This window comes from Leguminivora glycinivorella, chromosome 26 (assembly GCF_023078275.1).
Source record: "Leguminivora glycinivorella isolate SPB_JAAS2020 chromosome 26, LegGlyc_1.1, whole genome shotgun sequence".
Classification (NCBI taxonomy): Eukaryota; Metazoa; Arthropoda; class Insecta; order Lepidoptera; family Tortricidae; genus Leguminivora; species Leguminivora glycinivorella.
Genome location: NC_062996.1, coordinates 4907426 through 5146501, shown reverse-complemented (window position 1 = coordinate 5146501; position 239076 = coordinate 4907426). Strand labels below are relative to the sequence as shown.

The following is a 239076-nucleotide window of genomic DNA, read 5'->3' as shown; positions in this document are numbered from 1 at the left end:
TCTACCCGTGACCACGGACGTAATGTCATGTCCGAAACGTCGGGTTAAATATAAAACGTAAGTTTTACGCGATTAAGTCCCGTTTTAATTTAATAATATGAGTGAAGATCGTGTTAGTTTAAATCAGTAAATGAATATTTCCAAATAAATTATAAAATGATTATTATCTCTTCTAACGATTAGTGTTCAATGTTTGAACTGGGAAGTCTTCCGATTTGAGTGAGTTTGAATTTGAAAGGAAATAATAGTTTTATTCAAGTTATATAGAAAAATTAACGTCACAGTGTAAATTTAATGTATGGACTTTAAACGTCTGAAATAAATGATTTTATTTATTACAGAGAGTTTGTGTGGCAATCCTTTTTTTAAATGTTAATTAACATTTTATGAATAAACATGTTATTATTGCGAGTTTAAATAATGTTTAAAAGCCCCAAACTGAAGGTCAGTTACAGTTACAATTCAATCCGACGCTTTCTTGCCTCATTGGTTACAATTTGTATAAATATCTCTTAGCCCCTCGTTTTTGGTAATTTAATATTAGCTTGATCAGAGAGTTGCCGAAAAGCCGTACTTTCTGTAGTAATAATTATATTAATTAAATAGGTAATTACATACGTTTAGATGACGGTTTTCATTACTATCAGTGTTGATGACATTGGTGATGTATGAGTAGAGAAATGAGATATAATGTGAAAATTGTGTCATGTCATTATGCTTTAAAAATGGAAGAAATGGAAAATTTCATACGTTACTATTAAACTTCGGTAGCTCAGTTGGCAAAGAGCGATTGGGTTTTACCCGGTTTTTGTTTTCTTTAATATTTTATTTTAATGTGGGTTTAAGAAAACTTGGGGTGAAGGGGTAGTTGATCAAATTGATTAATAAATATAATTTATCTGTGAATGAAGGAATTGGATTAATATTTTCCTTTATTACTGAAATATTTCACACATTTCACATGATTTTACTCAATAGTATATGTTTATGTTTTATTCAAATAAGAATGATTTATTTGTAGCTCGTAATGTAGGACTTTTAGGGTCTATTTTGATTTTAAATACGAATAGATATAGAATTACGGAAATATAAGTAGTTTATGAGTTAATGCTTTTAAAATTGATTTTTCTTTCCTATTTATTATAAATATGTTTTCCATAAATATCGGCTAAACGATTTCTAAGGTCGGGTGGGGTCAAGTGCGACTTTTCTCGAATAAAAAAATTAAGAGTTACCTGCAGATTCTTTTATAAAATAAATATTTGTTTTAAATAATTGACCTAACTCGAACTGGTTGTATGTACCTATAATGTTTTGTATTGAATTCCTTGTGAGTTGGATCTTTAACATAGACAAATATACAATACCTAGGTATCTACGTTCCTAGGTATTAATAGTAATCGGCATGGGAGTTGAGATTTATTATACTTAAACGCACACTAATAAATAACAAAGGAGTAGTAGTAAATCCTTCCTCGCTATTATAAATCGGTGATATTTTTTCTGTGTGCGTAATTTCAACTCTAGTGACGATACTCTACGGCTGACATCGAAAATTAGAAAAAAAATATCTGCCTCTATATCACAAATAAGCAAAATAGAGGAAAATAATGATATCTCAATTTTCGGTTTTCGATGGCAGACTCTCCGCTGCACAGGTGAAGAATAAGGTTCGTTAATCTCTCAAAATATAATGTTCCATGCTAAAGGGTCCGAGGCCTATTTCACAACAGTGACACTTCGCCGATCATTTCCTGTTCAACGAAGAAATATTGACGCTGAGTGACAATGTTACTTATCAAACCAGGAATTAGGCACAGAATCGTCAGTGTCAAGTGTCCCTGCTGAAATAGTCCACTGGTGAGCATTTCTTTTTTTTTTTGCCGCTTTTATGAAATGTGATATGTTTGAAAAAATGTATGCTATTTCTACTCAGAATCACTAGCTTTTTCAATCCTAGGTAGTTAAAAAAATTGTCCTATACGATTTTTTTTATTTTGTTACCATTTTCCGTACATGTTGTGTGGGGTAACAAAAGAGGAAAGTAACAAAAATGTATGGAAATTCTGTGAGATTGAAAGTACTCGTGATTCTGAGTACAATTGACCTAAAATTCCTTAAAAAATCAAAATAAAAAATGGCAAAAAAAAGAAATGCTCAGGCCCCGTAGCCGAATGGCATTTCTCCGACGCCAAACGAAAGCGATACGCCGCTGGCTCTGTCGCGCCAATACGCAAGCGCGATAGAGATAGATATCTACTAAGCTTCGTTTCGTTCGAGATGAATTACGTTTCATTAACAGTGAGCGATTGTGCCATTCGGCTAGCCACCCTGGTATGTATCATAAAACATGACATGAGCCCTTTGTAGAGATAGAATACCACGAAATGTGTATAGTTCTTTCTTCTATCAAACAATGTTAAAATTTAACGTTTTCTAAAGAGATTTGGAAAATTTTAAATGAAAGTTGTACGCCTTTTATAGAGTGAGAATGAAATGAATGTCCCGCGTGAGATAAGTACCTACTTATTGTAAATAATTATAAATTTGTCACTGTGTCGAGACGTCCACGTTATTCTGATAGTAAAGTTCTTCATGTTTAAAAAGTGTTTTATTTTAACAATTTTTAGGGTTCCGTAGTCAACTAGGAACCCTTATAGTTTCGCCATGTCTGTCTGTCTGTCCGTCCGTCCGTCCGTCCGTCCGTCCGTCCGTCCGCGGATAATCTCAGTAACCATTAACACTAGAAAGCTGAAATTTGGTACCAATATGTATGTCAATCATGCCAACAAAGTGCAAAAATAAAAAATGGAAAAAAATGTTTTATTAGGGTACCCCCCCTACATGTAAAGTGGGGGCTGATATTTTTTTTCGTTCCAACCCCAACGTGTGATATATTGTTGGATAGGTATTTGAAAATGAATAAGGGTTTACTAAGATCGTTTTTTGATATTAATATTTTCGGAAATAATCGCTCCTAAAGGAAAAAAAAGTGCGTCCCCCCCCTCTAACTTTTGATCCATATGTTTAAAAAATATGAAAAAAATCACAAAAGTAGAACTTTATAAATACTTTCTAGGAAAATTGTTTTGAACTTGATAGGTTCAGTAGTTTTTGAGAAAAATACGGAAAACTACGGAACCCTACACTGAGCGTGGCCCGACACGCTCTTGGCCGGTTTTAATAGAGACATTAGTGGCAGATTTGTATGGACGACCTTGCAAAATGTTCGCAAAGGAAGCCACTTGGCACAGTTGTTCCTTGGGTCATTCTGAGCCATTTAAGACCGGGTGACATGAGGTACCTCCCGACAGGTAGGAGGGGGAGGGGGGGAAGTTGCATCTCCCGCACTGCTTTCTGGGCTCCATATCTTTCCACAGAAAGCTAGCAGAGTGAGTTTGGTGTCGTTTCCATATAATTCGAGGATGGGCTATTCATTTTTAGAACAAACTTTTGGCCCGTTCATAGAAAAAAACGGAGAAAAATGAAAAATCGCAAAATTATTCGATGAACATTTTTAGTCATTTGTCCATTAAAATCATATATAGTTGCGAAATTAACTAAATAAAAAATATGGTCATATAGATCAGTTATTACGAAATTTAAAAAGTATTACTTGAAAGCCATATTTAATGTAAAAACATGTCAAAAAAATTATGAACGAAGACGCGGCTGCGCAGCTCTCGCGGTCGAGCGGCGGCCGCGGCTACGTGCGTCTTATTGGTATAATTTTGAAGTTAGATATTATGACAAACCTAAGTGGTTGGGCTTTATTAATGTATCATCATTTTATATTCTGAACATTTGTAGAAAAAAAATACTTACAGAAACAAATTAATTTAGTTTCCATAATAAGTATGTCTACCTATCTGATTGGCGTTAAGAAGATTCATGTGTATGATAATTTTGTATAGTAATCGTCGCAGATATTGCGTAACTATAAATTAGTTATTAAATTAAAGTACATATTTAAGACTTTGGTGGGAACAATGATGAAGTTCGTGCGTACGCGCGCTGCTATTGGCGGGCGGGGGGCGCCGGGGGCGGTGTTGCGGGACGGGAGTCCGTGGCCGCACGACGACGTGGCGGCGTGATTCATTTAGTTAATTTGGTTGGTTGCGCGCTACCAAAGTGAAGGCTTTTGGTTCCTGTTTGTTGACATAACGAAGTAAAATAGTTGTTTACAAAGTGTACGTTTGTTATTAAGTTCTATTGTGATGGAAACAGTGGTTTGGTTGTAAGTATGATCTTATTTATCTACATCATAGGTTCATACCTCGCTGCTTCAGATTATTTTTAAAGTTACTGACGCCGGTCAGTGAAAAGGCAAAAACATGAATTATAATCAATTTTACATTTAATTCAAGTATATTTTTAATGTCTGGGCTGTGGCGGCCGTTGCGTAAGTACTAACTTAATATTATAAGTACCTAGGTACAAATACGTACTAACCTAATATTATAAGTACCTAGGTACAATGTGTGGACGTTGTTTTATTGGTACAGATAACATGCATGTGTGGGTTTCACTAATTACGTTCCTGTCTTTGACCTTAATGCCAGTTTTCGGTTATGGATAAGTGCATGAATAACATACTGAATGTTTTACTTAATAGGTGACTGGCTAACATGTCTGAAGTTAACAGTGAATGTGCCGGTGAAGCCATCGATTGGAAGCTTTGCTTTTTTTGCCAATCGTTAACATGTGAAAAGCTTATTAACCCTACACGCACGGGATATGAATCTGTGGCCAATAGCCTTTTGCAATTTCATAAGCTTTGTGAACTGCCTGCTGTTTTGAAGAGTTTATCTATACAATATTTGCAATTGTTTACAACTGAAGAAAACTTAAAAATTGTGTTTCATACAAACAGCGCCTTGTGGCATAAGTCTTGCTACTTAAAATGCAGTAATACCCAACTTCAACGAGCACAAGCACGAGTTGATAAAAAAAAAGACAGTCAGGATCTTCCAGCGACAGCCCCAAACACTCGAAGTCGCCTACCTACTGAATACAATATAGAAACATGTTTATTTTGTGATTTACCGGGTACTAAAAATCAACCTCTGTGTCAAGTTATGAAAAAAACACTCAGCGACGCAATAATAGAACAGGCCAAAGTATTAGATAACTATACCGTTTTGGCAAAAGTGTCAGAGCGCTCTGATTTAATAGCTTTAGAAGCGAAATACCACAAGAAATGCATGAATAATTTAGAATATCAGTATAAAAAAGTCACTTCTCATAATGACGAGAAAAACAAAACAAGGCAGGTAGAAAGCATTACATTTGCCCAGCTTATAACACATATAAATGAGACAGCTGAAACAGATAAAAACACTGTTTTCAAGGTAGCGGACTTAGCAAAACTCCAAACAGAAGCCATGAAACATTTAGGAGTGGATTACTATGTACACTCCACCAGACTCAAAGAAAAACTACTTAGAGAATGTCCTTATCTTACTTCTAGTGAAAAAGAAGGACAACCATGCTTCCTCAGCTTCAAAAGTGATGTCTATGCTGCACAAAAAGATTTAAATACCCGAGACTACCACAGCGAGGGTGATATACTTTGCAAAGTCGCTAAACTATTGAGGTTTGATATATTTGACAACAATAATAATGACGATACCGTTCCTGCATCACTAATGGCTTTAGTAACTATGATTTTATATGACCCAAGCAATCGTAGCCTTGATGATAATGATAGTGTGAGTCTGTGCATAGCTGAACTATTATGTTTTCATGCTATGCAACGTCAAAAAAGAGGTCTTACTCGTCGGCATGCTCAAAATAAAGAGACATCTACACCAGTATACTTAGCAGCCAAATTATATTCCGAGACGCGGCAAAAAAAACTCATTTCAGCCACTCACAAGCTTGGTTTGAGCATTTCTTACACCAGATTACAAAATATAATTACAGAAAAAGCAAATCAAGTATGTGATTTGTACCACAAAGATCAAGTAGTCTGCCCTCCAAAGCTTATGAAGGAATTATTCACAACAGCAGCCGTAGATAATATTGATCACAACCCGTCTTGTGGAACATCAACAACATCTTTTCATGGAACAGCTATAACACTCATGCAACATAACTTCCCGGCAGAGGCAGGCAAGTCCAATACATAAATAACATTGGCTTCATCGTAAATTTGATTGGTCTTTGAAATCCTTAATCAATCGATGAGTATGCCATACTTTTATAGTTTAATAAATTAGCGGTTTTTATCATTGCAGGAGTAAGTAGGTGTTTAGATCCACCACAAGCTTCAAGTAATACAACGACAATCCACGACAAGCTGAAACAATTGCCATCGGACTTTGCAGTGGTTCCTCCATGTTTTGTGGATCTTAAAAAGTCAGCATGTCCACAGTCCGAAATAATCACTCAAAACTTATCTTCGACTACTTTCAATGGGGAAACTGCTTGGCTGGAGAATACAATGACAGATAATTGTAAAATATGGGCTGCACATCATGCTGGTTTTGATAGAGAAACAAGCGAACGACACCGTACCAATGTGGTCGCTCTACCGCTATTTAAAGAGCAGTCCCATACGCCAGCAATGATGCTGCATACGATGAATATAGTGGATAAATCGACAAAATTTTTAAATCCCGGTCAAGTTCCAGTGTTGGTAGCTGATCAACCACTTTACGCGCTGCTCAAACAACTTCAGTATTTGTTCCCATCGAAAGTAGGCGAAGACAAGATATTTATAATGATGGGTGGATTGCATATTGAGATGGCCGCCCTAAAAATAATCGGACAGCTGCTGAATGGAAGTGGATGGGTGGAAGCCTTAGTACAGGCAAATGTAACCACACAAGGCCGAGGCGAATCAATGTTAACGGCATCAAATGTTGTTCGAACAAGATATGCACATCAGGTAAAATAAAATGTTCTTAAAAACAAAGCATCTGACATAAGAGTAGCTTAATGGTTTTTTAACCGAACAACCCACTCGTTATGGATATGATGTGTCCATCATCAGTGAATACACATTCACATAATAATAAAATATTTGTTACAGGTTACAGCTGCAGCCCTTTACGCACTGCAGAAAAAAGCATATCAAGCTGAAATAAATGACAATGACGCACAGAGTGGAAACTTTCTAACTTTCGAAGAGTGGCATTCGAAAAAATGTGTAGAAATACCACAATTCAAATACTGGGATTTGGTTCTAAATCTTGAGTTGCTGGTTTTGCAATTTGTTCGGTCTACAAGAACGGGAGATTTCAAATTGTATTTGAACTCCATAAGATCAATTTTGCCATGGTTCTTTTCTTTGGACCATGTTAATTATTCGAGGTGGCTAACGATACACCTCAGGGATTTGGTTAATTTGGAAACGACACACCCAAATTTGCACAAGCACTTCGAAAGCGGCAAGTTTGTAGCCAGAAAAACCAATAAACCATTTTCTGGGATAGCTCTTGACCAGGCGCATGAGCAAATGAATGCTGTTTTAAAGGGAGACGGAGGTAATAAAGTTAAACCATTTAATATATATTTAGTTATGTCTAACATTCATTAACTCTCCTATTTAACTTTTTAGGTATGATCGGTATTACTGAATCTCCGGATTTTCTGCAAAAATGGCTTTTGGCTTGGCCAGTGTTAGTAGAAATGGTTGATACGTATGAGAATGATGTAATGCAAAAGGAAATAAACGACGCAAATGACATTGTCTGTCATCATTCTGATACTGCTGCTAATCAAATTAGATTCATAACAGCTGTGAAATCACTTGAGTCGACGATAACTGGCCTGGGTAATCCTTTCCTTGAAGAAACCACAGAACTTTACAACATTGACACGAAAGTCGTTGCTTTGTCAGAAGTTACATCAACTATCAGAACAATAGAAGAACGCGGTGAGGCACAATACCTCAACTTTTGTAAAGAAAGATTAAATTCGGGGAAGAGTTTGCACGAACCAATCAAACAAAATAAATACTCACTATTTACCACACACCACACAAAAGCCAGAAAATCCATTAGCAAGACAAAATCCAAAATTACAGGCTTGAAAAATGATTGCAGCCTATTTAGCAAGTTGTATATAGCCACGTGTGAGCACCGGACAGGGAATCTAGAATCCTTTTTTTCTCACGAAAACCAACCAACTCCTCCATCGCTTTCAGCTATGGGTAAATTGAGGTCAGGTACCAAAGCAGATCTGTTAAAATCCTTAACATCTTTGTCTGATTCAACGACCGTACCGATTGCACCGCCAGTATCTGTAAAAATTTTGGATGGTCCTGCTATAGTGCATTTGTTGAGTCCTAGTAACAGTGAAACTTTTAAAGATTATGCTGACACAATTTTCATCGGTTTTCTAAACAAAGAACTGGAAAATGTTGCACGATTGGACATAGTTTGGGATAGATATGATAAGGACAGCCTGAAAAACTCGGCTAGGGAAAAACGTGGAACTGGATCAAGACAACGTGTGTCTGCATCTACAAAGATACCCAAAGGATGGGCCAATTTCCTCCGAGAAGGTACCAATAAAGAGGAATTGTTCCATTTCTTAACCTCTCGAGCCCATTCTCATTTTACCGATACAACAACCGACAAAGAGTTTTATGCCACGAATGGACCGTCCGTTATCAGCAACAGCACTAAAGACCTGAAAAATGTAGAACCTTGCAATCACGAAGAGGCTGATACGCGTATGATGGTCCATGTTGCTGATGCTGTTGCCCAAGGCTACAGAAAGATCATGATAAGAACAGTGGACACAGACGTGGTAGCACTAGCTGTTACATGCGTGCCTAAATTGCCACAGTTGGAAGAGCTGTGGGTACACGTGGACAACAGCAAAAACCATAAATACATCTCATGCCATGGTATTGCAGCCTCTCTGGGTAATATACGAAAAATATCTTGTATTGCATGTTTAACTGAAAGACGATACCTTCTAAAAGTTATTTTTATTTCACAGGGCCAGAACAGTCAGAAGTTCTGGCAATGTTTCACGCCTTTACCGGTTGTGACAACACGTCTTTCTTTTGCGGTAAAGGAAAGAAGACTGCGTTCGAGACATGGCGTGCGTACCCGAGTGCTACAGAAGGATTTAAGTTAGCGATGCAGGGACGCACTGACCAGGCATTACCAATATTAGAAAAATTTACAATTGCCATGTATGACAAGTAAGTATAATGCAACTCAAAATTTTATTTGTAGGTACATGCGTAGAAAACAGTTCGTTTGTTTTTATAAATTATAAACCTTGAAATCGCGAATGGTTATTTTGCTTGTGTATGTTAGGCATCATTGTTTATTTCAGATCGGGCTCTTGCACTGACGTGAATAGTTGTCGAAAAGAATTGTTCACAAAAAAAGATCGGAGTATCGAGAATTTGCCACCCACTCAAGATTCTTTAAAGCAGCATATACTTCGAGCAGTGTACCAAGGAGGACACGTATGGGGACAACTCCTCGTACCACAACAAAATCTGCCTTGTCCTTCCGACTGGGGGTGGACCAAGGTTTCCGATATTTGGGAGCCAGTTTGGTCAACCTTGCCAGTGGCATCAAACGCGTGCATTGAGCTAATTAGGTGCAAATGTAAACAGAAGTGTGCAAAAAGATGCAACTGTATAAAAAGAAACTTGAAATGTACAGAACTTTGTGGATGCGGCGGGACGTGTGCTGATTAAGCATCTTAATTATTAAACTTAATAAAAATCTATGTATTTTTATTCATTAACAACTCGTGAGGTAATAAAAACAATAAAATTAGGGCTTTAAATATAAAAAGTACAATCTGCCTACAAATCAACTATAAATAAAAAAAGTATCAGTACCTACCGTAAATATTTAAATTTAAAAATTTTATGAAAATACGTTTCTAGAATTGTTTTAAATATACAATAATGATGAAATAATAAAGTAATTATGAAGACTGATCACTCACATTTACTATATACGTACAAAATCAAACTTCAAAAAGATATCTGGGCTACAAGTAGGGTTTGCTCCCGGGAAATACCGGTACCGAAAGTACCGGGAATTCCCGGGATTTTTGGCCAAGCAAAGAACCGGGAAATCAACTTGAAAAATCCCGGTACTTTCGGTACTTTCGGGAAATATTTTTTAGTGACATTTTTTGCTACAAAATTTATTTACTTATTTCTGTTTATATTATTTAAACAGTTAAAAAATAGGCGTAGGTACAGTTAACACGCGCTTAATCACTATTTAATAGCGTATGGCAGTTGCAGCCTGGCATCTGTGGCCACCGCGATACCCTAGCTAGCTCCACTAGCCAGTTCAGTAGTCGAGTTTTGTATTTTTGGTGAAGGTTTGTTATATTAAGTTGTTATGTTTTCTCTCTCAATATCATTTGACTCATTTCTCTGCATGTTATAAAACCGTATTCGCGAATTATGCGATAGACTCAAAAACTACCAAACGGATATTTATGCGTTTTTCACCTATGTATGAATAGTGCGTGCGAGCGTTTTTCACCTAGTGATTCTTGAGGAATGTTTAAGGTTTTCTTATTATAAATTAATTATTAAAACATGACATATGTGCTAAAAGTCGGTGAAAATCACGCTGCTAAGAGCTTCAATCGAAAACCCTGCCCGTACGTACCGATCGACTTATAACAAAATAATGTGTGGTGGAATTGTCGCTCTGATACATAAATGTAGGTCTAGAAAAAAATTCGGCAATGGCTTATGTCTAACTTTTAATGATAACTGCTATAAACATGCTTAACTTTTAAAAAGATGTTTAGATATATTGTGATATTACGGTATTCCATAGAAATTTTCTCGAGAACGATCCCTCTGACTAGCAAAAAATTAGTGCACCATCTCAAATGTTTTGTTTCCTGGAGTTTACATATTTGATTCAAATTACATGTTTGGGGAATTTTGTGAGGTTTTACTGCCGGTCGTTAATAAATTATTATATTTCTTCAATAGTATTTGTCTTATTTCTTTTACTAAGCGATTAAACATCTCCCAGCAATGGCAGATCGCTTAATCGGAGCAATGTATTGCAACGGTAACCATTGGTGCCTATGGTAGCCAGATAGTAGTAGTAGTAGGTTGCAGAATTCTTCACGATTTTTTGTTGTTGCACGGTATAATCTTACTATGAAATAAAAAAAAGGCAGATAAAATAATACGCCGAGCGAAGCCGGTGCGGTTCGGTTATGGTAATATATTAATAAAAGATGAAAAATGCCAAAAAATATGTTGATATATTTGAAAAAGCGAAAAAATTAGACCAGTCCCGAAAGTACCGAAAATCCCGGTTAATCCCGGTTCCATATTGCTTCGGTACCGGAAATCCCGGTTCTTTAAAACAGTACCGGTACTGCAATCCCTAGCTACAAGACAAGACCCAAGGCGCCGCGGTCGCCACGGCCGTCGCCCGGCCGCGAGAGCTCTGCGCCCGCGTCTTCGTTCATATTTTTTTGACATGATTATTATATTAAATATGGTTTTAAAGTAATACTTTTTATATTTCGTAATAACCCAGCTACATGACCATATTTTTTATTTAGTTAATTATGCAGCCATATGATTGTAATGGACGAATTAACAAAATTTTTCATTGAGTAATTTTGCGTTTTTTTATTTTTTTTCTATGATCGGGCCAAAAGTTTGTTCCAGAAATGAATAGCCCATCCTCGAATTATATGAAAACGACACCAAACTCGCTTTGATAGCTTTCTGTGGAAAGATATGGAGCACAAAAGGCGGTGCGGGAGATGCAACTTCCCCCCCCCCCCCCCCCTCCTACCTGTCGGGGGGTACCACGTGTCACCCGGTCTTAAATGGCTCAGAATGACCCAAGGAACAACTGTACCAAGTGGCTTCCTTTGCGAACATTTTGCAAGGTCACTGCCACTAATGACCCTACTATAAAGCCATTTTCTTGTACAGTCAACAATACAACTGTGAATACAAAGTTCCAAAAATATGTATACAGAACTTTTTTTTTTAATTTATTTATTTACAGGTAACATACATTTTACATTTTTAAAGTTCCTCGCCAAACTGCTCATGCAGTTTGTTGGCGAGACAGCGCTCATTTTTTACAAAGCTATGTACCGCTCTTAAGTTGCTATTAATTCTAAATAATTCTTACCCTAAATTTAACATTAACTAGTAATTTACGCAACTATGGGAACAAATCAAATTATTTTAACAAATATTCTGATTTGTGTTTTTTATGTAGTCACATATATAAATTAAAAATAAGATGACAAATAGAAGAGAAATTTCGACGGCTTCCGCTGTGGCGAGGTGGCCTAGGGGTGATGGCGTTTGGCCCGGATTGCTAAAAGACGCCGGTTCGAATCCGGCCTTCACCACTGGTGGTGCTCGTCATTTTTTCTTTAATATATGACATCTTATTTCGATTTTTAATTAACTAGTAATTTAGTAAATACATACCTACGTGAATATGTGTTTAAACTAACTAACTAAACTTTATTGCCTATACGCTTTGATTAAAGTAAAATAGCGGAAGATAAGTGACGCGCCACTCAAACGTGGCCCGCAAAAATCAAGCCCCCGTCGCGTCGCCTAATTGCCTTCAGTTGCAATCGGAACTGCATGCGCCAATAGCTGACAATTAGTATTCATGACGTGCCGTATCTTCCGCTATTTTACTTTAATCAAAGCCTGTACCTTAGGGTGTGTATATATATTATGGCACTTTGTATTCACAGCTGTGTTGTTGTAGACTGTACGTTGTCTTGATACACTATCGACTGACATAGGAAGCGTCAAAGGTAAGTGCTTGCAAAAAAAAATCGCGAATTAAATGAATTATCGTTCGTTTTTATTTCAAAATATGTTTAATAATAATTGAAAAAAAAATAAATTGAAATAGATATCATACACGAAAGAAAAAACGGCAAGGCCCACTGGTGGCCGAGCCGGGAATCGAACACGGGTCTTCAGCTTACGCGGCTAACGTCCTTACCACCACTAGACCACACGCCCGCCTGCGCCTGGGCGGGCGTGTGGTCTAGTGGCAAGGACGATATCTATTTCAATTTATAATTTATATATAGTAGTGTGACTACTTAGAAAAAGAACAGATCAAAAAACATTCAATAAAATAATTTGATTTGTTCCCTAGTTGTGAAAAAAAGATGACAAAAAAATTTATAGCCCATTTGACGGTACGAGAACTCGGATACGAGTTTTATTACATTGCGGTATTTGCTGTGCAAAATTGTATGTAAAAAAAATGTTGAGGTTACATGTAAAATCGCTTGCGAGTTCGCATGCCGTTTAAACCGAGTAACCATAACTGAATATGATTCAATATTTCGAGGCGGCGGCACCTCGTTTTTTGGCTCAGGGGTTAGAGTATTTGACTTGCATTTTTGAGATCTCAGGTTCGAGACCCAGCTCCGTTTTTTTTTTAAATTTGTTTAAAAATAATTATGTTGTTGTTTTTCACTTTTTTTATCTACCTAGTTGAATATTAGAAAAATAAAATATGATGTGAATTTGAATCATAGAAAAGTAAGTATAAATTTTTCGCGCCTACTTGTTGTATGTGTGTTTATAAAACCGATAGGCCCATAGGGAAGTACCTATCTTATCTACCTACTCGACTCTCCAATCACTTGCCGCCGTGTCAAGAGGATCATGTACTAAAGGACTAAAGTGTTTTTTTGCAATGATTATGGTCCAAGAGCTGGCAGGATTTTGGAGTAGGTCCATGAGGCAACCTGGAAAGGTGCTCAGATGCTTCTCTAATCATGACCAACACCGAGTTTAACGCCGAGTGTGGAGTTGAAAAACGAGCGAGTGTAAGGATTCTATAGGTGAACCACGAGCGAAGCGAGTGGTTCGAGAGTAGAATCCTGAACTTGCGAGTTTTTTAACACACGAGAAGTAAAATACATTTGCACCCGAGTGTAACACAAAACTTTTCCCCTCACTATAGCGAGGAAACTACAAGGCAAAAAAATGCGTTTATCACTGCTTCCAGTAGTTCCACAGGTGGTAAATCATCTTTATTACCAGATTCACCTGCTTTTATCAATTTTAAAGCAGTTTATTTGACTTTATTCAAGGTCAAATTACTTTACCCACTAGTGGATAAAATGCGTTTTTACCCGCTGGTATTAAAGGACAAAACACGTGTTTCCGAGCTAGTGAGGGAAAAAATATTTCTATTCTATTCTATTCTATATGTATATTGATCATATCGAAAAAACGTACATAACCTTTCTTGTAGGATATTTTATGTAGATATTTTCTGTTAAACATATATATTTTTTGCTGTGGGCCACCGTTTACGAGTTATTTACGAAAAACTAAAAAAAATACTTTCAAGATCGAATGGTAGGGTACGGAACCCACCTCATGTCATGGCATTATTTTTCCATGGCTATTTAGACCCTCATCTTTTACTGGTAAAAATGACAGATTGCCTCTAGAACCATTTTTGGTTCTTTTTTTACCACTTTGCACTGTTCTGGCACGGTGAAGGACCCGGCCAAATGATCTGGCATAAATACCATGCGACTTCTAGTCATACTAAGTTATGAAAAAAAAAGCTGCACTTTTGGATGGAAGCAAGCCGCTTTGCATGGTGATAGTAGACATCATAGTAAACGATTTTTTCCGAGGATATTGAAATTTCATCCCTTAGGAAGCCGAGCGTAGCGAGTGTTTTATGAAAATTAAAAAAATTCTATCTTTTTATTGTGTAGTCCGATTTTGACAAAACGTATCTCAAATGAAAGGTATTAATTTGTGTAATTAAAAAAAATACAAAGAAAAAATTTTTGAAAGAAAAGTAAGAAAAAAATTAAAAAAAAAGTAAATTTACGTCTCGCACTGAATAACTTCAAAGAATGACAGACAAAATGTACAATGTCGATATGCGAGTTTTTTAAATCAAAGACAGATAAATTTGTAGTTGAAAACTGAAGACCACATTGAAATCGGAGTAGCATTTTTTAAGATACAAGTTGCCAAAGTTGGGAAAGATCGCTTTATATGGCCACTTTGAAATTCCTATGCCAGAAAGTCAGAAATAATATGTTTTTCTGACACAGAAAAATACATAGTAACAGTACACATCAAAATAGAATTAAAAATTCCAAGGATATTATAATTTCATCCCTTAGAACGACGAGCGCAGCGAGGTCGAAAAAAATCTCTTTTTTTTTTTACGTCGTCCGATATTGACAAAACATGTTTCATTTGAAAGGTATTGCTTTATGTAACTTAAAAAAAAATATTGAAAAAAATTGGGAAAAAAATGAAATGAAATTTTTATATCCTTGTAAAAAAATGTTTATAATGATGTCTATTACCTATGCACACTTTTAAATGTAAGAAAAATATAATGTTTCTGACTTTCTGGCTAAGGAATTTATAAGCGACCATATAAACAAACTAAGCCAACTTTGACAACTTGCATCTTAAAAACTACTGATTCGATTTCGATTCGGTTTTTAGTTTATAATCATGCATTTATTTGTCTTTAATTTAAAAAAATCATATATCGAAATTATACACCGTGTCTACCGTTTTTTGCGGTTATTCAGTGTGATACGAAAATTAAGGTTTTTTTTTTTAAATCTTACATTTTTTTTTCCAATTTTTTTCAATATTTTTTTTAAGTTACATAAAGCAATACCTTTCAAATGAAACATGTTTTGTCAAAATCGGACGACGTACAAAAAAATTTGATTTTTTTTTCGGTTTTCGTAACCGACCTCGCTACGCTCGTCGTTCTAAGGGATGAAATTATAATATCCTCGGAATTTTTAATTTTATTTTGATGTGTACTGTTACTATGTATTTTTCTGTGTCAGAAAAACATATTATTTCTGACTTTCTGGCAAAGGAATTTCAAAGTGGCCATATAAAACGATCTTTCCCAACTTTGGCAACTTGTATCATAAAAAATGCTAATCTGATTTCGATGCGGTCTTCAGTTTTCAACTAAAAATTTATCCATCTTCGATTAGAAAAAACTCGTATATCGACATTGTACATTTTGTCTGTCATTCTTTGAAGTTATTCAGTGCGAGACATAAATTTACTGTTTTTATTTTTTCTTACTTTTCTTTCAATTTTTTTTCTTGTATTTTTTTTAAATTACACAAATCAATACCTTTCATTTGAGATACGTTTTGTCAAAATCGGACGATACAATAAAAAGATAGAATTTTTTTCATTTTCATAAAACACCTCGCTACGCTCGGCTTCCTAAGGGATGAAATTTCGATATCCTCGGAAAAAATCGTTTACTATGATGTCTACTATCACCATGCAAAGCGGCTTGCTTCCTTCCAAAAGTGCAGCTTTTGGCCAAAAATTCTCCATAAAGACGAAGAAGTATGACTATTCTGAGGAACTCTAATTTCACTTTTTAATAATTCCAGGTTGCCTCAAACACCTTTTTTGGGCCTCAAAAAATTAAATCTTTAAAAATTTATAGCTCGATAAAGCCAGACTTGCAGACCTGATGTTCTGAGCACCTTTCCAGGTTGCCTCAAGGACCTACTCCAAAACTCTGCCAGCTCTCCGTCTATTATGACCATATAAGCAGCGACTCAGCGAGTGTCCTTCGAAGACCTGGCAAGCAATTATGGTCGCTCGATAAGTGATAAAATAGCAGGCCGTCCCAATCGCACTATATGTAAGTGCGATAGGGACGGCCTGATATTTTATCGTCTATCGCGCGACCATGCTGGTTGCGCAGATCCGTCGGTAAAGCAGTGTTGCACCTATGGCTCGGGAGAAAAGGCGAATTAGCAAGCGGCTCCATCGGTAAAGCAGTCCGCGGCGACAGATATTCGTCGACAAGCGGTCATGATTGGAATATTGGCCAATGACGAGACAGCTGTCAACATGGCGGAAACAGTTGTCGGCACGATGTAAACATTGCAACAAAATACTTAATACGATAATGTAGATGATATGAAGACGAAAACTACTAAAAAAAACCTTTAAAGTTTATGTGACGTAGAAACGCAGGCGTTAATAGACTCTGGCAGTGGATATAACCTAATCAACAAAAACTCTTTCGACGAATTTAAAGTGGATTGCGTGAGTGAGAACTTCACTGTTTCTGATCGCGATGGTACTGTTAGGAAAACGTCGAGCATTTGGTTGTCGAGTATGCAGACTAAGGAAGCGCCGATCGAGCTCAAGATCACTCTGAAAGATGATAATTATCCCTGTGGCGAAATGAAGAGCTCAATGCGACTAAACAGCTGATTTTATAGCCAATAGTCAATCGTTTATTGCAAGAACATAGTGAGATTACATAAGAAGATGATAACATTGAAAAGCAGTTCTTATGTTCTACCAAGCAAGGCATGCAATATTTAACAATTATTTAAAGTATGTACAATAAAATGTCAATATAATTTGTTACACAATAATTCATTACAAATATACACAAGGATTGAGTCAATTTATTACATTTTATAAATTACACAGCTAAGATGTCAAATATAGGCATAGATAAATTACTTAATTAATAATTAAGTTTTGAAAGATGGTGACTATAATGACTTGTGTTTGGAAAATGGCATGCCAAACAAAGGAGACCAACAGCAAACGGTGGTGCCTAAGGTAATGGGGAAGGAAGTTGCATATAAGGTGCATAGTAATGGTCATTTTGCTATGAGAATGAGGAAAAGGGCATTCACTGAGACGAAGAAGCCCTACGATCACACAATTACAGTTGTTGATGCGTTCACCAAGTGTGTGTGGCCCTACCCGATGAAGTCGACATCTAGAGCAGAGGTGATTAGCAAGTGGCAGTTGCAGCGGCAGACGTTTGGTGACCCTATACATATTACCTTTGCCCGAGGTAAAGCATTAAAGAAAAGAGCTTTCAGAAGTACTGTGAAGATGAAACTTTATCTCGTGTAAGAAATTCTTGGTGCCTAAAAGTTAACTTGATTTGTTACTTTATTAAGTTTAGTAAGTTTGGTGAATATTTAAAATGTTGTTGTGTTGTAAAATGCTAAAAGTTGTTACAGTTATTGTTTTTATATCTAATGCTTATATTGTCGGATGTTTTTCAATTTATGTTGAAATGTAATGTTGAATGAATGAGATGTAGTTAGATGAATGAACGTTGAAGTATATCTGGGCATTTCTCAGAGTGTTTCAACTTTTTTGATTTCGGTGGCAGCATTAGTACCCGAACCATGAGTTTTCTTTGTTTCTGGTACAAATCCGCGACTTCTATTTAAATTGACAGGATTTCATGTGACTCTTACAGGATTCATGTAAAATTGTTGCCATCGAAAACAAAAAAATTTAAACACTGAGAAATGCCCATCTGAGGGCAGATATGAGAGCAGGACAGCCGAGAATGTGGGATCGGAACGTAAGGTGATGGCGTGAAACAGAACGTTGTATTATAGTAGAATGACAGTAGGTGTGAAAGGCGATGGGAGAATAGTTTTGAACGATGAGCGTTCGAACGTGAAAGAATTTAGTAAAATCTGTTAATTTCTTATTTGCTGCTTAATTAAAAGTTACTCATTGTTTATTGCTGGGTTTTCATTCGAGGCATAACAATATCCCACAAATATATTGTTTTATTCCCCATTAATATTCGATATGTAAAAAATACCCCAAATAAATAATAGCACTAGACCCTACTCATAGTGTTGTGTTCCTGCCGGTGAGTAAGGGTGCCAGAGCTCAACGAGGGTGCGGTGTGTTGATGACGGGAGCACTTACGGAACTAACTTGTTCCGTCTATTGTCCTTTGAGTCGTCGGCTACCCGAACCCTCCTTAGAACTTGTACATTCCTTTTTGCTGTGTACTTAACACAGCAAAAGGGAGTGTACATGTTTCTAATAGGGTGGCAACGCGCTTTTGACACTGTTTGAGTTGCAGGCGTCCATAGGTTACGGTGACCGCTTTACATCAGGCGGGCCGTATGCTTGTTTGTAATGTAATGCAATAAAAATTAAATAATCAGAAAATAATACTTCCGTCTTAGTGCGTTTTCACATTATCCGATCCGATATCAGATGTAGGACCGATATCCCATATATTTAAGCCGCCTTTTTTCGATTTTCGCCTTTGAAATCCTTCCTACATCCGATATCTGATCGAATAATGTGAAAACGCACTTAGTGTTGTAATATTTTACGTAGCATATTTTGCCTATTCTGGAATGTACGTCCAAGGTAATTTAGAACTATCTTGGAATAATATATTACTAAAAACTCAAAACAAATACTAAAACTGTTATCTTCAATATGGCAATTTTGGTTAGCATGCAGTTTTGTGCATCTTGCATACGCGCCATCTACCGGATTATAATGTTTGCTATTAGTCATCAAACGTACAAAACACTTCCCATGAATTGAATCTGATTCAAGTACCCGATTGGTAAAAAATGACTTAATTGTTTTTGTTAATTTCGGTGTTATATAGTGATAATGTTGTACGATCATGTTCCAAATTTTGAAATAATACGACTTAGGTCATTTAAATGAAATTATTTCGTGAATTGAACAATACCATTTGTCGCGAGAGTATAGTAATGCCATCTATTGTTTTACGAGTCAAACATATAAAACGATGTACTGAGTTACACGTCTTCCTTTATTTAGTTTAGTCTATGGTGGAAATAGACATAACCGTGCAAACTATCGGTCGACGGACGTGGACGTGGCCTTGAGCGCATGGACGTCCGATCGAAATCTGGCTCGCTGGATGTTTTGTTCCGTGCACACTGATCGGTCGCGGTCGCGGACGATTTACGACGGACGTCCGCGTAGTATGTTCCTAGCTTAAATCAGAGTGCGTAGCCGAATGGCACAAACGCTCACGAAACGAAACGCTCGTAGATATCTATCTCTATCGCTCTTGCATATTGGCGCGACAAAGCCCGACTACTTTTCACAGCGTTTCGTTTTCGTTTTGCGTCACAGAAATGCCATTCGGCTACGGCGCCAGGCTTTATTATGAGATTTTCGAATGCTTTTCACTGTTTTACATCGTCGGTGCATCCTCCTGTACTTGGGTATCGGTGCTAAAGTTGTCTTCAATCAATTGTTGTTTCTTTTCCATTGTAAGACGGAATAGGAATATTGCACACTGCAAAATAAAATAAAAGATAATGGGCATTTTGTCCCATGACTGTATACTGATGGGACATGGATCGTTTGAAAGGGCTTATTAATAGCATTATTTTGTTGTATGACACCAACTTTGGATCACTTGCAGGGACTGAGTTAATTAAAAAAAAGTATGACGCATAAAATCTGTTGTTTTACATAATACTTGTTATGTAGCTGGTTCTGATATTATTTACCACCTACTGATATCTGATATTAGTTACCTACGCCAAATCTTGGCATTAGTTGTCAAAGCGGACCCCAGGTTCTTATGAGCCGTGGCAAATGCTGGGATAATACAAGGACTCTTCTAATATACGCTGTAAAAAAATATTCGTTTTCCCCTCACTAGCTCGGAAACACGTGTTTTGTCCTTTAATACCAGCGGGTAAAAACGCGTTTTATCCACTAGTGGGTAAAGTAATTTGACCTTGAATAAAGTCAAATTAACTGCTTTAAAATTGATAAAAGCAGGTGAATCTAGTAATAAAGATGATTTACCACCTGTGGAACTACTGGAAGCAGTGATAAACGCATTTTTTGCGTTGTTGTTTCCTCGCTATAGTGAGGGGAAAAGTTTTGTGTTACACTCGGGTGCAAATGTATTTTACTTCTCGTGTGTTAAAAAACTCGCAAGTTCAGGATTCTATTCTCGAACCACTCGCTTCGCTCGTGGTTCAACTATAGAATCCTTTCACTTGCTCGTTTTTCAATTCCACACTCGGCGTTAAAATACAACTTTGCCCCCTTGTATAACAAATAACTATTTCCTCATGTTATATTGTACGCACCGTCTGGGTCTACTTTGTGAGCAACGCAGAGAAGCAGGAGTTCAGCGCGCCTGGCCGAGCTCAGGTCTGGCTCATCGTTCACTGGAAATGAATATAATTTTTAAGAAAAAAAAAACCGCCTTCCTTTGGACTTCTGGTGATAAATACTTTCAAATGTTGGATTATGTTATCAATTCGTCTGTATATTTTTTAATGTTTGTTATTCGATATCTCCGTCATTTCTGAACCAATTTTGAAATCTGGATGATTCTGAAGTACTTACAGATGAGAATTATTATCAGAACGACTATAAGTGTGCCGTTCAGATTTGAGGAGTTCCGTTCTGACCATCATCAGCAATTCCACTGCACCAAATATCACTGTTCTGGACGTAAGTGCATGCTGTTCTTATAAAAATACCAAAGTCATCACTAAGTGTGCCGTTCAGATTTGAGGAGTTCCGTTCTGACCATCATCAGCAATTCCACTGCACCAAATATCACTGTTCTGGACGTAAGTGCATGCTGTTCTTATAAAAATACCAAAGTCACTATAAGTGTGCCGTTCAGATTTGAGGAGTTCCATTCTGACCATCATCAGGAGTTCCACTGCACCAAATGTCACTGTTCCGTACGTAAATGCATGCTGTTCCTTTAAAAACACAAAAATCACCATATGTATGCCTTCCAGATTTGAGGAGTTCCCTCGATTTCTCCAGGATCCCATCATCAGAACTGGGTTCTGAGAAAAATGGGACCAATCTGTATGCATTCAATCAAAAAAAATTTCAAAATCGCCATAACGACGGAAGTACAAATAAAACAGAAGTCATGCAAACAAAAAACATTAGACGCTTAAAAAAATAGGTCGCGTCTCGCGAGCGTAGCGTCGGGCCAACGCGGCATCTTTTTCCATACAGGGTGCGTAGCCGAATGGCACAAACGCTCACGGGGCCATTCGGCTACGGGGCCAGGTCTCTCAGGGGGTGAAGGGTATGCGTCCCCATGCGCAGCTATCCCCTCCACATTTTACTCAGCGCTAAACTTATGTGCCGCCACTTGTACAATATTTACAGTGTAAAATTACAGAAATGAGCATTACTTATTTTTTTGCCATTTTTTTAATTTTTATTTTTTTAGGGATTTTAGGTCAATTGTACTCAGAATCACGAGTACTTTCAATCTCACAGGGAGACAAAAAGTGTCCCAGAATTTCCATACATTTTTGTTACTTTCTTCTTTTGTTACCCCATACAACATGTACGGAAAATGGTAACAAAATAAGAAAAAATCGTATGGGACAATTTTTTTAACTAAGGATTGAAAAAGCTAGTGATTCTTAGTAGAAATAGCATTTTAAATTTTTCATTTCATAAAAATGGCGGAAAAAAAAGAAATGCTCAAATATGTAATGCTTGTTGGACTTACCAGAGTTGCAGTCTTTGGCGATTCCCTCGACCTCCTTCGGCCTGAGTCGGTCGCATTCGGCTGCCAGCAGCTGAGCGCCTGCTGACACCACGTATACGCCCGATCTGCTTATCTATAAACACATAATATTACAATTTTGAAAAAACCCCGACCGCGACATAGTAGACCGATTTTCATGAAACATGGCTAAGAACACTCCCGACTTACTCAGCTTTCAGAAAAAAAAAACTAAATCCCAATTGGTTCATCCGTTCGGGAGCTACGATGCCACAGACAGACACACACACAGACAGACAGACAAACAGACAGACACGTCAAACTTATAACACCCCTTCGTTTTTGCGTCGGGGGTTAAAAAGAACTTACGACCCCCAACCCCTTAAAATAGCAGGCAATATAGGCGTGGTTGTTGAGATGCGAGCACTCCTGGTCTGTCTGGTTCATCCTCTTCTGGAAAGCCGCTGTCTTGGCGAGCTGCTGCTCCTAAAACGATAGAAAATAAACACATAAGTTATAGCACATCTCGGACACTAAGCGATCAAATGTATGAAAGGGGCGCGTTCCTAGCACACAGTCTAAGCTCGTGTAGGTGAACGCGTACCACGCTTGTATGAGTGAGATATGACAGATTGACTGTTCGCGTTTTTGACAGGTGGTAACTGAGAGGGGGTAGGCGGTGCTTTCAGCGGGGAGCGGGAGTGGCCATACTGTACGATAGTACTCTATTATACTGTGGTTATAGTTCAAATTTAAAAGTTGAAAGTTACTGACATGGATTATTTTCACATCCAAACTCACATACTTTTTTTATACTAAGCCTAATAATTGCAGACTAAGTTACCGCATAGAGGAATAAGTAACTCCATACAAAAGGAAGAATCACTGACTCCCGAGTCACAGGCTTGACCTAGTTCGGGAGGCAGAGGCTCAACCCCTTACCTAATTGTGTTACAAACCTAATACATAAGTATGTTTCGTGTTACTATCATTATATATGAAATGTAATGTATGGTTTAAAGCAATATTTTTTTTTTATTAAAAAAAAAGAAATGCAAGTTATTTTTAGTGACATCTAGCGACATTCACGCGTCAATCACGCGTCAAATAGCTTGAATGATCAGTACCACTCAAAGATCTTTACACGGGATAGCTCAATCACATTTTTTGCCATACGAAAATTAACCTTATTACTGAAACAGAAAGTCGATCGTATCAGACTAGCGAAAACGGTCCACATGAGAGGGCACTGTTTGGGCTGGTGTCCCTCTCGCACGTGTTGCCAGTGTTAATGAGGTTCCCATATTAGTAGTATTTTTATCTGTATATTACCTGACTTTATAACTTCTTATTTTATTTTAATGTTATATTCAATCTAGGGTTTCGATATATTTCAAAAAATTTGGAAATAATTATAATGTAATTATTTTGATGCCAGTAAATCAAAGATATGTATAATTAAAAAATATGTTCAAATGGGTATTAGTAGATTTGGTAATAACTTTGAAAATTGACTGGTATCCCCAATGTATGACAGTGATGACGTCACTGACTAATGTTGACATTGTCAATAAGTGCGAGAGGGACACCAGCCCAAACAATTACCTCTCATGTGGACACACTTTTTGACCTAACTAAACAATCTAGTTTAATAATTCTAAATCTATGGTACCACTACACGACAGTAGGTGACGACAGTGTTGCGTGTGCCAAAAATGTAATATTAAAACAGTTTACAACTTATATTACCAGCAGAAGGAATTGAAAACAGGGTACTGCATGATTAATACTATTGTAATATTAGCTAAAAATTGTTGAGCATTAGACTTTTTGTTAGTCGAGAAATCTATTGACAAGTAGCAGTACTGATAATTTACGCTAGTTGACGAGTGCATGACGCAAGATGTCACTACAAATAACTTGCATTTACTAATGTATGGACTTACAACTCTTCCCATACTTATTCCTCTATGGTTACGGTTATTGTTAATGAAAATTGGGTAAAAACTATAACTTAAGATCAATTATGTATCTACAACGGATCTTATTAGACCTCTTACTTTACTCCATTAGGTACTTACTGTTGTTAATAATAAAATGTAAAGGCCCAATTACACGATGCGAGAACTCAAATGCGAGTTTCATTTTCATTACGGTACCTATTTGATTCGTGTTCTGAATTTAGATCTCAACAATCCGCAATGTAACTAAAATCGCAAGGGATTTCGCGCGCCGTGTAAATGGCCCTAAATGTAAGGCCTGGGTGGACGCTTGTGCACAAGTCCCTATGCACAAGACACGTTTGATCTTCAATTGTTTGATATGCATGCCACACGCCCCGCCCGAATATGAGTGTGCACTCAAGCCTTACGTCCCAGCCACGACATTGGTGATTGGTCTAAGCGCGACAGCGTTGAGCGGCAGCGCCGGCAGCCATACGTGCGAATGAAAAGTCCCATCGCTGTGTCTCGCTCCAATGTATGGCCGCCGCTCACCGCTGTCGCGCTTAGACCAATGTCGTGGCTGAGCCGTTACTCTTATCATATCTCACATCGCGCGCATCCTTGTCCGTGCTCAAACTGCCCGTACTTCCTTCCGCGTTCAAAGAAGGCGATGATGGGGACGTATACAGGTTTATATCCCCATGACGATCACTCTCCGACACACCTTCAATCTTGATACCCAAAGGTCCCCACTGAAGTGCATTCTTCCTTGAAACTCCAGGTTTATAAGTCGTCCCCTCTACTCGTCTCCTGACGGTTTTCGGCGCAGAGACCGCGGACCTTCGGGAGTCAATAAAGTCCCTGATAGACTTCTTCACATCGTACACTTGTATGAAAGAGTCTTCGAGCGCGCTCACCCTTGACTCAATGGTGTCCAGTCTGACGGCTATGTCTTTCAGTTTCACGTCAATAGTGGTCATCGCTGTTGCTATGTCGGTTTTGACTTGAAATACGTCATTTTGAATTTTTTGGATGATCGGGGAATAAGCCTGGAAAGATGACAATTTATTTTTAAATTACGCCTTTTGCAGGAAGGGCTGGTAGCCTAGCGGTAAGTACGTGCGACTTTCGTTCCGGAGGTCGAGGGTTCGAATCCCGGCTCACACCAATGAGTTTTTCGGAATTTATGTGCGAAATGTCATTTGATATTTGCCAGTCGCTTTTCGGTGAAGGAAAACATCGTGAGGAAACCGGTCTTATTCCAATAAGGTCTAGTTTACCCTTCGGGTTGGAAGGTCAGATGGTAGTCGTTCTCGTAAAAACTAGTGCCTACGGCAAATCTTGGGATTAGTTATCACAGCGGACCCCAGGCTCCCATGAGCCGTGGCAAATGCTGGGATAACGCAAGGAGGATGATTACGCCTTTCGCAATCAAGAACCCGCCTGGCGAGCACTCGTTGAACTTTGCTCAGATGCCGGAGAACCCGCTGGGCGGGATCTCGCTATACAAGCGGGCGGTTATAAATTACGACCGGTTTCTAGTGCGTAATTTTTTGTCTGGTAAGTAGTGAATGTGTTAAAGGAAAAATTCACACCTCCGACAGGACTCGAAGCTGTGACTGTGCAGGAGCAGTCACTGTGACCAACTCAGCCATGGAGGCTTGTTGGAAGCCCGCGAATTTTTCCATGCCTTCCCCCAACTCACAGTTCAATTTTTTTCTTTTCGTCGCAGACGTGATCGAGATTTGTCAATTTATTTAAAAGTAACCACGCGACTTCGTGTGTGTAGAATTAGGTAACTTTGCTCATTTCACTATATTCGTTCAGATATTTAAGCATGAATATAGGTATATCAGACAGGCACTAACCTATAGCATTAAAAAAAAAAACAGAAAAACATAACGAAAACAGTATTAAAAATGTAAAAAAAACCCTAATACTTAGGCAGCACGGACGGTTGTATAGCAGCCCATCTGTATGAGACCTATTTTTGTTTCTAGTTGCTTAATGCAAAGATGTCACATAGTCACTAAATATTATATTCTTTGGGTGTCACATATATTTGAGCATTTCTTTTTTTTGCCACTTTTATGAAGTACGACATTTTTGAAAAAAAAAATGCTATTTCTACTCAGAATGACTAGCTTTTTCAGTCCTAGTAACTAAAAAAATTGTCCCATACGATTTTTTCCTATTTTGTTACCATTCTCCGTACATGTTGTATGGGGTAACAAAAGAGGAAAGTAACAAAAATGTATGGAAATTCTGGGACACTTTTTGTCTCCCAGTGAGATTGAAAGTACTCCTGATTCTGAGTACAAGTCACCTAAAATTCCCTAAGGGTGCGCGGCCACGGGCGACACAGTTACTTGGCGACTTTCGTATTTGTATGAAAAGTTGCGTCGCTTCGTGTGCGCACTTTCATACTAGGCGATGGTCGCGACAAAAAAGTTGCTTCGAAAAGTTGCCCGTGCAACCTCTAAAACAATCAAAATAAAAAAATGGCAAAAAAAAAATGCTCATTTGTGAAAATGACTGTAAAAAAAGGAATTTACAAAATGTACTTACAATATTGTCCGTCGAATCAACGAATCTGCAAAAAGCGGCCGCTAACAAAATATAAAAAGAAGTTGCCATTTTTTCAAAATGAGCTGTCAATTAATAAATATAATCGCGGGAAAAATAACTCAAATTTTAAACTATTGCGACATATTTTGACATACAATTCAGACTCGGACAATCTAGTCCTTACTTTTTAGATACTGTTGGGTGACTAAGCTCAGCTCGTGTTTATATACTGTCGGTCCGCGTGTGTTTATTATTTGACTTGCATTGGCGAGTTAACTATTTGCTCCTTTGTCTTATTTCGAATGAATAGTTTGATAGTACTGTGTTTGAGATAAGACAGTCCTGGCTAGGACTGGCTTATTTCAAACATAAGTGAATCATTGTTTGTTGTAAAAACTGTACTCTATTTTGATTTGCTATATTATTATTTTTTTATTTCCTTTCTTCCCGTGGGTGTCGTAGAAGTCGACTGTGGGATAATATGGGTCATATGGGTTAAATTGTGGCGTAGGTGAGAGGCTGGCAACCTGTCACTGCAATGTCACAATTTGGATTTCTTTCAACCCCTTTTTCCAAGACTGGCTGGCTAAACTTAGTGATTCATGTGCTCTGCCTACCCCTTAATGGGATACAAGCGTGATTATCCCACAGTCGACTTCTACGACACCCACGGGAAGAAAGGGGGCGGTGAAATTCTTAACCCGCCACCACACGGGGCTAATCCGTCAGTCTGTTTGTTTGTCCGTCTTTCACGGCAAAACGGAGCAAGAAATTGACGTGATTTTTTAAGTGGAGATAGTTGAAGGGATGGAGAGTGACATAGGCTACTTTTTGTCTCTTTCTAACGCAAGCGAAGTCGCGGGCAAAAGTTAGTTATAAATAAATGGGAAATTGTGTGCGTTTGTTTGTCCCCCGGCAAAACGGAGCGACGAATTGACGTGATTGTTTAAGTGGAGATAGTTGAAGGGATGGAGAGTGACATAGGCTACTTTTTGTCTCGTTTTAACCCCCATTTCCCCAAGAATGGGGCCAGAAGTTTGTATAGAGCGTTCCGCAATTTTCGAATTTAACACGAGCGAAGCCGCGGGCAGAAGCTAGTTTCCGATAAAACTGAAACATATAAAGACTGAGACAGAAGAAGTCTTTAGTGAACTAATTATAATTAGAACCAATTGCTCATAAAACTTTATCTTTCCATAAACAAACGGTCGACAAAGCACGTCGTCGTCTATGTATTATTATGTATACAGAGTGTAATTTTTTAACTGACAATATTTTCTGGAGACGATGGGCTGGCTGTATGTAAAAAAATATCATATTTCGTTCTATTTTAGTTGATTGAGGCTTTTTTTTTACTATAATGCAACGCCGCACGCCTACTGTCCATAATTTGTGTAAATTGAGGAAAGTATAAAAAGGAAATTTTTTTAGTGTTTCGGGTTTCAGTAGATCAGTTATATGATGACTACCTTAAATATTACTGGTTATAAAAAATACACACTGCATTGTACGATTTACTATGTTGTTGGATGGAGCGTAGCAAGATAAAATAAAACAAGCATACATTCTTATTAACAGCGTTCTTTGGTTTTTATTTCTTTAAGTACAAATTGACATTAAAATAGTATTTTATAAGCGTTTCGCTTTAACATTTATTTTGCGAACCGCCAGCGAGTGGAATGCCCTGCCTGAGTCTGTGTTTCCACATGAGTACAATCCAGGTCTCTTTAAAGCAAGAGTAAATAGGTATCTCATAGGTAAGCGTGCTCCACTGTAGACCATCAGGTGTGATCGTGGTCAAACGTCTACCTACTCAAACTAAAAAAAAAAAGTACGGTCAACCGGGGTGAAAAGGAACGAAACTAAAGATATGATTTACTTTAAACATAACGCCGATTTCTTCAAAAATAACGACATCATTCGTTTGGACAAAATGGTAGAATTGTCTGATACGTTATGTGCAAGTAGATATTCAGTAGGTGTCAAATATCACATTATTATCTAATACATACCTCTTAACGAGAAATTCTAGTAGATTTTTATTTTTAAATGCTGCCTGATTAGCCGCGGTCCTGTGTTCAAATCCCGGCAAGGGTATTTATTTGTGTGATGAGCACAGAGATTTGTTCCTGAGTCATGGATGTTTTCTATGTATATAAGTATGTATTTATCTATTTAAGTAAGTATTATATAAGGTCCTAATTTATTAGTTGCAGATATTTTAACACATGATACTTTACATTAAAATAATTAACTTTAAATATAAATTAAGAAATCTTTTCATGTAACTTTTTTGATTTCATTTTCCTAACAAAAAAATTAATTATAATTTCGTCTAAAAAAATCATCATGTGCATTATCACATGTCACAATAACACTGTCTGTCATGTCAACAATTGTTTGTTGTAAATGTCGTAAAGGTTCGGCGGGAAAACTGCACATGTCATTGAAGTGGCCAGTTACAGTTAAGTGGCACGTAAAAGAGGTACTAGAATCTGTTCAATGAGTTTTCATTTAATAATCACATAAACAGGGTGTTTTTACGTAGCAAATTTGTTTTTCCGTTTTCTACAAAAAAACATCGTAAAAGCTATAATGTTTCACGGTTTAATATACTCCAGAGACCGAGTACTATCAGCTGTAAAAATATCTGCATCTAATAAATTAGGACCTTATATATCGTCGCTTTTGCTCAGTTTGGGGCTATGTTGATCTGTGTAAGGTGTCCCCAATATTTATTTATTTATTATTCTCTTTATTATATTATTATTTATCTATATCACACAACACACACGACTGTTTTGAAACAGCTCTAACGATTTCACTGAAATTTGTTATGTGGGTGTTTTCTGGGGTCAAAAATCAGTCATCGATATAGCTAGCCTTAGGTCCCTGGAAACTAAAGTTAAGAAAGTTTTCGTCCGTGTTTTTTTAACATTATTAAAATAAGGTGTATCATTGTATGGTATATCATCTAAAAACACGATATAATAAAATACTATAGCGATAAGACCGCCTGTTGTGACCTCTGTTTAATATGTTTTTTGTTTCTTGTGCATTACTTGTAAACTATTTTATTTTTTATTTCAAATATGTTACACAGTATGACAGTAAAAAAATACATAAGAGCATAAAAAATAAACACATAAAAGTAAGAAACGTCATCTAGATTTAGGTGACAACGTAACGTCGAGGCTTCGTTGCGTCGTCTGCCCGGGCGTAGAATTCGGCAGGTTGCCCCGGAACCGTCGAAAGACTACACCCTTCGGCCAGAAGTCTGCACTCGACTCAACTCAACTCGTACTCAACTATGTGAGGTATGCAATAAAGAGGTACGTAATTTTTTAAGTGGAGATAGTTGAAGGGTTAGAAAGTGACATAGGCTACTTTTTGTCTCTTTCTAACACGAGCGAAGCCGCTGGCAAAAGCTAGTTATTATAGATATATGTTTCGTCCCTATTAACCCCAGTTAAGGGTGTCAAATTATGTCTGTCAGCGCGATTGTGTCATTGGTACATGAATGATGAAATTAAAGTTCATTTTAGAACCTTTAATTATGAGACGTCTATTTTCTTCTGCGGCTCCGTCCGATTGTGAGTCTTAGCGTGTGTGATTAAGGTGCATTTCTGCAGGAACCTCTTGCCGCACAGCTCGCAGGCGAAGCGGCGCTCGTCCCGATGCCCTCTCATGTGGACGTCTAACGCCTTCTTGCGGGGATAGCTGGAAATAAGTATTGTATAATAGAGTTGTGCCTGCTCGTTCACTGAGAAGATCGCTCCCAAATAGTACGATCTCCGAAGTGTACTAGTTCGGTCTTTTAGGACATTTAGTACAGTAGTACACCGAGAGAGCGAGAGACAAATTGTGCATATGGCGTACAGTAACGCTCGCTCGTACTAGCCGAGAGCTGATCGGCCGTTTTCGCGCGCTCTCGGTTCAAGTCAGTCGGTTATATTTCGGTTGGATCACACGGATCGCTTTGCTGTTTGCGCGTGTGTGAGTGTACTAAATGTACAGAGAGCAGAATCATTTGGGAGTAGTTCGGTCTAGTACAGTGCAGGGAATTGTGTTTTTTGTACTATTAGTACATGTACTACACAAGCCTATTGTATAAGACATTAATTTACTACAAAAAAAAACATGAAAAAACACTATTCAATAATTTAATACGAAGGCGAACTTGTCCCTCTGAGAAATCTCTTCTAGTATCCTTTTTAATGTTACTTCAAAATACCATAATATTACACTTACATTAAAACTTACAAATAGAAAAATTTTGCCCAGGACCTGTTCGTTCAAAATTATAAAACTAAGTATTTTTAAGTACCTAAACATAACTACTTTATAGTAGGGGAGACCGAGGCTAGTTGACTATATGGGTAAGTTGACTAACTATTAAATAATTGAGCCAAAAATCAAACTTGAGCCAACCAGTAAAAAAACTAAACAAAAAAATTACACAAAAAAATTTTTTTTGGCGAAATTTGCTTGACCTCATTGCATTTTACCTTTATTTTGCCCTCAGAAATGCGTAGTTAAAATCTTTCGGTGTATGTTATACCATGTATACCTTTTATCGCACAGGTCGCATTGGAACTCGTTGGCACCAGTGTGTGTCGCCATGTGTCCTCTTAACTCCTGTTTTTGGAAGAATCCCGCGCCGCATTCTACGCAGAAGTGACGCTTCTCCTTGAAGTGCTTGTTGCGCATGTGCGTGGACAGGTTTCCTAAAAAAAGGAGAATTAAATGAAAATGAAAAAATGAAAATGAAAATGAAATATTTATTTTTCAAGTAGGCATATTACAATGGGTATCCACTATGGGACCGGCAAGAAACTCGGCGGGCAACTTCTTTTCAAAACATTACATCTTATAATTAACATGCATTAAATAACAACATACAATTTAACATGCAAAAGTATTCATCAAAGAATATGAACAGACTAGGTACTCTATGGAAATCAATTTCAATAAATTATATTATTGCTTAATAATACGTCGTTCTTCTTCAGAGAAAACATATCAAATTGTCATAGAAGAAAAAGATAATATGAATCTCAATATCATTAAATATGTAATTTACCTACACAACATAAAATATAAAATATTTGATGTGCTTTCTTATCTGAACTGTGTCCTCTATACATAATACAATTATTTTAATTGCTATTCGTTTTTTGTAGTTTCTGGTTCGGGCCATGCATGTTTGTCTGTCAAATAGTCCTCGACTCTGTAATAAGCCTTTAACATCAATGATTTTTTTAAGTAGTTCTTAAGAGCTGGGAGGGGTAATCTCAAAGCAGTGTCAGGTAACTTATTATAAAAATGAATGCATTGCCCAACAAATGACTTCTGTACTTTACGGACACGAAACTTCTTTATGGCAAGCTTATTTTTGTTTCTAGTGTTATAATTATGGATATCAGAATTCTTAGTGAAACAGTCTAAATTCTTAACAACATAAATTATACTATCATAAATGTATTGGGAAGCTACAGTTAAGATATTAATTTCTTTGAAGAGTTCTCTTACTGATTCACGTGTTCCTAAGTTGTAAATAGAACGAATGGCTCTCTTTTGTAATACAAAGATAGTCTGTATGTCAGCTGCTTTGCCCCAAACCAGAATACCGTATGACATTACACTGTGAAAATAACTGTGATACACTAGGCGAGCTGTCTCAACATTAGTCAGTTGCCTGATTCTCCTAACGGCGTATGCGGCTGAACTTAATTTGCTTGCTAGTTTCTTTATATGAGGACTCCATTGTAGATTTTTGTCCAATGTTAAACCAAGAAACTGTGTTGTATCTACCATCTCTAAGCATTCATCATTCAAAAGTATTTTTGTATCGATTGGTTTAACATTCGGCAGAGAAAATCGAATACATTTGGTTTTCTTAGAATTAAGAAGTAAATTGTTGACAGTAAACCACTGCAGTACATCAGCTAACGTGCTATTAATTACATTGTAATCCGTAGATTTTCGGTCAACATTAAAAAGCAGTGATGTATCATCAGCAAAAAGTACTATTTCACAAAAGTTTTTCACTATACATGGCAAATCATTTATATAAACCAAAAACAGGAATGGACCTAAAATTGAGCCTTGTGGCACTCCTAATTGGACTACAGTCCCGCTAGAGCGAGTTTTGTTAACAACTACTGTTTGTGTTCTATTGCTAAGGTAAGAAGACATAAAGTTTAGGGCATTTATAGACAAACCATAGTGTTCTAATTTCAAAATGAGCGTTCCATGATCCACACAATCAAAGGCTTTTGAAAGATCACAAAATAAATGTTATATACAAAGAAAAAGTGACGAAGGCCTCCAAGTGTTCCGAGCTGGAATCGAACCAGCGTACTCCGTTAACCGGACGGATGCCTATAAAACCACTCGGCCATCGGATCACGAAAGCAAGGGTCGAAATTTTCAAGTATATGACATGATGTATGGACCTAATGTTGACCCTTGGTGTACACCAACGAAAATCACTGTTTATGATGAAAATGCTACAGTTTTTCAACCGTCTGTTAGTTATTTGTTAAATATAATAAGATATAATCTATTTAAGTTCTCTGATGCCATAGATAACGAACGTCTTACTGTGAGTAATGTGGTCAACAGTATCAAATGCTTTGGGTTAATCTGCGAGTCTTATTATTATGAACCTGCGAGAAGGAAGTCCTTGGAGCAAACGGAGCGGCTGTAATATTATAAATGGGAAAGTAATGATATATAATATTATTTCCCTCATAATCCTGAACCTCAACATCATAACTTACGCATCCGCAATAAACTTATTCAAGCAGTTCCAGCTAATCTTCATATGTTCAATAGAGGCCCCTATTCCATGTCCATCCGAATATACAACCAGATTCCCCAGTATATAAAAAATGAACACAAATATGTTAACTTTGTAAATAAACTCAAAACTTATCTTGTTAATGAATGCCCATATACTCTCCAAGAGTTCATGGACAATTAAATAACTTATTTATTTATAAATTTATATGAAGCGTTAATACTTAAGTTTTTGTTTTTACCTAGTAAAATGTGTAGTGTTAATGTTTAATGTAAATGTAGTTATAGCATATAAATATGTTGCCTCGCCCTAATAGGGTCCATGAGCACACCTACTTTGTAACATCTTATAACACCATGGATGCAATAAAGAAATATGAATATGAATATGAAGTAAGACGGGCAGTGCGGATACGAGTATAGATAGATACGCTGATTAGTGTTTCGCACAGTCATTGACATATCAATAGGGTAAGAGACAGTTACACAAATAACACATGATAGCACCTAATGTTGACCCTTGGACAACCCTCACCTTTAACACCATTTTTGATGAAAAATGCGCCAGTTATTCAACTGTTTTATATTCATTTGTAGAAAATAACTAAATACAAATGACTTACGCCCTCAAAAGCCAAAGATAACAAGGATATTACAGTGAGTCTTGTGGTTTACTCAGTCAAACGCTTTGGTATAGTCCACGCATCAATTTGTTGCAACTGTAATTGAATTATAGATATAAACCTGCGAGCAAGAAGTCCTTAGAGCAAACGGAGCAGCTGTGCGGTGCTCTAGCGCCGTGTCTCGCCGCCAGGTGGCGCGCGCGCCGCGTCAGTGTCGGGAAGCGGGACGGGCAGTGCGGACACGCGTACAGGTCAACGGATTTGTGCTTGCGCTGTCTGTTACAAACAAATATAAGGTCAATTGAGTTGGGTTCGAAGAATGCTTCTGAAGGCCCTTCCCACAGGAACAACCAGAACAATATTTTAACAATGTAGAAAAACATGATAGAACAAGGGCTCTTTTTATTACCAATTTTGAATAAGTATTGATTTTATACTCGTGAGATTCCCTTTTGTATATTTTAACTCTACTTACTTCTAGAAATACTCCATTTGTAGAACGTTGGTGTAGATTTGTGGAGAATTCAGAACCAAATACCTTTGATATCGAATATATATCTACAAATACAAACATCTTGCCCTATCCCATGCCTATTCCCAACTGATACATAACATAATACATTACGATACACGAGCGAAAAATACATACTCTCGACAATACATAAATTGAATCACCAAAGGAAGTGTTTCAAATCAACACGAGTTGCACTAATAGAAAGAAAGAAAGAAAATAAATTTTCACCACACCAACTAATAAAGGCATTCTTTACTTTTCGAAAACGGATAGCAAAATTGCATTTTACCCACAAGGGAGCAAAGTAATTTCATGCAAATTTTAACTTGTCTTAAGCTGGCAGGTAGAATTTACCTATAAATGATGATTTTGAATTATAAATATTGAATAAATTGATGGATTTAATTTAGTTTCATGTTTTATAGTCAGTATATTATTCGTATTGGTGTGGTGAACATTTTTGTGTTTCACTCGGTGGCAAAGTTTGTTTAACCTTCGTGCTTTGAAACACTTGTAGAGCTCCAGATTCCACTTGGAATCTTTCGCTTACTCGGGTATCAATATACGCACGTGCAAGTTTCAACAAAATATTACCTGTGTGAATTCAAAGAGTTGTAGTTGTTGAACTCCACATCACATTGCTCGCATTTGAAGGGACCTTTGATGTGGGATGGCATGTGGCGCTTCAGTCTCTTCTTTGTCAGGAAACCTAAAAACACTAGTTTTTAGTAAAATTCTTATTAATAGTTATTTGTTATACAAGGGGGCAAAGTTGTATTTTAACGCCGAGTGTGGAATTGAAAAATGAGCAAGTGAAAGGATTCTATAGTTGAACCACGAGCGAAGCGAGTGGTTCGAGAATAGAATCCTGAACTTGCGAATTTTTTAACACACGAGAAGTAAAATACATTTGCACCCGAGTGTAACACAAAACTTTTCCCCTCACTATAGCGAGGAAACTACAACGCAAGAAATGCGTTTATCACTGTTTCCAGTAGTTCCACAGGTGGTAAATCATCTTTATTACTAGATTCACCTACTTTTATCAATTTTAAAGCAGTTAATTTGACTTTATTCAAGATCAAATTACTTTACCCACTAGTGGATAAAATGCGTTTTTACCCGCCGGTATTAAAGGACAAAACACGTGTTTCCGAGTTAGTGAGGGGAAAAGTACCTTACGTGTAAAGTGTATTATTATTTAAGTTATCTTATACTTTTAAACGAGCAATTCTTGTATATTTATTTATTTATTTATTTATATATACCGACGATCTCGGAAACCGCTCTAACGATTTCGCCGAAATTTGTTATGTGGGGGTTTTCGGGGGTGAAAAATCGATCTAGCGTAGCCTTAGATCCCGGAAAACGCGAATTTTCGAGTTTTCATGAGTTTTTCTTTCGCGGTAGTAAACATAAAATATGGTCGTTAATTTCGCCGCGCGCGCATCGATTCCGCTTAGCTCAGTCGTACGAGGTCGGTCTAATGTACGCAGATAGATCGTAGGTGTCAGGGTTTCGAATCCCGGCCAGAAATTAAATTTTTGTTTTTTGTCTTTTTTTTTTGTTTTTGTATTTATAAGAGTTTTTTTCATCTAAAGACGTGATATATTAAAATAGAACCGAGCGAAGCTCGGTCGCCCAGATATTGTTTATTTTAAACTGTAACTTATACAATTTCATTACATTCATTTCATTTCATTTTTGACGACCGGTCCTGCTCAGTCGGTAGTGTCCTTACCGGGATTCGAACCCGGGACCGCGGCGTAGCAGGCAGGGTCACTACGCGCTAGGCCAGACCGGTCGTCAAGTAAGTAGTATACAGGGTGTCCCAAGACTTTGGGACATGAAGGGAAAGTATTTTAAATATTGTAGATAGGATAGGATATTTTGCTGAAAGAAGTGTTTACGTTATTTTTAAAAGTAAATAATACTGCATTCAAAGATTTGAATGAATCGAACAGACTTCAAAATATTTCTCGAAATATGAACCAATATTTTTCGCTATTCCTGTCGGTTCAGATACTATGTTACTTAAGAAGAATTACTATTTTTCGTCTGTTCTTTCGATTGGCATCATAAAAATACGAAATTTTTTTTTTCGTATTTAAGTCACTTCGATTCCTAGAAAAAGCGATTTTTATTGGGAAATCTTTAACATCCTATCTACGATATTTAAGGTACTTTGCCTTCATGTCCCATAACCGTGGGACACCCGGTATAAGGTAGTTTCTGTATTCTGACCTTACAAACGCATTTGATAGAATTTTATTTTTTTATATGTGTATAATATTGATCACGCCCGTTCATATAAAACGGTAGGCTCAAAAGGCTCTTAAAATCATTCCCCTCTTACCTTTTCCACAAGTCTCACAAATATGATTCGGAAAATGCTTATTCATATGAGCATGGTACACATAAGCGTTCGGCAGCACCATCCCACACTCCACACATTTGAAATCCTCCGCAACCTCATATTGGACCTCATTCTTGACAGTTGGCTCTTTCTTCCGTTTCCGGGCTACTGTGATGCGCTTTTCACCTTCTAGCACTATGGTTGATTGTGTTTCGTCCTTTTCTGGAGGGTCTGGATGTTTAATGTCTGAAAATTCAGTAGGTATTAATTGCCATGTATTTTAAAAGTAACAAAAAACCTGCGAGTTACGTTTAGGAAAAAAATTTTACCAGTCAGATTTTAACTTATTGCTGTCAAATTTGAACTTGATCCATACTAATATTATAAATGGGAAAGTGTGTGTGTCTGTTTGTTTGTCCTTTCACGGCAAAACGGAGTGACAAATTGACGTGATTTTTTAAGTGGAGATAGTTGAAGGGGTGGAGTGTGACATAGGCTACTTTTGGTCTCTTTCTAACCCCCCACTTCCCTAAAATGGGGGGGAGGAAATTTGTATGGCGCATGTTTTTTTTATACCACGTCGATGGCAAACAGGTATACGGCCCGCCTGATGGAAAGCGGTCACCGTAACCTATGGACGCCTGCACCTCAAGGGGTGTCACGTGCGCGTTGCCGACCCATTAAAAACTTGTACCCTCCTTTTTTGAAGAACCCCATACTGTAGTTCATTGGGAATACATATTTAAAATTGCAAACGGGACTTAATCACGTATTTATTATAAACACTATGTTTTAAACACTAACCTCCGACGTTTCAAGGACGGCATTGTCTCGGAGCCACGGGAACAATGGTCGGTTTCTAATGGGTCGGCAACGCGCACGTGACACCCCTTGAGATGCAGGCGTCCATAGGTTACGGTGACCGCTTTCCATCAGGCGGTATTACGGCATAACAGTAAATACGCGATTAAGTCCCGTTTGCAATTTTAAATATGTTTAAAAATCGTGAAAGTTTAAATCGGGAATACCTCGACAGGGAGCTCATTCCACAGCCGGAGCGTTTTTGCACATTCCGCAATTTTTTAATTTAACGCGAGAAAAGCTGCGGGCAAAAGCTAGTTCATTATGAAGTTCATTAAGTTGTATCTTACCTTGTTTATCTTCCTCAATTAGTTTTTTCTCATCAATATTATATTTAAAATCTGCTTCTAAAACAATTTCAATTGAGACCTTCTTCACAAGTGTACATTTCTCTGACTTTTCCAATTCAATTACTGAAATGAAAATTTGTTTATTATTATTTATTTAGTCTAGTTTTACAGGAGATTAACTTTGATAAGGTTTAAGTTCAATAGTTAAACTTTTCTTAACCTCCATAGGAATAATTGGTGATACACATTAATATGTGATTTCAAACACTTTCAGAAAACGTTATTTAGGGTCGGTTGCACCAAACTGTCTGTCACCGTTAAAGCGTTCGTTAAATTTTATTGTATGGGAAGTTCCATAGGCGTCTGCTGCGTGACGATGATGTGTCTGTCAAATGTAGTTGATGCAACTGGCCCTTAATATGTCATAATTAAACAATCGCCATGAAAAAAATGGCCAAATAAGATAGAAATAACACTTACATCCATTAACCTGCAGAGCATTAAGTGTTTCAAGAACTTGGAGTTTAAACTTCCGTGCCCCCTGCAGCGCCCGAGCGCACTCTTCACACACAAAACTGTCTTCTTCGTAATCTTCTTGTAAAGGCTACAATTTTTAAAACCATTATTTTGGCATATTTTTACGCGCCCATCCATACTAGTACTAGTCCATACTAATATTATAAATGCGAAAGTAACTCTGTCTGTCTGTCTGTCTGTCTGTTACGCTTTCCCGCTTAAACCACGCAACCGATTTTGATGAAATTTGGAACAGACAATCTTTAGACCCTGAGACAGAACATAGGCTACTTTTTATTTCGAAAAAAAGGGATGAAGGGGTTGAAAAAGAGGTTGAAAGTTTGTATGGGATTTCATAATTTTAAAAGATAAAACCATGAAACTTTATATTTTAGCACTTGATAAGAAATCATTGAACATCTTGATAACGGATAGGGATTGGGATTGGGATAGGGATAGGGATAGGGATAGGGATAGCGATAGCGATATGGATACGGATAATATGGGTATCGTTAGAGGGATACGGATAATCGGTTGGCGGTCTCTTACAATCAATGTGCTCTAAGATGATCGTTGTTTGCTTGCTTGAAGATTACCGATAAGTATAAGCAAAATGTAAATTTTTTTAAGGGATAATAGAAAAAAGTACTTTTTACCCACCGATCATAGTGTCGAAATACGGGCTATGTGGGATGTTTATAAAGGTTTCCCCAGCGTATATAGAATTACCTACGCTGTGGTTGATGTGTAATATTTCTACAATCATTGCAAGCAAAAGTATTATGTGCAATCGAAATAATCGCAGATAAATATACCTACAGAGAAACCTAAGGATCCAAATGAAAATCTTAATGAATACTTTTATTACGCGGGCGAAGCCGCGGGTAAAAGCTAGTACTTTTATAAAACACCAAAGAAAATATAATGAAAAGATATCTTATATTTTATGTTGTTAATACTGTAAATACTTTGTACCTTAATAAAAAAATTCTTTGATAAATCTTACCTGAATAGAATAAAGATCTTTGAGCATTTCGGCATAGTTTGTATCGGGTTTGTCACTGTATAAATTAATTAAATCATTGGTTGATAAACAGCAAAAACAAAAGTAAGCATCAATGGACATTTTTATAAGTTTAAATGAATTATATCAGTTTTTTAACTATATTAACAGAAGTAAATAAACATTCAATATCTTTTGTTTTTTAGGTTATGTTTACCAGATGTCAACTCAACTGTCAGCCTGTCATCAAGACAGCGATCATTCGCCCAGAATTTTTTGTTGTATTTTCTGGATATTTTATTAATGGTAACATTTATAGTACCATCTATCGGCGAGTAGCAAAAACAAACTTGACATTTTTCAAAAAACTGCAGATCATTTTTTTTATGGATTTTTCGTTTGTCTCCAACTTATTCTTCTCTATTAACTAATGTTATATCAGTGCCGTCGACTTTTTAGATTTAGAAATCCCGCCATTAATATGTGGCGTTCCGTGTTTAAAGGGTCAACATGCTTCATGTTCTATAAGGAACCTTTAGGCATGGAAAGTCACATGGAAAGTCACATGAAAAGCTGTCGTAACTTAATAATAGATCGACGACCGACCGGTCTGGCGCAGTCGGTAGTGACCCTGCCTGCTATGCCGCGGTCCCGGGTTCGAATCCCGGTAAGGGCATTTATTTGTGTGATGAGCACAGATATTTGTTCCTGAGTCATGGATGTTTTCTACGTATCAGAGATTATGGATTTAGTAGATATGTCCACCCCATACAAAAAAATGCGACCGCCTAAAAGCACGGCAAATCTAGATGGCGTTACTACAAATTTCTTGTTGCCTTGAGATCACTGTTAGATGGCGTTAAGTGTCACTTTTGAGACATAAATCTTTAAAAGAATATAATGAATTTTAGGACTCGTAACGCCATGCATGTACTAGATTGAAAGTTAGTTAATATTTCGCCACCATTTCTATCGCTTAAATAGCTCAGTTATAGTAGCGTAAGACGATGGACGCGGCCCTGACGTCGTGGGTTCGATCCTCGGTAGTGAAAATCTTTTTTTTTTCTTTTTTTTAATATTTTATACCCTTTTCAACCATCTCCTTTTAAATAGTGATTTTTTTAAATATTAGATTCACAACCCATTTCATTGAAATTTTTTTTAGACACATGTAATGCAATAAGTTTAAAAATTGTCTTTCAGTATTAGTATTGATGGAAGGTAACCTAAGGTTCAACATCGTACCCATCGTACCTACTAACAGCAATACTCTGTCTTAACTAACCATAGACGTTATGCTCTTGTAATAAGGATTACAAATGTACAGTGACAGTTGTCCAGTTGCATGTACCACATTGAAAGTTAGTCTAGATATATTAATATCGACAATTACAAACCGTCAGCAGATGTTGCTTTATAATATAATTAATAAATAAAGATTTTTTTTGAGTGTAGGTGGATATTGTCGATTTTGGTTTCGCTCAAGAACCTTTGCGAATACGTTACAGACTAAGGTGTAAATTATCTACGCATTTTGTTATGAAAAACGATACAATATACGGCTTAAACAAAACGCGGAATATAAATACATAACAAAAATTGCCTTGTGTTGCTTAATTCCGTGATTCAATATATGTATGTATTTACAAAAGCTTTGCCGCCATCCACGTCTTACTCAGCTTTAACATAAGACTGAAAATCACTTAAACATTAGTCTTTAGAGTCAAATTCTTTTTACTATTTTTACAATGAATGAATGACAAGTCTAGCTAGGAGGTTTTCCACGAACACCAGAGTTTGCGCTATGTGGCTATATATGTCACTCTATATACCTGGATAGGAGTAAAAGAGAAAGATGTCCGCAATGTGTTAACCCAGTGGTGACAGCAGTAAGCCCTCAGTACTAGTACTGTCACTGGCTGTCATGGCCAACCTACTGCGTTTCGATACTGGTAAAATATCGAAGTATCATTAATTATGTTCTTTTTGTATCTAGGTTATTAATTATATACGAATATCAAAATATCAAAATGATGATAATTGATGAATATCAAGATGATTTTTAGTTTAAAGCAAGATAAAAATATTTTCAGAAATATGTACCTACTCTTTTTATATAACAAAACGCATCCATCAGTCAAGCGCCGTATAGCCATCATCTTCTATTTCTGAATTGATTTTTAATAATAATTTACTAAGGTCTAAATCAGTTTACGACCAAACTAGAGTTATGCGACGTTGCAGTCAGCAGTCTGGCAACGTTGCATTTTGAAGTAACAAAACATTTAATATTCATTCAATTTGTCGTGAAAAGTCTTCATGACTTACTACTCATATTATACCTATAAGTTACCTAATTTCGTCACTCTGATTAAGTAGAAGTTTGGTGTGGCGGTCAAAGATACTGCTTTTTAGCTGCGATAACTTGAGCAGCAGACGAGGTTCGAATCTCACCGGGGAGACCTTGCTTTTTTGTGAATCTTTTTTTATTTTTTTATTTAATACTTTGTGTTTGATTTATTTTTATTCATTATATTTGATGGGAAAATAAGTACTAATATTTCATATCTCAGGTTTGACATGTTTTTACACCCCGAACTACCAATATTCCATGTTTTATTAATCTGGACCAACACTTAGTATGGTAATGAATAAACTTTTCAAAGAATTTGGTGAATAAAATTGGCCTATTAATATAATTATTGTTTTATTCCCCAATAATATACACTTTGACAACTTTAGTCTCATTCTGATCATAGTGCCGTCTGACTCTGTCGTGCTGAAATTATGTAGTTGTTTGTGGTAAAACATTTTTATACTACTAAAAATGAAATAATCAGAAAGTAATACTTCCGTCTTAGTGCGTTATCACATTATCCGATCCGGTATCAGATGTAGGACCGATATCGATATCCAATATATTTAAGCCGCTATCTTTGATTTTTGCCTTTAAAATTCTTCCTTCATCCGATATCGCGGATAGGATAATGTGAAAACGCACTTAGAGTTGTAATATTTTACCTAGCATATTTTGGTTTTACTGGAATGTGTACGTTCAAGATAATTCAGAATTATCGTTAAAACTTATGCAAAAAAAATCAAAAACCATAAAATTAAAATAAAACACAAAAAAAACTGTTATCTTCACTTTGTGTCTCTCAGCCGGGATTCGAACCCGTGATCTCTGGATTGAAAACCAAACCAACTTCAACCGTGACCATAACGTGTCTTGACAATTGGCCCGAAATTCGCCATCATCTAGCTTTCACTAATGTGTCAGGCGTTTCGATGTTCCTGCTGAAAAGTAAATACTTAAGTTAGTAAGTTGCACCTGTCAAATGATTGAAGAGAAAAACGTGAGACGGATGTATGGGATGACAAGTCTGTACTGTATTGGAAAGGTGCAGGGTGCAAAGCGGGTGGAGGGGGTAACTAAAAGGATCACAGCCAGCGCTCACTATGGCCAAAATTGACATTCCTGTCACTGACTTACGCTGTCAAATCCATATTGCAGTAAACATTTTCGAGATAAATTTAATATGGGCCTAGTAAAATTTGTTATGGTGAATTGTAATAACACCAAGAAAAATAGCGACTAAATTCTAGCTATTTCCAAGACTGTGGTGGAAACGAAACCACCGTTTAAGTGGATAATTGCCGTAAGAAGAAAAGTGTCATCTAACCTCTGATTATTTAAAGTGCATAATCATTTGTTACAAGTATTGAATTTACGGTGAATTTATAATGCAAACTTTATTGGAGGTAGAAAAGCCGATGTGGAAGCCAATCCCAGTTACGAGTATGTTCCAAAATCATTTGAGTTGTTCCCTCATGTCTGCTCCTGTGTACAAATCGAAACAGATTGACAAAAATGCGTAAACATCGAAGTTTCAATGGGATGAAGGAGCACGAAAACAAGAAAAGCAGAAGCAGGCCATCCACTAAAGGCTTATCACATTTTAAATAAATTTCCTGAGAACTTATTTCATCGCATTGATGACTATATTATATTTGTTGTGATATGGTAAACCTCTAATATTTTCAAGTAAATGAAACAAGTTTTTGTAACGTATATTATAATTAAAAGTTATTATAGCTAGTTTCTTTTTATTTTACTATAAACCCTGTACCCTGTCCCTGAATGATATACAATAGTACCTACAGTTAGCCTATGAAAATGACATATCAACAATTTCAAAAACCAATGATTTATTTATACTTTATTGCACATAAGTTCAAATGGTGGAATAATGTCTTCAATCTCTAGAAAATGCCCAGCTAGAACCAATTTCTTGCCTTTATTCATTGACCGATATCGCATATATTATGTTTAAGTCGCCATCTTTGATTTTCGCCTTTGAAATCCTTCCTACATCCGATATCGCGGATCGGGTATAATGTGAAAACGCACTTAAGGTTGTAATATTTTGCCTATTCTGGAATGTACGTTCAAAATAATTAAGAATTATCGTGAAAACTTACGCAAAAAAAATCTAAACAAATAAAAAACCATAAAATAATAATAAAACCCAAAAAACTGGATATCTTTACGTGTGTCTCCACCGAGGCTTGAACCAGTGACCTCTGGATTGAAAAGCGAACGAACTTCTGATGAGACCATAACGTGCCATGACAATTTGCCCGAAATTCGGTATCATCTAGCTTTCGCTACGTGTCAGGCATTTCGATGTTCCTGCATAAAAATAAATAGTTAGTCAGTTCCACCTGTCAAATTATTGAAGAGAAAAACCTGAGACGGATGTATCGGATGACAAGACTTGCAAATTTATTAAATATAGATATGTGCCAAATGGGACTATGAGCGACATCTATCCATTTCCGCTGCAAACAATAGTTTCGTTTTGACAGTCGCATTTTGTGGTACGGGGTGGCATAGTCTGTATATATGTAGTTTGTGTACGTATATAAGTATTTATATATTATATATATCGTTGTCTGAGTACCCACAACACAAGCCTTCTTGAGCTTACCGTGGGCCTCAGTCAATCTGTGTAAGAATGTCCTATAATAATATTTATTTATTTATAATAATATTTATTTATTTAATAGATGGCGCTGCATTTGAAAATCTTGACTGATAACTCTATACCATACTATTCAATATACTCTATGCGTGTTACGTTACAAGTATATCGAAAATTTCTGGCCATTATTATAGGCCCTCTTCTTTGCATCCTGTTACCCTCTGCTGGGGTGTAGTGCTCGAATCATATTTCTCCACTTACTCCGGTCTTGGGCAGTTTGGGTAACTTCCTCCTCCCAGCCCATGCCTAGCACCCTGAGCTCCTGCTGAACCGAGCGACGACGCCAGGTCGATTTTGGGTTATTATAGGCCCTAGTAATTAATATATGTATGTATGTAAGGATTACATGAGGTGAAACAAAAATCAGATTAGAAATAAAACTCATTTAATGCAGCATAAATAAATCTTAGGGGATGTTGGCGAGGTAGTCCTTGACGTGCGCGGGCTCGAGGCGGCGGAACCCGGCCGCGTCGCAGATCCCCACCTGCACACAAATAAAGTTATTAGCATAGAGGAATAAGTAAGGGAACAGTTGTAAACAAGAAGAGTTGCATCAGTAAATGCGGGTTATTTAGGGACAATCACGCGTCAAATAGCTGCTGCTTTTGCTGCGCTGTTCCTTTCTTTAGTGACCTTAGGCGGAAAAAGCAGCTGGTTCAAATATCCAAGGAATATCAGCAGGTAGAAGCCGAACTGAGTAAGTATTGCTGTCAGTCTGGGACACTTCTCGTACGACCCTGAGCGATAAGCGCGCTACGGTCCAACGGGGGATGGGTTCAGATTTCTGATAGGGATAACCATAGAGGAATAAGGGAAGAGTTGTAACTCCTTACGGCTCAGCCACGACATTGGTCTATGCGCGACAGCGGTGAGCGGCAGCCATACATTGGAGCGAGACACAGCGATGGGACTTTTCATTCGCACGTATGGCTGCCGCTCACCGCTGTCGCGCTTAGACCAATGTCGTGGCTGGGCCGTTACATCAGTAAATGCGGGTTATTTGTATAGGTATAGTTAGTGACATCTAGCGACAATCACGCGTCAAATAGCGTGAATTATCAGTACCACTACTCGATACTAGGTGGCAACAGTGTTGCGTCTGCCAAAAATGTAATATTAAAACCGTTTACAACTTATATTACAAACAGAAGGAATTGTAATATTGGCTCAAAATTGGTGAGCATTAGACCCTTCGTTCGTCGCGACATCTATTGACAAGTAGCAGTACTGATAATTTGAGCTAGTTGACGCGAGGATGACGCTAGATGTCACTACAAATAAGTTGCATTTACTGATGTATGGAGTTACAACTCTTCCGTTACTTATTGCTCTATGCTACTACACTACAGACCATATTTTCAAGAGGTTTGACCTCTGTCGCTGTTTTAGTTTTGTAATGTTTGGCATTTTATAGAAGACTAGCTTTTGCCCGCGGCTTCGCTCGCGTTAGAAAGAGACAAAAGTAGCTTAAAGCCACTTAAAAAATCCCGACAATTCGTCGCTCCATTTTGCCGTGAAAGACGGACAAACAAACAGACACACACACTTTCCCATTTATAATATTAGTATGGATTATTAGTAAATTTTACTTATTTATGAAAATAATATGACATTTATAATGATAAACACTGGGCTAAGAATTATTTTAGACAGTCTAGTAATTGTTGGCTATTTTAACTTAATAACTGTGGCTTTTCACAGAGAAGGTCCTCAATGCTTCGTTTCACCAGCATTTTAATTGGTCATTCTCAAGAGTTAACATTTTACAAAATAATCATACCTCAATATTGTCAGCATTCATCTGCCCCTCAAAGCCCTCCTTCAGCGTGAGGATGGCGGTGTGGACGGCATCATCCAGCTCCAAGTCTTCAGTATATCTGAACAAAACGTGTTTTTAGTATTTTCTATAACTTGTTTTTGTATAGTTATAAGTGGAAGACTTAGGCGAACTTTTCTCAGGGACACATTGCAAAAAGTATTCGAAACTGACAAGCATGTATGAGGAACATTATAAGTGTGTGAAGCGAAAGTGGTTTGTCAGGGTTTGTTATAGAAAACGGAAATCTGTGATCTCTGTCTACCCCTTGGGAAAACAAGCAAAAGTGTATGTATGTTTGACCAGTGATTACTCAGGGAGTACATCTGAACGTCTGTCAAGTTACACCGTTTTGACAGGACTGGCTTCCCTCGAAGGCAACTGACCCTGTGTAACTTTTTACATGTTTCGTTTTACTTTGACAAATTAATTGACAAACCAAATTATTTATTTATTTGTATCCTATAGTATTTATTTATTTATGTGAGAATAATCTCAACAACAATCAAAGATATCGTAAAACTTGGCTGAAAAGAACTTATAGTCGATTTAATCAGCTTTCTACAATTGGGATGATGACTACATAAAAAAAATGGCATTCTGTTTAGTCCGTACATTTTTCGCTTTTTCTAATGAAAAAATACAAAGATATAGAGCATCAAAGTTCCAGAGTGGGGGCTTGTGTCGTCACTTCTAAGTAAAAATTGAACCTAGGCGTGACGTCACGCGAAACTTCAACGCACTACCGTCGTCATTTTTCATTTACGAGAAAAAAGAAAAAATACGTGTCTAATATTCTTTGATAATCTGATTGACGGATTAATTAGTTTTTTTTAGTCGTCTCGCCTATTAATACATAATGCAACATTACACCATACAATATTTAAAGAAAGAAAGAAAGAAAGAAAAGGCATTTATTGCAACCAAAAAGAAAAAATAATAATAAATGACACTTACATACTAAACAGTACAGTTATATGGGGTTTGGTTTGTGGTTGCAAGAGGACACCACTCAGCATGTGCTCTGGCACCGATAGTGCCACAGCGCTGGTCTTCCGTATTTACCTCTTCTCCAAGAAAGTCTTTCCATTGTTAAAGTTCTTGCCCATGGCGGTCGCCTTCCAGGCGAAGTAGGCGCCGGACGGGTCACACTGGAACAGGTAAGGCCGCCCGCCCTCCCAGCCGCAGATCAGCAGGGACACGCCGAACGGCCGCACACCGCTGGAAATGTGCACAACATAAAATATAACACTTGACAGAATGATAGCACCAAAATACAGAGAACACACTTCATATAAAACGCACATAGTACCTTTTTTCCTCGATCGACCAGATACAGAAACGAAATATTCTTGCCTAGAGCAAGAAAAAATATTTTCAAAAATAATGTATATTCAATGGTCATCCAAATTTATAACAAATTACCACAAACCATACTGGAAAGATCCGAGATTGTTTAAAAATGCCCTCAGTAAGTGGTTGCTGGGGCGCTGTTACTACTCAACCCAAGAATTTATGTCTGAAAATTGCTTATGCTCATTGATTATTTTTGCTTATAATTTTGACATGTGTAATTTTTCTATTATTGTTTTTTTTTCTTTCTCAATCTCCGTTATTTCTATTAATGTAAAAATAAATTTAAATTATTTGTTGACTGCTAAATTAATTCAATAATTCTAAAATTGTATTGTATTTCATAATTCCCTTACTATCTTAATAGACTTTATCATTGTGATATACAGTCACGGACAGTGAAAAAGGGTCACTTTCCATACAAAGTGACCCGTATTTAGTGTCCGCGAGTGTACTTTTAAATTATTTAGGTTTTTAATAGAACTGTTTTTGCATGTTAGCTTTATATTGCATGCCTATCATACGGTACAACATAAGGACCTCCTTAAATGTAACACCACACTGACTGTAACAAAACTATGTTCTTGCAATAAATATATTTCTATTTCATTTCAGGCTTGACAGTGGTACAGGGTTAAATTTAGGGATAGTGTCATGCATAGAACTATCCTTATCTGATATTTAGGGTAGTTGAAATCAGCAGCCTTGCTTCGCGACGCACTGCCCATAGTTCCACACGAGAGCACAAGCACATATTTAATCCAGTGAATACTACTTACTAGTTTCTTTTTTTTAATCATTATTCAAAAGAAAACTACGAATTACGTGCCACAGAAATAAATATGTCGATGACAAAAACGTATAGGGTACAACCTGCAATTATTTTGCTACAAGGTACTATCTGCTACAAAAAGAAATCGCAGATTGCGCCTTGTAAGTTGTCGTTGATGTGATGATCATGATCTATGACAATTGACAACATTTCATATTTTTGATTACTACTTTTTATTGTTTGGTTTGAAAGAACTTAATACTAAAAGATACACGTATTTTTTTATTTTTCCAAAAACTGCTATTTTAATGAGAAAATCCCTTCTTATTACTACTTCGAGCAGAAAGAGCGTAAGTTACAAACGTCAAGACGCAGCTTCGTGACGTCACATGTGTTGTTTCATACACCTAAGAAAAAGACAAAACCTTTAAAAAAAAATAAAGTTTTAACAGTCAGCTCAAACAGTTTGACTGTCAAGTGTCACTGTCAACCCATAGTGAATGACTACGAACCATAGACTAAGCCATGAAATTTTTAATATCTTTGTTACGAACTGTGATAAGTGTCACTGTCAAACTCAAGGGACATCCCAACTGGAAGATTTTTTTCTTATAGTGGCAGCTCTAAATCAGCTATTTGACGTCACTTCCCCTTTAAACTATTTTTATGATTTTTTATACTAAAAATACGGAAAAAAAATTAAAAAAAATATTTATGTGATCTACAAGCGTATATCTCGAAATGGTTTTCGATTTAGGGACATTGAAAATTTTGAAACGTTGTCAATTCCTTTTGCTAGGGAGAAACTTTGAAATGATTTTGGACCATTCATTCAGAAAGTACCAATTAAGCAATAAAAATACTGTAAAAAACCTACACACACACACTACTTCACATTATAAGAATTCAATAATGCATAATCTTACCCAGACTGTGTGTACTCCTGCATAACAGTGGCCACTCTCTGCACGAGCTGAGCCGTCGGGATGGGCTCGTGGTACATGAGGTAATACTGCTGGGCCATCTTGCGCGCCTGCGTCACCAGCAGCCTGTAGTCGGGGCCCATGCCAGAATAGACCATGCCTGGAAACAGTTACAGTAGACTTATCAGCTGATATGGTAGAGAAATTAAATAGTTCATATAAAGAAGATATATTGAGACTTTATTACATTTAAAACTTACAACAACCTGCTGGATTTTTAGTATACTTGAATATAAAGTTCTTTTAACAAGAAGTGTCCAGAAAGGGCAGGAAGGATCGGCAAAGCACAAGTAACACTTCTGGAGTCGTAAGCTTCCATAAATTATGATGACTGCCTGCTTGATGCCTGATGACAGGGTGCATACTTGTTTGCCACCATGTGATATAAAAATAGTCCGATGGTATTTACACTTAGAACAAGGAAATCAAGTAATGTGTTAGTATTGACACAATTTGGGGACTCACCGATATGGCCAGTGATCATTTCCACCTTGTTCACACTGTGTTCATCATACAGGATGCTCTTGTGTTTGTTCTCTGTCGCAATCACGACGCCATTGGACGCTGAAAGTAATGCAAACAAATTTTATACTACACACTCAAATTTTGATGATAAGATGACATGACAAAATTAGTTAAAACAATGGGGAAATTTAGGAGATATGTTAAGTAAAAGATCTTTAAGTAAAATAATCAATGGGACATAATAAACAGTATATAATTTTTAAACGTAATAAATATAAGGAACAAAATAAGTATAGAATTAAAGACGCCAACATAACCTCATTCGTAAGAATATTTTTGTATCTTACCTTTGATACCGACGGACGTGCCGCCGGCGGCTACAGCAGCTAGAGCATATTCAATTTGCACTAATTTTCCTGAAGGGCTGAAAGGGAAATAAGAAAATTGTAAACTTTTTGTCCAAAGTTAACGCGATGACTTGAAGCACTCATAACTTTGAAAATTACGCGTTTACAGACGTCTTCATAAATAAATACGATGACGCCAAAAATAAGAAACGAGATCACAGGATTATTCGCGAGGAAATAAACGTAAATATATAAAAATTTACCTAAAAGTTGTAAGAGAAAAGCTGTAACGTTCTGACGCCATGATTACAAAGCAGATTGTCAAATTTGTTTGCGGTTGAATGTTGGCAGTAATGAAAAATGACAGTCATAATTTCCATAGACAATTTTGGTGACCGCTAATGGACAGCCAGATAATGTACAGCCCAATAATAGGCGTCCACTTTTTTGGGTCGCGTTCCGATTCCATTGTACCGATTATTCGTTTTCCATAATCGATTGTTCGATTTAATATTTTGGCCGATTCCTAGAATCCAAACATGCGTACTTCTCTATGATTGGTCAAACATTGACCAATAGAAAGCGTGTATCTTCGCTCGATATTTGATTGTCAAATTTAGGGAAACATTAGTCTATTTATAAATTTAATGTTTCGCGTGTATTTTCAATAAAACAGACAGTCGCTATGTTGAGCAATCTACGTGGCGTCTCGCCTCTATCCGACGCTATGTCCGATAGTACTTTAGAGAGGAATCGTGCTGAAAAGGCGCTTATCACTAAAACACCCGCCCAAAGTCAGGTTTTTGGGAACAAAAGCAATGTTAGTGGGGTGAAGAATTACTCTGATAAAAATGGGAATGATGTTACTAAGTCGGTGCATAAAGGGCGGAAGACAATTGCGTTTTGGACCCTAGTGTGTTTGCTGTTCATCCTCGCCATCGGGAACCTGATTTTAACATTCACGATTCTGGCCGTTTTGAGACTTGGACAAGGTATTTTATCCTGTTTTCTCTTATTAACCTTTACAATTTAATATTTTACATCTTGAGCTCCTCGCATGAAGGCGGCGAGATTCCTATTCAATCAGGCGCCTATCGATATTTATTTTTATGACTTAGGCACAGTGACCTATATAAAAACTAATTATGATGTTGATCAATATCATCGTACCAATAGCTTCAAATACCATTAGCGTAGCTATTCACACTGCTACAGTTAGTTATAGTGGCAGAGTTACCATTGTGAGCTGCGTCGAATGTATAGGTTCCTATACTTCCTACTTATGTAGATCGCACTAATATTGACTTCGGCTAGCACAATAGTTACTCATGAAATACTTAAAAACTATGCTAACGGATTGTAAATGAACTTACAATAATACATCCCGGCATTTCGAATATTACATGTTATACCTGCCTACCTATACACTGACCATAGTATAAGGATGGTATCTTTTGAACCCTTGTTAAGTTAGTAAATCGAACTTCGAATAATCTATAATTCTTTAATTTTTTTATGCGTAGTTGGATTACCTATACGGGTATATTTAGGTTGAAAAAAAAAAAAAATGTTTTGTTGACTTGTGGAGCAATCATCAAATTAAATATAAGGTAAAATACCCCATAATGGACGGTGATGCCATTATGGACAAAAAAACACAAATCCTTAAAAATAAGTATCTAAAATACGTTTCTAAAAACTGACGGCTATGTACCATAAACTAGAGTTGTAGAGCTGTTTAATTTTGAAGTTTCAATTAATTCGGTTATTTCTGAAGGATTTTGAGACAAGATAAAATTCACCAGTTTACTGAAAAAAATATCAAGACGAATTCTTAGTAATGTTGCTAAGAGAGATGAGTTCATGTATAAAATAATAATAAAATAACGCACGGTGTAATCTTGAATGCGTTTTACTTACTGCATTAAGCATGATATAAGGTATAAAACATACTAGTTTGTTGCTCCAAAGATATAAAGAAATGATGTTATTTTGCAAGTGTCCATTACTGCCCGAAAAACTGCCTCCTCCTATAATGGACAAGAACAATTTACAAAACCAAAATTTACAAGAAACAATCCTATGTTAAAATAACCCAAACTGATTGTATTTATGGTGACTCATTGCGTATCAGTTGGCTTTAAAAGTAAAAGTTTAAACTTATTTCACTGTCCATAATGGGGGATCCATTACTGGAGAACTGCCGTCCATAATTGGAGAAAAAACACCTAGTTTTAATTTGTTAACTATGAAGAAACCAATAGGAATATCTATTCTGCAATACGCTAAATGTAGAAGAAGGATAGGACATTCTTTAACACGCTTGGGTAGACCAAAAACTGGCGAATTTTTTTCTTGAACTGTCCATGATTGGGTTCGTCACCTTACCTTAGCCTATAATGGACAAGGAACAATTTACAAAACCAAAATTTACAAGAAACAATCCTATGTTAAAATAACCCAAACTGATTGTATTTATGGTGTATAAAATTGACTCATTGCGTATCAGTTGGCTTTAAAAGTAAAAGTTTAAACTTATTTCACTGTCCATAATGGGGGATCCATCTCTTGATACTCACGTATAAAATAGGAACAAATTATGGAACGCGATCTGGATAACTATCGGACGTAAGCCGCGGACGTGGCCTTGAGCGCACGGACGTCCGGACGTCACCTGGCGCGCTGGATGTTTTAACCCTTAAATGCATATTGTTGCCATTTGGCTACAATGCATGTATTTTTTAATAAACTAGCCAAAATATAAGCTGGACCTTTTTATTTATTTTTCTTAGATCTGTAGGATCATCATCCAGTTTTTTCACACTTTTCCGCTATTTTTTCTTAAATGGTTGGAAATAATGTTTTTATTTAAGAAAAAATGGCGGAAAAGTGTGAAAAAACTGGATGATGGTGATTTTTAGTACATGATTCAGGCAGATTTTTTCAGAGTTAGTAACTATTTTATGTTTAATCATTTTATCATAGGGGTTTCTCAAATAGTGTACCTTTTTAATAGTAGTAAAAGTTTTCTTATAAATTTTACTAGTAATTATATATTTATATAAGTAAGATTTAGCCTATTTTACTTCTAACACTGATTTAGTATTAAAATCGATGTTAAATATTTTTTTATTATTTTTCCTAGACTCAGAAAACCATTGTCTATCACATTATTAATTTCTAGTTAAAAGAAAAAAATCATGCATTTAAGGGTTAAGATGGTTTTAAGGCCGATAGCCCACTATCATATGTTTGTCATAGAAATATGTACATAGGCAGCATGCCATCCTTTTTCTTCACACTGGAGAAAAAAGGAGCAAACAGACTTATGATCATATTTCTATGATAAACATATGATAATGGACTATCGGCCTAACGACACGACATTGGTCTACACGGTGAGCGGCAGCCATTATCAGTCAAGGTCATCAGCCGTCGTCCGTGACATACACACTTATCAGTCAAGGTCATCAGCCGCGTCCGTGTGACGCGTCCCATAATTTGTTCCCAATTAATGGTGTCTTGAGCTAGTGAAACAGAAACTATTTTAAACCTATAAATGTTGATAATGCCTCGGTCGTATCAACCTATATTATCATCGACTCGTGATGCATGGCAATGATGCGTTTATAAAACTGTACCTCTTGCAAACACTTACAACAAACGAGGATCGAGTGTTATAGCAGAGTTACTGTCCTACTGTCAATAATAACAATAAATAAATAAATAAAAACAATGATAAACAAAGAGGATGTGTTATAAAGTTACTGCCATCTCCATCTCTCGACACAGGCTTAAAACTTTTGAACCTCAATTTTCACAATTTGGCCCATATTCTTAGCTTGATATCTGTTAAAATGTCAAATATGTATATTAGCGCCATCTAGCCGAGCGTCCCCCAAAGGTGTAACGCTATCTAGGCCACCGTACCATTTTCTGTATGGTTCTGAGGTACGTTTTTTTCTTAGACTTTATCTGTCTATACGGAGTTATATATGTCTTTGGTATAGGTATATAATGTATATTATTAAAAACTTTGCCTAATCTTGATGGTTACAGGCATGGAAAGCATGGAGCTCCTGCCAGAGCACAACGCTGTGAAGTTGCTAGGCGACACTGGGCTGGAACACGTGTACAAGCGAGACGGGCTGCTCGAAGGGTTTAGGGACAAGCCTGTTGAAATCTCGAGCGAAAACGGCACAGTGCGGGTCACATTGCAGACGAGGTCAGTGGGTAACTGCATCTTTCGCATACGTAAGGTTTCGAGACAACTTTTTACAATAGACGAATAATTGATAAATAGGTATTGGCAGGGGTGGATGCAAGCATGTCTAGGTAGGTTTACTTAGCTAGAAGAAACTCGTATGCTTAAGCAAAGGTTAAGGCATAGAGCGTGCAGTAAGCTAGTTCTTACTGTGAGAGTACAACGATACTCAGTCAACGCCGGGGGGTCATGATACTCGTGATTCTACGTTGACCAAACGTTGGCGTGTTCTATCTTCCTGATTCTCTGTGTGTGGGCGACATCTATTGGCGCATGTAGGAATTAGACGGCTGATCGATGCGCTCAATGCGGTTGTGCGGGGTACGCTCTGTGCGTGAGCGTGTGGCCTGAGTAAAGCACCGCAGCTACAACAGATGGCGCGCCCGTGGTCGTTCGGTGTTGTTCTCGTTACAGTATATAAAATCTTCCTTATTTCCTAACGTCTGAGGGCTTAATTACGTGATTTCTTTACATAATCAGTACATATGGCGTTTTTTCCCGCACTAGTTCGCAAAGTACGTTTCTTATCAGGTCAAAACTCCAAATGGTCCATACTGATAAACGTCGTACGATACACGTACAAAGAGAGAATTCGTAACTCGTTACGAATTTCTTCTTTTCCGCACTTGTATTGTGTGCAAGACAAAACAGGGACTTGTTTCAACCGATAAATATTGGTTTTATACAGTTTAGATTCAAAGATCGCCGTGACAATATACACCTATTTTGTAAATGTATCTAACTTGATGCTTTCTAGCACCTAAGCGCGTTTTCACATTATCCGATCCGATATCGGATGTCGGACCGATATCCCATACATTACAGGCGCCATCTTGGATTTTTTCTATTGAAATCCTTCCGACACCCGATATCGGATCGGATAATGTGAAAACGGCCTAAATAATGCCCAATAAAAAGCACACGTAAAAAGTTATATGTCCTTTTTGACTTTCAGACTATCTCGCACAGAAACAAAGTTGTCCGTGAACGCTTCCGGGGTGTTTGTCCGCGGCGTCGGCGCGATGCGACTTTTGGACCCCGAGTCTGGGGACACTGTGTTCAGTACCGCTGCCCAGGAGATGAACATACCGGATGGCGTCAACAATTTAAACGCCAAGGTAAGACTGTTTCGCTTTTAAACAAGATGATTTAACAGTTCTAGTGTGTTCGTAGGTATCCTTTGGACCCCGTGTCTTGAAACTCTTGCTTTCTGCAGATGAATATTTGAATATGGCGTCAACAACCTTAATGCTTACGTTGTATTGTACAGATATCTTTTAATAACATCACGTCACATTGTTTCTTATTTCCCCAGGACAACATAAATAAATAAAAAATAAATAAATATTGTGAATCAATCAATCAATATCATTTATTACAAACCATGACACCTTACACAGATCAACCTAGCCCCAAAACTAAGCAAAGCTTGTACTATGGGTGCTAAGCGACGATATATAATTATACTTATATACATAGAAAACATCCATGACTCAGGAACAAATATCTGTGTTCATCACACAAATAAATGCCCTTACCGGGATTCGACCCCGTGACCGCGGCTTAGCAGGCAGGGTCACTACCAAATACGCCAGACCGGTCGTCAAAAGCAATCAAGCAAGATATACTACATAATATAAAGATCATAAAATGTAGTCATGATCGTATATTACAGTACTACCATTTCTTCACATATCCAATGAAACATAAAAAAACTCTTTATTTTCCAGCAAATCTCAACCAAACGCATATCCTCCCCCACCGACCAGAGCCTACACCTAAAATCCGACACCTCGGCCCATCTCCGCGGCTCGGAAGGAACTCACATGGAGTCTAAGGAACTAGTCTGGTCCGCCGACCAGGACATCTACCTCAAATCCATCAACGGCTCCGTCGTACTTAGCGGCAAAGAAGGCGTTTACGTACCGGTAAGGAACTTACCGATCGCTTTACCGCTGAATCGAACAGAACCTAGCACCGGACAGTTCAAAGTCTGTGTGTGCATGCCACAGGGAAAATTATTCCGTATAGCAGTGCCTAGTGGGCAGAAAGTTACTTGTTCGCATATAAATATGACGGGGGACTTGAATCCTTGTATTTAGATGTGTAGCTTGTATTGATGCCGGACTGGCATATTGATAAAGGATAAGACTTCAATACCTAATGTTGTCAATAAAACAGTGCAATATTTAAAAGCGTATTACACTATACGATTTAAGCGTTCTATTCTATTCAATCCTAATAGGTAAATGTCTCCCATACGGACTTTTCCTATTGTGTTGCCATTTTCCATTATTTATCTGGGGTAACAAAAGAAGAAAGTAACAAAAATGTATGGAAATTCAATTGTAGCAATACGTAATGCGTAGGAATATAAAAAGCGTGACAGTTTTTTTTTTGCGTGACGTACTATATGGACAGCCCCTAAGTTAGGTTATCCATACTTCCATACTAATATTATAGATGGGAAAGTGTGTGTGTCTGTTAGTTTGTCAGTCTTTCACGGCAAAATTGGAAATATTTGAAGGGATGGAGAGTGACATGGGCTACTTTTTGTCTCTTTCTAACGCGAGCGGAAAAACTAGTGGATTATATAAAATTGTATAGTGTAAATAGTGTAATAGGTTTTTTTTTTACCATGTATACGTTTATCCCTTGAGTGTTCTAGTCAAATGCATAAAGTAGGAGTTAGTGATGTTAGCAATCAAAAACCTGTTAAGGATTGAAGGAATTCGTCAATTGTAATGTTTATAAGTACTAAGATATTATATAGTCATGAAAATCGTTGCGGTTTATATGTAAAAAAAATTGCATTAAAAATGAATAAATTGCATTAAAATTGCTTGAGCTGCAGGCGTCCATAGGTTATGGTGACCGCTTTCCATCAGGCGGACCGTATACCTGTTTGCCACCGACGTGGTATAAAAAAAATCTTTTCATGTTTATTTTTATCAACAAAAATTGTGTTTATTATACAAAATTAAATATATTTATAGTATTTTAACCTTTTTTACACAAATTATTATTTTAGTACATATTGTGATTTTTCCCGCACTAGTTCGCAAAGCAGTACATTTCTTGTCAGCTCGGAACTACAATGGACCATATTGTGTACTGAGAAACGTTGTACGATACACGTGCGAAGAGGTATATCGTGACTCGTGTCGATAAAACACTGTTCGTTGGTGTTGTAATTTAACGCTTTTGTTGCGAATTTCCTTTTTTCCGCACTTGTATCGTAATGTACTACTATGTAATGTTAAATGCATTCATATAATTATAAAGCAATGAGAAACTGCCTCTATAATATCGTAACTAATTTAAGTATAACATATCGTCGTGTATTGTTAACCAGATATTGAAATAAAACCAAATGATAAAATAAAAATTCAATTTTATTCCTCCGAACCTTACCTCCTAAGGGGTTACACTATGAACGCGTATATACACATATCGATTATTTATCAAATCAATGTTTTACTATATGCAATTTATCACCAACATGTATCGTAGAAGGAAAAACTGCTAGGTGGAAGCAAACTGACATTTTATTACGCCAGGTGGCGCTACTGTAACCGCCTGCCGAAACTGTCAACAACACACACACAATACAGCTTGACAAAAACATAGTAGAAATTGAAGTAGTAGAATTTTTTTATCATAGCAACTTAACTGTTCTCATATCAAGTGTTAGCATAGTTGCCACATGCAATACGGTTTACATGGACAGTGGCGCCGCTATACGGCGCTCAAGACCTGAATTAGCTAGTAATCTGTCATGTTGACTGTATTTCTGAGAAAAGGACAAAAACACCTTTTAACTACTCAATTTAGTAACTTTTGGGGTTTACCTTTTTAGCTACTTTCTAGTGCCATTACAGATTCAAAACATTAATGAGATGAATTGCATACAGTAAATAATTTTGATTGCATAGAGTAAAAATAATGAAGAAAAACCGATCTTTTTTCGACGATTTCAAACACAACAAAACAATGATGCAAAACATTATGCAACTTGAATTTCCATACTATGGAAATTTTGATACAATACTTTAGTCGTTGTTATACATACCTACTTTCAACAAAACAGTATAATTATATCATTTCACGAAACCTGGCACGAATAGAACGAATTAATGAATCTCCTCATTCGTTCCATTCGTGCCAGATCTAGAAAATTGACTTACTATCGATTTTTCTTCTCAGAAAAGTTCGAGACAAATTGTTCGGATTACAAATGCATTGTAAATGTTTTAGGTTTCGTATGCTCTCTAAATCGACTGAGCTAACCTGATCTGATTGCGTATGTAATAACCATAAATTAACGACATTATATCGAAGGTTAGCTCAAAACTCATAGCCAATGTAGAAGCACTAATAATAGGTAGTCTATCCCAGTTTCCATATTAATCTTTAGAAAATCCGCCAACGCTCTTCAATTTCAACATTTTGTATGAAAAACTTCTTTTACGATTACTTTCTTCTAAGATTTATATGGAAACAATAGATTCGTAGTATTAGTACAAAATATATATTATTTTGCACAATTTTAGTTCTTTATGTCTAAGAATTATGTGAGCAGATTTTGCGTAATTATTACAATTTTATTGTAAGATTTCGTTATAATTGAAAAAAAAAACTGTTAAAACAGAAGACTTTTTTATATTGCTTGATAAAAAATAAGCATATAAGTTTGTATTGTTTAGTACATGTAATACGGTAACGACTAAGTAGTATTTATGATAGTTTAGATTACAATAGTTATTGTAGCAGTTGTCGGTAATGTAGTTACTATAGCCAAGAGTACAATAGTTAACGCCCCCCGTAACTATGGTAGTTGAGCGTTTTTTTGTCCTTTTCAACCCCCGACGCAAACACGACGGGGTGTTATACATAAGTTTGACGTGTCTATCTGTGGCATCGTAGCTCCCGAACGGATGAACCGATTTAGAAATAGTTTTTTTTAAATAAAAAAATACGTGCATATTTTAATATTGAGTTCTTTCAAACCAAACAATAAAAAGTAGTACTCAAAAATATGAAGTGTTGTAAATTTTTCCTACCTTCAAAATTTTGTAATTTTGGAAAGTTTCTGTCGGCACATCTAGCCCCGTAGCCGAATGGCATTTCTGCAACGCGAAACGCCGCAGAAATGTATCTATCTCTATCGCTCTTGCGTATTGGCGCGACAGAGCCAGGCTGTGTTTCAACGGCATTTTGCGTCTCAGAAATGCCATTCGGCTACGGAGCCTGTGCGGTTGCGTATCGTTCGCGGATGGTAACTATTGTACTATTGGCTATAGGTCCTTAGTATTAGTCTTTATCCTGATTATGATTTTCCAATATCCATATATACAACTAATAACAATATACACAACCTTTTATGGAAAATCTAGATTTTGCACTCCCATATGAGTAAAAGAAAATTCGTGTGCTACTCTGCGGCGGCGCCACCATAATGAAATTCAACTAATTATATGTTAAAATGATGTTCGTAAGACGTACAGTATGTACGTATAATTTTATGACTGTACCTATAGCGGGAAACGAAATAATGGGCTTTTATTGTGGCGCCGCTGCAGAGGATGCTCTGCAGCGGCGCCACTCAGTTCTCATAGATAGATATGACATCATCTACTTTTTTCTCATGGAAATTGATGTACCAATGCTGTTTATTATGTACGTATTGAAAAAATCACTATAACTTAGTAAATTTATGTACTTTCAGTAATTCCGCATTCCGCCTGAACGGTATGAGCTAGTATGTAAGGAGGTGTACCTACGGGTAAGCGAGAGGGAGATATGTTCCTTCCCGCTCGCTCCCGCGCTCGGCGCGTTTCGTTCTAGGTTTCAATAATTATTATTAAATTTATGCCCCTGTTGTACACTTTGCTTTTTACTTCGATTGCGAGGAATTAATTATATTTTTCTCGGCAATTTACACCACGAAATTGTCGTAAAGCGAAAGAACATAATAGGTACATAAGATAACCAATTCCCGCCAACTTTTTTTTCAACATGTGATCAGAGTTTCAGACGCTTGGTTTTTTGCCAAGTCAAAAATTTTTTAAACGATAAGTAATCGAATCCTATTTTATTTAATTTACTTAATTTAATGACAGAAAATACGGAATTCTAATAAATTATAGCAAAAATAAAATAACCTATCAAAGTTTTGTCACCTACACAATTTTATTGCTCAATAAAATTGTGCAATATGTTTTAACTGTTTGTCTCTTGAGACCGATTACCTTAGTCTTAGGCCGGCACGGCAACAGACAGTCTTAAAATTCATAATCTTAAAAAACAAGAGTGTGTGTGGACTAGGGCTTCCAAATACCGGACCTTATCCAATACCGGTATTCATTCCGGTATTGGCGATTTCAATTCCGGGATCCCGGTATTGAAATCGGGAAAATATAAAAACCAAGTAATTTACTTAAAATAACAAATTTTATTCAAAATCTCGTTACTTTTCATGCGTATTATATACTACAGCGGAATCTTGCCAATCCGACTTAGTGAGGTGTCAAATCGATTACATTTCCAACTTCATAAGTTTCGATTTCAACCCAAACGGTTCGCAAACTTATGTGGCCAAGTCCGTTCAACTTCTATTGTTTTTAAGTATACATAGTTCAAAGGGCTACGCCCTGTGCTCTTTATTTTTGTTATGAGTCCTCAGTCCCAAGTACGCAGTATAAAAGCAAACGGGAAAGAGCGCCAGATCTCTACTCAGGGTGTCTCCCGACACAAGCATTTTTATGCTTAATGGGCGACTCCATCCCTAATATCATTATGTATCCCATATTTACTGAAATAAAGAATTTTTGTATTTTTGTATTTTTTTTTTGTATTTGTATTCTGTAAGTTAGATATCGCCGCCATATCGGACATTTCACAAGAAGACGCGGCTATAGCAAACCATGTTTTCTGCCAAATCGATCTCTTTAAGCTCGTGCGGAATAGAACCTTTTACATTTTAATAATAACAAGCCTTTGCATATATAACCAGATGGTTCAAACGGCATCCTTGCGACACTTACGTTTGTGGCTGTACAGCCCAATTCGATAGAGGATCCCTCGTCCGCACACACGGCAGGTGTATGCTCCCCCAGATGAGCGGGGTTTAGAGGCTTGCTCGTGACGCCTCATGCGTTTATCATTCAAGGAGGAGAACCAGGCATTGTCGTGGATTTTTGTCGTTGGATTGAACGTCATGGACAACACGGCGCCACGTGGTTCGGTCTTCGGCCAGTCGTTGCCACGGGTCGCATGGAATATCAAATGTGACCATGTCACGCTTCACGCAATCTTTAAAGCGCAGCGTTGGCCGTCCGACCGGTCTTTTTGCATCTACAACATCTCCCAGCGTGGCAAACGAGTCCGCTCCATTCGATACACATGCCCGAGCCACCTCAATCGCCTCTTCTTTAGTATGGCTGTGATACTAGGAAGCTGCTGTGGCTCATTCATGCTGTGTTACATTTTATAGTCAGTGTTAATGGTGTAGTTGTGCTGTAGGTTTAACTATAATATCACTTTATTAAATAACAAGCATTAAGAAGCATTTCTCGATTATAGTTTCATCATTGACTTTTGAAATTAGAACATGAGATGATTTTTTTAGAAACACATTGTAATCAATATCTGTGGTACAATTTAGTGGTATTTTTGTATTTCGTGGCGCTAGAGGCGCTAATGCACTAATAAAATAAATCCGCCAAATCATTGAACAATTAGCCAAAAAAGCTGAATTGTCCGACATAGATTATCAAAAATCACATTAAGAAATAATCTATGGAATCACACATTACTTTGCGGAAATCCATGATAATCAAAATCAAAAAGATTATCCGCGGAATAGGAACACTTAATTTACGGATTAGAAAAGTATTTTTCTTGATTTTGATAGTTAAGGAGTGATTTCCCAATTTCGGTACTAAGTATAGGGAATGTTATGTACGGCAAAGTTTTGAGCTAGATAGAGTTCAACACACTAACGCACACGCATAGTAAAAATAGAGTAGCTACGGTATACGTTAGTTCGTATGCATTAACCAATTTTTTGAAAAGTTATATCTATGATATAGATGCATCAAGGCGATTTGTGTACAGAGGATTTGTGTCCTGTTGCAACTACGTTTGATGTGTTGCTCCTCTGTCACACTTACGTGCGAATTCACAAGTGCGACAAATGTGTCAAAAAATGTTCGCGGCCGACCCTCCTCAATGAATGCTATTGACACGTATCTTTAATTCTTTATCTAGCTAATCATCGAAAAAACAATCATTTTCATACAAATACTGCAAAAACACCAAACAGAGAATGTGTCAAATCGAAAAACGAGAGCAAGAAGAAGATTTACGCGTGTAGTAACCATCGTGATGCAGAAATTTAACGTTTTTGATGAGTGATTTACGTTCATTTGGTAGTTACTAAAAATACCGGGATCCCGGTATTACTAAATTAAATACAGGTATTGAAATGTGCCCAAAAAAAGGCGGGATCCCGGGATCCCGGTATTGGAAGCCCTAGTGTGGACGGTCGCGAAATTGTATGGAACTCCGTGCACTCGATCTGATTTTTGTACTGATTATGGCTTCCCACAGACAGTCTTAAAAATTCATAATCTTAAAAAAAACTTGTATGCAATCTGACAGTTCAAACTGACACTGACAAGACACTGACAGATCTGTCAGTGTCAATTTGCATACAATTTTTTTTTAAGATTATGAATTTTTAAGACTGTCTGTGGGAAGCCATAGGCCATAGCCATAGGCCATAAGCCATAGGCTTCCCACAGACAGTCTTAAAAATTCATAATCTTAAAAAAAATTTGTTTGCAAATTGACACTGACAGATCTGTCAGTGTCTTGTCAGTGTCAGTTTGAACTGTCAGATTGCATACAAGTTTTTTTTAAGATTATGAATTTTTAAGACTGTCTGTGGGAAGCCTATGACTTTATCAAATTATGAATTTTAAGACTGTCTGTTGCCGTGCCGGCCTAAGACTAAGGTAATCGGTCTCAAGAGACAAACAGTTAAAACATATTGCACAATTTTATTGAGCAATAAAATTGTGTAGGTGACAAAACTTTGATAGGTTATTTTATTTTTGCTATAATTTATTAGAATTCCGTATTTTCTGTCATTAAATTAAGTAAATTAAATAAAATAGGATTCGATTACTTATCGTTTAAAAAATTTTTGACTTTGCAAAAAACCAAGCGTCTGAAACTCTGATCACATGTTGAAAAAAAAGTTGGCGGGAATTGGTTATCTTATATACCTATTATGTTCTTTCGCTTTACGACAATTTCGTGGAGTAAATTGCCGAGAAAAATATAATTAATTCCTCGCAATCGAAGTAAAAAGCAAAGTGTACAACAGGGGCATAAATTTAATAATAATTATTGAAACCTAGAACGAAACGCGCCGAGCGCGGGAGCGAGCGGGAAGGAACATATCTCCCTCTCGCTTACCCGTAAGTACACCTACTTACATACTAGCTCATACCGTTCAGGCGGAATGCGGAATTACTGAAAGTACATAAATTTACTAAGTTATAGTGATTTTTTCAATACGTACATAATAAACAGCATTGGTACATCAATTTCCATGAGAAAAAAGTAGATGATGTCATATCTATCTATGAGAACTGAGTGGCGCCGCTGCAGAGCATCCTCTGCAGCGGCGCCACAATAAAAGCCCATTATTTCGTTTCCCGCTATAGGTACAGTCATAAAATTATACGTACATACTGTACGTCTTACGAACATCATTTTAACATATAATTAGTTGAATTTCATTATGGTGGCGCCGCCGCAGAGTAGCACACGAAAATTCGTCTTTTTAATAAAATAACACTATGTTATTTCTGATTAAGTTTAACTACTTTAGTTAAACTCAGAACTAAAGCAAATACAGAGTTATAACGCCATCTGAGCCTCTAATATAATTTAGTTCTTTTTCGGTCCTCTGGCCGGAAAGCGTCAAATTTCAGGCCGCTAAACGAAGTTACCGCTTCCCGACTCCGTCGTACAGAAAAATAGTACACACCTTGGCCAGTAAATAAGCCTCAGATCACGTTTGTAGGCCTCGGCTCCGTCTACGTACTGGCCTTAGCGTCTATTTCAGACGATTTATGGTGCAATGTCCGAGAGACATCGCTTTTGATGACTAAGACCTATGCAAGAGCGACATACTTTGCCACATAACTGACAAGGGAAGCTTGCAACCGATTGCGACGTTCCGCTATGGTGTCTTCTTTCCCTTTTGTCAGCAAGTGCCGCAAACCAGGTCTCATCGACGAACTTGCGACCATCTCCAACGCACTTTTGCCACTCCGTCCGATTTTAAAGGCTGCCATGTCCCTCTTGGCTCCGTCTAGGCCTCAAATTACATGTGATCTGCGACTTTACTGGCCTAGGTATGTAACCTACTATTTTTAAATCTTTGTTACTGGAAAATTTTGATATTCCTGATCTGAATTGTACGTTCCATGAGGGTCCTTATGCTTCATGCAATACAGACATTTTGATCTGAAATTTTCAACAGAATTTCGACTTTATTTTAGAGAAATCTTAAGGACCCTATAACCTTGGAGTTCCACATTTTTTATTTATTTATTTAAACTTTATTGCACATAAATAAATAAAAATGTACAAATGGCGGACTTAATGCCTAATGGCATTCTCTACCAGTCAACCATCGGGCTAAACAGAGACAAGTAAAAATGGTGTAAAGAGAATGAAAAATAACAAATTAATAATACATATCGTCACTACTTTAAAAAAATCTCGTATCTCACGCTGTTCCTCAAAGTTAAAACGCAGTAAGTCTATATGCATTCCATACATACTTACTACAATTTTCTTTTCATTGACAGACGAAGATACAAGTTTTTTTTATAGTAGTGACGATATAAGGCCAAACCCGATATACAAATTGTACACATTGGCAAAAAATTGTAGAAATGGAACTATTATTTTTTTTATCATATCAACACTTACTTTTTTCTTACAAAAGTGACTATACTCCAATTGCTAATTCGAGTCCAAAAAAACTACGACAGATACGTCAATGTCACAGCTGTCAATGTCACTTATGTCACTGTCAAAATACTTTTCATGTTATTGATACCTGAAGTGATACAAGCGCAATACCAACTTTACAACTAAAAATCACGAAAAAAAAGAAAAAAAAATCGAGCGACCTAGTATTTATGTAAATAATAAAAGACTATTAAATATATAAATCAAAGGATTGAAATAAATAATAAATAATTTATCTTGGCGTGTGTTTTTATAAAAAAGGATTATACTATTTTACAAACATTTTATTGCAGTGGCAACATCGTAGTAGTTTTTTTGGACTCGAATTAGCAATTGGAGTATAGTTGCCACATGCAAAGACGGTGACGGCTCCATTATTTTAAACTCTTCTTTGCCAGGCTGTATAGACCAATTGAATGGGTAAGTCGGACCAAACTAACTTTGCATGCTCGCAATAAACACTGCCTCAGTGGTACTAAGATACATAATATTGTCTTCGGTTACCGCGATAGTTACTCATGAAATAAAACTATGGAAACGGATTAAATCGCGTATAATGAATTTAAAATACATCCCGACGTTTCGAACTCTTTACAGCGTTCGTGGTCAACGTCAACGGGTGACTGAGGAAAAAATTAAAATGTGCAAAAGCTACCCACTTACAAGAAATATTAACGAACCATGACCACAAATAATATAGATTTCTAAGGCAGGTTCACACACTATTAATAAAGCTAGTTATACAATATTCAAAATTTTTTACCATTACTCTGTTAAAAAATAATTAATCAATTAATCTACACAAAATTGACAAAGAAACAAACTGCAAATGTCCAACACCATACAACACAAATGCCTCACAGCCTTCGTCGTGCTTGTTCCATTATTATTGTGCATATTGTATAACTAGCTTTATTAATAGTGTGTGAACCTGCCTTAGAAATCTATATTATTTGTGGTCATGGTTCGTTAATATTTCTTGTATGTGGGTAGCTTTTGCACATTTTAATTTTTTCCTCAGTCACCCGTTGACCACGAACGCTGTAAAGAGTTCGAAACGTCGGGATGTATTTTAAATTCATTATACGCGATTTAATCCGTTTCCATAGTTTTATTTCATGGGTACTAAGATACGTTTAAAAACTCTAACGCCCTTATTCATAAATGTTCACTAAAGTTATCGAGCCGATAAAGTTCGTTTTCCCCTCACTAGCTCGGAAACACGTGTTTTGCCCTTTAATACCATCGGGTAAAAACGCATTTTATCCACTAGTGGGTAAAGTAATTTGACCTTGAATAAAGTCAAACTAACTGCTTTAAAATTGATAAAAGTAGGTGCATCTAGTAATAAAGATGATTTACCACCTGTGGAACTACTGGAAGCAGTGATAAACGCATTTTTTGCGTTATAGTTTCCTCGCTATATAGTGAGGGGAAAAGTTTTGTGTTACACTCGGGTGCAAATGTATTTTACTTCTCGTGTATTAAAAACTCGCAAGTTCAGGATTCTATTCTCGAACCACTCGCGTCGCTCGTGGTTCAACTATAGAATCCTTTCACTTGCTCGTTTTTCAGTTCAACACTCGGCGTTAAAATACAACTTTGCCCCCTTGTATAACAAATAACTATTGTCCCTGTCTATCACACCAATAAGTCGGAAAGGGACAAACGAACTTTATCGCCTTGATAACTTAGTGAACGTTTATAAATAAGGGGTAAGTATCTAACCCGCACTAGGCTAGCGTATTCTATTTTTCTACATCGTTTGTCCCGAATTTGGACATATAAAGACAAATATTCATGATTTTTTGGCAAAAAGGTCTCACAGTTTTCAATAACAATTTTAATAAATCGTGCCATTCACGAAGTCGCGCGATTTGACTCGTAATATCATATTATTAAAGGTTAGATTTGACGAATCCAGGGGTCTTCATGAATGGCACGCACTATAATTTTATATTGACAAACTAAAAACTGGTACCTTTTTAAAACATTTCATTTCTACACTAAGTAGTTTCGACTACTCAATATTCAAAAATATTCATTTAGGTACTACTAGGTCGCACTCGGTACTTGGTACCGGGTAGAAATACTTGGTATTTACTCGGTACTTGGTACCGGAAATACTTGGTATTCATACTGCGCCCGTGCTGCCGTCGCCGACTATTTGATACGTTATTAGGTATTCTGGGTATGCCTGGAACAAAGGGAAAACACGTTTAGAAGATTTGTATGGAAAGGTTGTATGACTCGTCTATCTATTTTTGACGAGTTTTGACTTGAGTCGACACTGCTGCGTTTGGACGATATAATTTTAAGACAAAAACTGACAGTTATATTCTTCCACTTTGTTCAGCAACATTTTCAAAATTACTCCACTACTAAAAACGTACTCAAGAAAACAGAGTTCAAAATACTATGTTGGAATACTTCTTCAAAATCACCTGTTCCAAACTCTATTTTCTGTATATTTTACTATTCCCCCGGGACACCATCATGCGTCATATTTACTAAAATACCTGTTCCAAAATACTAGGTATAAATACTCATAATATATAAGTTACCTGTTAACGCGTTCAGGGTAGCAGAGCCCGCCTTATGTAGGGTGGCCCGACACGTCGTGGTGCCGGGCGGAGCGTGCACCATTTTTAGTCAAATACCTGTTCCGACATACTAAGTAAAAATACTCGCGGCATACTTACCTGTTCCTGCCGCTACGCCATCATGTGCTATATATACTAAAATACCAGTTCCAAAATACTAGGTATGAATACTCATGATAAATTTACCTGTTCCCCTCTATAAACTACGTGTTCCGGGTAGCAGAGCCCGCCTTGTGTAGGGCGTCCCGAGACAGCATGGTGTCCCGGTGGAGCGTGCGCCATTTTTAGGGCTGCAGAGAGCTGGAAGGCCCGGCCTAGTGTTACGCGGCAGAGGAGGAGTTGTCTGGAAATAGGAAGTAAGTACTATACAATGTGCTATCACCATGCGGGCATTTAATAAAACCAATAATAACATGATCAACCAGCATTCGTTTGTGTATATCAGCAAATCATAGTTATTAAAATTAACCGCAAAATCATTTTCCAAAATCCGCAAATTGCACTTTGTAGTTGCCATTAGTTACATCGCTAATACTGATGCAAGATAGCAATCCTCTTTATCGCATATTGCTAGCATAGTCTTGACAGTTTTGTTTGTATTCTTCTGTCATTACCGTTTCTCACTCGCGTTTTATACCTAAAGTTATTTCCACTTAATATAGCTTATAATTGCTTTATAATAATAATAATAATTTATAATTTATTTATTATATCAGACAACAAAGGGCCCATAATGGTTAGTACTTATACATTATTGGATATTTTAAAAACTACCTGTTAGTATAACATAAACAAAAAGTCGACACAATAATACAACAATAAAACAATAAAACACTCACCTAGTGGCGGTCATGACACACTCAAAATGCCGCGCTATAGGTGAGTCATATCGGCAGGCTATAGTGGCCAGGATGGGGTTGGTACTGGCCCGCACTCTACAAAGCAACGAGGCAGTTCTTTTGCGTATTATGGCATAGTAGTCATCCGTGCGAGCTTGTGCGAACATACCTGATGCGCTGCAGAAACGAGACAGTCCCAACAACATCCTGAAACCATTATTGTAAAGCACGCGCAGGGCACTGATGGTCTTCTGCGAATAACTAGTCCAGAGGCTGCACGTGTAGAAGACTTGACAATAGGCTTTAAATAAAGTTATTTTTACCTGTTGACTACAACGTGCAAACCTCCTTACCAGCATATTGCATCGTACCGCCAGCGCCCTACGCTCCCTCTCTATGTCTAATTGGTCTTTAAGGTCGTCGGTGACGTAGTGTCCCAGATACTTAAATGCGTGTACACGCTTAAGTTCATTATTATTAAGTTTGATGACTGGTACACTTTCCGGTAGCTTGCCCCCGACGGCCTTAAACACCATATATTCGCTTTTTTTAGCATTATACAGTAAACCATGCTTACCCACATATTCTTCACATATGCCTAGTAGTTTTCTCATAGCTCTGACCGATGGAGTGAGCAGCACCATATCGTCTGCGTAGCTGATGTTGTTGACACTAACATCATCAACTCTGCACCCTACCGGAGTTCTGCTCAATCCCTCGATCAGGTCGTTCACATACAGGCTGAAGAGCTTGGGAGAGGTTATCCCCCCCTGCCTCACCCCACACTCCAACCTGTACGTCTGAGAAAACCTACCGGCCCATCTGACACTATTGCTCTGATTAAGGTACCAATATTGAAAGATCCTGAGTAGCTCCGCCGGTACTTTTTGCTCCCTTAACTTATTCCAAAGCACATCATACGACACAAGGTCAAATGCCCTGGACAAGTCCAGGAAGCAGGCATATACCGGTGTCTGACGCTCAGTGTAATACTGTATCGTGTGCTTCAGACTTAAGATGGCTGTTTCTGTGGAAAGCCCGGGTTGGAACCCGAACTGTGCATAGTGTAAATTTAAATGCTTCCCAAGTTGTGCGTCCAGTAGCCTATCGAGTACCTTAGCCAGTACAGTAGCAAGCGAGATGGGCCGATAATTTGACTTGCTAGAAACATCGCCAGTTTTATCTTTAAGAATAGGCACTACAATAGTCTTCATTAGGTCATGGGGAAGGTAAGAATGAGACATGCATACCGAATAAAACTTAGAGAGAACTGCAAATAGCCGTTTGCCCGCAAACTGTAAGTGTTCAATACTAAGCCCGTCGTGACCCGGTGACTTTCCTCTGGTCATTTTTTTAATTACATATTCGACCTGTTCGGACGTAAAACGTACAAAGTCCGACTCACGACAGGCCCCGTCATCAACCCTTTGCTGCGCTGGGCCAAGTGGAGAATCTATTTTAAAGTGACCAACAAACATATTAGCAATGGATTCCGGCTCACTCACTCCTTCGACGCTTACGGGCACGCCAGAATGACCATCCGATTTCTTAACAGCCTTCCAAAATTGTTTGAAGTTTTTACAACTATGATGCGACGCTAAAATGTCTAATTTAATTTGCTCTTGATGATTTTGGCACCATTTTAACTTGCTTTTGAATATTTTACGACTCGCGCACATATTTTCGTAAATCACTCCCGACATCGGCTTATTAAAGTTGACCCACGCCTGATAGTGCATCCTGGCCTGCCCGTACGCGTCCCGGACATGTTTATTCCAGCCCACTACCTTTTTACCCTTTCTCTTACGACTACAAGCTTGATGATAGCTTTGCACTGCAGCGTTCGATAAAATATTAACGATATCTCTATATAAACAATCTATTAAATGGCGATGGCAATTATTATTACAATTTATATTATAACAAATGTCAAACTCTTGAAAATCAATTGAATTTAATCCGTCATTACATAATTCATAATATTTTTCTACTTGTATTTCATCCCTCTCACCCCAAATTACTTTATTACATTCAAAATTATTATTTAATACATATTTAGGCGGTACAAGTTTTAAACAGCATTCAATGCACAACGGATAATGGTCTGAACAAAAAAAAAGCCTTGTTTTATAAAGCCTTGTTTTATTCCTTCAGGAACAAATACTGAGTATAATTTAAACCTGTGACATAGGTAACAGATGTTCTTTTACGCAGTGCATCTATGACCTATGCTGAAGTCATACCCTTTGACAAGTTAGGCGAGGTAGGCAGAGCACATGAAACTGCTCAAGTTCCAGTGCCACTCTTGGCAAAAGGGGTTGAAAGAAAAACAATGACATATTATTTGACGACCGGTCTGGCCTAGCGGGTAGTGACCCTGCCTGCTACGCCGCGGTCCCGGGTTCGAATCCCGGTAAGGGCATTTATTTGTGTGATGAGCACAGATATTTGTTCCTGAGTCATGGATGTTTTCTATGTATATAAGTATTTGTATATTATATATATAGTTGTCTGAGTACCCACAACACAAGCCTTCTTGAGCTTACCGTGGGACTCGGTCAATCTGTGTAAGAATGTCCTATAATTATTAAATTAAAACGGGACTTAATCGCGTAAAACTAAGATTAAGAAAATAAACTGTATAAATATTTTTGTATGACCGTTTGTTTCATATCTAAATAAATAAATAAAGAAATAAAACTTACGTTTATATTTAACCCGACGTTTCGGACATGACATTACGTCCGTGGTCACGGGTAGACTGGCTGGGAGTTGTATCAACATCTTCTAGCTGTACGAGTTTTTCGAACTACCCGCACTTGATTGTCATCAGTCACTTTTACGCTAGGGTTGCCACTCTGCCTACATACAACACTCACGACATCCGATGGTATGAAACGGGAAGTTTTCTCACGTTTACACTTGCTAATCACTGGATTCCTCCTGGAAGACGTTCAGTTGAAAGGACTTTGGGATTATGCAGTTCAATCCAGTGGTTCGGTCCTGACTCTAGCAAATGCTCGGCAACCGCAGACTTATTTATTTGTCGTTTTTTGACCGCCGCGATATCGACGTCTTTACTATAGCAGGAAAGTACGTGAAGCGATTGAAATCAGGAAACATCGTAATTTCAATCAAAATGAAGGGCAAGGGATTTCATCTTCGTGGAATCCAGTGATTAGCAAGTGTAAACGTGAGAAAACTTCCCGTCCCATACCATCGGATGTCGTGAGTGTTGTATGTAGGCAGAGTGGCAACCCTAGCGTAAAAGTGACTGATGACAATCAAGTGCGGGTAGTTCGAAAAACTCGTACAGCTAGAAGATGTTGATACAACTCCCAGCCAGTCTACCCGTGACCACGGACGTAATGTCATGTCCGAAACGTCGGGTTAAATATAAACGTAAGTTTTACGCGATAAGTCCCGTTTTAATTTAATAATATGAGTGAAGATCGTGTTAGTTTAAATCAATATATGTCCTATAATATTTATATTTTATTTATTATTTATATCAGTTAAAAATACCAGGTATAAATACCTGTGACACAAGTAACAGCTGCGGTCCTTGTGCGCGGGACACCCCGAGCCGCCTCCGAAACCGTAAACATACTGGTTGCTTTTAGAGGAATGCTCCGCGAAGTATATGCCCGCTCCGAACATGCCACCTGAAATTAAATATTTAGATAAGTATATCTAGATTTATCGAATAGTCTGTAATGGTGCCCACACTAGCTGTTATAACAGTTAGTGTCAGGGCACCATAAACCAACATGCAAAACAAATATAACTTTTCAACAAAGAAAGGTGCTTATACTGCTAGAGATGTTACGTATAAACAAAGAGGATCGAATATTATAGAGAGTTACTGTCAAAGTAAAATGTGTAATCACAGTGCATAGACTGCCATCTCTCGACACCTGCTTAAAACTTTTGAACCTCAGTTTTGACAATTTGGCCCATATTCTTAGCTTGATATGTTTTAAAATGTCAAATATGAATATTAGCGCCATCTAGCCGAACGTACCCCAAAGGTGTATCGCCATCTAGCTCACCGTACCTTTTTCTGTATAGTATGGCTGTATGGTTTTGAGGTACGTTTTTTTCTTAGACTTTATCTGTCTATACGGAGTTACATATGTGTTTGGTATAAACTAGTGCCCTCACCGATGTACGCGTGTCTCTCGTCGAAGCCTTTCTGCACGATGGCGTTAATGAAGGGCGAGCCGTGGAACAGCATGCGCTCATTGGCGCCGCCTGCTTCAGCGGACACCTCGCGCCGTCGGTGCTGGTAGCGCTCCCATAGGCGCCCGTTCACTATCTTTTGTATCTGTAAAGATAAATAAAAACTTATAGACCACCTTAGACACCTTATAGACGTCGCCTTTCGTGTACAAATAGTGCGTACACCAAATATTATCAATAGTTACAAAAGCTAATTACAGCTTTCGATATGCCGCCGTGAAATGTTGGAATAATCTGCCACCACCAATTAGAAATCTTATGATGCTTGCACCGCCACAACTATAACGTACTCTTACTTGACTACATTATAGTGCATGCAGGTCCTGCGATCTCTATGCTGTACAGATTGCATTGGTGGCAGCTTTCGATACACTACCGCGGAGTGTTGGAATAATCTGCCACCACCAATTAAAAATTTATGATACTTGCATTTTTCTTTCGCTTCGTCGTATCTTACATTTGCTGTAATTCCATCCTTTTCTCTATGCTGTAGTTGTCCTAGCATTGTTAGTCTACACTGCGTCCGTTTTTCTTGACTGCTTTCGATACGCCGCCACCAAGTGTTGGAATAACCTGCCGCCACCATTTCTAGACACTTACCCTGACTACATTATAGTGCGTGTAGTTCCCTCCCGCCTGGTCTCTGTGCTCCCGTACGGAAGCTTGCATCTCTCTCTCGACTATCGCATGCTCGCTCTCGCCGCACTCGTCGCTAGACGTTGGCGTCACGTCGACTAGTGTTGTGCCGCCGTACCATTCTGTAAAAAAGTTAGATTAGAATTTTTAGGGGATAAAACCAAATTCATAGACCGCCTGTTGTTACCTACCACTTTCTATCTGTTTTCCCTTATGTATTTTATTTTGACGACCGATCTGGCTCAGTCGGTAACTCGGTAGTGATCCTACCTGATGAGCCGCGGTCCTGGGTTCGAATCCCGGTGAGGGCATTTATTTGTGTGATGAGCACAGATATTTGTTCCTGAGTCGTGGATGTTTTCTATGTATATAAGTATGTATTTATCTATTTAAGTATGTATATCGTCGCTTAGCACCCATAGTACAAGCTTTGCTCAGTTTAGAGCTAAGTTGATCTGTGTAAGGTGTCCCCAATATTTATTTATTATTTATTTATATTTATTTTCGTAGTGTGCTGTTAAAGCATTTATTATTATCATTTGTATGTCTTTCGTTTATCTCGGGACATTTGGAAGGCGTGCGTGGGGTCGAAGCCAACAGCGCAGAGGCCCTTTAAGACAATTTAATCTAAAAGGTGATGTGACACACTTATTATTATTAATGTTAATGCTTCTTACGTCTACACAGCGACCATCAGATACAGTACCGGTCACAAAGTTCACTCCATCAGATATATCAGAACTACCGAGGTGCTTTGTTTCGTAAACAATATTTTTAACATCTGAAAATCTTATAGACTTTATTTGGCCTAAAGTCTTCAATAACGGTGTCTCAATTAGTTTTCGTAAATATAACTAGCTTTCCGTCATGATACGCTGCTGCGAAGTGGTGGAATAATCTGCCACCACCGATTATAAATTGTATGATGCTTTCACCATCTCGACTATATCTTAAGCTAGCCATACACGTACGGATTTGTCCGCCGGGCACATCTGCCGGGCAGATCCGTACGTGTATACCCTAGCTGTACGGGTTTGGACACAATTCGACAACATACATAAGTACAAAATGGCGCCCACTTTTTATCACATCTTGCCACATTAACCCTTCTGATGTCGCCTGTCAATTTTTATTATTGAAAAAGTGACCTTGACATTTAAAATAATAGATTAAAATTCCCACGCACTTATCAGTGCTTAGACATACGAAAGGTTAATAATAGAAACCCGCGACCGCTTTCTTTTCGACTGATTTTCAATGCGGTCGGACCAAAAATCGCACATATTCAAGATGGCGAAGACCACACAGATAATAGTAATATAAGCTAGTGTTCTCATCTGACGCTGCCTGGGCAGACTGCCTCGCGGCTTTGAGCAGTCTATGGCTGTGTCCGTACGCCGCTACACCTACAGCCCTGAGATCTTCGTGACACTTCTCTGCTAGGATGTTTACTGTGACCTTGTGATTCCTTAGGTAACTGCTGATACAGCGATACCTCCTTGTAACTCATGAGACCCTGGTACTCGTGCCATACTAAATTTAGATTTTGACGGTATGTTTCTCGATTTTGCCACAGTAGCCTATGGAGACTAGCAATAAACGCTAAACGGTCTTCGTAGCCTATAGATATTGTTACAAAAAGGGGTGCGCATGTGCATTTCTAACAAAAAATACTGAAATACGATCGGAGCCAAATGTATAAATACAAAATGGCGCCCACTTTTTATTACATCTTGCCATAATATATTTCAAATGGAATTGCTACTATAAACTAGTATTTTGACCCGAAGCTGTCTGTGTAGCCTGCCTCGCTTTCCTTTCGACTAATTTTCAATGCGATCGGACCAAAAATCTCACATAACGTTATAACAATAAGCTAGTGTTCTCACCTGACGCTGCCTGGGCAGACTGCCTCGCGGCTTTGAGCAGTCTATGCCTGTGTCCGTACGCTGCCACGCCCACGGCCCTGAGATCCTCGTGACACATCTCTGATAGTATGTCTACTGTGATTTGCTCGCGTTCTAAAACTGGCGCCAGCTGCTCTAGACCGATACTGTAACAAAAGGTTTAAACCTGCTCAATGTATAGGTCAAATGTGTCAAAAACTGGACTGCAGACCAATTTAATAGTCGAGGATTAACTGACGTCTGCCCTGTGGACCAAATTAATAGTCTAGAACAGCCTCTGCTGTCTATGTCACTGGAAAAGTCGAATAAAATCCTGAAAACGGGCGTCACTTCTGTTATTGATTGCATAGTTTTTTGAGCAGACATTCTAAAAAATCATCAAGGCTCGCAAAATCCCGGCATTTGCCACGGCTTAGGGAGCCTAAGTCCTTTTACAGACATTCTAAATACAACATAAGGCCGCAAAAAGAAATTACTAGAGTTAGGATCGTAAGTCCTTTTACAGATATTCTTTTATAGATACAACATTAAGTCGAATTTTAAAAAGAAGAAAGATCTCATAGCGAATACAAAAAAAATTGATATAGTTAGTCTTAGGTGTCCAAGGTTCAGCATGCTGCTTGGCCCAAAGGTCGGTAAAAGATAAGACCACCCCGCAGCACCCCGCAGGCGGTCGGGGTGGTGTAGCGGTCCAACACGTCAGCCGCGTTAGCTGGAGACCCGGGTTCGATTCCGCGACTTCGCCATCAGTGGGTTTGATCGCTTTTTAATTTAGTGTATGGTATCTATTTCAGTTTATAATTTATATATAGTAGTGTTAAGTTATTAAAAAAAAAATCAAAAACCAGTATTTAATAAAATAATTTGATTTGTTCCAAAGGTCGGTAACAGATAGTGTAATAGTTTATCTTTTAAATACACACCTTGAGAGGAACGTTTGTAAAGATTCTGACGTGGACAGAGCTGACGCAGGCCGGCCTGCTGCGTCTTCTAAACTGCCCCGGGAGCCCTCCGCCCAGTAGTTGCTTGGCACCACCTGTACAGAACAAAACATACGTTGCAAAAAAAATATGGGCATTTTACGAATTTCTAGCTGACGAGACACATCATCATTGCCGGGACAAAACTTACTTATTAAAATATAACTACAATATGAATTTTTAATAATAATAAAAAAACAGGCAATGTGGACCGATTTTCATCAAACATACTAGGCTAACAGCACTCCCGACTAATTCAGCTTTCAAACAAAAAAAAAGAAATCTAAATCGGTTTATCCGTTCAAAAGCTCCGATGCTACAAACAGACAGCCACGTCGTTCTTGATCCTGCCTTATTGGAATCTGAACGGCTAATAATTAACAAAAATGCGTCTAATCTTATACTATACTAGTACTTGTAAATCTAGGAATTCTCGCTCAAGAATACCACATTAGAATTTGTTGTAGCTTCAATGTGAGAACACGGCAAATGGCATAGTACGAGTAAGTTGTAAGAAGCGAAAACACGTTCTGCCCCGACCAGCTCTAGTGCCAACTTCCAACTTCTGTTTCTTCAGCGCCCACTACTAGCGCCATCTATCCTCGACTTTTGACAACCGCTATAGGATACTATTATAAGCTACTTACAAGCAGCGGCAACGGCACAGTATCGCTGCTAGATAACAATCAAAGACCTATATAACTTCGTAAAGACCGATAAAGTCTAAGAAAAAAACGTACCCCAAAACCATACAGAAAAAGGTACGGTGAGCTAGATGACGATACACCTTTGGGGTACGCTCGGCTAGATGGCGCTAATATTAATATTTGACATTTTAAAACATATCAAGCTAAGAATATGGGCCAAATGTCAAAACTGAGGTTCAAAAGTTTTAAGCTTGTGTCGAGAGATGGCAGTCTATGCACTGTGATTACACATTATACATTGACAGTCATTCTCTAATACTCGATCCTCTTTGATAACAATACAGGCAGCTGTGGTGGCTGCAGCGGGGCAGCGCGGGTTGTTGACGTCATATTATCTTGTAATATAGAGCGGACATCTTCGTCCGCTGGCGCCACCTATCTTTGACTCCTGATGAGTCAGCTGTAAGATTATATTGTAAGCTACTTACAGGCAGCGGTAGCGGCACAGTGTCCCCGCTAGGTAGCAGCACGGGTAACTGCGGGGGCGGAAGCGGCGCGGCGGGGGGCGCGGCGGGCGGCGCGCGAGTTGCTGACGTCATCGCGTCTTGTAGGAGGGAGCGGACATCTTCGGCGCCGGCTAGATCTAGTGCCGTTTGGCCTTCTTGGTTTTTGAGGTACGGGTCGGCGCCGTGGGCGAGCTGGGGAGAAAGTTAAAGTTTATTGAACTGTACGATATGAGAAATTTATAGACGAAGACTAGAAATCAGCACTAAGCTGTCTTCATAGTTTTGGATATTGATATTTATTTATTTAAACTTTATTGCACAAAAAATGTACAAATGGCGGACTTAATGCCAAAAGGCATTCTCTACCAGTCAACCATAGGGCCAAACAGAGATTCAATACAAATGGTGTAGAGAGAAAACAAAAAGGTGATTTACTAAGATATAAGAGGGTGTCACAGTGCGTTTCTAACCTTGGACGACTTGCCAGTGGAAACAGCGTGATATTCCAATTTCCATTGGAAGTCTGTTCTTCGAGCCTATTTTCCTTAAATGTGCCGTAATTTCCTGAAAAACTCGCTGTAATAGTACAGATACTTACGAGTAAGACACACAGCTGGGTCCTATCCTAGCCTTATGCGCGGCCTCATGCAGCGGCGTGAAGCCCCATCTTTCGGCGGCGTGCCAGCCCTCAGCAGTAACGCGGCCAACTCCAGGTGCCCGTATGACGCGGCGTTGTATATCACTAGACCCGTGTCGCTGATACAGCGATACCTCCTTGTAACTCATGAGGCCCTGGTACTCGCGCCATACTAAATTCAGCTTTTTGGCTGTATTTTTCTCGATTTTTGCCACAGTAGCCTATGGAGACTTCTTAGTCTATGGATAATGTTGTCACAGGAGCGTTTCTGACCTATAAAGTAAGTCACTTACCAATAACGCACACAGCTGGGTCCGTGCCTTATGCGCGGCCTCATGCAGCGGCGTGAAGCCCCATCTGTCGGCGGCGTTAGGCGGCGTACCGGCCCTCAGTAACAACGCCGCCAACTCCAAGTGTCCGTATGACGCGGCGTTGTGGAGCGGCACTAGGCCTCCTTTGTCGCGCGCTGAGACCGCCGCTCCGGCCTCCAGGAGGGCCTCGGCGACTTCTAGATTGTTGTACCAGCTGGAAGTAAAGTTAGGTGTGATATACGAAGAATGAGAAAGATAATATTTACATTAAGACGCTACAAGAGCGAAATTGCTATACTAGTTAAATTAAGTTAAAGTTAAATTATATACTAGTCACTACATAGTATAAAACAAAGTCGCTTTCTCTGTCCCTATGTCCCTATGTATGTTTAAATCTTTAAAACTGCGCAACGGATTTTGATGCGGTTTTTTTTAATAGATAGAGTGATTCTAAAGGAAGGTTTACATGTAGGTATAGTACCCGTGCGAAGCCGGGGCGGGTCGCTAGTATTGAATAAATTGAATAATGATATCTAAACATACTTAGAAACTTAGATAGAGATAGATGTCTCCGTCTCCACTGCACCCGCTATAACAACGAACAGAGAGCCAGAGCAATCTAGAAAATGTATGTGATTGGACAGTAAAAACAGGCGTTTACAGTGGCGCTACCTGGCGTGATAAAATGACAGTTTGTTTTCTCATCTACGATTCGTCATAAGCCTAAGCGTTAAAAAAATACACAAATGAATTATATTCTTCATCGTACACACTATTCATAGAAAACAAAATGGCGCAGGTCAATTTTTAGTTACTGATTGTCCCGCTAGATGTCGCTGTTACGTCCGCGACAAGTCGTACATCGCGGTGTTAAGATTTTTCTGCGAAACATGGGGTGGCGCGGACAACGATATTTCGTTACTCTGGTTTCCTTTCAAAACGAATAAATCTTTCGCCTTTTACTAAAGATTTCCGTGGAGGGGAACACTCAAATGAGTCTATAGAAATTTTTTGATGCCCTGCGCAAGCGGGGCTTATAAACCAGTAAAGTTAAAATAGATAGAACAAATGAAAAACTGTGTAATTAATTATTTAAAGATTTCTTCCCAAAATGATCACATTACTACAAATAGTAAATCGATATTGATGAACAAAGTCCATCGATTTTTTATGAAAACAGTTATTCAAATTCTTCAAATGTTTCCTTATCTAAGTTCCATACTTTTAGCACGTTTTTTTGTGGATAATTATTCAGGTATCCTTTACGATACGAGATTTATTATTAATTACGGTATCTAAAATTAGGAGTTAAGGTCTTACCGGCAAGGTGTAGCGGTGTGGAATTCCTTCCATGAGCGTCTCTACAATTCACGTTCTGCGGCGTTATTAGTTTCCTGCAACAAGTGATTTTATTTTTAGATTTTTGGTAGGAAAACAGCACATGTTTTATCAATTATTGGCACATTTTTTACTTGTTCTCAATGCAGCATTAATCAAAGCTGTTTAACAAATCCAGCGGTTCTATAAGATAATAATAGATGTCGCTGGTAGTCATTGTTTCCATCGTATTTTTCCGGGAAACGTTCGTATTTGTCATGCTAGTTCAGTCAATGTCAGTACATCTGTACTGAGACTGACTGAAATAGCATGACACGTTCGTACGTTTCAGTAACAATACGAAGGCACATCTTTTCGCACTACATCTGGAGTACCATTTATTTTTTGGTATTTACACATTATTCACTTGTTTGCAACATTTTGGCTTGTATTTTTTCTCTCATTTAGCTGTGAGAGTTTAATAAAGAAATATTAGAGTTAAGATGTCAAATGCGTGAAGACTTCAGTTTGACCTATTATTTTGTTAATATATTCCTTGAAATATGTATTTATTATGTGTATTATAAGAAACATTTCGAGGGTTTAGTAGTAGTAGTAGTAAAACACTTTATTGTACCAGAAAATAATACAACACACAGGAAAAAGAGCTTATTACAAGTACAAAGGCGAACTTATCCCTAAGGGATCTCTTCCAGTTAACCTTTGAGCGATTGAGGGAGAATTGGAGATGGTAGGGTTTATTGGTGAAACGTGACAAATAGCTAGCCATACACGTACGGATTTGAAGCACTGGTAGCCTATCATAAGGTCGCGGGTTCGAACCCCGGCTTGCACCAATGAATCTTTCGGAATATATGTGCGAAATTTCGGTGAAGGAAAACGTCGTGAGGAAACCGGACTAACTCCAATAAGGTCTAGTATACCCTTCGGGTTGGAAGGTCAGATGGCAGTCGCTTTCGTAAAAACTAGTGCCTACGCCAAATTTTGGCATTAGTTGTCAAAGCGGACCCCAGGCTCCCATGAGCCGTGGCAAATGCCGGGATAACGCAAGGAGGATGATGACACGTACGGATTCGTCGGCCGGGCAAGCTTCGGATCTGATCCGCGGCTTGCCTGCCTTAATATACCCCTCCTATATATACCTTTGTTTTCGAGTACCCCGGCGTTGTGAGCGAGCGTGTAGGAAAAAACCCCTCTTTCATATATCTCGTAGTCGTACTTCTTATTCTAAAAACGGTTTCATTAGGAGAGCATGCAGGCTTTATGATGAAAAATTCCAAGAGTTAGACATTTTTCACGAAACACTTGGTAGCTTCAAACGATTATCTTTACAATGTATTCAACAAGCACACTATTTGTAATATATAGATATTTTCACTTGTATTACTTAGCGATGTATACCGATACCACTCAAACACCAGTAAACAATATATTGAATGTTATAACACTTTTAACTGATAGGTTAAGATAGTTAAATTAAGGAAACTGTAAGTCTACAATATTAGTAATTTACACTGTAACAATTGTCATAATATGAGACTGTTTGTTTCTTAAGAAATAAAATAAAATAAAATAAATATACACACCTAGCTCTCGCCAGCTCGCCTCGCTTGGCCGCGTCGAGTAGCGCCGCGTCGCCGCGCAGCGCGTCGGCCGTGTCGGCGTCCCCGCTGCGCACGAGCTGCAGGGGCGTCAGGCCGTCTCGGTTCCGTCGGCTCGGGTCCGCGCCGTGCTGGAAACGAAACGGATTATGAACATGTCGAAATTGAAAAACTATTAGTATATCCAGGAATAGTACATTACATCAGAGGCCGGGAAAATGAAGATTTCCGGCCAAGTGGGTATATACGGCCGAGCGAGCGTGCGAGCGAGGCCGGATAGGGATACGAGGCCGGGAATCCGTTTTCACGCCGAGGCATGTATAGTGCTTTTCTCAAACATACAATGAAATAAAAAAAATACTCTAAAGGACAATATTTTATAAAAAAAAGTTACTTTGCAGGCCTAGGCCTAAAAAATTATATGAAATCCCTTTACAGTCCTCTCGAGTTGTTGCGCCCAGAAAGCGATACTTCCCAGCCCATTTTAAGGAACGTAAAGACAATATTTCATTGCATGTTTGAGAAAATATATGTATAGTCATAACAGGGAAATGTGATACATGATCACTAGATGGCATCCATGCTCAGTCAAAGGTGGACTTTTTGGTGGACAATTTAACTCTCATTATACTAAGATAATTTAACTCGTTGAAAGTCAAACATCCTGTTCGCAAGATTATCAGTTTTTTTTTAACTCTGCTTGCCTCGCCGGCGATGGTCAGATAACTTGGAATCTTTTTTGACACACTGCCCAGTTATAGCTCATGACCGGGAAGAATAGAAGGGGAGGTCCATGCCCAACAGTAGAACACACACACAATCACGCCTGTATCCCATAAACGGGTAGGCAGAGCACATGAAACTACTCAAGTTTCAGTGCCACTCTTGGCAAATAAGGGGTTGAATGAAAACGAAATTGTGTCATTGCAGTGACAGGTTCCCAGCCTTTCGCCTACGCCACAATTTAACCCATATCCCACAGTCGACTTTTACGACACCCACGGGAAAAAAGGGGGTGGTGAAATTTTCAACCCGTCACCACATGGGACCACATACAATAGGCTCATAATAATATTTTTTAAACTCGATCGTTCTAAAGTTCTCGTTTCCAGAATGCTATCTTTCGTCGCAATTGTAAGGTTTCTTCTAACCAAAAATGTTACAAAATAATTGATACCTTGAGCAGTAGCCGCACGATATCCGCCTTGCCCTTCGCCGCGGCCTCGTGCAGGGGCGTGAACCGCCACAGGTCGGCCGCGTTGACGCCGGCGCCGCACGACACCAGCAGCTCCGTCACTTCGTAGTGCCCGTACGAACACGCGTTGTGGAGGGGAACTAGGCCGCTGAAATAAAGAGTTTGTTTTTCAAGCCGCTAGATGGCATTGTAGTCAGCGTTTTTAACCCCCGACGCAAAAACGACGGGATGTTATAAGTATACATCGGGGTTTTGGTAGCGGGAATGAATTCGTGTATTTGTAACTCTGTTTATAGTCATTTGAATTACTGAAATATATATTTAACTATGTAACTGGCTCCAAATGTACCTAGAAATGTTAAAGTAATGTTTATCTTTTATCGTTTTCACCATTTTTGGGCTAGTGTAAATTATTCCCGCTCCCAAAACCCCGATGTACGGTTATAAGTATGACGTGTCCGTCTGTGGCATCGTAGCTCCCGAACGGATGAACCGAATTAGATTTTTTTTTGTTTGAAAGCCGAGTTAGTCGGGAGTGTTCTTAGCCATGTTTCATGAAAATCGGTCCACTGTGTCGGGGTTTTTTTTTTTTTAATTTTGTGATTATAAGATATTTATGCATTCACTTTAGTCAAAAAAGACCTATACGAAAACGTGATATTGAAGAAATCAAAAGCAGTGCTAAACTAAACTGATATAAAGGGGCCATTTTTTTTCACCCCACTTTTTTGTAACATGGGTATTATTTGTGCCGTTTGTATATCCGAGGTCTTATATAGAGAGAGTACGTCGTAGACGTCGCATCGGACCGATAGATGGCGCCATCGTTCGTTGTAAGTCGCTCCGGCGTCACACCGCCGCGATGTTGGTAGTCCCGTTTTCCCCACCTGCAACATAAGGCTCCTACGCGCCCCGGCCCGCCACCAGCCACCCACATTGTTTCGTCGAACGCCGAAGTGACCGGTTGTCGCGTATTCCGTTCGAACATTTTTACAGCATGGTGTCTCGAAATTAATCTTTTAGTTTCTATTTCCTTGTTACTCCTGGTCAAACCAGAGTTATTCGTGTTTTTATTTAAAAAGTGGCTTATAACGTTTCGGAATTATGAAATTTTTCAATTTCAATTTTCACCGTCAATTCTTTCTTCCCTTTTAATTTACGCTCGTTCTTCTTGAATAATGAGATATATTATGCCTCGCTAGCGATCATTATTCGTCTTTCAGGGTTCTCACGATAGAAATGAACGAGCGGTGCTTTATGATTCTACCCACTTTTTCGTAAGAAAGTTCCATGCTGCAAAAATCGTTACCGTTAATCAGTTTTCTTTTTTAACTATTCGCATTTCCGAGACTAAAGTAGGAAGTGTTATCCGCGTATTAAAAGTTTCGCGCGAGAATATAAGCGGTAACGTAGGTAAGTTGCTCCGCCGGGGACCACGTGCTCCGGGGACCACGTGCTTCGCGACCGCGGGCTGCGCGACCTGCGGGCTGCGGCGGCGGCGGCGGCGGCGGAGGGCGCGGTGGAGGAATACCGCGCTCCAAGGAGGTTTGAATTTCTCCGACGAATGGGTGAGCACATGTTCGGTTTCCGATTCGGTGCGGAGGCCCCAAGCCACGTGTCGGCGCCGGAACTTACTGTTAGCGCTGCGATAGCGCCACTGACCGCGGCAGTGTTGTCCGCCGCGTCGGCGCCGCCGAAGTTGCGTAGAAGTTGCCTCCTCGTTAACGATGGCCATCTCTGCGGTGCCGCCGAACAGCTGCTGCCCCGACGCGAGCGCCGCGCCGTTAGTGATCTGTCGTCAATATGCAGGCTACCAGCGCGGCCACCTTCTGCCCCCGCCACAACGCCGCGAGCCTGCTGAAGCTGTCCACCAATATCGCTGGCCGCCACGCTTATGCTGGCGCCTCGATGGTGATGCAGAGCGTTCGTCTGCCGTGACAACGCCGCGATCCTGCTGAAGCTGTCCACCAGTATCGCTGGCCGCCACGCTTATGCTGGCGCCTCGATGGTGATGCAGAGCGTGCGTCTGCCTTGACAACGCCGAGAGCCTGCTGAAGCTGTCCACCAATATCGCTGGCCGCCACGCTTATGCTGGCGCCTCGATGGTGATGCAGAGCGTTCGTCTGCCATGACAACGCCGCGATCCTGCTGAAGCTGTCCACCAGTATCGCTGGCCGCCACGCTTATGCTGGCGCCTCGATGGTGATGCAGAGCGTGCGTCTGCCTTGACAACGCCGCGAGCCTGCTGAAGCTGTCCACCAATATCGCTGGCCGCCACGCTTATGCTGGCGCCTCGATGGTGATGCAGAGCGTTCGTCTGCCGTGACAACGCCGCGATCCTGCTGACTGTCCACCAGTATCGCTGGCCGCCACGGTTATGCTGGCGCCTCGATGGTAATGCAGAGCGTGCGTCAGCCCTGACAACGCCGCGATCCTGCTGTAGCTGTCCACCAGTATCGCTGGCCGCCACGCTTATGCTGGCGCCTCGATGGTGATGCAGCGAGCTCATCTGCCGTGACAACGCCGCGATCCTGCTGAAGCTGTCCACCAGTATCGCTGACCGCCACGCTTATGCTGGCGCCTCGAAGGTGATGCAGCGCGCTCATCTGCCGTGAAAACGCCGCGACCCTGCTGAAGCTGTCCACCAGTATCGCTGGCCGCCACGCTTATGCTGGCGCCTCGATGGTGATGCAGAGCGTTCGTCTGCCGTGACAAGCCTCAGTGGTGATGCGGAGCGTAATACTGTTAACCGCTGCACAGGCGTCGCAATCCTTCTGCTGCGTCTGCCGTGACATCGCCGCAAGCTACTTGAAGTTTTCCACCGGTGTCGTCGGCCGACACGCTGATGCTGGCGCCTTGATGTCGCCTCGATCGCACGAGGTAAGATTGCAGACGCGGCGACCTTCATCGCGCCACCGAGCGCAATACTGCGGCTGCCGCGAAGGCGTCGCTAATTTTCCTGCCGCGTTTGCCGTGACGACGCCGCGAACTCTGTTGATGCTGTTCACCGATGTAGCTGACTGTCATGCTGGCGCCGGTGCCTCCCGCGCTGACGGCGGCGACCTCGAGAGGGCCACCGAGCACGATACTGCGTGACGCGACAGGGGCATCGAAGACGCCTTTCGAGCTGACGACGGCCGTCTCAATCTCACCGCCGAACGTAACATCGTCTGCTGCAGTGACAAGCTGGTAAGATTGCTGATGTGGTCCCTTGGTACTGCTAGCCGCCACGCTGATAACGCCCGTCGCGCCTAAGATGTCACGCTCACCGCGAGCACTGTCTTCCCCTACAATGGTGCCACGACCATATCCGGGCTCCGTCTGCTACGGTATCGTTGCAGACTCTGTTGCTGACCAGGCTGATACTGCCCTCCAATGTGACGCCGGGCGCCGCTATCAGCTGACATCCCGTACACTATGGTATCCACTCTTCTCTTTCCAGTTCCCGTGAAGTACTTCGACAGTATTTACACTCTATTTTGACCAATGACTCCTCCGTCGCCGAAGTGAGAACAGATAAATTCTAAAGATGCTACGTCCTATCGTGGCTTGGCCACCCATAGTTGAACGAGGTAAGACGTCAATAACCGGACGAGGAGCCGCACTGCTGCGAGGGTGTCCTGACGATGTTCGCGAGCTATCTAATCGGAGAGGCGCCTCGCGAGACGACCCTGTGATTCCTGTACGTCGCTCATTGTGTAGGTCAAAGACATCGTAAAGGTTTGCGGAATTAAAAAAAAAAAAAAAACTCTTTCAGAATGTCCAGATCTGAATTCGAGCCAGCGTGCTGCATCCTGAGAGTGCGTCTGTTTACCGGGCGGACACCAAAACCGATCGGTAATCTGGCCGCGGGGGTTCCAAGTACACGACGATTTCCCGGAGGCTTGTGGCGCCCCCTGTCCATTCGAGAGATTAACTTATTCGCCGAGCCTCTAATAAACAAATTGGGAAAAATAAACCCGCTTCGCCTTAGTGAACTTGAGATTCCAGCTCAAAGCGAAAGGGGCCAGGAACTCAGGAGGACTTCAGTAGTTATCATCTGGCTCGACTATACTGAATTAATATAGAGCTTGATTCAATCGTAGAACCTGATTTCATCAATTTCACAACTTTCGTAGTCTACAGAGGGAGGTTGGTTTCCAGCATTACCTCGTACAGCTGCCGATAGCTGTAGGCCAATCGCTCCTGTTTTGCTTGCATTTGAAGCCCGATAAGACCTTAAATAATCGGAATATTGTACAAAGCGGTTACGAGTAACTACGACAGTAACTGCTGACTCCAACAGACTGTCGTACGAGGTCAGTATGCACCCCCTGGGAGCCAAGTAAGTGACCTTCGGTGACCTCGCCTTCTTCTGCTTCGCCCGTCATCGTACCTCTTCGTCTGCGAGAGCCCTGCATTACGCCGTACAACGGTACGTATTAAGCCTCCGCCAAACATAAAGCGCATTCCGCTTCGCTAACGCTACGCTATCAGCGCGCTGAATGCGCGCGCATTCCGCTCGCGTCCCGCACGCGTTGCGCTCGCAATCCGCGCTCGTTAGTTCCCGCTAGTGCCCACTGGGCGCAACGCCAGCGTTTGTGCGGTGCACCGCCATTATTGCGCTCCGCCTACGCTCTCAAAGCGCGCATGTGTGGCGGTGTTTTAATTCACCCCTTGACCTGCTACCACGACGTGTTCAGCAACCACCAGCGATGCGACACGGACGTCACCTCTCAGTCTACACTGTCGACCTTCATTGCACGAAGTAGAAATCCGTCGCATCGGGTTTTGGATTAGGTAATGGATTACCCTAAGAGTCAATGACTGACTTGAAGAAATCGACTGATACCTCCGTCCAGTGTAGTAGCAATCGACAGCGCTCGTACTTTTCATCTTCTAGGCTAGTTTTACCGAGCGATCAGTATCCTCAAATGCCCTCACTAAAAAGAGTTCAGAGTTCAGGAGTCTCGCTTGTAACCGCGCTCGCTTGACGCGAAATAGTCTGATCGAAAATACCAGTATCGTAACAAATAGCCCTCGGGCGCGTGAGTGATGACCTTTTTCTGTGTTTGATATGGACGTAAGACGTTGGACTTTAAATAGTCATATCAAAGCTAATATTGATTTAGATAATTTTTACGAAGGGTTGACAAAAGCAGTATCAATTACGTTACCCTGCTACAGTACAGATAGTTACACTACTTTTACAGTTAATTTCCACACTTTGTGTCTGAAATTGGGTTTATAATAACCTGATAAAATAACGTGTCTGTTAATAATAAAAGTGTATCTAAGGTTTTTGTATCTTGTTCAAGTCAGCCTCGCCTACAATGTATAATAATGTCATTTCTCTAACTATTCGCTGACTAAAGCTAAACGTCATCACGAAAATCTCTTTAGGCGTTTCTGGCACCGAGATATTCGCGGATCGCAGGCGATTTCGACTGATACATCTGTCAAATCGGTTCAACAACCGATTCACTTATTCTTCTATGCTATGCCAATAGGGCTACCAAAGGCTTGCGCGCCAGCTGACTCGCCACCAGGAGATAATAAACAGGTCTCTATATAAGACCTCGGATATACAAACGGCACAAATAATATAAAAATTTTACCTTCCAATAAAATTGTTATTATTTTGCCTGGTATATCCGAGGTCTGAGTGATGCCTTCCTGGTAGGCTTAATATACCGTCGGCACTTCTCCTCAACAATGAGGGTGGCTGGTGGCGGGCCGGGGCGCGTAGGAGCCTTATGTTGCAGGTGGGGAAAACGGGACTACCAACATCGCGGCGGTGTGACGCCGGAGCGACTTACAACGAACGATGGCGCCATCTATCGGTCCGATGCGACGTCTACGACGTACTCTCTCTATATAAGACCTCGGATATACCAGGCAAAATAATAACAATTTTATTGGAAGGTAAAATTTTTATATTTTTTACGCGATTAATAGTCAGCATCGCAAGGTCTTTCGATCCTGATAAGAGAAAAAAAATGTCCCAAGATTTCCATACATTTTTTCGAACCTTCCGTTCCGTTACCGCCATACAAAATGTATGAAAAAATGGTAACGGAACGGGAAAAAACCTTGGGACACTTTTTTTCTCCTATTAGGATTGAAAGAGCTCGCGATTCTGAATGAAAACCACATAAAAATTTCCAAATCAAAAAAAAAGTGGGGTGGACAACTTTGAAAAAAATGGCCCTAAGATACTAAAAATAGTCAAAAGAGTTTTACGAAAAACCAGTACATTGAGGTATCTTTTTAAAGAGTATCCGAGCACTCACCCTTTGTCTTTTGCGTGGACATCGGCGCCTCTTTGTAGTAATAGTTGAGCAAGTGGTAATCTGTTGTACCTGTAACAACATATAATATTATTAATAATAGAACACGTTTACATTAGGATATTTAAAATGTATTTTGATTACAGAATGTGTATCTAAGACGGCCCGGCCACGACATTGGTCTAAGCGTGACAGCGGTGAGCGGCAGCCATACGTGCGAATGAAAAGTCCCATCGCTGTGTCTCGCTCCAATGTATGGCCGCCGCTCACCGCTGCCGCGCTTAGACCAATGTCGTGGCTGAGCCGTGAGTGTCTCACATTGAATTGATCGTAGCACCGTGTACTCCAATAGGCTAATAGACTTATATCTAATTTGGCACAAGAAATTATTGTCTTCTGTAATATTTGACACAGTAAACCAATATTTATTGATCTTGGATATTAAAAGTGTACGATGACAACCCGTGCCCGTGTGGTGACGGGTTAAGAATTTCACCACCCCCTTTCTTCCCGTGGGTGTCGTAGAAGTCGACTGTGGGATATGGGTTAAATTGTGGCGTAGGCGAGAGGCTGGCAACCTGTCACTGCAATGTCACAATTTCGTTTTCTTTCAACCCCTTTTTGCCAAGAGTGGCACTGAAACTTGAGTAGTTCATGTGCTCTGCCTACCCCTTTATGGGATATAGGCGTGATTGTATGTATGTATGTATGTACGATGACAACGTATTTTTAATTTAAAATGTAAGTACTTTTTTGTAATTTTGGCAGAAGAAAACGCTGTCGGCCGTGTAGTGACGTCATAATAAACGAACCAACTTCATGTCGAATGAATCAATCACTGACATAATGACCTTTATGCCTCATTCTTAAAGTGTACTGTAGTGTCGTCATTCACCGATACTCTCCAGAGGACATGGCTGATATTGTTTTGCCTGATTACATAAAAGTATACTTTAAAAAATATTTTTTGCTGTTTTCAAGTCATAAGAAAATATGACAATATTTTTTTCGGTTCACTGAACAGTAATTAATAATCATCAGAGGTCGCAGGTTCGAACCCCGGCTCGCACCAATGAGTTTTTCGGAATTTATGTGCGAAATGTCATTTGATATTTGCCAGTCGTTTTTCGGTGAAGGAAAACATCGTGAGGAAACCGGACTAATTCCAATAAGGTCTAGTTTACCCTTCGGGTTGGAAGGTCAGATGCCAGTCGCTTTCGTAAAAACTAGTGCCTAATCTTGGGATTAGTTGTCAATGCGGACCTCGGCCCCCATGACCCGTGGCAATTGCCGGGATAAAGCAAGGAGGATGATGATGAACAGTAATTAATAATATAAGAGACTTTCAAGTAGCATATTCTCCACTCGCTGCAGCCATGCTATGATAATTCTTAGATGACCTGTCCCACGTGAGACTGCGCTTACATCTCTGCAGTTAGCGAGTCGCAGTTATATGCTGTCGTGATATAAGCGCAGTATATATATAAGTCGTGGTCGCGCTGCTAGTGACTGTTCGTCTGTCTGTCTGTACGTACCCGGCTGCGAAGTGTAGCGGGGTGGAGTGCCGGCCGTCTACGTCTCTGCAGTTGACGAGTCTAGGTCGAGCGTCTAACGCCGCTCTCGCCGCTTCCACGTCGCCCGTTCAAGCTGCTTCTAGAAGACTCTTATCATTTGTTTCTCTTCTATAGTTTCATTAAATAATTCTTTCTCTTTCTCTCACTTGTGTGTGTCTCTGTCTGTACGTACCCGGCTGCGAAGTGTAGCGGTGTGGAATGCCGGCCGTCTACGTCCCTGCAGTTGACGAGTCTCGGTCGCGCGTCTAACGCCGCTCGCGCCGCTTCCACGTCGCCCGTTCTAGCTGCTTCTAGAAGACGTAGGGCCGCCGCGTTTGCGCAGGCGTCTGAAAGTTATATTTGAATTTATAGGTATAAACGTTTGAAAATCAACTTTAAGTATCTGACAAAAAATTGGTTGTCTGTAAAAGCTCGGCCACACATGCGCGTTTTGATAGCGTAGGCGGAGCGGTAGCGGAGCGTTAGCTGAGCGCAACGATAGCGGTGCGCCGGACGAACGCTGGCGTTGCGCTGAGCGGACGCCGGCGGGAACTAACGAGCGCAGATTTCGAGCGGAATGCGCGCGGATTGCGAGCGGAACGCCAGCGTTCCGCCGGCGCACCGCTATCATTGCGCTCCGCTAACGCTACGCTATCAAAACGCTTTATGTGTGGCGGAGGCTTAAAGTCGGTTTACGGACGGTAGTTTGACGTAACAACGCAACGTCAAACATTACAGTAGTATAGATGAAACAATGAGATTTTTAAATGCAAGAATTACTTATATATTATGTTACCTAATATTGCCGCAGTTGTATTTAACACAATAACATTTCACTTCACTTTAATTATAAAAATTAGAAGAAAACAGTTCACGTGCATCTTTTGTGCTAGGCTGATCGAGTGGAAGGGAGATATTTGCATCACGAACCGAACTGAGCCGATCGCTCGAGCCGATCACGCTTCTCTCTCGTTCGTGCCGCGCTCTCGCTTGCGGAACGGGACAATGACGTCAACTTTTTCGTACATGCAGCCCGTAGTAACGAGTTATTAGACGTTGTCACGTTAAAAAAACAGAATTAAGTAAACAAAATATATTCAGTCGAGTGGCCACGTTATCTGTCATCAGGCATACATTCCATTATGTCACCTTTTGTGTGGCGAGGTTATATTTGTCGTTCTCGGGCAGAAAAAAAATTTTTGAGACGTTTTTCTAATACCATTTTCGCATAGTAGCACTGGTAACTGCCTCCAATGAGCCATAAAGATCCATCTAAATCAGTGGTAGGCAAAGTAAGGCCCGCGGGCCCGCCGTCGCTCCTTTGAAATAGTGTGATATGGCCAGTAGTGTAGTAAAAAAGCAATTTTTATGTAAATCAGACCCGCCTCTACAATTTCGTCATATTTTGGCCCCCAAAGCTTGTCCTCTACTGATCTATGTAATCGGGATTCTTACCCATGGGTGCAGGGTAGCTGGGTTCTGAGCGTGAGCTCCGCAAGCCAGCAGTAACCGGCAGGCCGCCGCCGCGTCCGCACGCGCTGCTAAAGACAGCGCACTCATGCCTCGCCCGTCCATCGCGTTCACTTTCGCACCTGCATTAGAACAAATACATACAAGATATTTTTAGAAAACGGAACGGTAACAAATTTACTGTATAACCTAACCTAACCACAAAATAGAAATTTAAAAAAAAACCCCGACCGTGACTAGTAGACCGATTTTCATGAAACATGGCTAAGAACACTCCCGACTAACTCAGCTTTCAGACAAAAAAAACTAAATCTAAATCGGTTCATCCGTTCGGGAGCTACGATGCCACAGACAGACACACACACAGATAGACAGACAGACACGTCAAACTTATAACACCCAGACGTTTTTGCGTCGGGGGAATGGAAAGACACTAAATCTGACTACAAGACTCTTACTTACCAAATCTATCGACAGGAATCGGTTCTAGCGCAACCAAAAATCGCTCTTTAGTATAAAGACGCTTACGCGTCGTCGACGCTAAACGCATGCGTACGCAAGTTCATACTAATAGTACATTACTACAGAGGCCGGGACAAAAGGGGTTGCAGGCCGAAGACATATAGACTGAGGATAGGTCTGAGGCGGGCAACCCCATTTCCCGCCGAGGTATGTATAGTGCTTTTCTCAAACATGGTATGAAATAAATACTGGAAAATAAAAACTTTGAATGGCTGTATCTCCTAAACGGTGCGTTGTAGCGCAAAAAAAATTGAATTTTCGTTCCCCTTTTAGTAACCTCGCACAGAATAATAAAAAACAGAAAATGAAAAAAAAGGGGAAAAAAATGTTACAAAACGCACCAAAAATCAAATATTGTTTAGCTAATTGCTAATAATTTTTAGCTAATTTTTGACTTACCGTGCCGTAGCAAAAGGTCCATAGCGTCTAAATGAGAATGCTCTGTAGCTATGTGTAGAGGGGTCTGTCCTTCTTTATTTTTCTCGTTAACTCTGGCGCCCTTTCTTATTAACATCTCCATCACCTGAAACAATGTTAAGTGTCAGTAGAAATAGTTAAATACCTCTTCACCACAGTCAAACAACTCAGGGGCCCAATATCCATACTAATAGTTATAAATGGGAAAGTATGTGTGTCTGTTTGTTTGTCCGTCTTTCGTGGAAAAACGGAGCGTCAAATTAACGTGAACTTTTAATTGGAGATAGTTGAAGGGATGGAGAGTGACATAGGCTACTTTTTGTCTCTTTCTAACGCGAGCGAAGCCGCGGGCAAAAGCTAGTCAGCTATAAAATATTCTGACAAGTTTTACAATGACATTCCACACACGATTTGTTTATATTGAAGTCTTAATTAATTTTTAGACCAATTAAAAAGCCTACTAGGCTTGAATAGTAAGCAAGCACGTCGTTACTACTCGAGAGTCAACATTTGAAATATTTTGAAAAATAATTTGGCAGATTTTTTTGTTAAATACATTTCCATATCACAAATTTGGAAAGGGTTATTTTCTTCTCTGCTAGGAGGGAGCAAAGTGGCGCTTTTCCTCCCTGATATGAGGGAGCAAAGTGTTACTTTCCGTTCAAGGACACATTTTTATACTTATATAATTATAAAATATTATTATATATCAATTTCCTTAAATATGATGTGAAAAACAGTATGTGTAAACAACATGGTAGCAAAATTACTTTTACCTTGGGCGTTAACACTGGAATCCCTTGGACGTTAACACTACGATCAGGATTCTACTTTTGAATCCCTAGCGTAACGAGAAACCTTTGCTTCGTTCAGATTCAATAAACGCTCTCGCTGTTTATAAATCTATTGCAAAAGCTTTGTTACAATAGTATCATAATTAGTTGCAACTTTCATAATTTATAAGCCCCGCTTGCGCAGGGCATAAAAAATTTCAATAGACTCATTTGAGTGTTCCCCTCCACGGAAATCTTTAGTAAAAGGCGAAAGATTTATTCGTTTTGAAGGGAAACCAGAGTAACAAAACATCCTTGTCCACGCCACCCCATGTTTCGCAGAAAAATCTTAACACCGCGATGTAGGATTTGTTGCGGAGGTTACAGCGCCATCTAGCGGGATATTCAGGTACTAAAGTAATACTTATGTTTTGTATTTCAGTTTTTAAGTACCTAATTAAAAAAGGATACAAACATATTTATTTGATTTTTTTTTATGTAAGTCCAAAGTCCAAATTATGACAGTTTGTTAGCACACCACGGACACTGGCGATCAAATATATGAAAGAGGCGCGTTCCTACGTACACAGTCTAAGCTCGTGTAGGTGAACGCGTACCATGCCTGTATGAGTGAGATAAGACAGGTCGACTGATCGCGTTCTTGACAGGCGGTAACTGTGAGGTAACCGAGAGCGGGTGGGCGGCTCTTTCAGCGTGAGTGGCCATACTGTATAGTACTTTTTATTATACTGTGCCATTGACGTGTAAAAGAGCCCTTGTGGCCTACTTGCTGTATAATTACAAATAAATACAAATAATTTACTATGAATAACATAAGTGTACAGTGGTTATTCTTAAAGACTAAGTATTTTATAAGGAATGATTTGTATGTATAAATGTTTGTAGTTTGTACTGACCTGTTTTCTCTTGGGGTAGACGCTGCCGGCCGCGGCGTGGAGAGGCCGATCACCGGAGGCGAGGTGCTGGAAGTTGGCCAACGCTTCCACTGTGCAAGGAGTGGATGTAGACGGCGCTGGGCTTGATGAGGAAGACTCTGGATTTATCTAAAAAATAATAACAACATTCATATGTAATGGATGTCTATAGGGGTTGGTCTGTAGATAGAAATGAGCGGCATTATGACAGTCGAAATATATGTATGCAACAGCCAATTTTTTTGCGATTTCAGCATTGGTTCCATAATATAAGTTGTTCATTATGACCCCAAAAGTTAGGCTTGTGTCGTTCACGAACTATGAACTGTTAGGAATAAAATCCCATCAATGACCGAAATGAACTGAATTTTTCCGTGCTCTGAGAATCGGTCTTTGCTCATTTAGTTCAGTACAGGATCGGCGAACGCGAGCGGTTTGGATCGAGAACGAATGTGTGACTGCGCCGACCGAGAGTGAGAGCTACTTAGCAGAGCAACAAAAAAAGTCAAGTTTTCATATTAAACTTCGGTTACTTACAACCTTTCGGCCCGGAATGTTACTATCTGTGGACTATTCGTATCATTTTGACACTATTCGATCCCATTCGTTCTGATCTTTCCGACCGCAACGGTCGCTGGTCTGGCTGAACTAAATGAGCAAAAGACCTAAAAGAGCGAACTAGTTCGTGTGAGCGACTGAACGAGATCGGAGCGCTCCGATCAACGAACGAAACGGCACAAGCCTACCAAAAGTCACTATGCACTGGTGGCCGAGCCGGGAATCGAACCCGGGTCTTTAGCTTACGCGGCTAATGTAACGTAGCGGTGTAGTGTGACTACTTGAAAAAGAACAAATCAAAAATATAATTTGATTTGTTCCCTACTTGTTTTATTTATGTTAAATTATGCGTAGGCGAGAGGCTGGCAATCTGCCCCTTATTTACCAAGAGTGGCAACCTTGAGCAGTTTCATGTGCTCTGCCTACCCTTTTATGGGATACAGGCGTGGTTGTATGTATATGTATTGCGCGAGTAATAGTGACCTCTGTAGACGTGTCTCGGCCAAACTAATGCCTCGGGCATATTTCCATAGGTAGACCGAGCTCCTTCGCGCGTCAATTCCTACACGAGACGGCTCGGCCTATGGGTCCCCCCACATCTAGCGTCTCGCGGAAAGCCTGACGCCGCGTCGACGTCGCGTAGTGTCGCTCGGTTTTGAACAAATTAGAACTATTTATAACTTAAAGACTAATAACTTAAGAGTCATCATGCTTTTTCAGTATTTAATAGCTATGTCAAAACTTACAGGTTGATTGTTGAGTGATGATAGCTGTTTTTTTACTCTGGCTGGCTCCGCTAAACGACATGCTTCTAGCAAGCAGTGCCCTCTGTATTCAACTGGAAAAAATAAACAAAATACTGATATTGTGGACTCGCAGTTAACAAATAACACATCTATGGAGAATGAGAAGGAAAACTGCAATGTTATCACACTAGGTGGCGCCACTGTAGCTGCTTGCTATCACTGTCAAGTCACATACATTTTATTCGAACATTTTTTTTCTGTCTTGGTCACACATACTGTACAGTCAACCAATTGGAACCCTAGGCCACTCTACAACCATGTCAAAATGACAAGCAGTAAGAGATTTCTTACAATCTGATTTATAACGTCACTATGACATAGTTCTACAGTGGCCTAGGGTTCCAATTGGTTAACTGTACCTACAATAGTTGCAGTGAAAATCTGTCTTAATCTTCCAGTGTATCCTTCCTTATTGCGTATTTTCAAAAATAAAGCAAATATCTTTCGGTAAAGTGATATACTTAACTTAATTAAAGCTATAGCATGCCAGTTGTCATCTTAGACTAAGATAATAGGCGAGACGACTAAAAAAAACTAATTTGTCAGGCAGTTAGATTATCAAAGAATATTAGACACTTATTTTTTCTTTTTTACAGTGCGTTGAAGTTTCGCGTGACGTCACGCCTAAGTACAATTTTTACTTAGAAGTGACGTCACAACCCCCCAATCCGGAACTTTGACGCTCTATATCTTTGTATTTTTTCATTAATTAGAAAAAGCGAAAAATACGTGTTTAGTATTTTTGGACGATCTAACTGACGGACTAAACATAATGCCATGCCCTATTATACATATGTATAATAATGACTGATTGACGCTTACATGCTAGCCTCTCCTGCAATTCCCTGGTGGGTGCTACATCTAAAGCGGACTTGCCGTGGCAGTTCAGTAAAGTAGGGTCTGCGCCTTCGCTTAGCAGGAGCGAGCACACCTAGAAAAAATAATGTAAAATAACTTTTCTGTCATAACTGATGTTTTGAATACCATACAAAGTACGGCCAGGTAGGCAAGCATGGTCGCATTATAACAGTATTTTATGCAACAGGCATTTAAAGGAGGTCAAAAACGAAGTTGTTAATAAAGACGCCACGAGTATTTTTTGACTCAGTTAGACACCGTTGCATACAATACTTTTTCTACGACCATGCACTTCGTTTTTAATAGTTTTGTAGAATAACTTTCGTGAAATTCACACTGTTTCCTGTATTTTGCACTGCCCAACGCCATCCCCCGCCGGATTACCGCGCACGCGCGCAGTATCGTTATAACAATGCGCTGCCATGGTTACAGAGCCCAACAATGCGTTTTAAATTTTTTCGTTACTGCGCGCGTGCGCGGAAACCGGCGGGGACGGGCTTTGGGGAATAGACTTTTATGTAGGGATTTAAAGATCTATGCACGACCCTGTAAATGACGAATAACAGTTCGGGAGTCGAAAAACGATATAAAGTCAGGCCGTCCTTTTCGAACTATTTGTAAGTGCGATAGGGACGCACCTAAGCGATAAAGTTTATCCATGTAGTGTACTACGCCCGCAGGTGTCCACGACTAAAGTACTAGCTTGTTCTGCGTGGAAAAGGAAATTAATTATATAGGTACTAAAAACAAAGGCTAAAGTCTTCGGCAGCTGGGGCCGGAATTTATTTTCATCTACTCGACACTAGATGTCGCTACTAACCTCAAACCGCGCCTTGCTAGCCACCTCATGTAGCGGCGTGAAAGCCCAGAGATCTGTAGCGTTGACGTCAGCACCAAAGCTCTGTTACTTCCTAGTGCCCGTACATCTACTTGATACTAGATGTCGCTACTAACCTCTAACCGGGCCTTGCTAGCCGCCTCATGTAGCGGCGTGAAAGCCCAGAGATCTGTAGCGTTAACGTCAGCACCAGCTCGAACTAATAGCTCTGTCACTTCGTAGTGCCCGTAAGAGCAGGCATTGTGAAGAGGCACCAAGCCACTGGAAAAAATAGTTCTTGAATGAGCAACAGATGTTCGGCTAAGCTGTTCTCACTTGGCAAATGTTAATGCGGAAGTTTAATTATAAATGTGACTTATTTTGTGCATATTTTGAATATGTTCAGTTAACTGAGACAGATCCTATTAAAGTATCTCTAGACCGAGTTATATCTAGTTGAAAATTTGTCTTCAAACGTCTATGTTACTGAATAAGTGCTGGAGTTCGTACAAATGAGTTTTTCGAAACATATGTACGAAATTTGATATTTTCCAGTCGCTTTTCGGTGAAGGAAAATATCTTGAGGAAATTAACTGGACTATTCCCAATAAGGCCTAGTTACACCTTTGGGCTGGAAGCTCAGATGGCAGTCACTTTTGTAAAAACTATTGCCTATGCCAAATCTTGGGATTAGTTGTCACAGCGGACCCCAGGCTCCCATGAGCCATGCCAGGATAACGCAAGCATGATAAAGACACTATACTTACCCCTTGTCTTTCGCATGTGTGTCCGCTCCTCTCTGTAGTAACAACCTCACCGCCCGAGCTCGGTTATACCCAGCAGCTAAGTGTAAAGGTGTGGATCGGCGGCCATCTCCAGCGTGAACATTCACGTTAAGTGGTGTCAGGAGAGCTGCTAGACGCTCGTCGGCACCTGAACGTGCTGCTTCCAGAACTTCCGCTGCGCAGTATTCACCTGTAATATTTGTAAGAAGAAAAATCAGTTAAAAATAGTTACTATTGTTCAAATAATATAAAGTTATAAACCAGTTAGCAATTGTTGAGTTCCAAATTTATTATTTTTACATTTAAGGTAGTTTTATATTAATATTTTCAAATGTAGGTACTTGCGAATCACCTCACCCTTCCAAGTCACCTATCCTTTGCCAACGCACGTGAGATGAGTATATCTGTCTCACTCGCCGCGATTCGAGAAGCAATTTTCGCCTCGATCAGTCCCCGTCTAAGCTCCGTTTGGCTAACAGCCTGCGCATGGCTAAATATCAAAAATGTGATAAATATTAACGCGCCCCTAAAAACTGTTGTGGACAAGTGTATCGTCTATTGTGCCGATTGCTGAAGGGAGTTTTGGAAAAGCTGATCAGCTGAGAAGACCTAGAAGAAAAGCTATAAAGGTAGGCGTTGGCATTTTCCTCTTTCCTTTTAAACAAGGTGCAAGCAAGTATTTTGTGTCGTAATTTACTTAATATTCAAATTTATACAGTCCATTTATTTCGAAGCTAAATTATTCAAAAACATATCCTTCGTAGCGTTTTGAAGGCCCGCTATTGTCATATAAATTAATTTCCCGCATAAGTATGTTGTGAAAGCGCTAACATATTTTTTGGTCACTTCTCGCCGAATAGTTAATCTTTTCCATTAAATATACCGCTAACTGTATGGTCATTGTGCTACGTAACTGAAATACTCTGTCACTCATCCTATTATATCTATCGCATCGTCAGGTATTTCATTATATTTCCGCTCCGCGTTACGAAGTACGATAGATCGTAGGTTATTTCTTTATATATTTTATTTTTACGACAAAAATACTCATACACGTGTTCCATTTTTCCTTTGTTCGCATTTCAAAATTGTTAGCCATATTTGAAATAGTCAAGATATTCATTCGTGAATCTTCGGAATTGTTCGGCTCACTTTCGTTCATTCCGATCGTTTTCATTCCATATATGATTGCACTGCTCGGTCAGCCAAACCGCACCGCACCGCTTACCGAAATATTACAGGTAGAAAAATATTTGTTCCGCTTATTATCGGTTGGCTCGCAGCTAGTGTTCGTTAGGTATACCTATTTATTAGGGAACTCGTTTTATTTAAAACGCGTAGGTATACTGTTTATTTCATTCGAATAATTATATGTTTGACCGCATTGTCAAACTAAATAGTACACTACACCTTTATACTTATACCTCGTAGGTACATTAGTTTATTTACGACGTTCGATTTATTAGTTTTATTGTAAAACTTGTTAATTCTCAACAAGATGTCTAAATCATCAAAAGCCAGGAAAGGCAGCGAGGGCTTTATTAGCGATAATTATAACACAAACAAAAATCAGCTAGCCCTCTATACAGTTCGGCGCGACGTTATTTACAAGCGCGTCGAAAATATATTGGAACTTGCTTACAAGGCGGAAACCGATCCATCTCAATATAGGGCATTTCACACTAGTACATTAAATTTGGATAAAATGCGTGAAGATTATCAAACCGTTTTAGAGTCCTATAATTTATTGCAGTTGCAAATGCAGCCCGATGCTGAAGTAGATTACGAGTCTTGGTCGGCATTTGAGGAAATGTTTTGTTACATTAAGCAAGTTCTAATCGACAACGAGTCTAAGGTTCCCTCTGAACCTGCGCACTCTTTAAAACCAATATGCCGCCTGCCTAAATTAGAATTGCTTTCTTTTGACGGAGATGTAAAAAACTGGCCTTTGTTTTATCAACAGTTCAAAAGTGTTATTCATGAAAACTCGTCGCTGACTGACAGCGAGAAGGTGTACTATTTAGTTGGCAAATTAACCGGCAACGCCACAAGTGTTTGTTCCGGCTTGCCAGCAACCGCTGAAAATTACCATATTATTTGGAACGCATTGATACAAAAATATGATGACCCGCGTTCGTTGGCGTCAACATATTTTAATCAGTTGCTAACGTTCAAACAATTAACCGCAACCAATGCCGCCGGCTTGGATTCATTCTTAAATAAATTCAACTCGTCTGTAGAAGCCCTTAAGCAGTTGAACCTTGTCGATTTAACCGATTTCATGTTGTTACATTTAGCGCTGCAAAAGTTAGATGCCGATACAATTAAATTGTTCGAAATTACATACCGCAAAGACAAAATACCTACTTATCAAAATTTAATTGAATTCGTCAAAGAACAAAATAAAGTGTTGTCTCGTTCGCCAAATGCGGCAATTAGTAAGCCAGTTGAAATATCGGCTAAAAAGCATCTCTTGCAAAAAACTAAATCATTCGTAAACACGGATGCGGCCAATGACAAAGGCGCCAGCGATAAATGTTCTTTATGCAAAAATAAACAACATGAACATTTATATTCATGTCAATCTTTTAATAATATGACTCCGCATGACAGGTTCAATTTTATAAAATCTAACGCTTATTGTAATAACTGCTTAAGTGTGAAACATAAGACTTCCTCTTGTACTTCCAAGCGACATTGTTCTCATTGTTCGTTAAGACATCATACGATGTTGCATTTCAATACCAAAGAGAAATCTCACTGCAATGTAAGTGCAGTGGTATCCGCACCCGCTTCTAATAATTGTTTTCCCGCTGCAACAAATAATGTTGTTATTCCCGCACCCGCTCCCGCTTATGACCCGACCACAGCCTTACCCAGTGCTGAGGTCAACCGCACCGCGCAAGCTAATATTATAGACCCGGCGATTGCTGCCGTTAAGGTCGAAAATGGCTTGATTTCTCGTCATGAGGAAAACACAGTTTCTTTGTGTACTTTTGCTGGCGAAGATAACAGTAACCAATGTTTAGTTACTGCTTTACTTGCGACCGCTAAAATTAAGGTTATTGATTCCTTAAACCGCACACATGTCCTGCGCGCATTGATTGACCCAGGATCCATGTCAGATTACATATCTGTCGCTTGTTGCAAGCGTCTCTCGCTAGCTATAAATAAACCGCTATACCCTACTGAAGCCACTGGTTTGGGAGAGTTAACCCTCAAGACCAAGGGGCATACCGCGTTAACTTTTTCATCTTTAAAGGATGAATCATATCGATATTCGATTCGCCCTCGTGTTGTCGACCGCATTACGTCTGAATTGCCCGACTCGCGCATAGATAGGGAAGTTGTAAATTATGCTCGCAATTTAAATTTACCTTTAGCTGACGATGGTTTTTCTGAACCTGGTCCTATAGATATACTCCTGGGGGTCAATGTATATTGTAAAATATTGTTATCAAACAAAATCGAAAGCTCGAATCCTATAATACCTACCGTGTTTGAAACGACCCTAGGGTACATTTTAATGGGTGACGCGGCTATAGTTAACCCTCCTACAGCCTCTCGCACACTCTGCGCGTTTACTAGCGATCCTCTTCACAAGTTAGTAGAGAGCTTTTGGGCAACTGAAGAAATACCTTCTCGCACATTTTTGAGTCCCGATGACCAAAAATGTGAAGATATTTATACCGCAACCACTGTCCGTAATAACGACGGCAGTTATACTGTGGACCTTCCATTTAAGGATGATCCTCATACATTGGGCGACTCCTTTAAAACCGCAAAAAGGCGTTTTTTGCTTTTAGAAAAGAAATTTTCAAAAAATCCTGAGCTTAAGTCTGGATACGACGAAGTTATTCGCGATTATCTTGATAAAGGTATTCTCACCCGCGCGTCAGCTGATGACGAATCTACTGATGGATTTTATCTACCGCACCGCCCTGTGTTACGTAATGATAAAATTAGCACAAAAGTAAGACCGGTTCTGGACGGAAGTGCGAAGACAGATACGGGTCTTTCTTTAAATGATATTTTGCATTCCGGACGTAACTTACAGGCTAATATATTTCACATTTTGTTAAATGTACGCATTTATAAGATCGCATTTTTCGCTGACGTAAAACAGATGTATTTATGCATTTATGTGAATTCTTCACACCGGAAATACCAACGTATTTTATATCGGTTTTCTGATACCGACCCGCTCGAAGTGTTAACCTTTACTCGAGTAACATTTGGACTTCGACCGTCAGCTTTTCTGGCTATTCGGACTTTACGTCAGTTAGCTGCAGACGAGCGGCACAGATGGCCAAAGGCAGCCTCTGTGCTCGAAAGAGATGTCTATATGGACGATCTGGCTACTTCTACTTTTTCAACCGAGGAAGCAGTTAAGATAGCGGATGAGCTGATCGCCCTCTTCAAAGCAGGCGGATTCGATTTGCTCAAGTGGTCTTCGAATTCGCGGGAGCTGCTTGAGCACATACCTGAGTCTCACCGACAATCTAAATCTATCTCCTTCGATGACGGAGATACGTTTAAGATCCTAGGTTTGAAATGGCTACCTACGCGAGACTGCTTTGTTTTCGATATCTCTAACCCGCCGTCCGTTTGCACTAAACGCGCCATTCTTTCGGCCACCGCGCGTCTGTACGATGTCTTAGGACTCGTCGGGCCTGTAATTTTATATGCTAAGTTGATTATTAAGCAACTTTGGCTTCTTTCCATCGATTGGGATGAAGAGCCACCCCCTCATATTATTAAGCTATGGCAACAATATTTAGCTGAGCTACCGTTAATATCTCAGCTAAATTTTCCCCGACATTTAGGAATTGAGACGAGGTCTCAAGTTTCGCTGGTTGGTTTTTCTGACGCCAGTGAATCCGCATACGGTTGCGTCATATATGCACACGTCGTGAACGGTAACGAGCCACCCGTAGTTACGTTATTGTGTTCGAAGTCTAGGGTAGCTTCCGCTAAACCTAAAATCACACTTGCTCGTCTAGAGCTTTGCGGAATTCTGCTTCTTTCTCGGCTTCTTAAAGAAGTTCACGACACTATGTCCAGTAGGCATAAAATAAAAAATATTTATGCATTCTCAGACTCAGAGGTCGCCTTATGTTGGTCGGTTGCCTCTCCGCATAGGTTCGACACCTACGTCGCTAACCGCATATCACAAATTCAAAGTAACATTTCGCCTGGCAATTTATACCACGTTGCAGGTGCACAAAACCCCGCTGACTGCGTGTCACGTGGTCTCACCCCTTCTCTGTTGGTTCAACATGAGCTCTGGTTTAAAGGTCCAGTTTGGTTATCACAGGCTACAGAGCGTTGGCCTATACAAAGTTTCGTTCCAAAGCGGGCACCTTTACCCGAAGAAAAAACTTTGTCCCACGTGACCACAGAGGCTAATAAGCCTGAACATCCGTTTCTATCTCTCGCGACACGCTGTTCCTCCTGGAACAAGCTGCTTCGAGTCACAGTTTATGTTTTACGTTTTATAAAAAGTTATCTCCAAATGAGGTAATTACCGCTAATGATTTAAATACTGCTGAGCTTGAAATTTTAAAAGCGATACAAAATGCTAATTTCTCAGCCGACATCAAGGCTATTTCAAATGGACTTAAATGTTCTTTAAAGTTACAAAAATTATTTCCTTTCCTTTCAGATGGAATTTTACGCGTAGGAGGTCGCTTATCGAACTCTTCGCTCGATTACGAATCGAAACATCCTATAATTTTACCCAAAAAGGGTCACGTTGTAGAATTGTTAATTGATCATTACCACCGCAACAACCTTCATGCAGGACCGCAACATTTAGTAGGTATATTAAAAACTAAATTTTGGATAATTTCCTGTCGTCGTATTGTTAGGCATATCACTCAAAAATGTAACCGTTGTTTCAGTTTAAACCCCAGACCTACTTTTCCGCTAATGTCTAGCTTACCTAAATGCCGCTTAGAGCAATGCAAAGCTTTTATGCATACGGGTATAGACTTTGCTGGCCCTTTGTACGCCACCCCTTATAGGAAACGAGGCGTGCGCAGCGTCAAGGTTTACATTTGCCTTTTTATTTGTCTTGTGACAAAAGCAGTTCATATAGAATTAGCTTCAAATTTGACGGCTGCTTGTTTTATAGACGCTTTTAAGCGCTTTTTATCGCGACGAGGTCCGTGTAATTTTATTTATTCCGACAATGGAACAAATTTTGTATCCGCGAAAGCTTATTTCAAGGAGCTCCACGACCTTTTAGAATCTGACGATTATTATCAAACTTTCAGCAATGAGCTCGCGAAACATCGTATTACATGGAAAATGAATCCTCCCACCGCTAGCCACTTCGGAGGCATTTGGGAAGCTAATATAAAAAGTTCCAAGACTTTACTGTTTAGAGTAATTGGCAAGCAAACTTTAACTTTTCAGGAGTTAGAAACTGTTCTTGTTCAGTTAGAGGCCGTGCTCAACAGTCGTCCTTTATACGTTTTAAGCTCTGATCCTTCTGAGCCGCTCGCGCTTACTCCTTCGCATTTTTTGACCATGTCGCCATTGGAATTTTTACCAGCGGCTGATCTGTCCGATGAAAATACGAATTTACTGTCGCGGTACTCATTATTGGACTCGCTCGTGCAATCGTATTGGAAGCGATTCAGAACGGAGTATTTGCATAATTTGCAACAACGCGAAAAATGGAATACACCTTCTAATCCAATAAAAATTGGTACCGTAGTAATATTAAAGGTAGATAACGCTCCGCCTCTGCAATGGCCTTTAGGTATTATTACTAATATCTATCCTAATAGCCAGGATGGAGTTATACGCGTAGCGGAAGTAAAAACGAAAACTGGCACGTATAAACGTCCAGTCATACGGCTATGCCCGTTACCGACTCAATAGGAGTCTTATTTAGTTTAGAAACTTAGTTTTAGCCCGCGTCTAATGTAGACAAATTAAATATGGGTAGTTATATTTAAGTTATAATAAGTTACGTTTTTCTTTAAACTAACTTGCTTAGTGAATAAGCGCAAATTTAATATTGTGTATTTTCAACCTTTTGCTGTTGTAGTGTTAGGTTATTCTCTCGTTTGTAATTTCGTCATAATGAACTTAGAAAGTAAGTAACTTGGCACAATGACCTTATACCGCGTTATATTTATGTGCAGTTGGCACTTAGCTCTTTCCTTCCTTTTCTTTTGAAGGGATCCTTCAAGGCCGGGGGGATGGGATCCTTCAAGGCCGGGGGGATGTTGAGTTCCAAATTTATTATTTTTACATTTAAGGTAGTTTTATATTAATATTTTCAAATGTAGGTACTTGCGAATCACCTCACCCTTCCAAGTCACCTATCCTTTGCCAACGCACGTGAGATGAGTATATCTGTCTCACTCGCCGCGATTCGAGAAGCAATTTTCGCCTCGATCAGTCCCCGTCTAAGCTCCGTTTGGCTAACAGCCTGCGCATGGCTAAATATCAAAAATGTGATAAATATTAACGCGCCCCTAAAAACTGTTGTGGACAAGTGTATCGTCTATTGTGCCGATTGCTGAAGGGAGTTTTGGAAAAGCTGATCAGCTGAGAAGACCTAGAAGAAAAGCTATAAAGGTAGGCGTTGGCATTTTCCTCTTTCCTTTTAAACAAGGTGCAAGCAAGTATTTTGTGTCGTAATTTACTTAATATTCAAATTTATACAGTCCATTTATTTCGAAGCTAAATTATTCAAAAACATATCCTTCGTAGCGTTTTGAAGGCCCGCTATTGTCATATAAATTAATTTCCCGCATAAGTATGTTGTGAAAGCGCTAACAAGGTAGGTAGAAATACACTACAATATAAATTAACAATTTCAATATAAGCTAAAAAATACCCTGTTATAATAAAAGTAAATAAAAACTATAAGTAAAAAATCGGCTCTAAATTTGCACCTTGTGGCAAGGTGCCAAGAAGGCTGGCGGCATTGCCACGTTGGATGGCAATGCCTATACGTTGTGCTAGGTAGAATTACTACGGAATTAGGATAACATACTACTATTTACAGTGAGATAAAATTTAGATGTAAATATTTAGTAAAGTAATGCAGGTGGGAAGCCACGCTAGTATAGTTTGGGGCTTGGCCAGTCTGCAATCGAACAATTTATCACCCAGATAATTGTATGATCAGAATGATTAGATCAAGTAGTACGGACGCAAAAATCTTCGACGATAACTCTAGTAACAAGATGTTTGTCTAGATAGCATTCAAATGTACGAGTTTATAAATATGTATACATATTTTCACGTAGTGCGAAAAGGGTTTCCTTCGGAAACGTTCGTATTTGTCATGCTAGTTCAGTTAATGTCAGTACATCTTGTACTGAGACTGACTGAAATAGCATGACACGTTCGTACGTTTCCGTAACAATACGGAGGCAACTGTTTTCACACTACATCTGTACACATATTTATGAGCTCGACTGTATAAAACAGTCATATGAGTCAAAAACTATTCTACAAATACATACTGGCAAAAAATTAGTAATGCTACCACAATGACACTACATGTTGCCACTTTTTAATTAATACTCTTTTTTGGCAAGCTGTAAAACAGCATTTTAAATTTACCAGTAAGAACAGGTCTGGTGGCAGAATCTGCTAGATCTAACGGGGTCTTTCCTTCTGTGTTTCTGATGTTTGGGTCCGCGCCATGTTGAAGAAGTGCTGAAATGGATAATTCAATATCACTCAGTGCTCTAATCATAATTTGCAATTAACTGGACTTGAAAATACAAAGGTTTCCCTCACTCGGAAAATTATAGGTAAGGTACAGCGATATCTCGACTGGGAGACAAATATAAGGAGTCCATTTTTTAAATATTATACAATGTTTGCATTATTAAATGGAGTGTCCACGATTATATATGGTAGGGGTGTTCAGTGGATACATGTAGAACTCAACATCATAGTGTAATAATGGAAAAAATAGATTAGTTACAATTGACAACCGGTTGACCCTGCCTGCTGAGCCGCGGTCCTGGGTTCGAATCCCGGTAAGGGGATTTATTTGTGTGATGAGCACAGATATTTGTTCCTGAGTCATGGATGTTTTCTATGTATATAAGTATGTATTTATCTATTTAAGTATGTATATCGTCGCTTAGCACCCATAGTACAAGCTTTGCTTAGTTTGAGGCTAAGTTGATCTATGTATTGAGGTGTCCCCAATATTTCTTTATTATTTATTTATTTATTTAATTGCCCCCATTTGCCCCCTGCACATTACTAATACTATGAACTGAGGGTGAATAAGATTTGAGGTTCTCTAAAATTCTGTATATGATTCATTATAGCAGGGTACCAGTGGCGGCTGGTGAAAATTTCTACTAGGCAACTCCAAAGCAAAAAGAAACCTACCTTCAACATTAGGTACTTTACCAGTAATCAATTTTAGGCAAGCCGGTGGGAATCGGCTTGTATGGACCAGCCGCTGCTGCAGGGTACATCAGCATATACTGTCTTCATCCCAAATCATCTTTTCGTTGCTATGATCCAAAGTCTACTACTTACTCTTTTGCATAATAACCCATTGGGGCTCAAAAAGTGAAAATCATTGAAATACTGTTTTGGCTGACAAATAAAAAACCCAGGACTTACCAATACAAACATCAACCTTCCCCTTCGCAGCAGCCTCGTGCAGCGGAGTATACCCCCAATTATCTCTGGCTGCCGGCGCAGCACCTGCACTCAGCAGCGCCCGGACAACATCAGCGTGACCGAAGGAGCATGCATTGTGTAATGGTTGGAGCCCGCCGTCGTCTCGGGCTTGTAGCGCTGCTCCCGCGCCTATCAGGAGCTCTACCACTTCTCGGCGTCCATACCCTGTAATTATTTTGTGGAACTTTGTGAAAACTAATTTATCAAACACCTTACTATATATAAAATTGGTAAAAATTACATATCAAAACTTTTTCATTATTTTATTTTTACTGTTGTATTTACTTATTTTTTAAGCCGGACCTTTCAAAGGCAAACACATAATTGTCCTTTGTTTCAGTAATAAAAAATATTATAGTTGTGTAACTAAACCCTTTTGTTTCCTATAAACATTACTTTAATAACAAATCCTGTTCATCAGTAATATTTATGTTTTCATTTTTAACATCATAGAAATAATCTATGAAGTAAATTAAATGAGGCTAACCACATAGGTACCCATTGATATTTTAAACTAATTCACAACTGTAGCTTAACAACACAAAAGTTAATTAAATTAAATCACTTTATTTCGACCAACTGGGATCATACAATTTAGGTACACACATAAAATATCACTAATAATCACACTTAACAACAATAAAATTAGTTTAACAAAAACAAAAAAGAATCTAGGAATTACATTGCACAAACTAAATACTAAAATTAATTTAATTAGTTAATGCTTGGCCACAAAAACATTTGTAAAGGTACATAAACAAGACAACAATCATTCTATAAACATATATTCTACCACCCACCAACCATTTTCCAGCTCAAAATTTGTGTCAGATATTTCGTAACTGCAAACAGTTACCCTCATTTTACATCCTAACAATAGTTTTGGACCGCATAAAGCACTAAATTCAGTGCAATCACGACCGTAACTAATTATGCAATGGCCAAATTTAACGACTTCCTTACACCTCTCCTTTCACTTATGAATAAACCAGATATTTACGACAATAACAAAAACAAACACCATATAATTTATGTGAATACCTGCAGCGAAGTGTAGCGGAGTAGATTTTCTACCAGCTGTGTCCCTGGCATTCACCGTTTGAGGAGTAATTAACTTTTTTACTCGCGCAGCATCACCAGTTTTGCAAGCTTCAAACAATTCGCGAAGTGGATCCGTGGGCGCGGGTAGAGCGTCCAGTGTCGAACCGAGGATTGAACGACGGCTCGACATTATGATTACACGTTGCACATTTAGTTATGCATTCACAGTCGTTTTACACTGCCATTTTCGCTAATTTATCGAATAAAAACACGTATTTCACTACAGCTGCCAAGTTCTTTGCTTATTTTTTTTTTGACAACTACTTTTCAGTGTTGCTCTGTAGTATACTACATTACCCCAATTAGAAGGCAATATTTTTTTGATGGATCTTTAATACAATAAATACACTTATATACATTTTTTGAGACTGTAGATAATAAATTTGCTATGATTACAATAGTAAATTTAAAAATTAAATCAATTTATAGATCAAAATTATCACAGTATTAATGATATAATGTTTAATTTTCCTCAACATAAAATGCTTTTTTAGTAGTGGTATCATTTTACCATAAACTAGATGAATTTACTTTTTCAGAAACACGAACAGCAGCAATAATTTAACAATCTGCCAATGAAAAATCAATTATGATTACTTGCTTGTTAACAAATAAAATAAATAATTTTGTCAAAGTTAATTAAAATGCATTTTCAAAGCAATGTCTATACGTAAGCTGAATTCACTGAATAACAACCATGATTTCTATGCGTAGAAATAGTAGTAGTAACAGTTAAGTTTATATGAAATATGAAACGATAAACATAAACCATATCCCTAATTACACAATTAAACAAAAAAGATAATGCTCAAAAAATTAAACCACAATTTCATAGTAATTCTGATAGAATGAAATGTACATGATCTATCTTGTCTTTGTCAACTTAGTTGACGAAATCAAAATGGCGTCTTTCACGGGATAACGCATATCCGCCGCACACTGGACAGTTTTAATTATCGTGAGTGTGACTAACATCAGTGAAAAGGATTACTAGTGAACAATAATATAGTGCCAAACTATTTAAGTGCCTGAAATATTCTGACTTAAGTTTCATATCGTCGGTATACACGACTATTTGCAAAGGTATGTCTCCTTTCACCTATCATATTTAGTACTTTGCGATTAAAATATCATTATTTGAGCAGGGAAAACATAGAGATAACGTTAATTATATCGTTACTTGTCGGCGAGTATTAATTTAGTACGTGCCGGAAACGGCGTTCTTTAGTTCAGTAGGTGAATCGGTGGAACAGGTTTTTTGTCGCTCTCGAGGACGCAAGACTCGCTAGGCGAGGCCGGGTCGTCATTTTACATGAATGGTTCATTCTGGCCGCGGCCGCTCCTCCGTCAGTTTGCTTAAACTATATTTGCGAAGCTAACAGCGGTGGTAAACGTGTGGTTAATTCAATTAGTTGTGAAGCGTCCTCTGCGGATTTCTCCGCGTACAATGCAGTGTTTGTGTGCAATTTCACCTTCGGATTGCAGTGTTGTGTGTGATTTGACTACAAATTCGCTTTCTGGATGATTACCTTCGCATTCTTTAAGGTAATTTCGTGTAGTAAATGCTATCTCATGTAGGTCCTTGACTCTTGTCTTGGAGAAATTAAATGATAATCTCTCAATTAGTTATGAATTACAGTTTGTGATCAATGTGATCATTACTACTAAAATATTTCTTTTACAAATATCACTGATACATTGAAAATCTACCAATAGCTATTAGTTTGTCAATATCATTAGCATAACAATTTTTAATAATTTCCTATAGTCTAAATATTCAAAAACATTCAAAAAATACTTTATTTTATTAAAAACACCACTCAACAATCTTTAAACTTCATCAAAATGGTATTTCCAACAGTTTATATTGCAATATCAACTAAACTTTACTAGTTACACTAATTATGTCTAAATTATGTTAATTGCCTACTTATTTTAATCTATACTTTCCTATTAATCAACATGGTTGACTATTAACATTTTTACATTCAAATCAAACACGTTTTTATGTTTGCATGCTTGTATTATTCAAATAAATTGACCATGTTAGGTTGCTACATTTATGGGTGGTCCTATTTCTATAGACAATAACAATTAATATTTTAGCAACACATAATTTATTACTTCCTTATTGTTGTATATGCATGCATAGGTATAGATAAGTACGCGCGGTGGCTGCGCCCACCCTGTTACCAATATAATAAAGCAGTTCGCTAATGGCTACCTGTCGTTTCACTCGTGTGCCTTCCCGACCCATATATCTATCAGTGGCGACGTTTCGATAATTACCTCACGTGTTAAACGCCGTGTACCGTGTATCATGGCAACTTCAAACTCGGTTGGCTTGTTTTCAAGTTTTAATCATCAACAGCAAGAATGGCTTACGTACAAAAATAGGCTAGAACAGTGGTTCATCGCAAACAACATCGATCAAGCAAGCGACAAAGCGGGTGTGAGAAGGCGCGCCATCTTGTTAAGTGCGCTTACGGAAAGTACCTATCAATTAGCAAGTAATCTTGCACTGCCTGATGTTCTTGAAACTAAAAGTTATAGTGAAGTGGTGGAGTTGTTGGATGCGCATTTTACTCCGAAGCGCTGCGTCTTCGCGGAGCGTTATCACTTCCATTCGGCTACGCAGAAGGTAGGCGAAACTTCGGCGCAGTGGGCCGCGCGGCTGCGCGGGCTCGCGGCGTATTGCCAGTTCAAGAACATTGAGGAGGCGCTTTTGGACAGATTCATCATGGGCATGCAGTCTGGAAAAGAGCGTGAAAAATTGTTTTCGAAGGAGCTCGGCGAACTCACCCTAGCGAAAGCAATAGACATCGCTGAAAGTGTGCGGTGCGCGCGCGCCGCAGCCAGCGCGACCTTGGCGGCCGCCGCGACGGCGGCGGTGCCCGGCGCTGAGAGCGTGTTAAAAATCGGCGAAACTACGGCGGGTCGCGGAAATAAGTGTTCTGTGTGCGGTCTAAGTAGTCATAAAGCTGAAAACTGTCGTTACGCAAATTACAAGTGCAAAAGGTGTAAAAAAAGGGTCATTTACGTAAGATGTGTAACCTCAAATACGTTGAGTCGGAGGAGGTGAGCGAAGATGATGATGGTAAGTTTTTTAATATCCGTTCGGTGAAGGGTGAACCAATGTTAGAAACAGTAATTATTAACGGGTTATCGATAGAATGTGAGATAGACACCGGCTCCCCGATTACCGCCATTTCACAAAAAACTTACGAGTCTTTGTTTAAGGAAGTGCCATTATCCCCTAGTAACAAGAGGTTTACCGGTTATAATAAAACTCCGATACCAAGTACGGGATTTATACAATTACCGGTCACGTACATGGGCAAGACTTTTATTCTTGATGTACACGTCATACCTAAAGGGGGTCCGGTCATCCTTGGGAGAAATTTCATTTCCAAATTTAAGTTGGAGCTCACGCCTATTCTCTATTGTACAAAAACAAAGTCTGAAACTGACGAGGCGAGTGACTTGATGTCGCGTTATCCAGAACTATTTTCGAATAAACTAGGTCGTTTCAAAACATATAAAATAAAATTAAAACTTAAGGAGGACGCTAAACCAGTTTTTTCAAAGCCCGCCCCGTGGCATTTGCCTTAAAGGACAAAGTCGATAGTGAAATTAAACGGTTACAAAGTTTAGGTATTCTTGAGCAAATTGAATATTCAGATTACGCGTCGCCTATTGTACCAGTGCTCAAACGCGACGGATCAGTTAGGATCTGTGCCGATTATTCTCAAACAATAAACAAACAATTACTGATTGAGAAATATCCCCTGCCTACCATTGAAGAACTTTTTTCGAAATTACACGGGGGGGTACAGTTCACGAAGCTAGATATGTCCATGGCGTATAATCAATTTGAAATCGACGACCCCGATAATATCACGTGTATCAACACCAATCGGGGGTTATTTAAATATCGCCGCTTAATTTTTGGGCTCTCTAGCGCCCCAGCGGTTTTTCAACGCGCCCTAAATAATATTCTTGCCGATTTAGAGGGAGTATTATGCTTCCTGGATGACGTGCTCATCACGGGCCGGAGTAGGGAGGAGCACGTGGCGCGCCTGCACCAGGTGCTGCAGCGGTTCAGAGACGCGGGGCTGACGCTTCAGAAGGAAAAGTGTTCTTTTTTCCAGAATGAAATAACGTATCTAGGCCACGTTATTAACAAAGATGGTATAAGCAAATCTAAAACCAAGGTCAAAGCTATAGTCGAGGCACCTGTCCCTAAAAACATAAATCAACTTCAATCATTTCTAGGGTTGATCAATTATTATAGGAACTTTGTGCCCCGAGCTTCTACCATCTTGAGTCCACTTTACGATCTTTTAAAAAAAGATGTAAGGTGGGAGTGGAAACCAGAACACGAAAAGGCTTTTACGGAAATTAAGAAAAAGTTAGCGTCAGATCAAGTCCTTGCACATTATAATCCGGACGCTAAACTTATTCTTACTTGTGATGCGTCCCCCAAGGTCTTGGCGCAGTTTTATCCCAAATTGAGCCAGACGGATCTGAACGCCCCATTTCTTTTGCTTCCCGAACGTTAAATGCCGCAGAAAAAAATACGCGCAAATACAAAAGGAAGCAACAAGTTTGATATTCGGAATAAAAAAATATCATCAATATTTATATGCACGTGCGGAACCATTCATTTTACGCACCGATCACCAACCATTGTTATCTATATTCGGACCGCATCGAGGAATACCAGAGATAACAGCAAACAGACTGCAAAGATATGCAATATTCTTATCTGCATATAATTACGTAATAGAATATGTACGTAGTGCCAATAATTGCGCCGATTTCTTATCTCGCGCGTCATTACCGGATGAGCCAGCCGCCCGCGCGGGGTCGCGGGGGCTGACAATGCTACATATGTAAACTTCGTATTAGAGGGCAGTTGTTTGCCTATTACTTTAGATCGGTTAAAGCAGGAGACGCATAATGATGCGACTCTAAAAAAGTTGTTTACTTCGTGCAGAACGGCTGGCCGCGCAAAACTAGTGATAACGATATTAAGGCTTACCATCAATGTAGATTTCAGCTATCGGTTGAAAATGGTGTCTTAATGAGAGGCCATAAGGTCGTTATTCCTTTGAGCCTACAAAGTCAGGTGCTGGCAGAGTTACACGACGCACATTTAGGTATCGTTAAGAGTAAAGCGGAGGCGCGTTCGCGGCTGTGGTTCCCAGGCATCGATGCCGCCATCGAGAACCTGATCGGGGCCTGCGAGGTTTGCACTCGGTTGCGGCCAACTCCCCCGCGCGTCCCACTTGCACCATGGAAAATTCCAGCACATGTATTTCAAAGAATACACATGGACTTTTTGGGCCCTATTAATGAACATTGGTACTTAGTCATAGTCGACGCTTACAGTAAATGGGTAGAATGCTATGATATGAAAAGCAATTCGTCATCAATCAATGTAGTTGATAAACTGTACGAATTCATGTCTAGGTACGGTATCCCTTGTACAGTAGTCAGTGATAACGGCACTTCTTTTGTAAGTCAATACTTTGAAGAATTTTGTGTTTTAAATGGCATACAACATCTAACATCACCGGTTTATCATCCATCCAGTAACGGATTCGCGGAGGCATATATTAAGGTGATTAAAAGGGCCCTAAAAGCCGCACTTATGTCAAACGCGAAAGGTAAAAGTGTGAATAACCAATTGTTAAAATACCTATTTCACTACAGGAATTCAAAACACACTACTACAGGGAAATCACCAGCACAGCTGGTATTTGGTAGACAATTGAGATCACGATTAGATTTGTTACGTGTTACATCAGAAAAGTCATCATCATCAACTCCGCTCACCACATCTGACTCTTTTGTTCACAATAAACAGTGCTCGCAGATTAAATATTACGGTGGAGTAAACAGATGTTCATTTATTACGAACGAGCCAGTTTTATATAAAAACTTTATAAATAAAAATCGTTTCACTTGGATCCAAGGGACTATAATCAAAAAAGTAGGTCGTGTGCTTTATCTCATAAAGGACAACAAAACAAACAAAATAGTGAAAAGACACATAAATCAAATTATTAAATATAAGGGCCAAGTCACACCGACAGCCGTGAGTCATCCCGAGTCCAGTCAAACACCGGCTGGAGACAGCGAGTTATCACCTCCTGACTTACCTCCCATTTTTGATTCCGGCCCACAGGCCGCCTTACCATCAATGGCACCGCCCGACATTTCAGCCGATGAATCAGAGGCAATGACCAGGCAATCCCCGTCTCACCAGCCTACAGGCCTCAATGTCGAAGAGGAACTGACGGTGGAGGAGGAAGATACGACGCCTACAGAGAAGGAGTCAGTAGCTGCGGCAAGCCCGGCTACCGTGCCTGCGCCGGCGCTTGCCGCCGACCGCGCGGCGCCGGACAACGCGCCTCCCGGGACCGCGGACTCGTCCACGAGACTCAGACGTGCTCGACCGCGTTTTGATTATAAACAATATTTTTAGAATAATAAGGACGTGTTAGTTTTAGGTTAGAGTAAGGAACTATGGGGAAGGGATTGTTGTATATGCATGCATAGGTATAGATAAGTACGCGCGGTGGCTGCGCCCACCCTGTTACCAATATAATAAAGCAGTTCGCTAATGGCTACCTGTCGTTTCACTCGTGTGCCTTCCCGACCCATATATCTATCACTTATCCTCCTTTTTAATGTTTAAACAAGAAATGATGAGTGTTGTTATGTTAATATCTACATTAGAAGGCTCCAAACCCTGGCCGGCTATATAGCAATGAGAAAAAAAGGTTCCCCGGTTCTAAAACCTGGACATGGTCTACTTTAAGACAAACATATAATTTTTTTTTTCCTTGCAGTGACATCAACTAGATGATGAGACATTCTATTTAAATAGTCATACACTCATGTCATTTAATCAAGTCCGGACACTAAGCAACATTTTCAGACTATTTATGTTCAGGATATTGCTACATTTCATGATAATTTTTAAATTTCTAATGTCTGTTATAAATGCCTGTATTTTTTTCTATTTTTTGTAAAATACTAAGATTAAAAATAATTAATAATCACACAATAAAACTACAAGGCTGTAGTTCAAATTTATGTGGAATTTTTAAGTAACTTGATATTATTTCAGTGCATAAAGTACTTAATATTTACCCTAATGCAGAACTGTGTCTTGAGCTAAGAATAAATGGTAATACACCATCAATTAGATAATTACTAATATTAAACACAAATGAAAGTGAATCTTACATCGGAAAGATTCAATGCCAGTCATCATAATATCTATTGCCAAATTATTTAAATTACGAGACAAACATGTCATGTCTATTATGGTATCTATGAATTCATAAAAATAAACTAAATAATGTAATGACCATTTTTTTTATACCACGTCGGCGGCAAACAGGTATACGGCCCACCGGATAGAAAGCGGTCACCGTAACCTATTGTTGCCGACCCATTAGAAACTTGTACACTACTTTTTTGAAGAACCCCATACTGTAGTTCATCGGGAATATCTTGACAGGGAGCTCATTCCACAATAATCTTAAATAAATAAATATTGGGGACACCTTACACAGATCAACTCAGCCCCAATTTAAGCAAAGCTTGTACTATGGGTGCTAAGCGACGATATACAAACTTAAATAGATAGATAAGATCTTTTTGAGCAACCCTGAACATTAAAAGAAAATTCTTCTATCATTTTCAAGTAAATTATTATTATACACATTTTTATATTAAAGGAAAAAATGGAAAAATTTACGCTTCCGGCGGGACTTGAACCCGCATCATTTGCAATCCGTGCAAGGCTCTTAACCAATTGAGCTACAGAAGCCACGCCGGACATCGCAAATCTTTCCATGCCTTTCCTTATGTACACACGTCTTGGGGTGACGTCTAGCGCCATCTACCGACAGACTATTACATCTTGTAACATTCCATTTCCATTCCATTTTTTCCTTTAATATAAAAATGTTTAGAATCGTTAGCAGACGTTTCTGCTTGTTAAAAATAAATTTATTATTATACAGTTAGTATTTGCTACTTGCATACACAACCTACCATCCACAAGTTTGTTTGTCTCTGTAATGGTATATAAAAACAATAACAACTTAAAACATGAGTAATAGGATTGGATACATTTCATTTCATTCATTAATATCTTGCACAACTAAAGCAAAGGAACAAAACAAGTATATGTTTTTCCTCTCTGACACATAGGTAAATATTGTAAATAATGCCTTTATTGTTAACAGGTAGCCATTGCCTTATATTATACTTATTAGTACTATCATGTCGCTACCATTTGTACTCTGACTAAGCTCTAATCAACAAATATTGTTAAAGACAACACACTTGCTTACCAACACAGAATAAAACCATACTACCATACAGAAATGAAACTTCATCTAAATCCGAAGTTTGGCAATAGTTCAGGGTTTGGATTGTCTTGTCATTTGCCAAGGCATGCCAATGCCACCATACGATATTGGCTATTTAGGGTTTTCAAAAATCAAGTAATTATATCTGTGATAGCGCAAGGAGACGGACTTAGAGTTGTACAGTCAAGCTCATAAATATGTGTACATTTCTTCACCTTAACTCGTTGCAAAAAGGTGAAAAAATGTACACATATTTATGAATTTGGACTGTACTAACCCTAACACAGATGTAGTGCGAAAAGATTTTCCTTCGTATTCTTACGGAAACGTACGAACGTGTCATACTATTTCAGTCAGTCTCAGTACCAGTAAATACATTGACACATACTGACATTGTTTGAACTAGAATAGGTCGACGTTTGAACTAGAATAGGTCGACGTTTGAACTAGAATAGGTCGACGTTTGACCACGATCACACCTGATGGTAAGTGATGATGCGGGCTACGGCGGAGCACGCTTACCTATGAGATACCTATTTACTTTTGCTTTAAAGAGACCTGGATTGGACTCATGCAAAAACACACACTACACCTGTACTTGTAAAATATGCTGAGCTGAACAGAACCAAGTTTGGCCAAAGCAATCAGTTTCTAATCACCATAGTAGCCTAATAGGTATATCGTGAAACTGATAAACTGAAGGTCATTAGTGATTCTGATTACATTCATCTATCTGCAGAACACATAGCTAAAGGATTTATGGAAAGATATGCAAATAGTATTCGGCATTAGTTAGATTAAATAGGTATGTTTACCATGTAGGTATACATTTGTATAATTTTAGACACATCTATAGAGTATTTTATTTTTTGAGTATTTCATTTAATAAACGAGTTTATACCGGCGATCTCGGGAACAGCTCTAAAGATTTGTTATGTGGGGGTTTTCAGGGGTAGAAAATCGGTCCATCTTAGTCTTAAGTCCTGGGAAACGCGAATTTTCTAGTTTTCATGCTTTTTTCTTTCGCATTATTAAGCGCAAAATACTGTATATCATTGTATAGAAATAGAAATATTTATTAACTTAAAAACGGCGGCTGCTATTAAAAAACGCGAAAAATATTCGTGCTTGGGGGGTTACTTGTTTGTTCCACTCGCGGTGGAGACCACTGGGTGTTGGTGCTCGGAGGCTCAGGCCTTCTTTTTGGAGATCGGGAGTCGGCTGAGGGAGAGGGGGCTTGATCCCCGCTCCGGGTCATTCCTGGTGCAGAGGTTATCGATCGCGGTCCAGCGCGGAAATGCAGCTAGCGTCTTGGGAACCTTTGCACCTGGAATGACTCGTGGTGGGTTGTTTGACGGATGATGCGGTAAAATGTGTTTGTTAAATATAATTTATTCTACCATTTTTAGTTTTAGGGTTATGTATTTAGGTTTTTAGATTTAATTAAGTTTTATTTTAAGGCTATTTCTAGTTATTAAAACTATATTGTGTTATATATCAAATGAAAGAGCAATTTAATTAAAATGTATGGGATAAATTAAATATATGCACACTTAAAAACACATATACAGTGGGGAAACAAGCCTTTGGGTTCTGAGCTAGGATATCCTGTGTTACAGAACCCATTGGTACTTAAAATTAAATTAACTAATCTAAAATTAAATATACCTTACTTAACTAAGCACTTTTTTCCAATTAAAAGCAGTAGGAACCATGATTGGAGTGTCTGTGACAAGGAAAAAGGTACACAAGGAAAAGGGTAAAGGTAAGGTAAGGAAGCTAAAGCAGTTATCGCAATTTTGTAATATAGCCAGCACTGTAGTGATAATTCATTTTTGGTGTAAATCTGGCCCACCTCTAAAATTCCTTTATATTCTGGCCCCCAATGAAAAAAGATTGAGACTAAAAAGAAGGATTCTCTCATTTTTATTATTATTATAAATGGGCTTACTATTAGCCACAGACTAGCCAAAAGCAAAGACGTGGCCTACGATGGAGTGAAATCGCCGTGAAGATGTTCACCCTAGATTTGAAGGAGGGTTTTAGATTTAGGTAATATCTAAGTCGCCTAGGTCATGCCTGTTCTCATGTAAGTTGATAGTCTGGGTAGTACAGGCGTGACGCGCTACTGCGTCGGATAGCTGATATGTCATAGCTTACGACAGCTTAGTCACTGCACATTTACATAGTCACAAATAATCTGTAATCCGTTTACACTTTGCCTTCGTGGACAGTCGGTGCCAAACGGACTGTCAATAACAACTGATCGACGTTGATCTGTCTGTTGGTGGATGTTATTCCTAAGTTGGTTAATCCTTTATCGAGCAAGACTATAATAAAAAGACCGTAATGCCGCACCTATAAATCCTAGTCAAGCAGCTTCCACCCTTCCACAAGAGACTTGTCTGAGCTAAGCTGCACGTGGACAGACGCCATGTGACCCGATATCGCCGTTATCTCAAGAACCTCGATTGTGTAATCTTATCAGTGATGGCCAGTCCTAAAGGATGCCTTATTAACGCACTTTCTCGACATCCACACATACCTGATACGGATGTTTACAGAATAGGGATGACGACCACATAAAAAAATGGCATTCTGTTTAGTCCGTCAGTTAGATCGTCCAAAAATACTGAACACATATTTTTCGCCTTTTCTAGTTAATGAAAAAATACAAAGATATAGAGCATCAAAGTTCCGGAGTGGGGGCTTGTGACGTCACTTCTAAGTAAAAATTGTACCTAGGCGTGACGTCACGCGAAACTTCAATGCACTGTACCGTCGTCATTTTTCGTTTACGAGAAAAATAAAAAATACGTGTCTAAAATTCTTTGATAATCTAACTGACGGACTAATTTGTTTTTTTTAGTTGTGTCGTCTATTCAGCAGTTTTCTCACAAGTGACCACTTTGGGTTAAGCTGCGAGCCTGTCACATCTCACGTGACCCGATATCTCAAGATTCTCGATTGTGTTATCAGTGATAGCCAGTGCAGTTTGATTTTTTGAACGATGCCCTATTTACGCACTTTCTCAGAACACATACTTACAGGTTTATGTGACATACTAAATGGGTGGTTCCAGAATTCAGCAGTTTTCTCACACAAGTGGCTTCTCTGAATAAAGCTGCAGTGTAAGGGTGCCTTTGCACCAGAGATCGCTACATGGCTGAGTTTGATACCGACCAATCATGTTCATTGTTCTACATAGCATAGCGCTGATGGAAACTGGTTCGACTAAGCTGATTGGTGGGTAAAGGATATCAAACACATCCACGTAGTCTCTGGTGGAAAAGCACCCTAAGCTTGGGAACCATCTCAACTATCTCAAGTGACTATATGGCTACTATCTTGAGATTCTCTGTTATCAGTATATATATATATATAGATATTTTTCTGGCACGAACGAAGTCACACTAGTGACTTCCTTTCGATATTTAGTTCATCGATAAACTTACATTATAACATGTTATTAATTATTGCCGTGGCACTGAATCTTGAGTAGTTTCATGTGCTCTGCCTACCTCGTTTAGGGAATATAGGCTTGAACTTATGTGTATATAACATAAATGTTTTATACAAATGTCACGTTTGAAAATAATTGGACAATAATAATAAAACATAATTTCTTACATGATTATTCAAGATTTTAGAGATTATTATTAGGGGTAATAACCATGTGCAAGGCTATTTATCGATAAAAGGATCGTCGATGTTTTTATTTTGTCAAACACTAACAACTTGACGTTCGTGCCAGGTAAATATCTAGGTATAGTCATCACTTATCAGTGGTAGCCAGTGGAGCGCTGAACGGTGCCCTATGTACTAACTTTTTCGACATCCTGAGATATGTAAAAGTCAGTCGTTTTGAAGTAAGACGTGTTATTTTGTCGGATGTCGATTACTATTAACACTAGGTACCAGTGGCGACTGGTAAAAAAATTCTGCTAGGCAACACCAAAGCAAAAAGAAACCTACTTTAACATTAGGTACTTTACTAGTAATCAATTTTAAGCAAGCCGGTGGGAATCGGCTTGTTATGGACCAGCCGCTGCTGCTAGGTACTGACGTGAAGGTGTAATTAGAAATCTTTAGATTCACTTTTAAACGCGCGGTTGTTTACGCGATAATTGTAGCATTGAAAGCTCGGCCACACATGCTCGTTTTGAGAGCGTAGGCAGAGCGGAATGATAGCGATAGCGGTGCGCCGGACGCGAGCGGAATGCGCGCGCATTCCACTCTGCTAACGTTCCGCTATCAAAACGCTTTATTTGTGGCGGAGGCTTGAATGCATGCGATCACAAATTGTATGAAACATGACAATGCGTTTAGCGTTGTGGCTTGTCCCTATCTGTCCTCTGCTATTAATTGAAATATCTAGAATATAATAATGAGGAGTGTATAGTCCTGTCCTATTTTATTCCCGACGCAAAAACAACGGGTGCTGTAAGTTTGACGTGTCTGTCTGTCTGTGGCATCGTAGCTCCCGAACGGATGGACTGATTTAGATTTTTTTTGTTTGAAAGCTGTATTAATTAGTCGGGAGTGTTCTTAGCCATGTTTCATGGAAATCGGTACACTATGTCGGGTTTTTTTTAAAGAAAGAAAGTAACGTTTATTTGGTGTATAAAAAAAAAAATGAAAATGAAATGAAAAAATGAAATTTAAATTTTTCTAAAATTCAAATTTTTCAAATTTAAATTTTAGGGTTAGGTTATCATTGCTGTCATTGACAACTCTTTTACACTTTGTCGTTGCAGAGTCGCAGCAAGCCAACTCGGCATCACTTTTGTGACAGACAAGTTGACTTTCAACTTTCATACTACCTTTCTTACAAAATCATCTGTAACTTAAAAAGTATAGAAGAATATAACAGGTCAAACGCCGATACCAAAGACCGTTCCTAAAACTGATTTAATAAAATAAATAAACATAAATAAATAAATAAATAAATATTATAGGACATTTTTTACACAGATTGACTGAGCCTCACGGTAAGCTCAAGAAGGCTTGTATTGTGGGTACTCAGCAACGATATATATAATATACAAATACATATTATAAGGTTAACTGGAAGAGATCCCTTAAAGGGATAAGTTCGCCTTTGTACTTATAATAAGCTCTTTTTCCTGTGTGTTGTATTATTTTCTGGTACAATAAAGTGTTTTACTACTACTACTACATATATACATAGAAAACATAACATCCATTAACCCTTTTATCAATATTTTTTATAAATAAACATTGGTAATAAAACGAATAAATTATAAGCGACGGAAGCTATTATCATATTTGTATGTGTTATCAATAGGTTTTAGTCCAGTGTCAAATACCCGTGGGACTAATAAAATAATATTGTTTTATCGCGGTTTCGCTCGAGTCAAATTCATAAATTGCGGAATGTTCCATACAAACGTTCACTCTCCCCCCCCTTAAGAAAGGGAAGGGTAGAAAGAGATAAAAAGCAGCCTATATCAATCTCCGTCTCTACGGCTATATCCACTTATAAAATCACGTCTTTTCGTAAAACGGACAAACAAACAGACACACACACTTTCCCATTTATAATATTAGTACGGATAACTCGAACTAATGTAACTCTGCAGAGCGTGGATTTGGCTAATTATGATAGAGAGAAAACGAACAAACTAATCACTTGACGGTAAGCCATAATATAGCTACAGTTGCGCATGAACTTGAACAAATAAACACCCGCAACAACAGAGAGGTTGCAAATTCCAATATCAATTGCTCTTTTTTATTTTATTTTTTAATCTAATTGGGCTTACTCTTCGCCACATACTAGCCAAAGCAAAGACGTGGCCTACGATACGATTTAGTGAGCTCGCCCAGAAGATTCACTCTTGATTTAAAGGGTCATATGACTCATATGAGCTCGGAAATATAGCCGCCAGCAAGGAATTCCACTCCTTGGCAGTGCGCATAAGAAAAAAAACCGGCCAAGTGCGAGTCGGACTCGCCCACCGAGGGTTCCGTACAAACTTTCTTTCAAACTACCTAATAAAAATAATCTCATATTTTCATATAACTCTAATGACTTGACTAGAAGACAAAAGTATAGGCACTAATGAGTATTATAGTGTATAGCGCCATCTCCCGGTCAATTTGCTAACTAATTTGCGCGACCTGGTTTTTCAGGGATAATTCTTTATAATGTTAACCGATTTAAACAGTTTTTACTTTATTGGACAGAAGATGGTTTACGTAACATCTCGTATTAATTTGAAGTACGATATACATCCGCAAGGGTGGGTAAATTGAAAGTAAAAATCTGAAAAGTTTTTTGTGAATTAAAAAAAAGTATTCAAAATACAAACACGATTATATTTTTCCTGTAATATATAGCATAAAACCAATGTTCACTAAAATTTTCATAATTTTTCGTTAGTAAACTTCGGAGATAAGGGGGGGGGGAACGGTATTTTTTTTTACATTTTCCTTCAAAATTCTTTTTTTTTTCCACAACAAAAAAAAATATAAAAAATAGCTTATTTACGTTCAATTTGAGCTCTTTCCAACGATACCCCACTTGACCTAGTAACTTGAAATTTACAGTTTGCCCCCTTTCATTTTGGCCATTTTCTACAAAAAAATTAATATATTTAAAAAAATTATACTTTCTATTTGTAGAGGTTTACAATGTTCACAAGTATTCCAAATTTCAAGTTGATAGCATTAGTAGTTCTCGAGATATTTAGGAATGTGACAGACGGACAGACAGACGGACAGAGTCGCACCATAAGGGTTCCTGTTGTACCTTTTTGGTACGGAACCCGAATGGAACGAAAATGAAAATATGCATGTGTGTGACAGATTAACCAATAAAATGGTGGCTCTTGACAGTTACGACTGTATACCAATACAGCGCTTCATTTCATTCTTTTTCGTGAATCGACCTGTACGGAACCCTAAAAAGAAGCAAAGCGCTTAGTTTTCTTTTTTAAAAGTTTCACCGTTGTATCAGGTAAGAAACACCGCTGACGACAATTCACTTCATAATTTAACATTGCAGGAAATGACAGTTGAGGAGCTTAAAAGCTCGGCCACACATGCGCGTTATGAGAGCGTAGGCGGAGCGTAATGATAGGGGTGCGCCGGACGAACGCTAGCATTGCGCCCAGCGGACGCCGGCGGGAACTAACGAGCGCGGATTGCGAACAGACGCGCGTGCATTCCGCTACGCTATCAAAACTTTGTGTGTCGGAGGCTTAAATGTTTCTGAAGGAAATGTTCTTGTAATATAATTTTGTACAGTTGGCTCTCTTCAAACACTATGCGTGACAATTTCAAAGACTTCTCACCTTTCTCGTCACGTATAGAGGCGCTAATATTAAGCATGTCGTCATCAAAATTCACTAATCCAGTGTTTGTAGGTCATAAAAGTGCGTCGCTTGTTGCTTTTGTTACTCTATTTTAAAGTGATGCTATAATCAGAGTTTTATGCGCCAATATAACGCCTACGACTGAGCGTGAGACGTAAATATTATTGCCATTTATAATTATGAACACAGGTATGATGGATGGTAAGGCGTCCAAATCGAAGAAATAAAAAGATAAATACACTGGTATTCCCGAAACTGGTCAAGTTTTAGCAATTAAGCATTGAAAGAAAATTGTGATATGATATTGCATATTGGTTTCCTAGCCTTATTACAGTTATTACCTATATATTACTAACTTTTGCCCGCTGCTTCGCCCGCGTTAGAAAGAGACAAAAAGTAGCCTATGTCACTCTCCATGCCTTCAACTATCTCCACTTAAAAATCACGTCAATTCGTCGCTCCGTTTTGCCGTGAAACACGGACAAACAAACAGACAACTAACTTTCCCATTTATAATATTAGTATGGATTGCCTATACCCATATCCCACAGTCGACTTCTACAACACCCACGGGAAGAAAGGTGGTAAAATTCTTAACCCGACGCTTAAACGTCTTCATACTAGGTATCGAGTGATTTTTGTCGGCTAGAGTCGTTTCGACGTCGATTCGATAGGTCTCCCCTGTGAGATGGAAGGTTTAATAAAATAAATAGAGATACCTAGTTTAATAATATGTGATATATTAAGTCGTAACTCCCTCAGGGACCGTCCCCACTCAAGAGACGCATGTCCTGAGGCGCGGAACGGACGTCCACGCCACCCCGCCTGAATGTAATTTAAAAAACGTCTTCTCAGTACATTTTGTATAGGAAGGACGCGCAAAAGATGCCTCTTGGCGCGGCGCGGTCCAGGCGGCGCGGCGCGCTAAGCGATGCGTCGCCTGGGGGCGCGTCTTACGTCTTTTCTATACAAAATGTACTGAAGAGACGTTTTTAGGGTTCCGTAGCCAAAATGGCAAAAACGGAACCCTTATAGTTTCGTCATGTCCGTCTGTCCGTCTGTCCGTCTGTCCGTCTGTCACAGCCGATTTACTCGGAAACTATAAGTACTACAGTGATGAAATTTGATGGGAATATGTGTTGTATGAACCGCTACAAAATTATGACACTAAATAGTAAAAAAAAAGAATTGGGGGTGGGGCCCCCATACATGTAACTGAGGGATGAAAATTTTTTTTTTCGATGTACATACCCGTGTGGGGTATCAATGGAAAGGTCTTTTAAAATGATATAAAGTTTTCTAAAAAACATTTTTCTTAAAGTGAGTTGATTTAACTAAATTACATTCAGGCGGCGTGGCGCGTGGCGACGTCCGTTCCGCGCCTCAGGACATGCGTCTCTTGTGTGGGGATGATCCCTCATATGATCAACGCACATGTGACACCTGCAGGTTCATATGCTACGGTTACAAGGGTCGTAGGCTTGTTTGCCACCAATGCTGTACAAACATATGTATGATAATGAATTAATTATAGTCTGTTTACGTCCGACCGACCTTCACTTTTGCATAACATCGTTATATTTTTATTACTTTTGCTAATATTTTGAAAACCTTTTAATTTGTAGGTCAATGGCAAAGGCAAATTAGATTCGATAAGTAATTTTTTAAATTTAATACCGACCTCGAAAAAAGGTTTTATAGTCTTACGTACCTACATAAATACTAAATAGCCCGATGAATGTGCCCGGTGATGTTTACTCGTAAGTATTTACATATCCATACTAATTTTATAATATAAATGGGAAAGTTTGTGTGTCTGTTTGTTTTTCCGTCTTTCACGGCAAAACGGAGCGACGAATTGACGTGATTTTTAAATGGAGATAGTTGAAGGGACGGAGAGTGACATAGGCCACTTTTTGTCTCTTTCTAATGCGAGCGAAACCGCGGGCAAAAGCTAGTATCCAATAATATTATCCATGTGGAAATATATAAAAATTACAAAAACATTTATTAAATAACAAATTAAAAAGAACCAAGTTGCAATGAATAATTTTAACATGATGTACAGTCGACTACAATGTAGAAATAATAAAATACACGTGTAGATAACGTTTTCACATGGAATCCACGTTTATCTGACACAACCACAGATATTTATATGTATATAGATGCCTCACACATAGTTCGCGATCCAACGTATTTATCTATTTGTTTCTGTGAATCAATTTGTTAGGAATACGAAGTTATTATATACTGAACTCAAAGGAAAATCTTCTGACCAAATAATTATCATAATGTTAACGTTAAAAATCAGATTCAATTTGTTTAAAAATGTTCTTCTATCAAATTCAGTATGTTTCGGACCATGCATCTCGTGAGAATACATTGTGATTCTTTTTATGGGTTTGACGAAACTAATCTAATAATTAGGAAACAATTTCACGCGTATTTTTATAAATTATCTATATCATCATTAATAATAAAAATGCTCAAGAATCAACATTAGATTACTGGGTAAGGCGTAATCTGAAATCTAGAATTTAGATTCTAAATGGCGGACCTCGGTCCGAATCTGGACTGCCGACCTACCTAATCTGAACCGCGTCTCGTTGTCATCGGAACCGACTCAACCGACTTATTCTTACAAGCAGGACTCCTGACGAAATTGATTGGTGATTGATTTACGCTTTTAGCGCACAATTACGCTTTGAAAATCATTTAGGGACGCGGCGAGCGTGCGTCTGTGGCGCTATCTATTTACCTACATGTCTGTGGCCAATACGATACCGTTGTAATATTTGTTTTGCAGATTAGCTTTACGGTCCAGTGGGCGATAATGTGCTCGTAGGTTTTAAACTGTGCCCTAAATGGGGTCCATAATGTTCGCATACATAAATATGTAAAAACTTAAGAAAAACTGTTTCTTTTCAACAGTTTTTGTCATCGATATTCTTACCTTACAATTACGGACTATTTGTACAGTCAGGCGCTCTTATTACACCACCGTGTTAAGTAAGATGCTTAAGATGTGTATACCCATATTCTTACACTTGACGAGATTTTGTAGCGTTATCGTTACGTGTAGGTACAGTCGAGTTTAGTGTGTACATTTTTCACCTTATTGCGAGTTAAGGTGAAGAAATGTACATTAAATAAATGTCATATACAAAGAAAAAGTGACCAAGGCCTCCAAGTGTTCCGAGCTGGAATCGAACCAGCGTACTCCGTTAACCGGACGGATGCCTGTAAAACCACTCGGCCATCGGATCACGAAAGCAAGGGTCGAAATTTCCAAGTATATGACACAATTACCGAAGGCTTGGCGCCCCCTTGGTTCGATTCCAGCTCGGAACACTTGGAGGCCTTGGTCACTTTTTCTTTGTATATGACATTTATTTAATGTTTATAGTATAATAGTAGTGTTACTACTTAAAAATACAAATTAAAATATTTTCAAATGAGAATAATTTAATTTGTTCTAAGAAATGTACACTTTTTTTTTTCATTATTATAAATGGGCTTAGTCTTGGCCACAGACTCGCCAACTGTACGTAGTTTCTGATGAGCATTTAAGAGAACTGAGAATAACTTTGTAACACCTTTACAACAACTTTGAGGTCATATTTATAATTGCATAAGATTCTATGAGGTGTAATAAAGCGTTAGTGACGTTTTATCAGATTGCTGTTTCATTTTGAATGGTTGTAATATTCCGTAGTAAAACTTGTAAGTCAATATGTGGTTTCCACCTACTTTAATCTTTCAATCCTATTGGGAGAAGAATTACCATTTTTCATACGTTTTGTATGGCGGTATCGGAATGGAAAACAAAATGTTGTCCTAAATTTTGAAGTTAATTAAAAATTTTACCACTGCTTTATACCTATTATATCTGCCAGCAGCAGTTCTCGAAAAGTTTGTACAAAAATTAAGGAAAAGTTACATTTGTTTTTTTTATTCCTTTTTTGTTACCAAGATTTATTTCATGAATTGAGATTTTAGTAAGTTTTATTTGGTCATTTCTCTAGTATCTATATTTTCTTAATTATAACAATTATCCTGTATATATCTTACGAAAGTCTACTTATATCACTAAATGTTGGTAACAAAATAGGATCAATTTAAATTTGCTGACGTGGCTATGTACAAACTTTTTGAGAACTGCTGCCAGACATGTCTACCCGAATGAATCGTGATACTCTCAAGTCTTACTAATAACGATTCGCACCTCAGTGCCATGCAAAGCGATGGTCGATTACCCTTCTGAATATTAATTATGAACACGGACAGTTAAGATAAATAATTAACAGCTACTGAGAAATGCTAGATGCTCGTAAGTCGTGAGCTACAAGAAGTTAAACAACGTAGACTCAGAAAACTTGAAAAAATAATCGAGTTTATGGAACTTAGAGCTGCGAAGATGGTAAGACGTTAGATTATCTATAAGCTTTTTGCAAAAAAATCATTTTTGGCACAAGCTTTTATCGCCGATTGCACCCTTCTTTCAACAGTCATCTACTGCTCTCCGAGACGTTTCTAAAAACCCCTTACTCGATGGAGATACGACGCTTCATAACAGAGTTCCTATGACCACCTTTCTGCTTCATCATCAGATCAGCTCCATGATACTATAATATTGCATTGTCACGTGATTTACATATGTGTGCAAAATTTCAGCTCAATCGGAAACCGGGAAGTGGGTCAAATCTAGCTTCTACATTTTGACGCACACTAACATACTAACAAGGCAAGTTGAATAAAAGCTTGTAAAAACTAACGATTAAAAAGAAGAGAGTGTTTGGAAAATGTACGGAATGCAAGTCGCGTTCCATTTCGATTGATTGGCCGAGAGATTGACCGTATCGACAAAATCGAACGTTGAAAGAAATGAAAATTGTCAGTACCTATAGTACCTATTGCCACCCAGCGTGTATGGAATCGAATGCTGCAATCATGTAACATTAGGCCGTGTAATTACATTTTTAACCCCCGACCAAGGGCGGCTCACTCCGCGATACTATCGCCGCGCTACAAGTACATCCTGGCGGCCGCGAGTTCGCGGCCTGCTCAGGGGTGGCGCGCGTTCTCACCGAATGCATGTTCGCACTTTCTATTGTTACTTTACGTCGCGAGGTTTTTTTAGCGATGTTCGCGTGTGGAATGGCTAATAATACTTACTTAAATAGACATATTGAATAAAATAAATACCATAGGACATTCTTACACAGATCGACTACTGATTAAGTCCCACGGAAAAGTTCAATAAGGCTTGTGATGTTGGAACTTGAACAAAAATATATAAATACAGTATATATACCTAGAAAGTACCCAAGACTTGAATATAATAGTATAACATTTTATGTGAGTATTAATTCGTTTTAATCCATAGGTAACCCTATCACCGGACGCCGCGCACGTGCGGCTCGTTTCTTTGTAAGAATTTTGTAGGTATTTAAAACGGCGGCATTTCGTGAACATCAAAGCAGTGGGCCTTCTGTACTTGTACTATTATATATTCTGTGCCCCGACGGAAAAGCGATGGGTTGGGACGTGTCTGTCTGTCTGTGTGGCATTGCATCTTATTCGTAGCTCCCGAACGAATGAACCGATTTGGATTTAGTTTTGTTGTTTGAAAGCTGAATTAGTCTGGAGTTTTCTTAGCCATGTTTGATGGAAACCAGTGCACTATTTCGGGTTTTTTTTCTAAAATTATCTAAGAAAGTTACACAGTGTACAAAACAAGTAAAACCAAACATAAATGCTTTCTAAAGTAGGAAATATTCCTTTTCGCTCGATAGTTCGGTATCTAGTATGGTCACAGGCTTTCAGCAACTTATAACACTGTCTAACACGAATAAACCTTTGCGTTAAAGCTCTTAAACCACGCATCAACAGTGTCAACACTAACTGGCTTGAGAAATGTACAAATGCGCATTCCTTTTCGCCTAGGGATTGGCCGTAATGGTCAAAAGCGAGCGTTTGAAAGCGTGTCACCAGCTCAGGTGTTTCTACCGCAGTTTACCATAGACAACTTTTACATCAATGGCCGTAAGGTCTAAGAGTAGTGAAGTGGACGGTACGTGCGTACACTCGAACACACATGGCACGTGAAAAGGGAAATTTTGGTGTGTTCAATAAAATGCACTTGTGTGTCGCGTACTGTCGTTGACACAAGTACGGGACTTCGTGAAAGTGAAAACATTAAGTCGTTATAAATCTTAGATTAGATTTAGTTTATAATTGTTTATTCTTTGTAAGGTGCAGAGGGCAATTCTTGCATTATTAAATAGAGTATCATATATGTTCAGTGGATACGTATGGAACTTAAGTCCATACTGTATAACATAAACCACAGAATTAAAATTTTGAAAAAAAACCCCGACCGCGACATAGTGGACCGATTTTCGTGAAACACGGCTTGGAACACGCCCACTAACTCCGCTTTCAATAAAAAAAAACTAAATCTAAATCGGTTCATTCATTCGAGAGCTACGATGCCACAGATACACACACACACACACAGAGACAGACGGACAGACACGTCAAACTTATAACACCCCGTCGTTTTTGCGTCGGGGGTTAAAAACATGGAAAAAAATTGATCAGTTTAAATTGTCCCCTAGTCGACAATGGTTTCCGATTTGGTTTAATCATAAATTAAGTCTTTTTTTTTGTTTCCTTAACTAAAATCTTATATTAGATGTATCTGATGCAAATTATTCGATAACATCATACATTTGCGATTTCTTAACGATTGTCAAATCAATAACAATTTTATTATGCAAGTCTGAGATGAATAATTCCTATGAGTCACACCACTTTTACAATTTCTGACTGTTTTACAAATGTCTTCAAATTGGTATATTTTAATGTTATAACCTCAAATTTTACGGCGATGAGTAGGATAAAGCGCCCTCAAATTGAGTCAAATATTTTTGCCGCTTCTGCTACCGACTGTACACTTCATGGCGGCCATTGCACGAGCTGCGTGCGACCGGCGCGCACGCACGGTGGTGGAAAGTTAATAGCACACGTAACGATGAGCTGTAGCTAAACGGCGCTAACAATGTATTTTAACACGAACATTATAGTTGAATGATGTATCACTCAATTGAGGCGCGCGGGCAATGTCACAAACAGCTCGTGCGTTGATGGCAAAACAGTGAGGCTACATGACTACGAACGACATAGACTAAGCCATGAAATTTTTAATATCTTTGCTACGAACTGTGATAAGTGTCACTTTCAAACTCAAGTGACATCCCAACTGGAAGATTTTTTGGGTATAGTGGCAGCTCTAAATCAGCTATTTGACGTCACTTCCTCTTTAAACTATTTTTAAGATTTTTTATACTAAAAATACGGAAAAAAAAAATTAAAAAAATTATTGATCTGATCTACAAGCGTATATCTCGAAATGGTTTTCGATTTAGGGACATTGAAAATTTTGAAACGTTGTCAATTAAGGCGCGCGGGCAATGTCACAAACAGCTCGTGTGTTGATGGCAAAACAGTGAGGCTACGGCAGTCGTCGTCTAAATGACACCGGCACTTCCGGCGTATTATGCTTCCAATTTATCACTTATCGACGTGGATCTCAGACGAAGGATACTATAGACTTGACGAAAGGGTACACCCGTAAGGGACAGATATAGAATAATGGAGCGAATTTAAGAATCACTTTAAAAATGGCTGACAGTTTACCATACACAACCTACGTAATTTGGGCGGATAATAAGCTTGACAAGTGACGTCCTTATTGTTTGCCACAAACTCGTTTGTGGCAGCGGCGGAAAAGTGAAACTATGACAAAGACAAAAAATAACATTTTGCTCTCTGTCACTCTTATTATAATTTGTATGTGACCATCTCGTTCGGTAGTGGTATTATTATTTGGCTGTCTAGTCTATAGTATCCTTTGTTTAAGACGTGGATAAAGCACCCGTCACGCTTTGGCAAGTATGTCAGTGTGAGAGTGACAGATGTCTTATCTACGTGGATAAGTGATAAAATTGGAAGCGAGTAAGCGACGAGCTATCAGCGGAAGAAACGAACAAAAGATAGTAGCGTAAAAGACAAAAGATAAAGTGTAAATAAAAGAGACGCGATGATAGCCCGAACGAGTTAAAGATAACACGTAACTATGAGTTGTAGCTAAACGGCGCTAACAATGCATTTTAACAATGTTACTTATCAACTCAGTAGGCCTTCAGAGAGAAAATACAACCAGTGATTTTTTGGTTAAAATAGCGCCTACGGGGTTCAAACAACAAGCTATGTCGAATCAGCGCGATTTTATAAAAACAACCTGATATTCATGAAATGAAACGGATTAAATCGCGTCTTCTCGAACTTCTTCGTGGTAAACTGACCACGAACGCTATTAATGAACCGAAGACAATATTACTGACATACGTTTGGCTGATTCAAACGGATAAACCGCAACAAGTCGAACTTGTTAAATTCACAATGCAAATTTCTCTCAGTGTAGCACATGATGGTCGCGAGAGTATGTCGCCGCGAGATAGATGACACGTCTTATTCCACTGTATTAACGACATGAGGACGGGTATAGTATGAATTTTCTGAGATGAACGTTTCGCTTTTGCCGTAATCTGTTAAACAAAGGCCTTTGTTTCTATTATTCACGGCGGCTAGCTCCCGTTTCCACAGCACGTGCTAAAGTCTCAGTGTAGTTAAAAAGCAACTATCATGATAGCAATAAGGTTCAAATTTATTAAACAGTTTGCAGTATGCAGGTAACTTTTTTTGAAGATGACAAAACGTGTTATCTCCCAAAGGGCTTTTTATGGATTTGAACCTTATTACTATCATGATAGTTGGTTTTTAACTACACTGAGACTATAGCACGTGCCGTTTAAACGGGAGCTAGCCGCCGTGAACAATAGACACAAAGGCCTTTGTTTAACAGATTACGGCTAAAGCTAAAAGTTCATCTCAGAAAATTCATACTATAGTCTATCTCGCGGCGCCATACTCTCGCGGCAATGTAAACCCTGCTGAAGTAGTCAGTGTCAAGGTCACTGTGTTAAAATAGCCCACGATAAGTTTCCTTTGATGAGTGATTTCAATCTAAATGGGGCATATTTATATTTAAATACGCCCATCTAGAATGCATTGGAAACATTCTCACTCTCACCACCAACCGGTCTAGATAGACCATAGAGCACCGAAACCGGTATTCCGTAAAAAGTGGTCGCATTGTGATTAGTATAATTTGTGCATCTATATTTATTTAGAAATCGACAGAGACACACATTCGAGCTTGTTTTGACCGGTAACAAATAAAAAGTGTGTTAGAATGTTTTGTTCAATTTCTACGATAACCACGATCCAAATTTAAAAACCCCGATATTGTGGGCCGATTTTCATCAACCTAATTCAGCATTCAAACAAAAAAAAAACGAAATCTAAATCGGTTCATTCTTTCGGAAGCTACGATGCTACAGAGATACAGACAGACAGACACGTCAAACTTATAACACCTCGTCATTTTTGCGTCGGTAGTTAAAAATAGGCGTGTCCGCATTTTGATTGTTTATCTTGTCGTCTCGGTGATTATAAACATACGTTTGGCCATCTTTTTTATTATTTATTATAAATAGGCTTACTCTTGGCCACAGACTAGCCAAAGGCAAAAACGTGGCCTACGATGGAGCTTTGAAGGATAGATTGATCGTACACCAAGTACAGTCAAGTTAAAAAATATACAGGGTGACAAAAATATGTATCCACAACTTTACAGCATGAACATATCCACAACCTGTTTTTATTGAATTGAATTCAACTTTACACGCATGGTGTGTTCCCTGATTCCTAATGATTTGTTTTGACCTCAATCACTTGCTAACGAATGTTATTCTTAATTTAACGAAAAAAATGAAAAATTTTATTTTGCGGTGTATATTTATATGAACCTAGCTACGTGTGGAATTTAACGAAAAAAAAAACACGGTGTATATTTAATACCAAAAAAAAGTCTTAGTTTTTAAATTAGTCATGTCAAGTAAAACAGCATTATTTATCTATTCCATAATACAATATTTATTGATGGTCCTGTTTCATTTTCCTTTATCGCTATTGGCCGCATTGTTTTATCATCTATGTACATTCGTAGCTGTGTTGTTAAAGTATTTATATATGTACGGTATATTTAGGTTTATTTTAATTCCTATTTATGTATGTTTATTAGTATTAAGATTATTTGACGTTTTCTATCATCACTGCATCACCTACTCGAATCAGTTGTTTTTTGCTGTTTGTCCAAATTGTCTGGAAGAGATCGCTCAGTGCGATAAGACCGCCTGAGTTGTCTACCATAGTTAATTAATTTATGTTGATGTAATCTTGTTATTTTGGTGAAAAATTACTTTTTGCAATAAATTGTATTGTATTTATACCATGACCCGTGATAACATAAAAAATTATCATGACATATTTTAATATCCGTACCGTACTTTAATATCCGTACAATACAAATACAATTAATTCACGGACTCCAGATAAGCCAATTAAGAGTCAAGCCTCTTGCACCGTGTTTCAATTGGATTAGGCTGCGGATTGGCTGATCGACGTAGCGACTCAAGGACCAATGTAGAGTATTTACTTCACTGTCTGCTGATAGGAGATAGAGGTAACTAGGAACTAAGCTTTAAAGTTCGTTCGTCCTCTAAAAGTAAATAATAAATAAATAAATATTGGGGACACCTTACATAGATCGACTTAGCCCCAAACTAAGCAAAGCTTGTACTATGGGTGCTAGGCGACGATATACATACTTAAATAGGTAAATAAATACTTACATATTACATAGAAAACATCCATGACTCAGGAACAAATATCTGTGCTCATCACACAAATAAATGCCCTTACCGCGCGGGATTCGAACCCAGGACCGCGGCTCAGCAAGCACGGTCACTAACGACTGAGCCAGACCGGTCGTCAATTAAAGTTCGTCCTCTGCTATCGTGCCTCAATTGGATTAGACTGCGGATTGGGTAGTAGACGTAGCGACAGTGAGTGTGGCGACCTCAAGGTCAAACGTAGAACATTGACTGGACTGTCTGCTAGAAGACAGGGGTAATTAGGAATAAAGCTTCTTACATAGTGTAGCGAACCACAGGTCGAAAGTAGAGCGTTTGCTTGACAGTTTACTGCCATTACAATTAAGGCGGTAGTTTGATTAGATTCAGATACATAAGTATTTCAGTACTTTCCGATTATCGAAATACTAAATACAAAAATCGATATCCGGCGATATGCCGCGCTAGTCCATACAGATGTAGTGCGAAAAGATTTGCCTTCGTATTGTTACGGAAACGTACGAACGTGTCATGTTGTTTCATGTCAGTCTCAGTACAAGATGTATTGACATATTTGACATTGACTGAACTAGCATGACAAATACGAACGTTTCCAGAAAAATACGAAGGAAACCCTTTCCGCACTACATCTGTACTTGCGACGCTCAAGATTAATGGATGGAGTCACGCGCGAGAACTTAATTCTTCCTAGGAGTTCTGTAGTATACTGCCAAAGAAAATCCGCTTTCCGCTCCGCATCGCACCATGCCGCGGCTAGAAGGATGGCATGACATCACCGTGACTAACGTCTCAGCCATTGGTATTTGCGACTAACCCTCTATATACACTCGTGTAGAACTAAGGCTGCTTTCAAAAAAAACGTCAAAAGAATGTAAAATTGATAGTTTTAGTCGGTGAAATACTACACTTTCCGTTATCCAATAGATTTATTTAATTCAAGTTCCAGTTAGAGCATCTTATTATCTTGATTTTTATAAGACTGGATTTTTGAAAACTAACTCACTAAATTAAAAATGAATTTTTCTCTAATGGACGTTTAGAAAAACGCACGTATAGAGCTGAATCAGTCGATCTTATTTGTAAAATTTGGACAATTTTGAATATTAAAACGGGTAAATTTATAATTTGTATATCCTGTACCACAATCATTTCAGACTAGATTTTTATTTTAAGTTTTTGAAAAAGAGTAAACTAGCCTAAGGCGAATTCAATTTTTTTCAGAAATTACCTAAAATTAAGTGACAATTTCTTTGAAAATCTACATCACATCGAAGTAAGTTTTATACTAAATTAATCTGCAACGTTTACTTAAATTGCTGTTATGCCTTAGTGATTATAAATTGCTATTATTGATTTTTGCCAATTTTTTGAAAACGAGCCTTCACCGGTACAATTATTACCACTTTTGCACATTTTCTCATATTTTGTTAGACCAAGTAGAAAAAGTCCTATAATGTGATATATATTTATAAACTACTCGCAAAGCCCTTTAATTTGATACCACACACGGTATGATCGAGCGCTCGGCTGCGATTTCACTATTTTTAACACGAAAGCCCTCTTAAGTGGAGTTCTGTTTCTCTCATAGACAATCCGCTCTCCGCTCCGCATCGCACCATGCCGCGGTTGAAGGATGGCATGACATCACCGTGACTAACGTCTCAGCCATTGGTATTTGCGACTAACCCTCTCTATACACTAGTGTAAAATTAAGTGGAGTTCTGTCATAGACAATCCGCTCTCCGCTCCGCATCGCACCATGCCGCGACTGGAAGGATGGCATGACATCACCGTGACTAACGTCTCGACGTCTCGAGTCAAGTCATTGGTATTTGCGACCAACCCTCTCTACGTTTGCGGAATCCCATACAACTTGTTATAAAATAACCTCCGTTCTGCTCAATGAAGGCGGATTTGTGTGTTTTTGACCCTATTGACAGTATTTCGTGGAATCACTACTATACCTTGTCAAACAAAGTACGCTGCCGCGTCTATCTTGTGTAGTTTCGCGATAAACTCAAAAACTAGGTACCTACATACTAACCGGATTTTCATTGTCGCGCGAAATCTGCTAGTAGGGACGGACTACCTAGGGCCCATTTCTCATAACCTAACCACAAAATTAAAATTTTAATAAAAACCCCCGAACGCGACATATAGTGGACCGATTTTTATGAAACATGGCTAAGAACACTCTCGACCAATTCAGCTTTGAAACAAATAAAACTAAATCTAAATCGGTTCATCCGTTCGGGAGCTATGATGCCACAGACAGACACACACACACACACAGACAGACACGTCAAACTTATAACACCCCGTCGTTTTTGCGTCGTTACAAGTTACAAGAGCTCTTTCCAACTTGTCATATTTATTACTTTTATTAGACATCGCTTGTAAATTGTAACATGTAGCTTCGAGAAATGGGCCCCTAGTCGTTTTAACTAAGGCACGCTAACTCGCTAAGTAGATGCTTTTGCCTGATCCATGGTATATATGAAATCTGTGGTCTGAAGTTACTTAGCTAATTGACTAATAAATACGTCACATCTATTTACAATAATGACGGCAACGCGTTCACGGACTCCCGCTAACTCGTCTGTCATTGTTTACTGACATGTGTCATTATAATCGTAAATACATACTAATATTATAAATGGAAAAGTGTGTATGTCTGTTTGTCCGTCTTTCACAGCAAAACGGAGCGACGAATTGACGTGATTTTTTAAGTGGATATAGTTGAAGGGATGGAGAGCGACATAGACTACTTTTTGTCCCTTTCTAACGCGAGCGAAGCCGCGGGCAAAAGCTAGTAGTAAATACATTGTGCAACGCGGGGCGCAAGTTGAATATTGCTAACGAGAGTAAGTTAAATCGCGACGGCTTCCCGGAGCGGTTTAAAGACTCGAGTTTGCAATGTTTTTACGCCCCGAGTTACATACAATGTTTTTCATCACACTTGCAATATAGAAAATATGTATAAAGATAAAAAAAAATGCGTTCACAAGCTGCTGCTAACTCGTCAGTCCTTGTTTATCGACATGTGTCATAACATCCTCCTTAAAAAATGCCATAATGCTAGTGGAAAACAGATTGAAGAATTGAATTATACGCATACTTATGTGGAATACTTGACTAGAAATAGTTATTTGTTATACAAGGGTGCAAAGTTATATTTTTCGTTTTTCGTTTCTCAATCAGCAATTAAAATAATGTCTTTCGCAGATGTATGTTTTTTTTAGAAAAAAAAACGAACTTAAGAAAGCTAACTGTGCCATTCTGTTTTTGATAATGGACCTAACTATATGCCAAAGTTAAACCAATTCAATAAAATCACGGTGTAGATTCGCAGTGATTTCGCGATCTTGTCGTGTGCGTGACTTTATCTCAGCTCCATAGCTTATCTAATACTTACTGATTACTGTTAATTTATTCATGTAATATTAAAGAATGACGATTTATTACTACACAACTAGTATCACTACACTACCACAATTATTATTAATTAGTATATATACATCGTTATCAACGGAAGTGAACGCGGCATGCTTATCACTAAAAGTGAATCATAATATCACATTATGCTCTTGCTAGTCAAACAAATGCCTAATTTGACTCATTGTTTAACTGTTGTCAACATTATTCAACCGTTATCTGTATTATAATTAGATATAAAATGTTTTTTTAACATTTACGAGGATATAGTGGGCCACTTTTCTTAGATTTTTGGTTAAGAAATATAAATAAAAGTTGGCTGGAACTAATCGCTCTTTAGCGACAAGACCGACGAACAATATATTTTTTTTATACCACGTCGGTGGCAAACAGGTATACGGCCCGCCTGATGGAAAGCGGTCACCGCAACCTATGGACGCCCGCAACTCAAGGGGTGTCACGTGCGCGTTGCCGACCCATTAGAAACTTGTACACTCCTTTTTTGAAGGACCCCATACTGTAATTCATCGGGAATACCTCGACAGGGAGCTCATTCCACAGCCGGAGCGTTCGTGGGCCAAATTGTCAAAACTGAGGTTCAAAAGTTTTAAGCTTGTGTCGAGAGATGGCAGTCTATGCACTGTGATTACACATTTTACTTTGGCAGTAACTCTCTATAATACGATCCTCTTTGGTAGCATGTAGCAAAAGCATGAACTTGCAAAAACAATTGTGACAATGAATAAAAAAGCCAGACAACATATAATAGTTATTTGTTATACAAGGCGGCAAAGTTGTATTTTAACGCCGAGTGTGGAATTGAAAAACGAGCTAGTGAAAGGATTCTATAGTTGAACCACGAGCGAGGCGAGTGGTTCGAGAATAGAATCCTGAATTTGCGAGTTTTTTAACACACGAGAAGTAAAATACATTTGCACCCGAGTGTAACACAAAACTTTTCCCCTCACAATAGCGAGGAAACTACAACGCAAAAAATGCGTTTATCACTTCTTCCACTAATTCCACATGTGGTAAATCATCTTTATTACTAGATTCACTTACTTTTATCAATTTTAAATCAGTTAATTTGACTTTATTCAAGGTCAAATTACTTTACTCACTAGTGGATAAAATGCGTTTTTACCCACTGGTATTAATTAGTGAGGGGAAAAGAGTATTCTACATACTCGTAGGTAGACGATAAACCGAAGAAATTAAGCGATAAATTTCTTTCTGAGGTCTGAACTCCGATATTTTTGAGGGGGACTGTACCAATAAAAATAAATAGCTTTCTGCCGTGCCGGCGGTGTCTCATGGGAGCAGTAAGCGACTCTCCCCTCTGATATTTGATACGCACGCACTTACCAACAAGACGAGACGACTTATAGTAGTTATCCTATCAAACAAATGTGAATTAAGCCTACAAGTTCAATACTCTTCTCCGAGAAAGGAAATGATAGGTATATTGTTTTCTCGTTTTTTATTCTCCGTATAAATATTATTTTTATGAAGCTGATACCTAATTTCGTGTACTATTTGTAATATTCATATTCATATTTATTGATATTGCACATTTATACATTACACGTCAGAAACATAAACATTCATTATTACTAAGTAATTCTTATTACTCTAATATCTTGTAAATAGGGCGCTTTTCTTTAACATCGACCCATCGGTAGTTTATTATTAACATTTAACGAGTTTATTAAAATAAAATGCGAAAATTTTTCAGAAGTAATAAAATACGTACCTATTAACTTAAAAATATTTTCTAATGACTACTAACGTTAACACATAGGTACAATCTTTACACTAAAAAAATCACAGAAACCATAATTTATTATAGGACCAAGTTACACAGAAACTTATATATATATATCATATATATATATCGGTAGTTTATTTTCTCCTAAAATTTTGATTAAATTCTTTTGCGTTTAGGTACTACAAGCGTTGCTGAGTTAAAACGCTTACTGAAATCAGTATTAAACATAACAGCTTTCAAAATCTTCTAGAGTCAAACCAAGCTACGTAAACAGTGATTTTGATGACCCCCATCTCTGCAATGGTTAAGTACTTAAGAGGCCGTCAATATCAAAAAGTAGAAAATCGTAAAATTGGTAGTTTTCTACGTCCGGTTTTAGTTTCAGTATATACTTATTGATAAGAAAAGCACTTGTTTTAAACAGCGCGTATTCTTATCTACAAAATCAGTAGTTAACATCAAGGAAAAGTTACTCCCTGAATTAATTATGATTTTTTTCCTGACGCTAGTTTAAGAAAACCCGCAAATAGTGCTCACGTCTGAGTGAGCTGAGCTCAATTTTGTATACTTTAGGCTGCTAAAATTGATGCTGTCGCATTACTTATATCCTAAACTAAAAATTCAGTAGTTTACATGTGTGTTATCATGCTACTAAAATACAGTAAATGGAAGTTAAACGACATCAATATTTGTCTAAAAATACTTCGAATCAAATGGCAATTACTTCGAAAACCTTTTAGGCAAACAAAAGTCTTTCTTGATAATTATAAACTTTAAGTATGTGTATGCAAAATAGTGTGTAATACAAATCAGGAAACACTTCCAATTTTAGATACATACTTACTTAAAGTTGTAACTAAAATGCGGTCGGCCCCTGTCGGCATCTTCATAAATTTGAATATGTACGACCGTGTTTTAGTTTTAAAATAATGTTATTTTATAAGCTAGATAACTGGACTACAGAATTATTACCTTTTCATATTTTTCCTTACAAAGAGAACGAATAAAATCAATGTTGAATATAAACTTTCGTAAATTTTCCATACAAACGTCAAAACTGCGAACAGATTCTATCGAGTCAGACGCCCGATCGGGCTCGTTCGAAGCAGACGTGTCGCCAAATTTGCTCCAATGACATTTGTTTTTGACACTGGAAATCATATACGGATACAAAAAGATTGCCAGTGCTATGAATGTATTCAAAAGTAATAAGGTAAATAAATATCGTCACGTCTAAAAGAGTCTCAGTTTAAAATCGTTTTTTTTTGTGTTGTTTACTACTTATTATTGTTGAGAAATAAAAAAATATATGTAACTTTAATACAATGATAAGAAATATAGGTATTTTTTGTCTTCTAAACTTTATTAAAATGAAAGAGTTTTAAAATTAATTTTAACTCGTTGGACTTTATTTTCATTATACTGGTCACATTATTTAGTGTGTCGGTGTGTGTAACATTCTCTTTCGCGAAGAGACATTCAGTGTGGCGTATGAAAAAACTAACAGAACTAATCATTATAATTATATTCTATAAACGATTATTTACGTAAATGGCGAAATTATTAATTGTAATAATATATTATCTTATCACAAAATTGTTCTGTATGACTTACCTTCTTACGTTCAATATAATTTTTAAATGGTGTTTGCACACGGGGCACGTAACCTTAGATTCAGACAACTTTAACTAAATTTTGAAAATTATTATTTTAATGAAGAATTCTATATATGGCAACAATTTTACATGTTAACTGACTGTCAACCACTGTTCATACATAACCTCAGCCTTTGTCTCAGTGCATTTTTTAATTCATTCGGAAAAGGGTTTAACCATTTATAATTAGAATAAACGAAGCACTGTTTTTTACACCAGAGTTTTGATTTTATATGGTGTTTGCACAAATTTATTTTGAAAAATAATCGGAGTCAAATCGTGTGAGATGGTAACACTAAATTGACACTGTCCGCAATCTAAACACGCGGCAGCGTGTCAAGCCAAGTTCAAGTAACCGAACTGGCAGACAACATCGTGTGTAATATTACACGAACTATTTGGAGCCTCTATGGGCGTCCTCACAACAAAAACTATTTCACATAAACGTCTTAAATTTGGCTCTTATATTGATATTGATATTTGTGACATACATACATACATATTGTGTATATTATGTATGTTATGTATTATCGATACAATTAAATTAATTAAATTAATTACATCTAATTAAATTCATTACATCCAATTGAATTCATTACATCTAATTAAATTATGATAATTAAATTAATTTCACAAGTTATAAACATATTTAAGTAAACAATGCAACACTTCACTTCACACTTCACTCGCGAAACAAGCAAAAAGAACATATTTACACGGTTTTATGACATCACCACCTCATCACACGATTGAATGAAATTCCCGTGCCGCCACGGGCTTCGGCAACATGATGTACCCGTCCGCTGCAACAGCATCATGGGCCACCCAAGCTCTGTCAGCCTGGATAGTGCTGCCGATGCTGCTCATCACGGACGCCGGACATTGCGCCGCCAGACGCAAGCTCGCATACCATGCCAGCGTATGAGGACCCACGGTGGACGATCGAAACAGAGGTATCTTTACCCTGACCCTCTCACCTGGGCACTCCTGGGTCGGAAGTGAATCTACACCCCGACCCTCTCACCTGGGCACTCCTGGGTGGTAAACGAATACCAGACCCTGGCCCTTTCACCTGGACGCTCCTCGGTCCTTGATCTGAAACTTGCAACACTTTCTTTAGGAACATAATTTCGACTGTCTTCGAAATTATGGTAAAACGATTATGGTTCGGTAATCAATTCAATAAGTCATAATGTATCGATAGTCGTTATGATTAATTAAATTATTGTCATCGCCTATTAATATATCTACTGTTTATATATACTGAGTAATTATATTCAAGATTTTTCAGATGTATATATCATACACATTTACAGAATCTTTAAATACTCAAATGACCTGTCAATAAAATATCGCGCCTAGTTAATATTTACCATTTGTAACGTAAACATATTATATTACGCAACCATTTAAGACTAATCGCAAGTACACGACTACGGTGTAGGTCCTTATTATTATTATTTTTTATCCTGTTATTATTATTATTATTTTAGGTACTAGCTAAGATTGATGCAATAGTATGCCGAAATAGAAAAACTCTTTGTACATATACTATTTAGGTTACAGGTCAACAATAGCGACACCCGTCAGACATTATATACATAATCTCTTTTTTTTTATATATACCGTGTCGTATGAAAAACCAAATACGATATCCGACGTATCTTTATTCGCGCTAATTACAAGCCGCAAGTGGTAAGCAATTCATTTAATTATCAAAAGATCTATTCACACATAAAGCAAGTATATATTTTCTTTTCATGAAAAGCTATCGCGAATTTAAAGACAAAAGATTATTAATGTTTGCTCTCTAGATTTCAAATTGCACATTTTCAATTTATTTCTTTTATCTATGAAAGGGAAACTAGTCGTTAGTAACGATTTTATTTTAAATCTAATAGGTCTCTTCATAACCGATACAAAGTTTAAGTACTTCACTTTTAATATTTTACGAGCTAAACCTGCTAGGTAATAAGTTTTATATGTTATCAATAAAGTCTCTTTTTTTTTTTTTGTTACTTTATTCTTGATCACCTAAGACTATAAAACATGTAAAGAACTGGATACACGTATTACACGTAGCCAAAAGATAAATATGTAATTATTGCTGTACTGCTTTATCCAATCAAAAGTCGCAAATAATATACATTCTGATATTAAGGCACAGTCATTTATGTTGTACTTTTATATTAATGTTTCATGTATTTATAAAGGTTGAAATGAAAGTCTTTCACGTTCATCAACGTGCTTAAATGTTATGCACGTATATCCACGCGCTTTGAATCTCGCACGTTCATCCACGCGCTTTAAATCTCGCACGTTCATCCACGCGCTCTAAATCCCGCACGTCCATCCGCGTGCGTCAACCATTATTCCACAAGATACGATTCATTGTGCAATACCCTGGCTCAAGTCATTATTTTATACTGGGGCCAAAATACTCGAGTTTACGCGTACATATGACTCTATGACCTACATATGACTGACTCTACATATGACTGACTCTACATATGACTGACTCTACATATGACTGACTCTACATATGACTGACTCTACATATGACTGACTCTACATATGACTGACTCTACATATGACTGGCTCTACATATGACTGACTCTACATATGACTGACTCTACATATGACTGACTATACATATGACTGACTCTACATATGACTGACTCTACATATGACTGACTCTACATATGACTGACTCTACATATGACTGACTCTACATATGACTGACTCTACATATGACTGACTCTACATATGACTGACTCTACATATGACTGACTCTACATATGACTGACTCTACATATGACTGACTCTACATATGACTGACTCTACATATGACTGACTCTACATATGACTGACTCTACATATGACTGACTCTACATATGACTGACTCTACATATGACTGACTCTACATATGACTGACTCTACATATGACTGACTCTACATATGACTGACTCTACATATGACTCTACATATGACTGACTCTACATATGACTCTACATATGACTACATATGACTCTACATATGACTACATATGACTACATGTGACCATCACCCATGTCATGTCACATGCACCAAATATATAAGCATATCAAGATTGAATCGTTATTCTTAAGAAGCAAACAGATATTACTAATAGTCTGAAACATGTCTTAATGATATTTATTCACACCATAGATGTAATTTTTCGATTTCCCATCGAATTATCACCCATGATCACCATGGTAAAATGCGAAGAATTTTATTTTATACGTTACTTTGATTAAATAATTCTGCCATCACTGGCCATTATAAAATAGTATTCATAAATGTGGTAGCATACCGTCAACAATCAAAATGAGATCAATCAGTCCAATTCGTGAAATAAAACGTTGAAAAACAACACATTTCAATTCGTTGAGTTTTAAAACTTTAAAACGCTAAACATTTTTATAACGAGTTATCATAAAATATCTGAAGATGATTAGAGATACAACTTACTCTCCATTATTCATACCAGGGGTTGGCAACCTTATTATCAAAGTTGTTTATTTAAATTCTGTACTTAACAGAATTAAACTACCCACAATTGCACAACTTCAATTTTAACGGTTAATATAATATGTGAAATTCACTATTAAATATGTATTTGCAAATGAACAGGAATCGTTTTTGTTCAAAATCGTACTTAAAGCATTAAATATCAAAATTAAGAACTGCATTATAATTCTCAGTTTGAATTGAGATCAACTTTTCATAAGTATACATAATTTTTACCAATCTTGTGTTACCGGACACGAGGGATTAAATTATTGAAGTACTTTATGAGAACATATTTTACACAGCGTATTTCATTCAGTATGAATGTTTAATTGTTTATCTGATCTGTATAACTTGATAAGCTCGAATATGTATAATTATATTATAATAACAGAATACAACAGCAGGACAATTGCCTCGTTGGAATAAATTACACCACTTTTCGGAAACAACATAAAATGGCTTGTGTTTAACAACTCGAGGCATCGTTAAATAAAGCAGTCGTTTAATCAGAACTTTATTTCTATTGATAAGATACAAATTTACTTTACTCATAATTCCACGATTTCCTTATGCCAATTAATTTATGAAATTTTACTGTCACAAACTGAATGACCTATCATATGACGGCGCTTATTGTGTATCCAGAATATAATAGTCATATAGTTATCAGATTTATGTGTTTCAATAACTAATGGGCAATGTAATGTTACACACCTTTTGTAAAAAGATTTTTAGGTACAAAAGTAAGTCATCTTTTAAATAAAACAATAATGAGAGCTCATCAATTTATACTGCCATGAGGGTAGATTATCAAACCAGTTTCAGAACATGAAGTTTAATTTTAAGAAATAAATATAATACATGTCTCACTTACCAAAGCAATTTAAATGCACGTTTCGTTAAATAAATCCGTTACATTATTTTGACTAAAAAAAAAAAAACCTTACACTTGTGCGGCGTGGCAAAAATCTTATCGATTTTTGTTTCGTCCAACTTCTGAACTGTTGGGGATATTACCAGGTTGATGATGAAAACTATTACTTGTACCATCACATTTACTTTATTCACTTATAACAAACATATTAACAACCAATTTACAATAAATAATTCAAGACTTCTTCACTACTACTCGTCTGTACTCGAACTGCCACCGTCACTGCTTGTCCGCCATTTTTATAACATTCCAACATGGCGGAAACCCAGTGACTACTATTAGTCAATTGATATTCTTTAATACTTTCATCATAAATGACAGTAAGATAAATCAAAATAAGGCATTAATAAATAATTACTCTAACAATCAATTGTCATAAAACATTTTGAGGACTGCCATTGAACTTGGCACCCGTTTAGATCTCACTGCTTTTGTCGTTGACGCCAACAACCAAGGCATATATAATATTGAACTTGGCTCATATTTCCCTTTTTTGGTTTTGATGGGATTTTAACGTTACAACTGATCTTCAGTGAAACTATAGACCTGTCTTAAGTTCCTCTCACTTAGGTCACTGACCTCTTCCAGTAAATTGCGGTAGTGTGCGAAAAGTATGTTGGTGAGTGTGACGTGCGTTAGTGTGTGTAAATGGGGTAAATTTGACAGATACTGAATTTTTACCCATCGTGACGGGCTCTTAAACGACATACACAATTTCACAGGAGTTCGACTAGAATACCAGGTTAATACCAGGGAGTAGCAAAAATCGCTGTAAACATCGATTGGTAGTTTAATTTCGTTGTAGATTATTCTTTTTCTTTCTTTCCCATGCCCTAGCGGACGTCGGCGACTACCATCTGTCTTCCGTCCTTGTTCTTACCAACAAGGCTGCGATATTTTCGTTCATCCATTTTTAAGTTACGCCATAGATTAAATATAAGAAGATCATACCATCTCATACATTTAAATGCGACCGCCTAAGAACGCGCATACACTAGACCACACATAAATGGCGCCACAAAAAAATGTCTTGTAGCTTTCGATTGTACTCGTAGATAGCTTTAAGTAAAAAATAAATAAATAAATATAAATATAAATATTATAGGACACTCTTACACAGATTGACTGAGGCCCACGGTAAGCTCAAGAAGGCTTGTGTTGTGGGTACTCAGACAACGATATAAGACGACGACAACGATTAAGTGTCGCTTTTGACATAGATTTATGGCTCGAAAGTGACCCTTAACGCCAATCTACAAATAATCGATGGCAACAAGGCATTTTTTTTTGTGGCGCCATCTATGTGTGGAACATCACATACACAACAGTGTATGCGCGTTATTAGGCGGTCGCATTTTAATGTATGGCATGGTATGATCTTATATTTAATCTATGGTTACTCATTGGATAAATGCGAATATTCAGCATAAGTTTGTCAATCCCCCAATGTCAATAACTGACTACATCGACGTAGTTAAGGAACCCACCACTACGATACTGAATATTTTACGAGAACGATACTGAGAATTTTGTACGTACTATTGTTTTTTTCCCTGTATTTATGTTGCTGTTTGCTTGTTACAGAGGAGCGCGCGCTTCTACACGATGAGTACGGGCGGTTGAGGCGGCCGCGCTCGCCACTACAGACATGTCGTTCTTTAATAATCTTAAGAAGGTGAGTACAAATATCTATGTCCAAAATCCCCAAACATGTATTCGACTCAACACTCAGTAGCGCAACGTAGTGCAAGGTGCTAAGTTCTCAAACAGCGGTGCTAAGGCGTAAAACCCACGCCCGCATCTCGTCGCTTGAGGCGCGTCGTACGTCTTTCCTATACAAAATTACACTCGGGCGGCGCGGCGCGGGCGTCCGTTCCGCGTCTTACGACGTGCATCCCTTCTGTGTATTCTACGCCAAAGAGCCATGATGCATTCCAAGCATAACTTGAACTCCCAGCATGCTTATCCTGTCCCTAAGGGCTCACTGCGAACATTGTAAATCGAAATTTCGCTATTGAGCGTCGGTGTCGGGGTCAGGCTCTTTGCTTCGGAAGCGGACGCTTTGGGCTGTATTCATGCATTTTGAGAGATTAGGACGCTCACATTCCCTCTGTCACTTCTTATAGTTCTTATCCAGGTTCATCTGACCTGGCAGGCAAGTATGGTCGCGCGATAGATGATAAAACATCAGGCCGTCCCTATCGCACTATTTGTAAGTGCGATAGGGACGACCTGATGTTTTATCATTTGTCGCGCGACCATACTTGCCTTGCAGGTGGCGTGTATTTTCCTGGTTAAGTAAACCTTTTGGTCAGAAAAGACACCAAGTGTCGCGGTTACAGTCCAATATCAGATGACAATTAAACATATTAAACATATCATTAAAACTAAAGTTAAATCTAAAAATAAGTAAATACTACATAACAAACTATACCTATATGCATATAAAAATACTTACCTACCTACAGTGATAATCCAGTCATAAGGAAAATACCTCTTCCAGTAGGTCGGCTTGCGGCATGGACCCCATGACACTGGCGGCGTTACCTCTTTGTATCGCAAGTAAGATACGTTGACAGAGGTACGCGCCAGCCCTGGGGTCCCTGTCCATATCAGATGTCGTTTAAAAGGTCTACGATGATGAAGCTTTCATAAAGATTCCGTTTACTGGACTTTTTATGTCTTATCTCTTACTAATATGTGAATTACGTATTCAGGTGCTCCACCTCGGCGGCGGCAATGACGCGAAAAAGAAAAAAGTGTTCAACAACATTCGCGACAACAGCGACCCCACCGAGATATGGGACATGGTGGGCGAACTCGGAGACGGCGCGTTCGGGAAGGCAAGTTATTCTAATTGTATTACTACTATACGATGTGACTGGTCCTTGTTGACCGTAGTATTCTCCCAATTGTCCCAAACGTGCGACTACACGAGAGAACACGTGCGAGAATCGAGAATCTCTTTGCTGCAAACAAAGACGCTGAAGTTGTAGGCATATAGTATATTGAATAGTATGGTATAGTATAGAGTTATCAGTCAAGATTTTCGAATGCAGCGCCATCTATTATTAAGTTACGACAACTTTTCATGTGACTTTCCATGCCTTAAGGTTCCTTATAAATAATAAATATAAATATTGGGGACACCTTACACAGATCAACTTAGCCTCAAACTAAGCTAAGCTTGTACTATGGGTGCTAACTCACTGCAAAGCGATTATTTCGCGTCACCTTTTTTTATCCATAGCAAAAATATTTATTGTTACGTATGTCACAGGTGTACAAAGCGCAACACAAGACCACCGGGCAGCTCGCCGCCGCCAAGATGTGCGTTCTCGACAACGAGGACGATCTAGCCGACTTCACGGTGGAAATAGACATCCTCAGCGAGTGCCGGCACCCTAACGTGGTGGAGCTGCACGAGGCCTACTTCATAGACAACAAGCTGTGGGTGAGTAAGCTACCATCCACACTCATAAGACGCATGTCTTGCGGCGCGCAACGGACGCGCGTCTTACGTCCTTCCTATACAAAATGTGCTGAGTCTCCTCCGTTTTTTGAATTACATTCAGGCGGCGTGGCGGAGACGTCCGTTGCGCGCCGCGAGACACGCGACGCCTAAGTGGGGACGCTGCCTAACAGCACAGTACCATCGACAACACTGTTAGCTGTACATTTGTAATCCTCATTACAAGGGCATAAAGTCTATCGATGGTTAGTTAAGTGTGTTGCTGTTAGTTCGTGCACACTATAGGGAAGCATTTGTTCGGCGGTGCAGATTCTGAAGAAACGCCCTTGCACATGCACATCCTTGCAAAGTGCCCATCCCTAAAGGCTTGGCCAATCAAACGGCGCGCGCGAACGCGGCGCGTGCGCGGCCCAATGTCGGCGTGACTCGCGCCCCTACACCATGCGCGCGCTGAAGGTCGCTCATTCCTTCCGGAGCCTTAGATCAGAGAATTTGTTTGTTGTTTTTCTATATCCATAATCGCAATCACTACGCACCGTGCGTTGCCTAACGACCAACTGTGTGAGTGAGCGCGGCGCGGTGCGCGGCAGAAGCGGGGCGCGATGCCGGCGGGACGCAGTCTGTTTGACGTCGCTAACCTGTTAGCACATGCTACGGTCGAGCCACGCGACCGCGGCGCTGCGTCGCGCCGTGTTTGGCCAACCAAGCCTTAATGCATACACGTAATATAAAATAGACGCGATGATAGCGCGGGATATAATCACTCGCTCTCTCTTTTATTTCAACGAGAGCTACTATCTTTTGTTTGTTTCTATTGGCGATAGCTTATCACTTACTCGCTTTTGGTGGGACCTATGCCTAAGTATGTAGTAACAAACTTCAAGAAGTATACCAAACGCACACTGCCATAAAACTAGTCCATTGCCCGTTGCCCGTGCCACGCGACGCACAGAAAGGCTCACCTATCAGACTATCTACATTTGATCCTCACGACCGCTGAACATTTTGTAACCGACTGTTCTTTACTCTCCAGATGCTACTAGAATACTGCGACGGTGGCGCCCTCGACTCAGTAATGTCCGAGCTCGAGAAGGGTCTCAGCGAGAAGCAGATCGCCTACGTGTGTCGTGAAATGACGCGCGGCCTCGAGTTCCTGCACTCTCGACGGGTGATCCATCGCGACCTTAAGGCCGGGAATGTGCTGGCTACTATGCAGGGCGGCGTCAAACTAGGTAAAATACTGCAATACTGTAGCTTAAAATCTCGGCCACACATGCGCGTTTTGATAGCGTAGGCGGAGCGTCAGCGGAGCGCAACGATAGCGGTGCGCCGGACGAACACTGTCGTTGCGCCCAGCGGACGCCGGCGGGAACTAACGAGCGCGCATTGCGAGCGGAATGCTCGCGGATTGCCCGCTATCATTGCGCTCCGCTGACGCCACGCTATCAGAACGCTTTATGTGTGGCGGAGGCTTTAAGGCCGGGAATGTGCGGGCTTGTGTCCTGAAGGCCAGTAAAAAAGGTCGATAAAGGTCATCAACTGCCCTTAGATCACTTGTTCTACCAGTTAGTCCCCAAACTTTCCTAGAGAAGAAAAGCTTTTTACTACTCCTTAGTAATTTTTTGAGGCTTGGATATGATCTTTTGACCCGTCTGGCCTGGCAATCAATTCTTAAGTTCTTAACCCAAACCTCTTTGTTATGATTTACTAACAAAAGCTTATGTTTCACAGCGGATTTCGGCGTCTCTGCGAAGAACAAGTCCACACTACAGAAGCACGATACTTTCATCGGCACGCCCTACTGGATGGCGCCCGAGGTGGTGCTGTGTGAGACTTTCAGAGACAACCCCTATGATTTCAAGGTCAGTTACACATGTAAACTTTGGGTTTCCGCAAACCAGTTGATGCGAAATCGGCTCTAGTCGACCAAAATATCGCTCGTTAGTATGAAGACGCTTGTATGGAACCAAAGAGTATCGCGTATTATAGAGAGTTACTGTCAAAGTAAAATGTGTAATCACAGTGCATAGACTACCATCTCTCGACACAAGCTTAAAACTTTTGAACTTCAGTTTTAACAATTTCTCCACCTCTTTACACTCCACCTCTTCAAATATCTCCACTTAAAAGATCACGTCAATTCATCGCTCCGTTTTACCGTGAAAGACGGACAAACAAACAGATACACACACTTTCCCATTTATAATTGTATTTATGTATGTATAACGTTTCTTTCTCTTTGTATTCTAACTACATAATCACATTTATTTTCCTCAGGTGGACATCTGGTCGCTAGGCATCACACTAATCGAGTTCGCACAGATGGAGCCACCCAACCACGAGATGACGCCAATGCGCGTCCTGCTCAGATGACGCCAATGCGCGTCCTGCTCAAGATAGTCAGAAGAGCGAGCCCCCACGACGCTGGACTAGTCAAGGTAAACTGCTGTTTCTTGAATGATGCCTGAAAGTGGAGCATCATGTGGAAGAACACACCTTCAACGATTTCATCGCTAAAGCACTAGTCAAGGTAAACTGCTGTTTCTTGAATGATGCCTTTGAGCATCATGCAAAATATAGGGTAAGAACAGAAAGTGGAGCCACGCTTTCAACGATTTCATCGCTAAAGCACTAGCCAAGGTAAACAGCTGTTTCATGATGCATGATGCTGATGCAAGAAACTTGAATAATGCCTTTGAGCATCATTCAAAATATAGGGATAAAATAGAAAGTGGAGCCACGCCTTCAACGATTTCATCGCTAAAGCACTAGTCAAGGTAATTCTTATGGCGCAATTTCATTAGTCGATAACGCGTTCGGTATACAGCATACGGGGAGTCCCCGCAGGTTATATAACAACCAATGAAAGTGGTGCAATTTAATTGGTCGCGGATGATACCGCTATGCTGTTGCTGATACAGCGTAGACCTGTAGAGAGTAGCGTAGCTAACATGCGCGAATCCAGTCAAAACAGTCCCCGGTCAAAATACTAATAGATCACGTTCACTAACTCAAACAGAGCGAGCAGAGGCCGCGCGGCACCTCGAACCATTCCGGTGTGAGCCGACCCTTAAGACCAGTGGTCCGTTTCTCGAAAGATACAAGCCTTGTATTGCAAGTGTGTTTCATACGATTTGTCAGTTCGCGCACTTGTAATACACAGGCTTGTAGAATCCCGTAGAATCCCGAGTTCTGGACACTATTTCTAATTTCTCTGCTTTTCCTCAGGACCCTGAAAAAAGGCCAACATCCAGCGAGCTGCTCAAACATGAGTTTGTCTCCGGCAACCTGGACTCCAAGCCTCTCCGGGACTTACTCCTCGAGTACCGGGCTGAGGTGGTCGAGGAAGAACTGCTGGACGATGACTCTGAGGTAACCATTATATATATATCTTCTTGTAATGGTTATTTGTCAGCACTGAATCGAAGAATTTGTATATCAAGATTAAAGAGCACTGCCACAGATATGACTCCGGCGACCAACGAAAGGCATATTCGAACATTAAAATTCACTTTTGAAAAGCTTTTTCAGTGTGTTATCTGTGTCTGAAAATTGTATATAAAACATTGAATAACCGTATCGTAATCCTATCCATAAATATAAAAAGATCATACCATCCCATACATTAAAATGCCACCGCCTGAGAACGCGCATACACTACACCACACATAGATGGCGCCACAAAAATGCCTTCCTTCGGTATGATCTTCTTATATTTAATCTGTGTCCTATCGTAAACAAATATGAATTTATATACTACAAGGAATTATTTGAGATGAATATGGATAGATAGATAGATTAAGTAACTTTTCAGTACAGATGGTGCTTTTTTTACGCACTAGTGCGAGAAGTGGTTCATTATATGGCAGGTCGAAACTTCGGAGGCTCATCTGTACTGAAAAACGTCGTACGATACACGTGCGAAAAGGAAATTCGTAACTCGTGTCGATTTAAAACGCTCCCTTCGGTCGTGTTTTAATTTATCGCCACTCGTTTCGAACTTCCTTTTTTACGCACTTGTATCGTAATGTACTATTATTCATATCCACAACACAACATCTTCTTCTTCTAACTTAAGAGCTGTGCTCTTGTCGGTGGAGCAATCTCCAACTCGTGCGGTCTTCTGCCAACTCCTTCACCTTCTGATACGACATGACCTGAACCTTTTCTTTAATTTGGGTGAAATAGTTTCTCCTAGGTCTTCCTCTTCCCCTCTTTCCTTCTACTTTTCCTTCTACGATGTTTTTGAGAAACAGGTCGTGTCGTAGCAGATGTCCAACCAGTACGCCTCTTCTGTTTTCTATTGACAACGTTTCAAAATTTTCAATGTCCCTAAATCGAAAACCATTTCGAGATATACGCTTGTAGATCACATAAATATATTTTTTAATTTTTTTCCCGTAGTTTTAGTATAAAAAAATCTTAAAAATAGTTTAAAGGGGAAGTGACGTCAAATAGCTGATTTAGAGCTGCCACTATAACAACAAAATCTTCCAGTTGGGATGTCACTTGAGTTTGACAGTGACACTTATCACAGTTCGTAGCAAAGATATTAAAAATTTCATGGCTTAGTCTATGGTTCGTAGTCATTGACAGTGACACTTGACAGTCAGACATACCGGACTGTTTGAGCTGACTGTTAAAACTTTTTTTTTAGAAATGATTTAATCGTTTTCTTAGGTGTATGAAACAACACATGTGACGTCACGAAGCTGCGTCTTGACGTTTGTAACTTACGCTCTTTCTGCTCGAAGTAGTAATAGAAAGGGATTTTCTCATTAAAATAGCAGTTTTTGGAAAAATAAAAAAATACGTGTATCTTTTAGTATTGAGCTCTTTCAAATCAAACAATAAAAAGTAGTACTCAAAAATATGAAATGTTGTCAATTGTCTTTAATATATTTCTTTTTTCTTTAATCCTATCTAGAACTCTAACGTTTGATATTTTTTCTGTCCAACTAATCCCTTCCATTCTCCGCCAGCACCACATCTCGAAGCTTTCCAATCTCTCTCTGTCTCTTTTCGTCATTGTCCACGTTTCACAGGCGTATAAGGCGATGCTCCAGATATAGGATTTAATAAAAAGTTTTTTTGTGGTAGTACACATTTTCGATTTGAAAATGTGTTTCTTATTGTTGAAGGCTTGTTTAGCTATTGCGATTCTAGTACTGATATCTTGGCTACATCTTGATTTGTTATTAATTATACTTCCGAGATATTTAAAGTTATTGACTTCTTCTAAAACTGTGTTGTTAAGCTTAATTGGTCTACTTCTCTTTTTAAATTTGGATGCTGTTAAGATCTTTGTTTTCGACATGTTAATTTTTAAACCTGATTCCTGAAATATTGAGTCCATCTTTTTAAGCAATAGTTCTAGTTGATTGCTATTTTCTGCTAATGCTGCTATATCATCGGCGTAACGTACGAAATGTATCTTACTCCCATTGAACTTGACTCCTCCCTGTTCCTTCTCTATTATTTTGGTGATGGAGCTTTCTATGAAAGCGTTGAATATCAATGGCGAAAGTGGACAGCCCTGTCTTACTCCTTGTCTGATCTTAATGCTTTCCTTTTCTTCCCCTATCTGTATTAAAGTTTCCTGTTCTCTATATAATTCATATATTACTCTCCTATCTCTGTAATCTACTCCTACTTCCTTGAGCGTTTTCATCATAAGTTTCCAGTTTACTTTATCGAAGGCCTTCTCTAAATCTATGAAAGCGATGTGCGTACTCAGGCCCAAATCCATACGTCTGTCTATGATCATCCGCAGTGCTAAGATAGCCTCCCGTGTTCCTTTATTTTGTCTGAAGCCGTATTGATCTGGTCCTAACCTTCGTTCAATTTTTTCTCTTAATCTATTTTGGATTATTGTTATTAATATTTTAGAAGCGTGAGATATCAAACTTAAAGTCCTGTGTTCCTCGCAGCGTAGTGTATTTAGCTTTTTTGGCAGTGTAACTGTTTTACTTACTTGGAAGTCTTTCGGAATTACTCCTGTTTTGTATATTTGATTTGTTATGTCATAAATTTCGTTTCTCAATATATCACATTCTGCATATTTTATTAATTCTATGTATAGACCGTCATTACCAGCCGCTTTTCCGGTCTTTATGCTTCTAACTGCCAAATTAAATTCTTCTTTCGTTATTTCTGGACCTAAGTCAAATTCCGTTACGCTACTCTCTGCTTCTAAATCGTCGTTTTCCAAACCGTCGCCGTCATATAAACCTTCAATATATCTCTTCCATCTCTCCACAATTTTCTTATTATCAATAATTATACTACCGTCTTCATCCAAAACTGCTGTACTTCTTGATTTATAATTTTTATTTAGTTCTTTTATTATGCCGTATGCCTTGTCTGCTTTTCCTTTTTTCATGTATAAATCTATTTCCTTACAACTTTGTTCTAAATAAAAAAACACAACATAAACAGGAAAAAAAAGAAATGTGAGTACACCGCTTAACTTAACTAACCAAAGAAAAAAAGAAACAACATTATAAAGAAACATGTGTCGTGGTACAAAAGGCGCTGGCTCAGCGTTGTGATGTGGCAAGCCACATCGCTGGTATTCTGCCAGTACCTTAGAAAAAAAAGTAATTAAATTAAATAAATAAATATATATATATATATATATATATATATATTCGATTATTCCTATGACTGTCGATATCATGATTTTAATGTTCATCTCAGATAATTCAGTAATACTGGATATAAAAGTGACAATAACCTTACAATCTTATATTTAGTAATATTTACATAATTAATTACCATCATATCTATTCAAAACATATGTAAAAAAATGTTACAACATAATTATTGTATTTCACTAACATACTAACACTGTGTTCTGCTTCTATCGCACGCTTACTAACATGGGCTTTCCTTGACTAAACCGATTTGCGTGAAATTTAACACGCAACAGACAAAGTCGAGGAAAGGCAAGCAAAAACGGGAGCAATACCAGAGAATTGGTTAGTATTTAATTTTGATAGTTTTTAGGCGAATATTATTGCACTGTATTTTATTTATATGTATGGATTTGTGATATTGATATCAAATTATGATTCAGTAAAATATAGGTACAAAGATATGTAACACGCTCTTATGCAAATAAGATGCCCGTGTGGTGACAGGTTAAGGGACTATCCACACACAGGCTAGGCGACGCATGTCTTAAGGCTCATTTTGTATACGAAGGACGTAAGACGCGCCTCAAGCGCCGCGTCGCTGGGGCGCGCCGCGTCGCCTGGGGCCTTACGTCCTTCCTATACAAAATGTACTGAGGAGACGTTTTTTAAATTACACTCGGGCCGGGCGGTGCGGCGCTGACGTCCGTTCCGCGTCTTAAGACATGCGTCGCCGGAGTGTGGGTTGCCACTAAGCATTTCATCACCGCCTTTCTTCCCAAAGGCGTCGTAGAAGTTAATTACTGCTACTTGTCAATAGATGTCGCGACGAACGAAGAGTAATGCTCACCAATTTTTAGCTACTATTACAGTCGCCATTAGATATATAAGAGCGCCCGAGGTACTCAAAAATATCTGAACACGCCTCTATTGCCTAGGCGTTAGAGGCGTGTTCAGATATTTTTGAGTACCTCGGGCGCTCTTATATATCTGATGGCGACTGTACATTAGTATTAATCAGTATTCTGTTTTCAATTCCTTTTGCTTGTAATATAAATTGTAAACTGTTCTAATATTAAATTTTTGGCAGACGAGACACTGCTGACACCTAGTATCGAGTAGTGGTACTGATAATTGACGCTATTTGACTCGTGATTGACGCGTGATTGTCGCTAGATGTCACTATAACTATGCCTATACAAATAACTCGCATTTACTGATGTATAGAGTTACAACTCTTCCCTTACTTATTCCTCTATGTTTGTAACCATATCTAATTGTAATATACGAGTCCATATTCGCTTTATGTATTTCACATACTGTCAACTATTAAACTAAAAGACAGTGAAAGTACTTGTTTCAGTTAGAACATCTTATTAACTGTCGGTTAATTAAAAAACATATGGAAAAAAAGCTTTTTCAATTAGTAATGATTGTTTTCCTGATGCTCGTTTAGGAAAAACCGCGTGAAGCACAGAATTCGGAGCTCTTATTATCTACAATTTGATAAGCTCACTCTCATAAATGAGGTAAATTAAAGTTCCAAATATCTTGTACTTAAGGCCCATTAAACAATATTTATCATTTAATCCTTTGAAATTGAGAAATTGAAAGTAAAACGAACTCAATTTTGTCTTGAAAATACATTGAAACAAGTGATCATTTCTCCGAAAATCTACATGTTATCGAAGTTATTTTAGTATATAAATAATCTGTACAATCTGCTTAAATTGCTGTTATCCATTTGTCGTTATAATATTATATAATGATTTTTTGCCAATTTTTTGAAAACTAGCCTTCCTGTCGCTATTTGACCGGCGACGGACGCCTGCGATTTCAGTGCCGCGCCGGAGCTCGTAGAGGTGAGACGTATGTCACTTCGCTCTCCGAGTTTTGATCGCAAACGTCGAGAATATTTATCGTTGTGTGGGTCGGACGCCTTATTTATACACGGGCTATCCTCGCATTGTGTGTGTGTAAACAGCGACTAACGAATTTGATCCTAGATCCGTAAATATTTGCTTTTGTAATATTTTGTTATGTTTGAATGTTAAAGTATTACAACGTTATGATGATAAATATATAAAAATTACAATACGGTCAAGATGATAAGACACATCAAGATGGTACTCGGGATCTGATGATGGAGCCAGAAGGTGGTCACCAGTACCAGTGAACCATGTAAGTAAACGACTTCGTGTTTAGGCTCGTTGGGTTCGTCTCAACAAGACCTTTGACAAGAGGTGGTACTCAGGGTCTGATGATGGAGCCAGATGGTGGTCACCAGTACCAATGAACCATATAACTAAACCCAGAGATGGGGAAATCGTAATCGATTCCGGATTACACGATTACTTGATTTTACTTTGTAATCCACTACTGGGTGTCAGATTACTTGTAATGTAATCAAGTGAAACGGTAAATTACCATTACATGTAAAGGAATCACTAATCATCTATATAATAATTACTATTACCAATAATTCGGAATCATAGTCGATTCAAAATAACTGAAATTATTGACTTGATTACTTTCAGATTACAAATATGTAGTACCTCAGATTGCTGACTGTCACTTTGACACAAAAGTCATCATGGGTGTCGTAAAATAGGTTTTAGGGGTGCTGATTCCAAAATTAATGACCAATGTGGAATCTGACATTGCTGACTGTCACTTTGACACAAAAGTCGTCATGGGTGTCGTAAAATAGGTTTTAGGGGTGCTGATTCCAAAATTAATGACCAATTTGGAATCTGACATTGCTGACTGTCACTTTGACACAAAAGTCGTCATGGGTGTCGTAAAATAGGTTTTAGGGGTGCTAATTCCAAAATTAATGACCAATGTGGAATCTGACATTGCTGACTGTCACTTTGACACAAAAGTCGTCATGGGTGTCGTAAAATAGGTTTTAGGGGTGCTGATTCCAAAATTAATGACCAATGTGGAATCTGACATTGCTGACTGTCACTTTGACACAAAAGTCGTCATGGGTGTCGTAAAATAGGTTTTAGGGGTGCTGATTCCAAAATTAATGACCAATGTTCAATCTGACATTGCTGACTGTCACTCTGACACAAAAGTCGTCATGGGTGTCGTAAAATAGGTTTTAGGGGTGCTGATTCCAAAATTAATGACCAATTTGGAATCTGACATTGCTGACTGTCACTTTGACACAAAAGTCGTCATGGGTGTCGTAAAATAGGTTTTAGGGGTGCTGATTCCAAAATTAATGACCAATGTGGAATCTGACATTGCTGACTGTCACTTTGACACAAAAGTCGTCATGGGTGTCGTAAAATAGGTTTTAGGGGGTGCTAATTCCAAAATTAATGACCAATGTTCAATCTGACGTTGCTGACTGTCACTCTGACACAAAAGTCGTCATGGGTGTCGTAAAATAGGTTTTAGGGGGTGCTGATTCCAAAATTAATGACCAATTTGGAATCTGACATTGCTGACTGTCACTTTGACACAAAAGTCATCATGGGTGTCGTCAAATAAGTATCCGAGGGTGTTTGAAAACTAATGACCAATTTGGAATCTGACACTGTTGACTGTCACTTTGACACAAAAGTGATCATGGGTGTCTTCAAATAGGTTTTCATGGGTACTGGTCTCAATATTAATGATCAATTTGGAATCTGATATTGCTGACTGTCACTTTGACATAAAAGTCGTTATGGGTGTCGTCAAATAGGTTTCCAGGGGTACTGTGCAATGTCAGGTTCCAAATCGGTCATGACTTTTTAAATCATTTCATTAATTTTGGAATCAGTACCCCCTAAAAACTATTTGACTACACCCATGATTCCTTTTGTGTCAAAATGACAATTAGCACTGTGAGATTCCAAAATAGTTATTAATTTTGGAATCAGCACCCCGGAAACCTTTTTGACGACACCTATGACGACTTTTGTGTCAAAGTGACAGTCAGCAATGTCAAGATTCCAAATCGGTCATTAATTTTCAAATCAGCACCTCCGGAAACCTATTTGACGACACCCATGACGACTTTTGTGTCAAAGTGACAGTCAGCAATGTTAGATTCCACATTGGTCATTATTTTTGGAATGAGCACTCCCTAAAACCTATTTTACGACACCCATGATGACTTTTGTGTCAAAGTGGCAGACGGCAATGTTAGATTCCATATTGGTCATTAATTTTGGAATCAGCACCCCTAAAACCAATTTTACGACACCCATGACGACTTTTGTGTCAAAGTGACAGTCAGCAATGTCAGATTCCACATTGTTCATTAATTTTGGAATCAGCACCCCGCAAACCTATTTGACGACACCCATGACGACTTTTGTGTCAAAGTGACAGTCAGCAATGTCAGATTTCACATTGGTCATTAATTTTGGAATCAGCACCCCCTAAAACCTATTTTACGACACCCATGACGACTTTTGTGTCAAAGTGACAGTCAGCAATGTCAGATTCCAAATCGGTCATTAATTTTTAAATCAGCACACCCGAAAACCTATACTCGTGGTATATGCACTTGAAATGTGAAAGTGAAAATGCTAGAATGACATGTAAACCAAAAACAATTTGAGTGACATATAGAAGTAAAGTAATAAGCCTGGAATCGAAGTAAAGTGGAATTCAGATTACTTAAGTACTTGATTACCGAGGAATCCATATTACAGGAATCTATATTATACCGATTCCAAAGGAATGGATTACAGAGGTAATCATAATACAGCATTACAGTAATTTTCATATAACAAAAGCAAATATTTGGGATGGGATCTACTTTTATAATTAATTTTTTAAATAAATTTCACATAACTGATATTATTTTGCGCTACATTCTAGTATTTTCGTACAAAATAATGTTTATTAGAAATCAAAAGTTTATATCGAGATAGTAGATTGTGGTTGTTATCAAAATTCCATAGAAAGGATCAAGATTGTTTTGTCCATTATTGTAGTGCGAGCGAGTGATAAGACGTGCTAGAAAGGGTCGGCATATTGGGCTCGCGCGGCGGGTAAAATACCTAATTTCGCCCGACGCCGAAATGTTATAACGCTCTTAACCAAGTAACCACTGTACTAACTTATTAAGGCCGGTTTTAGTGTCACTCGGACCAGTCGGACCGTCCGCGCGGAGCGATCCGCGCGCGGCGCGACCAATTTGTATGAAGTTGATGTTGCCGTCCGCGCCTCTCTAAAACGCTCCCTGAAGTTAACACATATAAGTCTAATGCGGAGTGCTCCGCGCGGTCGTTCTTCGTGACCACACCTCGGACACTAGCGATCCAATATATGAAAGAGGCGCGTTCCTAGCACACAGCCTAAGCTCGTGTAGGTGAACGCGTACCATGCTTGTAATGACAGGTCGACTGTTTGCGTTTTTGACAGGCGGTAACTGTGAGGTAACCGAGAGGGGGTGGGCGGTACTTTCAGCGGGGAGCGGGAGTGGCCATACTGTACGATAGAACACTTTATTATACTGTGGCGTGACACTAAAACCAGCCTAACACTTGTATTATATCTATCATAATAACGTTAATGTGATGTTTGTGTCGCAACGTTGCATGCGAATCGGACGCCCAGCCGCGAGAATCTCCGCCTGCGTCGAAGGTACAACCTTATGATTAAGTTTATAAGATACTAGCCTTTTTCTGCGGCTTCGTTCGCGTTAGAAAGAGTCAAAAAGTAGCCTATGTCACTCTCCATATTTTCAACTATCTCCACTTAAAAAATCACGTCAATTCGTCAATCCGTTGCCGTGAAAGACGGACAAACAAACAGACACACACACTTTCCCATTTATAATATTAGTATGGATATTCGCATGTGTGAGTCTGTTAACTGTGGTACAATCACCGGCAATATCGTACAAAAAGAAGGCTTCATAAATATCTGGCACTTTCAGAATTCAGATTAGTGAAAGTTAACAAAAATCTTTCGATGTCAGTTTTATGACGACAATTTTAAGCATGAAATTTCAATAAAAATATTGCTTTTGTGTTATAAAAAAAAATATGAACTTTTGTAGGTTAAAGTTCATATATATATTCATACGATTATTTCGATACTTATTTTTGCACTTGACTGTACCAACTGTTTTATCATGTTGTAGGACCTACAATCTACATTTAGAACATGATAAAACAGTTGGTACAGTCAAGTGCAAAAATACGTATCGAAATAATCGTCTCATAAATATGGTACTACGCTCTTATTACACCGGACTAAGATGCTATAAGACATATTTTTGAGTAAGATGTGTACACCCATATTTTTACACTTGACTGTACACAAAACTGACATCGGGTTAATTTTTCTTAACAACTGTCACTAATTTTAGGTCCCAATGGGCTAGTTTCCTATACTTAAAAAGGTATACTTTATGCAATGCACGAAATAAAGTACTACATAATTAGACGAAAAATATGGACAGTAGTTATTTTTAAACATAATTTATATTTAATAAGTCAAAGAGAAAGATATAAAGTAAATGAATTGACCGTGATGTCACTCCTCAGTATTTCATAGTAATTCCATTAGCAAATCGTTTTGACAGTTCTTAAAAAGAAGCTGATTTGACTAGTAGGAAACTAGCCAATTCTGAAAATCCGTATATGAATGGTAGTGTAATGTTATTGTTTGTGTCACAGGAACATCGCAGCTCTCAGATGCACATGGAGATGGAAGATGACTCGACCTCGGTGCGGTCGGCGGAAACGCCGGACGTCAAGAGTGAGTACCGTTAATTGTAGTAAAGATATTGTTTGTTTTTAACATTATAATAAAATTACGGCTTTTTTTAATATTATAGGACATTCTTACACAGATTGACTGAGCCCCACGGTAATCTCAAGAAGACTTGTTGTTGTGGGTACTCAGAAAACGATATACATAATATATAAATACTTATATACATAGAAAACGTCCATGACTCAGGAACAAATATCTGTGCTCATCACACAAATAAATGCCCTTACCGGGATTCGAACCCAGGACCGCGGCTCAGCAGGCAGGGTCACTACCGACTGAGCCAAACCGGTCGGTCGGCTATTGCATCGTTACTACAGCACTCTGCCATTTGAGCCACTAAGACTAACCATAGCCAGCGAATGTTTTCACCATTTACGTCATAGAGCCCTTTTGTAGTGATATTTATCGTAACGGCCCGGCCACGACATTGGTCTAAGCGCGACAGCGGTGAGCGGCAGCCATACGTGCGAATGAAAAGTCCCATCGCTGTGTCTCGCTCCAATGTGTGGCCGCTGCTCACCGCTGTCGCGCTTAGACCAATGTCGTGGCCGGGTCGTACGTGCGATACACTACGGCGACCGCAATTTTAAAGCCATATTAGAAATTCATTAGTTGTAATGCGCTAACCATGTTAATTTATTGTTTTAACAAGTACTTCAGTTATAATGTTTGATTTCAGACTTTAATAGATCTTCGATATTTTCTTTAGTCTATCGAGATGAAGCGTTTTATGATGGAGAGGCTCAGCTATAATTATATTTTTGGTTGTTTTTACCAAGTAATAAGCGTGCAGTCACGTTTTATATACCACCGTTTTATGTCCATAGTCGATACCAAAAACTGTGTACATACATCGAAACATCACGTCGGATTATATTCGCGAAGGGAGAAGGGAGCTCGGTATATGGAGCTTCATTATCTTGGGATCGCGTGATTGTGACACCAGAAAGTTGTAGACATTTTAAAACCGAAATAAGTGTCTGAGGCTGGAATCGTACCAGCGTACCCTGCAATCGCGGCAGATGCCTGTTTCTGCTCGGCCACCCAGGTCACAGCTGCTGAGGTCGAAATTATCTCTCATATGAGTAATCTATACAAGGACTCGTAGCGCCCTCTTGAAATATTTTCAATAGAATATAATTTGACTTGTGTTAATTAGAATTGTAGACATTTTGTCGATCACATTTGAAGTTGAGCTTCATTCCAGTGTCCGAGCAAGAACCGGCCGCCGGCGTGACGCCCGCGCCCGCGCCGGCCGCCGCGCCCTCGCCGCCCTCGCCCCGCGCCGCCGCGCCCGCGCCGCCCGCGCCAGCACCCCCGCCCCCGCCGCCGCCGCCGCCGCCAAGCGGCCTCACACAGACGACCACGTGCCCGCTGACAGGAAACCTGTGAGTGGATAAGATGTGAATAATAATGCCGAAATATTAATTCATGCAAATATAATTCATTAGGACTAAAAAACTAAGGGCCGATTACATGGGCTCAAGGCCGGTTAAACTTAAGGTCTAGCCGCTTATGGTTTACACGCGCGGTGTTGTACGATAGACGACTACGCGTATCTTTGGCCAAAGAAAACGGGGGAAAATGTTTGTGCACTCACGAACTCGTGGTCTCGTCGTTTGCAGCGCCGGTACCGTCAGGGTACGGGCGGAACGTCGGTGGCGGCGGTGGGCGACGAGCTCGCTGTAGTTCAGGTCGCGAGTGTGACCCGTGAAGTCCTTAGCTTGGTCGGCGGCGGAACAGGCGCCGCGCGACTCACAGCCCGGGTCCGGGAGCTGTAGCTTGCGGAGAAAGACGCCAGCGCTATCAGCGCATCGTTGACGCGCCCGCGCCAAAGGCGCCGGTCAGACGACGCCGGCAAATGATGGGGGGGGACGTGTAAAACACCTTGAGGTCGCCGGCGCTACCTTGCAGCAGCGCCCGGCATACAGCCCACGCCCCGTCAGCTGTACTCTACGGTGGGGACTCGGGAGCCCCGCGGGCTTTCAACACACTGCACGCACGCACACTTCACACGCGATATACGTTTTCTTAGTTTACCAACACAAGAACTACGCCTGGCAGCATGTCAAGGCGCAATCAGCCGCCTGCGGCGGCGGCGGGGACCGGATCAGAAATTAATCAACGGAGCGCGCGTGTTCCCGTATTCGATCCTGTGCTCATCTGTCAAAACCGTCGACTGAACCAACCCACGAAAATCTGCGTTCCGTTTGTTCGGTCCGCTCTCCATATCAGACTCAATCCTATTAAAAAACCTTGAATAAATTAAACTTCAAACCGTATCGACATTATTTATACTATTTAATAATAGTTATCACCACACGGGATTTAATAGCAATTCTTAACAAATCTTTGACCTTTTTCTATTTGTGTCTCCCCTCCGAACTACGTGAAACGAAACGCACCAACTTTTTCTATTTGTCAAATTCTGACTTATTTCTACCGTACATTCTCTAACCTATTTCATGTAACCAATATCTAATTACTTTTTTGGAAATACCAAAAGATGTGGGATGTGATCGGATTTACTAAATTCTACGTTAAAAAAGAAAGATTTTGGTGTACGCAAAGTCTAGTTCTGTTTTGTAATTACTGTGTACCAAGTCCTAGAAGTTTGACTTAGCCTAGTGTTTATATCGCGGCATATCTAAAGTTCAGGGCTTCTATATGGCCTAAATGAATGCAAAATTGGGAGTTCAGAAGGTAAGCCACGATTTTATATAGGCGTTAAGCTTCGGTGTATGTTTTCTGTGGAAAAAAACGGCATCGAAAACCGATGGTGATATTGAGGTTAATTTTCATATAAAATGTATGTAGTATCACTACAATGTGTATTTATTTATTAATTATTTATATATTATTTGCCCATTGTCTTTATGGTACCATGTTGTACAAATTGCGGAATTTGTTACCCTCTTTAAGTTTTCTCTCTCATTTACTCAAAGGTTAACTGGAAGAGATCCCTCAAAGGGATAATTTTTTTTAAATGTGTTTTTGTACTATAAAGAGTTACTACTACTACTAAGTATAATCAGGGGCGGCTCACTTCGCGATTCTATCGCCGCGCGACAACTCATGCTGGCGGCCGCGAGTTCGCGACCTAATCAGGGGTTGTGCGCTTTATCACGGAACGCACGTTCGCACATTCTGTTGTTACTTTACGTCGCGAGTTTTTTTTTGAGTTTCATTACGCGATGTCCGCGTGTGGAATGGCTAATAATGCTCAATTAAATAGACATCATGAATAAAATAAATGCCATAGGACATTCTTACACAGATCTACTATTGATGAAGTCACACGGAAAAGTTCAGTAAGGCTTGTCATGTTGAAACTTAAACAAAAATATATAAATACTGTATATATACCTACAAAGTTCCTACCTTCAAGTCTACCTGCAACCCTATCGTCAGTCGTTGCGCACGTGCGGCTCGTTTCTTTGTAAGAATTATGTAGGCATTTAAAAAAAGCGGCATTTCGTGTACATCAAAGCAGTGGGCCTTTTGTACTTGTACTATTATACAGGATGATTCTTTCATAATGGGGCAACACTCAATTGTGATTATTTTTCTTAACTATGACTTAATTGATAAGTACTTAATTGATAGCTAATTATCAATTACGTTCTAATTATGACTTAATTGATGATTAACTATCAATTAAGTCATAGTTAAGAAAAAAAAATATCACAATTTAGTGTTGCCCCATTATGAAAGTTGCTCAGTGTGACCCTCCCCAGTACCCTGTTCACTCCTGCTCACGACTCATGAATCACCCTGTATATTCTGTGGTATAATGCTGCTACATACTGCTACAGGTATTCTCGATAGAATTACCGATCGCTATGACATTTACCTGTATTTACTGCAAGGCTCGCGTTGCCGTCGTCCGAATTCGCCGCCCGCGCCTCTACCGGCCGCTACCGCTGACGCCAAGGAGACCCCTTATAGATGATCCTGATCATTGATCATGTGCTCGCTTACAGTAAACCAGGGGTCTATCGCTCTATTTGCTCGAACTAATGGTTAGCTTGGTTGATGTCGCCAATGACAACACCACACAGACAGGAAATGTGTGAGTACAATTGCCATCACAGCCGATGTAAGCCGTAGACTGCTTCTTCAAGATACCTCTATCCTCTTTGCCGCTCAATGTGCAATGAGATGCGGGTTCAATAGAATTTTAACTTTCATGTGAATAAATAAAGTAGCAATTCTTTTGTCTCTAAAACTTTTCGAACAAATGAAACTCAACTCATTTAAAAATGCAATTGGAATCAAATTCTCTAGCAAATTTTTTGTATGGTGGGCGTTACGAGGCTATAGTTGCAGCAACTGTTATCTGCAAAAATACTTTGGCCAACGATTATGCTGGTACAACCAGCTAGGCCGATTGGAATATTTGCTAAAAATGCGTAATATCGGTTGTCAATTTACACACTGGCATCATTTTAGAGCAGGCTCCAAGGGGATGTTCGTTTGCGTTATTCGTTGTTGTTAGTCATTTAAAATAATAATGATTAAAATAGATTCATAACTTCTCAAGCAATAGTGGTTTAAAGTTAACTCGAAAATCGAGCATTTTAGTAAACTTTCAAAAAAATTCTTAGAGGAAGTGTAATAAATGTTATAGTATGCTATATATTCGTGAACTACTCAGTAAGCCCTTTTATTTGATACCCCACACGGCATGGTTTGATGAAAAAATTTTTTTTCTTTGTATGCGATTTTTGATTGCCGGGGTGCAGGGAAGGGGACCACAAAACTGGTTGGCAACATGTGTTTATATGGTGTCCGGGATCTATAAAATATATATCTGAAGTCAGAATGAGGTGCGCTATTTTTGCAAACGAACATCCCCTTGGAGCCTGCTCTATTTATCTAAATAACAAAATTGTAATAACACACTGTTTGTTCCTTAGGCCCCAAAGAAAGAGAAAGGCCCCGCGCCTCTACCGCCGGGCGCGTCCCCGCCCGCCTCCCCCGCGCCCGCGCCCGCCCCCGCGCCCGCGCCCGCCGCAGTCCCCGCCCCCGCCGCGCCAAGAAAACCCCCCGCGCCGCCGCCGCCGCAGCACGCCGCCGGAGAACTGCTCGTGGACCAGGTAACCTACAACACTGTCCGCACCTACAAGTCTACATGCCAGTATCGTAAGATCAAACTAAAGTAAAAAGCCCCGCTGCCACTCACGCTCAAGCTGCAGCCCCCGCTACGACCCCCACGCCGCCGCTGCGGACGACCAGTGGCCCGTTTCTCGAAAGGTACAAGCCTTGTATTACAAGTGTGTTTCCATGACAACCCATACGATTTGACAGTTCGCGCACTTGTAATACAAGGCTTGTACCTTTCGAGAAACGGGCCACAGGTCACCTAGTAGAACACACCTTAAGGTCCCCCACATCTAGCGTCTCGCGTTCATACAGTTCGCCCGACGCTACGCTCGCGAGACGCTAAATGTGAGGGGACCCTTACTTGACATTTCAATTTACAACTGTGTCCTAAAATCAAATCCGTTCCCTTCTGTATAAACACACAAAACCGACTTCATATATTCCACAGCAAAATCTTATTAAGAATTTAAATCAGTTTAAATACCTCTCTAAGTCAAAAATATTCATATTTTATTTGTACCTTGACAACGTATACACTGCATTTCAACCCGATATGTATATCATATCGGCCTCTCTAGCACAACTTGCCTTGTCGCGCGCGAGTACTTGAAGTCGAGCTTGATGTATGGACTCGCGCGCGACAAGGCAAGTTGTGCTAAAGGGTCTGGGGCCCATTTCTCAAAACTGAAAGTTACAAGCGAAAGTCTCTTTCCAACTTGTCATATTAGACATTGACAACCACTTGTAAATTGTAACTTGTAGCTTCGAGAAATGGACCCCTGGGGCCCGTTGCGCGAACTGTCAAATCGTATGGGTTGTCATGGAAACACACTTGTAATACAAGGCTTATGCCTTTCGAGAACGGGCCACTGGGCTTAAACTTGTAATACTCAAAACTTATTCTTCTAGGTGTGTCGAGAAGCGGAGAAAGTGGTCGAAGAAAAACAGAAAACACCAGAAAAGAAAGAAACAAAAGACAAACCGAAACCCGAGCCGAGCCCAGAAAAAGAACCTCCCAGAACAGAACAGAACGAAAAAGAAGTTAGAAATAAGAGCAGACCCAGCTCCATAGTCAGTGATTCCAGCACAGAAGGAAAGAAGTACATCAGGACAAACTCTAGTGAAGGGAAGAAGTATTCTAGAACGAATTCGGTTGAGAAGGCGGTTGTGGAGATTGAGAGTAGAAGAGAAGAGAGGGAGAAGAGTAGAGAACGGCAGAGGGAGGAAAGTAAGAGTATAGAGACGAATGCTGTGGAAATTAGGCCTGTTACGGTGAGTTTTTAAATGATTTACACATTTAGGATGTGTATCTTTCATACTAAGAGTCGTGTCAAAATAAGGGTTAAGGACAAACAATTATACAATGATTGATTTCACAACCTTACTTAAATGTAAATAATCTCTGATTTTTAATCAACTTCAAGCAATTATTTTATTTGCGTGCGCTCAATGAGAATGCTCTTCGTTTTGGAGTGAAACATGTCGAGCAATCTTCGTCTTTTATACACGTGTGACCCGTTTCTGCATATTTAATATGTCAGTAGGCTAGTTTCCCACTAGTCAAATCAGCTTCTTTTTAAGAACTGTCAAAACGATTTGCTAATATGGAATTACTATGAAATACTGAGGAGTGCTGTCACGGTCAATTCCTTTACTTTATATCTTTCTCTTTGACTTATTAAATAGAAATTATGTTTAAACATAACTACTGTATACGTTTCTTTTAATTGTGCGGTGCTTTATTTCGTGCACTGCATAAAATATTTTATTTTAAGTATAGGAAACTAGCCTATTGTTGTTATTTTGTATTTATTAAATACTAGCTTTTGACCGCGGCTTCGCTCGCGTTAGAAAGAGACAAAAAGTAGCCTATGTCACTCTACATCCCTTCAACTATCTCCACTTAAAAAATCACGACAATTCGTCGCTCCGTTTTCCCGTGAAGGACGGACAAACAAACAGACACACACACTTTCCCATTTATAATATTAGTATGGATGCCTAATGTTCTTCAGTGTAGACAATGTAGACATGCCTTGGTCAAGGCAACACTCGCATATCTAAATTTTCCATTTACCACTCAATCATTAATACGCCTTGTCGCTCGCTCGGTGTGGACACTCCCTTCAATTCAGTCTCGTTCCAGCCGCCACAACCCAAAGAGCCGCACAAGCCATCAGCGCCGCCAGTCCCCGCCGTCGCCCAGCAAGTGGTGACCGTGGCCACGCCGGTGCTGGTCGCCGTGAGCGAGCGAGTCTCGCTCGTGGTGGAGCCCGTGGAGCCCAACTCGCTGGCGGCCACGCCCGCCGGCCTCGTCACCGTCACCACCACACACCCGCCCGTGCTCGCCGCTAACGCGCCCGTGAGTATACTGCACCCAGTGCTAGTCGCCGTGAGCGAGCGAGTCTCGCTCGTGGTGGAGCCCGTGGAGCCCAACTCGCTGGCGGCCACGCCCGCCGGCCTCGTCACCGTCACCACCACACACCCGCCGGTGCTCGCCGCTAACGCGCCCGTGAGTATACTGCACCTGACCACACCAGTGCTAGTCGCCGTGAGCGAGCGAGTCTCGCTCGTGGTGGAGCCCGTGGAGCCCAACTCGCTGGCGGCCACGCCCGCCGGCCTCGTCACCGTCACCACCACACACCCGCCGGTGCTCGCCGCTAACGCGCCCGTGAGTATACTGCACCTGACCACACCAGTGCTAGTCGCCGTGAGCGAGCGAGTCTCGCTCGTGGTGGAGCCCGTGGAGCCCAACTCGCTGGCGGCCACGCCCGCCGGCCTCGTCACCGTCACCACCACACACCCGCCGGTGCTCGCCGCTAACGCGCCCGTGAGTATACTGCACCTGACCACACCAGTGCTAGTCGCCGTGAGCGAGCGAGTCTCGCTCGTGGTGGAGCCCGTGGAGCCCAACTCGCTGGCGGCCACGCCCGCCGGCCTCGTCACCGTCACCACCACAGACCCGCCGGTGCTCGCCGCTAACGCGCCCGTGAGTATACTGCACCTGACCACACCAGTGCTAGTCGCCGTGAGCGAGCGAGTCTCGCTCGTGGTGGAGCCCGTGGAGCCCAACTCGCTGGCGGCCACGCCCGCCGGCCTCGTCACCGTCACCACCACACACCCGCCGGTGCTCGCCGCTAACGCGCCCGTGAGTATACTGCACCTGACCACACCAGTGCTAGTCGCCGTGAGCGAGCGAGTCTCGCTCGTGGTGGAGCCCGTGGAGCCCAACTCGCTGGCGGCCACGCCCGCCGGCCTCGTCACCGTCACCACCACACACCCGCCGGTGCTCGCCGCTAACGCGCCCGTGAGTATACTGCACCTGACCACACCAGTGCTAGTCGCCGTGAGCGAGCGAGTCTCGCTCGTGGTGGAGCCCGTGGAGCCCAACTCGCTGGCGGCCACGCCCGCCGGCCTCGTCACCGTCACCACCACACACCCGCCGGTGCTCGCCGCTAACGCGCCCGTGAGTATACTGCACCTGACCACACCAGTGCTAGTCGCCGTGAGCGAGCGAGTCTCGCTCGTGGTGGAGCCCGTGGAGCCCAACTCGCTGGCGGCCACGCCCGCCGGCCTCGTCACCGTCACCACCACACACCCGCCGGTGCTCGTCGCTAACGCGCCCGTGAGTATACTGCACCTGACCACACCAGTGCTAGTCGCCGTGAGCGAGCGAGTCTCGCTCGTGGTGGAGCCCGTGGAGCCCAACTCGCTGGCGGCCACGCCCGCCGGCCTCGTCACCGTCACCACCACACACCCGCCGGTGCTCGCCGCTAACGCGCCCGTGAGTATACTGCACCTGACCACACCAGTGCTAGTCGCCGTGAGCGAGCGAGTCTCGCTCGTGGTGGAGCCCGTGGAGCCCAACTCGCTGGCGGCCACGCCCGCCGGCCTCGTCACCGTCACCACCACACACCCGCCGGTGCTCGCCGCTAACGCGCCCGTGAGTATACTGCACCTGACCACACCAGTGCTAGTCGCCGTGAGCGAGCGAGTCTCGCTCGTGGTGGAGCCCGTGGAGCCCAACTCGCTGGCGGCCACGCCCGCCGGCCTCGTCACCGTCACCACCACACACCCGCCGGTGCTCGCCGCTAACGCGCCCGTGAGTATACTGCACCTGACCACACCAGTGCTAGTCGCCGTGAGCGAGCGAGTCTCGCTCGTGGTGGAGCCCGTGGAGCCCAACTCGCTGGCGGCCACGCCCGCCGGCCTCGTCACCGTCACCACCACACACCCGCCGGTGCTCGCCGCTAACGCGCCCGTGAGTATACTGCACCTGACCACACCGGTGCTAGTCTTTTTAACCGCCTTCCAAATCTCAAGGGAAGGGGTTCTCAATTCGTCAGTATTTTTTTTTAAATGTTTGTTCCTCGATATCTCCATCGTTACTGGACTGATTTTGAATTTTTTTTTTATTGAATGTATATTTATACAGATTGGTCCCATTTTTCTCAGAACCCAGTTCTGATGATGGGACCCTGGAGAAATCGAGGGAACTCCTCAAATCTGAAAGGCATACATATGGTGATTTTTGTGTTTTTAAAGGAACGGCATGCATTTACGTACGGAACAGTGACATTTGGTGTAGTGGAACTGAACGGCACACTTATAGTGACTTTGGTATTTTTATAAGAACGGCATGCACTTACGTCCAGAACAGTGACATTTGGTGCAGTGGAACTGCTGATGAAGAGTGAGCCGCCCCTGGTTAGAGTTCCGTTCTGATAATCATTCTCATCTGTAAGTACTTCAGAATCATCCAAATTTCAAAATTGGTTTAGAAATGACGGAGATATCGAATAACAAACATTAAAAAATATACAGACGAATTGATAACATAATCCAACATTTGAAAGTATTTATCACCAGAACCCCAAAGGAAGGCGGTTTTTTTTTCTTAAAAATTATTTTAGTATGAATAGGTAGACGTTTGACCACGATCACACCTGATGGTAAGTGATGATGCGGCCTACGGTGGAGCACGCTTATCTATGAGATACTCATTCACTCTCGCTTTAAAGAGACCTGGATTGTACTCATGCGGAAACACAGACCCCAAGCAGGGCATTCCACTCCTTGGCGGTTCGCAAAAGAAATGTTGAAGCGAAACGCTTAGTGCGTATTTTTGGAATACTAACCGTGAAGCGATGCCGCATTGCCGCTTGTCTGGTGGTCCTATGGTGAAATGGGGACGGAGGAACAAGGTTGTACAGTTCCTCAGCGCACTTAATTCGTGTTTTATTTATCTTACAATAATTTGCCTGCAGCTCCCGCCCAACGCCGTCACAATTTCAACGACGCCGCCTATCGCCGACGAAGTGGTCATAGTTGGCGCTGGCTCTTCGTCCGATGATGACTGCTTCGCTCCGTCTTCACTAGACTCTTTAGATTGCACCAACTCGTACACAGGTAACTACTGTCTGAGGTCCATTTCTTGAAGCTACAAGTTACAATTTACAAGCGGTAATCAATGTGTAATATGACAAGTTGGAAAGAGACTTCCGCGTGTGACCTGTAGCTTTAAGTGTTGAGAAATGGGCCCTTGATCTCCGCTGATTTAATATCAATCGAAGACATATATAACTCCAAATAGACAGATAAAGTCTAAGAAAAAAACGTACCTCATTATGAAACGACAAGCTAATGATATAAGCACAGATGTCATATATACCATAGATCAAGCAAACGTATCTACTTAGCGTGTCAAATGAACTCAGTGAAATCCACTGAGTTGTCCGTCTTTAATCGCAGCTTGCAGCTTTCGGGCGTCAAGTTTTGTAAGTTGAAGTCAATCAAAACATAAAAAATGCCTCGTTACGTGATATTCAATTGCAACAACACAAAAATTATGAACAATCAAGAGCCTGAGACATATTTAAAATTACAGGCAAGAAACAACTTCAGTACAAAATTTGACACGCTCGGCCCCTATACAAATAGATGAACTTGTTTCTTCTAGTGGATATAAGCCAAATTGTCAAAACTGAGGTTCTAAAGTTTTAAGCCTGTGTCAAGAGATGGCAGTCTATGCACTGTGATTACACATTTTACTTCGACAGTAACTCTCTAATACTCGATCCTCTTTGATATCAATGATGTCCATTACCGATCAGGTTGGTCATCGACTATAACTCATAGGTAATACATTTGACTTCTGTAATAACTTGCCAGACTCTTTAAACCACTGTTGTTAGAAGTAGTGTTACTTCTGTATCTATTGCAAAGAAATGTGTGTGTCTTGTGCATTATCTTTTTATACTCTAGATTATCTTTTTAAGTCCTCAATATTTCTGAAATATTGCGAAGCTGCAGTGACTGTAATAGGGGTATTCCACGAGAATGTCGCTTACGACATGCAATTCTTCTAATACTTCTGAAGACGCTAAGAAAGCGAAGTTGTGTCTGACAACCTTTCATGACTTGGTTAACCAACTGGCAGTAGCTTCTCGAGCTTTACGGATTTGATTGAAATAGCTGCCATACAAGGCAAAAGCACGTGATCACAACACGTAAAGTAGTTCAAATTCAAACATCTGTAGGAGTTTTGAGAACATAACACATACAAACAAATTTTGTATAGAGTGTGAGTTTTTGTCGCAGGCAACTTGAGTTTATTATTATTTACAGAAAAAACTCGAGGACGCCGATTGGACAGCAGCGAAGTGTTGATATTGAGCCCCGGCGCTGCCGGCGACTCAGGCGTCTTCGACGACAGCGTCAACAATGTAAACATCAACGTGAGTATTCCGTCGAATTAGTAGCCAAGTTTTTATAGACACTTCCTCAGTCCGTAAGGAAACAAACAAATAACACCAAACAACCAACATATACGAACGTGCGTGGTATTTGCCTGTTTTCAATTTCTTTTTGCCGGTGATCGACGTCGGTATCGGTTTTTTGAACAAATCAAAAAGTTATAACAGTTCTTAGTTCCCGTGTGGTGACGAGTTAAGAATTTCACCACCCCCTTTCTTCCCGTGGGTGCCGTAGAAGTCGACTGTGGGATATGGGTTAAATTATGGTGTAGACGAGAGGCTGGCAACCTGTTCTTTTAACCCCTTTTTGCCAAAAGTGGCACTGAAACTTAATACAGATGTAGTGCGGAAAGATTTGCCTCGCATTGTTACGGAAACGTACGAACGTGTCATGCTGTTTCAGTCAGTGTCAGTACAAGATTTACTGACATTGACTGAACTAGCATGACAAATACGAACGTTTCCGAAGGAAACCCTTTTCGCGCTACATCTGTAGTTCGTGTGCTCTGCCTACCCCTTTATGGGATACAGGCGTGATTATATGTATGTATAACAATTCCTTAAGTTCCCGCATTTTTATGTACTCACAAAACCTTCAAAAAGAATGCACTTTACATAGTAAAGGAATGAATTTAACAACCAGTTAAAAATGAAGCCAGTGCCAAATCCCAATCCCTTATTATACAATCCTTATAAAACTAACGATAGCACGATGTAGAAATTTCTACACTTGGTACAGCGACATCTCTTGTGACATTTCTTAAACTTTTAGTGTGTAACTGACTCTATGGAATTACAGTTTCCCAACACATAATTTAACTTTTTTCTGATGCTAACCGATTAGAGTTGCACTGGTCGTGATCACAGAAAACTGATGTTAATTAATCGCGTTCGACTTGAGTGACTTTAAACATGTAATCAAAGTGTTTGACAAATTGACACGTTTTGCCAAGCGTGATAGTGCCGTATTTGTGGTCGGTGGTGTTTGTCACACAGACAAGCGTGTGGAACAGCTCTAAAATGTGAAACCCCGTGTCCTAATCTCCTCTTAGTTACGTCCATGACTGATGTTCTAATTGTATCTATGTATATCTATACTAGCTTTCGCCCTCGGCTTCGCTCGCGTTAAGACGCTACGATACCCCTCATTTCTCCATACAAACGCTCTCGCCTGTTTCCTCTCTGGTTTTTGAAGCTAGATCAATGGTTTTTTCAACACAGACTTTTATTATCAATATCTGTGTCGGACCGTTTTGCTTTTTTTGATATTTTTGTTTTAAAAGGAATTAGAGCCTCTCAAAGTTGGTCAAAACGGCTTAATTGAATTTGCCAGAAAGAAAGGCGTGGTATTCAAAACTGAGATCAATTATCCAAAAAAACGAAACGGTCCGACACAGATAATTTCCTTGTCATTCTGATTTCCAAATTTCGTAACGATTGGTTAAGTTTTGGAGGAGGAAACAGTCGAGAGCGGAACCTCGATTTTTGCAGTTTTTACGCGGGATTTCGCGCCTGAGCTGCAGTTGTCCCTATCGCACCAAATTTAGGGGCGGGGCTAAGTTTTTATATACGTACACTGAAATAAAGTGATGGGAAATACTCGACATCTAATGTCGATAATCTAGTGATGTGAAAAGTTATCGATATACTACGTCGAAATATCGACATACCGTGTTTGACGAACTTTTTAGTTAGAAATACGTACTATTATATGTTCATATTTAAAATTGGTGGTCCAAAAAAGACCAGTCTGCTCCGAGACCACGGGGACAATGCCGTCCTTGAAACGTCGGAGGTTAGTGTTTAAAACATAGTAAATACGCGATTAAGTCCCGTTTGCAATTTTAAATATGTGTAAAAATCGTGAAAGTTTGAATCTGTATTATATATTCTGTGGAAATACTAAGTCCATATTTTTATAAGTATAGGTACGTAACAATTGCATACAGGTATAGGTTTATTTTATACATGCATAACTTTTCTCGTCATTGGTTTACTAGTAACAATTATAAAGTTATGCTGTATTTTACGATAGATTCCACGAATATTAGGCAACTATTTGGTATTCGGTCTTTTCAGCCATTTTGCCGAAAATTTGGTATTCGGTCATCATTGTTTATTTATTACTATTCTTCCGAACACCAATTAGGTAAGTAGTTATATTAGTCATATTATATGTACTTATTTACACACAATAAAAACAGACATAATATTAATAATTTAAGTCATGTTTTAAAATATTTAAAAAAACGATGGGCCTTATTTAGTAATACATAGTTTGTTCAGGTTGGTACCAATACCTGCCCTTAATAAGGCCCAGTGCTTAAATTTCTTCTAAGTTTTATCAATCATGCCGTTTTGTATATTTTCTTCGCAGACATAGAATCAAAAAATGCCCTAAATAGTTACTTCTCTAAATAAGGCCCATCGCTCGCTTCTTAAGTTTTATAACTTTGTGTAAACATTGTGTTCATGAATTCAATCATCAATTTTTGTGATAAGTATTTATACTACGGTCTGTCGTCTAAAACCCATTTATTCAGGACTATGCATTTAGGATATGGTACTCTAAATTAGAGGGGTTCAAGTCTTAACAAGCAGTGCGTCAAGGTCAATGTGGTCAAGATAGGCAGACTTTATTTCATATTAAGTTTAAAGGGACAAAATTAGGTACTTAATTAAAGTAGTGTGGGGTAGCCTGCTGTCCTACGGGGCAATAAATATTATAATGTATTGTGTTTATGTGTATTGTGTATCATAAGTACTGGGCGTTTGCGGGGTCGCCTTCCACTCTGAGGCCACCACTCAAATACTGGCGCTGTTGATAGCTCATCTTTGAAGATTATATCCGATCCATCTCTATTTCCGCAGCGCTACTTCTTGGGTATCGAAGGTTGTGAACATGTGGACACATGGGCGGCATGGGCCTTATTTCATACCTGCATCAAATAAGACCTATAGTTTTTCTGTTTAATAATACTTACTTTTTACTTTTTTACTTACTGCACGAAATTTTTGAACCATTTACACTTATCAAGTTATAAAATGTACATAACATTTCGAAACTTAACCCTTTAACGCTCAAAAATTTTTTTCTATTTTTTTCTGGTTTCAAGCACATAAATGAGTTCTTAGGGGTAATATAAACCACAGAAAAATAATAAAAAAAATATTTTGTGTGTTATGTTTTAGAAAACATATGCTAAGAATACTTGACATTGCCCAACTTTCAGCAAATAACTTTTGATAACCAATGTTCAGTATTCTTGACATTGCGAACGGATTAGAGAGATAACTAATTTAAAAAAAAATGAGTTTTTATGTTAAAAGTATTTATGGAGTAACTTAAAACGTCGAAATACAATTTATATTCACTTCCAGAGTCAGACTAAGCTAAGTTGGCAGTAGTTTTGATAGCTCCACATGTTTAAGGGTGAAGTAACCGTCATAATTTCATTGAAGTTTGACGTGTAAATGACACTTGTGGAGTTTGTGCCATCAAAAGAGCTGTCAACTTACCTGGGTTTGATACGAGGCATAATCTTAATTTGCAATTTGAACCCTAAATGTTTTTTTTTCCAACTTTGCAATACCTACATGCACCGTAAAAGATATACACCAGCAAGAGTCACGTCATGTACCATCGTACCTTCTGAACTATAAATCATAAAACTCGTGTCTTTTTTGCATTATTCCAGCATTTTGCCACGGCTCTTGAAAGCCTGGAGTCCGTTTTTGGCAACCAATCACAGGTTTTGGCGTAGACGCTAGTTTCATGAAAGCGAATGCCTGTGCTTCCACTCCAGACGGTAAACTAGGGCTAGTTGGGATTAGTTCGGTTTCCTGAATGTGTCTTTCTTGAAAGTCTAGGAACTACCGTTTGCCTTTCTAACAAATGCAATTGGTTAGGCTTAGCCCTGTGTTTTATCAGCTTAATTGCTAGTTGTAATATCGGTAAAGCCTAGCGGTAAGAACGTGCGAATTTATTTGAATCTGGAAGTCGCGGAGACATAATCATTTGATATTAGCTGGTCGCTTTACGCTGAACAAAAAACATTTTAAGGAAACCGAATTAATCCCAATAAAGTCTAGTCTGGTTTTCTAAAAGTTAATGCTTATACCAATCATTGAGATTAGTTGATGCCATAAACCACGATAGGTCAAGGATGATTATGACTGCTAGTTGTAATCTAAATTTCTTTAGGGGCATGGTATTTTCCGTAGCAGCGGCTTGTTTCCGATACAGCAACCATTCAGTGAAACATTGAAAATATCAGATACGCCAGCACGTACAAATACAAAAAACTTTAAAAGCCTCATTTCTTTGTTTTGTTTTTCGGGAAACATTGATGTCTGCCTCGTATTCTGTCACTGAAAAAGAGTGTCAGTAAAATCGCTTTGAGTGTTTATGTTCTTGGTCTTTGTCGGCAGAAAGTGTTCGTAGTGATAGAAAAGTTGATCATTTAAACACTGGCAATGAGATTTATTAGGGTAGTTCTCAAATTACAGGGTTAAAGTCGTTTTTTCACCTGAGAAAAAGAGGAGACAAGGTGCTTGACTTCATCATCTGAACTAAATTTAGTCCTTTAAGAACATAATTATGGTATGGTATCTTGTCTGATCTCGCAATTGAAATGTCAGATTGATTTATATGCTCTTCTTCATTATTGCTGCCAGATAAGGGGGTGTTACTCTAAAGGCTCGAACTCCAGAAGTTCTTCAATTCCCCATTTTATTTTGCTATAAGGTCAAAAACCAGACAAAAACACATGCATCATTCAAAAAACACCCACGCACAGTGTCAATATATAAAACACATTACAAATATATAGATTATATCGAAACAAACATAAAAATGTATATATGATACGTCTTCACTCATGGTAACTTTATCTTCGCAATGTTAAAATTACTTAACAGCCTAACAATAATCTACTTTGTTCATAGTGGCGCAATGCTAAGTATACTTAACATGCGTACCAATAAGTACATTTCTAAGAATCTCGCAAAGCTAAGCATACTTAACACGCATATTTGTAGCTCTGTCTAGTGTTCATTGGGCGTCTATATTGTTAGAAATTTATAATAACATAAAGAAAATATACCTAAGAACACATTGTAATGGTGTGTAAATAAATATCTTTGTTATAAATATTTTTTAGAAATTTATAATTTTCTAGTGTCCCAAGGCTGATTGCTGTCACTTCGTGATCCTGACAATAACTTTCGAAATATATACGCCTGGGCAATGATTTCACTTGTCGAAGATACGTTAGGGTTTACACTATTATTTTATTCATAAAAGTACTGAAATAAAGTGAAAATTACGTTGCAATAATTTTTTGAATCTCGTGTTAAGTATACTTGACACTGCGAGTTAAAGGGTCTTGCATTGACATTACATGCCGTTTTAATTCTGCGGTAACAAAAATGCTTTGCCGAAAAGTATAAATAAGATCTAAATAATAAAAGTATATAAAGTATCTATACGTTTAAATAGCCTAGGTTTAAACTTTAAATTTAGCTGGCAAATTAGTTAAGCATTTTTATGGTTGGTATGCATGTTGGTAACCACGAAAAAATGCACATTTCATTACATTATGATTATGTAAGTAATTAAATAATTAAATAAATATTGGGGATAACTTACACAGATCAATTTAGCCCCAAACTAAGCAAAGCTTGTACTGTGGGTGCTAGGCGACGATATAGCGTAGGACACCATCGCGAGCGCAGACTTCTGGCCGAAAGATGTGGTTTTTCGGCGATTCCGGGGCAACTTGCCGAATCCTACACCGGGGCAAACGACGCAAAGGAGCCACGCTGTTACGTCATCGCCCAAATAAATTGTTTAGTTTTAAACTTTATTGTTTGTTTTTTATTTCATGTTCTTACTTACTGTTTTTTTTTCTTTTTTGTTATCTAAGTTTCGTGACGCATTGGTTTTACTGTAATGTCATGTAAACATGTTTTTACTAATAAATAAATAAATAAATAATACATACTTAAATAGATAACATACATACATACAATCACGCCTGTATCCCATAAAGGGATTAAAGGGGTAGGCAGAACACATGAAACTACTAAAGATTCAGTGCCACTCTTGGCAAATAAGGGGTTGAAAGAAAACGAAACTGTGACATTGCAGTGACAGGTTGCCAGCCTCTCGCCTACGCCACAATTTAACCCATATCCCATAGATAAATACAAAACCATACTTAAATAGATAAATACATACTTATATACATAGAAAACATCCATGACTCAGGAACAAATATCTGTGCTCATCACACAAATAAATACCCTTACCGGGATTCGACGAACGACGAACGACGACGGGAACCGAAGACAACATTAAAATTAGGTAGTTAATTAAAGTACTTTGAAGTAACCTGCTGTCCTACGGGATAAATATTATAATATATATAGGTATCCATATATTTTTATTCTTTTCCTTCCGGCGACCGTCCTTTGTCACCCATGTTTCACAACTAAAGAGTAAGACGAAATTGACGAGTGAAGATGCTCTGACTGAAACAATTACTTTTCATATTATTAATGTTTACCATTACACACAGAGCACAATCTCATCGGTAAATATTGTCAATTTTACTTTATTTCGACGTGCGTTTATCATAGCGCTCTTGAATAATACGATTTTGTAAAGAAAATATCTCCTAGATACATACTATCAATTGTGTCGCTTAGTTTCAAACTTGGGTACTTAAATCCATTCTGCTTTAAGATTGAATATATAAAAAATATATATTAACCTTGTAGCAGAATGGATTTATCCAGGTTTGAAGTTAAGCGACACAATTACGCTTAATTCGGTATGTAAGAAATACCTTATTTTTTGTTAAGTTACTGATGGGCCTTATTTCATACATGCAGCAATTTGGGAAAAGTGCACCTACTTAATGCACAATTGCACATGGACCCAATTTTTTGACCCATTTACACTTATCTAATTATAAAATGTACATAACATTTCGAGACTTTTAACCGGGCCTTATTTGTATGTAGATTACAGATGCCCTTAGTTGGTAGATGAAATGAGTGTTATATACGTTTTAATTCTATGGTAACAGAAATGCTGATATGTAAGTATAAATAAGTTAAATAATAAAAACTTTTTAACAAAAAATAAAACCGCCTTCAAAAATAAGCGCGTTACAAAACACGGAGAAACTAAAAAGCCAAAAATAATAAACCTTTGAATTCAGATTTCTTATCGTATTGCAATAATCTAAACATCCAAATTATAAACAAATCAATTATTTTTGAAGTCGGTACCAGACCTGTTTGCCCCTCCCAACCATACGCAGGCTGGCCCCGCCTTCAAAAATAATTGATTTGTTTATAATTTGGATGTTTAGATTATTGCAATACGATAAGAAATCTGAATTCAAAGGTTTATTATTTTTGGCTTTTTAGTTTCTCCGTGTTTTGTAACGCGCTTATTTTTGAAGGCGGTTTTATTTTTTGTTAAAAAGTTTATTTATTTGTTGATTTTTAGTGGTTCCTATTGATATTATATGTATCAGTCCGAATACATGTACAGTAGTGAAAGAATTATCCTTTAACTCCTAACCATTGAGGAGTTGACCTTCCATCATCAGCTCAGCCACATAAAATTACTACCGTCAGGCGTAAATACTGGTGTACCTTTGAAAAATACACTAAAAACCTTACATGTGCCTATAACATTTGAAGAGTTCCCTCGATTTCTCCAAGATCCCATCATCAGACCCTGACTTGGTCCCAATGGGACCATCTCATGGTTATACCCGTTCGATCAAAAAAAAAATTTTGAAAATCGATCCACGATTCTCGGAGATATCGAGTAACATACATACAAAAAAAAAAAAAAAAAAAAAAAACATTCAGTCGAATTGAGAACCTCCTCCTTTTTTGAAGTCGGTTAAAAATATCAAAAGTATCTATACGTTTAAGTACCGATACCTAGGTTTAAATTTAGCTGGCAAATTAGTTAAGCATTTTTATGGTTGGTCTTGTTCTGTGCTAAGCCTTGTATTTCTAATGCTAGGTAGGTAATATGTATACACAACCCTAGAAAATTAGAAATATAAGATGCATATGTAGCTTTCCATCTGAAAAAGGTCCTTATGCTTCATATGCAATAAGATTTTGTTTGGCAGATTTTTTGTTAGAATTCTGCTAAAAAGTTCTAATTACCTTGGAACATAATCCGGAGTCTGGTAAGTACCTATAATAGGTACCAAATTGTTACCTAGTTAAATTTTCCTACGCTGTCACTTCTGTCAAACATGTGCAAAAAAAAAAGAATAAGATTCACATACATTTTTAGAGATACTGTCAACCAATTATGTAGAATCCTAGGCCACTCTAGAACCCTGTCGTATTGACACCGTCCTTTATTTGCTACAGAAGTCAGTTTTACTTTTACTGTGAAAGGGTCTAGATTGGCCTATGACCTAGGATTCAGATTAATTGGTTGATTGTACGTACCTACTCCTATAATATGGCTTCTCTTTGAAATCGAAAAGGTTTTAGCTTTTTACATACCGAATAACTTTATTTCGCTAACAATGTGACTATCTTAAAAGAAATCATCTTTTAAGATAATCACATTATGTATAAGATAAGGAATTGTTTCTACCATTCCTTAAAACATTACAAATTTGCATTTTAGTCAAATCAGTACACTTAATATCTTCATGGAGTCCAAAACATTATGCATCAGAAGTCCGAAACTAGACAAATATAGAGAGCGCTTGAGCGCGAGTAAGTACTTGCGCCGGCGCGGCGGCGGACGCGGGTGTGTGCGTGCACGCACACAGGGCCTCTCTGTGGGTGCCACCCCCGTCAGCGCGACGGCGATAAAGACCTAAAAATCTCAAATTTGAATTCGTGCTTCGGTATCGTATCCTCTTAAGTTCGAAAATTGCAGAATGGTCCATACAAACGTCCACCCCCTATTTTAGGGAAGTGGTTGGTTAGAAAGAGACAAAAATAGCCTGTGTCACTCTCCATCCTTTCAACTATCTCCACTTAAAAAATCACGTCAATTCGTCGCTCCGTTTTTCCGTGAAAGAAGGACAAACGAACAGACACCCACTCTTTCCCATTTATAATATTAGTATGGATTCATTGTTCATGTTCCTATGTGGTTGCAGGATACATCACATGTGTCAGTGGTGACAGTGGGCAGTGAGGAACCTCGAGTGCGAGACTCGGCGGCGCCCGTGTCTCGCGTTGCGCGCCTCAGTCCAGACAGTTTCGAAAGGTAATTCTTATTATTGACATTTTGATTATTCCATCTAATGTATGACACACTCGTGGAAGGCGACCGCTGTTCGTCTTTTATTTACATTGGGTCAAGGCCTTGGGAGCTAGGGAGAAATCTGAGCGGTAAATCATGTATGCCGCCTAAGCAGTGGGCTATAACTATAACCCTAAGTTAATGCTGAAACAATTATTACAGTTAAGTTGATTATGCATAAGCGCTGGTAGCCTAGCGGTAAGTACGTGCGACTTTCGTTCCGGAGGTCGCGGGTTCGAACCCCGGCTCGCACCAATGAGTTTTTCGGAATTTATGTGCGAAATGTCATTTGATATTTGCCAGTCGCTTTTCCGCGAAGGAAAACATCGTGAGGAAACTGGACTAATTCCAATAAGGTCTAGTTAACCCTTCGGGTTGGAAGGTTAGATGGCAGTCGCTTTCGTAAAAACTAGTGCCTACGCCAAATCTTGGGATTAGTTGTCAAAGCGGACCCCAGGCTCCTATGAGCCGTGGCAAATGCCGGGGTGACGCAAGGAGGATGATGAAGTTGATTTTGCATGGAAAACTTAGTCATGAGGCCTACCAGCTACCTTGTTACCATATTCTAGCAAATAAGATATTTGATTTAAAATATTAGCAATTAGGCCCGCTCAAGGCAATAGACAACTGGTACAATCCGCTGGTATACTCTTGGATCGACACGTTCGTTTTTCGTCACGATCCCAAATTTGTCCGATTCTGCTTTCGTCAGCCATTCTTCATTCGTCAACTTAGACTGCAGTCATTATCGTCTTTGACCATAATGAGTTGTTGACCTTTTTCTTATTTCGACTCAATTGTTTTTCGTCATTTCGAATTTAGTCATATTCTAAGTTTGTACCGACCTAAGACTACGAAAAAACACGAAAAACATAGATTTAACAGCGAACATGACGAAAGAAGGTTATGACGAGTAAAAAACGAGACGGATGAACAACGAAATTGACCGTAGTTGAGAAATCGACGATCGTGACGAATAAAGAATGGCTGACGAAAGCAGAATTTGTCAAATTTAGGAACAATCGTGTCGACCCAAGAGTATAACCAATCCGCTACGTTTCTTGCTATTTTTAAAGCAGCTTATTCAAAATATCTGGCGTTTCAGTAGGAAGGGCAATCGGACAGCCGCGGGGCGGACGCGGATTCTCTCGCCACCTCGCATTCGCACGACTCTCGCCGCTACTCCAACCCCAACAACGGCATCATGTATGTATACTATACTTCTTCTTTATCGTATCCTCATGGCTGAGGGACGTAACGAATGTAGACACTCTTCACCAGTTGTCTCTTCTTCGTCGAAACCTCATGACTGAGGGTCGTGACCACCATAAGTCGCTGTACGTTGCAGTGCTCTCCACGCAGGCCGATCTTTTGCCTTCCTAAAGGATCCCTAGAGCGCGTGGGTAATCCGGCTCTTTTACGATGGCCCTCCACTGGTCTGACGATCAACGCCTTCTCAAGGTCAGGATCTCGTCTGGCCAAATGGCCAAAGAAGCCTGTAATTCTCTCCCGCCAGATAGCAGAGCACCAGTTGTCTACACGCCACTCGATCCTGGCGGTGCATGCTGGCAAAGTGGTCTTTGTCACAGACGTTATTCTGTCTGCCCAACGTGTACCCAAGCTTCCACTTCTTCGCTTCTTGCCATGCGCCTCGTGATTGTGAGCTTCTTTAGAACATCTCGGTCCTACACAGATAGCCAAAGAAACCCAGCACACGTTAGGTGCAAATAGTGGAGAGTCTCGTTTTCGACTATACTACACAGGCATCTAATACCAATTTGCGCTCTTATTCTGGAGACCCGCTCTGGTACTTTATAATTACGTCCCGCTACTCGACTCAACTCGTATGACGTAGAAATGACGGACCGAAACAGAACGAACGAACTAAATTATTTTTCTCACTGCACCCACATTTGCGAATTTCTGTTTTGCCCTATGGTTGACTGGTAGAGAATGCCTTAAGGCATTAAGTCTGCCATTTGTACTTTTTCTCAATTGCACAATAAAGTTTCAATAAACGAGCGACGTCTCGAGGAAATGTTGCACAATGCAACTTTGTCGGTGGAGTGAGTGACACAAAATCGCTTTCTTAGCATTTTCAGGCAGGCAATCATGGTCGCGCGATAAATGATATAACATCAGGCCGTCCCTTTCACACTGTTTGTAAGTGCGATAGGGATGGTCTGAAGTTTTATCGTCTATCGCGCGACAATGCTATCGGTGCAGTATTATAAGAATTGCATTTCGTAAAGGAGATTCTCGTGGTATGCTCCTCATTCAGATATTCTCGGAAGGTCATCTGGTTACCTTACCAGGGGGACGATTTTTGAATCTCACAAACGGGATTTTGTCACTAAAATACCGGTTGAAAACGGTCACCGTTGCTTATTATTTTCAGTGACAATTTTCTGAATTCGGACGCGTGAGACTCGAAAATCGGTCCCCAGCGCGCGGAATCATTCTCATATTATTTTCTCCTCTAATGTGTTCGTTATCTCCCTCTGCTGAATGTACCTATATTTATTAATAATAAAGTCACAAAAGCCCAAACTGATTTTGTATTAATTTTACAGAGTGAACCAAGACAGTCAAGTGCTAGAAAACGGCAACCAAGAAGAACACGTGGTGCTCCGAAGAAAGAATCAAGATGGACAGCCAAACAACAGGATACAAAGGTATGGCAGTATGTTTAATTGACAATGTTATAATACGATAAGTATGAACGCTCAACACGTTAAATAGCGTATAGAAATCATTCAGTTATATATTACATATATACATACATATATTCACGCCTGTATCCCATAAAGGGGTAGGCAGAGCACATGAACTACTAAGTTTCAGTGCCACTCTTGGAAAAAGGGGTTGAAAGAAATCCAAATTGTGACATTGCAGTGACAGGTTGCCAGTCTCGCCTACGCCATAATTTAACCCATATACAACAGTCGACTTCTACGACACCCATGGGAAGAAAGGGAAATTACAGCTATAATAAAAACCCAACTGCACAACTTCTATGGAACAAGTATCTGTAAAGTAAAAGAATTAATTTGGCTAACTATAGCTATCCTATTCATAATGATATTTGTGTCATTTGTGTTTGTAACAAAAGTTCCCATTTTTTCGCCCTATAAGGACGCAGGACAAGTCATTCGCACAAAGATATAAGTGAAACTCTTCCTGGTAAACTTTCACAGTGTGAAATTCACACATTTTATTTTTCATTTTTAAAAACCTTAGGCATGTCTGTGACAGGAAGCTTTTGTTGTCCATCTATTACGCTCTTTGTCAATCTGTTACCACCTACTGTATTGCTGTGTGGGGAGGAGCGTCAAAAACTTCAATACTTACACTTGAAAGAGCACAGCGTTCAGTCCTTAAGGTTCTAACATTTAATAAATTTCAATACCCAACAACAGCACTTTACCAGGACACCTTAGTTCTCACAGTTAGACAGCTTTTTATTAAGCAGTTGCTAACCAGACAGCACAAAAATACTCCATCTTTGTCGGAAACGAGAAGGAGAAACGACATCGTTTATATAATCCCGTCGCATAAAACTAAATTTTCAAAAAAATTCGCGTATGTACTCGGCCCAACTTTATACAATAAAATAAGTAAACAAATTCAGTTGCGATCACTCAATTTACACACATTAAAAAAGTCACTAAAACAGTATTTGCAAGAATTAACTTACGACAACACAGAAAAGTTGCTGGAAATCTTAGTATAACACACACACACACACGCACACACACACACACACACACACACACACACACACACACGCACGCACGCACGCACGCACGCACGCACGCACGCACGCACGCACGCACGCACGCACGCACGCACGCACGCACGCACGCACGCACGCACACACACACACACACACACACACACACACACACACACACACACACACACACACACACACACACACACACACACACACACACGCACGCACGCACATACACACGCACACATCTCTTCCGTAAATTCATAATTCACACCACACATGATTATGATGATGATGTGATCTATTATTCTTCATTAGGTCAAGAATCTTCCTCTTTTCACTATCCTGGGTTTATCTTGTATACTTAAATTAAATAGTATTATTGATCTTATAAAATTTATCTTCACTTTCTGCGTATACTACATGTTTACTCCTAACTCGGCCTAGCGACCGCCGCATTCCAGTGGATTTTTTGTTAAGGTTCGCGATATTGTTATTTATAGGTATAAGTTTCATTTAGTTACTCATTTAATAATGTGTTAGTTTAATAAGTTAAGTTTTACCATAGAATAGTTATGACAAATAAAAATGTAAGTAGTTTAAGCACCTTTTCTGGCACAATAAAAGATTTTTATTATTTTTTTTATTATTATTTTATAGTGATTAAAAATCGTCTCCATGTATCGCGTAGGTATCTAAGTTCATTTAACATTTAAATTTGTTTCTAGGTCGAAGGAAGACATCCACATGGCTAACCTCAAGAAGAAGACGAGGAAACGCACGAGAAAGTTCGAGATCGATGGCGTGATGGTCACCACCACCACTTCCAAAGTAAGTTACCACTTATCCAAAAGCAATACTTCACATGGTATTAGGTTGCCGAGTGGATTCTCCCACAATGCTATCCAATGAATAAGAAATAAGACAAACTTCATAATCATCCTGCTTGCGTTATCCCGGCATTTGCCACGGCTCATGGGAGCCTGGGGTCCGCTTTGACAACTAATCCCAAGACTTGGAGTAGGCACTAGTTTTTACGAAAGCGACAGCCATCTGACCTTCCAACCCGAAGGGTAAACTAGACCTTATTGGAATTAGTCCGGTTTCCTCACGATGTTTTCCTTCACCGAAAAGAGACTGGTAAATATCAAATGACATTTCGCACATAAATTCCGAAAAACCCATTGGTGCGAGCCGGGGTACGAACCCGCGACCTCCGAAACGAAAGTCGCACCTACTTACCGCTAGGCTACCAGCGCTTTTTCGCATTTACTTACCGCTAGGCTTCCAGCGCTTTTTATAAGACTAACTTATATATTGTAATTTTAGATCTACGTATATGAGAATCCCAACTGTTCTTACTAAGTTTAACGTTACGGTTTTTATGTTTCCGTACTTGTACAGATTCAATTTGTTTTTCTTAATTAGCTTACATTTATGTTATTTGTTACTACTAGCAAATTTAAGAACTACACATAAGATCAAACTATGCTAATAGATGTGAACACGAATGAGAGAAAAGGCTAAGTTTTAGATGCGTACCGTCAGAAGGTGGGAGGCAAAGAACGAAAAATTTGACTCCTTGAACCTCATGTGATACTTGGGCCACTTTTTTAACCCCCGACGCAAAAACGACGGGGTGTTATAAGTTTGACGTGTCTGTCTGTCTGTCTGTCTGTCTGTCCGTCTGTCTGTCTGTCTGTCTGTCTGTCTGTCTGTCTGTGGCATCGTAGCTCCTGAACGGATGAACCGATTTCGATTTAGTTTTTTTTGTTTGAAAGCTGTGTTAGTCGGGAGTGTTCTTAGCCATGTTTCATGAAAATCGGTCCACTAGGTCGCGGTCGGGGGTTTTTTCAAAGTGTTGTCCACCCCACTTTTTTTGTAACATGTTTATTTTTTACGCGATTTATACTCAGAATCGCGAGCTCTTTCGATCCTGATAGGAGAAAAAAAAATGTCCCAAGATTTCCATACATTTTTCAAACGTTCCGTTACCTCTATACAAAACGTATGAAAAAATGGTAACGGAATGGGAAAAAACCTTGGGGCACGTTTTTTTCTCCTATTAGGTTTGAAAGACCTCGCGATTCTGAATGGAAATCACATAAAAATGTCCAAATCCAAAAAAAAAAAGTGGGGTGGACAACTTTGAAAACAATGGCCAACTTGACACTTTATTGTGGCTAGTTATTGTAAAGTATCTCTGTTTTCCAGGTAATATGGGGCGACGAGGAAAGCGGGCGCACGTGGGACGACCACGCGCTTCGCAAGCAGGAACTGCGCGAGATCAAAATGCTGCAGAAGCAGGAACAGAAGCAATTCCAGGACCTCAGCGCGAAAGAGCAGCAACTGAGGGAACAGCAGGACAAGCGGTGAGTATACTACATTCATTTATTCATTTCATTCATACATATAACATATAATCACGCCTGTATCCCATAAAGGGGTAGGCAGAGCACATGAACTACTAAGTTTCAGTGCCACTCTTGGCAAAAAGGGGTTGAAAGAAATCCAAATTGTGACATTGCAGTGACAGGTTGTCAGCTTCTCGCAACAATTTAACCCATATCCCACAGTCGATATCTACGACACCCACTGAAAGAAAAGTGAAAAGTGGTGAAATTCTTAACCCGTCACCACACGTCATTTAATTCATTTATTTCATTTGCAAGTACTACCTTGCCTAGTTTGGGCACTAAAGTCGCCTCAGCGCCTTAGAGAGGCAGATTTTTCGCGCGAATTAGGTGGTAAGGTTGACCTTGGACCTCCTGGCCCCAATTTCATATAGGTGACAGGTGCGACAATTGTCACAAAATATTACATATGTAGAATTATTAGTTTCACCACGCTGACAGGTGCGACAATTGTAGAATACAATTGTCACGACTAACCATAGGGATAAATGTATCAAATTATTAATAGTAGTTGACTCAAATGGCAATAAGTAAATTTATTTAATGGATATTTTTATGTTTATTGGCTGACTATAAATATAAATGCCTTTGTTAAATTCGATAAAACTTATTTAAAACTATTCATTACCTAAATCCTCTCCCACCATTATATAATTTTCTTCGGTAACATTATTTATGTGTACCTAGGCATTGGTTATGTGTTAGTATTTTGTTTCAAAAACAATATTGCAGTATGGATATAATAAGAAAGATGACTATCTTAAAATTGATTTCCGACCGCAAATTCGTGTTATTTGATAAATTTGATAACAAATTAACATCCGCAATGAAAGTTAATACTTAAATATAAAGGAATAGCTCAACGTTTGATTGAAACGGGTGTATGGCAAAGAAATAGAAATATCTAAGATATATACCTAACTTGGCACTATACTAAGTATTTAATAAGTTTGAATTATTAATTATTACGATACATAAAATTTATTTCTTATAAACGTAAATAAAATAAGAAAAAGTCGGCCTCGACGTAGTTGTGATCGCTTCGCTGGCTAAGTTTGTTCGCATGTAGTCTAATTATTGCCAAATAAAATGACTAGGTGACGTTGGTGGACTAGGAAAATGTCACATCCGTTTCGTTGTTCATTAATATAATATACTTAGTTAAACATATCATTAAAACTAAAGTTAAATCTAAAAATAAGTAAATACTACATAACAAACTATACCTATATGCATATAAAAATAATTACCTACCTACAGTGATAACCCAGTCATAAGGAAAATACCCCTTCCAGTAGGTCGGCTTGCGGCATGGACCCCATGACACTGGCGGCGTTACCTCTTTGTATCCCAAGTGAGATACGTTGACAGAGGTACGCGCCAGCCCTGGGGTCCCCTGTGGTGTCGACCAGCCGTGCCGACAGTGCCCCCATGAATGATTTCATATCGGCCGACCAGGGACCCAAAGTCTCAACTGCGAGCGCCGCAAACTCGTAGTCTTTGAGCAACGACGAGTATTTACGGCGCTTGAGAATTTGGGCCTGGTCAGCCGCAGCTCCGGCCTGAATGCGAGTCCCCTGAATGTGGGACTGAGCAAAAGTGTCTACACACGTTGCGTCCCACACCAGGGTCCTTCCGAGTTTCCACGGCACCAATGTTGCTCCATCGGGCCGCTTGCCGTCGTCCCTTGTCATGCCTACGGGTTCTAATACCGCAGGCACAGAGACGGTGACAAGCGCGCGACGAACCAAATCGTTAATTGTGCCGTGGCGGAACATTCGGCCGGCGCTTCGGGAACATGAGAGGCCGTGTCGGCCCAGCTGGTCCACGTCCTTTCCACAGATGCAGGTATGCGGAGCACATATTCTGGATCCAAGCCTTAAGCATATTGCTATCCTTAAGGTACTTGGATCCAGAATAGTACCGATCGCTCGCGATGGGAGAGCTTGCAGCCAGTGGCCCGACTCTGGCGCTGAAACAGCCAGTATGCGTATGCGCGCACGTTCGTAATCGTTCGGGCTTTGTTCAATTATTGAGGCATGGGCTATTTTAAGACGTGGGGAGTCCCAATCCCGCTGACAATGGCGGGCAACTGGGATGTCCGCACTCGGACATGACTCACGCCAAGCCTCTCTGGCCTCCCTCAGGTTCGCCATCTCATCGTCAAGCATCGTGGAACGGTTTAAGATAATGCCGACGAGAGAAAGCGAACCGTAAGCAGAGGACAGAAAAGCAGGTAGAGCCACACTAGTCGATGTGCGAACACCCAGTCCCCCAAATCTTATAGGAAGAACCGCTTGGGCCCATGATCTGTTTTCAAAATGAATGTTCAAAATTTTTGATAAAGTGACCTGAAGGGAGGAGTCAATGGAAGAAAGGATTGATGGGAATTTCCACATTTGACAACTACGGAGTAAATACATAAATTTTGGGGTGAAAAGACAGAAACGGATGATGAAAAGCGCAATATGGGGATTAATTTTAAACAGAAGATCAGATGTACAATCGAATAAATTAAGTTTGCAATTGACTACTGGAGTGACCGATTCATCGAAAATTGGGGAGCCTAAAAGGGTGAGGGATGATTTAGAGTGGACAGAAATATTTGGCAGTACCGCATTGAATTTTGTTAAAATATCGATTTTTTTTTCGTGTGGAAGGTGATCTGGAATGAAAATCTCACATTTGGTAAAGTTTAAGGAAAGGCCGATTTTAGAAAAGTGATTAATGATGTATTGGATATCCTGAAGAACGGTTATAGCATCGCCTCCAAGGGAACCGTCATCTAAATACCAGAGGTTAAATTTTGAATTTAATTTTGTGATGATGGGATGAATGACTAGGCTGAAAATGGCGGGCCCAAGCGGATCTCCTTGCTGACAACCCATGCTCGATGAAATAGTTTTTTCTCCAAAGAATAATTTTGAAGGGGCTCCGTAGCATTGCCATAGGTAATTAAAAAGTGCAGGCAATTCTTTTTTAACTTCTGTTAACAGAGCCCCGCGGTCGACCGAATTGAAAGCGTTTTTGACGTCTAATTTAACAAATACCTCAAAATCCGAACGATCCAAAAACGTGCGTGCAGCGTGCACTGCTGCCTCGCAGCCGCCCTTGATCCCAAAGCCCAGCTGCTGAGGTTTAAAGGCGGTTGTCAGTTGCTTTTTTATCCTTCTGCAGCAGAGCTTTGAGGCCAGTCTTCTTATGGTGCAACCTACGGCGATTGGGCGAATCCCACCATCTTTCTTTGCCAGGGCTACGAGATTGGCACCATATAGCAACGGAACAATCTCCGGGTGTACGCGTCCAGATAACATAAGGTTTATTAATCCTGTGAGTTGTTTTAAGAGATCAGATCTCGCTTCACCCAGAGACTTCGTAGTCAGGTCTTTTAAGTGCTGTGGAGATAATCCATCGATTCCGCCAGCAGACCCGTTAGGAAATGATGATATCGCTTGCATCACTGCGTCCTCACACACATGGATGGTAGAGTTGTCAGAGCCGGGAGGAACTGGCAGCGTGGAGGAGGCGGCAGGGGCGGGGTGTTTTTCCATCAAGGCGGCGTAGGTATCAGGAGAGTGCGTAGCCAAATCGTCGTGTGAGAATAAAAGACGAGCAGCTCCACTTATATCCCCTTCCGAAAATTTATTCTCAATCAATGTTATTCTATTACTGGGTGAATTGTGAGGCATTCGGGTATAATTTCGATGAGTTGGGAAGCTAGCTGTGGAATCAGAAATAAATGAAACATTATTTTTTATTTGGGATGTAAGTGAGGCTTTGTTAGATTTATCTGCGTGCAGGGCTATATAGGGTAAGGTCAGAAAACGCTCCCATGCCTGAGTAGAATTTTCAGTAACAACCTTGGCTACGCACTCCGCGAGACAGCGTGCAACACAGAAACGTGCACCACGGGGTATTCTCTTTATAACTGGACTTTTAGATTTAAGTAACCCTAACCTATCCGCTAGAGGTATTTCAGCTCTCAGTGGTGTAGAAGAAGCAGTGTTGCCCCGGGCGGGGGATGACGGCGCAGGTTGAGAGGCGCTGGGCAGCGGGGGGTCGACAGCCATACGGGTGCCATGCTTAGCAGCAGTATGTATCGCGAGCCCCCGCCGACCTTTGTATTGTTTATTATCGTTGCAAACGGGGCAACACAGTAACTCCGGGCGGTTAGGGCAGGGTTGAGAGGACATAACATTACTTCTTAAAGGTCTACCTATCTAAGAAAAACAACAAATTATTTCAAACGTAAGGTTACAAAATAATAATAAAAAATAAGCTAAATTAACTAAAATTATGTATAAAACAAGGTAATACTAGAAAGGTAGGTATTAGGTATAAAACAATAGGGAATAGTCACGACTTGAAGCACGATTTCAGAGTTTCAGACATACACTTTTACTGATGGCACTATTTTATGGGTTGCATTGTTATTTAACATACGCTGGAGAAGACAGGAGAACCACTTAGCTAAGAAATGTTTGATGAAAATCGGTATTTTGTACAGTATTTGCAATTTTTCACAAAATATAAATAAACATTTTCACGATTTGACAGACGTCATCGTGGCTCGGCTATGCAGCGCCGCACCAAATTGGCCCGGGCTGCGGTCTCCGTGAAGTAATACTCGGTTCACATATTGTCTATAAGTAATTTAGTAGCAATTAAGCTCAAGATATAAGTAATATTCTCCACTTATAATTTATTTTCAATTTTATATGCGAGAAATCATTTTCAGTTACTGTTTGCGTTGCTAGGAACAAATAAAACAAATTAAAACTATTCTAAACTAATAGTTAAAATGCTTAACTAAACTAAAAATATTTGAATTTGGAATTCGGTGTACCTAAATACCAAGGGAACTCGTTCATTTAAAAACGCTTAAATTAATTTGAGGGTATTTGTATAAAATAATATTAATGATAGCTATTTAGGTACATAGGTATGTAGTATTTTTTATGATACATAAGTTAAAAACACAATTTAGTATAATAATACATATAACGCAGAGAAATCTCAAAAATATACCTAAGTACTAATAATGTTACGAAGGGGCCAATAGCGTTTACTAACAGCAACACTCTTTAACTAATCATCGGTAGGCTTTATGCCCTTGTAATAAGGTACTAACATTGCTGCCGATGGTACAATGATAAAAATAAATTGAGATATCCGTAGTTTGCTACAAATTTAATTTCATATTTACGTAGCATTATTGAAACTTATATCAACGGCGAAGTAACAGGAACTCCTAACTAAGTACGAAATCCTAAGTATATAGGTAGGAATTACTGTCACTACCACTAATAGTGTCACTATACTACTCGCATGGGGAGCCATTTTGAACAACGCGTATTATGTCAACCACAAATTACTACAATTGTCACACAATTCGACACATCTTAATCCTCCTGTCGAGATTCACCGACAATTCTACAAATATGTCGCCTAGAAATAATAATAATTGTTTCACAACATAATTGTAATACATACAATTGTAGCAAAATGCCTGTCATGTTTGTAAGCAATTCTATAGAAAATATTTTATAAAATTGTAATTTGTCACCTGTCATCGACAATTGTCGCTCTACATATGTCACTGACAATTGTAGCCTTTTTGAAACAGGGGCCTGGAAGCCATTGAAAGAAATCTATTTTTTGATCGCGATCATGTGTTTATATTTACATCCCACATTAAGATCCGTCGTAGTCATAGAACTAATTGAATGGTTGGTTACGCACTAGATCCAAAGAATGACGGAAAGAAGTCGGATGATAGAGATCGTATGTAGTTTTTTTTATGGGATAGAAGGCAAACGAGCAGAAAGGTCACCCGATGGTAAGCGATCACTGCCACCCATGGACACCCGAATCACCAGAAGTGTTGGAGGTGCGTTGCCGGCCTTTAAGATGTAGTGCGTGCGTAAAGGAACATACAAATCCGCTCGAACAATGTTTTTAAGTCACATCATCATCATCGGCCTTCAAGTCTCTAACAGACTATTCAAGCAGTGTCAGGTGAGGCAACAACGTTTTTCGTGGCCGTGTAAACCAATACGGGAGCGGCAAACACGACCACAACTCTGGCAGTTGTGTTTAAGTCACAAGGTTATGATAAAGGAAGTTTTTGATTTGTGAAATCAACAGTATTAAAATAGTTGATTTTTATTCCAGATTCGAAGCGGAACTAGCATCACTAGCGCGAGCGCACGAAACGGATCTAGAAACGCTCGCGCGAGCGCAGCGCGCCGCCGCCGAGCGGGCTGAACAACAACTAGAAGCAGAACTGAGACAAGCGGCTAAACGACTAAGGGCCGAACACGAGAGAGACCTTAGGCATTTCCGGGATCAGCTTAAACAGGAGCTGAGGCTGCTTAAACAGGTAAGAAAGACTTTCTAAAGGAGAATAAGTAAGTAGTGATGCTTTTGAGAGAAAGCGAGCGAGGCGAGCAACAATTAGAAGCAGAACTGAGACATGCGGCTAAACGACTGAGGGCCGAACACGAGAGAGACCTTAGGCACTTCAGGGACCAGCCCAAACAAGAGCTGAGGCTGTTTAAGCAGGTAGGAAAGACTTTCTAAAGGAGAATAAGTAAGTAGTGATGCTTTTGAGAGCAAGCGAGCGAGGCGAGCAACAATTAGAAGCAGAACTGAGACAAGCGGCTAAACGACTGAGGGCCGAACACGAGTGAGTCCTCAGGCACTTCAGGGACCAGCTCAAACAGGAGCTGAGGCTACTCAAACAGATAAGAAAACTATTTGAGCTTAGCTTATCTAGTTGATACTTTGGTATGTAGATAGACGGTCGTTGCGTCTCGGATGAGATAAACATATGTGCGTAGTGAACTCTCGTGAACGTCGGCTGCCCGTCTGTTGGCTGGAATTTTGGATGCTGTGTTGAGTACAAAAAATTAAGTTATATTAACTATTGTGTACCGAGGCAGCTCGCATTTGTTTGCGTTCGCGCCAGAGAGCTGCCCCTTAGTTTCTGAGCTAGAGGTTCATTTGAATGCTTCGTGTTTATAATCTTTAATCCCTTGTCCTCAGGAAGTGGAGCTGGTATCAAAAGACCGCCGCAAGGAGGCGTACAGACAGCGGCGAGCGCGGCTCGACGCCGAGCACGCGGAGCGCGAGCGCTCGTTCGTGGCGTCGCTCGCGGAGGCCGGCGACGCGCTCCTGCGCCGCATGCACGAGCACCACCGCGAGCGGCAGGCGCTCACCGACACGCAGTACCTGCAGCAGAGGCAGCAGGTGTGTACACTACTTTATATAACGGGACTAAGATCGAGATATAGACGACCAGTCTGGATTGGTATCCAAAGATAAGGAAGCGTACAGACATCGTTGTGAACGACAGGCGCTCAATGACATGCAGTGCCTGCGGCAGAGACAGCAGGTGTGTACACTACTTTGTATAACAGGTAGGTTACCGTGACGCACTAAAGACGTTCAGTTTAGGTTGAGAGAAAGGGACACAGCTATAGCAGTTACATAGCTCCGTCCCTCTCTCTCAACCTAAACTGAACGGCTTTAGCACGTCATGGTAACCCCCCAGGGCTGGGATCGAGATATAGACGACCGGTCTGGATTATATCCAAAGATAAGGAAGCGTACAGACATCGCTGTGAACGGCAGGCGCTTAATGACACGCAGTACCTGCAGCAGAGTCAGCAGGTGTGTACGGTATACTCTTGGGTCGACACGTTCATTTTTCGTCACGTTCCTAAATTTGTCCGATTCTGCTTTCGTCAGCCATTCTTTATTCGTCACGATCATCGATGGTCTTTCTCAACTACGGTCAATTTCGTTGTTCATCTTTATCTTAATTCGTTTCGTTCTGTACTCGTCATAATCTTCTTTCGGCATGTTCGCTGTTAAATCTATGTTTTTTGTGTTTTTCGTATTCTTAGGTTGGTACCAACTTAGACGAAAAACGATTGAGTCGAAATAAGAAAAAAGCCAACAACTCATTATGGTCAAAGACGATAATGACTGCAGACTAAGTTGACGAATGAAGAATGGCTGACGAAAGCAGAATCGGACAAATTTAGGAACGTGACGAAAAACGAACGAGTCGATCCAAGGGTATACCGTGTGTACATGACTTTATATAACAGGGTGGGATCGAGGTATTGACGGACTGTCTGATTTAATATCGAAGGACCGCTGTGTAGACGCGTACTAACCGATACAACAGCGCTGCAGCACCTGACTGCAGGTGTGTATAGTGTAAATACTACGAAACATGACAGGCCAGCGATCGAAACAGGTATTAACGACCGGTCTGGCATCGAAGAACCGCCGTACAAATAGTAACAGGTTTGACTTTGAAGTGAACCTTATTTCCACACAATAAGGTCTAATGCTTGACAGTTGGCGAGACATATTACTCTTTGGCTCGTGGCAGTTGTGCCAAAATAAATAGTGTCTTAGAAACTATTTTCATGAGCCTCTTTCATTTTTTTTGGGAACGTGAGCCAAGTCTAGAATTTGCTAACTTGTAACGGTTTACGCCAACACACGTTCCGTATAAACATTGCCTGAAAAGTTGGCACTAATCTTTTGGACTACATGAAAAGCTTGATTTTGGCTGCCCTCCACAGTTTATGCACGCTTCTTATTAATATCCATAATAATCTTCTAACTCATCTATTTTTTTTTGTTCAGATAATGCGAACCCGCGAAGCCGCCCTCTGGGAGTTGGAAGAGAAGCAGATCCACGAGCGACACCAGCTGGCCAAGCGACAGTTGAAGGAGGAGTTCCTGCTACGGAGGCACCAGATGCTAGTCCGACATGATAAAGAATTGGAGCAGATTAAGAGGTACTTTTTCTTCTTAGTGTTAGCACACCTCGGAAAATGATGATCAAAGTGAAAGAGGCGCGTTCCTACACACACAGTCTAAGCTCGTGTAGGTGAACGCGTACCATGCTCCTATGAGTGAAATATGAAAGGTCGACTGGTCGCGTTTTTGACAGGCGGTAACCGAGAGCGGGTGGGCTGCACTTTCAGCGAGGAGCGTGAGTGGCTATGCTGTACGATAGTACTCTTTATTATACTGTGGCATTATCCCGACCTTTGACAGGCTTTCCGCTCAGGGGGTCCGCTTTCTTACTTCCTGTTGTCAACTTTGCGCGGCCCTGGGCGTCCTATATTATAAGCCCGTAGACGCTTTTAAAAGTTTTAAACATGCAAACTTTTTAAGAAACATTTGTGTTTGCGGCCGCTAAAATGGCCTAATTTGTCACTTGCCATAAAGGAATTTTGACAGATTACTCTTATATAGATAACAAGCACATCTTGCCCTTATGATAGCGTTAAAATGGGTCGTTTACCGGCCACGGACACATTTTATAATTAAAATGTCGAGTGATTGCAGAAAGAAACCAAAAACCAAAACCATTTTGTTTTAAAATAGCAGTTTCTTTGAAAATGACTATTTTCTTTCATTCCCCAGGAAAAACACCCGTAAAGAGGAAGAACTCGCCAAAGGCCAAGCAGTTGAAAAACGCTCGCTGCCCAAACGCATTCGCGGCGAGATGCGAGCGCGCGAGATGATGTTCCGAGAGTCGCTACGCATCGGCGCGCATCACGAGGACGAACGAGAGCGGCTCAAGAAGGTACTTTAGCGTTTAAATGCGTTTTCACATTATCCGATCCGATATCAGATGTAGGTAGAACTTCAAAGGCAAAAATCAAAGATGGCCGCTCAAATGTATGGGATATCGGTCAATTCGTCGCTCCGTTTTGTCGTGAAAGACGGACAAACAAACTGACGCGCACACTTTCTCATTTATAATATTAGTATGGATTTTAACAAGCAAAATCGATGTAACTGAAATTAAAATCTGTCTTGAGAAGGGACGTTTTGGTGCCGCGACCAGGATACGTTACATACTTTATTCATTCTACTAGAATTGGTGCTATCAGCAATCAATATGTTAACTGAATGTATTTTATTTTAGTTCCAAGAGAACGAGAAGCGGCGGTATCGCGCCGAGCAGCAGAGGTTGGCCACTAAACACGCTAAAGCGAGGGAAGAGCTCAAGGCTGCTGGAGAGGTCAGTGTTCAAGAGTATATACATTTTTCAAATAAGGGTTTACATGAATCCCACGGAAGTACCCCACACATTGTTCTTAAACGTCTTTTTTGTGCTAGAAATACATGAGTTACCTCTATTAAAGTAAGCGAGAACGCAAGTCGTGCCATGTTTAAGTACTCGTGTTACATCGTATGATCTTATTAATAATTGCATTTTCTCATCAGGCGTTACTCCGCGAACTCGAACAGTATCAGAACGAGAAGCGCAAGGCGCTCATGAACCACGAGAGCAACAAGATGAAGGCCGTCGAGGAGCGATACTCGCACGAGCTGAAGGAGTGGCGCGCCACGCTCGGCGACCGCAAGATGGTGAGTCATGTCGCTTATGTTCAGGTTTAGAGTACTGTCCCTTTGGATGGATGGTCTTTCTTACAATCAATCAGCTATTTATTCCTGATAACTACAGATATACACAAGTACAAAAAACAGAAAGAACAATTCGACCGCGAAATAGTGGACCGATCGACCGACGGGACCATTTTGTTGGTCACCAACGCAGCTCTACGACACGGCCCTGTGACAAACTAAACGCTCCAAGTACTTGAGCCATGCGATTCAGATCTATTTCAGATATGTTTTAAAAAATAATTTGAATATTTATAACCATGATTAAATGGCACAGCCTGTCTGGTTAATAAATTGGCCATATAGGGTGATATCGCTTGGCAAATAAAAGAGTACAAATTAAAAAGTGGTAACATCATAGTGTCGGTCAAAGCCACACGAGTCGCTGGCTCGGCCACTTGGAAAGGATGGCAGAGGATCGTGGTGTGAGAAGAGCAAATCTGGGACACCCGGGTGGAAAACGTCCGCGTGGGCGTCCCAGATATCGCTGGTGCGAGGAAGCCCTGAAAGACCTGTCCGCACTCGGTGTACCCAACTGGCGTGAAGTGGCGCAGGATAGGGCAGAGTGGCGATCTCTTGTGTCGGAGGCCAAGATCCTTTTTGGGTCTCTGAGCCAGTGAAGTACCTAAGTAAGTATTAACATCATAGTGCCGACTCGTTTTCTGACACATTGATTTGAGGCACTGGTCCCACCGCGAGCTAGTAAACTATGAACTATGGGCTATAAAAACGAACAAAAGATAAGCACTCCCGTGCAAATAAAAGAGACACTGCGATATTGATAGCTCACCGCGGGGCGAGTAACTATAAACATCGCCGTGTCTCTTTTATTTACGCGGGGGTGATCATCTTTTGTTCATTTTTATAGCCGATAGCTCGTAGCTTACTAGCTCGCGGTGGGACCAGTGCCTGAAAGAGACGACAACCGCCGAGTTTCTTGCCGGTCCCATAATGGATACCCCCCTCCAACTGAGAGGGGACTGAAATCTTCTCGAGGCTGAGGCGTAGGGTTAGAGCCGGCGTAGCTTTATGTGCTGACGTTCATATGCTCATTGTAATACTTGGAAAATAAATAAATATTTCATATTGAATTTCGACACTACGATGTTACCACTTTTTAATTTCTACTTTGTTTTGCGAGACTGTACACAACCTAATTACTACTTTCCGAAAACATTTGAATGATGTCAGTGTTGTTAATTTATGATTTACTTCTTAACTTTAATGTTGCACAATTAGTACTGAACAATACCAAAGACCTATATAACTCCATCTAGACGGATAAAGTCTAAGAAAAAAACGTACCTCAGTACCATATAGATAAAGCAGTGGTGACCTAGATGGCGTTACACCTTTGGGGTAGGCTCAGCTAGATGGCGCTAATATTAAAATTTGACATTTTAAAACATATCAAGCTCAGAATATGGGCCAAATTGTCAAAACTGAGGTTCAAAAGTTTTAAGCCTGTGTGGAGAGATGGCAGTCTATGCACTGTGATTACACATTTTGCTTTGACAGTAACGCTCTTTAATACTCGATCCTCTTTGACAATACTAAAGATAGTAAATAGGAATAAATAACAAAGGAATTTGTTATGGTACTGTGATAGAGTGTACCTACTGAAATGTTTTTTTTTCGTAACTAGAAAATTTCAAGTATTTCCCTCATCATAATCGGTTAAAACAACACTAAAAATACCATCCATCCATTTTATTATGTGTTAAATCTGCGCGATGAATGCATGCATGTACAGTCAAAATCAATATTAATGTTATTAGTTTAACACTTTTTAATTATACATAACCGGCAAATCAAATAGCCCTATCTAAAAATTAGATTGTGCGAGAACTCGCTTCAGATTATAAATTAACTTAATTATTTTGTCATATTGACGCGCTACAGATACTTTTCTACTCATGTATCAAATAGCCGGGTCCACACAGAGCGAGGTGTGGTGTCGAGTCGTGAGGCAATTTCCTCATTGTAAATGTGCTATGTAGACGAGCCTCGCCTAGGCAGAGCGCGCGTTGCTCGGCCGAGCAACCCGCCTCTGCCGAGGCACGTCTGCTGAGGACTTTTGCCGCGCGAGCTCATTGCCTCGACGTGCGGATGTATATCTAGATTCCTAAAGTTTTTTCTTCGATTTTTAGATCGCCTAATATTTTTTGGCATAATGATCATTTGGCCTAATTTAAATGTCCTAATATTGTTTCGCCTAACGCCGTTAAAACCCACTTTTTTAGAAGCGATTCGGATTTGTGTCAGGTCACGGTTCTAACCTAACCTGAACCTACCTTTCTAACAGCGAATCGGTTCTGGGTAATGTCATTTTTGGGGCAAAATTTAAATTATGCCAAATGATCGTTAGGCCAAAAGAGCGTTAGGCATTTCATAATTCGGCCAAATGAGTTAGGCCAAGTGATTTTCGAACAAACGTCATTAGGAATGTAGAGGTAGTCCCGTGCCTCGCTCTGTGTGGATAATCAGGTACAAAACGAACTATTGACGTTGACTGTACTCGATGTATATACCTGGCATGTTTGGAGCATGTAACACGGGGCATGGTCGTGGCATGCTGTAGCTTCACTAATCGGTGGCCGGGTCCAAAACACAGGAGAAATCTATTCATAGGTTACAGGGTCCAATACAGTGATGATTTCTGTACCTTGTCGCTTTTAATCGTTTGACAATTTCGTATGATATTTCAAACAAGACGTGAATACGACAAGGTGCAAAAATCATCACTTATTTATGCCGTGACTGTACAGACAGGGGTAACAAATACAGGAACTGTAGGTGAAAAATGTTGTGTACGTTTCAGGTTGTATTTTGTCCATTTATTGTGTCCACGTGGTTTTGGAACGCGTATTAATTGGTTTATATGATTTTTCGATAACAGACAAACAAACTGACATGAGAACGTAAGTTGTGTAATGATGTTCCCACATTGGCTGTTATAAATGTTATGTAAAACGGTGTGACAGGGACAGCGCGATGGAATTGACATTATGCCCTGTCACACCGTGTCATATAACATTTAAAATAGCCAGTGTGGGAGCACCATAATGAGCCCACGAGCTTGAATCCCGTAAATAAACTTCAGATTTCCCCCATGAAGAAATTATTTGATTTCCTTAAAGATTATCTGGTAAAGTATGTACATTGCTGCGTAGAAACCATTTGGAGCAATTTTCTTTGTTTGCATAATCAATGTCACACGTATTAGTTTCAAATCCTGATAGTCAGTTATCCCTCCGCGATACACGTTCCAAACCACATCCGCAGGCTATGTGTGTGCCGTCCCCCGCCGCCCACACTAAACCGGCCCTTTCCCCAGGCGCTCATTCACACCTTCGCCAAGCAGCTTGACGACCACGAGGCCAAGTACGGCCGCCCCATCCCCGACCGCGCGCTCTATCTCGACGCGCCCTGGCCCAAGAACGTCCTACAACATGTCCTAACCGCCTACCACCAGCGGAACACCTTCATAGGCTCACTCAGCCGCTCGAGAACCAGCCTCAACCTCATCGCCACCCCCAACTCAACTCGACGCAGAAGCATCAGCCCCCTCAACCACAGAGCCACCAAATCTGCCGCCACCAGCGCTAATAACACCACCAAACGTGGCAAACTATCCAAAGAACAACGGTACGGATCAACATCCAACTTGAAGCTAGTCTCAGAGAAAATATCAGGCTTCTCCGTATTCTCTGGCCCTGACGAGAGGCGCGACCCAATAATGGCGTATGGGAACGACTTCTTCGAACCAAAAAGCAGCGATAAAAAGTTGGAACGGAAAGCGGCCGTCAATAAACCTGTCATAAGACAAAAAAGCCCCGTCAATTTTAATAAAAAACTAAACAGACAAAGCATGTCTGAGCAACTCTTTAAATTAACTGAAGAAACTGGTATGAAACGCAGCATTTCCCAACAGAGTTTAAAACAGGACAGAGCGCTAGAAGCTGTCATGATAGACCTCCCATCTATAGACAATAAATACGACACAGTGAAAAGCACAAGCACTGTAGCCACCTGTTCATCGCAAGACAGCGATGTGGATTACGACGGGGTGTTGACTAAGCACTTTAGTAGATGGGGACCAGTGCGGGGCTCGAATACTTACAGCGATTCGGCCAGTGTGCCAGTCAGTCAGTTGTCCACTGTCAATCTGAAGACGTTGAAGAATGAGGGACCGCCGGATACTACGGCGTAAACTTTGAAATATCAGGTTGAAGTAATGTCAAGTCTAGTTAGACTTGGTTTGTTGGCGTGGAATCGATGCAATAAGGATAAATGGGAGACCATAAAAGTTAATAAAAAAAAATCCGTAACTATTGTCATATCCATGTAACTATAGTGGCAACTGGCGTCGCCTAGTATAATTTATATCAGGCGCCGTAGCCGAATGGCATCTCTACGAAGCGAAACGAAAACGCAACGCCGCGAAAGGTAGTCTGGCTCTGTTGCGCCAATACGCAAGAGCGATAGAGATAGATATCTACGAGCGTTTCGTTCCGTGAGCGTTTGTGCCATTCGGCAACGGGGCCAGACGTAACGTCTTAGACGGACTTCATTAGATTCTGTAAAAGTTTTAACAGTAAATGCTACTTTTTACAACTAGGTCTTAACATATTCACTACCAGACAAAAAAAGGTCGCAATACCTCAGAAACCGGTCGTAATCTATAACGGCCTGTTTGTATAGCGAGAACCCGCCCAACGGGTTCTCCGGCATCTGAGCAGTTCACGAGTACCCACCAGTCGGGTTCTTGGACGCGAAAGTGGAAGTATTAATAAGCCTAGCCTAGTTATTAAATCTTGCCAGGCAGCATGCTTATAGTGCCTTATGTTCAAATGTATGAATACATTCCTATTTTGAGTAGAAAAGAATTCGTGTGGAGAAAAATAAGATTTGGGTGATAAATAGTGCTGTTTTTGCTACATTAGTATATTATTCGTATCTAGATTAGTATCATTGATTTTAAAATAAAATCTAACGTTGCTCTAACAAATTAATTTATAATATTTAGAGCGCAATATTTAGTGCATCCCAACAAATATTACGATGAATTGGGGTTTATAATATCTGCCCTGATAATATGACTGTGTTCAAATATACTGATGCCATACAATTTATTGTAAACAATATTAAATATCTTGAACGAACTCTTCCAATTTAAAATATCTAATAATGATATGATGACCGTTTAATGCAACGCTAGATTTATTCATATTAACCCTTTGAACGCCTAAAACACGGCGACAGTCCCAATATCTTCGTGTATTCCGACAAAGTTCAAAATGATGCGCTGCGAACGATAGCCAAGACGTTCAAAGGGTTAACTTAAATTTATAATAATAGTGCGTGGAGTACCTCCGTGCGAAAGAAGTGAAACTTCGTAATGTGAATAGGAAGGGGTATTTCTAGTGATGTGCAAGTTGCGGAAACTTCTCAAAAAAACTAAATTTCTTGAAAAATTCACGAAGCTTTCACGAAAAATAAAGGGAATTTAAATTTAAGAAATGGAAAGTTTCCATCCACTAATTGCCTCCCTGGCCTTCAATAGTTTTCCTGTATGTAAATTTCAGAATTTTGGAAAGTTTCGGTCGGCACATCAGTATTTCAAAACTCGAGTTGGCAACACTGAGCGTTACACGTTTAACGCTGTCCGTTGGAAGTCGAATTAGAATTAAAGTTTCACATGAAAAATTATAGTCAGCTAATGCCATTTAGTATTAACACGATCTTCCTTCGCCTTGCCAAATTAAAATTGTATAAAACGCTTCGCTTCCTGAACGTGTTCTTAAACAAAATGCAATTAATCTATTAATTTATACTTTAAATTAATTCTTAGGAATAGATTAATTATAATTGATAATGTAACATTCCTAGTGCAGTATGTTTAGGCACATAGATTACTAGTGTATGTTGCCTGCCATTTAGATGAAAATTTCAACACTTCGCTATAATAGAATATTATATTGTAATCAAAGACTCATGTTTAAACTCATGCTTCGAATTTCATCATACAGGTACGGACTTGTCCATCGGATTTGCCTGACAGTGCCTGACGTATACACATCCTATCCGTTGGTTTTAAAGATACATATATGTAACTCCGTATAGACGGATAAAGTCAAAGAAAAAAACGTACCTCAAAGCTATAGAGAAAGGTACCGTGGCCTAGATGGCGTTACACCTCGACTAGATGGTGCTAATATTCATATTTGACATTTTAACACATATCAAGCTAAGAATATGGGCCAAATCGTCAAATCTGACGTTTAAAAGCCTGTGTCTAGAGATGGCAGCCTATGCACTGTGATTACACATTTTACTTTGACAGTAACTCTCTATAATACGCGATCCTCTTTGTTTGGTTTTTAGCACGGTCAGTGGACAAGCTACCCGGTGGACAAATCTGTGTTTATTTCTCGCCACTCATGGGTTCGCCAGGCAGATCCTCAGGACAAATCCGTTCATGTATGGTTAGCTTTTAGAAGATATGGCCGTAGAGCTATACAGTTTTGGGCCCGTTGCTGAGAGCAGGGATGGAGCTGGGACCCATCGATCAACGATTGCACTCTTTGACATTACCACCACTACAAACACTATTTCTCCGTGCAGCGTGGCACAGTCAATCAATTTGAACCCTAGGCTACTGTGGAACTATGTCATAGTGACGTTATAAATCAGATTGTAAGAAATCTCTTGTCATTTTGACATGGTTGTGTACTGGCCTAGGGTTCCAATTGGTTGACTGTACAGCGTTGTTTACATGACAAATGAATTTTTGACAAATTTTACTTATAAAGTAAACGAATATTTACTAAAAGTTGATATCTAAGCGGCTGGCAACAATATAAAATAGAGCTGCGTTGGGGTACGGTAGAAAGATTTGTGTGAGGGCTAAGTCAGAAAACATGGCCTTAAACCACAATAGGGTTCATATGCTTTAAGGATCATTTAAGACAAGTCAAATGGTTTATTGTTAAAACAAAACTTTAAACTTGCTAGTCTGTAGACTGTAAGTTTAAAGTTCATTAGCTAGTGAAGCAAGGATCCTTTTGTGATTTAAACTTTTAAAGCCTGAAATTGTTTTTTACGCAATAGCTGGGTCCACACAAAGCGAGGCACGTCTCGAGGCAATTGCCTCGGACGAGGCAAGTCTACATTGGACTTTTGCCGGGCGAGCACATTGCCTCGCGACGTGCCTTTGTGTAGACTCGGCTATTCATTACCAAGACTTTTCTTTGCCCTTCAAACCTTTCATCTTGCCCCAAAGTAATTTAGAAATGTACAAGATGGTAATACTCTAGTGTTCTGCAATCAATAACTGCTTTTGTATTATCAATATCAGTCGATATTTTGAGGGCTTCAATATAAGATTGTATGTAGTTTTCTAGCTATTTTATTTATGTCTGCGACCGATCGTAATATCCGTCAAATCGTAAAATTTAGGCATATCGTGAAATGTGAAAATCGTTGTCTCATTTGTGTTGACGAAGGGCTCTTATTTCTAAACAACTTTTTAGGCATGGTATTTATTGGTTGAAGGGTTCCCGGGACATCTAACGTCTCGAGAGCGTAGCGTATCGTCGGGCTAACTGTATGGCAAAGCCTGACGCCGCGTCGGCGCGACGTGGAAGCAACGTCGACGCGTCGTCTTTTTTCATACAGCTGGCCCGACGCTACGCTCGTGTGACGCTAGATGTGGGGGGCCTAACAACCGTTGGTTCGTCTCGTCAAAAATAAAACTACACGGGAACCTTACGATTGGGCTTATCTCACGATTGGCCGCTGACATTTGAGGCTCATTTAGGCGGCGCGCGATCTCGCAGTTGATTTTAGTTAACATTACGGACCAGGGATGTAACGGATGTGGTTTTAACGGAACCGGAAGCGGAAGCGGAAGTTTTGAATTTAGTTTAACGGAAGCAGAAGCGGAACCGGAACCAGAAGCGGAAGTTATAGATGTTAAAAACGAAATGAAAAAATACCACATAGGTATAACATAAACCAAAACTAATTAAATTACCTAGAACTTTTAGGTGTTTACTGTTCAGCCTGTAATCAGCCTTTAGGCCCACTTAGGTTTTAAAAACGAAAAGAAAAGTAACCTGATATTTTATCTTAAGTATATCATTCATTACAATCCAAAAATTTAAATCACCTTGAACTTTAAGATTGTTTGTTGTTTAGGTAATCACTAAAAATCACAAAAGAATCCTTTTAAACCTTTATTATGCCGTAAAAGGTTTTAGAAACGAAAAGAAAACTTACTCGTAGGTAGTATAATACAATCCAAAACTAACCAGTAAAAATTATATGTGTAATTGTTAGCACACAATTATATTTTTAAATTAAATGGAGTGATTGTAAAATGAGTAAACTGTATTTAATAAACAAATCTAAGGGGAGCTTCTAAGGGGATCGTAGATAAGCCCTGCACCACTGAATAGTTGTTCACTCGCTACTAACTAGGTGGACAGGACAAATATTGGCGCGCAATGGAATGAAGCGATTAATGTTTAGTATCGCAGCACGTGGCAAGCGGAGAGATGAGCGAATGATAGGTATAGACCTGTTGGTCTTTGATGTACGCCGCTCATGTCCCACCGTCGCGCTAGGTTCCGACATCCGTTATAACTTCCGTTTGAAAAATAACAGAACCGGAACAGAAGCGGATGTGTAAAACAAAACGGAAGTTCCGCAGTAACGGAAGCAGAAGCAGAACTCCGTTACATCCCTGTTACGGACTGTTGAGATTTCTTACAATTCAGCTCACTAATCAAATAGCCCAATGTAATGAAACTAACATGCGTGCTCGCATCGTGCAAATGGGCCTTTAGACTGCGTAGAAATAATTTATTCGATGTGCCTGAATCCAAAGCCTTGTTCGTTGTTTACGAGTTTTATTCACGTTGGAGATATTTTACATTAAAATAAGCTAGTTTATAGTAAATTATTAACACGGAGGTGTTATAGTATAGAATTAGAACTGGTATTTCTAAATTGTTACCTAATACATTCCATTATGGTTATGACGAATCATTGTTAAACGTTAATGTTAAGCAACGTATACAATACAGCATCATGATGTTTATAAAAAAAATGGTTAATAACTCCATTTGGCTAAAACAAAACAAATAAATTATGTCCACATTAATCTTCCATTTTTACATACTATTGTGTATCTACATAAGTAGCTTGAAATGCTACCAAACGCATTTGTTTTCCTCAGATTGTAATAAAATAAAATAAATCTGGGTGCTATAAAACTACTTAAAAATTTTTATTCAAATATCATTTTTGGCTAAGGATCAACTTTGATTTGAGATCTTATCATAATGTAAAAACCAATCAATCAATTCGATAAAATCCAATCATTATTTTGTAACAATGAAGAATAGTAATAGCCGCGTCCACGCGAGGCAATTTCCTCGCGCGGTAGACGTGCCTCGACCGAGGCAGTACGTGCATTTTGCGCCGAACAACCTGTCTCGACCTAGGCACGTCTATTTGAGGTTTGCCTCGCGACCACATTGCTTCGCCACGTGCCTCGCTCTGTGTGGACCCGGCTATTTTCTATTGCAATGTGGCAATATTTAGGAGGTAAATTGGTTCGCTAGACTGTATTGGTGTTACAAAAATTGTTTTCATTTAGAATATTTATATTTTTAATTTAAGTATTAGGAGATATTTCTTGTACCTATAGACTACATAATCGGATGATATTTTAACTGTTAACTTATTACCAGTTGTATAATTTTGCATTTTAAGAGTTTAATACTATAAATTTAAGGCTTGTTTCTAACCGGTTTACAAATGTATGTAAATAAATGCATTTAACTATTTCGCTGTTTTTTACGCTTTGGTTGGTGACGGAGCCCGAAAATTTACTGCTTTTTCCAAAATTTTAACATTTGAGGTTTTATTGAGAATAAAATAGTATACCTACCTGAGGACCTCAAAACAAAAAATACATTTACTATGAATGCTAAGATAATCAGCAGAAATTGACAGGATCTACTATAAATATACCTAAATGAAATTTTTGGGTTATTAGTCCATTCCTTTGTCTGTGTTATTAGTATTCCCAAAAGTTTAGTGATCCGTTTGTGTTTTTTTTTTCTTGCAAGTCTCTTAGTCTTCCCGAATGTTTCTGTAATGAACAAGTAGACTTGTAAGTTGCATGAAAATATTATGTACTTTACCTACTTCTTCTGGCTTAGGTTCATTCCTTCCTAAAAAAACAGACAAGAAATATAGTTTGCTCTTTCATTATACAATTTCCGTTTATTATAACTAATAACATAAAAACTTGATCCTACATGCTGTCACTAAATATAATAAAATAACTATTGATTAAGAGACAGTCACGATCGATAAACTCTTACTTTTTTCATTACGTATACTTCTCAAATATTTAGAGGGGTCAAAGTTTCGTAAAATTAGGTATTTCACAGTATTCTCCAGATGGACAGGATTACAATTCATAGTCTATCATAACTTCATAAGTGTGACCCGTGTTTCACAACGGTAACTTTTACAACCAAGCAGTAGATGAGACACAGAACAAGTCGCCTCGCTATGATTTTTCCCCGCGAGGCAACTCGGTGTAGACGTGCCTCGTTCGAGGCAAGTTGACTGGGTCACGTCTATGCAGACCAAGCAGCCACGCGCGGCAATTTCCTCACGAGGCAAAACGTTCTGTGTAAACCTGCCAGAGTACTGATTAAGAATTAGATATTGACGTTATGTACATTGCAACAAGAAGTTATAGAAATTAAATAGAAGCAACATTTTAGTGTCGTCCCGTTTTCTTACATTATATGTTCCTTATTGCTCTGAAAGAGACGACAATACAGTATGTTTTCAATGTGTGCTAACGACTAAAGGTTCTCATTGCGGCTGCAGCCAATATGACAATTGCCAAGGTTCCAGCATGAATTTAAACTCATCATATAAATGTGGTTTTCCATGCCTAAAGAGCTTCAAATGTAAGGTCCTATACAACTAAACATGCCATTTATTGCACATGAAGCATTTGGAACGTTTGGGAATGGAAAGTCACAAATAAGAATCTAGCATCTCCCCAGCTAAAGGCATGCGGCATGAGCTTACTGCGCAGGGTACCTAACCGGACTATACGGTATGTTCATTCCTTTTACTAATCAATTCTATATCCAGCATGGTTTGAGTGGTTTTCCTATGCAAGGTTTTAGGTATGCATTTTGAATTTTGTACATATATGAGTTTTTTTTGTAGTTAATGTAGACTTTATCAAAAGTAAGGTAAAGGCTCTCTTGGTATCACATTGCATTGTATATTTGAAACACGGGCCGAGAAAAGCACTTGTAAGGAATCCTGGCAGGCAAGCCTGGTCGCGCGATAAATAATAAGCCATCAGGCCGTCCCTATCGCAATGGCACTATTTGTAAGTGCGATAGGGATGTCCTGATGTTTTATCATTTATTGCGCGACCATGCTTATACGCCTGATTGTGTTTCTTTTGCCCTACATCTCACGAAAATCTTGAAAGCACTTTTTGAAAATTGCATAAGGTCATTGAATAAATTACATGATTTAAACTTTGAAGGCATATTAAGAGTACAAAGTAACATTTCTCTAATCCCCAACAGGCGTTAGAAGACGAGTTCGCAGCTCAGTTGGAAGAGCAAGAGCGACAGACAGCCAACGCTCGGCTGCCGCCGCCGCCACCCAGCATGCCGCAACACAGCTCAGCGCTTCACTCGTCTCGCACCAGTCTGGCTTCCAGCCATTACGACTGACGAACGCGTCGGTGTCGCCATTGGAAACCGGCAAAATAAATGGATATTCTAAATTGAGGCAAACCTACAGGCAGTTATAACCGGAGATCGGATTGTAGGGCGTCATTTGTTTGTTTTCGGAATAATGAACATTGTGTTGTTAGACATTACCGCTAAGAGTCCGATCACAGTTTATGACGACTCGGATGAGGCTTGTGGTTTGCCGAAGCGAAGCCTATAGAATAATAATAAGGCCTGAATGAATAGCGAAGTCTAGAAAAGTAAAAATATCAAGCAATCTCTGTGGCCAGGGGCCGTTTAAGGTTCAGGTTTCCTTCACGTTGAGCTATTCAACTATGTTTATATTTCTAGGCCTTATTATTTGTCTTTTAAGGGCTTTCTTAGGCTACATAACTTATCCTGTCCAGAATTGTAGGTGCAAAAACTGCGCTTGATATGTAAATAAGGATCGATGCCTTAATTGAGTGAATAATATGAAATATAGTTACTATTAACACGCCTAGAGCCGGAAACCAGTTCGCTCGTACAAAGCGAGATCAAGTTCTGAGATCGGCTACAAGTCTAACGCTTCGAAAATGCACACAGAGAATGCGTTTATATTATATTATTAATGCATCGATAGATAACAAAAACGTGGCGTCAAAGAAGTTATAGCTAGAATGGTGCGTAGAATATCAGTAGGTGACTTTGCTCAATTTAGGTTAGGCATACAGTCTTAAAATCTAGGTATGGAGCCCTAGTAATATAAATCATTAGCAGGGTCCACACAGAGCGAGGCAATTTCCTAGCGTGGCAAATGTGCTACGTGGACGTGCCTTGACCGAAGCAATGAGTATATTTACTTGACCGAAAATTCTGCCTCGGGCGAGGCACGTCTACATTTGGCATTTGCCGCGTGAGTACATTGCCTCGCACTGTGTGGACCCGGCTATTGACTAAAAATTAATCTCAGATGTTATGAAATCTCGAGGGGTGCTTACTTATTAAGGTTGTATCGCGTAAATTACAAATGTAAGCCCTGAATTGGTTGTCAAAAATGCCGCCCAAATTGGTATAATCGTTAGGGTTTTTTAACCTACTGATGACACGTGAGTTTATAGATTTCTAGGTTTCAATACTCTCAGTAACTACAGTTTTTAGAAATAAATAATGAAAAGACAACTTCAAGTGACCTAGGCAATACTTGTAAAAATTGTAGTACATTTTATACTGAAGAAATCAGGTTTGGCCACCGAAAATATAATAATTTTTGAAGTAAATTTAAATTAAGTGCCAAATGGATTGAAAATCAAAAGATCACCAGTAAATATCTACTTAATTGGGTGTAAGGCCTAGGGTCTTTTTAGGGTTATTCTGTCTTGGGGGCAAGATTATAGTTTGGCGGAAGAGGAGAAGGGAAAAGATGGCGCTAAAGGAACGCTTTAAAGTATATTTTGCAATAAAATATTCGGTAAAAGGAATTGAATGTGTGTTAATCAAAGGTGCTTATTGTGGATGTGAAGCGATTTAGGTATGCTTAATGTGAAGTTAGTTTCGGCAGGTAATATGTCAATTTAAATAGATTTCAAAAACGACTTGTAGAATATTAGGATGAATTGAATTAAAAATGCATGATATGAACCGTTTAATACAGTCTGGCAAAAAAGAGTAGAAAGTAATAAGGGCGCCACCGTCTACGTAAACCGTTTTGCATGTGGAAACTATTGAGTCACTTTTGTATGAGAACAGCAAGTGTTACTATGATATGATAAACACCATAAGGGTTCCTATTGTACCTTTCTGGTATGGAACCCTAAAAACATTAGTTCCATTTCTACTCTTTTTTGCCAAGCTCTATAAGTGACTTTTTCTGGATAATGGGAATACAATCGTGATCAGTATCATATCGAAAAAGTTTTAAGACTGGTAATTTTTTTAAAGCTTAAGATTGTGGTAGTATTGATAAAATCTGCAATTAAGAATTATAGTCAAGTGAAAATGGCCTAAATTAAATTACGCTGTATTAAAGCAATTCCATAGAGTTAAGTAGACGATGTTGGGTCTTTATCAAATGAACGATGTTGTTAGATAGGTTTTTAGAAACCATCTATGGGCATTTTCAGAATTTGGGACTCCCCAATTAGCGTAACTTGTTAACAAAAATTAACTCACTGTCAGTTTTGTGACAACAATTAACCATAAAATCTGTCTAAAAATTTACTTTTTTCACGTTCTGAATGTAGATTATTGTTTAAAGTTTATTTAGTTAAATCAAAAACAATATTTTTATTAAAATTTCGTGCTTAATTATCGTCACAAAGTGACAGTTAGTAAATTTTTGTTAACAACTTACGTTAATTCGGGGTCCAAAATTCTGAAAATGCTCAGAAGAAAAACTTACAGTGTGTATTTGAATCTTAACGCGTAGGTACATTAAATATTCATTAGAAGGGTCGACAGGCTGCTAGCAAAAAAAAATGCTTCCCGAAACAGCCAGGTTTACCTAGGGTAGATCATGTCTGCGACATTGCCTCGGACGAGGCAAGTCTCCGCTGACAAAGCTACTTCGCGAGACAATTCTTTCACGAGGTGGATCTTTACTATAGACCCGTCTATTGATAACTACTAAAGCTACGTGTTTAAAAAAATTTACTACTTAATGCTTGTGTTTATACAACATTATTTTTATCGAAATTAGTCAAATTGTGGTAGATAGAGAATTTTCTTAAATAAAATGTTTGCCTTACTGGGTACCATTTAAAACGTACAGCTACTACAAGATATATGTGTCCGTGAACAGCAAAACATCCCCATTGTGTCGTTTATCATAAGGACGGGTTTTGCTTGTTTCTGTATACAAAGACCCTGTCAAAGGATCTCTATGTACTGTTCGCGGACACAACTATAAAGCCTGACTAGAAATATATCGTCACTACTTTGAAAAAATCTCGTATCTCACGCTTCTCCTCAAAGTTAAAACGTAGTAAGTCTATATACATTCCATACATACTTACTACAATTTTCTTTTCATTGACAGACGAAGATACAAGTTTTTTTCAAAGTAGTGACGATATCAGTATTGTCAAGAAGGCGCTGTTATTCTTATATGGGGTGACAGTTTAAGTATGAAAAAAATGCAACATGCGCATAGGTCATATATTTCTGGTCTGGCTCTAAACGGATGTCAAAACTGGAGTTGAAAAGCATAATTTAAATGCATTACTAGGAATGATACTTAACTTGATCCATATATTTTTAAATGGCTGCAACAGACAAGTTTTAATATAGGATTTATCATCATAAATATCATAATGTATATATTGTGTACAGTTAAAATTAGTCAGTTAAGTTCGACTGACTCATAGATATAAGAAAATTATTTTTTAGATGTACAGTATTTGTGTATTTTTTTAAGCACATGTGCCTACTTAATTTATGGTGTTTTTATTTTTCTTTTTTCGTCTGCCATAAACTCTTATCTGAACTGGAAACCAAAGACAACAGTTTATTTCCTTTTAAAAAAAAAACGCTAGTCTTTTTGAATTCGAGACCGTTTTTAAGTCAAAACTGAAAATCAATCATTATCAACTGTCAATACCTATGTTTATATTTTTATATCGGGTTGAATGATGAGTTGTAAAAACTGATGTAGATTCCATATTTGGCTACTTACTTTTAAAGGAGTATGTGTCATGCGGCACTTCACATAAAACCTAAGTCAACTCACCTCAGTTTGCCACAGGTTGACAAAAATTACACTTAAAGTAATGACGCCTTACTTTTGATACAGTTGCTCGAAACCCCATGATGTAAGCTTATGTCTTGCGAATATAAAAATGTAAGATTTTGAGAGAATGGTAACAAAACTGTATCATGTTTGTGTTGGTATGATAATGTTCAGCGGTATGGTGGTCACACTTGTCCTATCCATCACATCGTGTGATGCATGGCAATTAGCCGGCTCCACACAGAGCGAGGCACGTTGCGAGGCAATGTGCTGACGCGGTAAACGTTCAATGTGGACTTGCCTCGGTGGAGGCAAGTTGCGCAGCACGTTTGCCGCGCGAGGAAATTGCCTCGCAGCTTGTTTCGTGCTGTGTGGACCTGTCTAATAAAAATGCAGCCATCATATCCCTACAGAGTTGCCAACTACTTAAAATGAAATGAAAAGAATGTTGACGTAATAAAATAAGAATATGTACCTATACATTAAAACTACTTGTTATTTTAATTTGTAAATATTTTAACGTAAAATAAGTGCATTTGAAGGATTACTTTGTCGGAGATTACCACAGTATTGTCGAACATGTTATTTGATAGTAATAACTTGAGGTAGCCATTTTTAATGTTAATTTTATTATTTTTTGTCCATATAAAATGAAAGTAAATTATTGTTACACCTTTCCAAGATATAAAGAACTTACTTTGTACTTGCTCGTTTTATTTTACGTACTTAGGTATTTTACCCATAGCTTTTTGTCATACTTTACCTTCCTATGTTTACCTCTATACATATTCTGTCTGCCTCTAGCATTGTCTTTGCCAAAAGTAAAACAAAGTCAATTTGACAGAAGATCGGTAAACACTGCCAAATCACAGTTTTTATTATTATTATTTACAAATACAATTGTATCCAAATGTCTAGTGCAGTAAACTTTTAGTATTACGATTCCGAAGCGCTTAAGACTACTAGCAGCTACCTACCAGCTAATCTATATAAGTATGTACATAGTTTAAAATGAATGTTATAGCCCATGGTGAGCTCAAAAATACTTATGTCGTGGGTTCTCAGACAACTATATTATAATAAACAAATCACAAACTATTGGTTTTACCGATATTCGAACCCAGGACTTCGCAGGTATGGTCACTATCGGCTCAGACCTGTCACTATCTACACAGTACTTTCCTTAAATTCTCAAGGCTGATTTTTATATATGTGTTAGAGCACGTTGTTAGAAATTGGTTATCATCAATGCCAGACCGTTTCCGCCGGCCATAACTTTTACCAGACGCGACAAAGTTGGCAAAAAACGACTCTAACTTACCTCATTTTCTCAAGCCTGATTTTGGTATATGATACGCAGGGACCTGTAACTAGACCGTTTGTAAGCAGCCAGACCAATCGGATGGACCCAACCATCCGCCAGACCGACTTAAAGTTTCGATATGAGCATTAGTAGAATTGAAATATTCCGGGTCTATAAAAGCTAAAAACTTGAATTTTCTACATTAAGCTACGTGTATATTGTATACTTGACGTAATAAGCGACTTTCAAAAATTTTACTTCTAAGGAAATAAAAAAATGAAAGTTTATATGTGGTGCAAGATTAATTTTAAGCTATGAATTTTATTTACACTGCGTAAGTACATGTGTATTTTATTATAAATATAACTTTTACCAGACGCGACAAAGTTGGCAAAAAACGACTCTAACTTACCTCATTTTCTCAAGCCTGATTTTGATATATGATACGCAGGGACCTGTAACTAGACCATTTGTAAGCAGCCAGACCAATCGGATGGACCCAACCATCCGCCAGACCGACTTAAAGTTTCGATATGAGCATTAGCAGAATTGAAATATTCCGGGTCTATAAAAGCTAAAAACTTGAATTTTCTACATTAAGCTACGTGTATATTGTATACTTGACGTAATAAGCGACTTTCAAAAATTTTACTTCTAAGGAAATAAAAAATGAAAGTTTATATGTGGTGCAAGATTAATTTTAAGCTATGAATTTTATTTACACTGCGTAAGTACATGTGTATTTTATTATAAATTTAAAGAAGAAAAGTAAATTAAACTTTTTTTTCGGTCGTCGAACAAGGTGGTTTAAAATTAGTTTTAAGATCGATCCTTTTTAATTTGTGGGCGAGGGACCTCACACTATGTATAAAGGCACTATGTGTATGTTGCATATAATGTCAAATCCCTCGCATACTACAAAAGTTATTTAAGCATATATATAAGTTCAGTTAAAATGAGGTGGAAAGTATAAGTGTATATGTTGTGTACACACGTAAAGTATTCTAAACTTTTTATAACGGCATACATGTATTTGAAGAATGCCAAAAATGTATTCGTGTCTGAAAATTCAGCATCTCCGACATGGGTTATAACAGGGTTGATGATGTTCGTATTGAGTACAAATGTTTAAACTTCCTAAACTTGTATGTTTTGTAGGAGAAAGGAAATTCGTTTAGTTATATACCGTTGTAACATTGATTGTTTACTTCTTTGAATTGAATATTTAATTTATAATGCACTGTACCAATTTGTTTTTTCCTTGTTTACGTTATTTATAATATATAAAATTCAATTCGTTATTCAAGTTTTTAGCTTTTAGTCTGGCGAATGGTTGGGTCCATCCGATTGGTCTGGCTGCTTACAAACGGTCTGGTTACAGGTCCCTGCGTATCATATACCAAAATCAGGCTTGAGAAAATGAGGTAAGTTAGAGTCGTTTTTTGCCAACTTTGTCGCGTCTGGTAAAAGTTATATTTATAATAAAATACACATGTACTTACGCAGTGTAAATAAAATTCATAGCTTAAAATTAATCTTGCACCACATATAAACTTTCATTTTTTTATTTCCTTAGAAGTAAAATTTTTGAAAGTCGCTTATTACGTCAAGTATACAATATACACGTAGCTTAATGTAGAAAATTCAAGTTTTTAGCTTTTATAGACCCGGAATATTTCAATTCTACTAATGCTCATATCGAAACTTTAAGTCGGTCTGGCGGATGGTTGGGTCCATCCGATTGGTCTGGCTGCTTACAAACGGTCTAGTTACAGGTCCCTGCGTATCATATATCAAAATCAGGCTTGAGAAAATGAGGTAAGTTAGAGTCGTTTTTTGCCAACTTTGTCGCGTCTGGTAAAAGTTATGGCCGGCGGAAACGGTCTGGCATTGATGATAACCAATTTCTAACAACGTGCTCTAACACATATATAAAAATCAGCCTTGAGAATTTAAGGAAAGTAAGCACTTTTTTTTTTCACCTTCATCACTTGATAGCAAAAAATTGGCCGATGGGCCGAACTAGAAAATATGCACACATTAAACGCCGATGTGAACTCTACATTGTCCCAAAGTTTCATCCTTGAGAATTTGAGGAAGGTCTGGCGGGCCTGGGCTCTTGATCAAGTGTGCGTAGACGAATGCACTTACGCTCATGATAATAATCTCTTTAGTGGCTATCTATCTCTATCGCTCTTCGTATTGGCGCGACAGAGCCAGACTGCATTTTTTGCGGCGTTTCGCGTCGCAGAAAAGGGATGACGACTGCATAAAAAAAATGGCATTCTGTTTAATCCGTCAGTTAGATCGTCCAAAAATACTGAACACATATTTTTCGCTTTTTCTAATTAATGAAAAAAATACAAATATATAGAGCATCAAAGTTCCGGAGTGGGGGCTTGTGACAGTTGTGACGTCAATTCCAAGAAAAAATTGTACCTAGGCGTGACGTCACCGTCGTTTTTCGTTTACGAGAAAAAGAAAAAGTACGTGTCTAAAATCAAAATTCTTTTATAATCTAACTGACGGACTAATTTAGTTTTCTTAGTCGTCTCGCCTAATGCCATTCGGCTACGCCCCCAAAACTATCTACCTATATCGATATACTTCTGTCAGTACTGTCAGTAGGTACTATGAATGTAGTAGAAAGGTACACCTTGTATTACAAGGTGTTTCCATGACAACCCATACGATTTGACAGTTCGCGCACTTGTAATACAAGGCATTTCGAGAAACGTATATATTGAATAGTATGGTATAGTATAGAGTTATCAGTCAATATTTTCGAATGCAGCGCCATCTATTAATAAGTTACGACAACTTTTCATGTGACTTTCCACGCCTAGAGGTTCCGTATAGAACATAAAGCATGTGGACCCTTTTAACATGGAACACCACATATTGATGACGGAATTTCTAAGCAGGTGATTCGTCGACCAGCCACATACATAAATATTTAAACGCTAACTTATTTGTCAACAGAGATGACAATTTTTTTTTTTTGGAATGGGCTTCAATGAGCCGGGCGGTTAGACTGAGCGCACACGGGCGACAAAGTTGCTCGGCGACTTTCGTATTTGTATGAAAAGTTGCGTCGCCTCGTGTGCGCACCTTCATACTAGCCCATAGACCGAGCGACGGAGACAAAACAGTTTTGTCGCCCGTGTGCGCGGAGCCTTAAACGCCCTTTGCTCGTTAGACTCCGCGCACATTGTGTGCATAGGGCTAAGGACCGGAGCGCTACGCGCTGAGGTCGTCGGCCTCAGGGCCCGGACCTTAAAAAAAAGCTTTTAGCTTAGCTTAGCTTAACCTAATTTACATTTTACAATAAGCCTGGACGGCGGATTTGAGTCTGGACGACTTTTTGGACGCATTATACAAAACAATTCAGACACTAAAAACTAACACTAAACAGATATACACTCATATGAATGGGGCGAAGAGGGAGCTAAAGTTGCATGTGACAGAGACCAAGTGCTCATTTCGACCATGCAAGGACAGTAGCACCCCCAATCGTCCAGAATATAAGGCAAAACACACGAGAATCAATCACAAGGAAGCATACACACAAGAACAAGTAGAGTTGCATGTCAGGGAGTATAACTCAACCTCGGCCATGCAAGAACACTACTGCACTCGCGTTGATACTTAATAGGATATTGGCTTCGTGCGAAGTGCATGGAGGGGTAAGCAAAGCGATCGCAGTGCTTGCGGTGGTCAAAATCGACACTGATTGTGGTTGTCATCTATCAAAACTCATAAAATATAATACAATGTGTAATGTTTGATATGGGGCATCAATGTTGTTTCGTTGTTAATTGTAAAAATAATGGCATAAATAGTCGTTGCACGTTCTATGCGTTTCTTAGAGCACACTGAAAATTGGATCAAAGAACTAAATGGATAGCTACGGTGAAAAGAAAACGTAAGTGACATGTCAAAACAAACCATTATAATAATAGTTATTTGTTATACAAGGGGGCAAAGTTGTTTTTTAACGCCGAGTGTGCAATTGAGAAACGAGCAAGTGAAAGGATTCTATAGTTGAGAATAGAATCCTGAACTTGCGAGTTTTTTAACCTATGGACGCTTGCAACTTAAAGGGTTTCACATGCACGTTACCAACCCATTAGAAGCTTATACACTCCTTTTTGTTGTGTACTTATTATAAAATGATTTGATACGCCTTCCCTCGCTTGCAACTCGCTCGAAAATAGATGTGAGATATTTAAATACTACCCGTGGTTTACGGGTCGCAAATACGATGTTTGAATAGAATAAACATTTATTCGTGAACACAGGCAAGACAAAATACACATAATAACCACAAGACAGAAAGGAATGAAGTGCCACGAAATGGCCTCACCTCAGCGTGTTGCTGGTGACTTCCAGCGCTGATCTTCCGATGAGACCATCGTTTCCATAAAGAAACGATTTTGTGTTTTAAAAAAAACTACTTCCCAATATTTTTTTTAGTTGCCTCCGCAATTTAAATACTACTTTAAACGGTGAGCTAAGTATAATTATTTAGGTGCTAACATCTATATGACTACAAATATTAAAAATCTTACGCTTTAGAATACTAGGTGCCAATTATTATTTTAGTCGCCAAAGTATTGTCTAATGTTCCTCGGCAATATTTTTTTCGCTTGAAATTTGCTGCCGTTTTTTCAATAATAATGATGCTTAATATTTGAGGCTCATATATTTTTTTTTGTCGCCACAATATTAAAACATAGCCAAATTATATTATTGTATGCCCGACATAACTTCCCGTTTAATATTTTAGTTGCCCGGTTAATTATATGCCATTTAAATATATGTAATTAACCATAGAATGCCGTTCGCTAGTTTGCAGGTGGTACAGCGACATCTAGCGAAAAATGTGGACATCAAAAAATATTTATACATTTTACAACAACAAGTCATTACCCAGTTTGCGGGGGTAACAGTGACATCTAGCGAACATCTTGCACTACGGCGTATAATTGTTTTTCACGCCCTCTATCGTTAATTTTCCTAAACGTATCCTATGTACATCGGATCTGACTATTGTAATATTAGCTGAAAATTGTTGACTTTTCGTTTGTCGCGACATCCTTTGACAAGTAGCAGTACTGATAATTTGCGCTATTTGTCATTAATAATTAATAACTCGCATTTACTGATGTATGGAGTTATAACTTTTTCCTCCTTATTCCTCTATGCTAAAACTACGGGGTGTTATAAGTTTGACGTGTTTCTCTATGTCTGTCTGTGGCATCGTAGCTCCCGAACGGATGGACCGATTTCGATTTTTTTGTTTAAAAGCCGAATTAGTTGGGAGTGTTCTTAGCCATGTTTAAAAATCGCCAATTAGTTGGGAGTGTTCTTAGCCATGTTTCATGAAAATCAGTACTGCTACTTGTCAATAGATGTCGCGACGAACAAGAAGTCGGTTTTCAAATATAAGTTATAAAGTGTTTTGATATTGCATTTTTGGCATGTCGGTATCGAGTTTTTAATTTACGCTATTTGACAAACGTGTGATTTCGCTATTTTTAACTTGTTTACTGATGTATGGAGTTACAACTCTATTACAAAATGTTTTAGTTATCTAACAAAATGTTTGTTCCAAACAGGTGGTCCAACACAACATGAATATAAGTATCGATTCCGACGCCGCTTCGGCAGCGCGCAAACTATACAACTGCAATGTTGACATCATTCAGCACATAGGTAACTTCATTTTGTTCTTCATTTCATTTAAAAAAGTCTCTATCCGAAACTACAATCGTTCAGGATCTGTAAGATGCGTACCTATCAGTGGCGTAGTGTCGATACAACTCGATTCCCAACGGGTTCCCTAAAATTCTGGAGTATCTGAAGAAGTCGATACAAAACAGATCCCAAAAACACCTACGGTTTTACCAACAAAAATTTTCACGCGTCGCCACTGGTACCTATTCACAGTGTTCTGAGACTTCTGAGCAAGCATTCGTTCGTTAGTGCGATAAAGGTATGGAAGGCAAGTGTTTACATCTGCGCACGAAAGAACGACTGCTCGATGCTCGCTCAAAACTCTTAAAGCTAGGAACATATTACGCGGACGTCTGCCGTCGCGCGACCGCGGACGCGGATCTAGACAATGAAGCTAGGAACATACTACGCGGACGGGGATCTGGACAATTAATATACACTTAACCGTGCAAACTATCGGTCGACGGTCGTGGACGTGGCCTTGAGCGCATGGACGTCCGATCGAAATCTGGCTCGCTGGATGTTTTGGTCCGTGCACACTGATCGGTCGCGGTCGATTTACGACGGACGTCCGCGTAGTATGTTCCTAGCTTGAATGTACACTTAACCGTGCAAACTGTCGGTCGTGGACGTGGCCTTGAGCGCACGGACGTTCGATCAAAATCTGGATGTTTTGTTCAGCCGAAGCCACGTCCTGAAGACCGTGCACACTGATCGCGGTCGCCGCGGACGTCCGCGTAGTGTGTTCCTAGCTTAAGTGAAAACGCAGGTTAACGTACCTTTGTCATTTCTCTCCATCGCTCTTCCATATTGATGACCGTTGTCTTTCGTTCGACATAGCGCGTGAACGATTGTCACTTCGGCTAGGACGGTTGAATTACCTACTATATTAAATTGTTTCAGTTAGGAAAACTTTGTTTACATTTTTTGTCGGTGGCAAACAAACATACGGTCCGCCTGATGGAAAGCGGTCACCGTAACCTATGGACGCCTGCAATTCAAGGAGTGTCACATGCGCGTTGCCAGCCCATTAGAAACTTGTGCATTAAATTTTGGTGTGTAGTCGACTACAAAGATATGTTTTCAATAAATGCCTAATATTTTTAGTTATATACAGGGTGATTCATGAGTCGTGAGCAGGAGTGAACAGGGTACTGGGGAGGGTCACACTGAGCAACTTTCATAATGGGGCAACACTAAATTGTGATATTTTTTTTCTTAACTATGACTTAATTGATAGTTAATCATCAATTAAGTCATAATTAGAACGTAATTGATAATTAGCTATCAATTAAGTACTTATCAATTAAGTCATAGTTAAGAAAAATAATCACAATTCAGTGTTGCCCCATTATGAAAGTTGCTCAGCGTGACCCTCCCCAGTACCCTGTTCACTCCTGCTCACGACTCATGAATCAACCTGTATATTATCGTTCAACTTTAGTTCCAGGGTGGCTATCCGAATGGCACAATCGCTCAACCTGTATATTATCGTTCAACTTTAGTTCCTGTGTAGCTTACAAAGTGTACAATTAAGTAAAAACGCCCAAATACAACAGATATCTACGGAAAGCAACACTCGTACTCCGATCGAAGATTCGAAATGACTCCAGTCTCCATCTCCAGTTCTCCAAAATTCGTTCCCGCCGAGAATTTGAAGAAACTGCCTCGTCTCACCGTGATTACCAAGACAAGTAGCTATCAACCAGGGCAGGGGTTACTGGCGAAGAGGAGGACGGTTCCTGGGAAAAATGTGTCGTCCAAATTACCAAGGATGTAATTGTTGGTTGTAACTGAGTAAAATTTTCTTTGGGTTAAAATACTGTCTTTTTCTCTTAGCGTTGTCTTAGCATGATCCGTGTAAGACTTTGAAGTATTTTTAAAACACGCTTTTATTAGGTCGTCGTGTATGTAACTAACTATGTAATGGAATCTGCGGAGGCTAATTTAACCATCTTCCAAGGATCGTAGCGTAATGAAAATTGGCAGCTGTATGTAGTTCTGATGACAATACAATAATATGATACTGTTGAACTGATCTGATGATGGAGCCGGAAGATATGAACTGGAACTACATGATGGAACATCGTATCATAGCTGTTTTTGGGTTTATTAGAAAAGTCTTGTAATGAACTTTGACTACGATTAGGTTTCAAGGTCTGATGATGGAGCCGGAAGATATGAACTGGAACTACATGATGGAACATCGTATCATAGCTGTTTTTGGGATTCTTAGAAAAGTCTTGTAATAAACTTTGACTACGATTAGGTTTCAAGGTCTGATGATGGAGCCGGAAGATATGAACTGGAACTACATGATGGAACATCGTATCATAGCAGTTTTTGGGTTTCTTAGAAAAGTCTTGTAATGAATTTTGTCTGATGATGAAGCTGGAAGATATGACCTGGAACTACATGATGGAACATCGTATCATAGCTGTTTTTGGGTTTCTTAGAAAAGTATTGTAATGAACTTTGACTACGATTAGGTTTCAAGGTCTGATAATGGAGCCGGAAGATATGAACTGGAACTACATGATGGAACTTCGTATCATAGCTGTTTTCTGGTTTCTTAGAAAAGTCTTATAATGAACTTTGACCACGACTAGGTTTCAAGGTCTGATAATGAAGCCCGAAGATTGGCACTGGCATTCCATGATGGCATATCGTATCATAGTTGTGTTTGCGCTTGTGAGAAAAGCCACGTAATGAACTTTGAACGTTACGTTTTCAACGTTATAACAAACCTATTATTGACCGAAGCGAAGCGAGGCCTAAGTTAGGTTAGGGTTTTCTTGCGACCCTTATGAGCGGATAAAGGAAAGACCGAATAAGTATCTAAACTAAGTCAGGTAAGGGTCTTTTTTGTGACCCTTAAATATGTAGCCCAGGTCGCGGGCTAGCGTCCACATGCTTACAAAAGAAAAATTGATAACAAAAGCAAAATTGGGGGCGGGGGCGAAGCCCCCCGCAAAAAAGAAAGATCAACGTAGTGTATAAAATAAGTTGGGCTAGGGTTTTTTGTGACCCTTAAGAGCAAAAGTAAGAGGGGCTCGGGGGGCGAAGCCCCCGCATAAAAGAAAGATCAATGTAATATTTAAAATAAGTTGGGTAAGGGTTTTCTTGTGACCCTTACGAGCAAATAAAGGGGGGGGCTCGGGGGCGAAGCCCCCGCAAAAAAAAAAGGATCAACAAAGTATGTAAAATAAGTTGGGTTAGGGTTTTCTTGTGACCCTTAAGAGCAAAACTAAAGGGGGTTCGGGGGGCGAAGACCCTCGCATAAAAGAAAGATCAACGTAGTATTTAAAATAAGTTGGGTTAGGGTTTTCTTGTGACCCTTAAGAGCAAAGAAAGGGGGCTCGGGGGGCGAAGCCCCCGCATAAAAAAAGATCAATGTAATATTTAAAATAAGTTGGGTTAGGGTTTCCTTGTGACCCTTAAAAGCAAAGAAAGGGGGGCTCGGGGGCGAAGCCCCCCGCATAAAATCAAGATCAATGTAATATTTAAAATAAGTTGGGTTAGGGTTTTCTTGAGACCCTTAAGAGCAAAGAAAGGGGGCTCGGGGGCGAAGCCCCCGCAAAAAAAAAAAGATCATCGTAGTATTCAAAATAAGTTGGGTTAGGGTTTTCTTGTGACCCTCAAGAGTAAACAAACAAAAGGGGGCTCGGGGGCGAAGCCCCCGCATAAAAGAAAGATCAACGTAGTATTTAAAATAAGTTGGGTTAGGGTTTTCTTGTGACCCTTAAGAGCAAAAGTAGGGGGGCTCGGGGGCTAAGCCCCCGCATAAAAAAAGATCAACGTAATATTTAAAATAAGTTGGGTTAGGGTTTTCTTGTGACCCTTAAGAGCAAAACTAAAGGGGGCCTCGGGGGGCGAAGTCTCCGGCATAAAAGAAAGATCAACGTAATATTTAAAATAAGTTGGGTTAGGGTTTTCTTGTGACCCTTAAGAGCAAAGAAAGGGGGGCTCGGGGGGCGAAGCCCCCGCATAAAAAAATGATCAATGTAATATTTAAAATAAGTTGGGTTAGGGTTTTCTTGTGACCCTTAAGAGGAAAAAAGGGGGCTCGGGGGGAAGCCCCGCATAAAAAAAGATCAACGTAATATTTAAAATAAGTTGGGTTAGGGTTTTCTTGTGACCCTTAAGAGCAAAGAAAGGGGGGGGCTCGGGGGTCGAAGCCCCCGCAAAAAAAAGGATCATCGTAGTATGTAAAATAAGTTGGGTTAGGGTTTTCTTGTGACCCTTAAGAACAAAACTAAGGGGGGTTCGCAAAAAAAAAATATCAACGTAGTATTCAAAATAAGTTGGTTTAGGGTTTTCTTGTGACCAAGAGTATATGAACAAAAGGGGGGCTCGGGGGTCGAAGCCCCCCGCATAAAAGGAAGATCGACGTAGTATTTAAAATAAGTTGGGTTAGGGTTTTCTTGTGACCCTTAAGAGCAAAAGTAAGGGGGGCTCGGGGGGCAAAGCCCCCCGCATAAAATAAGATCAACGTAATATTTAAAATAAATTAGGTTAGGGTTTTCTTGTGACCCTTAAGTGCAAAGGTAAGGGGGGTCGGGGGGCGAAGCCCCCCGCATAAAAAAAAGATCAACGTAATATTTAAAATAAGTTGGGTTAGGGTTTTCTTGTGACCCTTAAGAGCAAAGAAAGGGGGGCTCGGGGGGCGAAGCCCCCCGCATAAAAGAAAGATCAATGTAATATTTAAAATAAGTTGGGTTAGGGCTTTCTTGTGACCCTTAAGAGCAAAAGTAAGGGGGACAAAAGTAAGGGCTTTATGAACGAAAAATTTCACGCCACGCCACTGCTAAGCACGTCGCGAAGGTCTACAGATCCCAGAGCCACTATCAGTCTTTTAGTTGCTTAGCAAACTGTCGCGTCCACGTTCCATATCCAGGTTCAACCCCACGCAAATATACTAGAGAGCGACTGAGAAAATTCAACCTTTTGTCTTTTTCCTACTCTGTAAGATGAAATCCTTAAGTTCTGTATTGCATTAATCTTCAAATTAGCGCAGCACTATGAAATTATTTTTAAATGAATGACTTTATTGCGATAAACTTGGTACCTATACACACAAACCACATATCTATACATCAGGTGGTATTAATTCTTATTAAGTAGCAATACGTGTTAAGCCACAAATGGCTTGCGAAATTCGCCTACTTGAAATAATATTTTTGTTTAAATTTTAAATATATTTCATTATTAACGACTAAAAAGTATAAAATAAATTTATAGTTTAAAAAACTCTAGAAAAACACGCTTTTATAAATGCACGTAAAAGCCAAAAATAAATTATGGATCGTTCAAGTTGTCTCTATTGCTGGGATGAAGAGTAAACTATGTGCTTTTAATTATAATATTTGATTGTAAAAGCGTGGGGCGCTGTAACAGGAAAAACTTTTTGTATAACTTGCTGAGAAATCAAGTTAAGTTATATTACGAGAAGCAGTTTAACAGATTGGCGCGCTAACTGGACTTGCAGCACGACTGCAGCGCCCCACGCTTTTACAATCAAATATTATAATTAAAAGCACATAGTTTACTCTTCATCCCAAAAGACAACTTGAACGATCCATAATTTACTTTTACGTGCATTCATCCCAATTTTTTTACAAGCAATAGAGTGTGCGTCAAAACAACTTGAACGATCCATAATTTATTTTTGGCTTTAAATCACGTGAGAATGCATTTATAAATGGAGCGTGTTTTGGTCTAGAGTTTTTTGAAACTATAAATTTTTTCTAGAAAAGCAGTAGATGACTGTTGAAAGAAAGATGAGCAGATACCAACCAGGGCAGGGGTTACTGGCGAAGAGGAGGACGGTTCCTGGGTAAAATGTATCGTCCAAATTACCAAGGATGTAATTGTTGATTTAAACTGAATAAAATTGTCTTTGGGATAAAATATTGTTTTTTTCTCTTAGCGTTGTCCTAGCAATTCTAGCATCATCCGTTTGAGACTTTGAAGTATTTTTAACCGCCGCCTCAAATCTCTCAAGGTGGTTTTCAATTCGTCTGTATGTTTTTAACACGCTTTTATTAGGTCGTCGTGTATGTAACTAACTATGTAATGGAATCTGCGGAGGCTAATTTAACCATCTTCCAAGGATCGTAGCGTAATGAAAATTGGCAGCTGTATAATACAATAATATGATACTGTTGAACTGATCTGATGATGAAGCTGGAAGATATGAACTAGAACTACATGATGGAACATCGTATCATAGCTGTTTTTGGGTTTCTTAGAAAAGTATTGTAATGAACTTTGACTACGATTAGGTTTCAAGGTCTGATGATGGAGCCGGAAGATATGAACTGGAACTACATGATGGAACTTCGTATCATAGCAGTTTTTGGGTTTCTTAGAAAAGTATTGTAATGAACTTTGACTACGATTAGGTTTCAAGGTCTCATGATGAAGCTGGAAGATATGACCTGGAACTACATGATGGAACATCGTATCATAGCTGTGTTTGGGTTTCTTAGAAAAGTCTTGTAATAAACTTTGACTACGATTAGGTTTCAAGGTCTGATGATGAAGCTGGAAGATATGACCTGGAACTACATGATGGAACATCGTATCATAGCTGTTTTTGGGTTTCTTAGAAAAGTATTGTAATGAACTTTGACTACGATTAGGTTTCAAGGTCTGATGATGGAGCCGGAAGATATGAACTGGAACTACATGATGGAACTTCGTATCATAGCTGTTTTCTGGTTTCTTAGAAAAGTCTTATAATGAACTTTGACCACGACTAGGTTTCAAGGTCTGATAATGAAGCCCGAAGATTGGCACTGGCATTCTATGATGGCATACCGTATCATAGTTGTGTTTGCGCTTGTGAGAAAAGCCACGTAATGAACTTTGAACGTTACGTTTTCAACGTTATAACAAACCTATTATTGACCGAAGCGAAGCGAGGCCTAAGTTAGGTTAGGGTTTTCTTGCGACCCTTATGAGCGGAAAAAGGAAAGACCGAATAAGTATCTAAACTAAGTCAGGTAAGGGTCTTTTTTGTGACCCTTAAATATGTAGCCCAGGTCGCGGGCTAGCGTCTACATGCTTACAAAAGAAAAATTGATAATAAAAGCAAAATTGGGGGCGGGGGCGAAGCCCCCCGCAAAAAAGAAAGATCAACGTAGTGTGTAAAATAAGTTGGGCTAGGGTTTTTTTGTGACCCTTAAGAGCAAAAGTAAGAGGTGCTCGGGGGGCGAAGCCCCCTGCATAAAAAAAAGATCAATGTAATATATAAATAAGTTGGGTAAGGGTTTTCTTGCAAAGAAAGCAAAGAAAGGGGGGCTCGGGCGGCGAAGCCCCCCGCATAAAAGAAAGATCAATGTAATATTTAAAATAAGTTGGGTTAGGGCTTGTGACCCTTAAGAGCAAAAGTAAGGGGGGCTCGGGGGGCGAAGCCCCCCGCATAAAAGAAGATCAACGTAATATTTAAAATAAATTGGGTTAGGGTTTTCTTGTGACACTTAAGGGCAAAAGTAAGGGGGGCTCGGGGGGCGAAGCCCCCCGCATAAAAGAAAGATCAACGTAATATTTAAAATAAGTTGGGTTAGGGTTTTCTTGTGTTCCTTAAGAGCAAAGAAAGGGGGGTTCGGGGGGCGAAGCCCCCCGCAAAAAAAAAAATCAACGTAGTATTCAAAATAAGTTGGTTTAGGGTTTTCTTGTGACCCTCAAGAGTATATAAACAAAAGGGGGGCTCGGGGGGCGAAGCCCCCCGCATAAAAGAAAGATCAACGTAGTATTTAAAATAAGTTGGGTTAGGGTTTTCTTGTGACCTTTAAGAGCAAAAGTAAGGGGGGCACGGGAGGCGAAGCCCCCCGCATAAAAGAAGATCAACGTAATATTTAAAATAAATTGGGTTAGGGTTTTCTTGTGACCTTTAAGAGCAAAGAAAGGGGGGCTCGGGCGGCGAAGCCTCCCGCATAAAAGAAAGATCAATGTAATATTTAAAATAATTTGGGTTAGGGCTTGTGACTCTTAAGAGCAAAAGTAAGGGGGGCTCGGGGGGCAAAGCCTAGGGTTGCAAAAAAACGGTTTTTTTTCTGGCTTGAAAAAAAACATGAAAAAAAACCGTGAAAAAAAACAGTTTTTTTTCTGGAGTATGTTTTTTTTCTAAAGTATGAAATCTCAAAATTTGCAAAGTACTTAATACTTTTATACGGTTTTTTAGACTTAATGTTAACTATTAAACGAATTTAGTCAAATAACTTTAATTTCTGGTCTTATAAAAGTAACATTTATGAAATCTGTAGTTGGTAGTTATCACTATTTACTGTTGGCAACACCACCGCCTCTCCACGCTACACGCAGCATCGGGGATTCCCCAATTAACGTTTGTATACTGAATGTTAATTGAATTAAAATGTACGTTATTGTTATCGAAACACGTTACAACTCACGAAAAACCGTTATTGTCGTATTATTTGTTCATCTGAAAAAAAAACCATATTTAGAAAAAAAACCATGGTTCTCGGTTTTTTTCATGTTTTTTTTCATAATTCTGAAAAAAAAACATTTGGTTTTTTTTCTATTTACAACCCTGGCAAAGCCCCCCGCATAAAAGAAGATCAACGCAATATTTAAAATAAATTGGGTTAGGGTTTTCTTGTGACCCTTAAGTGCAAAAGTAAGGGGGGCTCGGGGGGCAAAGCCCCCCGCATAAAAGAAGATCAACGTAATGTTTAAAATAAATTAGGTTAGGATTTTCTTGTGACCCTTAAGTGCAGAAGTAAGGGGGGCTCGGGGGGCGAAGCCTCCCGCATAAAAAAAAGATCAACGTAATATTTAAAATATAGTGACCTTGGTATTTTTATAAGAACAGCATGCACTTACGTCCAGAACAGTGACACTTGGTGCAGTGGAACTGCTGATGATGGTCAGAATCAGAACCGAACTCCTCAAATCTGAACGGCACACATAAGTATAGTGACTTTAGTATTTTTTATAAGAACAACATGCACTTACTTATGTCCAGAACAGTGACATTTGGTGCAGTGGAACTGCTGATGATGGTCAGAACCGAAGTCCTCAAATCTGAACGGCACATTTATACAGACAGGGTGCCCGGTAATTAATAGACAACCTTTTATCCACCAAGAGGGCACCTTATACTGGTCCAGAAAATCGACTTTAGGGTTTAGTAAAAGTCGCCTGGTTTTCGAGATTTTCACACTTTTTAAAATTTCAATGGATATTAATGGACAACCTTTTAACCACCAAGAGGGCACCTTATAGTGGTCCAGAAAACCGACATTAAGGTTTAGTAAAAGTCGCCTGGTTTTCGAGATTTTCACAATTTTTAAACTTTTAATACTACCTAAAATTTTAAAAATTGTGAAAATCTCGAAAACCAGGCGACTTTTACTTAACCTTAACGTCGGTTTTCTGGACCACTATGAGGTGCCCTCTTGGTGGTTAAAAGGTTGTCCATTAATTACCGGGCACCCGGTATGTAGTCAGGGGCTAAACGACCTCTTTTCCAAAAAGTCGTCGACATCTCTTCTAAATACCTAAAACAGGTATGGATGTGTATCTCGTTCTCTCCAGCGGGCCGATTTAGACTACCCGTCCTTAATTAATACAGTTAGAAGAAGACGTGGCATCTATCTCGGCGACATTCATGAATTTTTGAATCACGAAAGAAAATTGTCACGGTGAATTGCCTACTATTTTCGGTGACAATTTTCTGAATTCGAACGACGTGAGATTCAAAAATCGGCCCCCAGATTCCGAATTGACCTGTTTTAGTTTAAGGAGGGGGGGGGGTCGAGAAAAAGGGGGGAGAAAGATGGCGGCCGACCATCATAGATATTTATTCACATCTCGAGTCCTTATGGCACCAATATGTTCGTGCGAGGTGTCATTTCAAGCTTAATTAAACCTACTTTAATTGTTTTTGAATAACTATACTAATAAAAGTAACCGTTTACGAAATATTTGAAAATATGTGTTTTTTTATCGCGCATGAATTGCACAAGTACTAGTAAAAAATGCGTCTAACTCAATAAACAATAACTTTACCGCAATTGATGTTATTATAAAATTTACGCGTCTATTCATGCTCTTCCTAAAAATATAAATTTCTAAACTGTGGAATGAATTGTCGCCTGCGGTATTTCCGGACCGATACGACCTTCAAACCTTCAAGAAAAGAACGTACACCCATCTTAAAGGCCAGCAACGCACCTCCAACACTTCTGGTGTTTCGGGTGTCCATGGGCGGCTGTGATCGCTTAACATCAGGCGACCTGTTTGCTCGTTTGCCTCCTATCCCATAAAAAAATCTAACAAAACGTTTACGTAATGATTTTGTTAGGATCAAATTTTTTTCTTTACAAAAGAAAAAAAAAGTATTTTTTTAAACAATATCCATTATTTTTTATTCAAATCAGTTGAAGTACAGTATGTGATATCTGATTATTGTTTTCTGTCACGATGCCTGCTCGTACCAAATGTTTCTTTTTGACCCAGTGTTTGACTGGTAGAGAATGCCTTAAGGGATTATGTACACCATATTGTACTTTTTTATATGCAATAAAGAATAAATAAATAAGTACCTATAATCACAGTCTTGTAAAACAACAAAGCACATATCATGATTCACAATGTGAGTTGTACTTGTGCGTGTAATGCCTGAAATGGCTTCCCCAGTGGAAGAGTTGGTTCGTCTCCTTGATGTCTCCTTGGTAACAGATGTCAAGATAATGAGGTCAGCATTTAAAATGAGGGCCACTATAGGGCCGGACGGGACGGCGTGCCTTGGCTCTTTAAACATCTTGGAAGTAGATTACGTGGCCACATTGACGACTGCCTCCAAGAGGGTATAAATTCTCGTTGTAAGGTGGGCAGACTGTGTCTTTCGAAAAAAGGGTAGTCCAGCTGACTGTCCCTTAGGATACCGTCCCATTGCCCTCCTAGATGAAACTGGCACGATGTTGAGCGCATCATCGTATGTCTCATCTACTGCTGTGCACGCATTTTGGAAGACACGTGCCCAAACATCAGAGATCGGGTTCTGGGAGGAGCGATAGACGCAATTGATGCGCTGCATAAATACAGCGGTCTGGTAGCAGAGAAAAGGTAGGGAGCCATCGCAGTATCTCTTGACATTGCCAATTACTTCGGCTCTCTTCCTTATGTGGTAATAAAATAGGCGCATTGCTTCCACGATGCACCTTTATATTTGAAGATCATCATTCACCATAGGGCATTACCTCGCAGATAGAGAAGTGCTCAATGAATCAGGAGGAAGATGCCTAGAAAGACGAATGGAGTGTGGTGTTCCTACCGGCTGCGCCATGTAAACGTATAGGGACAGGTCCATGAGGCTACGTGCTCAAATCAAGACTGACTTCTTTATTCTTCTTCTTACCCACATGCATATTCATAATAATCATAACCTACCCACAGTTTTCCACAGGGGTCGGTACTGGGTGCCTGCTCTGGAGCATTGGCTTTGACTTGGCTATAAGAGTAGACCAACTTCTCCGCATGATCACCATTTGTTATGCCGATGACACAATAGTAGCCGTGAGGGGAAGAAGGTACCAGGATAATAAGGAGAGCCACAGTGGCAACTGAGCTCACAGTTGGGCGCATTAATTTGTTTGGGCTTGCGGTGTTACTTGCCACGACCAATGACGTGGTTTTCGAGGGAAAGGTTGGCTTCTGCCCGATGAAAGTGATTGCTGCCGACCTAGCCAAAATGATAATCGTTGACGATCGAAATGCAATCTGGTTCTGTCGTGCCTATATGCAAGAGCGATAGGGATGTTGCCTGTTGACGGTGAGGCGGTCCCTCTTACGCCCCAAATTAAGTACTTGGGCTTAAATTCAAACCAAAATTGGTACTCCGAGGAACATTTTATCAAATTGGTTCCTAGCCTCGTCGGAACTGCTTCGGCGCTGAGTAGACTATTGCCATCGAAGGACCCAATGCCCCATATAGGCGCTTATATGCGAACGTCATCCGCAGCGTGTATACAAAATTTCAGCTCAGTCGGTTGAACATTTCTGCTTCAAATTGGGTTGCAAGATTTGACCTCAACATACATACAAACATACATACATACATACATACATTGCAAGTTAGTAAAAACCATGTCAAAATAGCTTTTTTTTACTTGTGTTTCTTTATCCTGTCAACAGTCACTTTACCCTGCAGAGTGATGGCAGGATAAAGTTACACAGGGTGTAGTGAAAATCCGATTAACTAGATATTATCACCGAAACTGTTGATAATACAACTGTCATAATTTTAATATAAATAGTTATACTTCAATACAACATTAAAATGTTATTAGTAAAAAAACTGCCGTATTAATATTTTAAAATAATCATGCCAGAATAAAGTGGACATACCTGTTACAAACTCCGAACGTCACACTTTGAAAACTTCTAACCACAAGACCGCAGCACCTCACACACAAACCTTTACACCAGCGGCTAGAACCATACTGGCTACGTGTTTTACGTATATTAGGGTCTCAATAAGACTTTCTGTGTGTGAGTGAGGTGCAATACCACGGACGCACAGGATATAGTGAAAATATCGCTGGACAAACTTTGAACGTGAAAATTTGTGTTCAAAAGTAATCGAAACATCCCGTGCAACGTATATTTAAGAATATAGTAGTATATTCTCTACAGAAAACGATATTTTAATATCATACAACTGCAATTCAATAATCTATAGAGCAAAAACTTGAGCAGTGTCGCGTTGTGACAAAAGGCAGGGTACAGTAGAAAACGGTCTTCTTTATTATTTTTTTTACAAAAGTATTATATTTACAGAAAAAATTAGCGAGGTTTCATCCAAACAATGCTCAGTTAACACAGTTTATACACAGCTATAAATGTAAGCACAACGGTCTCCTTAATAAAACAAGAAAGGCTTTTCTAAATAATAAAATCGAGGCTAGCTCTAACAAAAGCCTTGCCTTATGGGACGTCATTAAAACTGAGACTTGCAAGAATCGAATGGGTGGCAAGGACGAGTTCGGCGTGCTGCGTCGAGCGGTGTGCGGTGAGCGCGGCACCGGCCGTGAGCTGGCTGACGCGCTCAACCGGCACTACCTGTAGGCCTAGCACATGATGGCCGCGACACGTCTTCTTCTAACTGTATTAATGACATAAGGACGGGTAGTCTATCTCGCGGCGACATACTCTCACGGCCATCATGTGCTAGGCCTACTGGGCGTGGTGCGCGACACCCCGGTGCGCCCGCGCCTGGGGGATGCGATGCGCCTGCTGCGTGCTGCCTGCCCGTCCCAAGCGTCTACTATGTTTATTGTACCATTTACTTGTAATGAAGTATTGAAAATCTTAAAAAAACTCAAAGCTAAAGGAACTAAAGATGTTTACGGCTTCCCCACCTCAATCCTCCATAGGCTGCCATTAAACTTTATTCACCACATGGGCGAATATTTCAATTTCTCATTACATAAAGGTTGCTATCCGGAATCGCTTAAAAAATCAAGGTGACCCCAGTTTATAAAGGGAAGGGTGCCAAGGACTCGATGAAAAATTATAGACCAATATCCCTTGTACCCGCAGTCTCCAAGATTTTTGAATCAGGGCTTTGTGATAGACTTATAGGGTTTCTCAATAAGAACGGGGCACTCGGTGACGAGCAGTACGCCTATCGGGCTGGCCGGTCTACCGTGGGTGCAGCGCGCAAACTACTACGAACTGTCCTCGACGACTTGGAGGCAAAGCAGCACGTGGTCGCTATATTTTTTGATCTATCCCGCGCATTTGATCTGGTTGACCATGGACTTATAATATCTAAACTAGGACATTACGGTATACGTGGTACAGCCTCAGATGTAATAAAGTCGTTTTTAGCTGACCGTAGTCAATTAACAGACGTAAATGGCGACCGTTCTGAGTTTGGATCCATCGGAGACAGATCCGTGCCCCAGGGATCGAACGTCGGGAATAAGTACCGTGTGTTTGCTCTGCTCGTGAACGATCTACCTTTTCCCAGCTCATTTGCAAAATTTATAATGTACGCGGATGATATCTGTGCAGTCGTTCATGGCAACAGTCACGACGAACTGCAGACCAACACGAAAGATGTCATTTTTCAATTGCTGTACTGGTTTGAGTGTAACGGAATGCA

The 239076-nt window shown here is 39.4% G+C and overlaps 8 protein-coding genes and 2 non-coding genes across 11 annotated transcripts; 5 read left to right on the top strand and 5 right to left on the bottom strand.

The window, feature by feature from the left end:
• The first annotated feature begins 6258 nt into the window (after positions 1–6258).
• LOC125240114 lies at positions 6259–9673 on the top strand. The gene is made up of 5 exons (XM_048147960.1): positions 6259–6892; positions 7037–7490; positions 7565–8878; positions 8956–9163; positions 9301–9673. Exons 1-5 carry the CDS (start codon positions 6446–6448, stop codon positions 9671–9673), a joined length of 2796 nt encoding a protein of 931 aa, XP_048003917.1. The 5' UTR covers positions 6259–6445.
• A 10158-nt stretch (positions 9674–19831) lies between these two features.
• LOC125240024 lies at positions 19832–26972 on the bottom strand. 2 transcript variants are annotated; one of them, XM_048147841.1, is made up of 6 exons: positions 26822–26972; positions 24862–25302; positions 22680–22796; positions 22314–22425; positions 20908–20988; positions 19832–20096 (listed from the first exon to the last, which is right to left on the bottom strand). In XM_048147841.1, the coding sequence occupies exons 1-6, from the start codon at positions 26888–26890 to the stop codon at positions 20044–20046; spliced, it is 873 nt and encodes a 290-aa protein (XP_048003798.1). In that variant the 5' UTR covers positions 26891–26972; the 3' UTR covers positions 19832–20043. The 2 variants fall into 2 exon arrangements, with proteins under 2 accessions (XP_048003798.1, XP_048003800.1); XM_048147843.1 differs by having other exon boundaries at positions 25171–25302.
• A 3093-nt stretch (positions 26973–30065) lies between these two features.
• LOC125240015 (gastrula zinc finger protein XlCGF57.1-like) lies at positions 30066–40000 on the bottom strand. The gene is made up of 8 exons (XM_048147830.1): positions 39792–40000; positions 38750–38873; positions 38270–38392; positions 37119–37364; positions 35357–35471; positions 34370–34524; positions 31392–31548; positions 30066–30541 (listed from the first exon to the last, which is right to left on the bottom strand). Exons 1-8 carry the CDS (start codon positions 39909–39911, stop codon positions 30376–30378), a joined length of 1206 nt encoding a protein of 401 aa, XP_048003787.1. The 5' UTR covers positions 39912–40000; the 3' UTR covers positions 30066–30375.
• A 5201-nt stretch (positions 40001–45201) lies between these two features.
• Positions 45202–50959, bottom strand: LOC125239850 (proteasome subunit alpha type-2). Its single transcript, XM_048147574.1, has 7 exons — positions 50833–50959; positions 50570–50646; positions 50223–50321; positions 49701–49857; positions 47715–47870; positions 46614–46710; positions 45202–45317 (listed from the first exon to the last, which is right to left on the bottom strand). Exons 1-7 carry the CDS (start codon positions 50871–50873, stop codon positions 45240–45242), a joined length of 705 nt encoding a protein of 234 aa, XP_048003531.1. The 5' UTR covers positions 50874–50959; the 3' UTR covers positions 45202–45239.
• A 192-nt stretch (positions 50960–51151) lies between these two features.
• LOC125239849 lies at positions 51152–57749 on the top strand. The gene is made up of 4 exons (XM_048147573.1): positions 51152–51561; positions 54629–54794; positions 55789–55951; positions 56564–57749. Exons 1-4 carry the CDS (start codon positions 51255–51257, stop codon positions 56933–56935), a joined length of 1008 nt encoding a protein of 335 aa, XP_048003530.1. The 5' UTR covers positions 51152–51254; the 3' UTR covers positions 56936–57749.
• Positions 57750–67487: 9738 nt separating this feature from the next.
• LOC125239769 (poly [ADP-ribose] polymerase tankyrase) lies at positions 67488–110112 on the bottom strand. The gene is given in 25 exon segments (XM_048147442.1): positions 67488–68088; positions 68681–68837; positions 72872–72998; positions 73498–73660; positions 74176–74333; positions 76101–76264; positions 77042–77154; positions 78234–78443; positions 79182–79417; positions 80523–80593; positions 82124–82269; positions 83316–83481; positions 89606–89674; positions 91349–91502; positions 92611–92625; positions 92628–92747; positions 93547–93670; positions 95255–95401; positions 96577–96668; positions 97459–97567; positions 98449–98593; positions 99079–99286; positions 107689–107784; positions 108718–108942; positions 109819–110112. Coding segments are annotated over 25 exon segments (3468 nt in total). The 5' UTR covers positions 110009–110112; the 3' UTR covers positions 67488–68025.
• LOC125240153 lies at positions 80118–80234 on the top strand. Its single transcript, XR_007178586.1, has one exon. It is a non-coding gene; the product is annotated as a U5 spliceosomal RNA (small nuclear RNA).
• Positions 94528–94642, bottom strand: LOC125240154. Its single transcript, XR_007178587.1, has one exon. It is a non-coding gene; the product is annotated as a U5 spliceosomal RNA (small nuclear RNA).
• A 669-nt stretch (positions 110113–110781) lies between the features above and the next one.
• On the top strand, positions 110782–209871 carry LOC125240113. Its single transcript, XM_048147959.1, is given in 31 exon segments — positions 110782–110961; positions 149369–149459; positions 150502–150627; positions 151065–151238; positions 152290–152488; positions 152988–153118; positions 153534–153626; positions 153989–154033; positions 154485–154628; positions 164527–164608; positions 165834–165943; positions 165946–166014; positions 169546–169725; positions 170642–171004; positions 171879–171998; positions 172149–173993; positions 175000–175141; positions 176360–176469; positions 185652–185761; positions 185980–185995; positions 186906–187003; positions 188371–188472; positions 190262–190364; positions 191748–191905; positions 198122–198329; positions 198995–199198; positions 200615–200769; positions 201404–201566; positions 201912–202007; positions 202214–202357; positions 205731–209871. Coding segments are annotated over 30 exon segments (6393 nt in total). The 5' UTR covers positions 110782–110961; positions 149369–149432; the 3' UTR covers positions 206607–209871.
• A 12772-nt stretch (positions 209872–222643) lies between these two features.
• On the top strand, positions 222644–226739 carry LOC125239954. Its single transcript, XM_048147742.1, has 3 exons — positions 222644–222883; positions 224819–224915; positions 226496–226739. The coding sequence occupies exons 1-3, from the start codon at positions 222785–222787 to the stop codon at positions 226714–226716; spliced, it is 417 nt and encodes a 138-aa protein (XP_048003699.1). The 5' UTR covers positions 222644–222784; the 3' UTR covers positions 226717–226739.
• The last annotated feature ends 12337 nt before the right edge of the window (positions 226740–239076 follow it).

What these genes read in the sequence shown, in the direction of transcription:
- LOC125240114 (XM_048147960.1), top strand. Translation starts at nt 6,446, where the DNA reads ATGACAGATAATTGTAAAATATGGGCTGCACATCATGCTGGTTTTGAT. An exon ending in GAACAAGATATGCACATCAG is followed by an intron (nt 6,893 to 7,036) that starts GTAAAATAAAAT and finishes TATTTGTTACAG; the next exon opens with GTTACAGCTGCAGCCCTTTA. An exon ending in TGTTTTAAAGGGAGACGGAG is followed by an intron (nt 7,491 to 7,564) that starts GTAATAAAGTTA and finishes TTAACTTTTTAG; the next exon opens with GTATGATCGGTATTACTGAA.
- LOC125240024 (XM_048147841.1), bottom strand. Translation starts at nt 26,890, where the DNA reads ATGGCAACTTCTTTTTATATTTTGTTAGCGGCCGCTTTTTGCAGATTC. An exon ending in CGGACAAGGATGCGCGCGAT is followed by an intron (nt 22,797 to 24,861) that starts GTGAGATATGAT and finishes CTATCGTTTTAG; the next exon opens with GAGCAGCAGCTCGCCAAGAC. An exon ending in ATTTTAAGGGGTTGGGGGTC is followed by an intron (nt 22,426 to 22,679) that starts GTAAGTTCTTTT and finishes ATGTGTTTATAG; the next exon opens with ATAAGCAGATCGGGCGTATA.
- LOC125240015 (XM_048147830.1), bottom strand. Translation starts at nt 39,911, where the DNA reads ATGTCCATTGATGCTTACTTTTGTTTTTGCTGTTTATCAACCAATGAT. An exon ending in AACTCTTTGAATTCACACAG is followed by an intron (nt 34,525 to 35,356) that starts GTAATATTTTGT and finishes TGTTTGTAACAG; the next exon opens with ACAGCGCAAGCACAAATCCG. An exon ending in TGCGACCTGTGCGATAAAAG is followed by an intron (nt 30,542 to 31,391) that starts GTATACATGGTA and finishes ACTTATTTCCAG; the next exon opens with CTATCCCCGCAAGAAGGCGT.
- LOC125239850 (XM_048147574.1), bottom strand. Translation starts at nt 50,873, where the DNA reads ATGGCGTCAGAACGTTACAGCTTTTCTCTTACAACTTTTAG. An exon ending in CACGTCCGTCGGTATCAAAG is followed by an intron (nt 50,322 to 50,569) that starts GTAAGATACAAA and finishes CATTACTTTCAG; the next exon opens with CGTCCAATGGCGTCGTGATT. An exon ending in TGAATGCTGACAATATTGAG is followed by an intron (nt 45,318 to 46,613) that starts GTATGATTATTT and finishes ATTTGTGTGCAG; the next exon opens with GTGGGGATCTGCGACGCGGC.
- LOC125239849 (XM_048147573.1), top strand. Translation starts at nt 51,255, where the DNA reads ATGTTGAGCAATCTACGTGGCGTCTCGCCTCTATCCGACGCTATGTCC. An exon ending in CGGGTCACATTGCAGACGAG is followed by an intron (nt 54,795 to 55,788) that starts GTCAGTGGGTAA and finishes TTTGACTTTCAG; the next exon opens with ACTATCTCGCACAGAAACAA. An exon ending in TCAACAATTTAAACGCCAAG is followed by an intron (nt 55,952 to 56,563) that starts GTAAGACTGTTT and finishes TTTATTTTCCAG; the next exon opens with CAAATCTCAACCAAACGCAT.
- LOC125239954 (XM_048147742.1), top strand. Translation starts at nt 222,785, where the DNA reads ATGTCAGGGAGTATAACTCAACCTCGGCCATGCAAGAACACTACTGCA. An exon ending in CGTGCGAAGTGCATGGAGGG is followed by an intron (nt 222,884 to 224,818) that starts GTAAGCAAAGCG and finishes TGTTCCAAACAG; the next exon opens with GTGGTCCAACACAACATGAA. An exon ending in TGACATCATTCAGCACATAG is followed by an intron (nt 224,916 to 226,495) that starts GTAACTTCATTT and finishes CAAATACAACAG; the next exon opens with ATATCTACGGAAAGCAACAC.